The sequence below is a fragment of the Phocoena sinus genome, chromosome 12, assembly GCF_008692025.1.
Source record: "Phocoena sinus isolate mPhoSin1 chromosome 12, mPhoSin1.pri, whole genome shotgun sequence".
In the NCBI taxonomy this organism is placed as follows: Eukaryota; Metazoa; Chordata; class Mammalia; order Artiodactyla; family Phocoenidae; genus Phocoena; species Phocoena sinus.
In genome coordinates, this window is record NC_045774.1 from 13,133,958 (window position 1) to 13,422,315 (window position 288,358).

At 37.8% G+C, this 288,358-nt stretch overlaps 3 protein-coding genes across 12 annotated transcripts; all 3 read left to right on the forward strand.

Moving 5' to 3' along the window:
• Nucleotides 1–70,631: 70,631 nt before the first annotated feature.
• Nucleotides 70,632–158,557, forward strand: RGS17 (regulator of G protein signaling 17). 3 transcript variants are annotated; one of them, XM_032651151.1, is made up of 5 exons: nt 70,632–70,770; nt 123,639–123,782; nt 141,087–141,164; nt 142,621–142,855; nt 151,659–158,557. In XM_032651151.1, the coding sequence occupies exons 2-5, from the start codon at nt 123,664–123,666 to the stop codon at nt 151,845–151,847; spliced, it is 621 nt and encodes a 206-aa protein (XP_032507042.1). In that variant the 5' UTR covers nt 70,632–70,770; nt 123,639–123,663; the 3' UTR covers nt 151,848–158,557. The 3 variants fall into 3 exon arrangements, with proteins under 3 accessions (XP_032507042.1, XP_032507040.1, XP_032507041.1); XM_032651149.1 differs by having other exon boundaries at nt 141,075–141,164; nt 151,659–152,525; XM_032651150.1 differs by having other exon boundaries at nt 70,747–70,855; nt 141,075–141,164.
• A 188-nt stretch (nt 158,558–158,745) lies between these two features.
• On the forward strand, nt 158,746–173,593 carry MTRF1L (mitochondrial translational release factor 1 like). 3 transcript variants are annotated; one of them, XM_032651147.1, is made up of 7 exons: nt 158,759–160,275; nt 162,860–162,939; nt 164,992–165,175; nt 165,639–165,802; nt 167,362–167,479; nt 168,666–168,802; nt 169,773–173,575. In XM_032651147.1, the coding sequence occupies exons 1-7, from the start codon at nt 160,023–160,025 to the stop codon at nt 169,971–169,973; spliced, it is 1,137 nt and encodes a 378-aa protein (XP_032507038.1). In that variant the 5' UTR covers nt 158,759–160,022; the 3' UTR covers nt 169,974–173,575. The 3 variants fall into 3 exon arrangements, 2 of the variants coding, with proteins under 2 accessions (XP_032507039.1, XP_032507038.1); XM_032651148.1 differs by lacking the exon at nt 169,773–173,575 and having other exon boundaries at nt 158,749–160,275; nt 168,571–168,800; XR_004352524.1 differs by having other exon boundaries at nt 158,746–160,275; nt 162,860–165,802; nt 168,571–168,802; nt 169,773–173,593.
• A 3,215-nt stretch (nt 173,594–176,808) lies between these two features.
• On the forward strand, nt 176,809–189,927 carry FBXO5 (F-box protein 5). Of its 6 annotated transcripts, none has more exons than XM_032651145.1 (6): nt 177,355–177,530; nt 180,899–180,957; nt 182,470–183,187; nt 184,566–184,656; nt 185,603–185,785; nt 186,505–189,927. In XM_032651145.1, the coding sequence occupies exons 3-6, from the start codon at nt 182,505–182,507 to the stop codon at nt 186,754–186,756; spliced, it is 1,209 nt and encodes a 402-aa protein (XP_032507036.1). In that variant the 5' UTR covers nt 177,355–177,530; nt 180,899–180,957; nt 182,470–182,504; the 3' UTR covers nt 186,757–189,927. The 6 variants fall into 6 exon arrangements, with proteins under 6 accessions (XP_032507034.1, XP_032507032.1, XP_032507037.1 ...); XM_032651144.1 differs by lacking the exon at nt 180,899–180,957 and adding an exon at nt 180,450–180,609 and having other exon boundaries at nt 177,409–177,530; XM_032651142.1 differs by lacking the exon at nt 180,899–180,957 and adding an exon at nt 180,450–180,609 and having other exon boundaries at nt 177,475–177,547.
• The last annotated feature ends 98,431 nt before the right edge of the window (nt 189,928–288,358 follow it).

Here is a 288,358-nt window from a genome sequence, read left to right on the forward strand (position 1 = left end):
AGAAGCCATCCCACATCTCTGCTCTAAAAAGGCGGTGACAGTCCCAACATTATCATTAAGATATCCCTCTAGAGTAACTTCTGGAACTATTAACTACTTCCAAAGCAGGAATGGAAGAATACTGACTGTCCTGGTTATCTTTGTAAAATCCCTTCTTTGTCCAAGATGGAGTGAAGCCACTTTACCGTTCATCTCTGGTTTGCAGACAGGCAATCATGTCTAGGGCAAGCAAATAAGAGAGACAGCCCCATGCCTGCACTTGGTGGAGGACAGAGCTATGTTGTCCAGAGGCCAGATGGGTTGGCTGCGACAGAGGGAGCAGCCTTGCAGGAGAGGCTCTCCCAGCTGCCGACTGATAACATGCATGGACCGCATGCAGGTGTCTCTCTAGGCTTGTGAGTTGTCAGGTGTTTACTAAGTCTATGGGATTTGGGATAAATGAGCCTGTGTGAAGGGAAAGAAAAGAAAATTTGGGTTTCCTAGAAATGTACTCTGTGCTGATTTGGATATAGAACATTCTGCAAATAATGTCACGACAGAGTCCCCTTGAGAAAAATGCAAATTAGAGCTTCTTCCCTTAGTGGAATCTTGAAGACCGTACTACTCAAGTGTCATAAAGAGATTCCCCTAGTGCTGGCTGGGGTGTCAAACGTATTGGGTTGGCCAAAAAGTTCATTTGTGTTTTTCTGTAAGATGTTATGGAAAAACCCGAATGAACTTTTTGCCCAACCCAGTATTTCCTCCCCCACCAGCTTAAAGACTGGGATAAAGTTGTAGACTTTCTGTGCACAATGCAAAAGTTTGGCTCCTCTAAGACATCATTTGCCTGTATCACTTGTGAGGAAAGACATGAAAATCAAAGGGGACTATAAAAAAGAGAAAAAGCTAGGAGACTTTTGATTTCTCTGAATGAGGTCTTACCATAATGCCATAGGAGGCCAAAACTTGTATCTTCAGACACACAGCAGGGAAAAAGTGAAATAAGTTTATATGGTATTTATATGACAAGCACAGTGCTAGGTGTTTTGTTTCCATTTCATGTAATCCCTTTAAAAAACCATATAAAGTATACTTTTCCCACAATCTAACAGAATTATCAATTTCTACAAAAACAGACAAAGATTAAATAACTTTACTCAAAACACTATAGACAGTAAGTGGAGAAATCAAATCTTGAACCCAGTTCTGCATGACTCCAAAAGCTACGTTCCATCATTACACCTCACTGAGATCCTTAGGATAACTACATGAACCCTGGAAAGTCCATCAGATAGATGGTTCTTCGATTTCATTGCTATCAATGAGAACAGAGAAGCCAGCAATGGGTATGGTCTTCAAAACAGATGAGATAAACAATCTTTATGAACTGTGAAAGCAGCTTGAATGCTTCAGGAATAGACAGATTTACTCCTACTATTAGGACAAAATAAGCTGAAAATCTCCCAACTCTTTTTCTTCACCCAGCCCCACAAATACATATACCTCCTCTTCTATTAGGAAAGCAATATGTATCCCATATACTTTATTTCATGGCAATAATGTCATCATTGATTAAGGTAATAGGCCTTTCTAATGAAAATCAAGATAGGAAAAAATATGTATTTACATAATAAGTTCAGCTTTATCATTTTTGCAAAAAAGTTATATTAGCAGAAAGAAGATACATCCCTCACATAAACCAGATCCAGCAGTCTTTGAAAGAGAATTAATTCTTGTGTTGGCAAAGTGGGTTGCCTTTATGTATTTTAGGAGGAAACATTGGTACAGAATAACTGAAATTGGAAACCAAGTAAGAGAGGAAGCCTCTATGGGTTTAGAGAACTCCCCCCTTTCCAAGAAAATAGACCTCAAACTACCCCAGGCCCCATAATAAGTAAAAAGCTAAGCATGGGAAGGCTCTGTTGATATCTAGCCCATGATGGTAGAGAAAGGAGGGACCTACCAGGTTGATTTCACCTCAAAGAAGATAATTCACATAAGGAATAGGACACTGGAGGTCATGCATCTCAGTTTCCATGGAACTCAACTCCACTCCACCCAGAGACAGGTGAGTTTCAGTCTGTAGTTTAATTTTCATTTTTTTCCTCAGGAGAGACCCGTGAAACAGACAAAAATGGGAGAGTCTTCAACTACCCACCTCTTTGGAGGTCAAACTATGGATATTTAATCCTCTTCAATGAGAAGAGCCCTAAAGAATATCTATGTTGTTAGTTTAAGGACTCCTGAGATGCCTGAGCCTAAGTGGAACACCTATTGACTTTGTTAAGAGAGGACTGAAGGATATTGACACTGCTATTGGTCATCGTAGACTGATTACCTGCATTCATTTCATGCCAATTTCATTGGCAGCCAGCATGTAGTTTGAGAAAGTCTTAGATCCCAGTCCAGGCTTCGAGAATCTGAAGACTGAATACACTGTTTTGGTAAGGGACTCTAGGATTAAAGGAGCGTCTTTAATTTAGGAGAAACATAACATGCTATGTTTAGCATAACAGCCTATCCTGTTGGGAGTCACCTGGTATAAAGGAAGAACTAATGATGAAGGAGAGAGACAATTGCAGGGGCAAATCTGTATATTCTCTAGAGGGATGACTTTCAGCTTTGGAGAGATGGGCAATCACTGATTGTGGCAAGAAGGAAGGCAGGTACAGTGGCAGGTAGTTTGGCTGATTTGATGGAGAAAGAAGGTGGAACATATCTTCTGGTTGTCTCTGTTTTCTCAGTAAAATATTAGCTGAAAATGAGGAAGTAGATAGTGAAGAGTTAAGGAAAGACAAGTATATGTTGCATAGTTTCTGAGAAAGCTGATTGCACAACAATTAGCCATATATATGCACCTAAAAACACAGTTAACACTAACAGAATTTCAATGAGAATTTGACACACCATAATCATTATTGGGAGATATTGGCATACCACTCTCAAAAACTGATAAAAGTAGTGACAGTAAGGAAGATTTGAGCTACACAACTAATAAGCTTGATCCCATAGATATTAATAAGTTTGATCCCATAGATATAGACAATCTCTTATGCCATCACTCCCCCAAAAATAAAGTACTTCAAATCATCTACATGCAAGGCTACTAATAATATCTCAATGAGATCCAATAATTATTATCATACAGATTGTTATCTGACCCATTCTAAGAAAATTATAAGTCAACAATAAGCCAGGATTGGATGAAGACAGCAGAGTAGAAGGACGTGTGCTCACTCTGTCTTGCAAGAACACCAGAATCACAACTAACTGCTGAACAATCATCGACAGGAAGACACTGGAACTCACCAAAAGTGATACCCCACATCCAAACACAAAGGAGAAGCCATGATGAGAGAGTAGGAGGGGCTCAATCACAATAAAATCAAATCTCATAACCACTGGGTGGTGACACACAAACTGGAGAACAATTATACCACAGAAGTCCACCCACTGTAGTGAAGGTTCTGAGCCCTACGTCAGGCTTCCCAACCTGGGGGTCCAGCAACGGGAGGAGGAATTCTCAGAGAATCAGACTTTGAAGGCTAGTGGGATTTGATTGCAGGACTTCAATGGGACTGGGTGAAACAGGGACTCCATTCTTGGAGGGTACACACAAGTAGCGTGCACATCAGGACCCAGCGGGAAGGAGCAGTGACCCCATAGAAGACTGAACCAGACCTGCCTGCTAGTGTTGGAGGGTCTCCTGCAGAGGTGGGGGGTGGCTGTGGCTCACCATGGGGACAAGGACACTGGCAGCAGAAGTTCTGGGACGTACTCCTTGGCATGAGCCCTCCTGGAGTCTGCCGTTAGCTCCACAAAAGAGACTGTAGCCTCCAGTGCTGGGTTGCCTCAAACAACCAACAAAGAGGGAATTCAGCCCCACCCACCAGCAGGCAAGTAGATTAAAGTTTTATTGAGCTCTGCCCATCAAAGCAACACCCAGCTCTACCCACCACCAGTCCCTTCCATCAGGAAGCTTGCACAAGCTTCTTAGGTAACCTCATCCACCAGAGGACAGACAGCAAAGCAAAAAGAATTACAATCCTGCAGCCTGTGGAATGAAAACACATTCACAGAAAGATAGACAAAATGAAAAGACAGAGGACTATGTACCAGATGAAGGAAGAAGATAAAACCCCAGACAAACAAGTAAGTGAAGTGGAGATAGGCAAAATTCCAGAAAAAGAATTCAGAATAATCATAGTGAAGATGACCCAGGACTTCAGAAAAAGAATGGAGGCAAAGATCGAGAAGAGGCAAGAAATGTTCTACAAAGACCTAGAAGAATTAAAGAACAAACACTTAGAAGAATTAAGTAACAAACAAACAGAGATGAACAATACAGTAACTGAAAAAACAATACACTAGAAGGAATCAATAGCAGAAAAACTGAGGCAGAAGAATGGATAAGTGACCTTTAACACAGAATGGTGGAATTCACTGTCATGGAACAAAATAAAGAAAAAACAAGGAAAAGAAATGAAGAGAGCCTAAGAGACTTCTGAGACAACATTAAATGCACCAACATTTTCATTATAGGGTCCCAGAATGAGAAAAGAGACAGAAAGGACAGGAGAAAATATTTGAAGAGATTATAGTCGAAAATGCCCCTAACATGGGAAAGGAAATAGCCACCCAAGCCCAGGAAGTGCAGAGAGTCCCAGGCAGGATAAACCCAAGAAGAAACAGGCCAAGACACATAGTAATCAAATTGACAAAAATTAAAGACAAAGAAAAGTTATTAAAAGCAACAAGGGAATAATGACAAATAACATATAAGGGAACTCCCATAAGGTTAACAGCTGATTTCTCAGCAGAAACTCTACAAGCCAGTAGGAGTGTCACAATATATTTAAAGTGATGAAAGGAAAGAACCTAAAACCAAGATTATTGTATCCAGCAAATATTTCATTCAGATTCGATGGAGAAATCAAAAGCTTTACAAACAAGCAAAAGCTAAGAGATTTCAGCACCACCAAACCAGCTCTACAAAAAAATGTTAAAGGAACTTCTCTAAGTGGGAAACACAAGAGAAGAAAAGGACCTACAAAAACAAACCCAAAACAATTAAGAAAATGGTAATAGGAACATACATATCAATAATCACATTAACTGTGAATGGATTAAATGATCCAACCAAAGACACAGGCTCACTGAACGGATACAGAAACAAGATCCATATATATGCTGTCTACAAGAGACCCACTTCAGACCTAGGGACACATACAGACTGAAAGTGAAGGGATGGAAAAAGATATTCCATGCAACTGGAAATCAAAAAGAAAGCTGGAGTAGCAATACTCATAGCAGATAAAATAGACTTTAAAATAATGTTACAAGAGACAAAGGACACTACATAATGATCAAGGTATCAATCCAAGAAGAAGATATAACAATTATAAATATATATGCACCCAACATAGGAACACCTCAATATATAAGGCAAATGCTAACAGCCATAAAAGGGGAAATCGACAGTAACACAATAATAGTGAGGGACTTTAACACCTCACTTACACCAATGGACAGATCATCCAGACAGAAAATTAATAAGGAAACACAAGCTTTAAATGACACAATAGACCAGATAGATTTAATTGATATTTATAGGACATTCCATTGAAAACAGCAGATTACACTTTCTTTTCAAGTGCACACAGAACATTCTCCAGGATAGATCACATCTTGGATCATAAATCAAACCTCGGTAAATTTAAGAAAATTAAAGTCATATCGATCATCTCTTCTGACCACAATGCTATGAGATTAGAAGTCAATTATAGGACAAAAAACGTAAAAAAACATAACACATGGAGGCTAAACAATATGTTACTAAATCACCAAGAGTTCACTAAAGAAATCAAAGAGGAAATTAAAAAATACCTAGAGACAAATGACAATGAAAACATGACGATCCAAAACCTACAGGCTGTAGCTAAAGCAGTTCTAAAAGGGGAGTTTATAGCAATACAATCCTACCTCAAGAAACAAGAAACATCTCAAATAAACAATCTAATCTTACACCTAAAGGAACTAGGGAAAGAAGAACAAACAAAACCCAAAGTTAGTAGAAGGAAAGAAATCATAAAGATCAGAACAGAAAGAAATGAAATAAAAACAAAGAAAACAATAGCAAAGATCAAGAAAACTAAAAGCAGGTTCTTTGAGAAGATAAACAAAATTGATAAACCTTTAGCCAGACTCATCAAGAAAAAGAGGAAGAGGACTCAAATCAATAAAATTAGAAATGAAAAAGGAGAAATTACAATGGACACCACAGAAATACAAAGAATCACAAGAGACTACTACAAGCAACTCTATGCCAATAAAATGGACAACCTGGAAGAAATGGACAAATTCTTAGAAAGGTATAAGCTTCCAAGACTGAACCAGGAAGACAGAGAATATAAACAGACCAATCACAAGTAATTAACTTGAAACTGTGATTAAAATCTTCCAGAAAATAAAAGTCCAAGATGAGTTGGCTTCACAGGTGAATTCTATCAAACACTTAGAGAAGAGCTAACACCCACCTCTCCCAAACTCCTCCAAAAAATTGCAGAGGAAGGAACACTCCCAAACTCATTCTACGAGGCTACAATCACCCCGATACCAAAACCAGACAAAGATACCATAAAAAATGAAAATTACAGACCAATATTACTGATGAATATAGATGCAAAAATCCTCAACAAAACACTAGCAAAGAGAATCCAACAGCACATTAAAAGGATCATACACCATGATGAAGTGGGATTTATCCCAGTGATGCAAGGATTCTTCAATATACACAAATCCATCAGTGTGATACACCATATTTAAAAATTGGAGGAGGGCTTCCCTGGTGGCCCAGTGGTTGAGAGTCCACCTGCCGATGCAGGGGACACGGGTTCGTGCCCCAGTCTGGGAGGATCCCACAGGCCGCGGAGTGGCTGGGCCCGTGAGCCATGGCCACTGGGCCTGCATGTCTGGAGCCTGTGCTCCGCAACGGGAGAGGCCACAACAGTGAGAGGCCCGCATACTGAAAAAAAAAAAAATTGAAGGATAAAAACAATATGGTCATCTCAATAGATGCAGAAAAAGCTTTTGACAAAATTCAACACACATTTATGATCAAAATTCTCCAGAAAGTGGGCATAGAGGGAACCTACCTCAACATAATAAAGGCCATATATGACCACATCATTCTCAAAGTGAAAAGCTAAAAGCATTTCCTCTAAGATCAGAAGCAAGACAAAGATGTCCACTCTCACCATTGTTATTCAACATAGTTTTAGAACTCCTAGCCACAGCAATCAGAGAAGAAAAAGAAATAAAAGGAATACAAATTGGAAAAGAAGAAGCAAAACTGTCACTGTTTGCAGATGACATGATACTATACACAGAAAATCCTAAAGATGCCACCAGAAAACTACTAGAGCTAATCAATGAATTTGGTAAAGTTGCAGGATACAAAATTAATGCACAGAAATCTCTTACATTCCTATACAGTAACAATGAAAGATCAGAAAGAGAAATTAAGGAAATAATCCCATTCACCATTGCAACCAAAAGAATAAAATACCTAGGAATAAACCTACCTAAGGAGGTATAAGACTTGTATTCAGAAAAGTATAAGACACTGATAATGAAATTAAAAATGATACAAACAGTTGGAGAGATATACCATGTTCTTGGATTGGAAGAATCAACATTGTGAAAATGACTATACTACCCAAAGCAATCTACAGATTCAACGCAATCCTTATCAAACTACCAATGGCATTTTTTTTACAAAACTAGAACAAAAAATCTTAAAATTTGTATGGAGACACAAAAGCCCCTGAATAGCCAAAGCAATCTCGAGAAAGAAAAGTGGAGCTGGAGGAATCAGGCTCCCTGACATCAGACTATACTACAAAGCTACAGTAATCAAGAAAATATGGTACAGGCACAAAAAAAGAAATTTAGGTCCATGCAACAGGATAGAAAGCCCAGAGATAAACCCACGCACCTATTGTCAACTAATCTATGACAAAGGAGGCAAGGATATACAATGGAGAAAAGACAGTCACTTCAATAAGTGGTGCTGCAAAACTGGACAGGTACATGTAAAAGAATTAAATTATAACACTTCCTAACACCATACACAAAAATAAATTCAAAATGGATTAAAGACCTAAATGTAAAACCAGACACTATAAAGCTCTTAGAGAAAAACACAGGAAGAACACTCTTTGCTATAAATCACAGCAAGATTTTTTTGACCCACCTCCTAGAGTAATGGAAATAAAAACAAAAATAAACAAATGGGACCTAATGAAACTTAAAAGCTTTTTCACAGCAAAGGAAACTATAAACAAAATGAAAAGACAACCCTCAGAATGGGAGAAAATATTTGCAAATGAAGCAACTGACAAAGGATTAATCTCCAAAATGTATAAATAGCTCATGCAGCTCAATATTAAAAAAACAAACAACCCAGTCAAAAAATGCACAGAACACCTAAATACACATTTCTCCAAAGAAAACATACACATGGCCAAGTGGCACATGAAAAGCTACTCATCATCACTAATTATTAGAGAAATGCAAATCAAAACTACAATGAGGTATCACCTCACATCAGTTAGAATGGGCATCATCAGAAAATCTACAAACAACAAATGATGGAGAGGGTGTGGAGAAAAGGGAACCCTCTTGCACAGTTGGTGGGAATGTAAATTGATACAGCCACTATGGAGAACAGTACAGAGTTTCCTTAAAAAACTAAGAATTACCATATGACCCAGCATTCCCACTACTGGGCATATACCCAGAGAAAACCATAATTCAAAAAGACACATGCACCCTAATGTTCATTGCAGCACTATTTACAATAGCCAAGACGTGGAAGCAACCTAAATACCCATCAACAGACAAATGGATAAAGATGTGGTACATATATACAATGGAATATTACTCAACCATAAAAAAGAATGAAACTGGGTCATTTGTAGAGACATGGATGGACCTAGAGACTGTCATACAGAGTGAAGTAAGTCAGAAAGAGAAAAACAAATATCGTATATTAACCCATATATGTGGAATCTAGAAAAATGGTACAGATGAACTGGTTTGCAGGGCAGATATAGAGAGAGATATAGAGAACAAATGTATGGACAACAAGGGGGAAAAACGGGGGGCGGGGGGTGGGATGAATTGGGAGATTGGGATTGAGATATATACACTAATATGTATAAAATAGATAACTAATAGGAACATATTGTATAAAAAATAAAATTTAATTTAAAAAAAAGAAATTAATCCAAAAGAAGGCAAGAAAGGAGAGAAAAGGAGCATGCAACAGATGTGTTATCTGTGTTAGCCCAAAAGATATATTGAATTCCTCACTCCTACCACCTGTGAATGTGAAGTTATTTGGAAATAAGGTCTTTGCGGGTATAATTAAGATGGGGTAATGCTGAAGTAGCATGGGTCCTGATCCAATATGACTTGTGTCCTTATAAGAGGAAAAAAGACCCAGACACAGAGATAACAAGGCTGTGTGACAACAGAGGAAGATATTGGAGTGATGCAGCCACAAGCCAAGAAATGCCGAGGATCAACAGCCACCACCAGAAGTTAGGAAGAGTCAAGGAAGGATTCTACCCAAAATCTCAGAGGGAGAGGGGTCCTGCCAACACCTTGATCTTGTAATTCTGGCCTCCAGAACTGTGAGACAATAAATTTTTACTGTTTTAAGTCAGAAAAAAAAATTACTGATTTGTTTCCCTGGGATCCTCCAAAGGTGAACAGCAATTTAGTTTTATTTGTTCTTTCATAGACTTTCATATATTTCTTGTTTGAATACATTGCAGTCATTAATGTTTTTGATGTTCAAATTTTTCCTTCTTCAGACTCTGTAACTCCCTTCCTTTTTGTCTTTTGTGTCCTTGACATAATTTCTGGTAATGGAATCTGGTCTAAACTTACTTGGTACAATCTCTACCCAGACCTGGAGTCAGCCATTTCTCCAAGGAAGCCTGGTTCCTTTTAGTGGGAAATGTTTTTATAAGATTCAGTCTGGGACAAGAGTTGCTCATTGCTACTGGGTTGGTCTTGTTTCTTGTCCTTTAAGTGCGTGGAGCCAGTAAATATGTATTATATTTGTTATGAGACTATATATCTTGTCCTTCCATCCTGGACTGCTCTTCTGTCACCTGTAAGAAATCATTTATATCAGTTTTGTTTCAACCTTCCCATTTTAAAAAATATAATCAATTACAACATGTATATTAGGTTTCTCCCCTTTCCATACCTAAAAGGTGGCATATTCTAAAAAACAAAACAAAACAAAACAATCAGTAAGGTTGTCCCTTCCCCCCCGAAAAAAACAGAAATTAAAGAAACAAAAAACAAACTTCTAAATATATGTGCGTTAAGTAGAAAATAATATACAATACAAAATGCTTAGAATTGAACAATAATGAAAATGATATACATTAAAAAACTAGAGGATGAAGCCAAAAGCAAAACAGGCCCCTTGTAAAACAATTTAAAAATAGAGAGAAATGTAAATAAAAATAAACTCTTAATCGCATCATCCAGAGATGATCAGTTAACACTTGTTATAAAATCTGTGAGACTGTGTATACAAATGCAATGGGATTTCTTCTACCCTCAGAAGCTTGTTTTCTAGTCTCAGTGTTCTGGCTTAATAGAGAAAGTGCTTCAGAGCATCCTCCAAAACAAGGATAAGTTTTTTCCTAAGGAGAATTGTGTGGAGTAAAAGATTTTTCATTTCATTACTTAATCAAATATAATCTTTTCCATTACACTATTGTGAATTTACTTGTTTTTTCATCTTACTACAGTAAGATTATGCTTACAAAGAATGCACCCTATATTTCCAACATCTTTGAGTCATCTCAAATTTAATATAAGATGTGAGATGTGCTTCTAACTTGACTGACTGGCTTGCCTGTATATTTTCAACATCACTAACCAATAATCACATATTAAATGATCAATCTTCCCCCCCAAACCTTAAAGTTGTGTCTTTTCTAATTTATTTACCTGAGTCTAAAATAGCCCTTGCTGTGTAAGAAAACATTCCCAAACTCAGTGACTTAAAACACTAAGAATTTATTTTTTCTTATATGTCTTCAGATCACCTAGTTGCTTTCTGGTCATGGTTGACTCAATCATGCATCCACAGTCAGCTTCAGAGCCTGCAAGAAACTCTGGGATCTTGTCTGGGTGCTCAAATATTTGGGGTCAAGTGGCTCCAGAATGGTCTAGCATGGCTTTGGTTGGGACGATTGGCCAGACCCAAGTAACAAATCCACCTGTGGCCCAGGCATTAAGGCATTATGAAAGTTTAGTAACTTACTAAGTGATTTTATGCATCATCCTCTTGATGAACTATTTTGGTTGCCATTCTATAAATTATTGTATCTATATTTTACGTATTCCTTTTGGTCTCCTAGGCCATTGGGTATATTTAGGGAGAATAAAATGAATAAATTTTATTAGAGAAGAACAAACTTACTATATTGAAAATAATATGGAAAAGTAAGAATTTAGAATATAATAAACACAGACGGGATCATCAACATATTTTTTAATCTAATAATTATTAACGTTTTCATTCCTCAGATAAATCTATTATGCTCCATATCTGTAATGCATTACCTATATTTTATATTAGACTAATATTATACTTTATATTACTCTCAAGAACAGTCAGAATACTAGAAATTTATTTTACTTCATAACCATTTACACCATGAAAACTTCTATGAATGTTTATATGTTTTCAACAAAATAAAGTTACAGGCTTATGTTATAATTTTCTGATTTTCTAAAATTCATTATCATTTAAACTCAATTATGATAGAAACAAGAAAACTAACAATGCTGCTATTATATTATGTAAAAATATATAAATATCCTAACTACACAAACTTCAAAACCATAAAGTTTATTAGCTTAATTTATGTCTCTATCTCAACAATCTAATTTTAGCATGTTTTTACATGAATATATGTGATTAATTTGACTTTTAAATCAAACATAACAAAGATTGATATAAACTTTGGTTGGTGGATAATGGCTAATTTTCATTTCCTTTTTTTATAATTTTGTCTACTTTTAAAATTCTACACAATGAACATATATTTCAGTAGTATCAAAAATAATAAAAATTATTTTTAATGCGTATACCTACTAATAATGAACTTGTTCCCTTTCCTTTATATTCAAATTTAAAATGTAGAAATGTTAAATTATAGTTTGATTTTTTTAATATTATATAATTATGACTGTGTACATGTTATTTGCTAACACTGAGTTTATCCTAAATGGAGATATATAATCCTCTCCATTTTCCTATCTTCAGTTAGAATTTCCTAATGAATATTCATTTTTGAATACTGCAATTGTTTTTAGAATAAATTGACTGTTGTTAAAAATCCCAAGAGAAATTAGCCCCATGGTCACTTAATTAATATTAATTGGTCAGGAGTTTAGAATTAATTGCTTGGACTTTTAATCACTTTTGAATTTTCATATTTTAGGGCTTTTTTCCCCACAATTAACTATCCTAGGTCCTTAAAATGTGTTTTATTTACCTGAAATATTTTCTTCTGCTCATCCTCTTTGCCTAGTTAATACCTTCTTACTTTTCAGGGCTCAGCTTAGACATCACAATTCAGGAGATCTTGAACTTCTTGTTAGCTTATATTCCCCTGATATATGTTGTCATTGAACTCTATAATTTTTCTTCTAGTATATATCAGTATTTGTAATTTTATATCAACTAGAAGTCAATCTTCTTAAAGACAGGGATTTTAATCTATTTTTTCTTTCACTGCTTTATCACTGGTACCTAGAACAGTGATGGCTACATAGTAAACATTCAATAAATATTTACAGTATTGTTTAGGGTTAGGGTTTAAATATTCAATTAATTCTTCTATCCATCAACCTGTGAGTTCAGTAAGGGCAGCACAGCCTCCGTCTTGTCACTACCATAGTCTCAGTTCCACACATTGTATCAGGCACAGAGCAGGCATTCACTGCACATTTGCTTAATGAAGGATGGGAAACATTAGTAGAAGGAATTGAATTTTGAGATGGTGCACTGGAGATTTCAGGAGTATTCCCCATGTGGTTGGTGGGTACAGAGGACAACAGCTACTCTATGACCTTCACTGGAGGTTGGATCAAACCCAGTGAAGAAGAGAAATGACATTTTCACTTCACTAGAACTTAAATGTACAAGATTTGGGAAGTTCTTGAAAGACAAAAGTCTGAATATAGAGCAAGTTTACTCTCCACGTCTCTCATTCCAACAGAGAAAAAGAAAAAGAATCAGTGGTTGCAGATGAGAAGACTACTTATTTGCCCTGAAATTTTCAATGTCTTTGTGTAAATAACACAGTAAGTATTCAATACAAGGTTCAGCTTACCATATTTTATATAAAAGGTACTATGAAAATATATAAAACCCCTAGTGACCTTCTGCATACTTAATTACCTGAAGAAACCCATTTAAAAGTGAATTGATTATGTTTAAATTGATTTCATGGAATTAGGCTCCCTTTAACACTGTTATATGGCAGAAAACATTTCATTATTATTTGTTACTAAAAACTAAATGATCTCATGGTTTTGTAGCTAGAGACCAACAAAGGCTAGAATCTCTTACTGACAGTTCAAATTTCTGCTGAATAGGCTCTGCTCAAATTGAATCAAGTATTCACCTTAGTTCAGTCGATCATGGCCGAGGGAGCAGAGTAATATAGCATCACACTGGGCTTCTCAGTGATAAACTTTGACCTTGTGGGTCAGTGAGAGAGGTGAATCCCCAGAGAGAAGTGAACGGGTAGATATCATCCAAATGCACCAACTTTAATTTACTTTATTTTCTGATGTATTTGTTGGTTCACCACCTTGTGAGTTCCCTCGGCCAAATTCAAAACCAGCTACCATACTCAGAGAGCAACAGGAGACCAAAGAAAGAGGCAGACCACTCCAGATTGGTAGGTGGCAGTTTTAGTAAGCAAGGGGACTTATATCAAATATATCAAGGCTTGTCCTGGGCAGCTGCGAAATGGATAGATCTCCACAACCATCCACCAGAATCTTAAAATTTCTACAGAGGCCTTAACAGAACTGAGTCACGTACACAGTCCAGATGGTCTCAACAACACGTTATTCTGTCTACGCTGCATCATTGAAATGGGTCCTCCTGTGGGAACAGTGGGCTGAATGTGCTTCCTAAGAACCAGGGCCAGGGGAGGAGGGTGTCAGAAGCCTTTGACTGTCGGAATCCAGCTGTCAGGTCAACCAGCTCTCAGGTCGTGTCCTCTCCATGACCTCCTCCAATAGTATTAAGCTTCAACCCTTCGTGAAAAAATATCAAAAGCAATTAAAGACCACTCCCTGATGTTTCCCCAGAAAGCATCAAGCCTTATGGACCATGCCAAATAACTCAGCAAAAGGATTAGTTGAAAGTGTTTCAATCCATAGAGTAGCATGAAAACTCCATTTAGTCCCCAAACTTTAACTTGATAAATACTGTAATAAACTACTTAGGCTATGGCACAAAATTCTTAACCAAAGAAAACATTTTTTAATAATAAAGTTATATAAATATCAGTCACGGTCCATTCAGGAGAGAGAAATCTTATCAGGAATTTGAACAGGGAAGACAGCATTTCTAACTAGTTAAAATGTGGTTACTGAAGTGTGCAGGGGTAGCAGCTGCAGGATGGTTACTCCTTAGGGTTGAGAGGAAAGTGAATAAGGAAGAAACTCAGAAACTTAAAGGGGGCTGCAAGGCTGAGATCTCAGCGTAGATGGTGTCGTTGCTGCCTGCTGCCTGGCACTGTGATGATGCAGAAACTTGACGGAAGCACTCTTTGCAAAACTGAAACCACAAAAGTATCTTGTCATTGTGGGGATCATGACACTTGCTGGAAGATGCTACCCCTGAACTGCAAAACAGTTCACGATGATGAAGAAACACGCTAGGAGGTGTCCTCCATAAAAGGCAGAGCACATTCAGCTGTGGTATACGCTCCTGTGTCCATTTCACACCAATCTTCTCAATGTCCCATGGAAAACAGAGCACAAAAACATCTCTTCCTACCCTTCCTGTCCTACCGTTCCTCCGGTGTCTTCTCAGGAGAACCTAATACCAAGCCAGCTGGCACAGGGTAAATGTAGTCTGCAACGTCTAATTCCATCATCACAAAGCAGGGCAAACAAGGGTGAGTTTGGGGCTGAGAAACAATAAGTCAATAACTGGCACAGTCCACACTTTTAGTCACTCAGTAACCACACACATATTTCTACACACATTTCAGCCTCCATACAACACAACTCTGTTTCTACCTAACAGGATGGAAATTTCCTTCATACTAGTAAAGAAGCTCTCATCCTCTCCCCAAAATGGAAACGTACTGTCTTCAACACCCATTGTATCCTTCACTAGCTGTGTTAATCATTTGACAAATTCAGTTCTAGTCCCATTGAATATTCTACTACCTGAAGACTAAATTGTAAAGTTAACTTTCCACAAACTTCTTTAAAATGATAACATGAAGAAGGAGGCAGAGAAAGAAAAAATAGATCATATGTATAAATATATACACTTAACAAACAAGGAGAAAATATGCAAGGCTCTTAGAGTCTTTCTTTTTATTTTTACTTTTTCAGAAAAGGAAAGTTTATTACCATAGCGATAGTAGTAGTCAGATATCAACATTTAGGTGCCAGTTTCTTGAGCCCCATTCTGTAAGGAAACTTCTCTATGCCAGGGCCCTGACAACCTTGTATATGTCCAAAGGCCATCTTGGAGGACTCATGCTTTGGTGGAAGGTCCTGTGATCCTCCAGAACACAGGAGGATGGGCAATGTTTCCTTCTGTAATTGGTCCCAATGCAGCAGCTGACATCTGTGATATCCTTAGTTTCATTACACCTTCCATCCATCTTTCTTTTGCCTTTCATTAGTCCTAAGCTGCTCTAGGTTCATTACCTGAAAGAGTAATCAAAACTCTAATTCCTGAAGGGTCTGAGTCCTCAGCCATCCTTTCCTGTTTTGTTTGCTGTTCCTTTCCATTCACTTTATTAATGGGAAGGAAATAAGGGGAACTCCAGAAAATCACTTGATTTCTAGATATCATTCTCCTTGACTCTACTGTATTAGCAATAACCTAATTTGCTCTTGGTAATTGGAATCAGTCACTCTGGCTATTAGAGTACCCCTCCCCATTTCTGCCTGTTGCTTCAGTGACATGAGGAGCCCATCATGGTGGTAATTTCATCTTCCAATTCAATTGAACCATCTTTGTGTCACCTAGGGGAATATTGTCATACGTGTGTGTGTGTGTATATATATACATGTATATATATAATTATAAAACATATAAGATTACACATCTTCAATATATATGCTATAGACTGAATATTTGTGTCCCCCCCAAAATTCATATGTTGAAACTTAATCTTTAATGTGATGGTATTAAGAGGTGGAGGCTTTGGGAGGTAATTAGGTCATGAGAGTAGAGCCATCACGAATGGGATTAGCACCTTATATAAAAGACACCCCAGAGAGCTCTCTTGTCTTCCATGTGAGGACATAACAAGAAGACAGCCGTCTGTGAACCAGGAAGTGAGCTCTCACCAGACACCAAATCTGCCGGTGCCTTGATCTTGGATTTCCCAGCCTCCAGAAATAAATGTTTGCTGTTTAAGCTACACAAGTCTATGGTATTTTTATCTTAGCTTGAACAGACTAAGATAATATATAATTCATATATTGCTCAATGCAATATGCATGTTCATATACTGTTCAGTGTAATACATATATGGCATGGTGTGTTGTATGTATCATATATGTAGCCACTTCACTTCTTAATTATCACACCCATGTTTTCTGACTATGGGGGAGAAAGCATAACATAATGCTCTGATTCAAAACATATGCTGTATGCTGAAAGAGGAAAGCTCCTTCTTGCAAGGTGTAGTCTTCCAAGTAACACTGTAACTGAGACCTCAGTAGCCATTCCATCTTTCAAGCAGACCAGCTACTTCTAGGTGATAAAGTATGCCATCAGACCAGTTCATTCCTTTTGCATGAGCCAAGTGTTGCACATCCTTTGTTGCAAGATTAGTTCCTTGATCGGAAGCAATGCAGTCCAGGATATCATGACTGCTCATAAGGCATTTTGCCGGTGCATGGGTGGTGGCAGAAGCATCAAAGTCAGGGAAGGCAAATTCATATCCAAAAAATATGTTTTCAGTGAAGATGACGGAAATAGTTCAATGTAATCAATCAGCCCAGTGTCGCTGGCTGGTCCCCTCAAGCATTGCCACCACATTAGGGACTCAGAGTTGTTCTCCGTTGTTGGGAGAATGACACTCAGCATTTAGTGGCCAGCTTATCCTTTTTTAAGGGGAAGCCCAAGTTGTTGAGCTCATGGAAACTGTCCGTCCTTGCCATTCCGGTTACTTTGTTCATGGGCCATTGAACAAGCACTGAGGGGGCTGGGGAAAAGTTGACTGACATCCACCTGTCATTTTAGCCATCTGATTATTGAGGTTATTAAGAAGGGCAGCTTTTTCCAAAATTCTCTGCAAAATTCAGGATTTCTACTTTACCTTACCTCTAGAATGCTACATTCAGCAGTACTTTTGGCCCATCTTTGTGCACTTCTATCATTTCAAGTGTTTCTATTTTCCATGTGCAGATCTGTTTGCTATGCACAAATGGAGAAGAATTTTAAACACCTGTTTGTAGGAAGAATAATTTTATTGTTGATGTCCAACTTATAATTAGATTTCTCCATCGTGAAAAAAGTAATGCCATGACACATTCTTTGTTACGTCATTAGGCATTTCCTGAGCCTCTGTCAAGTCAGTGTTTCTTTTTAATTATATCTAAAGTCATGTGGATTATACATCTACACCACTATTTTCACCTTTATCCCAATACCGCTTTCTTCCTTAGCTTTCAAGATTTATAACCTAATGAGCTTTTCCAGTCACATATAAAAACATATTCCCCCAAATTTTAAAACTTGTGTCATCAATAAACTCTTCTATTAGTCAAGAACCTTCCCAGGGCTTCCCTGGTGGTGCAGTGGTTGAGAGTCCGCCTGCCGATGCAGGGGACGCGGGCTCGTGCCCCGGTCCGGGAAGATCCCACATGCCGCGGAGCTGCTGAACGGCTGGGGCCGTGAGCCATGGCTGCTGAGCCTGCACGTCCCGAGCCTGTGCTCCGCGATGGGAGAGGCCACAACAGTGAGAGGCCCGCGTACCGCAAAAAAAAAAAAAGAACCTTCCCAACCCTGGGGCTGACCCAGACTTAGGGTAAAATTTCTAGTACTTCTCAAACTTTTCATTTGAGTAGAAATTACCCAAAGATCTTGTTAAAACGAAGACTCTGACTTGGCAGATCTGGGCTGGGACTCAAGACTCTGCATTTCTGGTAAGTTCCAAGATGGTGTTGATGGGGTGCCAATCTGTGCAACCATATTCTGCAAACAAAGGAGTTAATACACAAAGCATGTGCTGTGCTGGAGCCTATCTTTAGCTCACTTCAGGAATTTTGCAAGCCAGTTGTTAACATAGCCATTATTAAAAGTTATATCATGTAAAACTTCAATTAAATAAATTGTATTAAACCAAGAAAATGTGTATCTAAAACTCTTTACTCCCTAATTCATTTCCCACATTTTATTTTTATCCATGCTCTTGAGGTTATTCACATCTATCATGTCTGTATGATAAAAATACTTATAATGGGGTCCTCCTACACATCTTTTTCCAACTCTCCCTTCAGTAACATCACATTGGTCTCTCGAAATGGCCATGGTGGTAGTATTTAAAACACAGAAATTGGCAAACACTACAAATCAGTTCCCCCGCTTTTTCCAAACATTTACCGCACACAACTGGTCTCTTAATCTAAGTGAGATTTTTGTCCCTCATCTAAGATTACCCAAAGGGTAGACCAGGTAGATTCAATGCTTGGGGACTGCACTCAAATCCCAGACTTGCAAGACAGAGAAATAGATGTCACTTTAACGCTCCCATATCTGACAAGAACTGGACTCTTAGGACTAAAACTCATATTCACTCTGAAGAGAGCAAAAGGATACATTTAGGGGTCGAAGGAAATTCGTGACAACAAACACGTGTTCAACCCAATCACTTAGAGCAGCGCAAGACTCATAATAAATACTTTGATGAGAATATTGTTTCTACCTTTACACATTAAAGCGAACCTTTATATTTGTTATTTACGATAATGTCTTTGTCACGTTATAAATCAAAGGGTTCTTGAAATATTTCTCTGAAATATTTGCTTCTTTTGCTATGCGAAGAAAATATTTTTTAGTTTAATGGTGCTTTCTGAAGTGAAATTTTTGTAATTACATGGATTAGAATGTAGCCAGGTTTTAGGAACCTAGATTAATATTTGAAAAGCTTTGGAAAAAACTAAAGTCCCCTCTGGAATGAGACTTTCCACACTTGATGGCTTTATTTACACTTTGGTTGGTACATACACTCATATATTCACCTTCACAGGGAGTTTTCCAACTTCTAATTTTGTCTTACAATACTTTTAGCCTTGATGTATGCAGGAACATCTGGGTAAAAACTGACATCTGATAGTAAGTTATAAGTATATAAAATTTATTCTTTAATTGTAAACAATTCACCCTTTTAAGCTCAGTGTAAATATTTCCCCACTCCATTAATCTCCACTGACCTAAAAATGTAGAAATACTCTCTCTCACCTCACTGAATTCCTAGAGTATTTCCTACTTGGAGAAGAAAATCAACTACAGCACCATTCAGATAAGACTTTATTTGAAAATGCCTGGCATGAGGAGGAAGGGTAAAGAAGCATCTGCATTGGAGAAGGGGCGGACTGTTTTATGGGGCTTTAGCAGGAGGAGGGATATCGGTCAAAGTTCAGCTAGTTCCGGAAACAGGAAGAGAGGGATGTTTCATGTGGATTATCAGCCATTGTTTGGCAGCCAGGATCTTATCTAGAGGATGAAGAGGAATAGTTCAGGATTCTGTCCTGTGCAGGGGTGAGTGGAACAGCTGCCAGGGCAAGTGATACAAAGGCCACAGTGGAAACCTTTCAGGTCTCAAGTTCTTCGGTTTCTCTCACACACACCTATCGACATTCTTTAATACCTTATAGTTAGGGTGATAATGAAAATGATCTCCAACACTAGGAAAATGAAAAAGAAATGCTACCAATAATTACCCCAGGAAAACAGGCATGAATCATAGGGTCATTATACACTCACTTAATTTTATCATATTTTTTTTTCTGTTTGCTCTGTCAGATTTTAAACCTCCATGTATCACAATACAAAGAGGCCTTTTTTAGGGGGTTTTCCTGGTGGCGCAGGGGTTGAGAGTCCGCCTGCCGATGCAGGGGACACGGGTATGTGCCCCGGTCCGGGAAGATCCCACATGCCGTGGAGCGGCTGGGCCCATGAGCCATGGACGCTGAGCCTGCGCATCCGGAGCCTGTGCTCCACAACAGGAGAGGCCACAACAGTGAGAGGCCCGTGTACCGCAAAAAAAAACAAAAAACAAAAAACAAAAAACAAAAACTCAAAGAGGCCTTTTTAAAAAAATCACTGGATTGGCTATAGTAAAATGATAAGACTCCTCATAGAAAGGATTCACTCATTTTAGCTGCAAGGTCCCTTCAGGTAGTTTTAATCTAGTTCGTGTTTATTACATTCTTCACTAGGCACGCCTGCTCTTTGTGCCCCTACGTCTCAAGGGTATCACAGTGCTATTCAACTAGTTTCTACGATACACACTGGCCCATTATTTTCCTGCTTTTAGAATTACAAAGGGAGAAAAAATTAACATTACTTCCCTATGGAAAGGAGAAATGCAACATATATGAAAATTAGTAAAATGGACTGACTCTAGATATTATAATTTGTGGAAACTCATTACACTTTCTATCAGAACAGTCCTCAGTTCAAGAGTGGTGGCTTTCAAAATATGTAACCACAGTATTTTTAAAGTGCTATAAATTTTTTCCAAATCCTGTATTTATCACAAATGTGTATGTAAAAAGAAGGTTTTCTATAGGTTATTTAGAAATATATCAATGGCTATGAAACATAAAAGAAGATAAAACAAGATCAGATCAAATTTCTTAAACACCTGAACATTCAAGTTGTCGAATTAAAAAGATACTAACTAAAGAACTCACTTACAAAGTGTTTTATGTTATTGGATAATTTTATAAACCATTTACTCCTTCTATAAGTTTCCATCTCTGTAATTGAACTAGAATCAGTTCATTCAACTCAACAAATGTTTAACAAGCATTAACAATATGTGAAAACACGTAACTAGCTAAGCATTTTGTTTCTCTAATATTAAGAAAATAGGATACCTGCAGTTGAGGGGCTTACAGTCCAAGAGATAGAAACAAATATGTTAACAAATTAAATATATATATTTCTTTTGCAGTGACACAGTAGAACTATATCTAATTCTCCCTGGGGGATGAGAAATAACTTTGAATTAGAAAAATATTCAAATGATTCAAGCTAAGGAAAAAATCCTAACTTACTTTCCTTTCAGTATTGGGCATTCTTAAAACACATTTTATTATAAAGTTGATTTATTATTATAGTTAATTTTGGGAATACATAAAACAATAAAATGAAAGTCACTCATAATTTTACCATCTCAAAGTATCATTGCTATTTTTTATATTTCTTTTTATTCATTTTTCTTCTTATAAAGATACTTTAAAAATAGAATTTGAGTAATGAAAATTGATTAACCTGCTCTTTTTCGTTTAATATTATATTATGGGGATTTTCTATCATTACATATATTTCAGAAACATAAATTTTAATGGCTGCAAAGTATTCTACTTTCAAATTTGTCTTTAGTAAATACAATTTAAAAAACCTTTTAATTCTTGCATAAATACATCTGTGCTGAACTCTTTTATAACATATTATTGTGTGAATAAAGTCTAGAATAAATTCCCAGAAGTGAAACTACTGAATCAAAGGAAATGAATATTTTAATGCATTTGATAGGTTACCAAATTGCCTTCAAGGAAAATTGCTACTTTATATGCCTGTCAACAATGTATGAGAATTTTCAATTACCTGCACACTCAAAGATGCTATTATTACTTTAAAAACAACTTTTTTTCAGTTTAGCAGGTGAAATACATTGTCATTTTATTTTGCATTTCTTTGATCTCTAATGGGTTAAGACTTTGCATGTTTATTTGTTACTTTCTCTTATTTCTGCTTCATTTTGTGATTTACTTACTTTTCTCTTGAGTTGTAAAATTATTCTTATTATTTTTAAGAGTCTTTAATATTAAAAACTTTGATAGTTTGTCATAAACATTGCAAATATTTACTCAGATTTGCTAATACCTTTTAATTGTATTGTTGGTTTGTCTATTTTTTTTTTTTAAGACATGAAGAAGGTTGAAATTTTGAAACTTAAAGACCAACCTGTTTTTTCCTTTTTTTTTTTTTGTCTTTCTGACAAGCTTAGAAAGCCCCTGGCCCACTGTAAGAATACATAATAATTGACTATAATTTTATTTTGGTACTTTACACTTTTATTTTTACATTAAAGTCTTTAATTTTTCTTTGCCTCACTTAATGTTCTCCAGCCATTTTACCTAGAATTCTATTGATACATATCTGATGCTAATATTATAAACCTTCCATTTTTGCCGATAAAATTGCTTGTTCTTTTATTTGAAACCCTTTTGCACTTTTTTATATGACACTCTTTTAATTAATCTGAAATTTTTTTACCTCACCCGAGAGCTCCATTCTTAAATTAAAACAGCCCTTCTGAATTACATTTGTTATATGCTTTTCAGATTTTTCTTTATTTTTGTGTTTTTAAAAATTGCCATGAAATATCTAGAGTGGGTGTCATTTTAATGATGTTGCTTATAATGACTGAATCCCCTCAAACAGCAAAACAACTTTTTTTTTTTTTTTCTCAGCTCAGTTATAGCGCCTGTGTTTGGTCTGGCTTCTGTTATCTTGTTTTATGTTCTTGCTATTTTCTTTACCATGTGGCCTTTTTTGAAAGTTTTATTTTATTTATATAATCTACAGTGTTAGAAGACATATATTCTATTGTACTAGTGCTAACCTTTAAATTTTTCAGTTTTCCTCATTCACACAATGGTCTTTATTAACATAATTTAAGATAATATATAGCAACTGCTATTATATGATTGTTAATATTACATATTTTAAATGCCTTTATTTTTGCATAGAAATGTCTTTACTTTATTCCATTTCCACATTCTTCATCATGCCACTTAATATGACAATTTATTTATTTTTTATCTTAGCCTGTCATCAGCCTTTGGTTTTTTTCACCTCTTTCAACTGATGTGTTATCAAGTGATTTTTCTTTCACGAATATTATATAGGTGTCATTTTTTATAAACCATTTCTATATTTGAATATATATATATATTTTTTTTTTTTTTTTTTTTTTTGCGGTACGCGGGCCTCTCACTGTTGTGGCCTCTCCCGTTGCGGAGCACAGGCTCCGGACGCACAGGCTCAGTGGCCATGGCCCACGGGCCCAGCCGCTCCGCGGCATGTGGGATCTTCCCGGACCGGGGCACGAACCCGTGTCCCCTGCATCGGCAGGCAGACTCTCAACCACTGCGCTACCAGGAAAGCCCTTGAATATATTTTTTTATCTCCCTTCACAAGCAAAGATAAATCACCTGATTATGTAATTATTACATCAAAATAAAATTTTGCAAAATGTGTTATCTTTAGCACTTAGCATTGCATCAGACATTTTAGTAGATTATTTTTTTCTGCATGGATATTTATAAAGGATCTGTGGTACTGGAGAGCACAGCCCGTTTGATTTTTAATTTTGTTTTCTTTTTGCAGAACCAGGATATGTCGAAGTATGAATCTGCTCTAGTTGCTGTTGCATGTAGGAGTATGTCTATTTGTTCCTGATCTAGCTCAAGCATCTAGATCGGTGTATAGCAGACAGTAGATGCTGAATAAATATTTATTAAATCCATTAATACATTGAATATCTTCAAACAATAACAGTTATTCACAACTCAACCTCCCTGTATAGTTTGTGGCATATATAATTTTTTAAATATTTGATTTGATAGCATTTACTGAAGGGTCACAAGTAAAATCAGTGTTTTGGACACACCAATTGATTATCAGTGTCTTAGGACAATGAATAATGGACCTGGTATTTATAATGGTGCCACCTCCCTTATCCAGAAGTGCCTGTGTCTGCTACCCTATACCTAGGAAAGGATCGAGTACTAAGTATCCACAAGGCATCAAGCTGCAGTCTCCTGTATAAATTCCTACTCTTAACGAACCTTCTTTGCTGGTTTACTGGCTTTTTCCACAAAGCTCCGCATTCTGGCTCCCATTGTATAGTCCCTGTCAGCCAGATTCCCCAGGGTGTGATTCTGCTCTATCTCCCTTATAACTGTTCAGACTTCTCAGATATGAGACACAGAGGTCAAGGGCATGAGACCTGGAGCCAAGTAGCCTGAGTCTGAGTCCTCACCCTGCCACTTCCTGCTGCACTTCATTTGCCTTCCTTGAAATGTAATCTTTGGTAAAATAGATCAAATGACAGGTCTATCTTATAGAATTTTTGAAGCTTGAAATAACAAATGCATGCAAACTATTTAATAGAGTATTTTCAAACAGTAAGCACTCAAAACGTTATGTATTTTCATTGTTGCTGCTGTTAACTGGCCCTGGCATCCGAGACCAAGGATGAATTTTTTTCAAAGACCCTCGCAAAAACCATTTGTTTCACTCTCTTCCCTTTAAATTGGCATCAGCCACCCCAAATTTTATTTTCTCTATTTCCTTGGAAATCATAACTTGGCTGCAGAAAGAAAACATATTTGTAGATAAAACTAATATCTAATCCTGCTCTCCACCGAGCCTCCTTGCTCCCTGCTCTTTGGAACTCCTAATATGGCACGGCTATAGGTGCCAGCGTGATCTCAGTTCTCCAGTGGAGAAATGTTTGGCTACCTGGCACTTAACCTCCCCAAGAGAAAGTTTACTCTGCCCTACGGGCTGTCCTATCTCTAGGATGCCAACTGTGTATCTGAATCTGCACTTTGACTTGATGGATTTTCATCATTTTGTCCCTAATATATCTGCTTGTGTGGTTACAGAGTCATATAAAAGCTATCTGAATCAAATAAATTTTGTCCCACTTTGACACAAATCATGATTATATATGGGAATAATATGAAGTCATGCAAACTAGTTTTATCAATGTATCCCAATATTTGACAGCTTAATTCGATAAAATTTGATGATCCCCTATTATGTGCCAGTCTTGAACAAAACATACATGGTTCCTGCCTCAGCATTCTACAGTATAATAAGGCAAACAGATCTCAAACAATTAATCTCCAACACTGAAAAAAACTATGAATGCAATAGCCTGAGATATAACACAGCAAATTATTAGTTTCATCATATCAAAACAAAGTTGCTTTACCAAGTATAGACACTGCTACATCCTAAGGATCCTTAGTTGTTTTAATAAGCATTTTCATGAAATCTGTTAAATGACTTCTTTATAATCAAAGAAATGTGTGAAAACACAAACCTGTAACTTTTCTTCAGAATTCCTGATGAGAAATTCTTGTACGCAGTCGATATTTTATGAATCCATTTTGACATGGGTGCATGTATCTATACCTATCTTTTACTTACAAAGAAACTTCATGAACAGTGGCTCAGCTCTGCAGCTCAGCAAGAAGCCCATTTCTTTGTAGCCTCAAAATTTACTAGAAAAATTTCACATTTTACCTAGATTTATGGACTGTTTGATCCAGAAACAGTTCAGTATGTTTGAGTCTCCTTCCAGTACCTTTGGCTTTTTGCCCAGTTTCAATCAAAGCAACATTTTTATTATAAAGTGGTTTCTTTTTGTCCCTTTGATGTAGCTTTAGCTTGCTAAGTGCATGCGCAGTTCATCCCTTTCCATCAAACATTTTCTCAGGTTGATTTCTAAAGTGAGACAGTATTTTTAAACTCTACATCAGCTCTTCCACTTGCTTTATATCAAATCTCATAATTGCAAACAGACGTTAAAGTAACTAACCATCAGGAGGGAAAAGGGTATGGCAAGCGTTGATCAAAATCCAACACATTGATTCGGGAATCTGACCAGAGTGAACCAGTGACCACATTTCTATTTTCTCAGCTGGAAATGAAATCAAATATATGTGCCTCATCAAAATCCTTGTTACCATTAAGGCTTCAGAAAATTAACTGTAGCTTCTTTTTGGAAAATTTGGAGAACTCATATCATTTGTACTTGAATGTTGCTGAGAATACTATTTTACAAGGGTAATTTTCAACTGATGGTTAAGACTGTCCATACTCTCATTTATTCACTTTATTAATGCCAGTATTTGTATTTGAGAAATCTCATCAATTACTTAACTATAACTGGCATGGAAGAACACATAAGTCATGGCAAAACCTGTTGACTTACTTGATGTGCTTCGGTTCTAGCTAGATGTTGAGAAAGACTCTTAAACAGAAACGAAATCTAAATTCTCCCCACGGGATCTCCAGGATCCTCACAGTAAGCAGGTTAACACTTGCTCAATAAATACTTGTGGAATCAACAAATGGATGCTCAAGTTAACAAATTAACTCTCAAAGAATGATATTCAGTTTTTGACCCAAACCTCCACATTACTGGAAACATGAAATCTGCAGTTTGATTATTCAATAATTGCCCACATTTCTGAGCCTCCATCTTTTTTGCACCTGAGAGTCCTTCCTAATTTCCATTTTTTAGAAATCTTTGATCTCATGCTTATTTTAGAATTTTGGCTGCTGAAGCCTGGCTCCCTGGCTCCCTCCTCCTGACCATGTAAACTGAAAGGGTAGTCTTGGCTCTAGTCTCAGTTCATGGTCACGTGACTCCTGTCTGAGGCTTGCTGACTTCTCAAAACCTGCCAAGAGGGAAACAGAAGAAGCGGAGCCTTAAAGATTTCCATTGAAAGATTTTCTTTGAGGTTTTCTCTGAGGTTTTAAATTTTTTCTTTGAGGTTTTCTCAATTATTCTTTTCCCTCCAGAGACAAAAACTGTCAAACAAACAAAAACAACTTTGATTTGCCCCATGGGAAAGATCAGAATTTACTCTAAATGTCTCTCTTACTCTGATTTTCCAGGAAACTTTCAGGGATTCACTTGACAGAGAAAACTGATGCCTCAATCAGCTTAGGATCTTGCTCTATGTCCTTGATGAATAATATTAAAAATGTAAGTAGCTTCATGCATATTTCAACATGATAAATATAGCAACCTAATTCCTTTTCTTTTTAACTTGAGGGGAGTTTATTGTCCAAAGAGGTGTCAAAAACTCATTGTTGGCTTTCTGATTCAAGAATGCAAACTTAGAGCCAGTGTTTATCTCCATGTCTCCCAACAGTCCCAGTGAAATGATATTGAATGAATAAACCCATTACATCAGAGAAAATGGTCCATACAAAGATTAAAAAAAAAAAAAGTTTAACAGATTTCCGAAAAACAGATTAAACAGCAGGGCAAAATATGCCTAGGAGGAGGACAGCAAAAAAAGAGAGTTTATCTCTCAAGTCAGACCCCAGAGAGGCTCCAGACTCAGACTGGTACGGTCAAGATAAAGCAGTATGATATGGAAATGTCTTCAAAACTAATGTCTTTTTTTTCAGTTTTATTGAGGTGTAATTGACAAATAAAATCGTAAGCCATTTAAAGTGTTTAATGTGATGATTTGAAATATATATACATTGTGAAAGGATTCACCCATCCAGTTTATTAATACTTCTATTATCTTATTTATTTATTTATATTTTGGTGTGAGAACATTTGAGTTCTACTCTCTCAGCAAATTTCAGTTATACGATACAGTGTTATCAACTATTGTCACTATGTTATACATTGGATCCTCAGAACTTATTCATCTTATAACTGAAAGTTTGTACCCTTTTACCAACCTCTCCCTACTTCCCTCTCTCCCTGGCATCCTCTCATGGCAACCTGTGTTTTACACTTTGTTTCTAGGAAGAACTTATGTCGTAAGCCTGATATTTCCTTCATTCTTCACTCCCAAGACAGCCGGGGTTTTCCCCTGGCAAACACCTGAAAACTCCAAATAAATTTACCAAACTACTACGGAACTAAAAGACTGGCTTCTGGAACTCCAGAAGAAAGCCCTTCCCATTCTGGCATGTTGGAGACCCCACTTTAAAAACTAGTTTCTCTTCTGTTCATCCTCAAGCTGATAAGGGCAATGATAAGCTCTTTTCCATAAGGAGAGCTCAGAGTAATATTTCCTATTCATTGAAAAGACCTAGTGGGAAAATACCCTACAGACACAACAGGAAAGAAACCCAGACTAGTTTCCTTCAAATTCAGCTAAGTCCTCAATTTTTAAACATGAACAAACAACTTAAGATCGCTCGACATATGAAGAAAAACAAAACAGCATTGAAGAAAATCTCCAAAATAACAAACAGAACAGACTCACTAGTACATTTTTAACTCCTTGTAATCAACCTGTATACACAATTGAAATCCTTCTTGTAGTTGCAAAATATAATATAAATGTTATAACCTTGACAATGTAAAAGTAAAAGTGGAGCATACACAAAGTGGGAGGGACAGGAGAAGCAGAGGCAAAAACAAGGGTACAGTCATCAAAAGCATCATCTTTCAAGATGGTAGAGGCTGTCAAGAGATATCACTCGGACTTGATGGGATAAGAAAGAATATATTATTTAAAGGTATAAAAGTAGCTAACAGAAGCAGTATATCAAAAATTATGATAAGAGATTGGGAAGAGAGTGTAGTGTCTGCTAAATCCTATTCTTTTCAATCTGTAAGTAAGTAGATACATCAATAAATCAAGTGATATAAGAGTAATCACCAGGGCTTCCCTGGTAGTGCAGTGGTTAAGAATCCGCCTGCCAATACAGGGGACACGGGTTCGAGCCCTGGTCCGGGAAGATCCCACATGCCGCGGAGAAGCTAAGCCTGTGCGGCACAGCTGCTGAGCCTGCGCTCTAGAGTCCACGAGTCACAACTATTGAGCCCGCGTGCCACAACTACTGAAGCCCGCGCGCCTAGAGCCAGTGCTAAGCCACCGCAATGAGAAGCCCGGGCACCACAACGAAGAGTTACCCCTGCTCACCGCAACTAGAGAAAGCCCGCGCACAGCAACGAAGAACCAACGCAGCCAAAAATAAAAAAATAAAATAAATTCATTAAAAGAAAAACAGTAATTGCCCAAACAAATAAATATAGAGGCTATTTATATTCTTTTCCCCTGGGAAACAGAGCTAGGGATGTTGAGGGTGTACAGGGGACTGTTGTTTCTCATTATACGCCTTTCTGTTCCGTTTTATTTTTATCTTGTATGCAAATTACTTTAATGTAAAAAATTAAAGCTGGAGACTAGTGCAAAAGAGAATTCTTTTCTCTGATGTGTGGCTAGAATTCCAATGTTTGGATGTCATGTGCCATAACTAACTGAATTCGTTCCTCAATTAGTGCAGGTGTCCCTGGATTGACTAAGTTGTCCTTAGGGACGTGAAAAGCTCATATCCATCTACCCAGAAACTCCCTGTCAAAATCCCACAGGGATTGTCGCAGAGTAGTTAATGTGTGACCCAAAGTGGAGAGTCACTGTCTTGGGCATCCAGGCAGTGAGAAAGCCTGGACGCACATCTCACTGCCTCTACTCTTGGCTCTGTGCAGTATGCCGACTTCCAAAATCCTCCTGCCTCTGAGCTTCCACATTTCTCATCTTTTCTTGACATAAGGCTGGCCTCCTTCATTCCTAACTTCACACTCAACTGTGGCTTGTCTCAAGATTCATCTCTGGCTTAATAGCTCAATTCTAATTCCTACCTATTCCCTAGAATTATGGTTTAGTTTGGCATTTTTGGTGCTAAACTGCTTTGATGACCCCACCAACATCATCAAAGCCTATATCCCACAGCATGAAACTGGCACAGGCCAAATCATTTCTTATAAGACATCATACAATCCTGAAGAAATTGTAATGCTCCCCCGCTGACCCCGGAGGCTCATGAATTGACATATTAACTTTGGTAGTTCAGATTAAGGGAATATCACATATCTAGGAATCAGGGCAATTAAATTCATAGAATTCATCATTCTCTGAAGGGTGTTTCAAGAGTGTGCCTCTGTTCATACTACACTCTATAAATAATTTTCTGTAGAAGTTATTCTTAGATATTTAAATTACAGTTTTATCAGTTAACTAAATTAATACTGTAAAATGCTATAATTCACACTTCACTACTTAATCCTAATTGCACACATTATAATGTAGTTTGAAAATTATTTGCTTTACTTTGAGCTTTGCAGCTTTTCATACTCCAGATGAGAAATGAGAGACCTTATAATAATATTAGGTGGAGCATTTACCAATGAGAGTGCTAAAAAATAAAGTGGCATTATATGTCTTAGTATTCAACTGGTAATTACCTTCTATTGTTCAAAAAATGTTTAAAAACCTTCCTTCTGAATACCAAAGAAACCCATATAACCATTTATTAAATGAATGTATTGATCATTTAAATGGAGACTAACAAAGTCTTAGAGTGAGGATAATATATGTTGAATTCCTTCTATACTGTTCACTAGCTTCAAGAACTTGAACAAGTTTCATAATTCTGAACTTTTTTTTTTTAAACATCCAAATGGGAATGTACTAGTCAGGGTTTTTGTTTACAAACGGCAGAGACCAACTCAGACTAATTTAAATAGAAAAGGAATGTATTCAAAGGATGTTGGATTGCTCAAAGCCTGAATAGTAGCCTATTAAAATGATCAAAAGTTAAGGAGGTAAAACAATATACAGAAACATTCTGCTTAAGCCTTCATTGTGACCTGTACCACAGGCACCTCAGGTGCGTTGAATCATTTCAGGCAAATCTCCCTCATCTTTGAATCCCTACCCAGGCAGGAATGTCTCATCGACCTTGCCTTCCACCTCCCTTGGGAATCCCTGAAAATAAAAACAACAGCTAATATTTTTACAGCACTTACCTCATGACTGGTACTATTCGGAACACCATGGACGTAATAGCACATTCAATCCCCACAACAACCACATGGGGTTTCTCTTTTAATCAATTAACTAATGAGACTGTTCATTTTTGTCTTCTAACTATTGAGGTATGGGATAATTGTTCCTCATTTCACAGGTTACGAAACTGAGGCACAGGGGTGCCAAGTAACTTGCCAAAGGTCACACAGCTGGTGAGTGGTGATGCGAGAATTCAAACCTGCTCTTTACAGGAATTTGTGTGTCCTCTCTGGTGATTAACATGCTAACCCCACAGATTATCAGGATGCTTGGAACATAATGTATGCTCAGTAATTATGTGATAATTATGTACTTATGTGATTGTGTGATAATTCCTCTCAATCTTCACGAAACAGGGATCACTAATAATGAAATACTTTATAAAGGTTTGCTAAAGTACTTATGTTTTAGGAGACTGTTTTCCTATACTGAGTCAGTACAGTCTTTGGAGGAAGACACAAATGACAGTACAGAATAATTGTGAAAGAGACCAGGATGTTTGCACTGGAGCTGTCCCCAGACCCCCCAAGGTCTCTCCTGAGAACAGAAAATATGGGTTCTTCAGGACACCTAAAATCCATTCCCAGCACCTCATTATGTGTGATGAGCGCTGCCTCACCTGCCATAGAGAATGTTCTCAGACATCAATAATTAATATTTGAGGTTATGTTTTAATGGAATATTCTCTTTTTTTTTTACACATAATTTTTTTTAACATCTTTATTGGGGTATAATTGCTTTACAATGGTGTGTTAGTTTCTGCTTTATAACAAAGTGAATCAGTTATACATATACATATGTTCCCATATCTCTTCCCTCTTGCGTCTCCCCTCCCTCCCACCCTTCCTATCCCACCCCTCCAGGCGGTCACAAAGCACCGAGCCGATATCCCTGTGTCATCAAAAATTACTAACCAAACTCAAATCTTCTACTTATCTCATTTGCACAGATCTTCAAATTCATGCAAGCAGTGCTTTCTAATTATGTTATGTAACAAACCTAAACTACTAACACAGAGATTGAAACGTTTAAAAAACAGAGTTGCTTTGTTACTGCTGATGCTTTGGGTACTTATCTCTGTTGCTGGGTGTCTCCCTGTGCCTCCTGGGAAATGTCTTTACATATGTGGCAGGGGGGCGGGGCAGGGGGCAGAATTCACAGAAGGCAGTGTGGGAAATACTGATTTGCATAAAAAAGTCTTCTCTCTTCCCTCCTTCCCTCTACATCCCACTCAAATTAACGTATTTCTACTTCCTCAAATGTGCCATATTTTCCTCACCTCTGGCCTTTGCATATGGTATTCACACAACCTAAAGTGCCCTCCCTCCTTTTTCCTACCCTTTACCTGGTTAGCAGTCACCTTTCAGCATCAGTCACGGTTCGGCCTCCCCAGGACGGCCAGAGGCGTCCTTCCTTGTCAGCTCCCGTCATGGCACTTCATTCCCTAGCATATTTGCCTGTTTGCTCGGGGGCCACCCTATAAGCAAAGCAACAGTAGAGCCGGGGTCTCGTTCACAGCTACCTGTACCCCTAGCACCAAGCCTTATATTCAGCACCAAATGCTTATGGTTCTTCCTAAATGGTTCATTGCTAATTTCGTAGCAATTTATGTCACCTGGTATTCTAGGAATTAACCATGTTCTTTTCTTCTGAGGGACAATTTCCTTTTGCATTAACACCATCAGTGGAGAATAAGGAAGTGTGCTGACAGGGCACGGCTTGTTCTTTCTTCACATCTTTGCTCGGAGCTCACCTTCCAGGTGAGAAATTCTATAAACACCATATTTAAAATCGCACCGCCCACAAGAACATCCCTTACTTTTCTCCATAGTACTTATTACCGCCTGAAACATCTTGTCTTATTTATTAATGTATTTATTATCCATTTATGCTCACTGGAATACAAATCCCGCAAGGGCAGTGTTTTTGTCTGCTTCATTCACCACTGTCTCAGAACTTAGAGCTATGCCTGCCCCATAGTAGATGCTCAGTAAACATTTGCTTACTCTCTGAGAACTGAGCAAGCAGGTCCTAAAGATTAACTCCACGTTATTGAGCACACAGTCGGCAGCTGTAAATGGGCATCTGTGTAGATTTCCATGGGATAAACTGATTCTACACAGCAGAGCACCAAAGTGAGAATACAGACTTTTTTTTTTTCTTCCGGTACGCGGGCCTCTCACTGTTGTGGCCTCTCCCGTTGCGGAGCACAGGCTCTGGATGCGCAGGCTCAGCGGCCATGGCTCACGGGCCCAGCCGCACCGCGGCATGTGGGATCTTCCCGGACCGAGGCATGAACCCGCGTCCCCTGCATCGGCAGGCGGACTCTCAACCACTGCGCCACCAGGGAAGCCCCCATTGTGAAATTTTAAGAAGAATCACTGAACCCCTTGAATCTCAGATTCTTCACATGAGATGGAATAATGATAATAATAGTAATAGTAATAATACCTGCCTTCCAAGGTGGCTGTCAAGAGCAGAGACAGTGCAGGTGAGCACAGAGGCCAGTATATACACAGTGCTCACTAAATGGGAGCTATTGCAACTATCGTTATCACTGTTATTATTATTTTGGGGGTTGGAGTGAATGAGAATAACTTCTTGACATGGACGGAAACTCATTCTAAACCACCTGGAAACAGAGCAATTGTTCCCCACTTATTTTGTGTGAGTTGGGAAAATGTATTCTCCAGAAGAATTTTTGTTGTTTTGTGACCCAACAGAAATGTCGAAGACATGAAGCCAGGAGCACTCTATTTCTATCCTAAGTTCTCTAATCTGAGCAGTGAGGGCAGGAGTGGAGGATCCTTGACAGTTCACAGCTTTCTTTGGTTGCCTGGGTAACCAAAGCCACCTGGAAATCTCACCCATGAGAACCTGACCACACTGAGACTCTGGCACCATCCTGCCCACTCCTCCCTGCTGGATATTTAAGGGATCTTTAAGACAGCTGAGGCTTTACTCCGCTGAATAAAGTGGAAGCCAGGAAAACTGTCACAAGCTTTAACAGGATAAACTGCTTTTAGTGAAACTATTGCATGCCAAAATCAAATCATTTTTATAACAGAGTAAAATATTACAAAGACCGAAAAGAAAGCCCGATGGCTTAAAAAAATAAATCTCTTCCATTAGTTTGGATATTTCTGACCAAACATTTAGTTGACCTCTTTTACATACTTCTCTTCATGAGAAACTGTGTGGGGACTTCCTTGGTGGCGCAGTGGTTGAGAGTCCTCCTGCCGATGCAGGGGACGCGGGTTCGTGCCCCGGTCCGGGAAGATCCCACATGCCGCGGTGCGGCTGGGCCCGTGAGCCATGGCCGCTGAGCCTGCGCATCTGGAGCCTGTAAAGTAAGATCTTTCCTTCCCAAAGTAAGAGAGGATTATTAATAATGCATCAGAAAATGTTCTCGGGACAGTCCGTGTTTTCAAGATAAAGTTCTCTTTACTTGCCTGTACTTGGAGCACACTGGGTTTACATTTTAGCACCTGAGCCACTTCGGGCTTCATGGCAACAAGCACAGCCATGTGTGAGGGAACTTCATCCTCTACTAGAACATAATTGCCAAGAGGGTGAAACTTGCATTTAGTAGGAGAGAAGATGTGAATAAACAATATTAATTCTGTGCACTGCTGTCATGGTCATTCACGGTTGCACCTTTTCTTACACTCTTAATAGGTGCTTTCATGATTCTACCCTGATCGAAAATAATTATTTTAGGAAGAAAATGTGTATTAGCAATGGCAACCAAATTTCAATCCTCAGAGCATTCTTTGTTCTGGACGATCTTTATCAAAATCCCTGAATCTTCTGCTCCAAGTTCGCCAGCAGTGTTCCCAATTTTGTTTGAAATCTCACCTAATGCAGCCACAGTCTCTGCCTCCCCTCCCACCCTCTCTGCCCTGTGACTTCTCCCTTCTGGAGTGACCACCGGGCCTTAACATTCCCATCCACACCGCAAGCTGGACACAATGCTGCTCCTGCCAGGGCCTCTGCCCTGAGGTGGGTGTGAATGCCTCTCCCCCAGGGTATGCAGCTTAGCATCCTAGAAAAGCTAGATTTATGATCCAGCCATATTTTCCAAGACAGTTCGTTGTATTCCCCCCTCCCTTTCTACTCTCTGAATACTGCATCCCAAAGCAAATAATCTAGTTGAGATTATTTGCTGTCAAGTGAAGCTATGCATCTTTTGGTTCTACAAGAACCAAGTGGGCCTATCAACAGGTTACATGAGTTTATAGGTTAAACCGTATCCCATTTAATATAGAGATAGACATAGAGGAAAGGGAGAGAGAGTGATAGTGTATGTGACTATGACATAGTGACAGCAATTTACAAACTTCATCAAAACTCATTCTAATTTCTGTGTGTTTCTGTAGATGTCTACATTCCCATACTTCCTCTGTGTATGTGATGTGTATATGTGTGTATGTCCATACGTTTGTATACATGGGTACCGTGCTGTGCTCTTCTTACCATAAATTCTCTCTCTGGCAACACCATCCATACTCATGCCCTCCATTACCACCTGTAAATGGTCACTCACAGGTGCATATCTCCATCCCAGATATCTCCTAGGCCTGTCTATTTGATATCTTCTCAAGCTGAACACATCATTTTATCATCTTCCTTCCTCTTCCCTTGGGGAAAGCTGGGATGAAGAGGAGGCTTGGTCCTCTTCCAGTGTTTCTCTCACTCCACCACTCACTGGGGAGTATAAAACATAAATCTGTGTCGCCTTCTTCCCTGTCTTCTCCTTCACCCTCAGTACCCAATCTGTCACCAAGTACTGTGTTATTTTATCATGCCTTTTGCTGGCCTAGCCATCATCTCCATTTCCTTTAACAACGTTATAGCCCAAGCCACACAAGAGTCCAAAAGAGATGGTTCCCATTGTAATAGATCAAAGCAGGAGCTAAAATTGGGAATATAAAGTAAAAATTACCGCACATTCTAAAGATACCAGAAGACGTGAGGTCCAGATACCTCCTCGGGGTTTATTAAGAAGAATTCAGACCTACAGCCATGATCTTAACTGTCTCCCTCCAGTCTACAAAAGCTGACGGCTATGGGGAGGGAGAGGATTCAAGGAGGATAGTATTGAAGAGAAGTCATGATAGAGGAGAGTTCTGCAGTTTGTGAATCACTGACCATCGCCCCAACACCATCACCACCCCCAGAAAGTCAGGTGAATGGATCAGAGGATGGCTTCTCCCTGGCTTCTCTTTTGCTGGTAGACTTGTTTATAGGCTACCTGTGACCATTTGAGTGAAGAGAAAAAAGAATCGGAAAGGGATGTCATTTCAGAGATGCAGCCGCACTTGTTTTGAATTCCCACATTTATTAGAGTAAGGATGAGTAAGTGACCCAGTGTCCAGTAAACACCACGGAAGGTACTTGGGTGTGAGTCATCTAGCCAGCACCTTAAGCAGGAGGACTGGCTGCTGGGCAAGGAAAAGCCAGCAGCGCAAAGATGTGAGCGGGACATGAGAGGTGGAAGAAAGAAGAGTGAAGCAGCTAGGTAGCGAGGAGATGCTCAACATACCAAAGGGAGAAGGACTAACAGAAAGGGGAGACGGTGCGAAAGCACAGGAAGCCCCCCATCATTACTGAAAGTTCTTCAGGCCAAAGTCTGGGTGGTGTGGAGAGCAAGGGGGTAGGAGAGTCTGAAAGTGACAAGAGATTGAGGTGTTAAACGGGCCCAGCGTGAACTGGACCAAATGACTGAAAAGTGTCCAAAAGGTTTGCATCTGTTCCGATGTCATGAAGGGATGGAAAAACAAGATCTGACAGGGTTTAGTTGAAGAAAGTAACAGGAGAAAACAAAACTGTTATATTTCATATTTGTGCTTAATGGAGCATAGACCTTTTAATAAACTAGATGTGAAAGCTACCAACATCATTCAATTAGACCACTATATTAAATTACTGACAAGCCTACCTGCATCCACTCTGGTCTCCATCAAATGTGATCTTGCAAAAAAATAAAAGTGTATCTAACCACGTCACCCTCCCATGTCTAATTAAAACCCTTCCTTTTTTTTTTTTTTTTTTTGCAGTACGCGGGCCTCTCACTGCTGTGGCCTCTCCCGTTGCGGAGCACAGGCTCCGGACGCGCAGGCTCAGCGGCCATGGCTCACGGGCCTAGCCGCTCCACGGCATGTGGGATCTTCCCGGACTGGGGCACGAACCCGTGTCCCCTGCATCGGCAGGCGGACGCTCAACCACTGCGCCACCAGGGAAGCCCAAAACACTTCCATTTTAATACCCATTATTTTGAAGACCAAGACAAAATGGTTTAGCTTGAACTATGAAGGCCTGCAATACCCAGATTCCATCTAACATGCCTTATTCCAGGCTCTTTTCTGTAGCTATTTATCCCTGCTTTCCTTCGATGCCTTCTACTTGCCATGCTCCCCCTGCCACAGGGCCTTTGCACATGTACTTGTCTCTGAATTTGTCCCACATTTTGCCTGGTTAACTCCTAAGCTTCCTTCAGATTTCATCATTTTCTCAAAGCGTTTTTTCCTGTCCCTGCTAACTAGGTTACAAATACCTCTGGTATTTGTCAGAGGTGCACTTTTATAATAGTTTGTACTTTTTAAAGTTATGTCTCTCTCTGTGCTCTTCATCCACCTTAACCCCCAACATTATGCTGTGATGGCAAAGACCGTGTCTGTTAATACTCATTTTGTATCCCCACTGTCTAACACAGTGTTGGGCACATAGTATAAAGTAAGTCAAAGTTTAATGAATGAATAAATTATAAACTTTATGTATTATAATCATAAAAAATAATAGCTGCTAAATGAAAATCCTGGAGTTCATCAGCAGCTTTTCTCTTGGTTAATCTGGATTTTTTAATTGAATATGCCAGTGATTTTCAATATTTTCGCTAATTGGTCCAAAGCCATAATGATAACTTTAAAAGTTGATACTGATACCCCAGATGCAAATAAGATCTCAAGTTTCAAGCCATGTGTCTCAGGTCACAGCAATGCTGCTCCCTGAGCATCCTCAGGTTAGACCCGGGAAGCACTTGGATAAATCCACTGGTGAATGAAAAGTAAAGGACAGAAAACGAAAATATACAGACCCCCTGACAGGATCTACCTCCCAATACGAAATGGAAGGGAAGTTATACCAACAAAAGCACTACAACAGTGAGTACATAGTAAGGCCCCACTAAGTGCTCGAGAGTTACTATAATTATTATAGATAATATAACACTTTGCCAGGAAAGTGTGATCATGCAAAAAAGTTAATTGCAAGTTTTTCATGTTTAATTTTTTTAAGTATCGCATTGTTCTTACAATTCCGACCAAACTATTTTTTCTATACTTTTAATAACCGACTTGTCAAAAGGTCCAAATTTTCTTACATGTTAATTTCTATTTTTCTTACATTTTTAAGGAATTCACGGCACACTGCTTGATTAGAATTCAGAGACAGTATTAAACTGACTTAATTCATTTTCTATTTCAATCTGAACAGAGTTGAATCTTACAGACATACAGCAGGCAACCTTCCCAGCACCAGGCTACTCAGATTTCTCTAAATTGTTGGTTAATAGAAACTGTCATGGCTCAGTAGTACTTTGTGTTTCTGATACTGAGGCAATGTTAGTCCTAGAGGAGGTTATTCTGAATGTGAAATTGGCTGCCCACCTCTGGGAATACCATTTGACAAATAACCTAATGTTTTTAGGGTTATTCTTAGAGCGATTAAATAATTTCCAAATGCCTCCTCCAGCCTGGAGAATTTTGTTCTTTCTAGAAAAACTTCACCAATTTTCCAACCCCAGTATGTCATCTTTAATCTGCAAAACAGATCATAAACTAAAACATTAAAGTAAAAAGCAAACCTTATATGTCCATCAAAGATTCAGCCTGTGCCAGAGAGTGACAAGCTTTAAAAAGGAAAGAAAGAAAAAAGCCAGCACTCTTTGGAATATAAGTGCTCTAATCCTTCACTAGAAACTCTTTGATTTAAACATGTGATCTGACCACTGTAGGCCCAGGAGTACCATATAATTAAAAACATATTTAAGGCAAGAGTTTCTAAAAGATATATTTATGTAATCCTCTATCTTACTTAATTTGAAAAGAATGTAGGTAATCTTATTTTATTTATTTCTTTTACTGAAGTATAGTTGGTGTACAATATTATAGCAACTTCAGGTGTGATCACGAAAACTACGGCTTAGCTCTGGCAGTGATGGTTTTTCATTAACTTTTGTTGAGACTAGCAAGGTTAATAAATTAGAATTTCATTGAAATGAAAATGGCTCACTGCTTCTCAGTCCTTTTCTTGAATTTCTGGGTAAGCAGTAATCCAAAATGACTATTCCATGCTATTATTCACCATTCTCCTATCTTATGAAGTTATCAGTATCATTTGTGTGTTGCTGTGGTTCCTGCTGTATAAAGCTATTAAATATCAATGCAAGTGAAAAAACATGATAAAAATGGCATGTTCTCTTTCTACAAGTGAAGTCTGCAAATGAATCCAAATAATACAAAGAGGGCTGGGACGGAGTGAGGTGGGTAGAGAAGTGGCTGAGACCCCTGCCCTTTGTATGAGAATATGATGTTCATGACTCATTGTCGGGAAACCATGCTCTTTAAATTTCAATAATGGTGATGGGCTTGTCCTGAGTCATCCACACTCTTGCCCAGATGTTTCTGTGACTCAGCGCTTAATTTCTAACAAGTGCCTTCCAGCAAAACAAACAGCACAAGATATTTATATTAATTGATAATGTTGATAAAAATCAACAATATATCAAATTACTATAATTTCTAAACCATCTCCTAGAAATATGTGCAGATTTGCTCCACGAAATGATTGCAGCCATCAATATTTTTGAGCACTAGTGATTAAACACTCTCCCTCTCTGGCTTCATCTCAGCAGGGACTCTAAGTCACCAAGAGCTACAAGGACAATGTCATAATACCAGTCACTGGGGTCATTTTACCATCGTTCCCAATCCATTTAGGACCACACAGATTTTTTTCCCCCTTCATTTCACAAGACAGGAAACAAAAAGGATTTTGCACCTGGCTGCACACTTAGAGAGAGTGTTGATGTAAGCTAAAGCCTTCTTTACACATTAGGTTGCATGGTTTCCCGTTAAAGGAAACATGTTCACGGTTTGGGTCACGATCATGAGTACTTTTTCACTTTTTAGCAGTATGTTCTAACCAATGAAGCCACGAGATGGTGCATTAATTTGAAAAATAATCCCCAGATTACAATCCGTAGCTACAAAAGTCATACATTCTTTTATGAATACAAACTTTATAAATAAAACACTTCCTGAAAACAGACTAGCACTGTTTCCTTAGGTTGATGTGCAAAGGAATACAAACCAAGGCAGCAGAGTCTTTTGGCAGGGGGACGGGGACTGAGGATTTAGGACAGAGGACAAGTCAGTGCTGTATAATTATGGACACTGAAATATTAGGCAAGCCTAGGCCACATCATTTTTGAAGGACTATTACAACCAAAAAAGGGCTGCCTCTTTTCTGAAATATACCCTGGGGAAACCCTAGCCACAGTCAATCTCTCTACAGATTTCACAGTTAGTGAAGAGAACTGTGGAAACTTCGGAAGGAGAAATAAAAAACCGCAGACATGGAAAACCAAGTGGGTCATCTCTGAAATCATTATGTTGCAAGAAAACTGGTATAAATTTTAGGAACTCTGTTGAAGACCATTCTCTAGAAGGCATAGGGGCATAAGCAAACTGACTTATTTTATTAATATCGAGTCTCTGAAGTCATCACATGAGATTCTCCTAAAATTCAAGAACTTTCTCATTTTGTCTCGCTCTCTTGACATGGACTGTGCAATAAGCAGAGATGGTATAAGATAAAAATCAAGATATGTTTAGCATAGTTGATCCCAGTAGTGGCTTTGTAATAACCTGCATGTCCACCTGATTTTTCAAAATAATACCTTAAAATGAGTAAATTTAATTTTGGAAAGAAAGTGGCTTTATTTAGAGTGGTAGACACATCATGGATAGGTAATTCCTCTCCCTCCATTATTTTCCTATTACATTAAACAGAATACACCATTATAGAGATTCATAAAAATAATTTTAAACAGAGGGCATTATCACATCTGCATTTTGAAAAATCCTTTGGGGGAGGCAATACTAAATGTGGCTTCAAGAGTGAAGAGCATAAAATCAATTAAAAGCCTATTTCAGTGAACTCAGACAAGTAGGAGGCAAAGACTGGAGACCCAGCTGTTTCATTTGTGTCCTAACCCACCACCACTCCTTACCCTTCCACCGCGCTAGACCCTAGCAGCGAGCACTTTTTATCAGGGCCATGAGAATATCCTGACTTCAGCGGCGGGTGGAAAAGAAGCTCTCAAGAAGAGAAGATTTAAAGAAGAGAACTTAGAAAGCCATAGTACAGACAAGCATTGATGCGGGCTGAAAGAATCGTTGCAAATCAAGGCAAATGTGAATAACTGATGTACCATTCACTACAAAGCTAAGTATGAAATGATTCGGCACACAGGCATGGGATGGGAGAGCTGGGTGTCATACTTGTACTCGTCTCCATTATTTATTTACATTCCCAGACTGCCAGACCTACTCATATTCATAGGGAAATTCAGAAACACAATAACAAAGATAATTGATTTATGCGTTATCCATTTAGGATTATCTGTCCTATTACCTGCTCCAACTATGCAGATAATTTGAAATAGAGTAAATAGACTAAACCGTCCTTTCAACTCTTTCCAGTTTTTATATTTTGTAAATTTTCAAGTACTCACCAAGTATCAAATGTTTAGGATTTCATTACTACATAAATATTCTTTACTTTTAAAGTTACTAAAACTAGACTTTGTTGATGTAAGTTCTCACCATGATTTCTTCCTGATGTTGTAAGAATAATTTGGAAAGGGCAGGGATCCAGAACACTAAGCACAGCTTTAGGGATACATACTTTCATCTCATGTGAGACTATATTCAGATAGAATCCAGTTAAATATCTCAAAGAAATTTTTATGCTACATGTGAGAGTAGCATAGGAAAACATTATCGTATATAAGGAAGAACAGCATCTTCACAGAATTAAACCTCAAATGGGGTCAACCCTTTTTTTTTATCATTACTCTCCCATACTGTTTCCTTCTTTGAGAATGAACAAAAACAATACTCTGATTTAAACGTAAATGTAGCTAATTTATTTTAAATACTTTTATTGTGGTAAAACATATATATAACATAATATTTGCCATTAGAACCATTTTTAAATATACAATTCAGTGGCATTAAGTACATTCATAGTGCTGTACAACAATCACCACCCTCAAGTTCCAAAAAGTTTCCATCACACCAAATAGCACTCATTAGACAATAACTCCATTCCCCCCTCTTCCATCCCCTGGTAACCTCTAATCTGCTTTCTGTCTCTATCAAGTTGCCTAATCTAACTATTTCATACGAATGGAATCATACAATATGTTGTCATTTTGTGTCTGGTTAGTTTCACTTAGCATAATATTTCCAAGGTTCATCCCTGTTGTAGCGTGTATCAAGATTTCACTCATTTTTATGGCTGAATAATCCATTATATGTATGTATCATATTTTGTTTATCCATTCATCTATTGATGGACATTTGGCTTGTTTCCACCTTTGGGTTGCTGTGAACAATGCTGCAAAGAATATTGTCATTCAAGTATCTGAGTCCCCGTTTTCAAATTTTTGAAAGTGGAGTGGAATTGCTGGGTCATTTGATAAGTCTATGTTTAACTTTCTGAGGAACCACCAAATTTTTCCACAGTGGCAGCATCACTTTACATTCCCACCAACAATGTATGAGGGTTCTAATTTCGTGATAGTCTCACCAACACTTGGTATTTTCTCTTTTTTATTATTATTATTATAGTCATCCTACTAGGTGTGAAGTGATATTCTCATTATGATTTTGATTTGTATTATGACTAATGCCAATTTATTTTTAAAAGCCCCATTTAGTAAAATAATTAATATTTATGTTTCTAAATGTTCATTCTGGTATTTTATTTTACAAGGTGGTCTTTAAAACTTTGTATCATTTAATCAATATTTTAAAATGTGTTGTAAAAAAGAGAATAAACGTACTGACTTTTTTTTCTATTTGTAATGTAATCTAGTATCAAATTCAGCAATGCTTGGATGGAAAAATATGGTCTTAATTTTTTAAGTACAAACATTCAGGGAGCATTTCAAACAAAACTGATAGCAGCAGAGAACACATTCAATGTCCAGATATTTTTAAACCCTTTAATAAACACTTCTTATTCATTTAATTTAAATAATCTATAACACTGTTCTAATTCTATGAGAGACTCTCTAACATATTATGTAAAGGACTTTTTCCTTGTATTATCTTTTTATCAAAGTACATGCCCACTTATTTAAAGATGTAGCTTTGTTTAAAATAACTTCAGAATGTTATCTGATCCACATGACTTTGTAAGACATAAATAAAAATATTTGCCTGTCTTCTTAATCCTCTTTCTAATTCATTCTTGTTTTCATATTCTTATTTTGTTTCTCAAAGTGTAAAAATTGAAATTTATTTTCTAAGTGCAGTTGGATATGACAGCATAAGAATTATCATATGGTGATTCTAAAAATAATATAGGTAATTAACCTATAATTTAGGTATCCAGTGGTTTTGAAGCATTAAATTCTGTACTCTGTGTAGACTTGCAGAATTTTCCTAATATTAAGTTCTTTCCAAACAATTTTTTTTATTTCACAATTTGTCTGCCATAAAAGTATGTATTAATTTGGCATTTCCTTCTCTAATTTCCTAACTCGCATTAGGGTACAGAGAAAAATGAGTAATGGATCAATGTACCTACTATGACTAAATTATATTCAATAGTCCAATGACTATTAAACAAATATTTCTCATTTCTAAATAGTATTCCATTAAAAGTTATAAAATAAGGAGTAATAGAAGCTTTTCTATCTCCTCTTTTTAAATGAGAGTCATTTAGGAAAAGGATTGCCAATTTATCTTCTAAGTTTTTCTCTTATCTGTTTCCAACAAGCCATGCTCACCAACAAATGTCTCCCACTCAAAAGCATTGAAATAGACATGCTGAAAATGTGAGAAGGATACATATCTGTGATATGAAAACAGGAGTGGGTTGCTTCACTTTCATCTCCTTCTGGAGGATTAAGCTGATACTAATCCTGAAAAATACGCAAAGAAAATCTCCTCTCCCAAAACATACGCTCACACGCAAGTCATTCTAGTAATAGGGGGAGGGATTCTAGAACAGCTCTAACTCTGAAAAAGGGGAGAGCAATTTTCAGTTAATAGTTTTCAATTAAAAGCTAAGTTATATTGTTATCTCAATATCAGTATTTAATTTAAAATTAATTAATAACGATTTTTAATTAATAGCTAAGATGATAGTTTAAAGCATAAATGATTATTGATAGGTTGGGAATATTCATTGTCCAGAAAACCCTAATAATGCCTTTTCTTAACAATTTTTTAAATAATACTAGAAGTAATTGACAGAACATTTACCAAAAAGACAGAAAATAGGCAGAAATAGCTGGTGGAGAAAACTGACAAGCGTTGAACTCTTGTCTCAGCTAGACTTACTGCTACCAAGGAAGAGAAAATATATCTGAACAGTATGTAAACTTTTGAGTTCCTGGATAGCATATGTAGTCTTATTAACAACAATAAAAAATAAGCAACAAAAATGTAATCTTAGAGTAACGTTTGTCTTTGATCTTAAAAGAAATGTTTAAGTCATGTCTGAATCTGAGGGACTGAACCCACGAAATGGAATAATGGAACACAATACTGCCCTACACGCTCCCCTTAGGGTTCTTTTAAGGTCTGAGCACATGATGTACTGAGCAGAGTGCCCCCAACCGTGCCCAAGAGAAGTATAACACTGACTGACCCCCAACACTCAAGTAGGGGTGTGTGTGCTCAGAAAGCTCCATCTCGTTTCTTTCTCTTAAGCATGACCACAAGTCCTGTGGAGCAAAAGCAGGAAACTCCCAAACAAGAGCTCTTCACTAATTCACTGCCTCTTAGTTGCAAAGAAAACATCTAAGTGATAAAGGGTCCTGCTCTCAGCTAAGTATGGGGGGTATCTGAGAAATCCTGAGGAATATGTGGGCACACGCACACACACACACACACATCTTTCAAAAGCTCATCTGAGAGAAAGTGGCTGTGATAAGGAGTCAGCTCACTAGTAAATATTCAAACTGTTCTCTATCAAAGAGCAGTGCTTGAATTCTTTGATCAATTATAGTACATCACCTGGAGTTTCTCATTTGCCATAAATAAAGAAAATCAAAATAATGGTGTTTCTAAGCATCAATCATACACAAATACTTCTATCTTCTCTTGATAAATTGACATAGATACCTTGAACAAGAATGTACCTAAATGTATTTTGGGTTTTTAAGGCACAGCAAGGAGGGATATGTCTATTACCTAGGAAATCCTGCTGGGTCCCCCCCAGTGCATCCACATGCAGTGGTACAAGAGCAAGAAATAATTCAGAACCCGACTACAGGCAGGATCATCAAGAGTTCAAACCTCTCAGGAATAAAGTTCAAGTCACCTGTCAGCTAAAGAAACTGTCCAGTGAAGGTAATGGCTAAAAACAAAGGAAATATGAACTCAATAGTTAAGAAAATATTATATATCAAATATGACCTTGTGAACAGCTTTATAAATGAAGATCATAGTGTTGACCCTTATTTTTTCTTTGTTCTGGAATGTTCTTATTTGCATATGATTTTTTTTCTTTTCCACTCTCACTTTTATCTATGGTACTATACAGGTTGTGCTGGTAATGATACCTCAGTGCAGAGATCACAGGATATCAAGATGCTGCTGAGTTATGAACAAAAGGGGAATGAACATAAAGCAGAAATTAATGCAGGAACTGATGAGACTTTGTGCCATCACTTTCAGAGAGAAGATTTCTTTTTGTTAGTACAGGAACGAATACATTATGTTAGACAGTAGCAATTTGGAGTTACTATGAGGTTATTTGCAACTTTAAATATTAAAAGATGGGTAGAGGTTGAATGTTGAAAACCAAAGGGGTGTACCAGGCAAAGAATGATGCTCACTCAACACCCATTCCAGTCTCCCTTGATCTTGTCTTCCTGTATTGCAGTGATTGGAAGTAGAATTTGTATATTAACATACCAAAGGAGAAAAGAACATTATTTCAGTAGATGCAAAAATAACATTCTGTAAAAATCAACTTGTATTCATGATTGTTTCAAAGCTCTTAGCCAACAAGAAATAGAAGCTGACTTCCCCAACCTGATAAGAGAATTTGCCAACCACTGCAGGAAAAATCACCTCATGTTGAAATATAGGTGCATTCCTACTACCACTTATGATATTCCAAACTAACACAATATAACAGGAAAAAGAAATGAGGTGTAACTATAAAATAAAACAGAAAGGTGTGTCATTATTTGCAGGTGATAAGTTCATCTTCAAAAAAAATAGTAATGAAAACATTTATAATACTAACATTTATTAAGCCTTTATATACCAGCTACTTTTCTAAGCTGTTTGTTTACATAAAGTATCTTAATAAAGAGATTACTGACAAAAACTACATTCTTTACCAAAAAAATAGATTTTTTGGATAAAATATTGTAATTTTTTAAAGTCCAGCAAGCAGCTGGATACATGAATAACATACACAATGTACTAATGGTCCTGTAAATATTGAACTCTAAAAAAGAAAACATGGAATTTAAAAGTCTAGTCTCAGATATAAATGTATAAGTAGTCTAGGAACAACCAAATAAATAACATCTACATGGAGAAAATTGGAAAATATTATTAAAAGACATAAAAATATAAATAGATATGCAAATGTCCTAGAAGAGAGGATTCAATATGATTTATATTTCATTTCTCTACAAATTTATCTATAAATCAATGTAATTCAAATCAACATACTAATAGGACTTTTGCTAAAAATTGACAAGCTGATTTCAAAATGCACATGAAAAAGTAAATGTATGAAAAGCAAGAAATCAAAAAATAAACAGCAAAATGAGAAATCAGGATTTATTTTGAAACTATGGAAACTAAACATTTTATTCCACAGGGATAGATAAATATATCAACGGAAATAATTGGAAACAAAAAACTGCACATAAATGAAAACTTGATATATGGCAGAGGTGGCATCACAGATTAGGTCAGATGGAAAAATAAAACAATATATGACCCCAAGTGAATTTAAATAAGCAAGTATTAAAACAAACTAAATAATTTAGAGCTCTTTGAAAGAAACATAGCAGAATATCTTTATGACATCAAGAGAAGAAGAAATTTCTTAAGACGTAGGAAGTGCAAATCACAAAGAAAAATACACTACAAAAGTAATATATCCCATATGACAAAAGTAACCCTAAACAAGATCAAAAAGCAAACAATAGACTGAGGGGATGTTTGAAATATATATACAACATGCAATAAATTATTTATCAGAGTATATAAAGAGTTTCTACACATAAAAATTGAAAAAGTAATAAAGTGTTCAAACAGGATTTCACTAAAAAGAAACTAAAATGGGCAGCAGGTGAATTTTCCAGCTTGTGTGCATTTAAGGTGGGTCCATGTAACAGGTGGATGTGGGCAGAAGTGATGAATGCCACATGTGCTTCTGGGAAAAAAAGAAAATGAAATGGAGGAGGAGACGGTGGAAGAATAAGAGGAAGAAGACGAGATGGAAGATGAGAAAATGGAGAAGCAGAAAGAATAGAAAGAAGTAGAAGGGGAGGAGGGGAGAAGGAGGAAGAGGAAAAGCAGAAGCAGCTGCCTCACCCCCTCTGTGAACCTCCAGCTAACGTCCCCCTCCTACGACCAAAGTTAAGTTGTCAGGGCTACAAGAAGAAGGAAGGCCACTTGCTATTATCTTATTTATTTTTCAAGAAATTGAGAGTTCAGTGTTCATTGCTGCAGCATAGCCTAATCTTAACCTATTATGACTCTCAACCCACTTTAGCCACAGTTTCTACATCCCAGTTAATGACAACTCCGTCCCTCAAAATGTTCTACCTCCTTTTTTCCTTAATATCCAACATCCAATCCATCAGTGAATCTTATGGCTCTGCCTTCAGAAAATCTAACTTTGACAGTCATTTTCCAAGCGACCATCATTTATCACTAGGGTTATGCAGAGGTCTAAAAATTACTCTCCCTGCATCCTTATCATTCTCCTGTAGTCTGATCTCAACACAGCAATTGTGATTCTCTTGATATGTATGCCAGAATTTCTTAACATGATGATGTCAGCAATGCAGTTGTTTTAAATCTTCCAACCAGCTCCTGAAAACCAAACAGAAAAACCAGTATAGCTAAAGAGAAAGTAGATAACGGATCAGGAGATATGCTGGTGACAAAGCAGCAACAGGAAGTGCACAAGATTAGCAGCTGTGTGACAAGGGGGTAAGAAGTGAAAGACAATGAACCATACCTTAAGCCAAAATTACTATATTTTTTAAATGAGGTGGGGGGGAGGGAATCCCTTTAGTATCCAGACAAAAGTAAATCAACTATACTTCAATAAAATTAAAAAAATTTTTTAAATCACTCATAAGTGGACAACTATCAGATTGATATGAGAATTCTCCAAAGGAAAGATTTTATTAGAAAAGGAATGTAAAAAGATTTTAAAGGAAAGACAGTGTGAGATAAGGATTTTATGTACAGCCAAACTTTTCTTCAAAATAAAAGCCACAGGTCTTCCCTGGTGGCGCAGTGGTTGAGAGTCCGTCTGCCGATGCAGGGGAAACGGGTTCGTGCCCCGGTCCCGGCAGATCCCACATGCCGCGGAGCGGCTGGGCCCATGAACCATGGCCGCTGAGCCTGCGCGTCCGGAGCCTGTGCTCCGCAACGGGAGAGGCCACAACAGTGAGAGGCCTGCGTACCGCAAAAAAAAAAAAAAAAAAAAGTTCCAACTTTTTCTTCGTTTTCAAGATTGGTCTGTCTAGTCTAGCTCCTTTGTATTTTCATATAAAGTTTATAAAATTGCATTAGAAATACAATTACTTTTCCAAAAATGACTTTGTATCCTCAGACCTTGTCAAATACACTTACTAATTTAAATAGCTTTCTTTTCATTTTCCTTAAAGTTTACCATGTACACAATCCTGTCATCTGCATAGAAACGATATTGTTTCTTTCTTTCCAATCCTCATGCCTTTATATCTTTTTCATAACTTATTGCTCTAGGTATAGGCCCTCCAGCGCAATATTGAAAAGAACTGGTAATAGTGAATTTCCTTGTCTATTCCTGATCTTAGGAGGAAAACTTTTAATATTTCACCATTAAGGATAATATTTGCAGTAAGTTTGTCATAGAATCTCCTATCAAACTGAGGAAATTATTTTTTTCTTCTTGGCCAGGAGGTTTGTTTTTTTTTAATGTATTTTTTTAACATCTTTACTGGAGTATAATTGCTTTACCATGGTGTGTTAGTTTCTGCTGTATAACAAAGTGAATCAGTTATACATATACATATATCCCTGTATCTCTTCCCTCTTGCGTCTCCCTCCCATCCTCCCTATCCCACCCCTGTAGGTGGTCACAAAGCACCGAGCTGAACTCCCTGTGCTATGTGGCTGCTTCCCACTAGCTATCTATTTTATATTTGGTAGTGTATATATGCCCATGCCACTCTCTCACTTCGTCCCAGCTTACCCTTCCCCCTCCCCGTGTCCTCAAGTCCATTCTGGCTAAGAGTTTTTATCACGAACAGTGTTGCATTTTGTCAAATATTTTGTCTCAATTTATTTAGATGAGTATTTCTTTGTTCTTTTTTATTCTGTTACTGTGGTGAATTATATCAATTGATTTTTCTAATGTTAAACCAACTTCACATTCCTGAGCCAACTTCTGTGATGTGTGTATTTTTTTTATTGATTGGTAAATTAGATATATTAATAACTTTGCTGAGGATTTTTTGTTTATATTTAATGAGTGTTATTGGCATGTAATTGTATTTTTCTTAAATATAATTGTGGTCTTGTATCAAAGTAGGTTTACTTTAGCCAAATAAAATCCAGTTGGAAATAAAGGAAAATCTTCCTTTATTTTCTGAAAGCTTTAATACAAGTTTGGAATTTTTTGTTTCTTAAATATTTGTAAAATTCACCAGTGAAGCCATCTAGGAAGATATTTTTAGTGTGGGGAAAATTCTAATTATGAATTAAATTTCTTCATGAATTATAGGAAGGTTCTGATTTTAAATTTCTTCTCATGTATGATTAGATATTTTGTGTCTTTCAAGGATTTTGTCCATTTCATCTAAGCTATCAAATTCATTGGAAAAAATCATGTATTATATTCCTTCATTATCCTTTTAATTGCTGTGCATCTGAAATGCTATCTCTGCTTTCCCTCTTAATTTTGATAATTGTGTTTTCTCTCATTTTTCATTGGTAAGACTTGATGGTAGAGGTTTATCAATATTATTGATGAATTCAAATTACTTGTCCTTGCCTTTGAGGGTCTTCTCTATTGCTTGTTTTCTCTTCCTTAGATTTTTCTCTCTAGACTTTATTGTTTCTTTCCTTTCTACTTTTGGTTTATTTTACTCTTTTTTTTTCTGGCTTTTTAAGTAGAAGCTTATTTCATTGCTTTTACAAATTTTCTTGGTCTGATAATGTTTCCTGACCATATCTACTGATTCCTTAGAAAAGAGAAGTTAGGACTGAAAGGCAGAAAGAACACATGCAACTTGGGACATTCTCACAATGCCTAGAACCTTAAGCACTGCAGAAAAGGTAAAAGCATGGCCAACTGACTGCACTACAACAAGATCAGGGAGATTAACCCTTCAGTGCAAGCTAGGGGATGGGCTAGTAGGGGATCATTCCAATGTTATTAAAGGTGGTTACCCCCCACACACACACTTTAGCTTCCAGACATAGGAAAGATCTCTCACTATCTGGAAAATATATCCAAAAAAGGTATAACTTAATCTCCACTATTATTTTATATACTTCTGATATGAAATCAAATATCATGAGACATGCAAAGAAGTAAGGAAAAAGAAGCTACCACATCAAAATAGTATATCTAGCAGACAAGGACCTTGAAAATACTAATACAGATCAATTATAATAAAAGATTGAAAGAATGGGAAAACATATATGGATAATCTCAGCAAATCAATGGAAACTGCAAAAAAAGATACAATGAAAATCCTGAATCTGAAAAATACAATATCTGAAATCAAAAAGACATTAGATAAGTTTAACAGCCTACTGAACCCAACAGAAAAAATTAGTAGTGAACCTAAAGACAGGTTAACTGACATAAATTATCCAAAAATAGGGGAAATAAAATAATTGAAGAAACTTAATAGAAAATATAAGCAATGTTCATTAGTCTTATATACATTAAATTGAATTTACAGAAGATTGGGGTGGGCAGGGTGAGACTAGTGGGGAGAAAAAGAGTTAAACAAATAGTGGCAGAAGTTTCACAAATTTGATGGTAAAAATCAACCCAGAGATACAACAAGCTCAGTGAAACCTAAATAAAATAAATACAAAGGAAGCTACACTTAGGCACATTACAGTCTGTTTGATTAAAACAAAAAATAAAGAGAAATTCCAGAAAGTAGCCAGAGAACAAAGACACACTACTCATAATAACAACAATAACAAAAAATGACCTTCCTAATTTCTTATCATAAGCAAAGAGAGTCAGAAGACAATGAAATGACATTTTTAAAGGCTGGAAGAAAATTCTTTATGAACAAAAGATAATCTTCAAAATAGACTAAAATTGAAACATCTTTATATAAATGACAGCTGATAGACTTTATTAGAAAGCTGAACTACAAGAAATTCTTTCTATATTATACATAACTAGTATATAATATTAATTTATTATTTTATTTTATACTGCAACATATTAAGAATATATGTTGTAGTTCCTAGAGAAACCACTGAAAAAATATAGAAATAAGAAATGAAAAGCCAGTAGAGGAAAATGGCAGAGTAAGAAAAAGTGAAATTTTGCCATTTCAAAAAGTAACCAAAAAATGACAAAAATTGTCAGAATCAATATTTTCAGAACTTGGCAATTAATCCAAGGCTTACAAAAAGCCAAGGAACACTTATTAAAGAAAAGTGGCTAAATTGGGGTAAGAGCAGTGAACTTTCTGACATTTTAACCTACGCTAGTATGATTCCCACTAACAAGTTCAGTGGTAGTCTTAAAAATAACAGTCTTTATTCCCAGAAACAGGGGAAACAGAATAGATCTTGAGTTCTTTCAATGCCTCCTTCCCAAGGGATTGTCATAATTTGACCTGCTTGTTGTTCTCTGGAAAAACCTACTCAAACAGCATGTTTTGTTTTTGTTTTGTTTTGTTTTGTTTTTGTCTCACCAAATAGAGATTAATGATAAAAGAAATAAACTATAAAAGGATATAAAAAATGAATTATGGAGTTGAAAGTACAATAGCAGTGCAAAACTCAGCACAGAATTTTAACAGGCAGAGGGAAGAGTTAGCAAATTTGAAGATAGAACAATTGAGATTATCTGATATGTGGAAGAAAGAGAAAAAAGAATAAGGACAAGTTGACAGAGCATTAGAAATTTTTGGAACACCATTAAATGTATCAACATACACATAATAAGACTCCAAAAATGAGAGGAGAGAGGAAAGAGACAGAAAAAAAAGATATGAAAAAATAAAGGCCATTAAAAAATAATAATAAATAAATAAATAAATAAAAATAAAGGCCAACATTTTTCAAATTTGAAGAAACCATTGATCTACATTACCAAGAAACTCAACAAACCCAAAGAGATTCACACCTATAACTAAAATGTCAAAAGATAAGACAGAGAAAGATTCTTCAAAGCAGCAAGAGAGAAGTGACTAATCATGCACAAGGGATCCCCAAGAAGATTGTCAGCTGATGTTTTTAATCAGAAACAATGAAAGCCAGAAGGCAGTGGAGTGAGATATTAAAAATGTTGGGAAGGGAAAGAAAAATCATCAGTGGAGAATTCTATATCTGACCAAATTATCCTTTAAAAATTAAGGAGAAATTTAAACATTCCAAAATAAATAAAACCACAGTTTGTCATTATCTGACCTGTCATTCAAGAAGTATTTACAGGAATCCCTCAGGCTGAAGTAAAAAATCAAAAAACAAAGATGGTAACTCAGATCAACATGAAGAAGTAAAGAGCACCAGTAAAGACAACTACATAACTCAATAGTTATAAATCTATGTTTATAGGCGCACTAGTTATAATTATGTAATTTGTGACAATATAGCATAAAGGAAGGGGTGGGTATAAATTATGTAGGAAAGATTTTGTATACTTTTGAAATACAATTGAAATTGATATTAATCTGAACTAGATTGTTGTAGTTAAGATGCTAGTGGTAATCTGCAGGGCAATCACCAATAACTCAATATTTACAATATATACAATACAATAACTCAAATTTACAATAACTATAGTAAAAGAAATGAAAAACAAATGGAAATGATACACTAGAAAGTATCTTTAACACAAGATAAAGACAGTAATGGAGAAATTAAGAAACAAAAAAGACATAAGACATGTAGAAAACAAATATATACAATGGAATATTACTTGGCTATAAAAAGGAATGAAATTGTGCCATTTACAGAAATGTGGATGGAACTAGAGACTGTCATACAGAGTGAAGTAAGTCAGAAAGAGAAAAACAAATATTATATAATATCAATTGTATGTGGAATCTAGAAAAATGATACAGATGAACTTATTTGCAAAGCAGAAATAGAGACACAGATGTAGAGAACAAACCTATGGATACCAAGAGAAGAAGAGAGGGTGGGGTGAATTGGCAGATCAGGATTAATATATATACACTACTATGTATAAGTAGATAACTAGTGAGAACCTACTGTATAGCACAGAGTACTCTAGTCAATGCTCTATGGTGACCTAAATGAGAAGGAAATCCAAAAAAGAGGGGGTATATATATATATATATATATATATATATATATATATATATATATATACATATAGCTGATTCACTTTGCTGTAGAGCAGAAACTAACACAACATTGTAAAGCAACTATACTCCAATAAAAATTAAGTAAAAAAAAGAAAACAAATAGTAAAATGGAAGATGTAAACCCTAACATATCTGTAATTGCTTTAAATGTAAATGTATTAAACTCTCAAATTAAATGGCAGAGGATGGCAGAATAAATTTTTAAAAATAATCCAACTGTATGCTGTCTACAAGAAACAAATTTTTCAACATAAATAGGTTAAAAGTAAAAGGATGGAAAAATATATACTGTGCAAAGAATAACCAAAGAAACCCCAAAAACCCCACTGGTGTGTCTATAACATGAGAAAAATAGACTTTAAAACAAAACTTGTTACTAGAGACAAAGAAAGACATTTTATAATGATATAATCAATACGGCAGCCTGGATAATATAAATTAGACATTATTTTTAAGAGCTGAAAGCAAAACTGAAAAATATTCAAAACAGAGAAATAATATAGAAAACATTCTTTTATCATAAGGCAGTAAAGACAAAATTGATAACAATACTAGTAAACAAAAAGTCTTTTTCACCTATAAATTCTTTTTTCCAAGGGGAAATAGAAATTTAAATTACAATTGCTAGAAAAACATTGCATAATATAATGTTTGGGAAATATGTACTCACACAAATCAGGGAATATTTATAAGAATATTCATATCAGCAATGTTTATAAAAGCCCCCAACTTAAAAATACAGCTGGCCCTGTTTATCCACAGTTACACCTCTACAGTTGATTGACTCTGTGAGTGCAAATTTTACAGGCATAACTTGGAGATATTGTGTGCTTGGTTCTAGATTACCATGATAAAGCGAATATAGAAATAAACCTAGTCACATGAATTTTTTGGCTTCCCAGTGCACATAAAAGTTATATTTACATTGTATGCCTAAAAAATAATGTAATACTTTAAAAATACTTCATTGTTAAAAATTTTTAACCATCATTTGAGCCTTCAGCAAGTTGTAAACTTTTTGCTGGTGGAGGGTTTTACCTGGATGTTGTTGACTGATCAGGGTTGTGGTTGTTGAACTTTGGGTGGCTGTGGAAATTTCTTAAAATAAGACAATTATGAAGTCTGCCATATCAATTGATTCTTTCTATCTGGAACAATTTTCTGTAGCACTCAATGTTGTTTGATAGCTTTTTACTTCTTTCAGAACTTCTTTCAAAATTGGAGTCAATCCTCTAACCCTGCCACTACTTTATCAATTAAGTTTATGTCATCTTCTAAAGTCTGTGATGCCATTTCAACGATCTTCACAGCATCTTCACCAGGAGTAGTTTCCATCTCAATAAACCACTTTAATCATCCATAAGAAGAAACTCCATGCCTATTAAACTTTCACCATGAAATTGCATCAATTCAGTCACATCCTTAGGCTCCACTTCTAATTCTAGTTCTTTGCTATTTCCACCACATCCACAGTTATCTCCTCCACTGAAGTCCTGAACCCTCCAAAGTCACCCAGGAGGGTTGGGCTCATCTTCTTCCAAACTACTATTAATGTTGATATTTTGACCCCTTTCAATGAATCACAAATGTTCTTAATGGTATCTAGAATGGTGAATTCTTTCCAGAAGTTTTCAATTTACTTTGCCCACATCTATCAGAGGAATCACCATCCTATGGCAGCTGTAGGGTTACAAAAAGTGTTTCTTAAATAATAAGACTTGAAAGTGGAAATTACTCTGATCCATGGGCTGCAGAATGGATATTGTGTTAGCAGACATGAAAACAACATTGATCTCATTGTACATCTCCATCAAAACTCTTGGGTGACCAGGTGCTTTGTCAGTGAGCAGTAATAGTTTGAAAGTGATCTATTTTTCTGAGCAGTAGTTCTCATCAGTGGGATAAAAGTATTCAGTAAATCATGTTGTAAACAGATGTGTTGTCATCCAGGCTTTTTTGTTCCATTTCTAGAGCACAAGCAGAGTAGATTTAGCATAATTTTTAAGGGCCCAAGGATTTTTGGAATGGTAAATGGGCACTGGCTTAATTTAAAGTCACCAGCTGCATTAGTCCCTAACAAGAGAGTTAGCCTGTCCTTTAAAGCTTTGAAGCCAGGCATTGATTTCTTGCGTCTAGCTATGAAAGTCCTAGGTGGCATCTTCCAACATAAGGTTATTTTGTCTACATTGAAAATCTCTAATTTAGTGTAGCCTCCTTCATTGATTATCTGAGCTAGATCTTCTGGATAACTTGCTGCAGCTTCTCCATCAGCACTTGCTGCTTCTCCTTGCACTTTGATGTTATGGAGATGGCATCTTTCCTTAAATCTCATGAATCACCTCTGCTAGCTTCACACTTTTCTTCTGCAGCTTCCTCTCCTCTCTCGGCCTTCAGAGAATTGAAGAGAGTTAGGGACTGGCTCTGGATTCGGCTTTGGCTTAAGGGAATGTGGTGTCTGGTTTAATCTTCTATCCAGACCACTGAAACTTTCTCCATATCAGCAGTAAGGCTGTTTCACTTTTTTATCATTCGCGTGTTCACTGGAGTAGCACTTTTAATTTCCTCCAAGAACTTTTCCTTTGGATTCACATCTTGGCTTTTTGGCCCAGGAGGACTAGCTTTCAGCCTATCTCAGCATTAAAAATGCTTTCCTCGCTAAACTTATTTCTAGCTTTTGATTTAAAGTGAGAGGCATGTGACTCTTCCTTTCACTTAAACATTTAGAGGCCATGATAGGGTTATTAGTTGGCCTAATTTAAATACTGTTCTGTCACAGGGAATAGGGAGGCCTGAGGAGAGGGAGAGAGAAGGGGATGGCTGGTCAGTGGGTCAGTCAGAATACACACAACACTTACTAAGTTTGTCAGGTTCTATGGGCACAGTTTGTGGTGCCCCAAAACAATTACAACAGTAACACCAAAGATCACTGATCACAGATCACCATGACAAGTATAGTAATAATGAAAATATTTGATATATTGCAAGAATTACCAAAATGTGACACAGAGACATGAAGTGAGCAAATACTGTTGGAAAAATGACACCGATAGACCTGCTTGATGCAATGCTGCCACAAACCTTTACTTGTAAAAAAATGCAACATCTGTGAAGTGCAATAAATTGAAGCACAATAAAAAGAGGTATGCCTATCTACAAGGAACTTGAGCATCCATGGATGTTGCTATCTATGGGCATCCTGAAATCCATAGCCCCATAGATACTGAGGGATGACTATACTAAAACGTCTATTAGCAGCAGAACAGATACATAAATGGTATATTATATTCATTGTATTATGGCATAGTATATTCTTACAATAGAATACTATACAGTAATGAAAATAAATCTACATCTCATGCGTCAACATGGATAAACTCAAAATCTAATATTAAGTGAAAAAAGCAAGTCACAAAAGAATACACACTGTTTAATTTTGTCTGTATAAAGTGTGAAAACAGGCAAAACTATACAAAATGTTTTCAGCAGTACATATATGTGGTAAGTAGAATAATGCCCCCTCCAAAGATGTCCTCCAAGGATGTAATCCTCCAAAACTGTTAATATATATCTTACTTGGTAAAAGAGACTTGGAGGATGTGGTCAACTTAAGGACCTTGAAATGGGGCGATCATCCGGGTGGGTCCAATCCAATTACATGGATATTTAAAGGCAGAGAGTCTCTTCCAGCTGTGGTCAGAAGGAGACTAAGTGACATAGTCACTTAGGGGGAGACTAAGTGTGACCAAGGAAGAAGGGTCAGAGAGATGCAGCATTACTAATTTTAAAGATGGAAGAAGGGGCTTCCCTGGTGGTTGAGGGTCCGCCTGCCGATGCAGGGGACAGGGGTTCGTGTCCCGGTCCGGGAGGATCCCACGTGCCGCGGAGCGGCTGGGCCCGTGAGCCATGGCCGCTGAGCCTGCGCATCCGGAGCCTGTGCTCCGCAGCGGGAGAGTCCACATCAGTGAGAGGCCCGCGTACCACAAAAAAAAAAAAGAAGATGTAAGAAGACGACGAGCCAAGGAATGTGGAGGTGTAATAGGGGCGGGGACCCTAGTGCAGCAGTTGGAGGTCCCTCTCTGCCAACTGTCAGCCTTGCAGGGGTCCTCAGGGCAGACAGTGTGGTGAGAGGCGGATCGGGGTTCCTCCCGGGGCCCTCCAGGCCCTCTGGCCTCGGGTTGGCGGGCGAGCTGGGGGACCCCGGGCACAGGCGGGAGGCTGTGTCCTGCAGGGCTCCGGAGGCCTGGCCACAGCAATCCACGGGCCGGGCCCAGGCCTTGAAGCAGCAGCGAACCTCTTCCCCAGCCCCAGCTCTGTGACCTGATGGTAGTGGCCGTCTCCATGGGTCTCAGTCCGTGCAACCCAGCCTGCATTTGGGCTACCCGAGAAGCCTTAGGGCCGGCGGGGTCCTGGGCGCCTGGCTCCCTCAGTGATGACGGCTGGGTAGAGTCTGGGGACCTGGCCCTGAGGGAGCCAGCAACTGAGATCTGCCTCTTCAGCTGGGCCTCAGCACTGGCGGGAGGATGCAGACTGGGTGCTGGATGACCTCTCCCGGGCAGGGTAACCGGCCCTTGCAGGGACCCCCTCTTCTTAGCCAGGACCTGGACCTTGGAGGGCGAGCCTTGGGACCTTGCCCTTTTTGTCAGAACAGAGAATAACATTTGTTTTGGTGGAGGTTTACAGGAACATCATGACTTGACCTTGACCTGACCTCAAGAACAAAGGATCTGACACCAAGAAGTCTGCAACAACTAATCACGCCCCTTCCTCACCTTTCCTGCAAAAGAGCTTTGCTGAAAGCTTTCGGAGAGTTCAGGGTTTCTAAGGCATGAGCCACTGTCTCCTTGCACGGGCCTGCAATAAACCTTTCTCTGCTCCAAACCCCAACGTTTTGGTTTCTTTGGCCTCACTGTGCGCTGGGCCCATGGACGTGCGTTTCGTAACAGCTGGTCTCTAGAAACTAGGCAAGAGAATGGACTCTCCCCTAGAGCGTCTAGAAAGAAATGCAGTCCTATTAAAACTTTGATTTTAGAGTCAGTGAAATCCATGTCATAACCGAAACCTACAGAATTGTAAGATAATGTATTCGGTTTTTTTTGTTTTTTTTTTTTTTTGCTGTACGCGGGCCTCTCACTGTTGTGACCTCTCCCATTGTGGAGCACAGGCTCCGGACGCACAGGCACATCGGCCATGGCTCACGGGCCCAGCCGCTCCGCGGCACGTGGGATCTTCCCGGACCGGGGCACAAACCCACGTCCCCTGCATCGGCAGGCGGACTCTCAACCATTGCGCCACCAGGGAAGCCCTATTCGTATTTTTTAAGCCTCGAGTTTGTGGTAATTTACTATGTCAGCAATAGAAAATGAACACAATATACAGGTGCTAGGAATTTCTTTTAATATATAAGAATGCATTAACACAAAATCCAGAATCAGAGAGCATACTCAGGGACAGCTGAGGTACTGGGAAATGTTTTAATTCTCAAAATGGTAAATGCATGGCAGTTACATTTATTATTTTTATTATTGTTCATTAAATTGTGCATATACGTTATTATGAATGATATATTTTATGTATAAAAGTATTTTTAAAGGCAAAGCCATAGACTAAGGGTGATGCTGTAGGAGGAGCACCACCTTAGTACCCTGATTGGACATCTGCTAAGGTTGTAGATTTGCTCATCAACCCCATGACTAGATGGATGACAGAGAGTACGAGTGACAGGATACCTTTCTGCACTCTCTACCCTTGGGGATAACAATATTGCGTGAATTTCTCATGATCGTGTGGACATCGTGAAACTTACCTATGTGGGAGCCAACTTGCTGGCATCCCAGCCAAGAGGACTTCCACTCAGTGAGAAGATTCCAGCCACAAGGGTCTGTGGGGAGACCATCAGTGGCAGGACCTGGTGTGAGAGGGGTTGTGGAAGTGCTGGAAGAGATATAAGGGAACTGTACAGTGGGCGTCCCTGCACGGCCCTCCTAAGAACCCACATGTGCTCACAGACAGCAGCATCTGGACCTGTGCCATCCAAATGAAAATGCCAGCCCATTCGTGTCTGTCTCCAAAGCACATACACCAACAAGGAGAGCACAGCAGCCAAGACCAGTTAAGTAAAGAGATGTGTGCCCTTTTCTCTACACTTCTCCTCCCTGACTCCTTCCAAGCCGGTGGCTCCTAGATAGGGGAGGTTGCGGACGGAGTGACAGAGCAGACTGTGCCCAGTCTCCATTCCAAGTCTCTGGTGCCAAGAGCCTGTCCTGCCTGGGAAGAAAAAGGGTTTTGAAAAAGAGAAAAACTTAAACTGGGCTGGGTGAGTTTAATAATGGAAAGTGACCAGGTAATTATGGAATCTGCCCAAGATATCATCAAGGAATGGTAAAAAGGGATTTGACACAGAAAGGTCAAATAAAAAAACTGTCAACCTAGTATTCTACCAAACTGATACTGCTTAAAAAAAAAAAAAAAAGTTAATAGTGAAGTGTAGTGTTCAAGCTCAAAGCCAGTGGGGATTATAGACTCTGCATCAAGTGCTATAGTTCAGCCACTCTTTGACCCTAGATAATTTATCTAGGATTCTTTTTTTTTTTACTCATCTGAAAATGTAGACTAAATCCCCCAAAAAGTATATCAGTTTTCTCAATTTCTATAAAAGATAATAGCACCTATTTTATAGAGTTTTGAGGGCTACATCAAATTATAGACATAAAGTAAACACCAGGGTGCTTGACACACAGTGGGCACTCATTGAATGTGAACTCAGATGACTGCCTGAGAGTTAGGGAACTCAGAACTCGGGAAGACTTTCTGGAAAGGGTGACTTCTGGGCTACAGGATGAGTAATAGCCTGCAGAGAGGGGGCCCTGGGGGCCCTGGGGGGGTGCTGGTGAACAGGGGGAAGTGAGAACCACATAAGCCAAGAAACAAAGCAGGAAGCAGAAGCACTGTGATGTGTGAGGGGTGGGGAAGGGAACAAACATTTTCGTGTTCCTGGAGCATAAACTGTCAGTCAAGGAGAAAAGGCTGAAAAAGGGAAGTAAGGACAAGATCATGAAAAGCCTCAGGGGCCCCACTTCATATCCTTCCATGCTCTGCATACCATAAAAAAGTCCAAACGTTTCAGTCATTATATATACAAGGTCCTTTGGGATCTGGCTCTGCCCACTTTTCAAAATTCAAAAGCTTAGGCCATGCACAGATAGATAGAGATTCCAGCACACCTGAGATTCCCTGAATGCATCGGAGGTGCCCTGTCACAGAGCTCTGCTCACATCGTTCTCAATGCTTGAAGCAGTCTTATTCCTCTTTCATGTGGTAAATTCCTTCTTGCAAATTTAATGCAGTTGGCACCACCAATGGGAAGCCTTGTCATCCTTTTTTTTTTTTTGCGGTACGCGGGTCTCTCACTGTTGTGGCCTCTCCCGTTGCGGAGCACAGGCTCCGGACGCGCAGGCTCATCGGCCATGGCTCACGGGCCCAGCCGCTCCGCGGCATGTGGGATCTTCCCGGACCAGGGCACAAACCCACGTCCCCTGCATCGGCAGGCGGACTCTCAACCACTGCGCCACCAAGGAAGCCCCATCCTTTTGTTTTAATTCAACAAATATTTACCGGTACTTCTTCATATGTGGCACTGAGCAAGATGCTGAGGAAGCCAAGTCCTTGCCCACGAGAAACGAAAGGCTCATGAGGGAGATGACCAAATAAATAGGCAATGACTAAACAATATTATGACTCAGATCAGTACAGGGCACTCGGAGAGTCCTAGACATCTAACCCAAGCCCCTGAGATCAGAGAATGTCTCCCTCATGCCAAGGATTCTCTCCCTGGTTCCTATCACTGTCACTTAGTCTGCTAGGAGATGTAGGAGGGGGAAGAGAAGAAAGTGAAGGCGTGATAAAATTGATTGTGCTTTAGTATGTGTCAGAAGCTATGATAAAGCACTTTCCATGAACGTCTTATGTAATCCTCGCAACAATCCTATAAAACATCTAGCTATTATTTCCATTTCAAAGATGAATACACTCAAGCTACAGAGGTAAATCAACTTGCCAGTGTCACCCAGCTAGTGAAGGGGAGAGCTGAAACTCTAGCCTCCATCAGATTAATTCCAATTCCCGGCCGTAAAACACTGCACCGTGCTCTTTGTATAGCAGCAAAATGTCTCCGTTTTTAAAAGATGATTGTAGATGGAGGGCGATGATCACAATTCACTGTAAATATGGTTTACATGTCTGTCTTCCTCATTAGGCCACATCCTTCTAGACTCTGGGAGATTCTCTAGGACACAGGAAATAGAGCTTATGTATTATTCACCTATTACCTATGGTCTCCAACAGGTAGAGGACTCAGAGTTAGCCCTCAGTAAATGTTAATTTAATGCATGAATGCAGATATGAATGAATGAATCCTTGAATGAATTACCTTAAGAGCTGGAAAGACGTGAACACATGGGAAAAGCCACAGAGCTTTAGGGGATGGTCACAGCAGGGAACAGCCAAAGGTCCAGGCCAAGATGGCAAGTTGCTAGCGTCAGAGAGGTCCAACGGTAGACAACAGGCAGATGTCCTGGCTCCTAGGCAGATCTCGGTGTCAAGAACTTGGCAATAGGAAATAGATGGGCAAGCAGACTGGCAGGTGGTTGGCAGCAAGGGCTTTGGAAGCAGGTAGCAGGTAAGCAGCACGAAAGCAGGACCTCATTTCTTTTAAGAACTTGAGTAATAGAGTGACACTCCTATTCTAGACCGCCAAAGTAGGCATTCAGAGGCAAAAGGAGCAAAAACAAAAGGAGACGATCTGAAGCCAGGATTCAAGGTCAGAGCTGCACCAAGAGAAGCTATAGATGCAGAGCCAGCAGGCTCTGCCTACAGGTCTCTCAGTATTGCCTCTTTCCAGAAACCTCTTGCTCTTTGGACCAAGAGGCCCTGTTGGTTAAGCCTGTTTATAGTAATTTATTGGTCTCAGCTGTGGGGATAGGCGGGCTGTGGAAGAAGGATGTCCAGCACATCATTATTAAAGGAAAGTTTCAGTGATCAGGCCAAAACTAGCGGAGTCATCCTTGATTCCTCAAATTCTTTTATACCACACATCCAAACAGTCAGCAGATCCTGTAAACTCCACTTTGAAAGTGTATCAAGCGTCTGACTGCTCCTGAAGACTTCCGCTGGTACGACTCTGGTCCACACCACCATCATCCCTCGTGGAGTCAACTGCAATAGTCCCCTAACCCCGCTGCTGGCTTCTGCGCTTTCCCTCCTGCCCCAGGCCATAGCCAGAGCGGTCCTATTCTCATTTTGCCCCATTTTCTATTTGGTTGTTGTCTTTTTCTTATTGATAATTAGCAGTTTTTTAGGAAGTTGTGTTATATACACATTGCAAATAATCTTCTCAGAGGCTATGGCTTCCTTCGTGGCGCTCCTTTATTCAGAACCCTCTGATAGCTCTCCAATTCTCCAAAAGTATAAGCCAACATCCTGAGCTACGAGGCAGTACATGATTACCTTCTCTTTCTCTTTCTAACCTTATCTCATACAACTCCCCCCATGTGTTCATTGCTGTTGTGACTATGACAGACATACTCTCACCTCAGGGCCTTTGCACTGGCTGATACCTCTGCTGGAATGTTCTTTCTCCAGGTATCCACTAACTCAATTTCTTGCTTCCTTCGTATCTTTTCTCAAATATCACCTTCTCAGTGAGGCCTTTTTGCTACCCTATGTACAGTTTCGGAATCCTTTCCAACTCACATGCCCACACACAGTCCTCTTTTACTGATTTACTTTTCTCCCATATCACTTTTAATTATCTAACTTACTATACATTTTATTTATTTACCTTGATTTGTGTTTGTCTCTATTACTGTCTCTATTACTAGAATATGGTTAGGGATTCCTATTTGTTTTGCTCCTTGCTTCGGAACTTGTCAAGGAGCTTTTCAGAGCCTTTAATATGCATTTATCAAATCCCACGAAAGAAATTCAGAGATCAATTTGCATTATCCCAGCTTATTTATCAAGTGAATTTATTGTTTCCAGAGTCCTGACTTTAAAGGGAAAACAACAGTTTGAGAGTTCTTCAAGAACTGTTGTCCTGAATATAGACAGTTCCCCCTTTTTCAAATTCCTTTGACTCCTAATTGACTAGAAGAGAGATTTCAAATACTAGACAAATATAAGATATCAGATATTGCTAATAATCACCATCATATTTCTTCCTTAATCTTAGATGTGGCCTCAGAATTCTACTGAACACAGTACTAGTAGTAGTTAATTAGAGTTGGTGTGGAGATGAAATGAATTTGCCATATCTGAGATTTTAACTCCTCTCCCACCGCAGTGTAGCCTCAACTGACATTTAGAACTTTATTACGTTATATAACTAAGCCACAGTAATCAAGTTTTCCTGTACATATCCTGTAACTCTCACTGAGCCAACACACAATCTCGATACCACATTGTGGTTTCCAACCCAAATGCCCTTCTGCACATCTCAGCGTATACAATTGGTCTCTATTCTTTGCCGGTCACTCAGAGGGCCACAGTCACTCATAAGCGCACGAGCGTGATCTCTCTGGACTCTATGCTACTCACCACTTCATTTCTTATGTCCTGATTCATCTGCGCAACCCTCACAGAGCCCTGCATAACGCCTTGCACGTTGAAGGTGCTTAATATTTTCTAAGTAGCCGTCAACCAAAAGTATAACCGGTAACTTTCTATTTAAATATGTTATATGCTCAATCTCTCCTTTGAATTCTTATTGCAAATCTGCAAGCCATTCTAAACCGGTCCCGTGCAATACAAAGAAAGTTTTACGTGTGCAACTCTGTGGGCTGCTTTGATCCTGTGTCATTTCTATGTTGTGCAGTTGAGAGTTCTGACTGTAAAACATACAATTTCCTTTTTCATCCTTCTCTGGCCTACCTCCTGGAAAGAAAAGATAAAAGCGCATTATCTTACGTGTTCTCATTGATTTCCTCTGGCAACTTCATGTATGTAAAGCCTATCTCACTTGAATTATAAATTCTCAATGAAAGGTACAATATTTTCCACTGCATTTCTATTCCCCAGAATGTCAATACAGATGCTTTCTAAGAGCTTTGTAAGTGAATGGGTGAATGAATGAATGAAGAGATGGAAGAAACTCGAATAGGCAATCATTCAGGATTAGGTAAATGCTACTAATATTCAAATGTGAAGACAGGTGGGACTGTAAAGTATTTTCATACCGTATGTTAACATATTCACACTGTAAAACTAGTTCACAGAAAATCAAGAAATCATGGAGACATTAAGAAGCCTTTTGCAATGCGAGTATAGATTTCTCTGATCTGCAACTTATGTATATTTCAATATGGAACTCAAAAATTAGTCACCTGGGCCCTTCTGGATACTAGACATCTTTAGCAAGCTAGCCCTCTCCATACACATATATACAAAGATCTGTGTTGACTTTATGCACCTCTGACTTTATACTTGCTCTGCCATGAACCAAAACATAGTAAAGATGGTGAGAAATTAAACCACTGCCTGTCTCCCCTCTTCCTTCCATCCAGCTCTGGAAGTAGGTCTGACAAAGCAGAAGCCTATTCCATAATCCCACAACCGTCATCTACGGGCCTTTAAAAATCTCAAAATAATACAACATTGACCATTAAGTTCTGGAACTTTTCTCCATCCACAAAGAATCTGACTGTAATCATTGATCGTCATCATATTCTCTAAGTGAGATAAACATTTCACTCTTTTTCCACGGAGGAGCAGAGGACTGTTGTCCAACATTGCATGATAGATCTGTTGTACCAAACAGAGCGTGAGTATGCAGAGTTCATCTACTGAGAACTTCTATAAAGTACTTAGTGTGACTCAAAAACAGCTCTATCTTGTCAAGGCATTGTGGGAATGGCTTGACGATATAGAATTTATGGTGTACAAAATTGGGCATAACTGATAAAAATCACATGAAGGTGTTTATATCTACTTCAGTGGACTCATTCAATTGAAATGTGAAAAATGCCAATTACCCTATAAAATCACTAATGCTATTCCGAAAGAATAATATTGAGCCCTTTAAGTTCAATGATGGTCAGTTAAACAATTAAGGAGACATTAATAACTAATGATTTATTTAAAAATAAAGTATATATAAAATATGTAGCTCTAATTATATCTCATTTTATATATTTGGGAGGCAGACTGTCTTGTCTTTCTTTCCTTTCTCTCACCTTCTTCAAATGTTAATGAAGAAATACAAGTATTTGTTTTTTTGTCTCCTCTGATTCTGCACACTTCTTTTTTTTTATCACTTTTTAAAAATTGAAGTATAGTTGATTTACAATGTTGTGTTAGTGTCAGGTGTACAGCAAAGTGACTCAGTTTCCATCTAAATAATTTCCCTGAGAAGAGTCTGTCTCCAAAGTTTGAATGAAACTAGCTGAAGAAACATGAGGAGCCCCACTTACTAAAAATAAAGAAAAAGCATGTGTAAGTGGTCATATTTTAGCTATCCTTCCACACGTCACTCTGGAGAGGTCTGCCCAGATGGCGCAGTCAGTGTTTCCTACATTCAAATGAACTTCTTCCTTTTCCCTCCACTTTTCAAAGGTAAAGCAGATGTTTTTAAATAAATGAGCATGTGGGAAAAGAGAGAATAAAATGTAAAGATGTTACATAATTTCCTTCTGAAATAACCTTTGGAGGATACCGAACTAACTGAGGTAGATTCCATGTCTCCTAATGATGACAAATACCCTTAATTATGAGTAAATGTGCTATAAATGTTACGATGCTCTGTGTTTTTCCAGTATCTCGTCTGCACATACTTTGTCTTCAAATCTTCTGTCTGCCTCCTATAGCAAAATCTGCTGCTGCATCCAGATTCTCTCTACTTGAAAAACACATTCGTAATATCATGGAAATATTCATGATCAAATGCTGCTTTTCATATCTACTGCACAGCTGTTTAGTGATGAGCTCTGAAATTCTGTATAAAGAGAAGAGAAGGCATCCCCATGGCCAAAATAAACTGAAATCCATTTCTGAGTCACTTATAATGATTTTATATAACATTTACGTTTTTTGCAAAAAACTTGAAGACATAATGCCAGCCTGTAGTAGACATTAATAAAGTTTATTGAGTTGAATTTTTGACCTATCCCTCATTTGATATCATTGGAACTCCAGATATTTCCTAAGACCCAGATATACACACGGAGGCTGCAAGTGATGAAGGTCATTAAAGCAGTGGCTGGTTCCACCCATCTCTCTAATACTCAGAACATGGCGACGTGTCCAGTTCCTAGAGTGCTACCACTGAAGATTCTGGCTAATACACAAAGGATTACACAACAAGTTACAACTAGGAAAGAAAGTCACCAAGAGGTTACATTTGAATTCAGCAAGTAAATGAGTAGCAGAACAGCCAAGTTGTCATAGGTGCAGACAATTACCCCAACAGCCATTATTACAACGTAGGGAAGTTCACAGAAGTAAGATGTCTTTCTTATCAGGTATGTTTGTTTTAAAGTTGGTTCTAGGAACACTACTTTGGCATCTAGTTGAGATGCGTATCATTCCATGGAGCCGTCTTTGACAGGATGGGCAGGGGAAACAATATGGTCTACCTGCGCACTTCTGGGAACCAACAGATTCTGACAGGCAGTAGTGAGGTCCAAGAAGAAGTGTCAGGAAAAATAAAGAAAATTTTTTAAGTGTGTTATTTATTCATTCAGTCATGCATTCATTCACTAAATACTTACTGAGTATGCACGATGTGTCCAGTCCCATTCTGGGCATTAGAGATAAAACAATGAAAAATGTAGGGAACCCTCTTGAGAGACTCTATCATAGAGGGGGATGAGGAGATAATAAACAAGTAAACAAATGCAAGCTGATTCAGATAGTGAAAAATGTCTGGAAGAAAATAAAGCAAGGGGATCCAACAGAGAAAAACACTGGAGCAGATTACATTGGGTGGTTGGTTAGATAAGGCCTATCTGAGTAGGTGATATCTGAGCGGAGACCTGTGGGATATTTAGGAACCTACTATGGGGGATGGGGGGCGAGCAGAGGATTCCAGACAAAAAGAACAGCAAGTACTGTAAGTTAGACTTATTCAAGAAACACGCCTATGTGGCTATAGAACACATAGACTGGGACAATATTAAATAGATACTTCTATGCTGTGCTAAGGATTAGGGTTTGTACTTAAAGTGCAATGAAATCTCATTGGGGAGTTTAAAGCTGAAGCATGATGTGATCTGGTTATGTTTTCAAAAGATCACACAGCTGTTGCTTGGAGAATGTGTTGACAGAGGCTTAGACTAAGGTTATACCAATGGGAAGGGAGAAAAGTAGATGAATTGGGGCTACATTTTGGAGACAACATGACATGCTAATTAATTGGATGTATGGGTGAAAGAGAAAGCAAGGATAACTTCTAAATTTTTGTCTGGAGTGACTGTGTGGAAACAGAAGAGAAATGGGTTTGGAGGGGTTAGATATTTGGAGTTCTGCTTTTGAGGTGCCTGTTAAACATAATAATACTATCTATCTTGTGGAGAAAACAAGAAATCTATGTGAAACATTTACCCCAGAACTTGGCACACAGTAATTGTTCAGTAAAAGCTATTATAATTATCTTCAAGTGAAGATGTAAAAGTAGTTGACATAAAAGAGCTCTGGAAGAGGTCAGGTGGAGATATAAATCTGGGAGTTATACAGAATTCAGTGATGCTCAAACCACTTTTTTTTTTTTGCGGTACGCGGGCCTCTCACTGTTGTGGCCTCTCCCGTTGCGGAGCACAGGCTCCGGACGCGCAGGCTCAGCGGCCATGGCTCACGGGCCTAGCCGCTCCGCGGCATGTGGGATCCTCCCGCACCGGGGCACGAACCCGTGTCCCCTGCATCGGCAGGCGGACTCTCAACCACTGCGCCACCAGGGAAGCCCCCTCAAACCATTTTTGACGAAGGACTTTTTTATTTTCAATGCACCGTGCGTGGACCAATACTTCTGTAAAATCCAACAAAAATGAGTTACTTTACAAATAAAATAAAACATACAAAGTCCAACTAGCTAATGTGCTTGGATGCCAAGGCAAAGCCAAACTGCTATAAAAGTTTCTAAGTCTTCCTCTCAATTTCTAAACATATCTCTCATTAGAGAGCAATAAAGAACAATTTGCAGACCAGCACAAGCCCGGGGAATACACTTTGAAGATCACCAGTACTCAGAAGCAGGGTGTAGCTAGAGAGGAAGGCCCTAGAGCAAGCAGAGACACAGTGCAGTCAAGTAGGGGTGGAGGTGGGGGAAGTCTAGGAGGGTGTTCAGTAAAGGAGCGTGAAATAATAACGCTGTTTGAATGCATAAGCACACAAGCATTGGGAAACCATATACATTTACAAGTAATCAGTTTTAAATAGGTATAAGAAAAAAAGCCTAATCATTCCTGCCAGGAACTCTATTCTCTTCCCACAGATGCCACATCTGAAGAGAAAGACACCCGCTTCCCTAATTCACGCTCACAGACACTTCAATCTAATCATCGGAGATGCAATCTAGCGCTGAGGATGCATTAAGTATCCAAAGCTCCTTCACTACCAAGCTGGGCTCCGCTTGGGAGCAGCACAATTATCAGACCTGATCGCTACGGAGCTGTCCGCGAAGGATGCTTCAGGCCCCAAGCATCAACATCTCTGTTAGTAAGTCACTACTCTTGCCCTGTCATCAGCATCTCTCACTCAAAACTCTGGCTCCAGGGGTCCTGACGTCTGAGACAGAACATATGCCCCAGACCCGAGAGCATCTGTGATCATTCTTAGGGAAAAGGGTCAGATTCTGGCTGAGGACTTCAATAAAGTAAAGAACCCTTGTTAAAGTCGAGTCTTCTGGTAAGCAACATTTGCTTAACTTCCTACTTCTTTGAACCCTCACGCAGGGACTGCCTCCACTGGGACCCCGCCGCTGCACCTGTTTTGTTCCTTAAAGACAAGATTCGGGTTTCAAACATTCGCCTGAAGCGCAGGGTAAAATAACGCGGGCTGCGGGTGAACGTGAAGTTGAAAGAGCCTGGGCGCGAGAGCCTCTCTCATCAAGGGAGGTTCCCAGGTCTCCAAGGTGCCCGCGAAGCCGCGGACCCCCGGCGCCGGAGCCCGGAGCTGCAACCGAGCCCCTCCGCGCCGTGGGCGCCGAGCCGAGGCGAGCGCGCGTGGGCCTGGCGGCCAGGGAGGGGCGGAGGCGCGCCGTGACTCAAGCGGTCGCACCCCCAGGGAAGAAGCGGCACCTCTGGCCGAGCCGGGCGAGGGGCTGCGCCCGCCCGCGGAGCGCATGCGCGCTGCCGAGAGGCTCCCGCTCCCTCCTCCCCCTCCCCCACCACTCCCTCCTCGTCTCTCTTCCCTTCTCCTCGCCAGCGGGGAGCTGAAGTTGGGCGGATGGCAGCAAACCGGCTCCGCTAGAGGACCGAGCAGCTCAGCCTCGCGCCCCCGGACCCATCGGTGCGCTGCCCACACCTCCAGGCGACTGGGTAAGATGTTGCCTCTGATACCGAGCGGTGCTAAGTAAATGACATCAAAATGTCTGCTCTGCACCGATGGATGAATCTTTTAAAGGTGTGTTGGGGGGTGCGGAGGTGAAGGAAAGAGGGGGCGGAGAGTGCAACTGCCTGTGCCCGGGCGGGGCAGTCAGACGGCGCGGGGGTCTCGGCGCTGCCCGCGGCGCCGCGGGAGGAAGCCCGGGCCGCGCCGCTGGTTTGGGAAGTTGGATCCCGCGTTGCAGCCTCTGCGCGGTCCGCTCGTCGCCCTCCGGCTGCTGCGGACCAGCTGGGCGAGTGTCCTGCCGGCCCAGGGAACCTTCAGTCGGGTCCCCGGCGGAGAGCTGGGCGCCTTGGGGATCCGGCAGCGAGGGCCGGGGGCGGCGGGAGACCCCGCGGGGCGCGAGGACCTGCCGATTGGGGTGGCTGTTTGTTAGAAAACCGAATGTGAAATTAACAGTGTCCAATCGACCGATCACCTCGGGGTGGTATTTTCTCTTGCTTCACCTTTGGGAAAATGCAGGTGGTGAAGGTGTGAGCCAAAGGGGGTGCAAAAATGCATACCTTGAGCATCGATAAAATATCGGAGGTGTGTGGGTAGGGGGCGGGGGCCTCTTTTGTTCTTTCCCCTCCTTCTGGTCGGAGGGAAGGGAGTTCTAGTGTGCACGGCTTGAGGTAGGTTTCACAGCCTTCGAGAGGGCGAGGAGGTGGAACGCCTGCCAACCCCCTAGCCGCTGCCCGGGTGGGTGTATCCGAGGCTCTCTTGCTAGAGGTGATGATGATTCTTTTCATTATCGATAGAATTACAGTTTAACAGCGGCTTACCCGCCAGCCTTCCTCCTCTCCCTCTTCTCGTGCTGCGGCAGAGGCTGGGTGCAGACACTCGGCCGTTTCCTCTACTCCCTACCTCCCTTTCTCTGTGAAAAATGTCGGAGGACTTGAGGATGGCGGAGAGACAGAGCTGGCCTCGGCAGCCGCGGAGGGGAGATGCTCCTCGCGAGCGGGAGGCTGCTGGCAGGGCGTCCCGGGCAGCCCGCGCAGCCTCAGGAGTCGCTGGGCTCCTGGAGACAGAGCAGGGGTCGCCCGGCCAAAAAGATGCCAGCCGTGCGGGGACCCGCCCTGCGCCCCGGGGCACCCACTCACCTGGGACAATCTCGGTCGCTCCTGGCTCCTGGCATAGTAGTTTTCCTAACCACTCTGACCCTTCGATAAACGTTTCCTTACTTAAAAGAGTCACTTGAAGGTTTGTCTAGAGAACTTTGCAATCTTCCCACAGTTGTTTCTTTTTCTTTTTAAAAATCGTTTTACAGCCAGACTATTTCCATCATGGGGTGGCTATCACAAACAATAGAGAGAAATCTTGTAGTTGGATTCCCATTTAGCATAAGCGTTTCTGAGACTGCCATCTGCATTTCCGGCGTTCATACATACTGGTTTTCCTGGTGATGAACCCTCTGAAAATCATTTAATTGGAGAAATGAGAAACAATTTTCACCCCTGTAATGAAAAATAATGTTTTTCTCTCGGTTTCATAGCTGCTAGCCATTATGTGTGTTTAATACTTTTGAAAGCTGTGGAACACTTTGGGTAAATTGTATTTGTTTCTAAAATCCTTTGTGGCAACAATAGCAGGTATCTATGAAATATACACTTTGCACTGATATCTAATGAAAAGGTGGTTTGTACTCATAAATTCAAATGAATGAGCAGTTTGACCTCCTCCAGTTAAGTTACTATTATTAAGCTGTTTCTTCTGTTAACAAGAGCTAAAACAGTAATTAGCACACTCATGGGAGAGGAGACTTATTCACTATTTTAATAATCTTAAAAACTATATTTAAAGACATCATGGTAGGGTAGTTTATTTACAATTTTTAGAAATGAGAAAACAAGTGTTTATCACTACAAAGGATTAGATGGTATCATTTATTAAATAAGATGAATCGCCATGGCAATGGCACCTGATCTCAGAGCCGTGGGCACTCATCCTTCCTCCTGAATTTGTAGTCTGAAAGATTAAGAGAACCACCTAATTTACAGAACAAACAACATAAGGTGTCTGTTGTGGCAGATTCTACCCTTTTTGCTCTGGTTCCTCAACTACTCCTTGGTGTTCAGTGGCCACAGAAGGGGATTAACAAGGAGGTTAATTTGCTCTTCCTGTTCGTTAATAAGGCATCCATTTTCCTGCTCACATAGATATCTCTCTGCTTTTAGGGATCTTCCTACAAGGTCCTAATTTATTTGAACTCATAATGTTGAAAGTCTAAGTCATTATCATTTCTATGGACTTCGTATAATTTTTAATAATAATAATTTAAAAAAAAAACCAAAACATTCCTTAACATTTCTTACCACTAGGGCTAGGAGCTTTGAAGAAAAGGAGACATGTACGTATCCTCACCCACATGACATTATTATAACAGCCAAATCTAAAACTAAATTGATAAAAATTCTGGTTGACTCACAGACTAAAAAGCAAGAAAGCATTTACCTGTTAACTTACAGTTGTAGAGATAGTGGCCTTCCTAGTAGAAGCCCATTTGCTGCAAGGCATGGGCTTTTCTGGAAAAGTGAAAGGTGGACGTGGATAAGGAAATGTGGAGCGAAGATGGACGGGAACCCATCCAACGGCATTTCTGCTGAGAAGCTTTTTTCTGATAGTGCATCTCTGCTAACTTAACAAGGAAAATATTGCACCACCCAGCAGGGCAAATGCAAGGACCACTGTATACCCAGTGGAGGAGAATAATCCTATGTGATGTTAAAAAGCATTTTACTTCATCTGATTACTACAGGTAGAGTGTAAGCATGAATTCATTGTAGAGGCTTAAAACTGTATGACATTTCCAGGGGGTGTCCTGGATCCTCGGAAATATTATACGTTTTTATGGAAGGCTTAAAGAAATAAAAGTGTCCTTAGATGTAAGTAGCTAGGTCGTTGCTTTTTGTTTGTTTGTTTGTTTGTTTGTTTGTTTTGCGGTACGCGGACCTCTCACTGTTGTGGCCTCTCCCGTTGCGGAGCACAGGCTCCGGACGCTCCGGCTCAGCGGCCATGGTTCACGGGCCCAGCTGCTCCACAGGCATGTGGGATCTTCCCGGGCCGGGGCATGAACCCGTGTCCCCTGCATCGGCAGGCGGAATCTCAACCACTGCGCCACCAGGGAAGCCCTGCCAGGACGTTTGATATTAGATTGATAGATACTCTCAGCCTCACTATCTCTTCCCATCTCCACTTACCCCCCAAAGACTTCCCTAATATCCAAAGAAATTCCTTTATACTGTTATTGCTGTGGTGCCGATACCTAGCACAATATCTGGCAAAAGGCAAGTGTTAAATAAGAACTTATTCAATTAATAAATTTTGCAGAACTGACATGGTTCGCAGAAAACTTCCAAGATTTTTACATTTTTTTTTAGAAGCGTGATCATATTCATTACCAAATATACTACATCTTTGGAGGAAACCATTTTTAGAATTGTCACTTTGTGAATATGCATGTTTTTCCTATAATATTTCTATTGTTGATCTGTTTCCAAACAAAGTCTAAATTACCTGTGGGCAGGCATGGACATGATGAACATGAGCTTTGGGTCAAGTTGACCTTAGCTTTTGTCCTGGCTCCTCCATTGAATAGCTCTGTCGCCATGGTCAAGTTACTTACCAGCTCTGAGCCTCAGTTTCTTCAGATATAACAGCAGGGATAGAGACCCATTTCCTAAGATGTTTGCAAGCATAAATGTGGTGCAATGTGTATAAAGTGCTGAACATGGGCCTCGCGTGTTTCCCAATATCTAAAGAACCGCTATTGAACATATGGGGAAATTTACCACAGGTTCGTTTCCTATGAATAAGTGGGACATTTTTTAAAGAATTAGAATCATATTGTAGAGCTTCATACTTGCTTTTTTAAACAATTGACATTACTTTGTTGACGTTTCCCAAGAAATTGGAATTGGTATTTTTAATATAATTTAGTGACTGCAAAAGAATTCACCTTATAGCTGTCAATTTATTTGGCTATTCTTTCTTTTTTGAATGTTGACATTATTTACAATATTTCACTGTTTTAACTGATGTGCATGCTAAGGTGTAGGCTTTGTCTGCATATCTATGGCATTTTTTCCTTTAGGCTTGCTACTTAGAACATCTAGTTCTCACCAACAAAATATCATTTTTTAAAAACTCTTTGCTGGGCTTCCCTGGTGGCACAGTGGTTGAGAGTCCGCCTGCTGATGCAGGGGACACGGGTTCGTGCCCCGGTCCGAGAAGATCCCACATGTCGCGGAGCGGCTGGGCCCGTGAGCCATGGCCGCTGAGCCTGCGCGTCCGGAGCCTGTGCTCCGCAACGGGAGAGGCCACAACAGTGAGAGGCCCGCGTACCGCAAAAAAAAAGAACAAAAAAACCTCTTTGCTAAATCTAAATGCCAATGGACAGATGAATGGATAAAGAAGATATGATACATATATGTAATGGAATATTACTCAGCCATAAAAAGAAATGAAATTGGGTCATTGGTAGAGATGTGGACGGACCTAGAGTCTGTCATGCAGCGTGAAGTAAGTCAGAAAGAGAAAAACAAATATCGTATATTAACACATGTATGTGGAATGTAGAAAGATGAACCTATTTGCAGGGAAGGAATAGATACGCAGACATAGAGAACAGACATGTGGACATGGGTGGGGGGGAAGGGGAGTGTGGGATGAATTGGGAGATTAGGTTTGACATAAATACACTACCATGTGTAAAATAGATAGCTAGTGGGAACCTGCAGTATAACACAGGGAGCTCAGCTCCGTGCTCTGCGATGACCTAGATGGGTGGGATGGGGGGGAAGGGAGGGAGGTCCAAGAGGGAGGGGATATAGGTATACATATAGCTGATTCACTTCATTGTACGGCAGAAACTAACCCAACATTGTAAAGCAATTATATGCCAATAAAAAATAAATAAAAATTTAAAAATTGTGCTAACTTGATAGATGAAAATGATTTTTCAAATTTTTAATTCCTTGGTTACTAAGAATGCTGATAACTTTTTTGACACGCTTATAGCCATTTTTTTTTTTGTCTCAAAGATCGCTTGTTCAAGTCTTCTGCCCATTTTTCCATTGTATTCTGAATGATTTTATTATTTGAGTGCGAATGTTAATATTAAAAGACAAGGCAAAAGCAAAGAAAGGAAATGCTTAGTGACAAAGAAGACACGCGGCAAAGACTACAGAGATCTTTGTGGTTGAACGGCTCTAGCTCAAATGGAGTGGCACAAACATTACCAAAGGCTGGAGATGGATCAGCCACAGCATTAGGGCTGCTATGTTGTCCATAACATACTGCCACCTGCCACCATGCTGGGGCCTTCCAAAGTGCACAGTTCCTTTTACTAGTTGAAGTCTGTCATTTTTCTGTTTGGGTACTATGCACACACACTCACACCTTACTAACAAGAAGCATGTACATCACATGACAAGCTCTCAGATTTTCATTGATTATTTCTGCCAGTTTTGAGTTTTCCTGAGATAAATGAGATTGAAAGGAAATATGGGAGTAGATGGAGGTCCTCTAGACCATTAATTGAAGTTTCTCATCAGAATGAAATCAATTAAGCTTCATTATAAGGCCATGTCATATTAGAATCCTGTCATCTCATTTTTAAACTGGAGGTGAAATTTAAATATTTAAAAGTTGAGACTAATCTAGTACCTTAATGAGTTCTGTATCTGTAGTGTTTCACACGATTCAGTGCTCTGATAAGTTCCCGGTTTTGAATTTTTAAATTCTGTGGCTGTTGACAAATTTGGTTTCAGAAGCTTAAATATTTAGCTTGGAAAATCTATAAAGTCCCTTAGATGTTAAACTACCTAGAAAGTGTAAAATTTTATAATTTTTGCTGGTTCCAGTTTATCAAATATAGTAAAGCCTCAGTAATTCAGAATCAGCGAACCTGGAATCTATAATGAACAGGAGGCCCCTGTAGGAGGAGCAGTGAGCTCTGGTGGAACAGAAAAGCTCGTTTCAAATAGGACTGGATTTGAGTTCTTGCTCTACTGTTTTCTAGATATGCAGGCTTTTTCATTGAATTATATAAATGCTTTATACTTGAAATTCTAGAATGAGTAATAAACATCTAAAATCTCTCTGAATTCCTTAAACTTTGTATTTTTCAAAAAAAATCTCTGTGTCAGTAAATATAACTTTATTATAAACAATGAATGTGGTTCACAAAGCAAATATTTACTTCCTTGGATTAGGTCACAGCCTTTTCACAGCACTTCTGATTGGCTATTGAAATACAAAGGTTTTAATTCAAGAGCCATGGCATTAAAAGAAAACAGACACAACCCAGGGGAAATTATGACATAAATGAAACGAGCAGGTAAGTGTTTATTTCATTTCTTTAATTATCTCAGGTCTTCCCAATGGCATCGTGAGTTAAATCCAGTGAGAACCTTTTGTGAAAGTTGACAACACTGTCTGTATCTCTAGTATCAATAAACGGTAGGGGCTTGTTTTTTTGGTGTATTATGACAGGCTATCTAGAGATTTTAGGAGTCCATTTTGTTTCTAGGAAAACTACCCCATGTCTCCACCCTGTTTCCCTCAACACTTCTACTTTTTTCAGGCTTCAATTAATCAAAATCAACAAATATTTGAAAGTCTGCTATAAGAAAAGTGGCAACTTACGCGATTTAATTTAGAGGGTGTGAAAAAGCATATGGAAAATTGCCCTTGAAAAAAAGAGACTTTAGAAGCAGCTTATGCAATTTGGTAGAAAGAGTGCAAATTTTGGATTCAAATAACCAGAGATTTGGCCTTAACTTTGTTGAGCCTTAGTGTCATTATCTGTAAATTAAAGACCGATTGTACATACCTTAAAAATGTTGAGGGAGTAAGTGAAATTACGTCCATAATTTGTCATGTATTGACAACCACTATGCAACTGTTATATACTGTACTAGAATTAAATAATGAAAAATAAACCCAAGAATAATTAAAATAATAAATAAAATAATTAAAATTAACCCAAGAAACATCGTGTAGATAAGTGCTTGAAGGAATTTTCATTTCTTACCAGTATTTGTCTTAACTAATGGGTCCTTATTAATGTTGAGGCTGCTCTCCGTGTGTCCGCTGTGTAATTCTTTCCTGACCAACTTGTTTAACCAACCTGTTAAGTGAACACTCATTCATTCATAAAATTCTTGAGCACCTACTACGTGCCAGGCTCTGCAATATGATTTTGGATGCAGAAAAATGATAAACATGGCCCCTTTCCACAAGTTCACATAGAAGCTTCTTCGACTTAGTATTATTTTGCTTTCATCGGGTGAGCACTGGTCATTCTAAGTTTACAAGTCGTAACTAGATACGACATGGAAGTAACGAGCAAGGATCTCCTTCGGATTTAGGAATTCTAGGCCCGTTGACCTCAAAGTGTAGAAATATCTGCTCCTTCTACACTTGGAGGTCAGTGAGCCTAAAAGCTGCTAAGCAGAGGCTCAGATAAGGGGAAGGGAGAACAGGAAGTGGCTCTGCTGGTGGATGATTTACCATCCACCACCATGTCCAAACAACAGAAGACTCGAGGCTCAGCCCTCCCCAACTCCCAATTCTCCCTCATTAAAGTGAACAAGTTGTCTGCATATATGTGCACTGTGCCTTTTTCCCCTTCACTTAAAGGCTACCCTGGGTAATCATCATCATATAATTTCAGGTATGCTAAAATGTTGGGTGAGGGTGTGAGCAAAGGGAGATAGTGAAAGTGATAGCCCCACCCTTCCTAAGGATCTGCGTTTCCCATACAATAAAAATATTATAATTTTTTTATCCCGATATTATTGCAGTTCTTTCACTGATAACAATCTTTTTGTAATATAGTAAGTTGACCAGAAATCCAGAATAATCTTTTCAGATATGAAAAGAAAAACCACATTTGATTTTGAAGAAAACCATCTTCAGCACCTACTTGTTGAAATCACTAGAGTGATCTCGAAATCCAGCAACTGGATTTATCCTGATCTAGGATGATTTGATGCCATTTATAAAGTCAAAGTAAAGACTTCAAGTCCTTCCTAGCAAAATGTTGTGAACATACAGTTAAATTGCCTGTATATGGTGATGAAAGATATTGACATTATGAATGAATTAACTTGAAAGTAAGCTAAACCCTCATTTCAGCCACCAAATTTAACTCACTAATCATTAAACCTTTAATTAGGCTGTCAATAAGTAACTATATGTGCTAATTTGGGGTTTCAACCTATTTCTTTCTCAATTTATTTCACTCAGCACCACCATACAGCATTTTGCTGGTGACCTATGAGTTTAGCATGGTCAAGACTCACTAGATAAAAGCACAGGAAAAATGAATATCTTTTACTCCTGTGTGAATTGAAATATAAAATTTTTCCTTCCCTACTGTTTGGGTGGAGTGTAACATTTCACTCCCCCATTTGTCTCTTACAGTGTTACTAGCAGCAGCAGTAGTAATAGTAGTAGAGATATTTCTACAGAGATAAATTGAAGAGGCAGGAATATAAACTCTTTTTGTACATCAAACACTTTACAGAAAAATAGGTGTTTATGTTATTTTATTTAATTTTTGGGATAGTCACACAATTTTGTGCCTGAAGTTTAAAACATATCAAGAACTCAAATGTTAAATCTGTCAGGGAAAAACACGAAAACAAAAAAAACCCTGCTGTTTTATTTCATTCTGCTAGTCAAGAATAAACTGGCCTACTGTTCCTATATTAATTCACTTACTTCTCAGAATAATCCTATGAAGTAGGTTCTGTCATGTTGGTCTGTCCCTCTTCATTTTATAAACAAGGAAACTGAAGCAAAGAAAAGTTAAATAACTTGCCCAGAATTAGTCGCTATTAAGTGGCAGCCTGTGTCTTTAACTTCATTTCTGCAGATTCTAAGACTTGATCCTCAAGACCAGGGGTTGGCAAATCACAGCCAATGGGCAAACATCTGGCCCACTGCCTATTTTTGTTAATAAAGTTTTATTGGAACACACACACTCACACACACACACACACACACACACACACAAGAATAAACTGGCCTGATTGTCATATCTCTGCTAGTTTATGAGTAAATGATGTTGGCAATTTTGATTCAAGCTATTAGAGCCCATGTTTTCTTCATCAGCTCATGTCCAGTAATCTGAATTTTTGCTGTTGAAGAAATATTTCAGACTAAATTACTTTTAGTAAATCCAGTGTTTAATGACCCACCTGTATTTATATAAATGATGGATTTAGTTGAAGGATATATTTATGTATAATTTTTAATGCTGAAAACCAAGGGCTAGAGAAATCCTTGTATACTGGAATTGTTGCCAAAATTTAATATTTTGAAAAGACGTTTTATGTGTCAATGTTTGAGAATATGGGTGTGTTTTCCCTTTTTGTTTATGGGTTGAGAGCAGGAAATAACTGACCTGATGCCTGTGCAATCATAGCCAAGCGCTGGGGAGGGGATGATACATACTTGAGAATCCAAGAGGAGACACCAGTGATGTAAGAAAGAAAATCAAGTAAAAAGCAGGAAGGCTGGACTCAGAAAACGAGACTATTAGCTAAAAACTTATTACATCTTAAGGTATAATATCATTCAGTCATTATTATGTAACTCTGCTGTATTATGTAACCACCTCCAGTTTCATAAATTCGTGTGACTTAATCTTAAGATGGTAATTTTTTCCATTAATTCAGTAATTTCATTGACTGAACATCTGAGTAATACAAGTGGTGTTTCGTGAGGTAGAATTTCATTAAATAAATGTTAATTCCAGGAAGGAAAAAATGTACAGCACTTTTCTTGACCTGACTTAGGTTATGTTGAATAGTTACAAAATTCTTGTAGGTGATACCCCAATTCAACCACATTGATAAAAAGATCTGCTCCAAATTTTCTATTTAATGTAACTACTCCTAAATCCATCTTATATAAAATTAAATTTATTTTTGTGACATAAAGGGATCTTTACACTTTGCTTTATAATACCAGCAATGAATAAATGCACATGTGAAGCTTTGTTTTATTGAGCCGTGGGCAGTACAATGACTTAATGTCTAAACTATTAAGACTTCGGGGGAGTGACAAGTGTGCTTGAAGGAGATTATTTTTAAGGACATGTGGATTTATGGCTTAGTAGGAACACTGAAAATACTTATTTAGTGAAGCTGCTTATTATAGCCAAAATCAGCGTTGGCACTGAGTGTACTGGCCTCTGACCACTAGCCCCAGGAAAGTCCCAGTCTGGTTAGATCTCAGGAAAAAAGAAGGAGGTCATGTGCTTGAAAGTAGAGCTCACAATCTAAAAAATTAAATTATGAACAGGCAGAAATGATGGAAAGAGAGTAGTCTTTTGGTGCACCTATAAATATGCCTGCGTGGGTCTGATTTTCCAAGTGTTTGCGTTCAATTCACAACTTGCCTTCATGTTCAGCTACTTATTCCTTTCACCCTTTTTGTTTCCTGCCTCCTTATTCACAATTAATGCAACTAACTAGAGCCTTACTCCGGAATTGGGAATAGTATAATTAAATAAATCATAGCCAAGCTAAAGGAAACTAAAGACTTGTTGAAGAAAGAAAATATGTATGTAAATTGGGATTACTGTTATATTCTAGGAGTGAAATAAAATGCTGTGAGGAACTTTAGATACATTTTAAATGGCCAGACCAGGATCTGGCAAAAGTCTTTTTGAGGTGGTAATATTTTCTCAAACTATTGAAAGTCGGAAAAATTTTTAAACATCTTTATTGAAGTATAATTGCTTTACAATGGTGTGTTAGTTTCTGCTGTATAACAAAGTGAATTAGCTATTCGTATTGTATATATGTGCCACATCTTCTTTATCCATTCATCTGTTGATGGACACTTAGGTTGTGAAAGATGGAAATTTGACAGGCAAAGAATGGCCTTCCAGACTCAAAGATAATGTAAAGGAAAAAAAGCACAGGACTAGGAAAAGTTGAAAAATACTTTCTGGCACAGTTTTCCAAAAATATATAGTACATGCAGGAAATCACAGGATAAAGCCAAGAAGGAGACAAATACTGGCAGGTGTTAATATCCAAGTGAAAAGCTAGCATTGTCCTCGACAGACCCAGAGTGCCATGGGCACCATATGAGTAGGGGATTACAGGGTGAGGATTGCGCATGTCAGGTCTGGACAGTGGGGAGGAGAAAGGCAGCAGGAAGACAGGTTCAGCTGTCCAAGCGAGAGAAGATGAGGCCTGAACTGGGAAACGGCCAAAGGCCAACCCAAGGCAGTAGGAAGATGATGTCATGAAATCACGTTCCGCTCAGAGCCTTCAGGATTTGGTCACCAATGAGATTTAGAAGATGTGAAAAGACCCTTAAAGCTGTTACAGAAGACTTGAGCCTGTGTATCTAGGTAATACAGATGCCATTAAGACCTGGAGAAACCAAACTGATGAAGAGGTTAGGGAGGAAACAAGCTGAGTTCAGCTTGGGGAAGGGTTTGCCACACCCATCAGAGTTCTAGCAGATGTTTCCCAGGCTGTGGATTAAAAGCCTGCTTGATTCAGTAGGAAGCAACAGGTCTGCTCTTAAGCTATGTCAACAGAGGCACAGAGTGTCTAGAATGAAGTTGATGACACTTCTGCAGTATTCTGCATTTTCCAAACCATAACTAGAATACTGTTGTGAACTTCTTTCCTCTGGACACCGTGGTTAGAGGTTTGCGATACAAAGCCAGTAATTCATGTGAGAAGTGACTATTGGAGGCATTTGTACTTTCTTAAGCTGGAATAGAGTGGTCCGCCTAGAGAATATGTGTGTTTCTCCATTTGGAGAAGAGCCATGTGAAATGATCAGACTCATTTTAAATTGCCCCAGTGACATAACGGGAATAATAAAACCATATGGCAGAGTTGTAAGCAGAGAATACGGGCAATGCCCTGGCACACATTTGGCATTTAATGTATCTTAGCTCCTACTGCTACTCTTAAAAATAGCATTAGAACCAGTGGGCACATGTCACTGAGATAGATTTTGCCATCCTGTTAGGAATAACTTTTTAAAAGTCAAGGCTGGCTTGGTAGATGGGCTGCCTTGAAAAGTGGTAAGTTTACTGTCAAATGCTCAGTGGACAAAACTGGCAGAGATGTTATAGAGGAGAGTTAAGGGGTTAGGAGGGGAAAACTGCAAAAGGCTTCATTCTGACTCCAAGGTGCAAATCGCTCCAGGGAATTTGGAATGCAAACTCAGGAGAGAGGCTAAAGCTAGAAATAAACCTTGAACATCTTTTCCTTAGAGGTGACAGTAGTAAGTGATTGCCAAAGGAAAACGTGTAGAGAGCAGTGAGAGCTTAGAATAGAATCCTGGAGGATATCTACATTGAATGAGCATGTGGGAAAAGAAGGAAACTAAAATACATACACACACACACACACATATATATATATATATACATTCATACATAAGATGGTCAGAGTGAAAAAAGAAGTGTTAAAAAGAGAATGAAGACACTGTAGTATACCACGAAACCAAGGAAGTGGAATTGTTTTTAACCAATTTTCTTCATATTTATAGTAATCTTCTAAAAAGGTCGGAAAAAGGAGACAGTTTAAAGAAGGAAGAGCAGCTGAGTTATGTCATGTGGCAGAAAGGGTAAGTTCAGGACCAAGGCAACACGTTAGATTTTGCAACGAGGAAGTTACTTGTGATTGTCTGGAAAGCACTTGTGATTAATGATTTATACACTTTCTATTTCAAAAAGGTTTGAGGCAGCTTAAATAAAAGCACTTTCACAGAGGGCAATGAAAATTAAACAAAACAAAGATAAGAAGCCACAAAGAGAAATAAATGGGGGGAGGGGTGAACGGCCACAAGACATGGGTAGGATTGTCATCATTACAGGAGCACTACATTTCAGCTCTGAGGTTCCAGCAGCCAAAATAAAAGGGTTTACAGGACAGGTTACCTAGAACCCGTTAATGAAAGAAAACAGTTTTTCAGGAGTTTTGGGTTCTTTTTCCCCCAGCACTAAGTTTTGTGAATTGTATATTCTGTGGATTCTTAGATAAGGAACTGTGACATATTAGACAGTGGGGTCAACAGTGGTTCTGCTGAATCAGGTGCAGGCTTGCTGTGAATTGCTGTTTCTTTTTTAAGCCCTTGAAGGTCGAGTATATAGTATTAAGATGAAGTCTGTAAAAGCCAGTAAAGCACTGATCATTTTAGACGAGCTGGACATCTGGATACTCCTGAGTCTGAAAAATCACATATAAAATAGCATTAGAGATGAGGGCATCCTAGACAGGAGATACGAGGACAGTTCCAGGTACGTGGCGGGGAGAGGGCACTATGTGCCTTGCGACCTCAGGTCCTTTGCACATCCCACCCCCTCTACCTAAACAACTGTCCTCCTGATCGTTCTCATCACCCACATTTCAGTTCAAATGTCACCTCTTTAAAGAGACCTTTTCTGTACTCTCTAATGTTGGCCCTTCTTTATTCCTTCCTTCATCTGTCACTTTTTAATAATAACCTGCTTTATCTAATTCATAGCACTTACTGCACTGTTATTTTATTTATTACCAGTCTCCCTCCTTCCAACAGAGAGGATGTAAATTAGTACACCAGACAATGCCAGGAACAGAGTAGGTGCACCATATGTGGAAGGAAGGAATGTTCTGTGGATGGGGGGGAACTCAGTTCAGTATCGATGTGATAAACTAAATGGATGGTAGTTCTGGCAGTGGAGTAAATTCTCCCTGAAGTGCTAGCTGAGAGGAGGAAGATGATTATGATCGTGACACATTTCGTACTGGGAATTTTAAGAACACTGGGGCTTGGGAGAAGAGCACAGATTCTCTGTACATTTTCCTTTCCACTCACGAAGCAGGGGTACTGATATGAATGGTACGTTCATGAACATTCATTCATTGATCAGGGTTCTAAGGGGAGGAGCTTAGGGAAGCATACAAAGGGCCCTACATTGTGGCAAATTCCCTTTTCTTCTACTTTTGGATAAGACTGTTTAACATTACCCACTTAACTTTTTTTTTTTTTTTGCGCGGGCCTCTCACCGTCGCGGCCTCTCCCATTGCGGAGCACAGGCTCCGGACGCGCAGGCTCAGCGGCCATGGCTCACACGGGCCCAGCCACTCCACGGCATGTGGGATCTTCCCGGACCGGGGCACGAACCCGTGTCCCCTGCATCGGCAGGCGGACTCTCAACCACTGCGCCACCAGGGAAGGCCCCCCCAGTTAACTTTTGAAGAACATCTTTCAAAAATATCGTATGCTATTTTAGCATAAAAAACAGTTGCAGGACTCTTTCTAAAAGTAAATAGCTATTAGGTGCCTCTCCTGTTATGATCCCTCCCGGCAACGAACAATAAAACCCCTATTGTGTTAAGGAGTGTCATTGTTGGGGGAGGGGGCATGTGTATGTTGGCAGCCCAAGGAATGCATCAAAAGGTAAGGTAGATAGCTAGTGGGAAACAGCCACATAGCACAGGGAGATCAGCTCGGTGCTTTGTGACCACCTAGAGGGGTGGGATAGGGAGGGTGGGAGGGAGGGAGACGCAAGAGGGAAGAGATATGGGAACATATGTATATGTATAACTGATTCACTTTGTTATACAGCAGAAACTAACACACCATGGTAAAGCAATTATACTCCAGTAAAGATGGAAAAAATATATATATGGCCTCAAGTATAAATCAAGTCTCTGACATACAAATAGGAAAGCAGAGGTGCCCCTTGAGAGAAGCTCCTGCATACTGGAGAGGAAACCGGACCCAACTGATGCAAGACTGAGGCCAGAATAGGAGGTGAGCCTGAGAACACGTGGAGCATAGACTAGTTGTTTGAACGAACTATGGAGAGGAGAGGACTAAATAGAGACGAGGTCATGGCAGCTTGAGGTGGGCAGCAGAACCCAGGAAAACTTGTTTTCAACATTTATTTTAGGTTTGGAAAGGACTAGGGTTGTTGGCAGTGAGAAGCAAAATCATCAATGGAGAAGGTTTGGGGAGAATGCCATGAAATTTCTTGGAGCACCGATTTCATTCATTCCTGAGAAATGTAAAATGTTTCTATGTCAAAATAAAAACAAATATTAGGAAACAGCATATAATATTTATCATTCATTCATTCATTTAATGTTAGACCTAATGCTTAGAAGGAATTTTGATTATTTGAGCCCTATTTTGGGCTTTGCTTCCAGACTCAAAGGTACAAGTTTGGCATTTTAGAGGTAGTGGAATTTCCCCAAAGTTATGGACAGGCAAGGGATTTTAGAATCATAGAGCATAATAAGCTCAAAAGGCACCTTGAAACTATCTGAGTCCACAAAAATAATGGGTTCTTTTTATCCATCATCTCCTCATCTCAAATATTTTAACTCATAGGCAGAAGAAAGATGTCGTGGGACAAATATTACAAATTATTTTTTTTTCCTAATGGCTTTACTGGAAGCATCCAAAATGACAAAAAGTGTTTTCAGCTTAGAAGAAGGCAGAATAGAAAAAATAATCTAGTTTTCCTTGCAAACTGAATGAGGAATTTTGATCATAATATTAACTATATTACTTAGTCATTGACCAAATGTTTGGCTGTTAAAATAAACAAGTAAACAAAGAATTTCCTACTTATAGTTTGTTAAATTGTTCCACAAGGGGATGTTGATCTAACAAGTGTTGCCTTTGTGTAATGAGCAAAAGTAAATTACTGTAGTTTTGACCAGGTATGAATCCAAGTTTCAAAATGAAAATGAGTGTTCAGAGACGTCACAAATTCATTGGGAAAGCAGCTTTTTGAATGCAATATGAAATAAGGTTGATTTTCATATATGTTCATTCTCTTATTTGAAGGCACAGTAGTGAACTGTCATTCAAAAGTAGAGAGATAAACAGGAAATTGAAGTTCAGATAATAGAAATTAAAGGAAGAAATCAGTGTTTAACTGCAGCTCTTTCAGAAACCAAATTTGCCTTCTGTAATGTTTTGTGGTTGGTTGTTTCTAATGTCCCACTCCATTTGGCTTCTATAGGAAAATCTGTGAAGGAAGAACAAGTGATTTTGGAAAAAAGTTGTAAAGTAAAAGGAATTGATGCTGAATAAGAGGCAGAATTTTTACATATGGTTCATCCAGTGAAGTTTCTCTTTTAACAAATGCTTATTGAGCATCTACTATGTGCCAGGCTCTGTTCTTGGAGATTCAGATTTACTAGAGGACAAAACAGACAAAAATGCCTGCTTCCATGAAGCATATATGTTTGATCTTTGATTTTTTTAATTGACTGATAGAGGGAATCCTTTGTAAAAGCATTCAGGGTCCTTTGTGAAGCTGGGTTATCAAATATATGTACAGACAATGTATTACTAATAGTATATAGTATATGCGTATGTTATATATATATTTTTTCTTTTACTCCTCCATTAATTGCAAATAAATGAGGCTAAATGAGAGAGTACCAAAGGCATAGTGGCTGTATCAGACTGAAATATAATGGGAATTTTCTATATTTAATTCTTTAAGAAACGGACATGACATCAGTCCATTTCAAATCAATATATTGTACTACTCCAAATATATTAATTGCAGTTCAGAAGATACCAGAATGAGAGGTCAGAGGAAGGAGAGTCCACTATCCTGCCTTCTCTCATTCAAGGAAATATAGAGCTGATAACATCGCAAGTTCTGGGCACCAGGGGGAGAAGTGAGCTCATTTTTCTTAGACTAGAAATCTGACTTCCCTCCAGGAATTTCCCAGGAGTGAGCTGCCTATTTCATCCTTATCCCTTAGCTGTTTCTTGCATTTGCCTGCCAAACTTGCTTCCTAGTGTTCTGGGCTCTGAGGTATATTTCAGAGAATTTAGAGCATAATTCACTAATGTAGAATTTTGAGGAACATCAGAAAATTTAGATCACATTTAACAGAGGTAGAAAACCAAAAGGAATATGTTCCTGAAATGTGTATTTAGGCAATAAGATAGGAATGCAGTTTTACTGTGTCTGAGCTCTCAGGAAAAATTATATATGGAAGGAGCATAACGTGCAGAGCCAGAATGGGAGAGAAATGAATGAAAATGAATAAAGCTGTAAAAGAGAAGAGGCAGCTTAAAATTATGAGGAAGGATGTGGTCCTTTTCTTTTCTTTTTTTTTGACAGGTGTTTAGCAGATTGCCCTATAAATGAGTTTCCAATTATGTTATAGGAGAAACAATATTTTCTAAAAGAACTCACATGAAGCAATCTGACCTCCCCTTTTACCTGTGATTTGTTTTAGTTCATAATGACATATGCAGAATCACAGAATGGCTTTGTTTTCAAGGATGGCATTGAAGCAAGAACTGATGAACTATCAAGAGCTGTTAGGGATTTGATCGCTACCAAGGGGAAATGATGGAAAGATGTTAGGGATTTGATCGCTACCAAGAGGAAATGATGGAAAGATGTTAGGGATTTGATCGCTACCAAGGGGAAATGACGAAAAGATGTTAGGGATTTGATCGCTACCAAGGGGAAATGACGGAAAGATGTTAGGGATTTGATCGCTGCCAAGAGGAAATGACGGAAAGATGTTAGGGATTTGATCGCTACCAAGGGGAAATGATGGAAAGATGTTAGGGACTTGATCGCTACCAAGGGGAAATGAGGGAAAGAAATCTGAATGTATTCCAAGAAAATAAGCACCTCATGCTCTGGTTGGTATTGTATTTGTTTTGCAATGATGGGCTTTACAAATTTACAAGTATTCCACCTCCACTTGCGATAATTTAAGGCTGAACACAGCAAGTGATATTTTTACAGCTGAAACTTTTAAATAATAATTTTTAAAGTTATGTATTTTTGGATGGCATTAAAATTTAATTATCATAGTGCCTGATATGATAGAAAATATAGTATAGACCTTAAGAAGTTTATTTTTACTAGTGATTGTTTTATACAATGTGAAAATTTTATTACAGAATTTATTTAGTTTAACTTAAAAGAACAAGTAAAGACTTCATAGTGAGATGAAATCAACTGAAAGTGTTAAACTTGTGTTGAACTTGTTTTTTGACACTTTACATATAACTATAATATTAGATGTTTGCAAAAACCTTGGTGCACCAGTGGTTCTGAGTATACTGCTAAAATGATGTTTAATCTTGAGACGGGATTTAGGAGAACCGAGTTCTGGCTATAGCTGTAGAGCTGCTCAGTGGACTTAAGAATCCTGGCATGACAAAGAACTGTAATATTCAGACAAGATCACTGTCAATGTCATCATGATATTTATGGTGCCTCTCACTAGTCACCTGGGATTGCTGATCAACAGTGGACCCTGATGCTTCACGAAGTAGTGAATTCTCTCTCCTAAAGGAAGATTTCAGATGCAGACTCTATATTGTTTGAGGATGAACCTCTCCATTCCCTTTCTTCCACCACTGTCCTACTTGCAAAGACTAATATACATACTTACCTCCAGAAAATGGTTTCTACTATGCCACTTCTGTGCCTTTGCTCAGACATTTTTTGCCTAGGATGCTGTACATGTGTCTCTTCACTTTTCTAAATCTGACCATCTTTAAAGGTCTAAGCTCAAGTCCTGAGACCTTCATAAATCCTTGTCTGGCCACCTCCAAGTGGCCTCTCACTCTACGGAAACTTTCTACATCATAACAACGACACCTGTATTCTTATCTTCTCCATGAGCAAAACCTTTCCCTTCCCATATTCTTATCAAAAGGTGGCACCTACACAGTCACCCATGCTGGAACACCAACAGTCAACCTTGACTGCCCCCCACACACCCTGCTCATATCTAACCTATCCCTAACCTAGGCTTAGTCTACCTCTTGGTTACTTCTTACCTCTGCCCCATTCTCCATTTTTGCTCTTCCAGTTAACCATCAGCATCTTGCCTGGACTACTGCAACAACCTCCTTGCCAACATTCTCACTTCTCTCCACCTGTCCTTCACACTGGCACCAGAATGACCAAACATGTCACTCCTGATGCTGCCTTATACTTAGGAAGCATGCACTGTCTCCCCATCATCTGTGGATAAAATTCAAATACTTTGCATGGCTCTGTTCCTGATTCCTCCCTCCCTGTCTGCCCCATTGCTCTTTTTTTTTTTTTTTTTTTGCGGTACACAGGCCTCTCACTGTTGTGGCCTCTCCCGTTGCGGAGCACAGGCTCCGGACGCGCAGGCTCAGCGGCCATGGCTCACGGGCCTAGCCGCTCCGCGGCATGGGGGATCTTCCCAGACTGGGACACGAACCCATGTCCCCTGCATCGGCAGGCAGACTCTCAACCACTCAGCCACCAGGGAAGCCCCCCCCGTTGCTCTTTTATTCTCAGGTGCCTAATACCCCAGTCACATTGAATGAATGAATGAACCTATCTTTAAAAGGTAGGTCAAGCTATTGTAAGTCTCCTGGTTTTCGCTCATGTTGTTACGTCTAGATGGAATGTTTTACCTGCCTTTATGTACTTGGAAAATCTCACCTTACATATTGCTTTCAATAGAACTACCTCTGGCTACTGCAGGCATAAATCTGTGAAAACTTGATACAGACTTTTATGATCTCACAGCCAAGTCATAAGCTTATTGAAAGTAGGGATCATTTTTTTGGAGGGTTGCAGAAGCTTTTCTTAAAAAGCCCCACACAAATAATAGGTCTCTAATAAGTATTTATGTGTTAGCTCTCTGTGAAGCTGGAAGCTGACCTGTCAGCACTCTTTGAAATGTCATGCTTTATAACCCAGCAACAAAGGAGACACAAAGTAACATCTGTTTGCCAGGTAGCCCAAGATTAAATCGGCCTGATGCAGTAGGCATACCTGGGATGCCTAGGATGGAGTCACTGAAATTGACCAGATTCCGAATTCCATGAGGCTACTCTGCTTAAGATTATTATCTGGCTTTGCGTGAATCTCCACATCCTCATGCTGGCCTGCAAGGCCCCGTGTAATCTGTCCACACCTCCCTCTCCAACCTTCTATGCCTACCCCATACCTCTCCGGATCCATCACTTTCCATTCTCCCCACTTGCTACTTGGCCCAGACATACAGCTTCTTATCCGTTCATGCAGTGAGCCAGAGTATTCCCAACTCAGACCCTTTGTTCCTCCTGCCTGGAATGTTCTTCCCACAGACATCCATGTGGCTCACTCCCTTACCTCCTTTATCTTTCTTTGTTCAAATGTCACCTTTCAGGGACACCTTCCTTGACCACTGTTTAAAATTGCAAGCTGCTCCTCTCTTTCACCTTGTTTCTCTCAATAGTACTCAGAAGTTCTGTGTGATTGTTAGGTCTTTTATTCACTACTGTATCCCAGGTACCAAACAGAGCCTAGCTCAAAGTAGCCGTTCAATAAATATTGGTTTAATAAATCAATGAATCCATGTGACATTTGCAACAGCTCTTCCTATATATCCAACAGATATATTTCTCTTTGAATAAACTTTATGTCCATGATCCAATTTCAGGCCTGGTAGTTAGTTAATGTCTGACCTTAGTCAAACATGGTTTGGATTAAGAGTCATTTATCTTGGGTTTCACTCCTGGCTCTGTCACTTTCTAATTATGTGACGTTGAACAAGTCATTCCGTCTTCCTGGGTACGGTTTGTCTCATTTTTAAAACAGGGCTAATAATACCTAATGAATTACTAGGAATAGGACAAACTATAAACTTCTGTGAGCGTGTTAGTTGGTAACTGTTTTTATTTATTATCTGTGGGAGGAGCTGAAGGGGCAACATGGCATAATGAAAAGTTTGAACATAATAATCAAACAGATATGGATTTGAATTCTGTCTCCGGCACTTATTAACTGTATGACTCTGAGAAAATTTGCCTCCTTTTCTATAAATAGGGAAGATATTTTATTCATTTCAGAATGGATTGAAATACCAAATGAAGTAACATAGTATACCATGTTTCAACAGTTCTAAGATGCACATTTTTTCACATTTTAACATTTCAGAAATCAGTATGCACTTTACAACTGATGCTGTCTTCAGTGATGTGTGGTAGGTACTTCAAAACTTTCATATGTGAAGCATGATGGTAATTATAGCTCAGAATCTTTCAGGTCACTGACAATTTTAAGATATTTTCCTCTCTTCCTTTATTGGGAAAAAGTGGCCTTCAATGAATAATGATAAAGTGGTCAATTTTGTCTTAAAATATTTAATAGCCATTATTTTGACAGGTTGTCTTTAAACTTTGATTTTCTGATTTTACCCAAAAGAAATTATAAATTAACTTAAAGCATTAACCACTAAGTAATTTTCTCAATTTATTTCCTCTTAATAAGAGGAAGGCACTTTGTTTTTCTGTGTCCCTCTCCCTGTGTCTTCACCTCTAGTTCGGTTTATGCTTTCTCTCCCCTTCAGTTTGGTCATGAAGGGCAAGAATAGAAGAATATCCTGGCAACCCAGCGCCACACTGTAACATAATACGGTTGCTAGGAGAAGAGAGTAGCAGCTGCACTTGAAAAGAACACGTGGCTCTCTCATCCCAGAGGAGCCTGTGGGCTGTGGCTGAGACCCACAGATCGAGGCAGCCCTCTCCACCCCGCCTTCTGCAGAAGGGCATGGAAATATAACTCTCCTATCATGCCCTACATAAATGGCAGGAATATTTTATACCCCATTTTAAATCAAGTATAAACACGAAGGGAATAAAAAAGTTACTACTAACGATGTCATCATAAAGATATGTAACATTTCAGCCCATTATTCCTTATACACTCTTCTCTTAAACTGAAATGACTAATCCAGTTTTCTAGTCTAGCAGTAGGTCATTACTCAATGTTATATCATCCTATATACCTTGTGGCTTGTGTAGTGTCCTGGTTTTCAGTTAACGGAATTAGAAAAGAATGAAGGGTGCTATATGGGTTATTGCAAGAAATTCTGCACACATTAGCCATATTCTTTGTTCACTAAACTATATAAATTCTGAGATGGATGTAGTAAATTTCCATAATGACTTTCAATCGAGAAAGCTCATTGCACAATTCGTTTTACTCATTCAGCAATTATGGTTGAAATTCTACCAAGTACCAGCCAGCAGGTGTCAGGGCTGCGGCTAAAATTAAATATTTTAGGATAGAACGCATAAAACAAGACACATACATGATGAAACTAGAATGCCTAATGTTTGCATTGTACTTTTCCTTTATGTGAGGAGGGCACCAAAATGTTTTGGGCTTATCCCTCATTAGCATTTGAAAGAAAGTTAATATTCAGAAAAATAAATATTTGGGGAACAATCCATATAAGCCAGCCCGCAGGTGGCGACTGTGATTAGATTCCTTCACATGCACAGGCCCTGGAGGGACTCTAAGGGGCACTGCTGTCTGTGACATTGGGTTACAGCCACAGGAGTGAGATGGGCTAAAGAAAGCCAATGAACTATCCCTGAATCATTTCAAGGAAGCCTGGATAGTTGTCCAACGTAATGTTTTCATTATGCGCTTAATGGGCCTTGGACAAAGTCCAAACTCAAATGTACATCTATTAGATTCTATATCTACATTTTTTAGACTCAGGAACATCTGATTCTGTTCATCTATCTGCACGGCCTTTGTAATTCAGCTACTTTCATTTTTCCTTTCTCTGAAGAATTTGTTAACCAGATCAACATGTAGGAAACCCTTCTAACTCATGAGCCGATGCCAACTGATTCTTTGATTCTTTTTTTCCCTTTGATCCGAACATTAAAAAATGAGAGCATTAGCTTCCATTTGGGTATGCTTCCATCCAAAATAAAAATGGAAATAGATTACAGAGTGATTGGGATATGACTTCAGCATGGAAACTAAAGACATTTTTTTTCTTTGATTAGGAAAGACTAAAGATTTATCCAATAATATCCAATAAAAAGTTCCAGTACAGCTCATTATTCTACTCCTTCAGAGCCCAAATCACATTTCTAGGAATGTAACAACTCTAGAACTGGTCTTTCTGTGTGTTCACATATGTTTGTACACACACACATTGTATTTGTAATTCTACTTCACTTGAGAGATGTCTGAGTTTCGCCAGTTTTACCCCTAGAGAAAATGACGGAGTGTGTCTCTGGTGTATTGCGTTTCCTATCCTCCCTACTGGTGTCCCATCAGACCTTTCACAGCATCATCTCGCGTCTACTGTTAGGACTTAATGAAGGACTTAGGTGATAAGTCTTATCACTTCCCGTAATAGAAGCCTGCGAAGGAGCAAAATGTCTTCAAAGTACAAAGACAGGTCACTGCGTTGATGGAAAGCCAGACAACGAATTTGATCTTTCACTGGTAGTTACCACTTCACAACCACCCAACATAAATAATCACCAAGGGAGACATATACTATTAACTGCTAAGGTCAATCCTACCCGTTTCCATTTCCATTTTATGAAGGGATTCTGCTGTATACAGCAATGACATCTGCCATTACTTTTTTTTTTTTTTTTTTTTTTTTTTTTTTTGCGGTACGCGGGCCTCTCACTGCTGTGGCCTCTCCCGTTGCGGAGCACAGGCTCCGGACACGCAGGCTCAGCGGCCATGGCTCACGGGCCCAGCCGCTCCGCGGCATGTGGGATCCTCCCGAACCGGGGCGCGAACCCACGTCCCCTGCATAGGCAGGCGGACTCTCAACCACTGGGCCACCAGGGAAGCCCTGCCATTACTTTTAAATCAATAGCATACAACATAGTCACGAATAGAGTAGAATAAGCCTGAACTTTGAAATCTATAAGACTAGGTTCAAATATGAATTCCAGCGTTTAGAGCATGGGCAAATTTGCTTAGATTTTTTGAAGCTCAAATTTTCATTTGTAAAGTGGAGAGAATATGTACCTGATAGAATTATAAGGAATAAATTAGGCACGTTAAAACATTGAGCAATAACGTCCCATATGTATTAGTACTTAAACTATTGTTTCTAGAGAAACATTGATATGGAGAATTACATTAGAATATAAACAAGAAAGGACAGATAAACTGTGACAAATAGGAGCTTATTATGGCCTCTTAGAGAAAAAAAATAAAATAAAATGTATACAATGTGGCAGTGTATGACACACAAATAAAAATACTGTCTTTAAATACATAAATTGTCTGATACTACTTTCACATAAAATTTTGATTAATTAGAACACTCAGGAGACAGGAGCCTCTAGGTAAATGATCTGCCAGGTTAATTAAGGCTCAACAAGTTGCCTTTAATTTCATGGGGAAAAGTCCTGTCAAATTGAAAATGTGTTCGTTCACTTTTCTGCCCCCTCAAGGAGACTGTCCTGAATGTAGATTGAGTTGGGGGCTGGTAGCATCTCGAAAATACCATTATTAAAACTAGTTCTCGTTTAAAGGGTTATAGATTTAAAGAGAAGAAGCTGAAGGTGGAGTAGTCAAGTAACATTTGAGGAATGTTCCAAGCACTTCCAAGGGCCAAGTGCTATGACAAGTCCTTTCGTGAATATTTTCTCCTTGAATCCTCATAATGATACTCTGAGAGTATTATTCTCCTTGTGGAGTAATAACTGGACAGATGAGGAAACTGAAGTGTAGAGAATTTAGGTAATATGCTTACAGTTATTGAAGTAATGAGTGGTGTAAGCGGAATTTGAATCCAGGACTTCTGGTTCAAAAGCCTCATCTCTTTTTTTCCACCCACCCAATCCATTCTTTACTTTTCTTTATAAAGCTACTCATAAAATACAAAATCACCTGGATTCCAGCAAGCGAGAAACTTGATGTGGGCAGAATGCATATTTCCTCTAAGGACAGATACAGCTATTTTTTATTTATAAATAAATTTTAGAAGAGTTTTTCTCATAATTATGCTTCTCTAATAATAGGGTAGAACCATAATTCAAATTAAGTCAGGATTATACCTATTTTAACTTCATCCCTCCCCACAGGTACTTAAAATTTAGTCCAAATCTTCTCCACTAACTGTTTAAAAAAATTAATTAAAAGTTCTGAAAGTACCTAAATGTAAATCAATAAATATTAAATATAAAGACAAAGTCACTTTTCACTAAACTCTGCTAGAAGAAAAGGAGAATGAAAGGTATTAAAGCCATGGCTTCATTTAAAAAGTGTGTGCAAGGGAAAGGGTGGCTTAAACTTATTTCAGTTAAATGCCATGTGGATGTGTGTGTGTTCATCTTCATTCTGCAATCTACTGCGTCTCGATCGTATCATAAAATTTATCATCCAACTCAGTTTCACTCTAGAAAGGCTGTCACCTTGAGCTAAGGCATGTGAATATGGACAGTTCCACACAAATCAGAATGAATGGGTCCCCTAACAGTGACCCTAAGAAGCTTCCACTCTGGTATTTTGGGCCTTTCTTTCTCTCACTCCCTTGGTGCACCTCCTTGTAACTCTTCCTAGGAACATTATGCCTAGGTCATCCTTCTTGCTCACCATTGCCCCTTCCAGACCAGTCTCTCCCCGTCCTCCTCTGTAAAAATCTCCAAATTTGAACCTCATGTAATCAGATAATATCACCCTATACCACTCATTATTGCTGTCATCCACCTAATTCCTGTGTCACTCCCCCTCATTTCTCACCAATTTTCACTCTTGGTGTACTGTCACTCTCACAGCCTTACTTCTAATCTTAATAATTTTAGAGATTCATCCTAGGGTTCCTTGCCCTCCTTTTTTCCTGGTGATCCTGTTCTCCATCCTGTGCTAGACACTCACTCCCTTGTCATGCCTCCTTATACTGACACATGGCAACTTTCTGCAACTCCCCCATCATCTCAATATTGGGCATCAACTTCTCTGACCCCCCTGACTACATTACTCGCTCATTCTTCTCCCAGATTTCAGCAATCCCTTGGTTAATTCACCATCCTTCATCCCCTTGATGCCTCTCACTCCTGGCTGCTGAAGCTTATTAAAAATTCATCTCTGGATCACTATTGTCTAAGTCCTACTAAATGCATAATAGTTGTTCAATAAACATCTGTTGAATTAAAGAAGAAGAAATGTGTGTAATGAACATTTAAACCCGCAGATCATTTTCCTTTGCTTTTGTTCCTAAGAAACTTTTGACCATTCCCTCATGCAGTTACAATGCATATTTTATCAAAAGCCACAAATTACAGCTGACTTGTTCACTGCTTTTTCCATGATTTGCCAAAGGAACAAATAAGTCAAAGTGCCCGTTAAGCTATTACATTTCATTCTTAAGTTACAATCCGACAAGATACTGAGTTGGAACAGCCACAAAACAAACAGATTCTAGACGGTTCTCCTGTCACCATTGTTATATCTAAGGAGACTCTCATAAAGGGACAGTCTATACATTTGGCCACGTTTTTCAGATGTTTTCTATCATCTTTCTGAAATCCTTCAAGAAAAGTGAGTTTATCTGAACTAAACATGAAAATCAGAGGTTTTCAGCTTTAGTCATTCAGACTGAAGACATGAAGGCCAATTTTTTTATCTGTCAAATTTGAATGTCAAAATTTTATAAAGGAAATTTTCCTTATAGAAACAATGTTTTAAGTTTTAGGTGTTAAATGAACTGTTATTTACATGGCAGTGGCCATAGAGCTATGGTAACCTGTGACGTGGGAGAGACTAGAGGTCAATGTCTATCATCCAGTTTGATCTTTCTCCTGTTAAAGAAAAGGAAGGGGAAACCCAATGAGATTAAATGGCCGACTTACTGTGATAAGGAAATGAACCCAGGTTGACAGCCAGGATCTCCTGTTGGCAGCTGCCAAAGCTTATTGAGCGTGTAAGTGGGGAGCAAACACTTTGCCAGCATTTTACATGCATCACAAAATCCTCACAATAAGGTAGTGAGGTAAGTCTTATTATCGTCAACTCTGTTTTTCAAATGAGGAGACAGCCCAGAGAGGCTAAATAACATTTCGATATTACTCAGCAAGTGAGATTCAGCCTCACTGAACTCGTTTCCCTAACACTTTATGTCTTTCGAAACCCTGTGCCTTTGCATATGATGTTTCTTCTGCCTGGCAGTCCTGTTGGGCTAGCTCTATTTCCTCCATCCTTATCACCCAACTGAGATGTCTCTACTTTCACAATCCACTCCAGCCCTCTCCTCTGGGTTCCAGTAACACTTTGTTCACACCTCTATCAAAGCCCTTATTTTGTAGCATTATGAATTATCTATTCATGTGTCTTTCTTCTCACAAGACTATTAGCTCCTTAAAGACCCTGTCTTATTTTTCTCTTAGATTTCTTGGACTTAACAGTTATCTAAGACATAGAAAATGTCTAACAAGCGTTGGTCGGATGACTAAATTCTACGACAAACTGTGTTTTAGAGACCTGAACTGATATATTAAAATTTTCAGGGCTGAAAGCAATTTGGATTTTAAGTATTGTTTGTAGTTATTTGCAAACCAAGCTACAAATATTTCTCATAGACTAAATAATCAAGTGCCTTCCCATATGGAGAGTCATGCATTTCCTTTTATGACTCAGCAAATATGACTAATATATAATTAGATCAGTTTTCATAATCTTCCAATAAAATTGGAGAAATGGCATTCTGGTAAAACCAATTTGAGATTCTTTCTCTTAAAATACTTATTTCAAAGAATCACTTGGAGTAGTTTTAGAAATTCAATTCTGCATATCTGTAGAATAGTGTGTATAACTCAAAAGCCTGCTGTACTACAGATTCAATTATTAAGTAGATAGATTTTCCTAGAGTAAATACATCTTATATTCAATTTCAAAATCATTTATTAAATGGCAGCATTTTTCCAGAACACAAAGTAGAAATATTTAAAATTATTACTATCACGATACCATTTCAGAAATGTGAAATGTTTCTCCTGTTTTATTCATGTCTTTTTTTGCTGCTTCTGTCTTGTTGTTGTTGTTTTGTAAATATCACATGGTGGCCAAGATATACCCCCTTAAATTCCTTTTAATAGACTCTTTAATATCAAAATATATTTCATTATCAAACATGATGATTTTCTCTCTCTGCTACTCAGGATCTCTAAATAATTTGCCAGTAATTGAACAAAACTGAATTTCATAAATATTGTTTTCCCTCAGAGAATAAGTCAGTTAAATTTCTATTTTCCCCAAATTATTTTAATTATTTTTCTTAAAAAATACAATAATTACTAGTAGTCAAAATTATAGAGGCAGAAAGTAAAATGGTATTTGCCAGGGGAAAGGGGGAACGAGAGAATGGAGAACAATTATTTAGGCACCGAGTTGCAGGTTTTCAAGATGAAAGAGTTCTGAAGGAGAATGGTGGTGAGGGTAGCACATTATGAATATATTTAATACCACTGAACTGTACACTTGAAAATGGTTAAGATGGTAAATTTTATGTTTGTATATTTAACCACAATTTTAAAAACTGGGGAAAAAGATAAAGTTGTAATAGTCACCTGAAAGTTTGTTCACTTTGGAAAAAGTGTTAACATGAAATAAGAGTTGCTCAATGATATTTCCCCCAAATTTTGTCAGAACTTCATTGAAAACAATTCAAGATTATGGTGCTCTACTTTCAACCCTGTCATCATTAACTCAGTTTATTTATTGAACGCCCACCATATGTCCCGCTTTCTGTTTAGATCTTAGATGATAGTTTAATCAAAAAACATGTTAATTACCTCATTGACTTCACATTCCATGACAGACATATTACTAAGGACATAGGAAAGCATAAACAAAAATAAGTAGCGTATCCATGATGGATTAATAAAAATGATATGCATATTTTAAAAAATACAATGACTCTAAGAAATTCCCACAAAAACATACCTAACAAGTATCAAACTATTCATGAACACATCTGAGATACTGCATTATTATTAAAATTGTTATTTTTGGAGATATGTATTGTATTTCTTTTATTTATATAGATTATGTTAACCACAAAATTATATTCATCTGTGAATGTGGTAATTATTAAAAAGGTTAAAATTTTTTTTAATTGAACATCCTAATTCAAAAATATTTAACAGAGCTTTAACTGATAACACAACTGGATATTCTATTTGGGAGAAGGTATAAAAGTCCTCCACTAAAAATATATGACTGCGAGTAGATAAAGAATGGGAAAAGAAAATAAGAAGCCAGAAGATTATTTTGAGACTTCTGCCCTTCTCCCATAGATTGCTTATACAATTTTTAAGTTACCAGTATACTGAAAACACCTCAAAGAGCTACAAAAAATATCTGACAAAGAATTAAAGTAATTAAGTTGAAGCTCATCTGTATTCTAGTAACACAGAGCCAGGCTTCCTAACTGTGTTCAGTGCTCTGAATTTTCTATATTTCATTTTCAAAGAATGAGTGTCATGATGAAAACATGGAAATTAGGTACAGAAGCGCAGAGAACTCAGAGTTGTTCCTAATACAATGGGGGTTTTCCCCTCTAATCATCAACTTTAAATGGGTATCACATAGATAGTTCAACATACCTACCTTAATTCATGAGTGTGTATAAGATTGTGGAAGAGCACATACAGGGAACCTCACCCCTTGATGAAACCAGATATAACATAATCATATTTATATAATGCATTTTCATACACATTGTGACATCTGGGCCTGAGAACAACCCTTCAGGTACTAGAGGATTTTGTTCTTGTTTCACAGACGGAGAAACTAAGGCTCAGCCACATTAAGTGACTTGTCAAATGTTACCCAGTGATTTAGTATAGGTAGGGCTGAAGCTCAAGTCTTCTGGTTCCAAGACCAATGATCTTTTTTTAGACCACTTTGAGTCCCCAGAAAGCTATAAATTGAAATTTGTTGTATATTTATCCCCTTATCTACTAAGTCAAGACTGCATTGGGTAGGTGCCCTTCTGGGTATCTCTCTGTTCTCCGCATCTCTATAGTCTCTGTAAAGTATATGCACCATGTACCCTACCCTTTGATGACCTTCTCACAATGTGTGCCAGTGTCCCCGCCACTTGTCCGCTTGTTTACCCCTCATCCTTGGAAAAAGCTGAGGAATGGTCATAATCAGGAGTTGGTAGTTAAGGAGTTTGTGGAAGATAAAGTGAGCTTTCTCCTGGGAGAGAAAGAAAGATGAGCAAAACCAATACTTGAATCACGCATGCTTTATTAACATAGAAAAAGAATCACCATACTGTGTATCAGTGAGAAGACATCCCTGGAGAAGAGTGAGTTTCAGAGATACAGAAGGAATCAGGTCAGATTACCCTGGTAATCTAAAATGCAGTTCATCTGCCTGTAGATAGCGTGAGGATACCATAGAAATATCCATTGTTGAAGGACACCAACCTCAAATCTGGAATCAAATGAGACACTACATGTGCAATAGTTTTAAAACTAAAAAGAAAAAAAAATGTCTCAAGAACATAGAACCTGGTAAGACTAATTAATTACTGTTGATAATAACATTTCCTAAGTAACATCTTCACATTTCTTCATTCCCCCGTGTTATCTGTTGTCATCTGTAGGGCTCTCTCCCCTGATAAATCGAGAGAGGAAATTTAGTACTCTGAAGCCCTGATAATGTCAGGAGTTAGCCAGTCCATTTCCCCCCCCTTTTACTGGTTTTCAGATGAAAGCAAATCATACAGGGGAAATTGAAACCATAACTGCTTCTGTAACACTCTGTTCCTCAGGGGGTACTTGGACTAAAAGGAATGCACACCAGCAAAACACATTTAAGGTACAAGTTATGTGAGTCATCAGATGCAGTTTGTATAATTCCAAAACATTCAGGAGCTAAATTGTACTGGGATAATTTGTGAGCAATGTTCTGACCTGTAGCATTTCCAAGTCTCACTTGACTTTGTAGCTTAGCGGTATTTTTTTTTAAGAGGACTGCGTCACTTTAAGTTTGTGACATCCCAAGCCCATTCTGCTCCAAGTCTTGTATAATTGTACATTTTTTATTCAAAAGGCAGAATGAGTAAAGATGGGGTTGAAGGTGAGTGAAGACAAGGAACACTTTATGACAAAACAACCAAACTAATGGGGCATTACTTTAGAATACTGACACCAAAATACTGTAATTTCTTGGAGAGATCTTAATAAAACAGATATTGATAAAAGCCTCATTGTCAAAAACCAAACAGCAAGACCCCTTTTAGCCGTCCTATAGAAATGTTACCTAACTCTTCAACTAGTGCCATGAAAATCATAAAGTTAAAAATTGCACTTTAATGTTTAGCTGTAACAACAAGGCAGCATTTTCTTCAAACAAAGGAGAATTCTCCAAAGTGAATAATCATATACCATGGGTTAAAAGAAGATGAATTGTGTCTGGACTTTTTAAAAGAAAAATATACAAAAAGTAAATCCAGTAAATTTTTGAAATTTTTTTAATGATTGGCTTAAATTAAGACTTTCTGTACTGTACTAGTAAATGTCAGTCTTAGGATATTTCCCGCTGAATTGGACATTATATTTCGACCAGTTTCCCTGACACACTCTTTCTTTTTCGTCTAAAACTCTCATAGCCTGATCTAAAAGAGTGTCTTGTCAAATACTGATTGAAAATTGATTTTCATTATTTTAATTGCCCCAAATTTACAGAATATTATTATTCCATGGAAACAGCGTTTTGAACTCAAATATTTGCATTTGAATCACTATACTTAATGTGTTGATTTTAAGTGTTGTGTCTTTGCATAATATGTAATTATGGGGATATTCACTCAACAACTATTAATAAAGATATTTTTCTCTGAAAATATTCATAGATTTACACTGGATGAAATCATATAAGACAGTTCTCCAGCTTTATAGAAGTGTAATTGATATATCAAAAAAGTACATTTCATGCATACAATTGGATGAGTTTGGATATATGCATATACTTGTGATATCATCACCTCAATCAAGGTATCAAGCATGTCCATAACCTCCAAAAGTTTCCTGTGCCACTTTTCTAAAATTAACTTTTATTGGAGTATAGTTGCTTTACAATGCTGTGTTAGTTTCTACTGTACAGCAAAGTGAATCAGCCATACGTATACATCTATCTCCTCTTTTTTGGATTTCCTTCCCATTTAGGTCACCACAGATCATTGAGTAGAGTTCTCTGAGCTATAGAGTAGGTTCTCATTTGTTATCTATTTTATACATAGTATCAATAGTGTATATATGTCAATCCCAATCTCCCAATTGATCCTACCCCTCCTTCTCCCCGTTGGTGTCCATACATTTGTTCTCTACATCTGTGTCTCTATTTCTGCTCTGCAAGTAAGATCATCTATACCAATTTTTTAGATTCCACATATATGCATTAATATACGATATTTGTTTTTCTCTTTCTGACTTACTTCACTCTGTATGACAGTCTCTAGGTCCATCCACGTCTCTACAAATGACCTAATTTTGTTTCTTCTTATGGCTGAGTAATATTCCATTGTATGTATGTACCATATCTTTATCCGTTCGTCTGTTGATGGGCATTTAGGTTGCTTCCATGTCCTGGCTATTGTAAATAGTGCTGCAATGAACATTGTGGTACATGACTCTTTTTGAATTATGGTTTTCTCAGGGTATATGCCCAGTAGTGGAATTGCTGGGTCGTATGGTAGTTGTATTTTTAGTATTTTAAGGAACCTCCATACTGTTCTCCATAGTGGCTGTATCAATTTACATTCCCACCAACAGTGCAAGAGGGTTCCCTTTTCTCCACACCCTCTCCAGCATTTATTGTTTGTAGATTTTTTGATGATGGCCATTCTGACCGGTATGAGATGATATCTCATTGTAGTTTTGATTTGCATTTCTCTAATGATTACTGATGTTGAGCATCCTTTCATGTGTTTGTTGGCAATCTGTATATCTTCATTGGAGAAATGTCTATTTAGGTCTTCTGCCCATGTTTGGATTGGGTTGTTTGTTTTCTGTTACTGAGCTGCATGAGCTGCTTGTAAATTTTGGAGATTAATCCTTTGTCAGTTGCTACATTTGCCAATATTTTCTCCCATTCTGAGGGTTGTCTTTTGGTCTTGTTTATGGTTTCCTTTGCTGTGCAAAAGCTTTTAAGTTTCATTAGGTCCCATTTGTTTATTTTTGTTTTTATTTCCATTTCTCTAAGAAGTGGGTCAAAAAGGATCTTGCTGTTATTTATGTCATAGAGTGTTCTGCCTGTGTTTTCCTCTAAGAGTTTTATAGAGTCTGGCCTTACATTTAGGTATGTAATCCATTTTGAGTTTATTTTTGTGTATGATGTTAGGAAGTGTTCTAATTTCATTCTTTTACATGTAGCAGTCCAGTTTTCCCAGCACCACTTACTGAAGAGGCTGTCTTTTCTCCATTGTATATTCTTGCCACCTTTATCAAAAATAAGGTGACCATAGGTGTGTGGGTTTATCTCTGGGCTTTCAATCCTGTTCCATTGATCTATATTTGTGTTTTTGTGCCAGTACCATACTATCTTGATTACTGTAGCTTTGTAGTATAGTCTGAAGTCAGGGAGCCTGATTCCTCCAGCTCTGTTTCTCTTTCTCAAGATTGCTTTGGCTATCCGGGGTCTTTTGTGTTTCCATATAAACTGTGAAATTTTTTGTCCTAGTTCTGTCAAAAATGCCATTGGTAGTTTGATAGGGATTGCATTGAATCTGTAGATTGCTTTGGGTAGTGTAGTCATTTTCACAATGTTGATTCTTCCAATCCAAGAACATAGTATATCTCTCCATCTGTTTGTATCATCTTTAATTTTTTTCATCAGTGTCTTATAGTTTTCTGCATACAGGTCTTTTGTCTCCTGAGGTAGGTTTATTCCTAGGTATTTCATTCTTTTTGTTGCAATGGTAAATGGGAGTGTTTCCTTAATTTCTCTTTCAGATTTTTCATCATTAGTATGTAGGAATGCAAGAGATTTCTGTGCATTAATTCTGTATCCTGCTACTTTACCAAATTCATTCATTAGCTCTAGTAGTTTTCTGGTAGCATCTTTAGGATTCTCTATGTATAGTATCATATCATCTGCAAACAGTGACAGCTTTACTTCTTCTTTTCTGATTTGGATTCCTTTTATTTCTTTTTCTTCTCTGATTTCTGTGGCTAAAACTTCCAAAACTATGCTGAATAATAGTGGTGAGAGTGGACAACCTTGTCTTGTTCCTGATCTTAGAGGAAATGGTTTCAGTTTTTCACCATTGTGAACGATGTTGGCTGTTGGCTTGTCATATATGACCTTTATTATGTTGAGGTAAGTTCCCTCTATGCCTACTTTCTGCAGGGTTTTTATCATAAATGAGTGTTGAATTTTGTCAAAAGCTTTTCCTGCATCTATTGAGATGATCATATGGTTTTTCTCCTTCAATTTGTTAATATGGTGTATCACATTGATTGATTTGTGTATATTGAAGAATCCTTTCATTCCTGGGGTAAACCCCACTTGATCATGGTGGATGATCCTTTTAATGTGCTGATGGATTCTGTTTGCTAGTATTTTGTTGAGGATTTTTGCATCTATGTTCATCAGTGATATTGGCCTGTAGTTTTCTTTCTTTGTGACATCTTTTTCTGGTTTTGGTATCAGGGTGATGGTGTCCTTATAGAGTGAGTTTGGGAGTGGTCCTCCCTCTGCTATACTTTGGAGGAGTTTGAGAAGAATAAGTGTTAGCTCTTCTGTAAATGTTTGATAGAATTCCCCTGTGAAGCCATCTGGTCCTGGGCTTTTGTTTGTTGGAAGAGTTTTAATCAGAGTCTCAATTTCAGTGCTTGTGACTGGTCTGTTTATATTTTCTATTTCTTCCTGGTTAAGTCTCAGAAGTTTGTGCTTTTCTAAGAATGTGTCCATTTCTTCCAGGTTGTCCATTTTATTGGCATATAGTTGCTTGTAATAATCTCTCATGATCCTTTGTATTTCTGCAGTGTCAGTTGTTACTTCTCCTTTTTCATTTCTGATTCTATTGATTTGAGTCTTCTCCCTTTTTTTCTTGATGAGTCTAGCTAATGGTTTATCAATTTTGTTTACTTCTCCAAGAACCAGCTTTTAGCTTTATTGATCTTTGCTATTGTTTCCTTTGTTTCTTTTTCATTAATTTCTGATCTGATCTTTATGATTTCTTTCCTTCTGCTAACTTTGGCGTTTTTTTGTTCTTCTTTCTCTAATTGCTTTAAGTATAAGGTTAGGTTGTTTATCTGAGCTGTTTCTTGTTTCTTGAGGTAGGATTGTATTGCTATAAACTTCCCTCTTAGAACTGCTTTTGCTGCATCCCATAGGTTTTGGGCCATTGTGTTTTCATTGTCATTTGTTTCTAGGTATTTTTTAATTTCCTCTTTGATTTCTTCAGTGAGCTCTTGGTTATTTAGTAGTGTATTGTTTAGCCTCCGTGTGTTTGTAGTTTTTACATATTTTTTCTTGTAATTGATATTTAGTCTCATAGCATTGTGGTTGGAAAAGACACTTGATATGATTTCAATTTTCTTAAATTTACCAAGGCTTGATTTGTGACCCAAGGTATGAACTATCCTGGAGAATGTTCCATGAGCACTTGAGAAAAGAGTGTATTCTGTTGTTTTTGGATGGAATGTCCTATAAATATCAATTCAGTCCATCTTGTTTAATGCATCATTTAAAGCTTGTGTTTCCCTATTAATTTCATTTCGGATGATCTGTCCATTGGTGAAAGTGGGGTGTTAAAGTCCCCTACCATGATTGTGTTACTGTCGATTTCCCCTTTTATGGCTGTTAGCATTTGCCTTATGTATTGAGGTGCTCCTATGTTGGGTGCATAAATATTTACAGTTGTTATATCTTCTTCTTGGACTGATCCCTTGATCATTATGTAGTGTCCTTCTTTGTCTCTTGTAATAGTCTTTATTTTTAAAGTCTAATTTGTCTGATATGAGAATTGGTACTCCAGCTTTCTTTTGATTTCCATTTGCATGGAATATCTTTTTCCATTCCCTCTCTTTCAGTCTGTATGTGTCCCTAGGTCTGAAGTGGGTCTCTTGTAGATAGCATATATACAGATCTGGTTTTTGTATCCATTAATCCACTCTGTGTCTTTGGTTGGAGCATTTAATCCATTCACATTTAAGGTAATTATCAATATATATATTCCTATTACCATCTTCGTAATTGTTTTGGGTTTGTTATTGTAGGTCTTTTCCTTCTCTTGTGTTTCCTGCCTAGAGAAGTTCCTTTAGCATTTGCTGTAAAGCTGGTTTGGTAGTGCTGAATTCTCTTAGCTTTTGCTTGTCTGTAAAGGTTTTAATTTCTCCATGGAATCTGAATGATATCCGTGCTGGGTAGAGTAAACTTGGTTGTAGGTTTTTCCCTTTCATCACTTTAAATATGTCCTGCCACTCCCTCATTTTCTTCTTTTTAAAAGAGCTTTTTCTTTATCTGGAAACTAATCCTTTAAGCTACAAATTAAAATATTTTCTCCCACTTTGTCATTTGTCCATTGATTATGCTTATGATGGTGGTCTTTTTGTTTTGTTTTGTTTTGTTTTTTGGCTTCACAAAGTCTCTTATTTTTTCTTAAATTTGATCATGGTTTGTAAGACTTTCCCTTCTCCCATGTCATAAAGGAATTCACCTATGTTTTCTTGTAATACTTGTATATTTTCAATTTTTGCATTTATGTCTGGAATATATTTAGAGTAGATTCTGATATGTAGTTTGAAGATTTAATTCATTTTATCTCTTTCCAAATGGTGATTCATTTCTTCTAATACTATTTAAAAGAAGCCTTTTCACTTTTATTCTATATTAAATTTCAATTTTTTTCTCTGTAAATGGGATCAATGTTGACTTGCTTTACCTGTGAATGCCAAATAAGAACGAACTTTTACAAAATAACAAGTCAAATTATTTTCAGTTTATTTAAAGCTAAGTTACCTAATTTGATTTATGTAAACCTTTGTAAATACAGCACAGTATAAAATGTGTGAATTTATTTATATTGCTACTTACTCATCATTTTGTAAATTCATCTAGTTGAAATAATCAGCCCAGTTTTGCTCTCTATTCTGATCAGCATCCAGGGAGGGCTGCTCATGGTTTCATGCTGAATTGCACTAACAGGGAAGCAGACCATGGTCTCTGCCTCAGGAAGCTTTTTTTCTTAATAGTGTATTTCAAAAGTAAATCTCAAAGAATAGATTTTAGTTCTTTTCCCAACCTGAGGTTTCCATACGAAAGGCAATCACTCAGTCAATGAACAATCTATCTTTGATACAAACAATGGATGGCTGTATGTACAAAAATCCTTTTTAAAATACTACCAATACAATTAATGATGAGACTAAAGTTGGCTGACGATATCCAATTAACTAAGCCTAAGGGGGAATTTCTAATAAACTTCATCGTGTTTATAACATCCATATACCTGGCAACTAGGAAGGCAGCCTTTTTCCTGACAATTACAGAATTAAGGAGACATTTTTTTTTCATTCTACTCCACAGTCATTTCAATATTGTTACTAGAGAACTTCAAATATTTCTGACATCCGTTCTGCTTTAACGGGGAGTTTTATTGTGAGGAAGCTGTTGAAAATGAACAGTGTTCTTAACATATTTTATGTTACTAGTTGAAAAAAAAGGCACAGAGCCGAACACAATGAAAGGGATGTATTATTAGGAGAAATGCTACTCATGTTGAATTAATTTTGTCTATGTGTTAAAACTCAGAAACACTGACTTGGGAGCAACAGAACACTGCTGACTTTTGGCTGTGCTGGCTGTGTGTGAATGAACAGCCAGGAGTAAATTGTTACACAATAAGCCACAGAAGATACTATCAGTTTTGGAAATGTAAGGAATTGTGTAAATTTGTCTTATACATAGAGGCAGCTCTTTTCTTGAGGATAGCAGAGTTCATTTCCTCCTCAAAAGTTTTTTTAATGCTGAAAAAAATGCCTTCTTTGTATATTTCAAGAATGACATGAAACACTTATCTTAATAGTAGCAAAATACATCTGAATTCTAGCACACCTCTTAAGGTATATCCAAGTTTCGTTCCCATCTTATATTAGGTCAGGGTATCATACTCAGCAACAATAAGTAAAGATAAGAACTCCTTTCAGTACATTCTGTCATCAGTCAATCAGTACACAGAATACACATGAAAATGGGCCAACAGAGCAATCCTCACCGCTGGATAGCCATCATTTGCCCAATATCATCTCCCAACAAAGCTAGTTTTGACATTTGGTACAGACAGTAAGTGACAGAACATCACTACCCAATGTGTGGCCACATGCAATCCATGTGCTGATTTGCAAAACATTTCTTACTGGTTCACAACAAAGTAAGTAATGAAATGGAGAGGAAGCATCTAGAAATGTTCACAGCAATTTGAAAGAGTAAGTTTATGTCTATTAAATCTAATAGTAAAAACTAATTGGGGCTTGTACATTGCTTTTTTAAAATTTATTATTTATTTTTATTATATTTGACCAAAGTATTGCTCCAAGGCTGATTGGAAATTTAAAAATGAAGAACCAAAAATAAACACCCTGGTCCTTTACCATCAAGTGTGAGAGTCACTATTCTAAACCAGAGGATTAGTGAGTTGGGAAAGTGTCATAGATGAAGTAGGAATTATGATGGCAATCTGGCTAGCTAATGATACTTGACTGCCTACTATTGTGTCTATCATTGTGCTTAGTTTCTTTCTCTCTCTCTCTCCCCCTATATATATATATGTATCAATGTACATATGTGAATACATTTTACATACATATACATATACCATATAATGTACATATGTGGTATATAAGCATATATATATATATATATATACAGCACCATATATATACACATATATGTATATATCTGTGTATAGAGTATTTAATATCTTCACAATAACCCTGAACTTTGAAGTCAATATATATCGTGCCCATTTGACCTGATTATGTCCTGGATATTACTGCCAATGTCTACTTCTCCCTCTAGGGTTATTCTTTGTTAAAAATTAAACCAACAGAGTTTCTTTCATTACCAACATTCTTCCACGAATTTATGAGGATGGAGAATAATTATGGTTCCCCACCCCCCAAAAAATAAAACCTGTTATTTCCTATCTCTTTTCTGTATTTCGGAGGGTACTTGGTGGGCAGCTGGGAATAGCTGTGTCAGTGGCTCCTGGGGAGAGCCTTTATTCCTTCATCATTGTACTCAGCTGCTGCCCACTCTTCCTGGAATGAGTAAAAATGTTTTCCTGTGTGAATGAAGAGAGCTGATTGAATTGATTCCATCACTGGTGCACTTCCTGGAGATTGGTGTGTTTATTTAAAAAAAAAAAAAAAAAGGCTGAACTGGTATGAACTTTATAACAGCCACCAGTTTGCTGAGTGAAGGGAAGTAATTATTTTGATTAAATAGATATAATGTGCTGAAGGGAAAGATGACCATAACCCTCTCTGACAAATTTTCACCTTGAGTACAACAAGGGCTTTTGAACGGTTTACTGGTTACCTGATTGTCTCTTTAAATGTTCTCTTAAAGATGTCTATGAGTATAAGACAAAATATACAGAATGTAGCTTTGGAAAGAATAGGTAATATATTACCTCATATGCTGAATATGTCTGAGGAGTTGGCAAAGTAGAGCTGTAGTTCCATATAGACGTGTTATGAAATGCAACAGAGAATCAGAGATAACCCACACTGGCTTAGTTGCAGAAAAAGATTTGAATAACATACAGGGATACGACATTAAACACAAACATAAACGGGATATATTTTGTATGTTTTAGATCCTTTTGGGGATGCTTCCACATGGCATTATTCTCTTTATTCCCATTTAATGTGTTTATATAAACAGTGCTCTATGTTGAATTTCCATAGCAATTATCCCTGCTTGTGTAACTATCTTAAATAATTACATGAATAATTACTATTAGGAGAAACAGTCTCTGGCACACCCTTTTTCCAAATGTTGTGATTTTGTTTTCTCTACTGAATTCTTTTTCTTTTCACATTTTAAGTCTTTTTTTTTCTTTCCTTATGTTAACTTGCTTATCTTCTTTATGTGAATTGAAATAATGAGCATGTCTGCTCTCTGCAAACCAGTTTGATGAATCTCAAAATGAGTATGTCACAGAGAAGAAAGTGCTATCAGTACTTTCCTAAGTAAATACATTATGACTGCTCATTAATCACTGGTATATTCTAGAATGGCACAATGACAGTAATAGACCATGCTAAGGAGTCTCATTGTCACCAGGCAGTGTTTATGACAAAATTGCTCTTACTGTAATGTAGTTTTGGTCCCATTTCTGAAACATTTACCTTAAGCTAATGCTACTGTTCTAAACTAAAGCAAAGCCTGAATGAATGAGGCAAAAATTGGATTTTTTTTTTTCTAGTACGTGGGCCTCTCACTGTTGTGGCGTCTCCTGTTGCGGAGCACAGGCTCCGGACGCGCAGGCTCAGTGGCCATGGCTCACGGGACCCAGCTTCTCGGCGCACACGCGGCACGTGGACTCTTCGCGGACCGGGACACGAACCCGTATCCCCTGCATCGGCAGGCGGACTCTCAACCACTGCGCCACCAGGGAAGCCCAAGATTGGATTTTTAAAAGTGCTACTTTATCTGTATTGGTCTTCTAGAATTTCTGAAATTACCAAGTAATTGAATAACCTTCCCCTTCATTTTAACTGTGCAAGTCTGGCCTCTGTCAGAGAATCTATCTACTCTCTCATGCTAGAAAAGCCTTCTCTTTCTCTGTTTCACTCATTTAACAAGTGTTGACTGACCTCACTGGTTCTCAAGCTTATGTATGTGGTGAAATTCCTGGAAAATATGGTGCTTTTTACCACCTATCATTTTGATGATATTAGCATCAAAATAGCTAATTTTTACATTTATGTATGGAATTAAGTACTGGCTTATATTAGATTCCAAAATACACAAACATGAGTAGGTACCAACATTTTAAGAAGAAACAAAAGGGGGATAAACTTTATGAGAGAAATTTCTCCTCATTAAATTAACACTTTCCCTTGGAGCAAAATAGAGGGTTGTTTCTATGACCTGCTCCAGCTCACAAAGTATCAGATCTTAGTGGAATCTTAACTGAAACACATAAGTATTATTTCATGTGTATCAAAAGTACCAAGGTAAATGGCCCAGACTCTGCCCTCAAAGAGCTCACAGTCTTGTAGGAAAAACTCACAAATGGCAAAGCTATAAAACAATATGGAATTACAGGTCAGAGAAAGTCAAGCAGTGCTGGGCACCTTCCCACAGGCTGGAAGGGTCTGCAAAGATTGCCGTGAGGAAGCATCTCCACCAGCTGCTGGGGATGCCAAAACAGATGAGACTCTTTACGATGTCAGAGTCCGGTTCTAATATAAACAGGCTTGTACACAATCACAGCTCAAAGTGGAAGGTACACAGTACTGTGTGACACTGAGTGGGGAGAAAGGAGACAGAGAGAGGACGGCAAGTGAATGAACCTGACCGAGGAGCAGTTCAGCAAGCCTTCTGTGGTCTTTCCTTCCACCGGGTGCTTCCCTAGAATACACGATGTCTTTCCAACTCTCATGAATATACCTCCTCTACACACTGATCACGATGCCTCAAGTTCACAACTTAGCGTGGCCTGAACCGGCTTTAATGTATATCCATCACTTGTAAGTCCGTATTGTTCTGTATTGTTAAAATGCAAAATCAGATCCAGTACATCTGAGGTGGGACTTGACATCCTCATTCCTATGAACCTCCCAGGGAATGTGATGCTTCTGGCCCACAGCCCACATTTTGAATGGCAAGGGCCCAAGTTTTAACTCTTCATATGAGAACCTTGGCAACTGCCAAGTAAATCTATCATCTTTGCAGTTATATTTAAAATGTCATCATACAATTTTGAAGAAAATCATCAGGTATTTTTTGGTAAATAAATATGAAGACAGGGGCTTCCCTGGTGGCGCAGTGGTTGAGAGTCCACCTGCCGATGTAGGGGACACGGGTTTGTGTCCCGGTCCGGGAAGATCCCACATGCCGCGGAGCGGCTGGGCCCGTGAGCCATGGCCGCTGAGCCTGCGCGTCCGGAGCCTGTGCTCCGCAACGGGAGAGGCCACAGCAGTGAGAGGCCCGCGTACCGCACAAAAAAAAAAATATATATATATATATATATATATATATATGAAGACAGGTCTAGAGGTAATAATAATAGGAACAATGATTGTGATTACAGATTATTGAGTGCTGTTTCCCTGGCACACTGCTAAAGTTAGTCGTTATAATAGCAATATATATGTTTTCTATCCTTACAACTACTGAGTGAAGTATCACTCCCCATTTTACAAAATGAGGCAGACGTTAAGTAACTTAATGCCTTGTGGCCAGTACAAGGCAGCCCTTTGTGACTCCAGTCCAGATCTCTCTTACTGCAACACTCTAAAAAGCATGGTCAAAAGAAGAAAATAGGAAGTTGATAGAAGTGCAGAATCACAAGAGTAGAAATTGTGATGTTCTGTGGAATGGAAATGGCTGAATCTTCTGGGGACAAAACGTAGCAGCTGAGCTGCACAAGGTGCCCTTTGCAAACCGCCCTGTCAAATAATGCTTTTCAGCTTGTCTGACAGATGCTCAGGAGCCAAAACAGGAAGAGGACTGACGTGGCTCTGATTCTGTACTTTAATGATAGAGGAAAGCACAGGAGGAACGAATTTTTAGTCTTTTTATATATTTATATGTTATGATACATATTTATGTGTTTATAAATATGTATGAAAGTATCATGAACATGGAGAATTGCTGACTCAACATAATGTGGCATTTTTAGCAAGCTTCATGGATAACCAAGGGAAAGGAACTGCATGGATGTATTCACTGATGGAACCAGATTCTAACCACCAAAAGAGCGGACCAAGTCCTATTTTTAGTAATTATTTTCTCTTTATGCACTAAGAGTTTACTTCTTGAATTTTTCATAGTTTAATGTAATCATAAAATGGTGATTTTTGAAAACAGCACACTAAAAACTATCCCTCTCCACACCACCCCCCCCCCGACAAAAAAAAAAGGAAAACTGGTTTGGGTGCCACTCTTTTTAGTTCATCATCTTTTTAGATGAACAAGTCATGAGACAGGAAGTGACACTGAAAGCTTGCTCCGTGACATAGATATATGCTGGCTTAGCTGAAGCAGGGTAGTTATCAGACATTTTAAATTGAGGAGTGGATTGTTTTCCTTCACAGGGAAAATACGTCACAACTAAGAATAAATATCAGTACATGGTGAATTGCTTCCTTGTCCATCCCAGTGCTAAAAAGGGCCTCACAAATTTGGCTTATTTAGCAAATACCTTTGGGGGGCTAAACACTGAATCAACAACTATATGACAAAACTGAATGCTTTCACTAAACATGACAAAATGGCTGCAATTATAATGAAGTGTGATTGTGGGGTAGGAGTTGATTGTGGATACTGTGAGTCACTTGAGACTCGGTTCATTTACATGTGATAAAAATTAGTGTTAGTGGTGAAATGAAAATCCAACCATTTTTCTTCACTGAATAAGCCTTTGTATAGATCCCTGAGCTAGAAAGAGTCTAACCAATGGACACAAAAACTGTACAACCCATCCTATAAGAGGTGAAATGAGCTCTCAGCAGGAAGAAAGTGTGGAAATCTTCAACATCTGTAGCCTGAAAACATTGTACCACACCAACTTTTGGGTGACATCATGAACAATGCTCTCCAGCATTACCTTGAGAGAGCTGTCACTATTAAGTACTTACTGTACGTACAAGGATTTTTTCCAAGTATTTTACATGTTCAATCCACTTAACCCTTATAGTAGTAACGGTGTACTGATGTGTCCTATTATAATCAATAATTATCTGCAGATAAGGACACTGGGACACAAAGAGATTAAATAACTAACCAAAGGGCATCCAGTTGATGATAGAGGCAAGATCTGGACACAGCCCAACTCCAGAAGTTGTTTAATCACCATATTGTAGCGCAGCTTGGCGGTGGGGATGGAGGATATTGTCATTGGTGTATTTCTAAGTTTGAGTTCTAGAAATATTGTTACACCAAGAGTGAGATGATAAATCACTAATATTGAGTGCAGAGTCAGTTCTTTTCCAATTCAGCCTAATTTTCCAAAATTGGTAATCTCACAGCAGCAGCAACTTGACCATTAAGAAAGATGTAGGAATATCCTTTTTCTTCTAAAGTTAGGATATGTAAAATAATTAGTCTTATGTTTATGCATTAATATATCAAAATACCAAGCAAATTTTCTGTGGGTCTCTAAGATAAAGTATGAATGTTTCATCTAAGATAAAATGTAAATGTTCTCATTACAGTGGGCCATTCAGGCTTCAATTCTCTAGACGTCCTGAATATGAGTTTACTCCCATCCTCTGTGAAAGATGATTTGGGAAAGGACTTGGAGTTCTCTTGAAACTTAATAATGTGTCTTAGAGCTATAAGAATTTGTATGCAAATCTTCCATATTTCTGCCCTAGGTAACTTCCGAAACTTCCCAAATTTCTGCCTTGGGAAAATAGATATTTTTAATAATCAGAGAAATCATTCGTACTCACCATCATCAATACTCAAAATTTATTGTGCATCTAATATTTTGTATTGAGGTATAGTTGATGTACAATATCATGAGCATCTATTGACAGAAAACATTGCTAAATTGCAGGAAAACCAATATAGGAGAAATATATTTTTTCTCTCCTTCCCCATTAGAGTTTTACAACCCACTTGGGAAACAATACGTAAACAAAAAAGATGAAGAAATACCAGGAAATACTCAAGGACTGACAATATGATCGACAAGAGTACAAATTGAAAAAATAACAGGGGTTCCTCATCTCCCTCCCAACTGTATTTTGAAGAGAGTTCTCAGCTTGGGCAGCCCATTTTAAGAACAGTAACTTCAGAACTAAGAACAGTTCTCTCAGTCTAACCATCCATGTAAATTTAAGACCCCTGTAGATCAACCTCTTTCCGAATGTCCAGCCTTGGCTTGAATGCTCAAGAAAGCTTGACTTGATACTAACCTCACAGGTAAATTAAGATCTTGCCTGAGTATTGGACAGACTTTCTATTTGTGAAAGCAAAACTCTCAAAAAAAAAAAAAAAAAAAAAAAAAAAAAAACAAAAAACTCTCTCAGTTGCTTCTGTTTATAAAGCCATCTTCTAACATTTGGGATCTTACAAAGCAGACTGACATTGTCTTCTACTTGGTATCACTTCAAATGCTAGATTATTATGATTCTGATTATATGAATCTCCTTTAAACACTTTTGTTTCTAAGAGTAGTATTCTTATGAGATTTTCTTTTTAGTTTTGTTTTTTTTTTAACTCTCCTTCTAGTTTTCTAAGCAAATTTCATTTTCGTTCTTAAATTATGGGGGCCAAAATTGAACATAATCATTTAACCAGCCCAGAGAAGACTTATCACCAGTTTGTTTTAGAAAACGTGTTTTTATTAATGCATTTTAAACTTCCATTAACTATTTTGTTTACATCATACTGTTGATTAATACTGAATTTATTGTCCAGTAAATCACCTAGATATGCTCCTATTAAGCCATGTTTCTCCCATCTTAGTCTTCTGCAGTTTTTTAAAATCTAAGTTCATATCCTTATATTTATCCTTTTAAATTTCATCTTGTTTTATTTGGCTCATTGCTCAAACTGTAAAGATTTTTTTTAATTGAGATATAATTGACGTATAACATTGTAAATTTAAGGTGTACAGTGTGTTGATCAGATACATTTATATGTTGCAATATGATTACCTCCGTAGTGTTAGCTGACACCTCTGTCCCATCACATAATTATCATTTCTTTTTTTGTGGTGAGAAAAGTTAAGATCAAGTCTCTTAGCAACTTCGAGATATACAATACAGTAGTGTTAACTATAACCACAATGCCATGCATTAGCTCTCCAGAACTTATTCATCCTCTTACTTCAAGTTTGTACCCTTTGACCAACATCCCCCCAATTCACCCCCCCCCCATTTTCTGGTAACTATGATTCTACTCTCTGTTTTTATGAATTCAGCTTTTTTGGATTCTACACATAAGTGATATCATACAGTATTTGTCTTTCTCTGTCTGCCTTATCACATTTAACATAATGCCCTCAAGGTTCATCCATGTTGTCGAAAATGGCAAGAAGTCCTTCTTTCTCGTGGCTGAATAATATTCCAGTGTGTGTGTGTGACACCTTCTTTATCCATACATCCGTTGATAGACACCTAGGTTGTTTCCATATCCTGGCTTTTGTGAATAATGCTGCAATAAACATAGGAGTGCAAATATCTTTTTCTTTTTTTTAACATCTTTATTGGAGTATAATTGCTTTACAATGTGGTGTTAGTTTCTGCTGTATAACAAAGTGAATTAGATATACATATACATGTATCCCTATATCCCCTCCCTGTTGTGTCTCCCTCCCACCCTCCCTATCCCACCCCTCTAAGTGGTCACAAAGCAACGAAGTGAGGGAGTGGTATTGACATATGTATACTACCAAATATCTTTTTGATATCATGTTTTCTTTTCCTTTGGACATATACTTAGAGGTGAGATTGCTGGATCATATGGTAGTTATGTTTTTAATTTTTTGAAGAATCTCCATACTGTTTTCTATAGTGGCTGAACCAATTTACATTCCTACCAATACTGCACAGTCGTTCCCTTTTCTCCACATTTTTGGACAACACGTTATCTCTCATCCTTTTTTGATGACAGCCATTCTAACAAGTGTGAGGTGATATCTCATTATGGTTTAGATTTGCATTTCCCTGATGATCAGTGATGTTGAGCATCTTTCCATCTGTTTGGTGGACATTTATGTGTCTTCTTTGGAAAAATGTCTCTTCAGTTCATCTGCTCAATTTTTAGCCAGATTGTTTGTCTTTTTGTTATTCAGTGGTATGAGTTCTTTGTGTATTTTGGAAATTAACCTCTTATCCATATATGGTTTGCAAATATTTCCCCCATTCTGTAGATTGACTTTTCATTTTGTCTATTTTTTTCTTTTGATGTGCAGAAGCTTTTTAGTTTGATGTAGTTCTGCGTGTTGATTCTTGCTTTTGTTGCATAAAGATGGTTTTGATCATTGCATCCAATCCTGAAAAAAGGGAAGAAGCAACGTGGGGTAAAATTGTGTACAACTGGAAGTGAGATCAGAATTTTCTCTTCATTTCTTGGAAGATACAATTAATTCACAACAGAAGGAAAACCCTCTCTGATCACTGTCTCATATAAAGCTATATTGTATGTGTGTGTGTGTTTAGAAAAATATATATATAAGTACAAAAGACAATAAAAAAATACTCCTGCATCCAATACCCCAATTTAACAAATATTAGTATTTTGTTTTGCCTCAGATTTTTAAAAAAATTATCAGATAAAGTTAAAATTCTGTCTCCTCCAATCACCTTCCCATCATAATTCCCCAGTATCAACCAAAGTCATGGATCTTGTTCATGAGTTTTTATCACTTTGCTGTATATATTATCCAGAAAAAAAATACGATTTACATTTTGTATACTTATGAAAATTTTGTTAATGATACAGGCTATATCTAATTTTTGTTTTTAATTCTTTTTATTATTATTATTATTTTTTTTTTTTTTTTGCAGTACGCGGGCCTCTCACTGTTGTGGCCTCTCCCGTTGCGGAGCACAGGCTCCAGACGCGCAGGCTCAGGGAAGACCTGTATCTAATATTTTGCAGCTATTTTTTCCATTCAACATTGTTTTACAGTCTTCCCAAATTGTTTCATATAGATTTAAATTATACATTTTAAGTGCTGTTTTATGTATCACCATACAGTGACTTCACCATTTTGTATTCATTCCTGAAAAGATGAAAATATAGATTGTTTCTAATTTAAGGTAATAAAAATACTGTAATTAGTGTCTTCATATGCATATGAAGACACTAATTACAGTATTTTTATTACCTTATACAGTTTCAAAGTATAAACATGAAAGTGGAATTTGTTATAAGTTATGTATATTGTTAACTACATAGTTACACAGTCAATGTTACTCTTCAAAATGATTGTATGAGAGCTTTTCATTACCCAAGTTCTCTCCCCAGATTGGTATTGTGTGCCTTTTTACCTGTCAGAAATTTGGATATGAAATAATTTTTTTAATTTAAATTTCCCTAGTCACTAGTTTTGACCATCTATTCATCTAATCTGGGGTATTTGTATTTTCCTCTTCTGTAAACTGTCTGCACATTTCCTTTGCCTATTTTTCTATTAGGTTATTTGTATTTTTAAACTGTGATGTGTTACGTATATGCTATAGATATTAGTCCTCTGTATTTTCCAGTCTGGTTCTCATTTTTTTTACTTTATGTTCTTTTATTTGTTCAAAGGTTTTTGATAAATCAGCTGTATCAAAAATCATCTTTTCCCTTTTGGCTTGGTTTTGTAAGAAATCCTTTTCCTGCTCTGAAGCTAGTAGTGCTTTCTTTATATTTTTTCCCCCAATAATTAGATTACATTTATTTTTAAAAACATTTTAAAATTGAAGCATAGTTGATTTACAGTGGTCTGTTAGATTCTGGTGTACAGAATGATTCAGTTATACGTGATTCAGCTATACATACAGTTATACAGTGACTCCGTTATGCATGTACATATATTCTTTTTCATACTCTTTTTCATCATAGGTTATTACAAGATATTGAATATAGTTCCCTGTGCTATACAGTAGGACCTAGTTGTTTATCTATTTTATATATAGTTTGTATCTGCTAATTCCAAACTCCTAATTTATCACCCCCCTTTTCCCCTTTGGTAACTGTAAGTTTGTCTTCTATGTCTGTGAGTCTCTCTGTTTTGTAAACAAGTCCATTTGTATCATATTTTAAATACCACATATAAGTGATATCATATGATTTTTGTCTTTCTCTGTCTGACTTACTTCATTTAGTATGATAATCGCTAGGTTCATCCATGTTGCTGAAAATGGCATTGTTACATTCTTTTTCATGGCTGAGTAGTATTCCGTTGCACATATATACCAAATCTTTATCCATTCATCTGTTGATAGACATTTAGGTTGATTCCATGTCTTAGCTATTGTAAATAGTGCTGCTATGAATATTGGGGTGCATGTATCTTTTCAAATTAGAGTTTTGTCCAGATATATTCCCAGGAGTGGGGTTGCTGGATCATATGGTGACTCTATTTTTAGTTTTTTAAGGAACCTCCATACTGTTCTCCATAGTGGCTGTACCAATTACATTCCTACCAGGAGTGTAGAAGGGTTCCCTTCTCTACACACCCTCTCCAGCATATACTGTTTGTGGACTTTTTAATGATGGTCATTCTGATTGGTGTGAGGTGATACCTCACTGTAGCTTTGATTTGCGTTTTTCTGACAATTAGCAATATTGAACACCATTTCATGTGCCTATTGGCCATCTGTATGTCTTCTTTGGAGAACTGCTTATTTAGGTCTTCTGCCCATTTTTCGATTGGATTTTTTGTTGTTGTTGTTGTTTAGTTGTATGAGCTGTTTGTATATTTTGGAAGTTAAGCTCTTGTTGGTCGCATTGTTTGCAAATATTTTCTCCCATTCTGTAGGTTGTCTTTTTGGTTGTTTATGGTTTCCTTTGCTGTGCAAAAGCTTATAAGTTTGATTAGGTCCCATTTGTTCATTTTTGTGTTTATTTCTATTGCCTTGGGAGAACGACCTAAGAAAACATTGCTATGATTTATGTCAGAGAATATTTTGCCTATGTTCTCTTCCAGGAGTTTTATGGTGTCCTGTCTTCTATTTAAGTCTTTAAGCCATTTCAAGTTTATTTTTGTGTATAGTGTGAGAGTGTTCTAACTTCATCGATTTACATGCAGCTGTCCAGCTTTCCCACCACCACTTGGTGAAGAGACAGTCTTTTCTCCATTATATATCATTGCCTTCTTTGTTGAAGATTAATTGACCTTAGGTGTGTGGCTTTATTTCTGGGCTCTCTATTCTGTTCCATTGATCCATATGTCTGTTTTTGTGCCAGTGCCATACTGTTTTGATTACTGTAGCTTTGTAGTATTGTCTGAAGTCTGGGAGGGTTATGCCTCCAGCTTTGTTCTTTTTCCTCAGGACCGCTTTGGCAATTCTAGGTCTTTTGTGATTCCATATAAATTTTAGGATTATTTGTTTTAGTTCTGTGTAAAATGTCATGGGCAATTTGATAGGGATCACATTAAATCTGTAGATTGCTTTGGGTAGTATGACCATTTTAAGAATATTAATTCTTCCAATCCAAGATCATGGGATCGTTTTCCATTTCTTTAAATCATCTTCAGTTTCCTTTATCAATGTTTTATAGTTCTCAGCATATAAGTCTTTCACCTACTTGGTCAGATTTATTCCTAAGTATTTTATTTTATTTTTTTGATGTGATTTTAAAAGGGATTGTTTTTTACGTTCCCTTTCTGATATTTCATTGTTAGTGTAAAGAAATGCAACAGATTTCTGTGTGTTAATCTTGTATCCTGATACCTTGCTGAATTCATTTATTAGTTCTAGTAGTTTTTGTGTGGAGTCTTTAGGGTTTTCTATATACAGTATCGTGTCATCTGTATATAATGGTAATTTTACCTCTTCCCTTCCAGTCTGGATAACTTTTATTTCTTTTTCTTGTCTGACTGCTGCACTATTTTGCTGTCAGTGCTTGTTACTCCTCTGTGGGTAATTCAGCTTATATCTTTATTTTGGAGTTCTGTGGTTCTATTTTTATGCATATATGTGTGGATTTACTTTTATTTTATAAATCCTGCTGAGCATGTGGTATGCTCTTTCAATGTAAGGCTTTTGTTTGTTTTTTCCTTCCAATTCTGGAAAGTTTCCAGCCAGTATCCTTGAATATACTTCCCATTAATATTCTCCGTTAATACTCTACTGATGATGAAAATCTTGTTGGACACATAGGGGAGTCTTTCAATGTTACTGCTATGCTTGTCTCAATTCCCTTTTTTATGTTTCATCTTTTTATCTCTTTTCACTGGATTCTGGGTACAGTCCTTGACACTTATTCTCTTGGGGGTGGCTTTGGGAAATTATTATTCCATCTGAATCTTTTCAATGGCTATGTGTTTTGTTTCTATATTTTCCATTTTTCATTCTGTCTATTCTTGTTTCATTTTTGCCTATATTTGTTCTTATAATTTCTTGTTCTCTTATATGAACAGTTTTTTCCTTTATCACATTGTTTATATTAAACATATGTTTATTACACTAATTTTGGATGATTCTGTTATTTGCATTTGCTCAGGAATATAGTCATTTCATGATTGTTGAGTTGGCTTTCTGTTTTTAGTGTTAATTGGACTTTTTGCTTTCAGGCAACACACTGAGTAAGAGGTGTATTTCTCACTCTCACTCTTTATAATGCTTCTCAGTTGTTCTCACTAGTCCCCCAAGACGTTCAGTCCCAAAGTAGCTCTTTCACTGGCATCTCAGAATTTCCTCCCATCCAGGAATGGCTTTGGAGACATCCTTGGCCCAGTCACAGAACCTGTGGGCTGTTTGGCTTAGGTCAGGTTTCATTGGCTCTCTATGCATCCCCTCTCTCCTGCAGCTGGGTACCATTGATGGTACAGATAGCTTTTTTAGCATCTTTTTATGAGTGGCAGAAACCCAGCCGCTGATTTTATTCAGGTAAAACTCCGGTCTGAACTGTGGTCTCCCACTACTCGTGGTGGAGCATTTTTTACCCCACTAGAGTTTTGAACCTTTGCACCTTTCTGTTCCCATACCTGAATTACAAAATGACTGTGACTTTACCCCCATTTATCTACCATTGTGGTTTTCTCATCTGTTTCTGGTCTCAAGAGATGTTTATCTTATTTTTAAGAATACAGTGTTTTTAAAAGTATCTATCATTGTATTCAGAACTGAAAATGTGTTTTTTAAAGCATGAGCTCACACTGCCAAAAAAGCTCAAAGTACTTTATGTTTTTAACAAGCATTGTTCTCAGTCACACATATGACAATATATATGTGTGATTTACATACATTGCGTATTTGTGAAAATATTATTCAGTAGAATTCATTCCTTTTTCTAAAAGTTCGTGCTAAATTTTATATTAGTCTACTAAATAAAACTTTATTTTTTTATCATCAACTAACTCCTAGATCAGTGTTGGTCTTATAAATCTGTAGCAACTCACTTGGCTGCATCTGTAAAGTCACAGGTAGGGCAGCCTGCACCTCAGTATTTTTCTTATCTGCCATGATATATAAATTCCACCAAAGTGATTCTCCTGGATTTGATAAATGTTTAGTCTTTCCACGGTTATCTACTAAATGAAAATAAATTTTGAGCAGTGCAGGACAGGGAGGTGATGCCTTTGTTACAGGGACACCTAACACAGAGTAAGGCATTTTGCCCATACTATCAAGAGAAGGCCCCTGGACGGTGAGCCAGAGTACCAAAAAGGAGACTGTATGTTTTAAAAGGAGATGAGAGAGGACCAAAAACAAACTGTTCTTCACCATGTTGTAGAGTTAGAAACCTTGCAGCAATGATTTGTAAAGCTCAAATAGCTGTATTGTAAATAAGAACAGAGAAACGAGTTATTCATACCCCCATAACCATTTAAAGGTGTTCATAAAGGCAAGCAGGTGTAATCATCCTTGAGTACAGAAGGAAGTTAAAAATAAATTTTCAAACCTTATCATATTTACCTTGCCAACTGATTCTGATTACGTGGCAACACTTACCAAGATTGTATATAGCAGATAATGGTAGAAGTTCGTTCCCAAAGTTTTTAGAATGTTCGCCTTAAAAATTTTCTGGGGAATTTTCAACTTGACTGCTAACGCTTATTCATTTTTACCTTTTCTCAAACGATCTTTTCCTGACCCCTCAATTAAATTATGCTTCCTTCAGCACAGGCGACTTACCCTTATCATAATTTTTTCAGACCTTATGTTTTCTCTCTTCTTTCAGCCAACTGGGCACTGCAGTAGCTGAAATGCGAAAAAGGCAACAGTCACAGAATGAAGAAACACCTGCTGTGTCTCAAGCACCTGGAAACCAGAGGCCCAACAATACGTGTTGCTTTTGTTGGTGCTGTTGTTGCAGCTGCTCCTGGTATGTCTTCTTATCCGTGTGATACCACACCTGAGCTGGGTCATAACTGGCGTGAACCTGCACGTCAGCTCTCGGGACCATAGAAACTTCTCAATCTGTCCTTTTTTCTTCCTTTACAAGTAGGAATTACTGGAAACGATCGTTGGTTTAACGCACACATTTCCATAAGCAAAGTATCATATTTCCTCAAAATCTACAATGAAATTGGTAGTAAGGTAAAGAGTGAAAAATTGTTTTATATCATGGTTTTCTCCACCCGTGCTTCTTAAAGGTATGGGTAAAGATAAGATTATGGCTATATATTTACTGAACAGTAAACAACATTCTCCCATGTTACAGAAGGTACAAGAACATTAATATAATCTCTAGTAGTATTGTATGTAGTATTCAGGGTAGTGTTTTAGTTCTCTGCTATTCCACGTGGTGTTGATTGTTCTGTCACAGAGTTGGGTTGCAACTTCAGCCATAGACTCCTGAAAAGGACATTAAAAGAAGTGCCACAGACTCATGTCCACAGATCTAAAAGGCCAGGGGCTATGATGGGTATGAAGGCCAAGTCAGTTCATTCAAAACTCTGAACTTAGAGCCAGAGAACCTGCTTTCCATTGCGGTTTTGTCCCTGACAGGCTCTGGGACATCAGACAAAGTTGTAATCTCTGCTTTTTGGTTTTCTCACCGGCAAAGTGATGAAGAGCCAGACAAGCTGGTTTTCAAGGTCCTGTCTCGTACTAAATGTCCATGGTTCAGGCACCTTAGAAAACCTGCTTTAGTTCCAAATTCCCAAAGTCTTCAAATAAGAAAATCAGTGAGACCCAGAGTCCTGAGATTTACAAAGATGAGATTCCTCAGGGCGGGAGCGGCGGGGGGATGCTAGACTTAATGGAATTTCCATAGAACCACACGTTTCAGGGTACTGTAAGATCCAATTCACAGGTGGATCTTTTGGGTTAGCAGTGGTCTGTTGGATCTCCATGGCCTGTTTCAAAACCCTAAAGAAAGGCCCAGATGCTTGAGTCATCTTCTCACACATGATCTCTACACTTTCTCAATGTCCATATTATGATGGTTGGTGTTATGATATAGTGGCATAATGTTCTATCACAGTGGCCAAAAGAGAAGATGAAATATGTAATGCTCCAGTGGCAGCCTTGGTGTTGAACAAGCTCTGAGCTCTCTAGGAAACTTCATTTCCAGAAAAACCATCCGATACTGTAGCAATCTGGAACGTTTAAAGTAGTTTTTATAGATATCAAAATTGCTTCCCAGATGATGATTCTTTTTTGGGGAAAGTCATGTACGATTCCTTTTTCTTTCATTCTTAAGCCTCAAATTCAGCATTTCAGATGGAGGCAACAGAGTCCTAGAGGAGAGAACTATTTCAATGCAACTGTGTCATATTTTTCTCTCTCATTCCTCAAGAGATCAGCTAGCTCTGGTCTTAATCTGTGCAATACGGGGCAGTGACTTAACATGGTGGTTCTGGAGTCAGACTGCCTGGGTTCCAGCTCTTCATCTTTCACTATTTGTTTGACCTTCAGCAAGTTGCTTAGTGTCTGCAGATTCCTCATCTATCAAATGACAGTAATAAGAATCCCTACCTCATAAGATTGCTTTAAACATTAAATGAAGTAAAACCCACACAAGCTGAGAACAGTGCCTGACCCATAGTATGCATTTAATAAGAGTTAGTTACTGGGCTATGGAACACTTCATATTGGGAAAATAAAATCTCTTTAAAGAAGATCTGGCTTCAAACCATGTATATTTTTTTAAAAAGATCAGCTTGTAGATACAATACAAAAAATTATCTTGGAAAGGAAAACTTTTATTTTAAAGTTCATATGAAAGGTCACAAATATATTGTTACATCGTGTTGAGGATTATATTTCTAGTTCTCACTTGCTCTGCACCATGTTCCAGTAATTAGTATATGATTTTGTTTGCCTGCAAAAACGTATTTCTGAATTAATGCTTCAGGATTAACACACCAAACGCTGAAGGTTTTTTGTGCAATATTTGCTGTCAAACAGATGTGTAGTGAGATTTGCTTTTATCTGTCCTACAGATATTTAGCAAGACTTGCTTTTATTAATTCTTAAAGTGCACATTAAATAACAAAATAGTCAACATGAGCTCGTGAGCATCAGATTGTCACAGAACACAGACTATGGATGGAGAACAAAACAGCTTTTGGAAGCTGCATTAACTCTCCACACGTCTAGGGCGACAGGTATTTGGACCCTAAACACGTGGTGCCTTGGATGCATGTTCTATTAGTTTTAGACGAGAGAGTATTTTTAAGAACTATGTTTGCTAATAATGAGTCATGGACACTCAAGTCCAGGCCATAAAACGCAGAGTCTGTAAACATATGCCTTCTTTACATGATAAATGATAGGTAAGGTAATTTCTAACGTAAGCAACTATTTTAAAAAACAAGAATGAAAGTGAAATTGCATTTTAATTGTAACTCTGTTATCTCAGTATAAATGGAGATGTCCTTTACACATGCATTTTTAGAGCATCATAATTTTTGCATTTTGAGTTTAGGGGGAAAAAATTGTAAAGTCTTATTAGAGTGGAAAAAAAAGAAAGAAAGAAAGCAATGTTCTTCAAATTTTCCAGGCTAGGGAAAAGGAGTATAACAAAAAGAAACACTAAAAAAATAATGTAATTTAGGGACAAAAAGTTAGAAATAAAAGTATGAAGTAACTGTCATTCGTAAATAGGAATAGTTACCATGTAGCTGATTTTACCTCCTTTTAAGGGAACAGAGTGCTAAGAAAATAAATTTCTATATCTAGTAATAAATATAAATACCTCACTCAAGCCTCACATGATGGGTTTTTAAAACAACTTAGTATTTTCCTCAAATTTGCATTTCTCATTCATATTTCATCATCAGCTCCTCTCTCATGTTTAAATTTATTCCTGCCTTTATAAAATTACCACTATGCTTCATTTTGGGTGGTGATACAGATCATAAATACATAACTGCTGAATAGTTCCACAGTTTCCTTCAAAAATCTCAAAAGTTAGGATTACTTCACGACGTCCTCTGTCCCTGTCAAGGAGCCACTTCCTTCCCCAAATCCATCTATCTCCCTTTTCTCCCCAGAGCCCTCCATTTCAAGAAGAGAAAGCAAAGGAATGAGGTTGAGACCGTTTAACCTGTGTTACACAAATAAGTCATGGATGCCCGAGTCTTGGCCATCAAGCAGACAGTCTGTAAGCTTGCAAGCCCTTCTACACATGGGACAAAGCTGTTCCCAACCAGGAGAGCTTTGTCAAGATCACGTGTCTAGAGATTCAGAATTGTCAAAACAATGTTCCCCTTATATCAGGATTCAAAGAGAATGACCTGCCTTTTCAGGTTGTTAACCCTCTTCCCTTTTCTTTATGAGAAAGAAACCTTTCAAAGATGTGGGATCCTTGCAAAACTGCCGACAGTGTGAATCCATGAGGTAGTTCAGACACCTGTGAAAGTGTGTCGGAAACCAGAAATTGCGTTGTGCTCACAAAACAAGGTGCCACAAAAAGGAGGTAGAAAGGGAGAGCTTCCAAAACGCATTGCGAGCTTAAAGCTAATTTCCAACTTGTCCCTTGAACCCTCCTCTCCTAACATCAGAGGTTAAACCAAAATAACTCAGAGTATTCTTTTCAAGGAAATCTCTAGGTGCTAATCCACTTCTGCTTTAATTCCTCATTGCTCCCAGGGGTGTCCTAGCAAGAAAAACAGATTGCTTTGTTTACTTATAAAAAATGAGAACTCAACAGACTTCAGACACCATGCCTCCAAAACGTTCCATTGGCTTCTCACGCTACTGCATGGTGGTGAGGGCATCACTCGGGTGGGGCAGCCTTAGGCTCGCCACCTGCAGTTTCCGAGGGAATGGGTTCTCTCTTTCGCTACTTTACTTACTAGATTAGTGTATAAGCTTTTGTTTGGAAGAAAAAAATGTCCTCACTTAAAAACTAATGTTCAGAAAACTCTGTGCCTCATTTTACAGATAAGGCAACTGAAGACTTGCCTACTGTCACTAAGCTCATTAACGACAGAAGTGGGACTAAAATGCAAGTCTCTTAACATCCCAGTCCATTGTTTTGTCCATTTTAAGAGAACACTTCCAAACTTTTCATTTCCAGGCTGGATATGAACTGATTCCAAAGCTTTTTACTTTGCAAACTCTTCAAGAATTATATTAAGCAACACTTTTCAAATGAAATTCACAGTCCCATGCACTACTATGTATTTCCTACAAGATTTCATCCACTGCATCGGATGGTCTCCATTCTTCTCGGGAGAAATTGGCCAGAACGTTACTACATTAAATAGTCCTGTGAAAGCTAAAATTATCTCCCTTTTGACACGTTAGTTTCCAGACCACGGAACAGATCTAAGTAAACTTTAAGCCCTTCATAAACATACTTTTGGTTGCCCCTCCCTCCATTTTTAACAAGTACCACAGCCTCTATAATTCAAAACAGTGCAAAAATAATGTCCTATTTTATCCTCTGACACTGTCACACTTTAGCTCTTTGCTAGTGGAAACACTAAAACGCATGCTTTAAAAGCCAAAGGATATTTTTTCAAAGGAAGAACAAAATCTGCGTCTGCTCCATGGTAAAGAAACCACCCCCTGGAAATAAATCTGCTCACACATGCAAGTTGAATCATTTCATCTAAGGCACCAGTGAACGAGCAGTCTTTTCTCTAGCTGTCACCCTCAGAGACCTGATTCATCTCACATGGGAGCACAACTTATCTGCATAGGATTTCCAAAGGACGTGTAACCAGACCATCAAAAATATCACTTACAAAGAATTCTAGTTTTGAAAACTCTATCTCACCATGTCATAGGTAAAATTTGTCAGTAGTTTCTATAACTTATACCATCTTTTAAAGGCACACAATCAGAAGACATGTACCAAAATGAACCCAGGTTTCCCAGGCCATATACACAAAACCAAAAAGTGGACGTTGGCACAATGGACCATCTCTGTGTCATGCACTTGTTTATTCACTCCTTTACAGCTGATTGAATGCTAATTATTGCCTGGTACTGTCGATGTCATTAGCTTTCACCAGACTCTCCCTGCCTCTACATTGACAGGGAACAAATGCTCAACAAGCAACTGAACCTGGACATGAACACTTGGTTTACTCCCTAGGTCACCCTCCAGAAAAGTTTAAGATTCAAGCTGCCTCTGCCAACAGAATGCCTCGACCCTTTTCCAAGGAAGGCACACCGTTCTTCTTTTTTAAATTTTATTGGAGTAGAGTTGATTTACAGTGTTGTGTTAGTTTCAGGTGTACAGCATAGTGATTCAGTTATACATATACATATATTCATTCTTTTTCAGATTCTTTTCCCATTTAGGTTATTACAGAATACCGAGTAGAGTTCTCTGTGCTCTACAGTAAGTCCTTGTTGGTTATCTGTTTTATATATAGTAGTGTTTGTATTTCATCCCAAGCTCCTAATTTATCCCTCCCCACTATGTTCCCCCTTTGGTAACCATAAGTTTGTTTTCAAAATCTGTATGTTTCTGTGTTGTAAATAAGTTCATTTATATCATTTATTTTAAAATTAGTTTCCACAAATGAGTAATATCATATAATACTTGTCTTTCTCTGACTTACTTCACTTAGTATGATAATCTCTAGGTCCATTCATGTTGCTGCAAATGGCATTATTTCGTTCTTTTTACGGCTGAGTAATATTCCATTGTAGATATGAACCACATCTTCTTTATCCCTTCCTTTTTGACTCTGTTTACTGTAAATGTACATTTTTTCTGAGTGTCACATTGCAGTGCTTAGACCATCAATGGAAAAATGGATGTGAAGAAAACAAAATACTAGATGAAAATATTATACCCAATTTCATTTAAGAGAGTAGAAAGAACCAAAACAGAATGGAGAAAGAAGATTAAATTAATTCCAGCTAGAAGAAAGCAAGAGCCAGCCCCCGCCTGGCCCTGTGGTGAGTGGAGAGGAGACGCCTCGGAAAGACGGAGTGCCAGGTGGGGCGGGGAGAGGACGTGGGCCTTACCAGGTCGAGATGTAGGAGAGTTCTGACATGGAAAGGGCGTTCCAAAGAAAACAAAGATGGGTCCTCAGGAGGGAAGAGGATGGATGGTGAGAGGAGCCTCGCTCTGTGAAGAAGCCCAGAATTCTAAAGTGACAGGAGGAAACAGACTGTAGGCGAAGAGACTGGGCAGCGCGTCCAAGGACAGCACTTGGCACCGAGACTTGAGTGCTGTCCGCGGGCCCACATACCCCAGTTGGCTTCGAGTCATTTCAGGGTCATATCCGGGGAGGATCTCTCAATCTCAGCTGACTGACTGTATGTCGTGGTGGGGTGGGTGAGGGCCATCTGGGTCTCAAAGGGCAGGATGTGGTGGAGCTTCTCAATGACCTTGGCAATGGGCCGATGCTGGTCATCCCCATGGCCACGCCTCCCTCTGCCCTGCACAAGGCTGCACACCTGGGGGGCTGGTCTGACGCCCAGCTCACTGTGCTGGTTTTCATATTAGTGACTCTTCTTCTGTTTGACATGCGTTTTTGTTTTCTAGGTGAAGGCCTTCAGTAAAATTATGCTATATGGATTTTATAGTGGAATTCACAGCCATTCATATCAGTCAGTTGGCACTGGGCCTTTTCCTAAACGTATACTAAAGTTTTAAAATAACTAAAAGTATATTTTGGCTTATAACATAGTATTTGGCACATAGTAGGTGTTTAATTAATAATAAGGTATTGAATGGTTGATGGAATTTGGATTTTCCAATTGAGTCTACTTTATAAAATATGGAAATTTGTATCACAGATTTTGTTTCTCAAAAATTACAGGTACATTCTCCTCTCATTAGCATAACGATGCAGCAGCTAACGCATGTTAGGGAACCACCAGATTTCTTCTTATGCACCATGTTCTTCATTCCCGTGTGTGTGTGTGTGTGTGTGTGTGTGTGTGTGTGTGTTAGTAGCAGTACTAGTACTAGTAGTAGTAGCAGTTAGTAGTAGAGAAAGGCCAGGATTCCAGGAGGGAGTGCTAAAATCTGGTTAGTACTACTGGGATATAAAGTCAAGAAGGACAAAATAGAAGACTAGAGACACAATGACAGGTAATAAAATGCCTTTTATGGCATATTAAGACGTTAAGACTTTACACCTTTTTTGGTTATGGGAAGTGACTGAACATGCTTAAGTGAGAAGGGGACAAAGTCCATTTTATGTTTGAAGTATATCCCTGTGGAGACAATGGAAAGTGTGTGGAAGGACAGGACAGAAACAGGAAGCATGTTAGAAGACTTCTGTAATAGTCTTGGTGAAAGATGCAAGGGGCTCAAAATGAAAGGTGATTAAAAGGAATGGAGAGATTCCAGTTTCAAGGAAAAGGAAGTACTGTCAAGAATTTGCAGTAGACGTAAAGGAGAAGTGAAGGATAACGCCATTGCTTTGCTTGAGGGGCCGGGTTGATGGTAAGCCCATCAGATGAGAGAACACTGGAACAGGAGGTGGTTTAGGCCAGGATAGGATGGTGGGTTGGGCTCGCTCCGTGTGTGGTACCCAAGGATTAGCTGTGGAAATGATTTTGAAGCTTGCAGGGCATGTCTTGATTAGATATAACAATCAGGGAGTCATCAGCATACAATATACAGGAGATAAAAAGGATGGCCCAGCATGAAGAGCAGTGAGCTACAGGCTGAAACCTCAAATGTAAATCCTTAAACCCACTACTGGGCATATATCCAGGGAAAACTATAATTCAAAAAGACACATGCACCCCAATGTTCATCACAGCTCTATTTACAATAGCCAGGACATGGAAGCAACCTAAATGTCCATCAACAGAGGAATGGCTAAAGAAGATGTCGTACATATATACAATGGAATATTACTCAGCCATAAAAAGGGATGAAATTGGGTCATTTGTAAAGACATGGATGGACCTAGAGACTGTCATACAGAGTGAAGTAAGTCAGAAAGGGAAAAACAAATATCGTATATTAACACATATATGTGGAATCTAGAAAAATGGTATAGATGATCTTATTTGCAAAGCAGAACTAGAGACACAGACATAGAGAACAAATGTATGGATGGATACCAAGGGGGAAGCGGGGAGTGGAATGAATTGGGAGATGGGGATTGACATATATACACTATTGATACTAAGTATAAAATAGATAATTAATGAGAACCTACTGTATAGCACAGGGAACTCAGTGCTCTGCGGGGACCTAAATGGGAAGGAAATCCAAAAAAGAGGGGATATATGTATACATACAGCTGATTCACTTTGCTGTACAGTAGAAACTAACACAGTGTTGTAAAGCAATTATACTCCAATAAAAATAAAAATTTTTTAAAAGCCTTTAAAGAGAAAGCAGTGCAGCTCTGCAAACACGGAATGCAGAGACTAGACAGTCTGGAGGTAACATACAAAACACACCACTGCGCTGGCACAGAAGCCCAGACAGTAAAGACTTTCACACAGAAGGGAATGATGGATGTTGCAAACACACGAAGGAGGTCTGATGCGATAAGAATCATAAAACTTCTTGTCATCTGGCCTACCAGGAAGTTATCAGTGAACTCTGTGAGAAAGAAGCATCTCCTTAGGGTGCACGAGGAAGAAGAATTCGGAGAGAAAAGCTGCTGAGTGCAGCCCTTTTCAAAGGCACTGAGACACCCTGATCTTTGCGGGGTGAAGATTCAAGTTGAGGGAAGCCAGCGTTCCCTTTCTGATTTAATCAAAGCAAATTATTCAATTTCTAAAACAATGTGAAATCCAGCCCTTCTAAATCCTGGCCAAATATATTAGCTGTCTGGACAAAGGTTAAGAACTGCCCACCCATCCCAGCCTCTGCAAATCAATAATAATACAAAAACTGAGTTTATGACATTTTGCTCCCCCTAACCTATCTATAAAATGTCATAGTTGTGCTACATCTGATTGAAATTAATAATTTTCATCTCTCTCATTGGAACTCTTTTTTTTTTAGCATCTTTACTGCAGTATAATTGCTTTACAATGGTGTGTTCGTTTCTGCTGTATAACAAAGTGAATCAGTTATACATATACATATGTTCCCATGTCTCTTCCCTCTTGCGTCTCCCTCCCTCCCACCCTCCCTATCCCACCCCTCTAGGTGGTCACAAAGAACCGAGCTGATCTCCCTGTGCTATGTGGCTGCTTCCCACTAGCTATCTACCTTACGTTTGGTAGATACTCTTTATTAATCCTTTTAAGCCTAACGTATTTAGGTCTAGGCCAGGTAGACCTATTAAAATCTGCCTGATGTTTTAGGACATCACTCAAGAATTACTAATTACTTGTCAGATAAGACAATAAAATCCACTTCTAGCAAATACGAAGTTGACTGTATAATAATTCTGCTTCATTGGGTTTTATAAATATTATAATTTTCGATGCTATAAAATTCATATCTTTGTTTCAAATATCGATATACTATATATTAATGTACATTTCATGCCTGGGAACATGTGCTCCTAAGTAGAAAGCAAATTTCTGCCATTGCTACTTTTCTGTATACAGAAACGTAGCACAAAACCCTTTTAATTGACCAATTTCATAATAGTTGAATAATAACTTCATATGTTTCATTGTAAATAGATGTGGTCTTGCCATATTTAAAGATTACACACAAATTGTAATAACATGCCTTCCTCATATAAAGCCTACTTTCAAGAGGCAGCACTGGGGAGGGAAGAAAACCACACTGGAGTTAGACCTGGATGCATCTCAGTCTCATAACACATAACTGTGAAATGTCTGGCAAGCTGCTCAAGCAAGCTCTCTGAGCTTCAGCTTCTTCATCTGTAAGATGGGATTCACAACAGTTACTTTAGGGTGCAGTTTCTTTCAGGAACCCCTGAATAATCCTTTATTGATAGATATTATTTGCAAGTCTCAGGCTGAAAGGAAATTACCAGACTTTGGCCACTGTATGCTTAGCATGTTCTATTTCCATGTTGTCAGTTAATGTAACAGAACCTGTTTTCTGCATTCGGTATCCCTGGCCCTTTCTCCCCAACTCTCACATGAACCAGCACAGGTATAACTTGGCATTCCCGGAGCACGGACCACACGCTCATTGATACACAGAGCGATGTGAGTTCATCACATCCTGGGATAAAGTCTCCCCACAGATCAGGACTGTTGCCTTCAATCATAGTTGTTCTCAAGGATGCTCCCACCTCAGCCCAAACATACTCACACACACAGTAACTGGAAAATCCCCAGGGAAGAATGAATGGGTGGATGGGTAAGTGACCCTGCCAGCAAGCAGATGTTTTTCTGAGTCAACTGCTAGGGTTTTAACATTTTCATTGTCCTTTTTATAATAGAGACACAAGTTAACTAAAGCTAGAAGCTTGAGCTCCAACTTAACTGATGCATTTAAAGATCTGGATGATTACATGCCATTTTAATAACAGTGTCTACTAACTAAATAAAAGTCCATTTGGCTTTTTCGCATCCAAGATATTTGCTTTCCCACAAAAGCATCCACTAACTTTAATTATGACTTACAGGGAAAATTACAGTGGGTTGAAGGAAGAGCTTAAAATAGGATTTCAGTCAACCTGAGAACTGAAGTAGAGGATTCTGTTGATTGGTGTATGTTATAGAAAGTACATCTAAATATTCAATCCTATAATTCTCTTAACGTTAAGGCGGAAAAAAAGAAACTCTATATATGCCAAATAGGAGGCTTTGGTTATTTAACTGAACATCAGCTGACATAGTAGATCCAGATTTTAATCAGGTAATAACTTGTTAAATGCAGTTGGCATTTTAGACCAAATGAATATCCATGAACTTAAAATACATGGCTTAGAGTTTGAAATAAAAATTTAATACCAATAGAAAAAGGGAGTTCTTGAAACCCATCCTTTCCAACTGAAGCACGTATAGAGGGAAATTGGTAGCGCAGAGGGCGAGTATGAGAAGACAAAGTGATTTTGTTTTCAGTCTCCATGCAGCAAAGGAAGCAATTAGCATTTACATACAACCCAAACTGGGATTGAAATCCTTTGGAGAATCCACTTTCACAGTGGCTCTTTGAAAACATTTTAAATAACAAAAAAATGTCCTGCCTGTTGGTAGCTAAAAACCTTTTCTAATTAATTTGTTCTAAGAATGTATCACCCAAGATCTATATTACCCCAGCAAGAGGCATAATTAGAGTTCAAACAGCTAATTATTGGAAAGGATAACTACGATGTTAATAGGATTATGCCTGACCCTTTTTTAAGACTAAAGTATTCCTATATTAAATGACCTAGGGTGGGAAGTATCCAGAACATTTCCTAAATAGCAAAAAGGAAAACTGGGTGTAATTATGCACACCTGTCAAGATTAAATTTATCCCTTTTGAGTATATTTCACTCACAGAAAATTTGATGACTCTTTTCAAAGTCCTTAGAAAGATGTAATTATCAAAACCCCATACATGTAAGAATAGATTTTTTTTCCAAACAAGGGTAAAACTTAGAAACTTTCAGTTTTATTGAGTTGATTAAAATATTATATTTATAAAGGCAACATAGCCCTCTAGTGGACAGATTTTTAATATCGGGTTATTTTACTTCTGATAGGCTTTAAATCTATGAAATAAAAGCTTAAACGAAATGAAACATTTGTTTTATAATATATGATACACGATTATGAAAAATAGGAGTACTTCTAGGGGCAATGTCTTTTGGTTTTTTTTGCTGTACGGGGGCCTCTCACTGTTGTGGCTTCTCCCGTTGCGGAGCACAGGCTCCAGACGCGCAGGCTCAGCGGCCATGGCTCACAGGCGCAGCCGCTCCGCGGTATGTGGGATCTTCCCGGACCGGGGCACGAACCCGTGTCCCCTGCATCGGCAGGCGGACTCTCAACCACTGCGCCACCAGGGAAGCCCTAGGGACAATGTTTTTTGAGACAAGTGTTGTATAACATTCCAGACACACATTTCTAACCACCATTCCCATCCTTACATACCCCATTCAAAACCAAGCTGTTCTACCAAAATGTAGAAATGAAAGAGATGAGGTTCAAGACATAGGTTTGATTATAACTGAGTTTTTATATGTCTGAAATTATAGATCGTATATGGCTGTCCCGCCTTCTGCTCCCTTTTTTCTTCCTTTTTATAGCCCTTTCTAAGCAATGCATCAGTGCACCTCTCCTTTCCCTTCTTCCCAAAGTTGTCTTTGCCAGTGGGAGCGAGTTGTATGTCCCAGGGATGCTCTTTGCAGTAACAACATCTGTTCTGGAGTCATGAGTGGCACCACCTCTTCTTCCCCTTGTCAGGTTTTGTTGTCAAACCTTCTGTAACAGCTCCTTTTTCCCTGGCAATCTCAAGTTCCTGGCAATCAAGAAGTTGCTCCTTGCCAATATCTGCTGTATATTCAGTCCTCTGGGCAATACCTCCTGCAGACTGGCAGCTGTGGGGTAATGTTGTTATAAGGGGCTGTGCCCTCAAGACATGGGTTTGTGATAAGAGGTTTACCCTTCCCAGACATTTAAGAGCAATCCATTTCTCTAAATACCTGAAAAGGTAAAATACCACAATTAATTCTTCTATATCAAGAGAAGAAGCATTGCACAGCGAAAACGAGCATGAAATAAGACGTCGGAAGGTGTGAGTTCCATTGCTAGGCCTGGTATGTTTTAGTTGTGGGTATCGAGTAAGTCAACCTCGGTGACTGCTTTTCCTTAAATCAGATGGGAATGATTAATAACAAAGCCCCTGCTTACCTTACAGGACTGTTGTGAGGAAGAAATGGTAAGGTGTTGTATGCGGAAGTGTTTTATAATAACAGCACGGTGTAAGTTTTTATTCCCTCTAGTTGAAATAAAAAACTCTTCGGTAAACTTGGAATTGCCATTTTAATATGCCACCAATTTTCCCTTCCACTGAATTTAAGCATGTGTAATAATTTTCCTTTTTGTCACAAGTGTTTAGTCTTTGCTTTCAACCTTGTGTAGTAGGTCACTACCTTTGTCCCCATTATGAATGGGGAAAATAAAGCTTGGAAAACCAAAATCGTCATAAAGGAGATATCTTTGAGATTTGGAGTCCACTTCATTGTTTTCTTGGCCCATTACATAACCACACCTCACTGACTATTCTAATTTATTGCTTCTATCCTGAAACGTCTGATTTGTCCATTTTGCTCTGCATTGATATCATGCATTTTTACAACTCTACACGATTTTACCCCCTCTGCTTGGAATTCTCCTTGTCTAGGTCTCCATCTGGCCAACACATTTATTTCAACTCTCATTGCAATGCTCTGTGATGCCTATTTAACTGTCAGAGCTCCTCAGTTTCAGAGCCTCTGTCTTGTTCATCTTGACTTTCCAACCCAGACACCGTTGCATAAACCAGGTGTCTCATACATATTTGTAAATCGTTGTTGACGCCTAAATAAAGCTGTAGTATTATTTTACCATGGTATTTTGACTGAGAAAAATGACACATTTAAAGAATAACTTACCAATTTTTTTCAGAACCTGAAGGAAGCTGATTCCATTTTTGCACTGGGAAATTTGAGGTAGAATTGTTAAATATAAAGGAAAAGCTGATAGTACAATGTGAGAATATTAAAATAATGAATTGCCTTTGCCAATGACAGTGGTTCTTTCTTGAGCCTATACTTTAATACAGTATAATACAGTCATACTGTATTAAATTTAAACATCTTATTAATTCCTCAGCTGAGTGTTTGTGTAAAGATATGTGGTTTTGTGATCAGCCTCTACCCCAGAGTTACCATAGCTACTGCAAAGTTTTCATCTTATTTGCAACCATTTCAAGGATTCTCCCTAAGAACCAATTGTTTACTCAAAGTAGACTGTCTTCCAAAAGAGTCCCCACACATAGCCATGATGATGAACCAGTAGGTAAGCTCGTTAAAGGGCAGTAGGCAATGTTTTCCGTACCCCACTGCCCAAACTCCCCTGTAAACAAAACAAAAAAATCCACCCCCACACAAAGAGGGCATATTTCCTTATTTTCTGAAGTATACCAAATGTATTTCTCTCTTCTCAACGTCACTATTCGAGACAATCTCTAATAAGATTTTATATGCTTATTTTAGTATTCTTAGCATAGGCTATTGGAATTTTCTCCCATAAAATATTTCAGCTTTGATCAAGACTCCCACAGTAAGCACTGTATATGCATTCTGTTCTCTTCATGGCTTTAGTTGTTTAAAAAGTGGAATTGTTAGTTCAAAATATTACAAGAATTGTAAAAGTGAAAAAGAACATGTCTCTACATGACCCCTCACGTTAAGCTTGATGTTTTCCTTTTAGAGCTTTTCTCCAGCATATATATATATATATATACGTTGATCCAGAGCAAATAAGTCCTGTATTTTATTACCTTAAATGAACCCACTGTATTACTTAGAGCAGGACCAAGTAAAATTGGGGACAGACATTAGTCATGCCTAAGACAGATGGCAAACAGTCTAGCACCAAGTCTCCTATCATTTTCTCCATTTCTCTTCATCTTAAAATGGCATTATTTTAATGGTTCTTGATAATGGAAACTCTGAAACCAATTTTTAAAGAACAGTCCTAAAGGACAGTTGATTAAGAAGGACACATCGATTGCTAAAGGTCAGGTTCTTTCTACAGGGCAATGTTGTGTCCAATGTTAGATCAAGAAATGGAGGAAACGGTGAACAGTTAGGCACTTACTGAATGTCTGTTATAAGTAGTTTTAGTACAAATGTGTGTCCATATTTTACCATCTGTAGAAATCAAAGATATAAACACAACCCAATATTTCATAAGGATCACTCTGATATGGTGGCATTTGGGATGTTTGTAAATATCACAGAAACAGATACAAGAGCCAGAATTCATCTTCAGAAACTTGTGAATCATGTATGTAGATTCCAGATTTGTTGCTCCACAGCAAAGACACAATGGAGAACACATTTTTTCAACGATGTTGTGTTTTAAAGTTTTTCAAATAAGGATACCTGCATTGGTGTGGCATGCTCCATAGGATACTGTGTGGAAATGTAACTGAAACAAATTCTCAAGGAGTTTATTATTTAATCAGCAAAGCAAGCTCATTTTCCAGTCTTTATATAGTCCCTCAGTATGTGTGCACACACACATATGAGCTCGGTGAAGCTTGGCAGAATGAGTACTAATTTCCTATTTAAATGTGATCTTTCTAGGATTTACCCCCCAAGTTGCATATTTTATACATTTGGCATCATTAGTTTCTCCCAGGAAATTTCACAGAATATTGTCAATGGTGTCTTCCTATCTCCTCCCACCCACTTTCCCATAATTACCGGAAATACATCAAATTCCAGAGAGGCACTCTTACTCAGAGACACTTTGAGAAGTTAATGATGCTGCCCTCCAACACATTCCTAACCTGCAGACAGAGTCACAGCTCGGCAGGCAGAGACTCAACCAGCCGCTCTCTGAATCCCCACTCGCTGCTTCCTCGCGGCTCCCCACGCTGAAGGCTGAGAGGGGTCTGGAATTGCTGACTACCATGCAGAGCCATCCTCAGTCTTCTGGACATTTGAGTAACAATCAAACTATAGTTTCTGCTTCCCAGAATTCCTTGGGCCATACCACCTTTGTGAGAGGTTTCTCCTTTTCTACACCAGTAAATCTGCCACGTTCCCTAGAAACTGGTAGAGGAGAACTTAATTTACTTCCCTCTGACATTTTATTTTTTTCATTGACGTGTCCTGCTTCTGACTGAAGAATCCTTTCCACTTCCTACTGAGTTCTCTTTTCTCCAGGTGGTCCAATTTCACAACTGAATTTTCCATCTAGTCCCACTTTCAGTTGTAGATTGACCCCTTTGCCTTCCCGTCTTTGCTACATTCTCTCCATCCTCACCCTTGCACCTGAGAATGAATGAATGAATGAGACATCTCTCCTCTTCCCTTACCGGATGTTCCAGATCAATAATAGCTAATTGTTGGAAGCTTTCGCGCACTAAGCCACAGCCATGTTTGGTGCCGCTTTTCTGCATTCACATAAGTACTCTATTGCCTCAGTGCCTATCAGACAGCATGGTTCATAATAACAGTTACAGGGTGGCTGAAGAGAATTGGGTTCAAATTCCAATCATACCGCATATTTAGTGCCGGCCTTTGGGCCAACCTACCAGACAGCTCTGTGCCTCACTTTGCTCATCTGTAAAACGGGGATAGTAAAATTAAAGTAAATTAAAGTAAAAGAACAGCGCCTGGCATATGCAATAGGTACTAGGAAATAACAGTTTCCATTTCCCTTTGTTGAACAGATAATGAATGAACAACTGAAAGAGACATCATCTAACTTCTTTTGCTCTCTGACAGGCTCTCATGAAGCTTCTCGGCTTCTAGACAGAGGGATCAATTTGCTAATTCAGTAGCTTGGCTCTTCCAAGGCCACTGAGTTATCCTCCCCGCCCTGCTTCTTAATATCTGCCCTCAACCCCCTCATCACGTTGTCTGCACCTAGAACCCCACGACCCTGCTCAGCTACCGTTTACCTGAATCAGACAATTCTTATTCTTGTTCTGGGTTACTAAAGCCGCTCCTGTAGAATTCCCAAATTTATGTCCCAGAGACACAGAGACGCCTCCCACTCAATGCTCTAATATCCAAACCCCAAACCCTCAGAGTGACTGGCTTTTCCCTCTTGAGATGTTGGAGGTCTACTTAAAGGGATGAAAGGGCAAAGAAAATCAAATATAAATCCCATTGCTCGAACTTGAGTGGATGGAGGAATGATGACAGAAAACCTGGTCTGCAGAGAAGGGTGATGTGAACTTAGCGAATTCTGTTGTAGACTCTGATACACTTTATCTTTTCAGCAATCAATGGGGGAAAAAATCAATGGAAAACAAACTATGAATAGAACTAACCAAAAATCAAAATGGCATTACACTAAGGAGTAATGTAATGATATATATCAAATATTAAAGCATATAATCATGTAAGTTATCTCGGAGATTTTAAGTAATTTGAATTATGCATGGATGAAGTCCGAATGTATAACAGTATCCATTTTCTGAGGTTATGATTTACTTTATTTTATTAAATAATGATTCTCTTTCCTTTAGTTGACATGGGCTTACCCAACACTTAAAAATGGTATTGCTCTTTTTGTACTCTAAATACTCTCACATAGTTGAAAATAAAATTCTTCCATGAAAGATTTTCCTGGGATATTTTTCTTTTCTTTAAATAATTGGTTTTCCCTCGACAAAATAAAGTGTTATACTACATTACAGCCTCACTGTTAGGAATGAAGAAAGAGGGGAAAATGCAGGAAGACCCACACATACCACAAAAATGGAGAGTATCCAGGTCCTAGAGGAATGGTGAGTGTGAATCACGTTGTAATTGTGTCTTGCGTGTATGTGCTGTGTACATCTACCCAATGCTTAAACATAATCTCTTGCTTCCCGGTAACTCCTCAAAATGGTTTTGTGAAATGAATGCATACTTCGCCTGGGAGATCTTATTTTGTGATTGCAACTGCTTTTTATCCCTTTTTTTTTTATTAGCTCTGTTAAACTATCAGCTAAAACATTGCTTAGGTTTATCCTTCCCTTTCAAAAAACAATGATTGATACATGAACTAACCTCCCCCCCTAAACTGCCCTAGTTCTCTACTTCCCTTTTCTAAGAATATTTTTAAGTTGTTCTCTTTATAGAAGAGTCTAAAACACACACAAAAAAGATATGGAACTACCTAAGTCAGTGAGAAAGGGCACCCAGCTCTTCCTCAGTCCCATTTCCATTGGAAGGGACTCTAAGTATTTTCTCCAAACTGAGAAGTTGAAATGCAGTATCCACAGAATAGAATTAAAATACAAGCAGATTATTTGTATAATGATATGTGCTTTCTTTTTCTACTTCTTATGAGAAGGTTTTAATTTTGATGCTTCATAGTAATTTTTCTGTCTTTTATACTTTTTTTTAAACAAATGAGGAAGTTCAGACATTTTGGAATAATAGCAAATCTATATAAAATATTTGGTCAAAAAGGTAAGAAAAAATACAATATAAGAATTTTTTGACCAAGCGTATTTTAGGTTGGAAAATTATTAAACAGACGAATGAATGGCAAAGCAAAGTCAGGACCAATTTAACCATAAGAATCTCCAAGCTTCTCTCCTTTACGTCTTTGAAGTAATGACTGGTGGTTGCTGCAGGTAAGTAGTCGCTGAAAACCTGAATATAGGTATCTAAAAAGTCCCTGATGTCATTATAATTGTCCTGTGCTTTTTAATTGTGATAACTCCATTCATAGGTAACAATTCGCTCATAAGTTACCAGAATAATTATTAAAGTTTAGGAAAATATGTGACAAGTGCACACAATGTATTCTTATTTTGATTCAGTGAAAAATGAAAAGACAGCGACCAGAGATGAAAAGAGAAACTGTATCTTATGGCTTGGAAATGAAAATCTACATCAGATGCAAACAAAAAAGTTCAGTTTGCCTTTCAAAGTAATGCATAGGCTTGCAGTCGATTGTTTGGGTTCAAAAATGCCCAAGCTTCATTAGGAATCTATGATGACCACGTGCAGAGTGTGTGTGTAGCCCCTTGCTACTTGAATGCTTGACTCCCTAACACATAGCCTGTACCTACACGAATTTTTGTCAAGACCCAGAAATCTCTAGCCCAGTCCTGGCAGATGTTTGCCAGGTCAGGCTGGACTGAGTCTCAATGACCACTAGATGGCAGCAATTGAATGGCATTTCTATCTGCAGCTCCCCATCCCCGCACCAAAGTTGCTTTTGATAACGGCCCCATTCTGTCTCTGCAGCCAAAACCCCACTTCAGATGAAGTCTTGTCCTGGTCTCAAAATTTTGACAAGATGATGAAGGCCCCGGCAGGAAGAAACCTCTTCAGAGAGTTCCTCCGAACAGAATACAGTGAAGAGAACCTACTCTTCTGGCTTGCCTGTGAAGACTTAAAGAAAGAGCAGAATAAAAAAGTAATTGAAGAAAAGGCCAGAATGATATACGAAGATTACATTTCTATACTCTCACCAAAAGAGGTAAAAATCTGGAAAATATTGATGTGAGCTTCTTAGACCAAGGATGAACCTAAAAGGACTTCTGTCCAAATTGAGTAATGAATGCATGGGGTGTGGACGAGCTAGAAGCCTTGTCTGGGTAGATAATCTATATTCCATTCTACCTGAATCTACCTGAACACGTGTTTCAAGGTTAGGTCTCCCCAGTATGCTTTGATCATTTATCTCTAGCTGAATCATGTGATAGTCTACTTGCTTTTCAGAACTACCATTAGGAAGCCTGGTGATACAATTTGCCGTGACTTAAAGTGGAAAAGAAGAACTTACTTTGGGGCAGTGTTTCTCAAAGTGTGATCCCCAGATCACCTGTATAGGAATCACCTGGAGCATTTGTTTGAAAAGCAAATTCTCGAGGCTGACCCAGGACTTCTGAATCTGAATTTTGGGAAATAGAGCCCAGGAATCCATACCTTTAACAAGTTTTCCACATACGTACTAGTTTGAAAACCTCTGGTATAGGGGAAAAAAACGAAAACAAAAGAAACCCTGCCATGTTGATGCTTATGATAGAATTTTTACAGAACTGAAGTATGACCCTTTAGGACCCATTAATATTCTTGGGGGAGAGATGTGTAATGGCAATCATTTTACTTGTTCTGGTTTTCCTGTTATTTATAAGTGCAAGATATTTTTCCCATTGCCAGAATGTACCTGATAAACAAGGAACCTTCCAAGCAACCGGACTGACACCGTTCCATTAGCTTTCTAAAAATCAGTTTGCTCCTGAGAAACGGTCCCGCTACCAGAGTTAACAAGCATTTGGTGAGGGAGGGGCTGAGAGTGCGCCTGGCCTCTGAAGTGCCGAGTGACTGAGTTCCAGCAGGGCTTTTCAGAATTTGAACTTAGAATTTCCTAGAATGCCTTCTCTTCTGCACGCCACCCTCTTGCTGTCTTTTCTGTCTCTCTTAAGCCACTGTGATTTTACCTGTGCATTTGACCTGGTGCTGTCTGCCTCCGGACTTTATCCTCCACACCCCTCTCCTGCACGCGGACGTTTATTACATCCCCTAGAGACAGGCATCTGTCTCCTTCAGCGTTTGGTGCGGCCCTTACCTTTAAATCTGTAAGATGAGTTTGCGTCTGGTCTATCAGCTCTGTGCTTGGGATGCTATATAAGCTATTTCACTTCTAATCAGATATACCTAAGTAATTTTTTAAAGATGTATCCGTTCGTGCCATTGGTATTCCAGAGTACTCCAATAGCACTGTCTCTGCAAAATGAGAAACCTTGAATTGGATACACCAAAGATTGTCTTAATTTTTATTTCCTGCATTAACACAGAAAAAGTATTCATAGAAACAAGGTGGGGAGAAATTTTTCTATAGCCTCAATACGTTTATTACTGATGCCACTTTGTATTTCTAACACCATTAAAATTCTGCATCCTAAAAATACATTCTTCAGGTTTCTGGTCTCTCTAGAACCTCAGCATCTAACCAGTTCTACTTGAATTTTATAAGTATATTAAGCTCACCTTCATTTTTATTTAATATTGCAATACATGGCAAATATATCAAATAATCCAAATGTGCCCCAAGATGTGCTTCTCTTGTCCATAAGTACACATAATTACAGAGTCTTTGGGAAGATTATCTATCCCATTTCTCTCCCCCAAATATGTAACATGTATCATTTGAAAATGATTATTGTTTAAATTATCTAGTCCATTCCTTTGTACTATGTATCCTCTTAAAATGATGACTGTCCCATTTTAAAATAATGTTAGTAGAAAAAGTGCTCTCTATATTAAGTACATACAATTCCTTTATTTTACAGTCTCCATTTTCTAATTTTAAGTTTTTATGGGAAACACTTCCCCACTGTTCTCACAGCTCTTGAGTTTCAGATGTCACTCATTGATGGAGCTTTGTAAAATACTTAATTTTCACAAAATTACTTCTTCTCTGGGCCACAGTTTAGAGATATCATAGTTATTGATTACTGAAATATAAATTATTGGATTTTCATTATTTTGCAAAAGTAATGGAGTTTTGTTTTAACCAAATTTCTTTACTTTGAACATGAGTTTCACCGAAAAGTCATTAAAATATTATTTCCTGAATAAGAACATGACCTTTCCTAAATTAAATAGACTAATATTTAGTGTAATAGCCTCTCTCCTTTAATATTCTCTAAATACCAGAGGCAGAGGTAAAATTCAAATTTTTATCATTTGGCTACTTGTTTGCTGATATATAAATAATTCTCAACATAGACTCTAAGTGACTGGACTGTATGAAGTACCTCTGTTTAGCCAACTGATGGCTCTCCTGTCAACATAGTAATTACACTTATTATTTAGCAGCAAAATTGAATAAACCCAATTATTGAATAAACCCAATTATAAAAGATAATTGTTAAGAAGTTATATTTTAAGCCCACGTATAGATATATTTACTTTTGAACCTAGCCAGATGACTTGACTCACTTATATACTCCAAAAATGGCACTCACCTTCTAGCTATCCCAGGGCCCTTTCCAAACTATTATATCTCACTGACCTTCTATGCAAAAACTTGTCCATTTCTAATCAACAATACACTGCTAACCATTTAATGATACTGTGTTATCACCCTTCAAGTTTTGTTTTCCACCACTGGAGAGACATGTCCCATCCAGAGAGCCCTAACTATATAGTAGTAAGAACACTGAACTAACACTCGGGTGGACAGATTCTAGTCCATGCTCAGCTCCAACTTAATTGTGTGGCCTGGGATAAATTAGTTCACTTTTTCTGGGCGTCGGTGTTCAGTTGATTTGTTTATAAAAATCAAAATTCAAAGGGGCACAGAGGATAGTAAACCAAGTCCAGAATGGCAGCTGTAAGGCCCCTGTGGTACTACTGCATTCTCCCCTCCAAATGTCATGGCCAGTTAGTCACGGTCTTCCTCACTGCTGTACCCAGATTCAACCTCAGAGCCTGTCTTAACATGGTGCTCAGAGCAACCACTGCAAGGCCATCGGAGCTGGGAATCTACTTCCCACTTTGGAGCCAGACAATCTGTTTCTACTTAGAATATTTTTGAAGAATATGAACATTTGAATCATTTGTAAAATGGTAATAACTAAATAACTGAAAATTGTCAGGACTTTATTCTTAACCAGAACCTCAGTTTTCTTCACTAGACTTTCATTTTACTTTAATTAGATTGGGTCATCGTGTTGCCCTTTGTTAAATGTTAAGGAGGTCTACATTCTTAATATTATATATACATTGGGGCTTCCCTGGTGGCGCAGTGGTTGAGAGTCCGCCTGCCGATGCAGGGGACGTGGGTTCGTGCCCTGGTCCGGGAGGATCCCACATGCCGCGGAGCGGCTGGGCCTGTGAGCCATGGCCGCTGAGCCTGCACGTCCGGAGCCTGTGCTCCGCAACGGGAGAGGCCACAACAGTGAGAGGCCCGCGTACCGCAAAAAAAACAAATATATATATATATATACATAGCATATTTCCTTCATGAAGCCAGAGTGCTGATAATTTGGATGTTATGTTATAAAATAGATGTTTACAACCAGGAGGCAATATAACTTCCACTCTTGGCATAGCATGCATTTCAAGAGGGGAAATGACCAAATTTTAAATTAAAAAAAAAAAAATCTAAAAACAGACAAAAATAACATTTCTTTCAAAAGTGAATTTTCTTTTTTGTCCTCAAAGGGAAAACAAATGGACGTAATAAAGAGGAATTTAAGACTAATAGTAGGCTTGCTATGCATCACAGATGCCAGTGGCAACTTATATTAAGTATTGAAAAGACAAACCCAGCAAAATAAAGAACTTTAATAAAAAGTTTGCTTAAAAGTTATGACCAACTTAAACAGCATTGAGCTGTTGAATAAAGAAATATCTATAAATGCTGAAACAACTGTAAGACTTATTGGAATTGAAGAAAACTCTGTGTGTTCGGATATCTAGTGACAGCATTGTCCTTAACCAGGGCTGCAATCCAGCCCCGCCACTTAACCATCTGTTTAACACTAAGAAACTCACTTCAGTGCTCTGCAGCCTTAGATACCTTGTTCTGTAGAATGCGGGCATGGAAAAAGCTCAAAAACCCACTAAATCTATGACTTTCAGGCTCTGCTGAATGACAGTTTTTATAGTAATAGGAACTGTTTGCTTCTTCTGATTTCACCCTAAACTTCCAGTTGCTATCAGGGAGAAAAAAGCAAAAAGCCTATTTAAACACCAGAATTATCTAAACATAATGCATATGTGAAAGACACGTGGGTCCTATGTGTGCACACAGACAGATGTTTCTTCGTGCAAAATCATGTGAATTTAGCACTCTCAATAATTTAAATCAGTTTTTCTAAACAGGACTCGTGATTGTACTTTCCTAGATTCATTTCTTTGTGCATGCATATTATCATTCAAAAAATACTTATTGAGTACTTCCTATGAGCCAGGTACTGGGCTAGATGTTAGGGATATGATGGTGAACATTGGCCTATACCTTATGGAGCTTTCATTTTAGGAAGACAAACAAATCATGTCAAAAACAAGTAACTAAAAATCGTGATAAACATTATGATGGGGGTGGAGGTCAAATGATGTAGTTAGAATAGGGTTAGTCAGGTAAGGTCACTCTGAGAAGGTAAAATTCAAGTTGATACAAAGTCGAAAGACATTGGGTTTGAGGTGTCATTATACATATGCTCGATTATTATTATCATTACTATTATTACTTTACACTGGGCTTAAACTTTGTTGTTGACAAAATAGTCTTACGTATATTATTACAGTATAAGTCTCACAAGAATCCTTTAGCCTCTAGGACAGATGGCACCATTTTATAGGAAAGGAAATTCATTTTCAAAGAAGTAAAACAAGGATATTAGCATTATATCTGGTAGAGAGAGAACACAACCCTAAGATCTTCTGATTCCAAGTGTGATGCTCTTCCAACTACAATATGCTGATGAGTTATTCCATTCATGATACTACTATGGATTTCTATGAACCCAAACTTGAACTTGAGACACGATAAGAACTAGTAACCTTAACCACATGTCTGAACTCTCCTTCAGAAACAAGATTAACTTTCCCATCATTTGTACGCCATCAGAAATATGGTTACTCCACTTTATCCTACCAGTGATGTTTGGTCCAAGAAACACATTCCAATAATCAATCTTATTTGTAATTTATAATTATTTTCAGTAGAAATAACCAACACAAAATAATGTGACTAAAAACACACGTGGTAAAAGTGTATTAAAACAGATAGGAAAACCAGATAGCCTTCAGATCTGTAAAATTTTACATGAGAAGACCTAATTTGGTTAAAATTATAAAGAACATTTCCAATGGCAAAAACTATAATTGATAAAATTGCACGTGGACTTATAAAGGAAAAAGAAAAAAATTAATTAGAATTTTACTTAGAAAATAATCCTAAGTAAAGCAGCTTCAGTAAAAATAAAGTGGAAAAATGGGAGAAAAATTAAATCATTATGTGTAAAAAAATTGTTCAAGGTATTAATTGACTTAGGAGGGTCTTTATGAGAGTAAAAGACTTTTAGTGGTAATTCATCATCTTCAGTACAATTCCACCGAAAAAATGTCGAAGAGTCAAAATTTCCATGATGACTAGAAGAGGAAGACAGGGTCAAAACTTGGTGTGCTCCCTTTTGCCAATACTGACCTATTTGACATGAATTGGCTCCATTGCTAGGAAATCTATCAAGCATAATATTTAATTCAATTTGACCCAGGTTTTCCCAACCACACTAGGAAGATTTCTGTTTTCAGCCTCCCCACTTTACCCCCCATACTCTTGTTGAATCTTTAGCTTTCATTTCGTTTTCCCCCCAATTAGTTTGTGGAGTTGCTGGTGCATATTTTTATGTTTGCAAGCCACGTGTTTTTCTTCTTCTCTGTCTCCTACTCCCTGTGGGAATGGATGCTTCCAAGTTCATTGAGTCCTGTCACAAAGTCACTTATGCCTTTTTAAAGCTTCAGTTACCACCTCTCAACACTGCCAACATTTCCAGCACTGCTAAAACTGCCAGTTAAATGCTGCCAGCCTCTCAGTGCCCTCTTGTGCCCTGTCCCACATTAGTAGATCGTTTTTTAACTGTTATTGCTGCACTGCGTCCCTCCCTTCACCCCACCTATATGGGAGTCTGTGAGGACTGAGTAAGAAAAGAATTTCCATTGCCCAAGGATAGCTCTTGTCTTGTGCTACTCAACTTTCTCTTCCCCTAGCATGAGTTCTTTACAGGAAACTCCTCAGTCCTATGCATTGGCCTTACAAGCCATCCAATCATGGGTGAATCCTAGGGTGACAATGGCTCAGGCCCATGCTGGGATCCACCCACACTAACTTGTATTATAGATGTTCCACAATCGAAGCACAAAGATCCTACAAGATGAAACTATAGACTGTTATGCTCATGGGGTTTATCCTTGTTGTTTGACACTTGTTTTGACTGACAGACAACGTTTTCAAACAAACAACCAGATATTTAGGAAAATATTTTATTTTTCAAATGGAAAGAGCAAATGTGTTTTTGTTACAGATTACTAATGTTGAATGGTACTACTTTCTGTACTGCATTTCACTACTGCTTTTAATTAGCCAAAAAAATGTTTTAATTATACAGTGAAGACTCAACACATTTACTAATTTAGATTATTTTATTTCTCTGTCTTCAGATAACTAATATTATTCCAGCTACTGATAAACTGTTACCAGTTTATCACATGTTAAATATGTTAATTATATGTGTTAGGGAACATATATGTTAAATAGCATATATTTCATTATGCTATTCTTTAAGAAATAAATGACCTCTTTATCACTAATCTAATGTTTCTCTCTCCAATGAAAGAAAAATTTCCCAAGTTTGAAAGTAAGAGCACAATTTACAAAAATAATAGAATATGTTTGTTAAGATTCACTTGACCATAACACCACATTTCAGAATAAGATCTATCACTTTAAACTCCAATGTCAATATTTTCCTTTTGAGTAGAAAAACGAATGATCTTTTTAAAGAGAAAGCTTAGATAAAAATTCTGTACTTTTTATTACTTGGTACTTGAAGATGACCTCTTATGGCAGTAACACAGAGAATAAAATGTAAACGATCCATTTCCAGAACATCTTTTCTTTCTTTCTTTAGAATTTAGAGAGAAGAATATATAGTTCAGCCAAGAAACATTTAATTTTTTCTATATATGTTAGTCTAGCTAAACCACAGAAATTTAGTCTGGATCACCATTTCCCGACACATCCTCCCTTAGCAGCCATCCCCGGTGTATATCTAGGAACCCAACACCACATGGGCTGCTGAGCTCAGGCATCTGGGGACACCAAATGGAATACAAGTGGCTTCCGTCATTGGGACTGTTTCAGATCCCAGGCTTAGTCCAAACAGTGGGTGGGAAAAGAAGCCGAAACCAAAAAGGCTTTTGCAAAATGCTTGTGACAAAACGTTCAGCTATAAATATGAAAGGTTTGTATAGACTTGAGTACGTCATGAGACAAATAACTGTGGATCACAATGCCCTAGTCTTTGTTCAACGGTGAGAACTATGGACACCGATCAAGACTCTGAGGTGGTTTGCCTCTTAGAGGGTGTTGCTAACATGTCATTTCAGAGCAGACCTTAGTTCTTTTCCCATTTATTGGTATTTAATTTCCCATTTATTGGCATTTATTGGTATTTAATTTCCCCCCCTTCCCATTTCAGCATGCTCTACCAGTTCCAACCAGATTAGCATTTAGGGAGGAAAAAACCGAAACAAAACAAAAAACAAAACTGAATCACTTGCAGAATTTAATTTCTTTACACTTTTCAAATAACACTGTATGATTAATGGGTACTCTGAATTCCTACTTACATTTCTCCTTTCAGAGATTGAATTTCAAGTAAATATTCTGCTTAATCTTTAGTACAGAAACCTTTGGATGTATTCCTAGGTATGGGCTACACAGAGTGTCCTATGCCATGCCAGGTAAATAGAAGAGCTGAAGAGTGTGTGCTGTCGTTCTGCTCTACTCAGCCCTTCCACATTCCTGGTGTCCTTCTGACACGGGAGGACTTGTTGGGATTTGAAACTATTGGGAATCAGCACTTGATATGCGTGTTAAGTTTTGACAGAGAACTACTCTCCACCAGATTTTTGCCTTGTTCCATCAAGAGAGTTACCCCAGCAGTCTCATAATAGGAGGACGTCAATTTGTATTCTGGCCAGGGAATTCTCTAGCACCGCAACAATGAATAGAAATTGTCAAAAAAACTCCTGAGTGAATGCGTAGAAAAGATACATCCAAGTAAGCCAAGATATCTGAACTAAAATTCTGGTTTAAAAGTTGTTTTTTGTTTGTTTAATTCAACTTTTGAAGGAGAAAAGTATGCAGGGTTATTACGTAACCTTTGAAAACATAACCTCAAGATATTGTTTTTCTGTTGTTTTTTTGTTTTTGTTTTTGTTTGTTTTGCGGTATGCGGGCCTCTCACTGTTGTGGCCTCTCCCGTGGCGGAGCACAGGCTCCGGAAGCGCAGGCCCAGCGGCCATGGCTCACGGGCCCAGCCGCTCCGCGACATGTGGGATCTTCCCGGACCCGGGCACGAACCCGCGTCCCCTGCATCGGCAGGCGGACTCTCAACCACTGCGCCACCAGGGAAGCCCCTAACCTCAAGATTTTAGAGTTATTCTGTGAGGTTCCTCTGAAATGTCATGAATCTATACTTACTTAGTTGAGATCTTTTGAAAAAATATTATTTAATGTATCTGCTCTTATTTCTTTTTAGGTCAGCCTCGATTCTCGAGTTAGAGAGGTGATCAACAGAAATCTGTTGGATCCCAATGCTTACATGTATGAAGATGCCCAACTTCAGATATATACCTTAATGCACAGAGATTCTTTCCCAAGGTTTTTGAACTCTCAGATTTATAAGTCATTTGTTGAAAGTACTGCCAGCTCTACTTCTGAATCTTAATTTTTATTTTTAAAAAATCATTTTGGAGGGCTGGGATGAGAAATAAAAGTAGTTAAATAACACCTGAAACTGAGTTCCTGGAGAACTACAGTTTAGCATTCCTCAGGCTACTGTGAAAATACAACCATATGGTCTTTGTCTCCATTTTGTATCAAGGTTATCCATGGTTACGTTTGGAGAAAATACCACCTGAAACAATGAATTGCCAAATTAAGTTTGTTTCATTCAACACGCATTCTACTTGCAAGCAAACTGTATTTGTAGTCCTATGAACAGTCTCCTAGTGTATCCAGAGACTGCATGTGCAAAGTAAAACTGCTTCATTTGCCATGTAGTTGTTGTTAATATTTAAGCCAATGGCATAACTTATATCTGTATTTAAGGACTTTCGTGCAATATGGTCTTATAGAAATAATTGCCAAAAAGTTGTCTGTGGTTTGCATTTTTAAATATAATCTAAGACAGAAAAAGCCAATTTTTAAATTGTAACTATGATATTCAACATGCTATATACTGTGTTCAGTACACTAATTTTGAAGCCAATATTTCTGTACATGAAAAAAGAGCTATTTATCTCTGTTTGTTGGAAAATCCTAATGGGGAATTCCTCTGGTTGTTCACTGCCAAAACTGTGGCATTTTCATTACGGAAGAGTTTTCTTCATATATATATATATGAAGAAAAGAGAAAAAAAAGCACAAAACAATTTTAAGATATTCTATCTCAAAGACAAATCAAAGAGTGATATTGTTTTTAACTGTAATAGAGGAAAATGAATCTATGTATCAGATGTCCAATACTGTAATTAATTTATTAAAGACTGGCTCTCCAGTTCTAAAATGGTTGTGTAAAGTATGTACTTTAGCAAAAAAAAATAATAAGCTTGATAACTTAGTTTTGGAATATAAAGAAAGGATTTAATAAAGGAATGCCTATATGTAGCATCATAAAACTTTTGATGAATAGCATCTGTGCTGTGGCATATTTTCCTTGAAAGTGAAATCCAAGAAAAGCTAAGTTTTTAAGCAAGAAAAGTTTTATAGGGGTTCTCTAGAAGACAATTCTCTACTTCAGACCTTAACTGTTTTCACATAGTATCTTAAAAATGACTTATTTAAAAAATGTTAAAACCAAACCATTCTGATCCATAATTGAAAGGCAGTACAGTGCTCAAATCTTTTAGCTGCCGTATTATTTTTTATATGTACTACTAAATCTTTAAGACAAAAAATACTTGCCTGACATTGGCACGTACTTTTGACATTCAAGAAAACAGTATCCCATCTCGCACACACACACAAAAGTCAGTGTCATATTTATATCAAGGTGTTACATTTGAATATTAACATCCCCTGGAGGCTATTTTTTTAATCTTAAACTTAATAAATATTGAGTAACCTAAAATGAAAGTTTTAAACATATTTATATCCACTAAGAATACTGGCCTTATATTAAGGATATTAAAATTATAAGTTTCCTTTGTCATTTTTTAACTACCTCTCATTTTTTTAATTTATTAAAGTTTTTTTAAAAAAATCAAGTTTGGGGTTTTCTTTTTAACATTTATTTTACTTGAAAGGTTGACATCGTAATTTTCTTTTTCCATAAACTTAAAACATTTCAAGAATTGCTTTTTTAAGTGAATTTGATTTTCTAACTTATACAGAATTCAGGAGATATGATTAAAAGGGCTATTATCTATTCCCTATGCAAATATTTTAACTGTTGCAGTGTTTGACAAAATGGGATTTAAAAAAAAAAGTTTGCAGAGTAGAAAACAAAACGTTTCTGTTTACACTGGCGTTGCTGACTATCCTACTATATTCAGCACTTTTAAATACATTATTTATGAAAATGTAGTTAAAATACAAGATAGAAAATATTTATAATAATTATTTCTTTTAACAAATGCGTGTTTCTGTCTGAAAGTGTTAGTGTGTTAAGACATGCTTTATCCATGTCAATTAGATATTAACTATTTGAACAATAGTTTTCAGTAATATGGTGAAAAAGATAGCTATGAAGATGTTTACAAAATGTCGTATTTTTTTCCTAACGAGTGAAGAAAAAGCTAAAATAATCATCACTTCTATTGTGAAGTTTATTGTTCCTAAATTATCTAATTTTTTTCTTGATTAGAATTATGCTACTATGCTGTATACACATATATGTTGTAATATCATACTTGTTGCTGTGTTTGAGGCACATGACTAGAAAATATGTAATATGCTATGATACACTGCATGCATCAATCTTTTTAAATGTAGACTTTATATTCTTGTTGTTACTATATATGATGGTGACTTGCTAGTCATAAGTTATCTTTATAAGATACTTTGGACTATTAGATGAATTGTCTGTTTGACAATACCTTTAATATTTTACCAAATGTAAAAGATAAGGGCCCTTATAAAGAGTCCTAATCTCTAACTCTGGGCATTTGTAGTATACAGATTTTGAAGCTAGTATATCCTTTTGAAATCTGATTAGGAAGTTGTGTTGAGAATGATTCTAGAGTAGATTTACACATCAGATGTTACGTGAGATTTCCCTGCTAAATTCCTATTTTCAGGGGAGGGGAGTGTTTCTCTTTTAATTTCAAAACGTTTAAAGTTTCCATGTAAGAGTATGTCTGTGTACTTGCAACTCTACCAATTTTTAAAGTATGGTATAATCCTTCAGTTTTAATTACAGAGCTATAATAAACAAAAAAAAGCCCTCAACTGGTGTCTATGCTACCATTCCAAGAGCACAATATTTGTTTTGGTAGAGTTTGATTTTTCCTAGTGAGTAAATTCCTCCCTGGGGAAAAATTAGCACTTTAGAAAGTACACTTTATATTTTACATTGCCAAGATATCTTTGTATACTGTTAGAATCTGCTAATGCACACAGAAAGAGGTTAATGCTCTTTAAATAATGCCTAACTTCAGATGTGTCTATAATGGAAAGAAAAGTAGAGGATATAGATTATATATGAATATGTATACATATATTTATATAAATTGGAGAGATTTCTTCAGAGATGGATCTGGAACATAGATCACACTAATAATGAATGCATGATGCTTCTTTACTCTGGATAACTATTATTATGTTACCTAAAGGTAATACAGATGTCCCGACAGTGTTATAGGGCAGCTCTAAGCACAGCAGGTGCACTGGCAAGAGAACAATAGCAAAACACAATCTTGATATCAACACTATGAAGTGCAAAAATCAAGACCATAATGTGGTCATTTTTTTTCAATTTTAAAATATGTACATAGGATGACCAGTTCTGATATTTGGTCATGGTGCATGGGGTGTTTATTCGTATCCTTTAATGCTGCCTAGATTCTTACTTGTGGAATGAAATGTGTATCATATATTTACCTGATAGTTCAGTTTTGCAAAAAGATTGTAGAAATAAGTAAATAGTATTTATTTATTAGGGGCAAAAAAATACACTTTCACCCCATTAAGCTGATTTAAAATAATACCTGATTCTTATTTTTTGAATTTATCCATTTTTTTCTATACACTTTTAACTTACATTGGAAAAAATGTCATATTGTAATTGTAACAAACTACATTTGCAAAAAAATGCAATATACCAGATGTGTTGAGGAAGAAATATACAAGGAAGAAATTTAACATACAATCAGAAAATAGGAAAATAAGCCACCTAAAATTTCTTAGGTCCAAAATGTCTATAGATAGAACCCTGTCAAACTTGAGTTTTGAAAACTTTGCATTAGATACATTGGCAAATTATTTTGAAAAGTGGTAAAGATATTTCCAGAATTTTTTTTGCCTGTGTATTTATGTTGACAGTTTATGACCTTAATTTTCATAGTTTTCAGACACTTATATTTGCATGCTCTTTTCAGTTTTTAAAAAATTTCTGACCAATATGTTTGTTCTCCTGAGAAAACAATACTCAATCTGCAAAAAGTTTAGTTATTCCTTACTTGCTGCAACTTCAAATATTTACCAATGAAACTGATACCAAAAACTTGCTTCAGATCTTCTCTGCAACACTCTTAGTAGTATCCTTGCAACACACAACAGTGCACAGAGCGATAAGTTTTGTTTCCAGATACCAGCCTTTAATTATAAATTTGGTTTCAAGTTACATTTCTGTCTCATATGACTTTGGGCAAATCACTTATCCTCTCTGAGCCTGTTTCTTTATCTTCAAATGAGGAATATAATAATTTACAGGATGGCCATGGGAATGAAATAAACATGGAAAGAGTGAAGTGTTACATATGATATTACTATTTTATCAAAGTTCTCCAGCTCAATAATAATTCCTATTTTCAAGAATGTATGTATTAAATGCCATTTTAATGCACTTTCCCCCGATTTTTTTCAAACTATACTTTAAAAATCTGATTTAATTATTCATTAAAAAATACAACCAAGCTTATTTTAAGACAGAGGAATATATGAATATGTTATTGCTTCGTTCAATAATGTGATTCAAAATCACTGTTCTCAGTTCACCAACATCACACTGAAGCTACAAACAAGAAGTATGTTTCTTTCAATGACACACACACAGATATATTTAGATGTGCATATGCATATGTGTGTGTGTATAATATTGTAGGTTTAAATCAAAGTTTAAATAAAAGAAATCATTTGAAAATTTTATTTCCACAGGAAATAAAACATTCCCAAGGATAGGAAGAATATAAATATCAGTTAATTTGCCAAATAAATATGTGGTGGTTAGAGGTAAAACTAAACCAAGAGATTGGCCTGTAGAAAACATTGACTGGCACGGAACAGAAAGCATTCTTTTTACTATTAAGGTAGTATGATTTTTAAAATAATTTTATCATGAAAATAAGTAAATAAAAGAATAAAAGGCAGTTGTATGTTCATCAAAGTTTTCATTAAACCTTTTATTTTAAAATAGTTTTAGATTTACAGAAAAATTCCAAGGATAGTATAGATAGAACCCATATATGACACACCCATGAAACATTTGTCACAATTAATGAAACAATATCAATGCATTATTAAGTCTACACTTTATTTAGATTCCCTTAGCTTTTAACTGTCTTTTTTCTGTTCCAGGATTCAAGATGCCACATTACATTTAGTCATCATGTATCCTCTTAGCTGTGACATTTTCTCAAACTTTTCTTGTTTTTGGTAACCTTGACAGTATTGAGGAGTACAGGTCTAGAATTTTGTAAGATGGCCCTCAACTGGAATTTGTCTGATCTTTTTCCCACGATTAGACAGGTGTTACCAGTTTTTGGAAGAAAGACGGCAGAAGTGCCATTCATATCACACCATTCAAAGGTACATACCGTCATTCATTACGACTTATTATTGTCGATGTTGAACTTCATCACCTGGCTGAGGTAGTGTCTGTTAGGTTTTTCCACTGTAAAGTGATACATTTTTTAAGAGGGTATACTGGACGTAAATTTACTGGACATTTACACTGAGATAAAAATATTCTGAGCAGATTCCTCAGCATTGCTACTAGGTTCCATTAAGTGACTGCTAACCAATACTATGAAGAAAATATAATGAACTGGAAACTGATATGGGAAAGTAAAACTCCAAAATGGTGTTAGCTTGAACATTCACTTAAAGGAGGTGAAAGTTTTTTTCCCTTGAACTACCTGTATGATTACCTTAATCCTCTGCATCCTTTGGATAGTGAAGATTTTAGTTTTACTGTCATAAAAGGTAATCTAAATTGATGATAATTTTGCTGAGTACTTTTCTATATTGCCTTCCACTGAACAATGAACACTGAATACTGGAATAATGTAAAAGGCTTGATTTTTCCCCCCTTGCTTTAGACTATTTGTCATAAATACAGTGTATCTTGTATATGATTTTAGGGTGTTTGCTAAATATTAAAAAGTATTTCAATGTGTTTGGTTCTGTAAAATTTATATTGAACGTGTGTAATTTTTTCTACCATGTTCATTGTACTTAATAATCTATATCCCTATCTTGGACTTCACCAATATTTATTAGTGGACCATAAAGAAATTTTGAATGCATGAATATAACTTGAGATGCCATGTTTGGTTATTTTGCAATGCCAGAATAACTGTAGGTACTTATAAATTGAATAAATAATCCAGATTATTTTTCCACCAACTTAAGTTGTTTTGGGTTTTTATGCCCCCTTCCTTGAATCTATTTTATTATTTTACCTATGTACAATATCAGACTTCCTGAAAATGCCGGAATTTTCAACATGTAATAGAATTTAAGCATGACCATAACGGAGAAAAATGCAGAAATCTCGAACAGTGTATATTTCTTGGAGTTTTCAAAGTAAAACTAAAGCTGTTTTCATTTGACTATATTGTGGAAACCTATGGATATTATTGTAAAATGCACATGCATTACACTGACTTTTAAAAAATGTTTTGAATAAAGAATTCACCAATGTATCCTTAGAAAAGTTACTGTTTCCTCATTGGTGTAACACTATAGGAGTAAAGGTGCACTTAATTATGTTGCTTAAATTGCTTACACATCTGAGGGAAAATAATTGCTGGCAGGATTCTTTACATTGTTCTATAAGGTTATCACTTGTTACATTTTTGCACCTTTTATAAATAATAAACTATACTCTTGAAATAACTCGTTTTGAGAATTCAGCTGAGAGATTTATGTTGAGTTCAAGTAGCTCCCACAATTTCTATGCTTAAACTAATATTCAAAGTTGAGTTTAGACTTGGAAAAAAACTATTCCTAAAAGAGATACAGACAACCTAATCAGTCCTGTTCTATACTTGGATTAGAATTTTTAAAATTGGGTTTGGATCACTTTTAAAGCAAAACAATTTTATAAAGTAGTGTGGCTTAATACACATTCAAAGTGAAAGAAGATTTGAGTTAGTTGAAGCTTCTAAGTAGCAAAACCTATTTTTGTTCTATACTATTTGGAGAGTCAGCTCATTCTACTTTGCATTTGTATAGAGAGAGCAAAGAAACGATGCAAGCTCATTTTATAAGAGTTTATACTTAACCTCAACAATTCTGATTAGATGACTTAAGAATGACTTAACCTTGTCAAGGGCTCCCGTATTTTACCATTTTTTTACAAGAATAAGTAAGAAGATTTTGGGTATATTAGGTCTCTGTACAGTTACACCACCACTCAGTAAATCCTGCTCAAACCAGTTAGGTAGAGGGAGTTCCCAGATTGGACGTTCAGCCGTTGCATCCTCAGGCCTGTCTAGATTGTATTATTCCCTCATGTACATTCCTCTGGTGGGCTATGAAAAGGTCTTTTGAAAAATGCAAAAGCATTATACCAGTAAACTTCAGTATTCCTGGCACTAATCCACTCTCAAGTTTGGGGGTGGAGGTTGGTGGTTTTGGGGAGACGGGGCTACCGGAGGCGGGACTCTGAAGGCTTTGCTGGGCTGTGATTAGTTGCAACATGAAACGGCTCAACCACCTTAAAAAGTAGCTGAGTAACAAGGAATAAGTGAGAATGGGCATGAGACTCGGTGTGGAAGGAAGCCGTTTTAAAGCAGGTAAATTAAGTGGCAGATAAAGGGCAGGAAAGCAGACTGCTAAATCACTCGTGGTTGCCTTCGAGTCTACCTGTCACGTCTTTGTTAATACGAACCTTAACCACCGTCGAAAAGAGAAACATGAGCAGGAATATTGTAAGAGTAAACACACGTACACACTGATAACCATCCTACAAGTCGCTCTTGGAGACGACAGTCCAGGCTGGCAAGAGAGAGGACAACCGTGCTGTGACCTCAGCCCCTATAGCGGACAGTAGGCTGCCCTCCATTGCTGTACTTTAAATCCTGAGAGCCTGGGAGACAAATCTTCGACGTCAGAAAACGTAATGACAACCTATTGCTTTCTCCTTCCGGTCTAACACTCCGCCCCCGCTCGTTCAAGGAGGTGTGTCTGACCTTGCCTTTAGAGGAGGTGCCCGAGGTCTCTCGGACCCTCCCCTATCGCTTCCGGCTCTGTCCCTCAACTTCCGGCCTCCCCAAATAATACACCGTTTAATAATAATTGGCCGGAAGTTCCCAACCAGGCTTCCGGGAGGCCCTTTTAAACCTGCGCGTGCGCCGGACGGTGCTTGGCTAGGTCTCGCCCCTATTGCCAAGCTGCGCGAGACTTGCTCCGTCCGGAACTTCCGGCTCTTGTCCGCTTCGGACATCCGGCTGTAGCTATGCGGTCAAGGTTTCTTTGGAGCGCTTTTCGGTGGGCCCGGCAGGCTGCTGGCCCGGCCCGCCGACACGTAAGCTGCGGTAGCCTTCCACTGGAGGAGCTATTCGCCCGCGGCGGACCCCTACGGACCTTCCTCGAGCGCCAGGTAGGGTCTGAAGTCCAGTTGCAGGTCAGGCGGCCTGAGCTGGTGGCGGTGGCCAAGCTTCTGAACGAGAAGGAACAGGAGCTGCAGGAGACCGGGCACCTGCTACACGGTAAGGGCCGTGCCTAGGGGAGCGGAATTCAGAGCAGACTCTTGACTCTTCATTTGCCCTTGCCACTAAGCCGCTGCTCAGATGTCCACACTCTCTCCGAGTCTGAAGTCTTTGCTCGGTTGCAGCCCTTTTTGATTGCATCAGAGATCAAGGCATCTGAGTTCTTGTCCCATCCTCTCCTTGGGCTCCCTTGACAGTGCTCTGCGCCCTTTTACAAAACTTAAGTTGACCTTTATTGGTTGCGTATTTAATAGCAGGAGATTAGCTCGCCAGACAAATAAGGCACTAGTCCTGTTATGGGCTCGAGAGCAGCGTTTCTAAGTGTGGTACAGGGACCACCCGCAAAAGTGACAGAAGAGGTTCGTGCTAAGTAAACCCAGACTCGGAATCTGAGACCTAGAAACATGCGGTTTTAACAGATTTCCCAAGTGATTCATGTCCATTCGAATCTGGATGGGGCCTATGTTTCTGCATTTGCACAAGCTTCTGGGGATGCTTAGTTGCTGGTCTGTGGCCCACACTTTGGAAAGGCTCTAGAGAGGGTCACAATCTATTGGGGGCAAGAAAGTTAATTATAATACAGATGATAAGTGAAAATATGTATCAATAAAAACCTAGGAGAGCAAGGAGAACTTGTTGGGAAAGACTTGTACAGGGATAAAGGCCCACCCTTAGATGATTTAATAATAATTTAACCTTTACTGATCCTTTGCCATATTCCAGGCTTTGCTTAGCTTCCTTTATCTAATAACTCATACAATTCACGTAATAAATTATGAAGTAGGTTCTATTAGCTTCATTCAACAGAAGAGGAACCTGAGACATAAAGATAAAATAACTCAGCTCGGGTGACACCGCTTGTAAGGAATGGAGCTTGGATAGGACTGACCCCAAATCTCATGCTCTTAATCACTGAACTCTATGTTAACCAAGAAAGGGGAGGTTGGAACCATTTTGTAAGGGGGCTCAAGTACTAACCTACAAAGTTTGATTTCATCCTGTTGGCAGAAGCCAGCCAGCAGAAGCTTTCAGATTCGGAGTGAATGATAGGAATAGCTTTCTTGCTTAGGAATCTTGATTGGTGGCAGTTTAGAAGCAGCCTGGAATAGGACTGAAGATGCCATGGAAAATGGGAGACTAATGCAGTTGTATAGTTGAGACATAGTATCCTTTGGGAAAAAATTAAATCGGTTTCATTCCTTAAGCAAAGCTTAAAGTCCAAGTAGCAGCCACAAAGCCTTAATATTAAAAAATATATTTTTATATTGATTACATGTTGAAATTGGTAGTGTTTTGGGTATACTGCATTAAATAAAATGTAGTATTTAAATTAGATTACTTCTACACTTTAGTTCCAGTCTCCTTAGCCTTACCAGAACACTGCATTTCAGAGCTGAAAGGCCCCTTAGAGATCATCCAGCTCAGATCTTTCATTTTATTCTTGAGATTACTGAGACTCAGAAGTTAGGTGTATTGCCCTAAGAGAACCTTGGTGGTTGAACTAGGGCTAGAATTCATTTTTCCTTTTTCTAATTAAGCACATTTTACATTTCACCAAATTCTTGCCAAAATAATTCCCTGCCATTCCACCAACACTCCCTATATTCACCTGTCTCCGTTTTGCTGTTGTCATTCTCTCCTTAATTCTTTCCTTTTTCTGCCCATCCCCAAAACAAACAAAAAATCCTTCAGCATGCTGTTATTTTAGTATTTAATCACATAATGTTTTAGGTTATTTTTTTGAGTTTTTCTCCCCTAGAATAATATAAGGAAAGTAAAATGATCTAAAATCCTGCCTTGAGGGCAGGTCTTAACATATTATCCCCAGCTCCCAGCATAATTGGCTGTTAATACATGAATAAACATTCCAGCTGATAGAGTTTGTTCTTTCAACAGAAACAAAATTGTAATAGCTAAGAAAATTTCTGCCTGTCTCCTTTCTATAGGCTGCATGTGGTCCACAGGATAGAGGAATGAGGAGGTATATTTTGTACGGTAAAAATGAAAACTGAAAGATGAAATAAGAATTAGGTAAAGCCTGAGAGAGAAGACTGCTTCATGTAAATATTCTGTCAGTATTAGGTTGGGTCTATATGTTTATTTAGGTGGACACTTTTATATTAATGAAGCATTTACTAGTAAGACAAATGACTTCCTACTTTTTAACTCAGTTTTGGTCTAACTGGTGGTACCTTCTCTTCCCCTTCCAGTCTTTCTAACTAGCTCAGTGTATTCATTTGTTATTGTAGAGTCTGAGTTGGAAAACTAAAAGCATATTAGTTAATATGAACATTTTGGGGAGGCAGAATTACAGAAAAGCTTTGTAGCTTCTTTATATTTTTCTATAGAGATTCTTTTTATTTTGAACATATTGTCATCAGGAAAAACTTAAAAAAAAATTTTTTTTAACTACATGCTTTTGAAAACTAATGCATAATATGCTTTAAATTAATAAATTATTAAAAGGACAGGATAATTGTTATTTTTCCCTTAAGCTACAATAACAATAAAACTATTACCTTGAATTCTGTTAGCAATTTAATACTAATTAAGGAAAAGTTAACCTGCTGCCTTTTTTTCTTAGATGAAAATGAAGACTTAAGGAAACTTGCAGAGAGTGAAATAACTTCATGTCAGAAAGAAATAGCTCAATTGAAGCATCAGGTATGGTATTTGTGCAAGGAATAAAGCATCCGTGCATGCTGTTACTTCTAATGTATTTTATTAGAAGTTTATAAAAGCAAGTCAAGAACTAAGCAGCTTGCTAGTATTTATAATTATAAACTGGTTTTTAAAGAAGGAAAAAGCATACTCCCCATGGCCCTGTTTTTTTATCATACTAAAAGGATTGTATTGATAGAACTCTGAAAGAAAGATGACTGTCACACTAATAGGATTTGCCAGAAAGGCAGTGAAATGTTGGTAGTATATTTTCCTTCTTTTGTTTTTTGAAGAGAGGTGAGGATGGGGATGGACGATGAGAAGAAGAGGTTATGGAGCGATGGTAGGAGGAAGCAGGAACATTTCTTTATCTTTGTGTCTCTGACACTATTACAGTGCCAGCCTAGAATAGGCCCTTAGAATTTTTAAAATGGAATTGCATTGCTTTGGCTTTTTATCTAGGAGAACTGCAGAACATACAGAGTTAGATGAAGGATCATGAAATTAGATCCACTCTTCATTAATTCTGTAAAGCATAGCTTAAAGGTTTACAGCAGATATATCTGGAAATATAAGTGAAAGAACATGATACGGTGAGGAAGGATCCTAGAAAGGAGGTGCTTAATTTAGAGATTCCCTTTATCCAAGTGCAGAACTTACCAAAAATTAATGTCCCCACCACCACTCTAGAAGAAAAGTTCCACTATAGAGTGAAAGATTTCATGTAGCTTGCCTTCTACCCATTTTCTAAATTTTTTGTGACGTAGAAGGACATACGTATTAATGGTTTCTGTTCATTGGCTAGTAATTAACAGATGTAAACTCTGTCATGTTAGTTCAAGATTTGAGTGGTCACATTCTATTGGCACAGGCCAGAGAGATGGAAAAGTAGGAAAGCAAGTATAGCTCCTGACCAACACAAAGTGATACTTCAGAACTTGGGTAGCCTTGGGTTCAAATTCTGGCTCTTCCGCTTTCTAGTTGTAGGATACTGGGCAACTGGAGTTAAACTTCGTTTTCACTTCTTTTTTTTTTTTTTTGCTGTACGCGGGCCTCACTATTGTGGCCTCTGCCGTTGCGGAGCACAGGCTCCGGACGCGCAGGCTCAGCGGCCATGGCTCACAGGCCCAGCCGCTCCGTGGCATGTGGGATCTTCCCGGACCGGGGCACGAACCCGTGTCCCCTACATCGGCAGGCAAACTCTCAACCACTGCGCCACCAGGGAAGCCCCATCTCTCGTTTTCACTTCTTAAGGTGGAGCTGTTGATAGAACCTGCCCAGGATGTTTTAAGAATTAAAGTACGTAGAGTGCTTAGCAGAGTGCCTGTCAACATTAAAGAACCAATAAATGTTGGCAGCTTTTTTTCTTAATTCACCTCATCTAAGAAGTCTTTTTTCTGTATCTCCTTAATAAGAACATACTGCAGTGTGAAACACAGAATTGTAATGAAAGGAAGACTGATTTAGGCACAAGGGTCTGAGTTCTTGTGCCTGTTAGGGCAGTGACTAACGCGGGGCTCTTTAACGAGTCATCTCACTTCTATTCTCATTTTCTTTTACTTGTAAAATGAGGGAATTGGACCAGATCTTCTCTAAAGGCCTCTCCAGTTCCAAAATTGCAAGTTTCTCTTCCATGTTAAAGAAGCTTAGAAAAAAATACAAATGCAATTTGAGTGTTTTTTTCCTGCCATACTAGGCTATAAATTTCCAGGGACAGAGCTAGAATCTTTTTGTATGCTGTACACAATATAGTGTACTACTCACAGCAAGCACTGAATTATTAGCTGAGTAGAGAACAGATATGTATACATGAACACCAGAAAGAAATAGAAACACCTGTAAGTGTCAGCTGAACATGTATAGCATTTATAATGTAGTTATAACGTTAATATCTTTGGAAATTATGCATTATATGGTTCTAATTGGCAAATAATTGAACCGTAATCAGCAATATTAAATTATTTGCTTAGGGAAACTCTAAATATTTAAAATCCTACATCTAATCATTGAGGGTTTTTTTTAATTATAGGAGGGGTGATATTTTTGTATTTGCAGATTATCTTACTTTTGGTTCCCTCAGAAGAAACGGATGAAAGTGATTTGATCCTGGAGGTAACTGCAGGAGTTGGGGGTCAGGAGGCAATGTTGTTTACCTCAGAGATATTTGATATGTATCAGCAGTATGCTGCATTTAAAGGATGGCATTTTGAAACCCTGGAATATTTTCCAAGTGAAATAGGTCAGTAAACTGTTTTGAAAAAGTAGAGATTTATCTATCTACATATATTTTAGGAAAGGGTTGGAAAGTTCATGACTAGGCTTTATAATTTATAAGGATGCTTAAGTAGCTTTATGCTTATCATTTCCTTAATAATTTTGAATGCAAATATATCAAGTTTGAAATGGCCTATAAAACATTAGTCATTCAGTACTAACCACTGAATGACTAATAGTCTTTTAAAAGTGGTCCTTTAGAGGTGTTACTGAACAGTTAACACCATAAATGCTTTATGTTTAATAATTATATGAAATAAAGATATTAAGTGAATATCATAGACTTGTTAAAGGTTTTCAGTATGTTTTATAATCAATATGCTTATTATGTAGCTCTTTTAAATATATTTCAAGATGGCAGACGTGATGGTCAGTTGTTATAAATGGTAGGAAAAATAAAATAATTCCCTTGCCCCAATGTTTTCAAGGTGGCCTTAGACATGCATCTGCCAGCATTGGGGGTCCAGAAGCCTACAAGCACATGAAATTTGAAGGAGGTGTGCACAGAGTACAGAGAGTGCCCAGGACAGAGAAGCAAGGCCGCATCCACACCAGCACCATGACTGTGGCGATCTTACCCCAACCCACTGAGGTGAGGCACCACAGGCCCCTCTCCTTGGAATCCTGGGACCAGCACAGTGCCTTGCCCCCAGAGTAACACTCACTTTACTGAATTGAGTGTCTCTTTTGCATCATGTATTTTGAGTTGTTTTTACAAATACATCTCACAGTCCAAAAGTATGATTTTAACAGTAGATGGTAAGAATTAAGGATATATAAGTGATCTAATCTTACATTGCCTATTTATTATTTTTTCTCCACCACTAAGCTTCAAGTAGCTATTTTGAGACCATGTACAGGAGAAACGATATTAAATAGAGTTCGAGAGTGATTACCTTTATAAAGACTTTTGCTTTGTGTGACTTGTTCCCAGAACATTAACAGCGAGAATCCTGTTTTGACAAAGGATAACTATTACTTAACAAAATTGCTGCTTTCAACCCAATCATATTAAAATGGAAATATATTGCTACAGTGTTCATAATGAGTATACTTTATTTTCACAGATAAATTCTCAGACTGTATAATATTTTTAAGGTAGCTTAGTTGGGAAGTTCTATTTTGCTTATATCCCTTCTGCTGAAAAGTGATAGGAAATATATGACTTGTTTTTCAGAATGGAATATGAATGATTTGAGAAGGAAGTTTGAGGGTTTCTCTCTAATAGGGTTAATGGAGTTCCTTTCTTCATGTCTAAGTTTTATGTGAAGCCTAGATGAGCAACAGAACAGTTAAGGGAGAGAGTGAAATGGGATAGATGGGAGGAGCCACACCTAGATATAGTCACTTTGGCTTAAGCATCTTGGAGATGTAAGGAGTTTTCAGAAAAAGATGGAGACTGAAGACTGAGGTCCATATGTCATCTCATTTCACTCTTCCAGCAGCGGTAAGAAGGAGCCACCCTGTGAATGATAGGATTCCTGCTGTGATAGGATTCCACCCTGTGAATGATAGGATTCCTGCTCCTGGGGTTGTGGACATCTCACAGACTGGGCTGTAATGGTTCATGAAAGAGCTTTTTAAATACAGTGCTTTGGATGGTGACTCGCAGGACAGAGCATTATCCTGATGTCAGACCCCAGTGTATTTATGAATTGAGTCTATACCCTTGACTTCTTGGCCTTTAACATTTCCGTTTGTCTCTCCTCTGCCTCTAAATATGTTTAAATCCTCCTTCATTTAAAATTAAACAAAATAAAACCTTCCTTTAGTTCTTAAGCTAGTGTCATTTTTTTCCCCCTCTGCTAAAGTCTTTTTGCTCAAATCATTTAGCTATTATATTCACATTTCTATTACTCACATTTCTGAGTTCTGCTCTTGGTAAGAAGAGGGTAATTACAGAGAAGTCCAGTTTTTGAGGATGAGGGAGGGTTTGTTTTTCTTTTACCTTATGTTTTGATAATGTGCTCTTCCAATAAGAAAAGTTTAAAAAATGGTATCCTTCCAACTACTTTCTGTTCTTAAAATTAAACCTTCTGTAAACCTTATATAAATTCTATACATGACATGTATTTATAAATAGACAGTTCTTCTCTATGAACAGATCATACATGTAATTTTTTTAAATCCCAACTTTTCTCTTACATATAGATTAATCTGGTGATTAATCCTAAAGATTTGAGAATTGATACTAAGCGAGCCAGCGGAGCTGGGGGGCAGCACGTAAATACCACAGACAGTGCTGTCCGGATAGTTCATCTCCCGACAGGTATGTACTTATTTCTTCAACATAAAACAGTGAAGAAAGAAATTGAATTCTGAATGACTTGATTAATTTTCCACTGACACAGGTCGTCAGTTATCAGAGGAATACAGTTGTTATTTAATACTTGATTTATCTTGAATCCTTAGCTGAAACTCTGCAGGATAATTACAAAGCCAGAAAGAGGGAGGGATCTAAGCCCAGGTAATTTCCGTGTTAGTGACTATATCATTAATTTAAAAAAATCCTCACAATGACGTAATATCATGGGTTCTTCTTTATCAAAAAATGGTCTAAATCACTAGTTCTTACCCTTTTTTGGAGGGAGGAGGAGATGGATTCCTTTGAGAAAATGAAAGCTTGGACCTGCTACCCAGAAAAACATGCTTATATGCAAAGTTTTGCAGGTAATTTCAGGGGCTTCTTTCCATTAAGTCCATCTGCAGACATCTAGGGGTTCTGTCTTAATTCTGGACAGTAAGGCAATGGAGCTATAACTCAATATTCCTTAAGACTTCAAAATACTATTAGTGTACAGTACACTATTATTAAACGTGTTTTTACTGTTGATTTACATGTGAGAAAGAGCATATGGTTAACAGACCTCCGTTGTCTAGAAAGAATACAAGAACCGCCTACTGTAAATGATCTCGGTCATAATTCCTGTTGACTGAGAGTGGCTGAGGGGAGTGCTGGGTTCATTTTCTTCTTTTTTAATATGAGGAAATCCTCACATTAAACTTGAAGATGATGTCTTATGTAATACATGTTATATAAACAGGAATAGAAGAAAAAGTGGATGGAAATACTCAAAAATATTAATAGTGACTAACTCTGGTAATAAGATTAACTTTTATAATTCAGTTTGTATAATGAGTAGTTATTACTTAAAAAAAAATTATGGTGACTAGCTGAAAGTACCAGAAAATAATCCATTTTAAATGACTAATGCTTATTGTTTAGTACGTATGCCTTCAATATGGAAATACTTTGAGCTATAACTCAAATTTTCAGTTTTCCGATAACTGTAAAAGTTACTTGTTAAGTTTACAGTCTTCCTTTTTTATATTAGAGTCCTATTTTTTCCCTTTATAAAGGAAGAAGAAAAAGAATGAGAAGGAAAAGGAGTATTCCTTGATAATAAATGAAGATTTCTCTATTAAAACTCTTTAATTCTCATAACACTATTCAGGTGTTGTTTCCGAATGCCAACAAGAGAGATCTCAACTGAAAAATAGAGAGATGGCTATGAAAAAGTTACGTGCAAAACTATACAGCCTGCATGTAGAAGAACAAACAAGTAAACGATACAATGCTAGAAAGATTCAGGTAAAACTGAAATCTTACAAATGCTTCTAAAGGATAAAAATATTTTTAGGGGCTTCCCTGGTGGCGCAGTGGTTGAGAGTCCGCCTGCCGATGCAGGGGACACGGGTTCGTGCCCCGGTCTGGGAAGATCCCACATGCCGCGGAGCGGCTGGGCCCATGAGCCATGGCCGCTGAGCCTGCGCGTCCGGAGCCTGTCCTCCGCAACGGGAGAGGCCACAACAGTGAGAGGCCCGCGTAACGCATAAAAAAAAAAAAAAAAAATATTTTTAGATAAACAAGTTTTTGTATGTGTTAAAATCACTTCAGTGTATTTGTCGAAATTAGAGTATAATTCAAGTAGCTCAACCAAGGGCTATACTTGTTTTATAGCAATCTTACACCTCTGCCCTGTTTTTTATATTCAGAGGTGTCTTTCTCATTCACCAAAGTTATTTTTAAAAGGTATATGGAATTCCCATTCATTTTGAATCCTTTGAAAATTATGGAAGAAAGTTGCAAAGCAAACTGAACTTACTTCCTGTTTGACATTTGACTTTATGTTAACTCCTTATTATAACTTTGTCATCACTGATGACAACCAGATTAGTTCACAGAGGTTATATGTGTTCAGCTATAGCATCTGAATATCAGCTGTGCGCCAGGCTGTGTGTGGGCACCATCACTGTGCAGTAGGTATTGTCTGTATTTTACAAACGGGGAAAACTATAGAGTTGAAATAAATTACCTGAAGTCTTAAAGTATTAAATGGCAGAGGGTTCAAAATTCAAATACTAATCTGTCTGACTTTAAAGCCTATATTCTTTTTTCTCTATCAAGTTCCCATGTTACTTGAGGATTCAGAATGTTTAAAACTTGCTTTTTAACGTTGTAAATTATAAACCAAGAGCTTTATCTCCAGGTAAGTTAAATTTGTAGGTTTAGTTGCCCTGAATTTAACTGTATTTCATATCTCTTTTCTTTTAATATATAGATTGGCACTAAAGGAAGGTCAGAGAAAATAAGAACATACAATTTTCCACAGAACCGGGTCACAGATCACAGAATAAACCAGTCACTTCATGATCTTGAAGCTTTTATGCAAGGAGAGTACCTACTGGATGAACTTGTACAGTCACTGAAGGATTATGCTAATTATGAATCTTTGGTAGAAATTATTTCCAACAAAGTTTAAGTTGACTTGTTATTAAAGACTTGTATAGCTTATGAAAATTCTATTATAGCAAGTCCATTGTGTACATACCAGTATTCTCTTGAAACACATGAGTTAACACAATTGGGAATAACATGTTTTTAATACATAGGTAATTTATATGAATCAACTCTCAATTTATTAGTAAAAAGTATTACAATATAGTCATGACTCTGGTTGTACATTTTGAACTCTTACAAGAAAGGAAAACAGTCCTTTGTTTTATGTAAAATATTTAACGAATGATCAGAAATTTAGTTTAACTCTTAAGGAAAACTTCAAACATAAAACAGTAGAAATATGACAGTAATTATTGTTATTAGTCAAGGTTCTAGTCAGGAGACAGAAACCATACCTTTAGTTTGAACAGGGATAATTTTGATATAAAAAATTAACCAACGATGGGATTAGCTATTAGGAGATAAAAGGTTACTACTCTAGGACTGAGAGAGAATACCCAAGGAAAGAATACCCTTGGAAAGGGCTTCCCTTCCCTCCAGGTGGAGAGTTAGGCCTGTTGGAGAGTAACGCTGACTAGAAGCCTAGGCACCCTGTGGCCCAGCCGACTTGACACATAAAATTAACCATCAGTGTCCCAAGAGCACCCCTGGCAGCTGTGCATAGAAACAGAAACAAAAGAAGCCCCTTCCTCGTGCACTGTCTGTCCACCTACCCAACTGACAAAGCTTCACATGGTACCAGCCAGCACAGGAGAAATGTTTATAGGTCCCTGGCTCCAGTATCACAAAGGCAATAAATCGGTAACTGGCACAACCATACTCATTGCTTAGTTTCAGTAATTGAAGTTATAAATATGTTACACTTCACCCTTAAATATTTCAGCTTGTATGTAAAAAAAAATGACACTGTTCTACTTAATCATATACTATCATCACACCTAACAAAATTCACAGTAATTCCCTTACATCTTCAAACACCCAATTCAAGTTTTCCCCAGTTCTCCCCGAAATGTTTTAACTGGCTTCTTCAAACCAGGATCCAATTAAGAATCACAGATGGGAATACGTGATTATATTGCTTAAATTTCCCTTATTCTAGAACAGCCCTGCCAAACGCTGCCCCCTTTTTATCATGACACTGCACTGAATTTTCATTTGAGAAGGCGAGACTATTATGGGTCACGTCATTTGTTCCTCAAGTCACAGTAGTTCCTGCAAACTGGAAGTTAAGAGCTTAAGAGTAGGTTAGTTTTGCATAGTCCTTCCCTTTCCTGTGACTTGGCATTTTTGTCATTAAAATATACAGTTAAGTAAGCCAGCCTGAATGCTCTGATATGCTAAGATGTATTAGATTCGCTAAAAAATGACTTCACCCTTGTGAAATAAGAATTTGTTGAAAGTGAGCTTAAAGCTAAATCAGTATAGTTTTTTCTATCATAACATTTAAAAAGTTGTTCTTTTTTCCCTGGCAATCCTGGTTATGATTAGCTTTTTTCTGATAAGCCTGACTTCAGAGAATTGAGCCTGAGAGGGAAGGAGAGCACAGGAATGTCTGCCTGAAGCTGCACAGCTGGTAAAAGACTTCTTGGTGTTGAGAGCAACAGCAAATAAAGTAGTGTGCTTGAGAAATAGACCCCCCCATGGTTCTCCCACGGTGTGTGCTTCACTGCAGAAAGCAGTCATAAATTCAAGCTGTTTAACTACAAAAAAGGAAAAGACACAGGACATGTCAGTTACCCCATAAAAAACGTGAGAAAAGCTAGAAATGCTGGCTCGAGAATATTTTGAAAACATGAGGTAAACGAAGAACTACAATTATGAAGAGCTCTACCTAGTGGATGATGAATAAATGTCAAATTTATGGTAGTTACAACCAGGTAGGATTTCGAGAGAAACAAAAGTGATTTCACTATTACGGTTATATGATTGAAATGTTAAAGGATTAGGAGACATTTAGTTAACTCTCAAAACTGCACATTTTTTCATGTGTTTGAGTCAACAGTATTAATTTTTATAAACATACTACATAAATTCAAAACTGCATTATTGTCAGGCAGTTGTTTCCTCTTTAAGTCAACATTTATTAGCCAAATTCCCTTTAAAGCCCCAGCATGTGCTAAATTTCAGAGTAATTTTATACTGATAATTTCTCATCTTATTGCTCTAAAAGGGAGGTGTAGAAAAACCGTTAAAGACAGTTAAGAATTTAAGCTGGCCAAACGTTATCAAATACATCAGAGAATCTTAATTTGCAGAGTATCCCTCCACCCTGTAATGCTCTGCTCATGAAAGCCATTCTGTTCTGCCGTCACAGGAACAGCTGATGAATGCCCCTCTTAGTGACCTAAGCAACGCAAGAAGCAGCAAGACGCATTCATTCAGCAGTCGTCATCACCGAGCACAAGGCCCAGTGCAAGCCTGTGTCTCCCAGATTTACCACTTTCCCCTTGGGTCTTTTGGTTTCCTTTTTGAATGAAAGGGACATAGCTACAGGTTATTAAATATGACAGTATACTGTTATTCAATTTCTCTTTACCTCCTCTAACAGGTAATAATTAGAAAAGTTGCACTGAGATTACGAAAGGTCTTGAATGTTGTATTTCATTCTATGAACAAGGGAGAGCCAAAAGTCTACTCATTCTGTCCCCATGCTTCACCACTCCCTCCCTCTCTACACCACAGGAAAAGAAAGTGTGAGAGCTGTACTAATGAAGGTGGGAAAGAACCTTCCGTCAATTTTCAAACTTCCTGCCCATTAGAACATCACAGTTGGTTAGAAAAAAATTATCATAATACTTTGGTAATGTTAACAATATAACTTTAAGATATGTATCACTATGTGCCTTATGAACACCTGTGGAGTAATTGACAAATTCTGGTCTGTGAACTGACATTGGCTTACACTTCACTAATCTAAATTAGTTACTCCTGTATGATCAAACGTAATTTTTGGAACCCAGGAAAAGGTAAGAATAGAGCAACAATTTTGGCGTGAAGCTTACTAGAACCCTATGTCTAACATTTTAAGGGCCTTAGAACTTTGTAGCTGTTTGCACAAACTATGCATCTACACAGCTACCTGAATTATAAAGCACCCAATGTCGCTCCCACCTGCCTTTGCCTTCCCTGCCCTCTCTTCCTAAAACACATAATTACCTCCACAGACTTCAAGGTCCAACCCAAAGGGAACTTTTGCACCTATGCAGTCAACTGCTCTTCATTAGTATTCCACAGCCCTTTACACAACAGTATGAAAGCACTTATGGCAAGGCAGTAAACTCACTGGGTTACTCCTGTCTCAGGTTTGTGTGCGTAATAAGGAAAAGGGAAAGGGTGGTCAGGAAATGGAATGTATTATTAACCCTTTCACATCATTTCATTAGTGGACAAAACTGTTTTCTTCATTCTTGTCTCTTCAACACCTAACTTCATGGCACTAAAAAGATGTCTAAAAGGCAGTTAGATCTAAAATTATTTGTCTAGAAATCTGGTGTATTGTTCGGGAAGAACCAAAACTGAACTTCATTTCAAAACGGCCTACAACATCAGTTAATCAAAACTCATTCAGCCAGAATGGAAATTTTAAAGATGTATAAATAAAAAATCACTATGTCTAAAATGAAACGTCATATTCCTCTATAACCCGTTTCTCATTGTGTGATCTCAGTTTCTTTCACGGCACTACCATTCTCCCTCTCTGTAAATTAAATTGTAGGCATCTTCGATTCCTCTTCCTCATATGCAGTTTACTCTAATGCCTACTCTCCTAAATACCCTAAACTTCACTGATTCCGTTATCACCACCATGGTCCACAATTGCTGCTCCCGGACTACTTTAATAGTCCCCTGCATCCTAACTCTAATCCAGGTCACACATTCATAACTGCCAGATTCATCTTCCTAAAATGCAAGGCTCTGATCCTGTCACCCTTCTACTCAACAACTTAATAGGTTCCCCCTGCCTCCCAAATAAAACTCCAACTCTGAAGTATGCACACAGCACATCCATATCCCTACCCAGCATCCTTTCATATTAGCCCACTTCACACACCACCCCTTTATGTCACATCAAATTAATTTTTCTTGATAAATCCTCCTGCACTTAAGCTTGCCCCCATTTCGTTCCTATGCCAGGGAAGGCCACTCTCCTCCCCATTCCCTTAAAAGACATCCCCAACAGCAAAGGTTCACATCTAGAGGCAACCATACTTCCCAGGGGATACGATGCTATGTTTGGAGACAGTTATCACAACTTGAGGTGGGGGGGCAGGGGGAGTTAGAGGTTAAGGCTGCTGCTACACACCCTACAATGCACAGCATAGCCTCCACAGCAAAGAATTCTCTGGCCCAAAATGTCAGTAGTCCTGAGGTTGAGAAACCCTGTCCTACAGAGTAATCTCATCCTGGCATACAGCAGTAACTCCGCTGTTCTATAAAAATTCCCACGGTAGCTAGACATATTTGCCTCATCCAGTGTTCACAGCTGTATTTTGTGCACCTTATCTCCTCCCCCCTGTACTCATGATGCTTTTTATTCAAAGATTATTTACTGAGCATCTACGTCTATTAGGTGGCTGGCCCAGATAGGAAGCAAAGGGGCAGGTACCACGTCCCAATTATTTCCAGACATTTCCAGGATGTCTTGCATGCTGTAGATCTGCAGTAAGGATTTGGTGAGAATAAGGGCAATTCTCTTTGCACTTCATTTTGCACCTAAAAACTCAACAATTCTGATTGATACTGATTTGTAGAAAAAAAGGGGTACATATATCTGTTGACATCCAGTAAAATTCAGAATATCCCTTTCTAAATTTCTCACTAAAAATGAAACTAACAGGTGCTCATGAACCTACTGAAAAAGTTAAAGTTAACTCTCAGTTAAGAATAATATTTCAACATAATTAAAGCTCTAATAGTTAAAATCAATATTAAGTAACTTAATAAGCCTAAAGAAAAAGACTCTTAACAAACTATTCCAGCATGCAATAAAACATGCTTCACTCTTTATATTACCTTATATTACGATAGTAATTTTAGTTTTTCCAATATCTTAGCCTTTTTCTGAAAATAAATTTTAAAAATAACTGCTGGAGCATACCTTTTAAGCTGTGGTTAAGATTCAAAGGTTGTAGTCCAGGTGCTCAATTAATTTAATGAGAACCCCCCCTCCCCTCAAATTTCACATATTTGCATCTAAAAATAAAAAAGGTGAATAAAGATGATCTCTGAGGTCAAATGGGAAAGTAATATGAAAACGTACTTATAAGCAATCAAGCCTCCCACAAGTATTATTACTCCTCAGTATAACACAGAGGAAAGAGGAAAGTACATGGACTTATCCTAAGACTGGTGGTTCTGTGGGAATGAACTTACACTTTTAAGCACAATCAGAAAATGAAAACCCTAAGGTTATTGGGAGAACTAAAGGCTAATATTACAAAGTGCCTAGTAGATAAAAGCTACCATCGCTTTAATATTCATTCAACAAATCACTCCCTTGCTAACATTCCTTCAACGGTTAACCAAGTCCTACAGGATCTGGCTTCTACCTATTTGACCTCACCTCCTACAGTCTTTTGCTCTGTAGGCTCTAGACTTCCTTCTAGCCCTGGAAGAAGCTATGCGCCTTCAGTCTCTTTCCTCTGCTTACTATGCAGATCTCTGCATTGCCAGCTGAACATTCGGATCTTGGTCCAAAGCCTCAGAAACCTTCCTGACCACCCAAAGTCCTTAACCCTGCCCCTACTGCCCATTCTCTACCCCCTTATGTTGTTTTATATTCCTCTTTCATTCAATGAAATTGTTAATTGCGAACTTCTTTCCCATTAGAAAGTAAACTCCCTGAAGAACAGGACTTTTTGTCTTTTCAACCCTATGTCTGCAGGACCTAGCACCAGGGCCTGGTGAGAGACATGACTCAGGGGCAAAAATTTAAGGGGATGCCAAAAATTTCAGCAACCCAGAAAAATACTAATTTAATGCAACATTCTGAAAAATAAAAATTAACGCAAAAAAACATGAACTATCGAAAATTTTACATAAAGACAGGATCCACTCAGCACTTGCATGATTCATCCTGATCCCGGCCCTGCTTCACGCAGGACTGGCCCACGATTTGAGCGCTTACCACAAGCCAACTATTAACTCTCCCCGAGGCTGCAGAAAAGCAAAAGAAAGAGGGAAAACTGCCAAAGACAGGGATTTGGACTCTGGGGAGCTCACCTCCTGTAGCGTCACTGTGTTGTGACCAAAAGCTGGGTCGGGGGACTGCAACGTCACCACTTAAAGCACACATTCAAAGAGTGAAAAGTTCAGCATGACAAATTATACGGTACAACTTGTCACATAAGACTTAACAATTAATACTTCCTCCGTTTCCTCCATCACTAGAAAATCAGGCCAGGAGCCTTCGGTCCCAGGGTGTGGAAATGGGAACTCCCAGGCTAGGATGACTGATTGATTCATTCATTCTAGAGCAAGGACTACTGTGTGCGAATACAGTAGATTTAATAAGCTAAACGTCCGTAACAAAGCAGTGGTGGCTGGGGAACACTGGTTGAAAATAAAAACACGCTTATAGGAAGAAATGACTGTCCCAGCCTCAGCCCCGCCGGAAGGCTCCTGGGAGATGCGGGCCCAGGTCTCCCCGCACCACGTCAGCGGGACCAGCTCCATGTGCCGGGAGGGACGCGGCCCCTCCCACCGCGGCCCCAAGCTCTCCTCCCCCCAAACAGAAACGCGGGGGACCCCAGCGCGCAAGCGCCAACCCGCCAACAGCACAGCTACCGCCCGCCACAAGCGCCTGCGCGAAAGCGCTGAGCCGGGGGTGGGGCGAAACTAGGAGGAGAGAGGAGCGCGCCTAAATCCTAGAGAGGCGGGCTAAGTAGGGCTGGGGGAGGGCTCCTCTTCCGGAAAGTCTGCATTCCCGAACGACCACAGTGGCTACTCACCAAATTCCCGCTTGTGAGATGACCGGAGAAAGTCGGCCACCCTTTCTACGCAGCGGAGATCTTCAGACAGAAGCCGAAGCTGCCTTCAGGATGAAATTAGGACCCGCAGGAGGCCCGTTCTCCAGACGGCGAAGGGAAGCGTGGCGGGAGCGCGCATGCGTGGTAGGCTCCCTCCACGTGCGGCCCGGCAGTGGTCTCCCTGCGCTCCGAGGTCCCGCCCCCTGCCTCAGCATCTTTCCGGACGCGCGGAGCCGCCGGGGAAGAAGGAGGTTGGGCCTGGCGGCCCGGCCCCGCCTCGGCAGCCTCCAATTGGGCGTGGGTGAGGGCACCCCCTCCCGCCGCCTTCCCATTGGAGCGCGCGTGCGAGCGGCGCGGCCCATTGGGCCGTGCGGATTTGGGCACCAAATTCAAAGATTTTAAAAGTACCAGCTGGCGCCTTTTAGAAGCTAGAGCTGAGAAGCGGGTGGCCCGTTTCTCTGCCGCGGGCGCAGCTCCCTCACCTGAGGCGGAACCCACTTGCCCTGGCATGAGCCGGTGCCCCTGCAGCTGTTCCCCACGGCCGCCCTCCGGTTCCTGCCGCTGCAGCTACGGCGTCCTGACAGCCGCCGGGCGCCCTCGCCCCTCGGACGGTGGGTGAGAGGAGAGAGTGAGTGCGAGCGGGGTGCGCCTTCCAGGAGGGGTTCCCAGTGAGGGGGGAAGACTGGGGACAGCGCCCCGGACCCGACGCGCTCCCGAATCCGGCCGTGGGGCCCGTCGCTGGGCCTCGGGCGGCCGGCGGCGGCAGCGGCGGCGGGGGGTCCCGGGACCGGGAGGGAGAAGGCAGGGGTCTGGGGAGGGGAAGAGGTGCCGAGGCGGGACGGCGGGCCCGGGTCCCGCCGTGCACGCGTAGCTGGGCGCCTGCTCCCGAGGAGGTGCGGGTCGCGGCCTCTCCGATGGCCCTCTCTCCTCGCGCAGGGCCACCGACCTCCACCCCGCCAGCCCGGGCGCCAGACGCCCCTCCTTCCCCTCCCCCACCCCGGGGCTGCGGCTCTGACAGGGCCCGCGAGCCGGTGGCCCGTAGCCTCCGACCAGTGGCCCGACCCCCGCTTCTGTGCCCCGTTTCCCCGTGTGCCCCGCACCCCCGGGTCGGAAGTCAGTTCCCCCCGGTTTTCGTCACCTCAGCCTTCCTGGCGGGCGCGGGAGATCGTGCTCGCTGTTATCTCCCGCCTCCTCCGCCGGCCCGCGCCCTGAGGGCCACCCCTCCGACCCCTCGGGATTTCCAGGGTTCCCCCCAACCCAATCCCGCCAAATGCAGGGCCCCCTCATCGGGCCAGGCTCTGCTGGGACTTCCAACCAAAAATGTTCAGTTTCTCCCTTTTTCCCTTTACCCAGTGACTCAGTCTCAAGGCCTGGAGTCAGGAGGGAGGAAGAAAGGCACTTTTTAATACAAAACCCTGAATTTTTCCAAATTGAGACGGTCTTGAAGAATTTGGGAAGCAGATTTGAGAAGTGAAGAATCAGTTATCTTTTTTCCCCGCGCTCCTGAGGAACCAGTCTTTTATTCCACCTCTTGGGTGGAATGGAAGGCACTCAGATAAACGCTGACTTTTTTATCCTCTTTGTTGCTGTCTCCCAAAAGAGATCCAGATGCATTCATTTTACCTCAGAAATGACCAAGAATTTTAGAAATTAGCAACTTGATATTGTATATTTGGTCATCACTGAAAAGTGCTCCTTTCTTTAGAAAAGGAATGTAGAAAGCTCAAAAAATATTTTAACAGGTTAAGTCTGTTTCTAGAAAACCCTGAATCTTGAGCCCCTCTGTGAAATTCTGAAGCTTGGTGGCTCTAAGAAGGGATATTTTTGGTTGCTTAATTCCAGTTGTCTTTACTACCTTGCCCCTCACGAGAATATTTGCTGGTCCCTGGATTTTTTTTCCATATTTACAAATTTGAGGAAATGAAATTAAAAATCTATTGCATTCCATTACTTCTGAAAGTAGGCTTTTCTGAAATTTTCTCTCAGGGATTATGGCTGATTTGCAGTTGATGGCGGCAGGCCTTGGGGCTCTCTTAAATTTTTAAGGACTTGCCGTGCCTAATTAGTGTTGGGCACATGCTGGTTGTCTTCTAGGTATTGGGGATTGTAGAACTTGATTATTTAGCATTGGGATAGTGGTAAAGATTTTTAATTCCAAGCACAGTAATCTTTTTAACTATGGTAATATGACACGTCACATCTACATTGGAAGGTCAAATGGAAGGTCAAACTTTGTATGGTTAACTATCATACCACTTTCTCGTGATTGGATTGTTGAGTGGGTAACTAAGGTTTTAAGAATGTTATCAACTCTCAGGTAGACATAAGTATTTCCATTTTAAAGAAACTGAAAGACTAATTCAGCGTTCTAGGTTACAAAACTAGTCAAAAGGCTGAGCAAGGATTTTCATTTGAAGTCGGATATGATTCCTAGGGAAAGTATATAATAATCTGAAATGCATAGGTCTGTGTAGGATGCATTTTGCTACTTTTAAAATGTTCGTGATTTACAGTATAAAGAATATGAAGGGATTTGGCTTACAAGAATAATATGGTGAAAATAAGTTTTATTTATTAAACTATAAGTGACAGGGACTCTTCCATACATTTAATCCAGTTTGGTTGGTTTTCTTACCTGCATTTTATAAATGAGGAAGCTTGCTTAGATTTTTGTTTGTTTGTTGTTAGCTTTTTGTACGTGAGATGCTCAAGGTTTAAACCCCAGGGTATTCTTTACTCCCCTTTCCTTCATCATCCACATCTAATACAGTACATCCCCAACCTCTGTTGACTTTATCCTTCTAAAAAGATCTCAGATCTATCCAGTTATCTTTATTTCCGCTGCGGCCATCCGAGTCTCAGGTACCCAACTCTCTGAACTCCTGTGATAGGCACTTCCAGCTAGCCTCCCTGCTTTCACTTGAATCTTCCCACTATCCATTTTCCACAGTTGCCCATCCTTTTTTTTTTTTTTTTTGACGTAAACCAAATGTCTCTACTTAGAACCCCTCAAAGGCTCTTTTTCACACACTAAATAAAAGCCAGTACACCCTAAAAATCCTATAGAGCATACTGTACCTCTCCAACTTTCATTTTCAAGCAATTCTTCCCCTAGCTCACAAAGTCACAGCCCTGCAGGCCTTCCTCTTCCTTGAAAGCTCAACACTTGTCCTTCCAGTGTCCACCTCTGTCTGGTTTTTCACAAGGCTTTCAGATGTCAGGATTTCACCTCCAAAAGATTTTGCATGACTAGTTTCTTTTCTACTCCACACCCTGTCACTAAAGAGGCATTGGATAAATGAATGAAGCGGCAGAACTAGACTCTTAGCCCTCATCTATCTGAGTCAAGAGGTCACAGAACCGTGTGATACTTTTTTTTCCTTCCAGGGTAATATCAGATCAATTACATTTCCCAAATTGTTTAGGGGCATTTGGCTTGGTCATGGGGAAACACTGAACTAGTTAAAAAACAAGGAATTAGCTTTTTACAGTCTTTCAGCTTCCTTTTTTAAATAAAAGATGGTATTCAGTTTATTTTGCAGTATAAACTTCACACTCTAAATCTACAACCAGCATCCAGATTTTGGAACCAATGAAAGGAACCAAAGTTCCTTGGAGAAATAACAGATTTTCTGGCTGGAACAGGAAAAATACAAGATGATCGTGGAGCATCTTGTTTAGTGCCGAAAAGTAAGGAATGTCAAATGAACATGAACTTAGAATGGCAAAAGCTGGAACAATTTGAGCAACGATGTAAATAATGTAGTATTAAATTATAACCCAAAGTCCATAAGTCTATGCTTTTTTCTTTAATGCTCTTCATCTTACTTCCCAGGTGAGATAGTGGATGGAACAGTGAATTTACAGTGAAAAATAATCTGTCCCTCTTAACTACCTGTCAAATCTTAGGCAAGTTACTTAGATAAGCTTCAGTGTTCTTAACTGTAAATAATAATGCCTCTCCATTCTACCTCAAAAGGTTGTGAGAATCAAGTGTTTGGAGACACACTGGAAATTAACTTCGAAACACTTAATAAGGTAGTTGAATCATTATTAGCTCTAAATTTAAAGAACTGTCCATATCCAAAGAACAATGTTGGATGAAAGGGGTTCTATAGGATAGTCTCCCAGTAACTAAGTTCTAAAGACAGCAGAGAAAGAATGCTTTTGAAAAGAATTTTAACTTTCTGAAGTACAGTTTCAGGCCTCTTCCCTTTAGGCAACTAAACAAAGTAAAAGGTGTGTCTTTGTTGGTGGCTTCTTTTTTATCCTCTCAGATAAAATGTAGTCTTGTGTAAATCATACTTAATTCTTTACTTGAGGCAAAAATAAAAATCTCTTGGAATTTTTTACTCTTCTGAGTAGAAGAGAACCACTCAGTATAATTTGTTCTAGAGTTAGGGTTAATTGGGGGTTTATTTACTTTTATGCCCCTGAACTCTTAGTTTAAACCTAATTAAAAGAGTGTCTCTACCTACAAGGTTACTTGCTATCAAGGTGTCCTTTAGTACTTAGAGGTTCTAAGTAAAAACAGTAAAATTAATATGAACAGATGCTGTACTTAGGTACCTACATTTACTTATAGGGTAAATTTTTACCTACCTGTGATTGGTTTGCAGGGGGTATAGTAGATGGGGGAGTACATTAGAAGCACATACCATCCATATACTCTGCCTTCAAAAATGCTAAGCAATTTTCTTGAACCCATTCCTTCCCAGTCTCTACTACCTGACAGAAATTCTAATCATCCTTTAAAGCAGTGGTTCTCACCTAAGGAATGGGGGAAATTTGGCCTCTGCTGGCTTCCCCACACTCCAATAAGTGGTTACTGGAGACATTTTTTATTGTCCTGACTGGGGAATAGTGGCTGCTAATGGCATCAAATGGCTAAAAGTTGCTAAACATCCTACAGTGCACAGGACAGCCCCCAGCAAAATTATCTGGCCCAGAAACTCAGTAGTATGGTTAACATTCAAATGATTAAATTTATTGCCTTTTCAGTCCTTTCTCCAAGCTACCTATAGATTTCTTGATTCATTATTGTAAGCCTTATAATAATTGCTAAACTAACATTTAAATATACAAAATTTTTTGCTACTTTTATCAAAACTATTTTGGCATTCCCCTCCTCCATTGTCTTGACCATATTTCTCTAGAAGTATTTGATTTCTATAAGGATATTTCTTATCTCATACCCCACTCATGGTGCATCACATTTCCTTATTTGTTCCATAAGCACAGATATTTATTAAATAGTCCCTTTTGTCACTACTTTCTACTCAGATATGACTCTAAAAGTCAGATGGTAGAGTTATACAGATTTAAAAGCAATCTGTACTGAAGGTACCCCCTCAAGAGTAAGATGTATATACTTTTATAAGGTTTTAGTAATGTTTTCTCATATTAAACTTGGACAATTTCACAGCTACATAGGCAGTACCCAGTGCTGAGAGAATGCAAAGTAATTAAGTCTCTATATCCCAAATTTAGAAGTAGGGATATGTGGAAATTTTGCCATTAGGAAGTAAATATGTTATGTTCTTTTTGTAGGTTGTAAAGAAGAAAGTTCCACTGTCTCTGTCAAAATGAAGTGTGATTTTAACTATAACCATGTTCATTCTGGAATTAAACCGGTAAAGCCTGATGACAGTAGAAGACAAGGTTCCTACACTACTGCAAATTTGGAAGGTTCTTATAAAGACTTCATTAAAGACTATGAAAGGTTATCAGATATTGGGTCACCGATTGTGAGCCCCAGGATTGTAGAACTTGAAACTGAGAGCAAGCCCTTGCATAATAAGGAAAATCTACATGTACAGCAAACACTTAATAGTTCAAATGACATAGAAGAACTAGAGACCAGTGAACCTTATGAAGACAGTGGCTACTCTTCATTTTCCCAGCAAAGTGGCCTCAGTGAACATGAAGACAATAGCCTTCCCCTGGTGGAAAATTTCAGTGACAGTCCACAATCTTGCCTGCTACGGACACAAAGCCCAGACCAATATCCCAACAAAAACTTGCTGCCAGCTCTTCATTTTGAAAAAGTGGTTTGTTCAACATTAAAAAAAAACTGTAAACGAAATCCTAAAATAGATTGGGAGAAGCTCAAAGAATTTATATCCAGTGGAAATTTTAGACTGCAGAATATAATTGGCAGGAAAATGGGCCTAGACTGTGTAGATATTCTCAGTGAACTCTTTCGAAGGGGACTCAGACATCTCTTAGCAAATATTTTGACACAGCTCTGTGATATGGACTTAATCAAGTAAGTATTGTTGCTTTGTGGTCATTAATATAATCCATGAACATTTTTGTTAGATGGCTCAGTACCACCAGCTCATGCAAAGACATAGTACGGTAGTCGTGCACTGTTTTTAATGGAAGTGATGACTTTTGTCTGGTTGCTGGTATTGTACTACTTACGTGTCACTAGGAGGAAAGAAAGATAATTTTTAAAGTATGCATTTAATCCAGTTATTTCAAATTCATATTTATGCTATTAGAAAACTATTTCTGTGAGATTGGGATCTTTGTTCCTTTTGGTTCTGAAATTGTTCATATGTAAGCTCCATCTTTTAGTCTTAACTATAAAACAAGAGCCTAGGTCTGGTGTACACGTCCAATAGGCATTATGATTTTTGTCACACTTGAAAGTATGAAATAATTTCTGTTCTTTTTAGGCCATTTTCAAATTTGAGAGTGATGAAAATACAGAACCCACAAATGGGTCTGATTATTACTATTTCTTAGAAACCTTATACTGACCACCCTTTCGCATTCCACCAAAGAAAACCTGCTAGGATGAGGTAACTGAGAATTAAGCTGATTATCCAGACTATTGGATTAGATTGCTTCCAGCTCAACTGGGTTCATTTTTGGCTTTTTGAAAAATTTTTTAGAGGCTTTGTGTTACTTTACACTGGTCCATGAAATATAGGTGAAGCAAAACAGACATAAGTAAGGATTGATTTTTATTATTGGCTAGCTTCTTGAGGGATAATCAACCTCACAACATTTTTGTTAGCAAAATGGATTTTTAAAATTGATTTCTACTAATAGCAGTGTATCCTCAAGTTCTTTGAAATTTGTCTAATGATAATAAATAACCAAGATGGTGCCATATATACAGTGGGGCTTCTTATTTGATATTTGTGGATATTGTGAGAAAATGAAGTACGAAGTATAGTGGTTCTTAAGCCTGGATCCACTTAGGATTACTTGATGGCGAGCTTTTAAATAAATACAGCGCCCTGGCCCCCATTTTAGATCAGTTAAACCCAAGTGACTAGGCGTGGGCCATCCTTAAATCTTTCTCACTGTTGTGGCCTCTCCCGTTGCGGAGCACAGGCTCCGGACGCGCAGGCTCACGGGCCCAGCCGCTCCGCGGCATGTGGAATCTTCCTGGACTGGGGCACGAACCCGTGTCCCCTGGTCTGCAGGGCGAGTTTCAACCACTGCGCCACCAGGGAAGCCCCATCCTTAAATCTTAAGTGCGTACCTCAGGCAACTCTAATGTATAGCTGGGTTTGAGAAGCACTGCTAATAGAAATTTCTTTATTGTACTGTTAATGTTTCTGTAATATAGTCATCTTAGCTCTTTGTGGTGCTTTAATTGTTTCCTTTATAATCATTTACTTTTCCAGTGTGTCTAAAGTGAGCACAACTTGGAAGAAGATTCTAGAAGATGATAAGGGGGCATTGCAATTGTACAATAAAGCAATACAAAGAATTACCGTAAGTCTTGCAGTTGTTTTAATTTTAAAATATAACAGCTAGTGCTCTTTACCTTTGAAATTGGAGGGGGAAATAGCAAGGATAACAGATGATCTGGAAATCCTTTACATTCATAACTCATTAAAATAATTCAAGGATAAAGGGGATGGGATCCCACCCCAGTCGTTTATTTCTTGGGTTCTCCATGAAAGGAAATGTCCGAAGATAAAGGGAAAACTACTCAGATCTCAGTGAGAGTTGACCGTATAGCTAATCTTGGTTGCCGTTTGTAGTTTAGCTGTTAACAAATAAACAGTAATTATCTACATATTGAAGATTCTTAATGCAGGAAAGGAATTCATTTACTTTACCAAACAGTAACTTTGGAGATGTCTCTGAGAATAAAGATCAACACATGATTAAAATTTCAGGCCTAGGAGTTGGCCGACTTAGGTCCAGATTTTGGTGCTGCTGCTTACTAGCTGTATAGCTTTAGACAAGCATTGCTTAAATTCTCCAAGTTCAGTTTCTTTATGTATAAGCTGGTGTTAATGGAAACTTTTCTATTCCAAAAGATTGTTTTGGATCCATTCATAGCACTGAGGGGACACTTAAACAGTGACTGTTGCCATCTACTGGTGGATGGGGAGAATGACCTTTTGTTCTAGTGGTAGTGCTTTATAAATCATGTATTAAATGCTACATACTAAGAGTGTAAAGCACTTTCTCACAATTTCTGATTTGCAGTTTCACTCAACAGCTTAGTTGTTAGGCCTTAAATGTGTGAATATTTGTGGGTGGCTGTGTTTAAGCACATGCAGGTAATTTGGATGCAGGAATAAATCCTTTATTTTCTCATTTGCCCCTTTTACATGTACAACATGTACAAACATAATAAAAATTCCTGATTGTTGAGAATATAGGAGAATATTTTTTTAATCCTATTAAAACTTTTTTTTTTAATTAGGAAAAGAACATTAAGTTTTCACCACACGCTTCAACCAGAGAATATGTTTTATTCAGAACCCCATTAGTATCTGTGCAAAAGTCAGCCACCCAGACTCTCCCCAAAAAAGAAGCTCGAACCAAGTTACCTGATCCAGGTGATCAGAAAGGTTCTACTTACAGTCGACACAGTGAATTCTCTGAGGTAATTTCTTGTTTATTAATAAATTAGAAACATGGGACATTTATTGTTAAAAGGATTTAGAGTAAGAAAACCATTTATAACTCAACTAATCAAATTAGGGAAGTACACAGAGATGTCTTTCTGTGCCGAAAATAATAGATATCATTTGGCATTGTTTATGACAGTTCAATGTTGTTGAGATTTAATTTGGAAATACAAAGAGAATAAGGAAAAACCTTGATTTTGAAGTTTTTTTTATAAAACTGTTAAATACTACATTTCACAATTACTGCCTTTAATAACTGATGAAGAGAGCTAAGCAAGAAGTCAATTTTATCAGGCACCGCATAGATATGGAAACATGGTAACCTTCATAGCAATATAAAGATAAATGCCATATAATGTGATAGGTGTTTTTAAAAAAGTAGAACTAGAGGTGAAAGAGCAACCAACTCCTGAGTGACTCCAGGAAGATTTCACAGAAAAGGTGACATTTAAGTTCTGCACTGATGTGCGAGTAGCATTTATGAATAGGAGCATGTTTGTAGCATTAGGAAATAGCCACTGGATCAGTTGACAGTGGTTTCTCACCTGTTGAACAGAAAGCTCCTTAAAGGCGGGAGTTGTGACATTAGTGCTTTATACATGTATTGGGGAAGGCACAGAGGTGCACTTGTTTTGAGTAACTAAATTACATTCAGTTCTTACTAAAATTTGTTTATGGATTTTCTTCTTTCTAGGCTGCCAGAACTTTGAAAAAGAACGAAAGCCTCAAAGCCTGTATTCGCTGTAATTCACCTGCAAAATACGATTGTTATTTACAACGGGCAACCTGTAAACGAGAAGGCTGTGGATTTGATTATTGCACAAGGTGCCTGTGTAATTATCATACCACTGAAGACTGTTCAAATGGCAAGCCCCTAAAAGCCAGTTATAAAATGGGTCCTTTGCCTGGTACTAAGAAAAGCAAGAAGAATTTACGACGATTGTGATCTCTTAATAAATCAGTTGTAAGTGATCTTGAAGGTTAGTTAGAAAATGTTAGGTTTTAACTTAAAAAAATAAATGTACTATGATGTTCAATTTTATGTTGAAATCAGTGTAGTACATGGTTTTTTTTTCCCTCAGTGAGAAGAGAGGATACACAAACTCTTAAAATATTTTACAATTTAATGTGAAAAAATTCAAAATTCTCAATCTAAATCAGAAAATTTAAATATTTTAAGAAAAACTTTTTCTGATGATTGTGATTCAGAGGTAAAATAAAATTGTCTCGATTTTATGGTAAAGGAGGACCATGTAATTTTACCTGGACAATCTTAAATGTAAATCTTCTTTACCATCCATTAGCATTTGAGACATTTTATTTGCTGTACCAAATTAATAATACCTATTGAAATATCAGCTTCTGGTGTCTGTTAATTTAAGTGTTTTGTCACCTTTCTTGAACCTCTTTTTCAGTGTGTGTATTTCCCAAAAAAGTATCTTTTGTGAAATCTTGCTTTTCGTTATTCGTAAGGTTTGTATGTTTTAATATTTTGTACATATGTAAATATTTCTGTATTTTTTATGTGCCAGAGTAAGAAAATAAATGTCTCTTTTGTATATACATGTAAATAAATTTTTCTCCTGTTATGAATAAAATTGTTACAAGCTTAATAAATAATGTGAATCTTTTATCTAAACATTTTAAACCTAGAAACAGCTGAAGTAAGAAGCTGTAGGACACTGCCTGGTATGTGTGAAGGCATTGAGTGGGTCTTTGTGTCCTTATCTGAGGACCTTGTGAGATTACCAGGCTCTGTTCCAGGGTCTATTCCAGTTTTCTCCCCACCCAGTATCCTAGTAGTTGTGTATTTGGGTCTTGAAATAAGCATCTCAGGATGGTTCAATACAGGAGGACCATAAAACACTCTTTGAGGAATACTGGTGTATTAATTCATTCATCACTAAGCCAGTTAAACTGTATGGCTTAAACAGCCACAAAAGAAATATATAAAACTATACTAGAAAGATTAAAAATAGTATGTAGAATAAAATGTTGTCTTTGACTGCAATCAGAGCTTTTGTGCTAATAAGAGCCCAGGATAAGGACTTTTTTTTTTTTATTCCTTAATTCTAAAGTTGAATATATTTTGGTTTCAATTATGGATATGGAAGAATTAAAGAGTTTTAATTCAGATCTACCAAAGGCATAGACTTAAAGGTGGGCCACACAGGTGCTCTCAGTCAGTAGGTCCTCACAGAAGCTTAAGGGCTTTGCCCTTGATCTCAGCAGAAACCTAAGAGGATTTATCTCAAGTGGGTTTGTGGGTGTGTCTTTCGTCTAATGGAGTAGAACCTCCAATAAAATTAACACAGGTTTGCTTAAGCTTTGTTGATGTAAAATTGACAGACAAAAAATATTGAAGTGTATAATTTGATGTTTTGACATATGCGTGCATGAAGCCATCATTATCGCTGGAACGAAGGTAATGAATATTACCATCATCCACCCGGTTTTTCCTGCTTATTTGTAATCCCTCCTGTTAGTCCCCAGGCAATCACTGATCTGTCACTGTAGATTAGTTTGCCTTTCCTAGAATTTTGTATAAATGAAATAATTATGTGTTACTTGTCTGACTACTTTCAAAGAACATTACTTTGAGATTCATCCATTTTGTGTGTACCAGTACATCCCTGTTTCTTAAGCAATATACTATTGGATATACCAGTTTGTTCATATGTATGTTCACCCTGGTAGTTGGACATTTGGATTTTTTGCCCAGTTTTTTGCTATTAGAAATGAAGGTGCTGTAATCATTTGTATATGTCTTTGCAAGTGGTGTTCTTTCATTTCTCTTGGTAAATATCTAGTAGTGGATTTTGGATTATATGGTCAGTGTATGTTTAACTTTTTAAGAAAATACCAAAATGTTTCCAAAGTGGCTGTACCATTTTACATTCTCACCAGCAGTGTATGAGCATCCCATTTATTTCATGTGGTCATCAGCACTTGGTATAGTCTGTCTTTAATTTTAGCCATTTTAATGTGTATGTAGCAGTATGTCATGGTTTTAATTTACATCTCCCTAATGACTAAGGATGTTTGGCATTGTTATTTGCCATCTTACATTTTCTTTGGGCAAGTGTCTATCAAATGATTTGTGTGTGTGTGTGTGTGTTATTATTGATATGTGAGAGTATATACTCTGAGTACAAGTGCTTTATCAGGGTGTGTCTTGTCTTTCATTTTCCTAGTGTCTTTGGAAGAGTTTTTATTTTTGATCAAGTATAAATTATCAATTATTTGTCTTTAATACATCATGCTTTTGGTGTTACATCTCAGAAATTTGCCTAACGTAAGAGCATATATATCTTTCTCCTATGTTTTCTTCTAGAAGCTTTATAGTTTTAACATTTAGGTCTATGATCCACTTGCAGTTTACATTTGGAACATAGTGGGAGGTATCGACTGAAATGAGTGTCCGCTTGTTCCAGCATCATTTGTTGACATATCCTTTCTTTACTGAAACGACTTTTCATCTTGGTCAAAAATCAGTTTTACATAAACATGGGGGACTATTTCAGGACTCTATTCTGTTTAATTGACCTATTTGTTTCTCGAACTCCAAAACCACACTGCCTTGATAACTAGCTTTATGTCTTGAAGTAGTGACAGTCCTTTTTTCTTTTATTTCACAAAAAATATTTTCTAAGTCGTTTATCGTAGGTCCTTTGCATTTCATTTCTACATAAATTTTATAATTAACGACAATTTCTACAAAAATACATAATGGGCTTTTGATTGAGATTGCAATGAACCTATTAATCTATTGGATTAGGTTAGGAGGAGAGAATTGTCATCTCAACAACATTGAGTTTTCCAACCTGTGTACACAGTAGTTATTCCATTTATTTACATTTTTTTAAATTTCTGCTAGCGATGTTTTGTCTTTTAAGCGTCATGTTTTGCACATCTTATGTCATTTATTCCTAAATGTTTTATATTTTAATGCTATTGTAAATGGTGTCTTTAATTTCAATTTTTGATTATTGTTAATACATTGAAATGTAATTGATTGAACTTGTAGCTTACAACCTTGCTAAACTCAATTAGTTATCGGATTTTCTATGTAGATGATCTGTGTCTTCTGAAAGTAAAGACAGTTTTATTTCTTCCATTACAGTCTATATGCCTTTTATTTCTTTTTCTTGCCATATTATACTGTCTTAAACCTCCAGCAAAGTGTTGAATAGAATAGCCTTTAAAATATCCCCCAATAATGCCAACCTCTTGGTATTTACAACTGTGTGTAATCTCCTTCTACACCGCCTCACGTTTGGTCTACATGACCAATAGAATACAGCAGAAGTGATGGCGTGTCACTTCCAAGACTAGGTTATAAAAGACATGGTGATTTCTACCTCCGTTTCTCTCTCTCATCACCCACTGGGGCAAAGTCCATTGTGAGCAGCTTATAGAAAGGCCCACACTCTGGGGAACTGAGGTCTCTGTAAAGTGCCAAATGGCTTCCTCCCAATTGCCAAGTCTGTGAGTCTTCTTGAAAGCAGGTCCTCCAGCTCCAGTCCAGCCTTCAGACTTCAGTCCCTGTCAACATCCTGAGTACAAACTGAGTCACCCAACTAAGCTGCTCCCAAATTTCTGCGCCCACCCCAGATCATAACTGTTTTTTGTTTTAAGCCCCAAAGTTTGAGGAAGATTCCTTATGCAACAATAGACAACTCATACAAAGTGGGCACACCTTTCTAGGAGCCTTGGACAAGAGAAAGATGAACAGAAGTCTTTCATCACAACCTTCAGTTAGCTATACTAATTAATATTAAGAAGGTCAAGTCTTCCTCAGGACTCTGAGATGTATAATTTCTCGGCCTGGAATCAACACTAATGTTAAGTACAGGAGGCTAAGCCATCTTGCATCTGTGTAGAATGTCTCTGAATAAAGAACACATACTCCCAGACCAAAATAGGTTTGGGACTAGTATGATCACCAAAATGGACTATTTTAAGTCTGCTACAGAAGGAGTATAATGAGTAACTTATAGATGTTACTATTTTCATGGTGACTGTGATACGGTATTTTTTTTTTAATGATTCATTTTTTTTTACAGAAAATCATAGTACTGGCTTAAAGCTTCCTAAAACTTCTTTGTATTCTGGCATCCAGGGAGACCCTATGTTTTATGGATTGAATCTAAATAAATTTTATGTCAAAAGATCCCTTAGGTGGTTCAAGTTGTGACAAGAACACATGACTACATTCAGAAGGGCACTTGAGCTGCACCTGGTCACACGTGGTCTCTACTGGGAGCTAGTCTCCAAAATGACTTCCTTTATGTGGCTTCTCTGGTTAAGCCAGTGAGCAGTCTGACTTCTCAGAGTCACTCCTGGCCCCCTAACACGGTGCTGGGACCAACTGGTACCATTTAGTGGTAAATGCTACTTCATTGAGGACTTTAATGAAGAAAGGTCAGGTTTGGCAGCTCCGTAGTAGATCTGTTATCGCTTATGATGGTGGAGATTATATTCTAGGGTTTCTGCTAAAATGTCAATGTGTTCACATGCATTGGTCTTTTGTGAGCGTTCTCCTTGTCATATTTCACTGGAGTAAATACTGTATTCACATATTAGCACTAAAGCCTTGCTTGCCTTTACCAAGGTTCATGCTGGAGTGTTATCTGACTCCCAGAGTTTAGCATTTCCATGTCCTCTATCTAGCTGGGAAGTTTGTTAAGCCCAGTTCATACAACTCGAGGGTCTGCCTGAAAGATCGCAGATGAGAGAGGACCATGGTCGTTCCTCCACTATTACTTAAAATTTAAGAAATTTAATTTCTTAAAATCATAATCTTATCCTGATTGTTTGGCATTGTTCCCTTTTCCCCAAGTTCTGTTTCAACAATATAAACAGCACAATGCCACAAGATGGTGCTCTTATAACACCATACTTTTGAATTTGTTCATTCATCTGAAATTTAATATAGAAAAGGATGAAACAATATTACTGCTTTTCTATTCAATTTGTACTGTCAGATTATAACACAAAGCCCACAACATAGTGTTTAGCTAAGATAGGTAAATATAAACTATTTACATTTTGGTCTCGGATGTTAAGAACAGAAGCCTTGCTTATCTTCAACATTTTTATCCATGTTTATATTCAAAGTTGAGATCTGCACGGTCCAATGCAGTAGCAACATGAGGCTGCCAAACACTTGAAGTGTGGCTCATTCAAATCCAAACAGAGATGTGCTGTAAATGTACAATACACCCCAGATATTGAAGACTTGGAATGAAGAGAAGCAAAATCTCATGTATAATTTTTATATTGACTACTCGTTGAAATAATGATACATTGGATATACTTGGTTAAATAAGATACTACAAAAATTAATTTTACCTGTTTCTTTTCATTATTTTTAGTGTGGCAACTAGAAAATGCTAAATTACATATGCAACTGGCATTAAGTTTCTATTGGACAACGTCGGTCTAAGATCACACAACAAACAATAACAGAAGAACCTTTTCTAGCCTCATAACCTAAACATGTCACACTCTAGTACCAAGATCTACCATACTTTCTAAAAATAAGTTTATTCTAGGTATAGAGATAAGAGGGTATTTGCTAGAAAATGAAGGACTAGAGTTCATCTAAATAGAGTTGGATGCGGTGCTTCTCTGGTGGCGCAGTGGTTGGGAGTCTGCCTGCCGATGTGGGGGACGCGGGTTCGTGCCCCGGTCCGGGAGGATCCCACGTGCCGCGGAGCTGCTGGGCCCGTGAGCCGTGGCCGCTGGGCCTGCTCATGCGGAGCCTGTGCTCCGCGGCGGGAGAGGCCACAGCAGTGAGAGGCCCGCGTACCGCAAAAGAAAAAAGTAGACTTGGATGCTTTTTCTCCGAGCCCCCCCCACCCCAACACTCATGGTTTTGCAGCAACTTGCTCCTCATCTGACCTCTTCCCATCCTCACTCCCAAACTAACATGTAACTGCTCTTACCAGCACAGGTCAGGTCCCATCTTCCCATCACCCAGAAAATGCTTACTAAATAATTGTGGAAGAAATGAATGAAAGAACTGACTGTGTGGGTTCAGGCTGACATCTCTGGGAGTCAATGGGTGCAACTGAACTTGGGCTTTGCCTCCACGTTAGTGGCGGAAACTGCTGTGACCCTTTACAAATTCTTCTGTGCTCCCTTTCCTCAGGAATAAGGCTTTCCTTTCTTCCTGAGCTTTGAGGGCCATAGAGGACCTATAATTTGAGGTTTCTAAAATACTGTTTTGCTAATGCCTTTTTTGTTTTGGTTATGAGGGCTTATTTTTTGGTCCAATATCATTTTATATATTGGACATAGATGAGAATGTCCAGCTACACTTTATCATTTGGTTTCAAAAGGATTATAAAATAGATAAAGTTAGTGAAAAGAAGTGGTGGGTCATTAGGATGAAAGGGAAGGGGAAGGAAACCATCCCCTTTCTTTTTTTAAGCACTGATGGTTAAACATCCACTGCATTTCATTAATGTAATTCTTCCTATGTTGGCAATATTCAAAAGATAACTCAGCCCAATAACAGAAGCAGGTACATAGTCATATATTAGATAAACCTGAATTTTTATTTGTCTAAATCATGCGTGGGATAATAGTGTCCCAAAATGGAAAGAGCAGACATTTTGTACCGTCAGACGTTTCTGGTTTGGAATCCTAACTCTTTTACTTACTATTTAACATTGAGCAAGTTTTTAACCTCAATGAGCTTCAGTTTTCATATTTATAAAGAGAAGGTAATAACACCTACTTGATATTATTAACATAACAATTAAGTGAGAAAATATAGGTAAAGTGTTAATGCAATATCTGATACATAGTAAACAAATGTATGTGTTGTAATTTTTTATTATGGCCAAAATATGAATGCTTAGAAATATCTGGATGTTTATGATAGTCTAAATAAACAGGCCCTTCCTAAATAATTCTATCATTTTGATAAGGTTAGAAAAATCTCATGTTAAATTTTCCATTACCTATGTTCTTAACTCTTGAGAATTTAAAAGGTTTTTTGTCTTCAGCAGATGAGCAAAGAAAGTAACCTTACTAGAAAATAATTTTGTTAAAGCATAAACTGAATGAAACTTCAAATGACTCACACTTAGAAGTTTACAATCATTCATTTATTTGTTTATTAAAAAAACACTTATTGTAATGGAGTACAGTGTAGTACTGTGGGTGATGTCAAATGTGTAGCCTTTCCCAGGCAGGGTTGCAGGAAAGAACTGAGCTTTAATGACCTAAGGCATCTATTATGTATAATAAATTAACATTTCCTTTAGGCATCTAGAATGGTACCAGTTAAGAGCCTTCCTTGAAGAACTTAATATCATTCAAATAATTAATTAATATCACTCAAATAATCACTCAAATAGTTTTCTGTATTCTATGGCTCAGATAAGAAATCCAGTTGAAAAAGTCTAGGGGGTAAAAAGAAAGATAAAAAGAAATACTAAATTAACCATAATAGAAAGCAAAATGAAATAAATATGAACTACACAAAATATGATAATAGAATGGAAGGAAAAATGACTTCTAACTAGAGGCTCAGAACAAAGGAAGTACTTATCACTTGATGGTGATAAGAAGGACCTCTTTTCTTGTTCCCTCCTCTTTCCCTTTTTCAAATGTGCAAAATTTCTACTGTGTCCTGTGATTGATTCAGAGATGGATTGGTCAAGGAGCTTATATGGTTTCTGGAAAAGTAGTAAGTGCTGAGAGAGAGGTACACAAGCAAATGACTGTGTGAATTCAGCATGGAAACACTGATGTCCTCTGAAGTTCCTTTACTACTGTGAAGAAAAGTAATGCTCATCACCTATTTTCTTTACATGACAGAAAAAAACATTTCTATTTCATGCCAAGAGCTAGGAAGAGTCCGTAGAAAATTATTTTTTAAAGCCTTCAGAATAGGGTGGCAGAAAAGGAAACTCTGAAGTGATATTAGAGATTGTGACAACCCAAAACAACATGTATATTGTTGACTGAACTTCAGAACACAGTTACGTAGTTATTTTTAAGGACTAGTACTATTTTTTTTAAGTAAAATTTTTTTTAATTTTAAGTAAAAATTCTAAAAAATACCTTTAAGGATGAGTTTTCTCATTCCAGAGGATGCACTGGAAGCACTAAAAGGAGTGGAAGGTGGATTGTAGGAAGATAAAAGAGTAGATACAGTAATACCAGTACATCAGCCAACTGAAGGATCAATTTTCTAGTCCCAGGGCAAAATAGGTCGTGTTCTTTCTCTCTAGGTAAATTATCATGCACGTAAAGTCCTAGATTCTCAGAAGAGGGATGCACAGCAATCTCTGATGTCACTGCCATCTTCCTGAGAGACCCAGATAAGGAGCGAGAGGGCAATCCTTAGCCAAAGAGCCTAGTTGAGAGTGACTGTTTCTTACCAGGAATAAGAGTCTTCCTGAGGCTCCTGGCCTCCATGGAACAAAGGTGCTTATCTTGCTGGGACTGAGAGGAAGAGTGAAGAGAAGCATAAGAGGCGGCAGTACTTCCCTCCCCTCCTCAGCTGCCTGAGCACAGGAAAAGTATCAGTGTTGGTGAATTCATACAAAATGCTGTGCAGTCTTCAAGGTCCACCAGCCAGCTTACATTTAAGACCTATTGCCTTTAACCACTTGAGTATATAGTCTGAGAAGCAATGTTTTATTTTACACCAACTTTTGCGTGGGAGCACAGAATCAGCCCTTAGGGCCTTAGGAAGACACGTCCTAGGAATTCACGAATCCTGAAAATTCTAGCACTACAGAGGGGAATACCGCACTGCCTGCTCGCAATTCCTTCCTGAGAAGGCAGTGTACAGTAGCTACATGATCATGTTTTTTTTGACGTTCTGACAAACACGTTTTTTAATTAAAATGATTTCTAGTAAAAACTGTAATTCTGATATTCATTCTTTGAGATTTTACAAGATTCCTTCGCACAGTTGCCCCTGTAGAGACTCTGCCGTGTGTAGCCAGTGTGAGACAACTACGTCGTGTTGACTATTTAGACTTGCTCAGTATTCTTATGTCTTCTTCCTGGTAGATTTTCCAGCCATTTTCATGAGCTTGCAGACTTTTCTAGAGCCCAGAATGTCAGTGAACTAGTTCCTGTCTCTTCCTGTTGCACTTCACATTCCTTGTCTCTCCTTCTTTGGTTTTCCACCAGAGGGCATACTAAACCTAGCTAACAAAACAGTTTGGTATGGGCAGTTTTAATACGTGAAGTGAAAATTTGGGGACTTATTTAGAATGGTTCTAATTTTAGTACTGCAAGGTGTTGTGGTTAAGACCTTGTCTCCGAAGCCAAACTATATGAATTCAGATCCCAGCTCATGGTCTTGGTAAATTCTTTAATTTCCTTTCTAAGCATTGCTGTTCTTATCCTTGTAAAACGAAAATAACAACCTGCCTCATAGGGTTAAATGAGTGTGGATAGATACGTAAAGCACTTAGAACCATGCCTGGCTTATAGTAAGCATGTAAGTGACAACTGCTATGAAAGTTTGTGAAAATGGCAGTTCTATTGGGTTGGCCAAAAAGTTCATTCGGGTTTTTGCATAAGCGGTTACCAAAAACGCAAACGAACGTTTTGGCCAGCCCAATACTTACCTAGGAGTTAACTGGAAAACACCAAGGAGTTGAAAGCTACTAAGGAATGCTAATTACTACCATTTTTGACGGTCAGATCCTATTTATAAACATTATTTGCACCCAGTGGACACATATTCATTTGTTCCTTCTCCCATCCCAAGAACTAGAACAGTGCCCAGTACATCAGAGGTGTTCAAGAAGTATGTTTTAAGTGAATGTAAGATAATTTTTATTAACCCATGTTTACAGGTAAGAAAACAGAGGCTCAGAGAATTGAAGTAAATTGCCTAGGATCACACAAGTAAGCAGAATATGTTGTATCTAACCCAAACGTGTCTGATTTCAAAAACTATCTTCTTTCCATGGGGTTTTCCTACTTAGGAAAAAAGTTGAAAGAGTTGAAGGGATGAAGAAAATGAACCTTTGGCTTATCCTCATAACTGAACTGTCAGGCTGCATTTTTACAGTTATTGGGTAGAATATAAGACATTCCCTTTAGTAAAACTTATGAGGATGGTGGCCCCCAGGATTTAAATGGTGCTTAGCATAAAATTAACCTAAATGAGGGAATTACTTCATTACTCTCAAGCAAGTCTAGCCAGTATTCCCCATTCACATTTTTCCCTGGGACATTTTACACCCTATTTCCCATAATGGAAATGTAATAAGCCAAATATAAAGAAAAAAGAACTTTGAAAGCCTGCTTGCCCTTAAATTTACTCTTTGGAGGGCACAATGGCTGGTTCAGAGTTCATGTTCAATACGTGTTTGTTGAATGCCTATGTGTGAGAGTGAACAAATACCTATGGCTAAGGATTCTGGAGCCTTGATAAGCCTCGTGTGTAGACTGCCCAGCTGCATCAGCCACTGAAAGCTTGTTAGAAATGCCAGTCTTCACTCGGACCTACTGAATCCGATTCCACAGTTTAATAAAATCCCCAGGTGATTTATATGCACATTAAGGACTGAGAATCGCTGTTCTGGTCAATATGGTTAATTGCGGAAAACAAATGATTGATTCCACTAACTAACTGATTAATAGCTTCTTATTGGGCATGTTTCAGAAAGCAAGGAAGTGGAAGAAAATTAATGCTGGGCACCATAAAACTCCAAAACATGTGTCTTGGAAGGAAGGGAAGGGGAGCTCTGAATGTGCTAAAAAATGGAAACTGCAAACTTATGTATTTTTTCTTTTTAGGGACTTGTAACCATCATGCCGATATAGGATAGGTGTCTTCAAATTTACAAAATGATTTCTTGCATGGATTACTTGTATGAAAGGTTTGATTTCCCTTTATTTATGGGTTTATATAGCCTGAAGTCATTTTATTGTCAATGATACCTTTATGCTATATATATGAATCATCAAAATGTGTTTCCTAAATCCAAGGTGGAGGTGAAGAGCCAAGCTAAAGTTTATGGAACTTTCTCTGTGACAGATGTCTCATGTTAGGTTATAAAACTTCTGTCTATGAAAAGGCAAGGAAATCTTCAACAATATAAGTTTCAGTTACATGGAAATGCACTGTAAAAACATCTCTGCCTAGTATACCATATACAGACATATGTGCATATATATATACATATATATATAATACATGTATACATCTATAGATATTATTTTAATGGTATAGTTGTATGTATTTTTATATGTACATAACTTCTATAGAATATGTAGTATCTTCTCACATCTTTTCAAAAGTTTATAGGCACCGAAATATAATTTGTTATAGTAAAAACACATCTTTGTAATTACTTTAAAAAATTATAACCCATAGTGATAACACTGGAATATCTCGGTAGATTTTTTTTCTTTTTAGTATTCAATCATATCTGTATATAGTCCAATACTTTTAAAAATTGTTAGTAAACTAGGAATAACATAGTAAGAAAGAAATGATTCACAAAGTTTCTTTCATTAAATTATCTTCACATATGTTTTTCTTTCTACAAAATTGAACTCTTTTTAAAATATGAACTTGATTACTATCCTTGGGTAAGTTACTTGTGCCTCTCAGACTTGAAATTAACTCATCTGTAATGTTGTTTAATTAGATTACCTCTGAAATTACCTCAAGTTCAGAACCAAAATGGCAATGTTTCTTTCCCTCTAAATGTGTAACTGTGTTAGTTACACATTAGTTACACTGTACATTTGAGGACCCTTTCCTTCTACCAAAAGAAAAGGGAAGGAAACAAAATGGCATCATTGTCTGCTGCAGCGTGTTCACCTGAAAATTACTAAGTTTCCATTTTATATTTACTTCCAGAAAGCAGGGGCTTTATTCTGCCGAAAATAGTTTGTACTTGTTTGTGAAGACAGCTCTGCTCTTTTGCTCTTTCTCTCTCTCTTTTGAACACTATTGGAGACAATGAGTCTGTAGAAACTGAAAGGGAGTTTGGCAGTGTTTTAGTGATTATTGAAGGTATTTGGAAATGCAGTCAAACTGAAGAATTTCTTCCATAGTAAGAGTTTAGGTCATTAGCAATGTAAAAGTATTTATGAAGCATAATTTTGGTTATATTTTATTATACTGCTATCTTATTTTAGTTGGAAATGGTTTCCGTGTATTATAGAAGTCATAGTCAAGGTCCTAATCTTATGATTCAACATCAGTAAGAAAAGGGAACATCAAATATAAGGAAAGGCATACACTGATGTTTTTTTGCCAGTTAAATGTAGCCTATGGGAATTTGATCTCTGAGGATTGATAAGCGAAACATTTTCAAGGGATTTCTAGTGACAGATATTTCACGGTGCCCAAATGGATAGAGGAGCAGAATGAATATTTTCACTAACAACAAGACCACTTCAGACTCTGAGGGAACCCACTAGTTCCTATTCTTCACATAAGGCTTTCATCTCATAGCTTATTTCTTTCTCTACTTTTACACTGAAATTAGTAGATTCAGAGAAAAAATGTGTTCCCTCTATTCAATTTCATGTCCATCCTAAAGCTGTTTAGAAAGTGATTTTTTAATATACCTCTCTCTACATAAAGCAGTGGTCCAAACTTGTAGAAATAGTAGAGAGGGTTATTAGATCTCTAGTTCTCAATTGTTGTACATTTCATAAAAATGTTGGAAATGAATCCAGTTAAACTTTTTTTTTTAATGTCAGAAGATTTTAACAGATGTGCTTAATGGATTTAAGTATGCTTCCTAAGTCTTGTACAGAGACTCATTTTCATTATAGAACAAATAATCCCACCACTGTAGTCATAGAAAAGAAAAAAAGAAAACCTTGATAAAAGAGTGACAATAAGTCCTTGCAAAAGACGGTTAAAATTGTCCAGATAATTCTGGTATTCTATTTTTCTATCACAAAGCATTTCTGTTTTAAGAATTCCTTTTCTGAAGGTGTTCAAACCTCATTCAATTGTCATGTTGTCACGATAAAAAACAAACAAAAAAAGCCCTTCAAGAGCTTCTTAACTGGACTCCCTTCTTTCACACCCAACAAATTTCCACCCAATGTAGTAGTGATATTTATAAAAAGATGCTCCAGAGGAACAAAAGTCTTAGAGAAACAAAAGTCTAATCTTCAAGGAGGTTTCCGTTCATTGATGGCCTTAGGAGGGAAGCTGGAGTCAGGGCCAGGTTCATAGTGCTGACCTGAACAGGCACAGTGAGCTCTGCACTCAGGAGTCCAGAAGAGCTTAAGGTTCTGCTGTCACCCTCTTGAAATCCTTGTAATTTTACCTTTTTTAATAATTTATTTTTTGTAGATGAAGTCTAATGGGACAACTCTGCCCTGTTGTTTCTTTAAACAGATTAAAAATATTTTCTGCACCTTTTCTAGTCGAGAATAGTTTTTTTCTTTTTTTCTTGCCATGCCGCAAGGCTTGCAGGATCTTAGTTCCCAGACCAGGGATTGAACCTGGGCCCCTGCAGTGAAAGTACAGAGTCCTAACCACTGGACCACCAGGCAATTCCTAGATGTGGATAACAATAGCAAGTAACATCATTGAGTGCCTTCTATGTGTTAGGCACTAAGTAAAGCATTTTATATGGTACAAAATTGTTTGACCCATTTAACCCCCTTCTCCCCTCAAAAACAGACAGAAAAGGACTGGAGCTTTTAAACTCTCGTTTTACAAATGATTTCTTGGGACTCACAGAGGCTACGTAACTTAAGCCCAGGTGTCTGACTCCTGAGACTGTCCCTAGGTTTGAATGTGCAATACCCTTTCACCAACTCCACCTATGTTGGGTAGCCAGAATCTTTGTATCTTACTCTCTCTTCTCTGCCTTCTATCTACAAAACTCTTCTATCTAGAAAGGCTTTGTTTGATAATGAAACTCACTATACTTTTAAGTCAAAGCGTCATGTCTTTGAAGAACTCATGTTTTTGGTTTTATCCCTAACTGAAGTAAAACAGTACCTCTTGAGGCATAAATTTTGGAATTGGCGCAAAGATATTTGGGGAATGGGAGATTTGCTTGATGTCTCTGAAATTATCCTCCACAGATGTCCATCTCCTTTATGACTAACACTGATCTTTACAGGGACTATTGGGTTTTTCCCCTCTTCACTGCTGGAGCTAGGACTGCCATCTCAGATGAAAAAAGAGAAATAAACAAAAAAAGAACTAAGGCTACATATGACATAGAAGTGAGTCATAGGAAGAAAATGATAATGTAGCTATTCTCAGGTGACAATTATATTTGGTATAATCTACCTTTCATCAAATACAGGGTGTGGACAGAGTTATAATTCTCATTGCTTTTTCAAAATACATTAGAAGTTTTTACGATAGCTTTTTAATAAGATTATAAGAGAAATAGACACATCAGACAAATAAAATTATATTTTAAATGTGATTTAGAATCATGGAACTGGCTTTTGTAGAGATAATTCTCTTTTGCATATTTACACATAAGCACTTTGTGTCAATTTAGGAGAAGTGATGTCTATTTTTCTTTTTTTCTGTAGTTTTCATTTTATACCAAGTTCATCTTATATTTTTAAGTGCTTTACCAATCCTTTGTTCAATTCATTCAAAATGTGTTTAGTATAATCTTTTGTTGTGGACACTATTGATTTAATAGCTTTTACAGGACAAAACACTGCTAGGTGGAAATAGCCGATGATGTTGAAATATTGAGCATTTTATTAAAAGCGACACATTTATTCAGGCAGACTGAGTAAGGCAAGCATGAATAAAATCTGTGTATATTATTTTGAGGTAAAATACAAATGTGAGTAATTCGGCTCTTAGTTATCATCAGAGTTGAAAGAGAAATGAAATTTTAAAATCCTAAGATATTCTTAATTAGACTGATTTTTCTCTTATAATGCAATAGCAAGATACGTTAATTTAATCATTTTATTTATTCTTTTGAATGTGTTCACTAAGATCACATAATTAATAACAAAAATCAGAATTGGAAAATAATAAATAGGTAGATAGGCCAAATATTATCTGTAGGCATTATGCAAAACGAATCAGAACATCTAATAGTCTGTCAAAATATGTTCTTTCTCTCTGAGTTTGTGTATACATTTATTTTTAAACTGTACATTTCCAATTATTAGAAGCTACTATATATTTCTGTTTAAGAATGTTTTTATAATATTAAAATGAGTTTAAAAGATAAAGATCATAAAAGGCCTTCTTTTATTTATGAGCATTAGAGAGTACTGGTTAGATGGTTATCAGGATGGTTATCAACTTGATGCAAATTAACCTTCACAAAATATTTGACTTTAAAATACAAAGTGCTGTGGAAAAAGTGGACAGAGTGGAGATTGGAAAAACGCACCCCCAGTGATATTGCAACTTAATCATTCATTCATTCAAGTGTTTGTTTTATACAGGGTGGCAGATTCTGTTTTGCACAGGGATTCATCTTTGAAGATGGCAGGTATGGTCCTTGATCTCACAGCACCTATAGCACCCAGTCTAGAGGGGAAAACACATAATTAAACATTAATAACCAAGTGTGATGGATTTTATAGAGCCCTCTATCCCCACTATACCTGACCATGAGTAGATATATCACAGAGACTGCTATAGACTGAACATTCAGGTCCCCCTAAATTAATATATGGAACCTAACCTAATTCCCAAGGTTGATATTTGGAGATAAGGTTTGAGGAGATAATTAGTTCATGAGGGTGGAGACCTCATGAGTGACAGTAGTGCCCTTATAAAAGGGGCAACAGAGAGCTTCCTCACCTCTCCCACCAGGTGAGGACGCAACAAGAAGAGGACCACCTATGAACCAGAAAGTGGGTCTTCACCAGACACCGAATCTGCCAGTGCCTTGATCTTGGACTTCTCAACCTCCAGAACTGTGAGAAATCAACTTCCTTTGGTTAAAAGCCATCTAGTCTGTGGTATTTTGGGTATAGTAGTCCTAACATTCTAAGATAGAGACCTAACACAGTGTAGGGGAGAGTCAAGAAAGGATTTCCGTTTGGTCGTGATTGAAAAGTGTAAATTAAACTTAAATAGCACAAATTCAATGTCAGTACTCATGGTTTAAATATTTTGAAATTCATTCGTTGATTGACTCAACCAACAAGTATTTTTTGGACAATTACAGTGTGCCAGGCACTGTGCTGTATTTAGAGGGAAAAGCATAATCTCTCTGGTGAGATCTGACACCTGGCATTTCGTTTGTGATGGCCAAGTAAACTGCACCATTTGTTTGCAGGTTAATAAATGGCTTATAGAACTGATTTATATCAATCACTAAACGTTTCTAAAGAGATAATAGAGCACATTAGCCTTGCAAATACTTACAAAAATTACTAAGCTCCAAGAATTGCTACTTTGGCCCTCTGTATTTTGCCTTGTCCTATCCAAATACTGCTTCCTTTCTGTCCTTACCATTGTTTGTCACTTTTTTCATCACTTAGAACATAAACATTTAAAATTCACCTGTAACAAATCAGTGAATCAATAGATGCATTTATTTACCACCAATTCTATGTATAGTGCTGATGGACTTGAGACATGCTTGGGATTCCTCCCCTGCACACTCCAGGACAACAGCCATAGCTATGCTATGTGCTTTGGGGGAGTAGAAAAGTTTGACATGGTGTTTTGCTTTTCAGGAGCTTAGAGCCAAATTTGAGCGATATGATTAATATGCATGACATAAGAAACAGTGTGTATGGATTTAAATGCTGAATTTTGAACTATTCTGAGATTCCAAGAAAAGGAAGACAAAGGAGACATGATCTGGGTAGAGGGTGTTGGGCTGTCAGGAGGGAGAAGGCTGGAGGTTAGGGAAGGTTTCATGGGAAGAGATATAATTTGGCCTGCAATTTTAAGGAAGGACGCTGTGATGATGAGGAAAAGCAACATTGTCTAGGCAAGAGAGGGCAGAGTATGAATGAGAACAAGAGAGCAAGGTGCAGTAAGGTGTGTTCATAGGAGCGACATTTTTGGACAAAGCGTATCACTGGAGAATGTCTTGGGAGTTTACTGGAAAATTAAATTGAATAGAACAAGTCCAAATTATGAAAAAATCTGGAAACCAACCAAATGGTTTAGGTAGCCACAGAGAGTATGAGAGGCACATTGATGTTGATAGCTGTGTACAAGGAAGGTAAGCCTGGCAGTGGTAGTCCAAATAAATAGAACCAGGGAGACTGGGTTTGGAGACCACTCTCTTTTCTCATTTGATTCTACTCAGAAGTCCTGTGCACACACACTCTCCATGCAAACAAGAGGAAAAAAGCAATGAAACCAGTAAGATGTCATTAAATACTATTTAGATATTAAGATACCTCAATGACTGTCCTTTTTCTTGCATACTTGATTTTTTTCCTTCATGGCAAAGGGACAGGTGCCTTATACATTTTATATTCATAAATCTTCAGATTCTGGTCACTGAAAAAGTGTTACACAGTGAAGACTTTGATAAAAGGATTAAAAGCAGGACAGATTTTCATTTTTGGCAAAATAGCAGGATGAATGAGCTAGCATTCTCAAAAAACATTCTTTTCTAAATAGTCTACTTAAAATCAGAAGGAATATGGCTAATATCCGAGATCTTATTACTACATGATGATATTCTTTCTACATGCAGAACAAAGAACTTTCTAACCGTATGTGTTAAGTGGGACCTGATCTTTTTTGGATTCTTAAAGAGACTGTGCTTCAAAGGTGACGTAGAATCTGGCACATCACGAGCAACTCTATAATGTGAAATGCCACTGACTGGATTTGTGCAGCCCAGATATCAGAGGCCACTCAACAAATTGTAATATTATTGAAATGCATGACAAAGAAGGAAGGACAAAAAGGGATTCATTGCCAATTAGGATCTGAAGAAAACATTTGTTTATGATTACTCACATTTTTAAAGGTCATTTAGCTACATTTTAAACGTCTGGAACCATTAAGCCATCTTTATTTCTTTACAAAAAGGATGAAAATAGGAAATTATTACTGCAAAGAATATAACTTTAATTTTTCTACATGCACGGGTACTGTAGTAATAAGATTTTAATTCTCATTAGGGAAAGATAAAGGGAACAAATTGCTGTTAGCCGTCAATCCACCCCTTTCGTGAATTAAATCATGACTCATATGCATTCAAGACTGACCAGAACATTATTCATATAGTGGCTACTTTTCCAAGCTTCAAAAATTCACAGCAATGTAGAAAACTTGAATAGGTTTCAGGGGAGAACCAGACGTCCACATTGGTAGAATATTAATGCATAAGACCCAAGAGAAAAGCCTAAAGGAACTAAAGTCACTTGTCTGGGAAAAAAAAATTCAAATATGTGATATCTTTTCTAAGAAGAATAGAACAAGGAAAAAACAGTACTAGCTAAAAGGTAAGTATTTTCGAATAGCTATAAAGGGAAGACACTCTTTACAGTTAGTTCAACTAGACAGTTAAAATGTGATCCTTCTTTGGAGATATTTTAAAGCAGCATGGAATCATATTCATTCATTCATTCATTCAACAAGTATTTATTAAATAGCAACCAATGTACAAAATAGACAAGGTTCCTGGTCTCTTAGACCTTATGTTATACTAGAGGAAATAGACAGAAAATAAATAAACTAATACAATAAAAATTTCAAATACTAAGAAGTGCTATGAAGACTACAAAATAAGGCAATAGGAAAGAGAGTGGCCAAGTTGGGAATTTATCATTTTAACTGGGAGTTAGGGAAGCCTCTTTGGAGGTGGCAAAGTTGATGCTGAAACTTGAGTGATGAGAGGGAAACAGCCAATACAAAATCTAGGAGAAAAGCTTGAGAGACAGGGTAAATAGCAAGTACAGAGGCACTCAGTTGGGCCTGAACTCGGGATACTCCTGGTAGACAAGAAGGCCCAAGTGCCCAGAGAACAGGACAGGGAGAGGACAGGAAGACAAGGGGCTGAGGCTGAGTCCCTGCAAGCTTTGTGGCTACAGTTAGGAGTTTGGATTTTACTCAAGTCCGCTGGGAAGCTACTGGGTGGTAGTAAATAAGTCAGAGAATTAGAATCATAGGGTTTTCAGTTTGCTTCATCCCTATGATTTGACAATAGTAACCAAAATGCTGTTTAAAAAAAAAAAAAGTGCTGTCTTCCATAGAAAAGGACTTATTTTAAATTTGGGAATAGAATCACTTAATTTTTAAACTAAATTTTTAAAAAAATATTTATTTATTTATTTGGCTGCACCGGGTCTTAGTTACGGCATGTGGGATCTAATTCCCTGACCAGTGATGGAACCTGGGCCCCCTGCATTGGGAGCGTGGAGTCTTAGCCACTGGACCACCAGGGAAGTCCCTTAAACTAAATTTAATAGCCTAAAAACAATGTGAGTCTTAATCTATTAAAGTATGTCTGAAAAGACCACAGGAATCTGGCTATCTTGTGAGCCTATTTAAACCTCTTCCCATCTAAATACCATTCCAAGATGGCATTCCCCATCTATTGTCCATTGCTTTAAAAGAAGAAAGAATATTATTTCAGCATCAAATTTAACTTTATGAATAATAATAGCCATTAAATTAACTAGAGTTACTGTACTTGTTCTATTTTCAGTGTAAATTTGTTTACTAGCTTAATATTACCGAATCCATATTTCCTTTATAGGGAAACATAGATGGAAAATAATCATTTAATATTTGGTAAGGTAGAGAAAGAAGTAGGTTAGCGAATATTAGGATTTATTACATCACTTTCACTCTAACTAGAGCTTCACCTAAAATACCAGGAAAGGGTGACTGTCTTGAAGTCACAGAGGGACTCCAGACTAGAGCCCTGGAATTCTGAATTCCCACTATCTTTCTACAACTCTCTGGAGCAAGTCAAATATGGTGCCCAAATAAAGGCTTTCTACACAACCCAGCCCTTAACTTTGCCTTTTGCCGTGGGCTAATTTCTATCAAAATGAGTTTTTCTTTTCAAGGAACATTATAGGAAATAGATTTGAGCTTCTATTCCACCTTTGTCTACATTTACCTAGATGACACTTATTTCAACTTCCTTTTGGCGTTTAAAGAGATTCTGTTAAAGGACAGACTAAGGACATGTTCATATTCACTACATTCTTCTATGTTATCATACTGCTAAGAAGTACAGGAAAGTTGGGGCCGATTGATAGAACCTGATATGATAAATATTTCTTCCTCACTATTCCTTGAGCTTCTACCATATTCACCATTTTCCCCCAGTGCTTACGATAGTCATTTACACATACTATATGTTCAGCGTATTTTGTTGAGAGACTGAATCTGTACTGACAGTGCTTAATATCCTTTATGAAATTCTTATTTATAAAAATATCATAGAAAATTATCCTTTCCTAGAAGAATGACAGTCCAATATTTATTCTATTCCAATGTCAAGAGGCACTGACACTCTTTCTGATAGCTGACTTAAAATTACTATTTATGTTTTACTTTGCCTGTTGCCAAAAGGATTTGAGGAAGCTTACAATAATTCAATGAAGCAAATCAATAAAAATGTGTTAGGGCTTCCCTGGTGGTGCAGTGGTTGAGAGTCCGCCTGCCGATGCAGGGGACACGGGTTCGTGCCCCGGTCTGGGAGGATCCCACATGCCGCAGAGCGGCTGGGCCCGTGAGCCATGGCCGCTGAGCCTGCGCGTCCAGAGCCTGTGCTCCGCAACGGGAGAGGCCACAACAGTGAGAGGCTCGCGAACCCAAAAAAGAAAAAAAGTGTTGGTGTTATCTGTATGCCTGGCACATATGCAATGTGATGATATCACTTGTGTGATGGGAATACTGAAATGGATGTGATGTGTTCTCTGTACCCAAGAAAATCACTGCCTAGTGGAGGCTAGCAGTTAACTATAATACATGTGGTCAGTGCTACAGTGGTGATCTGAGCAAAGTGCTCTAATGCAGTTAAGAAAAGACAAATGCAATAAGACCACAAAATCATTGCAATTCTGATACAAGAACAAGAGTCCTGCATTGGGAGGAAGTAGATATGACCAAAAAAATAAAATAAAATAAAACCTGAACTAAGAAAAAAACAACTATCAATGAGCTCTCAGCTAATAAGGAGAATCATGAGACTTTCTTAGGAGAAGATCTGATTTTTGTGGCACTAAATTTATCATGGTTGTCTCCATATGAGTGCAATGCAAAACAAAACTGACACTGCTTATGTGGTTATACAAATACAAATATATACAAATATACAGAATTTTTAAAATAGTGTATTTTTCTTACATCAGTACTTGACAATACCTGATAATACCATTTTCTATTATACCTCCATGAAGACATTCCTGCAGGAAATAAGAAGAGGTAGCCGGACTGAGAGTTTTTTTCTTTTCTGATCTGCTATGAGAGTCTAACCTAGACGTTATAGACAAGTACGAAGCATATTCCATATCCCAGTTGCACAGACTAGTGCTAACCACTTCTGTCCCACACCAGGGGCCTCTGCTTCCAGGGTGGCACATATTACTTGTACTGTCTTCTTATAAATGCTCAGCAGTCATTTCTCCAAGCAGCACCACCAATTCCTCCTTCAGAGGCTGGCTCCTAAAACTCTCCACCAGCCTTAAAGGCAGGCCACTAAAAGCAGAAAGCAGATTCCTTGAAAGTAAGATTTTGACAGCTTTAGACTGAAAATGGTGCCACGGTTGAAGAGATTTGGGTGCTAATCAAAGGAAAAGGATATGACCACATAACAAACTTTATTGGGCAGTGCTTGGAGAAGATTGCATGAGAGGGGAAAGTGCCTCACAGCAGGAGGCTGTCCAGAGGCTCACAAGGGGGGCCACCATCCAGAAGGGAGGAAGGCAAGGGAGCTCCTGGGGGAGGTGGGGGGGATCAGAGAAGGAACTTGGGCTTCTAGGTGGTGTGGCTCAGTAGCACTGTGGGGAGTCCCTGGGTCAGAAAGGCCACAGCAACTTGGGGTTTTATAACCACAAGTCTCAATCTTACCAATGGCCAGCAGATGGCTGGTGAGGTTTTGCAGGATATACAAAGTAGGAAGGCTCTAAATGGCTGAAAAATCTACTTTTCTGTGCTGTTTTCAAAATAATTGGGTGCATAAAAGTTTGAGTTTAGTGCTCATGAGCTTCTGAACTAACAGGTCTCACTCTACAGTTAAAAAGAAACCTAGGTGCCAATCCACAGAGGCTGTCTTTGGCTCATTTATATATATAACAATAAATTATTATTATTTTTTATAACAAGGAACCAATTTCAGTAATCTTTCCATTGATTAACTAGTAGCAATAACTAAAATATCTACCATACTTTCATAAACTTCTATTGAAATGCCTTTCCTATTTCCTGTCTTCCTTAGGTATATGGTAATTCACCTAGGGATAATAATATAATATACTGAAGTATATATTATATTGAAGTATAATACACTGAAGTATATATTGAGTTATACTGTTAAGTCATGTGTTCTTTAGCCTAAATAATTCAAGTTTCTTGCAGGTTAATTCCCATTTTTTTTCATTCTATTTTTTAACTCAGATAAGCTTGAATAAAACTACTGCATGATAGATCCTGATAAAGTCAGTGATTTCTTTTACATTTGTCTATGTGCTCAAATACCAGTCGACTACTTTTTTCCCCTCATATAATGATGTTAATCAGATGAATATTTCATGATTTATAAAGGTTGCTAAAAAAAGCTTGGATTAGAAAAATAATCTCACATAAAGCATTGCTAGGTTCACATGCTCATTTATAACTGTAATTATTATTGTATAATTTAACTTCCCCCAAATTAAAGGAATTTTAAGCTATTTTTATAAGCCTAGTCTTTAGAGTGTCTTTAATATTTATGTATTTTTCTTATCATATTTCTAAAATTTAAAAATGGAAAGTACTAAGATTAAATATATATATTTAATAAGATAGTAATAAGATTATATATAGTATATGTATATTATATATATACATAATCAGTGTATATAACTACACAGCTTCAAATAGAGTATTGATACTCCCAAAATGAATATGTACAGCATAATCTTGAGCATGGTATTTCTTCTCATTTTGTTGACCCCTTCTAAAAACTAAGGTGAAATAATGATTAAATGTATTGTCATGTGTCATAGGCACTTTAGAGACATTATCTTTTTTAATCTTGAAAAACAACTTTATGAAATAGGTTCCATTGTTAGTGCCAATTTCTATATGGACCTACTTAGGTTCAAAAAAGATTAAGCTACCTGCTTAACATCACCAAGCTTGAAAGTGGGAGGAATTCAAACCTTGGCAGTTTGGTTTCAAAACCCAGGGGCTTTCCATTACACCATACTGCTTCTGGGAGAGGAATCCTGAGGGCACTGACAGAAAACTTGGGGAACTGTTAATGCACTGGATAATATTAAAAATTAATTAAAATGGAATAACCTATCGTTTATAAATTATAGACGGTCCAAATTGAGTTATATCTATCTATCTAAAGAAATAAGCATTTTAAAACTTGAATATTTCTTGCTTTCATTCAAAAACTTACAGCCTCTTATCACATCTTATTGATCTCTCTCCTTTTTTTAAAGTTATGCTATTTTTAGTTTTCAGTAAAGGTTTAACAGTTGTCCTTATGATCGGAGAAGCAGGAAGGATAATCTAATGACAAATCTAAGGTTAAGAACTTGACATGGCATAGAGGAAGAGATATTCTGCAGAGCTATTTAATGACTAATCTATATCTCATGGTGCATGAGATGGTTGAAATACTGCTTGATGCATCTCATGAATCACTTAAACTCAAGTAATTAAATTAAGTACTTGAAGAGTCAGAGACCCATCAGATCTATTTGTGACTATGGAGATGAACAGGAAGTGATCTCTGCCCTCTGATTTGACCTCCTGTCAGTATCCTTTACTTTTCCTCCAACCCCATAGAGCCATTGGATAAGAAATTGTGACTTGTAACTTAATTCTCCCTGGTCCAATTAAGCAGTGGTAATAACTAAATTTTCCATTGCCATTTTAAGAGAATTTGCATGCATGTTTTTATATTTTATATTCAAATAATATTCAGTGTGTACATCATTTAATAACTAATTGATCAAAATAGCTTAAACAAATTTTACAAAACTTTGAGGAGTAATTTTCAATAAAAATTATGGAGCAAGCCTTTAGTGAGTGTTGAATGGTTTTATTATGAAAACAAACATCTATTAAGTAAACTTTTATGTGTAAACAAGTCTTGTTTGTTACTTTTCTTTTCAATGGTCTTAATTTGTATAGTCTTAGTAGCTTACTTTTAGTCTGTGACTTTTAATATAGGCCACACTACTGTACTTTAAAACTTCAGTTTCTGTGTCCCAACCTTAAATATTTTTAATGCTATGATGAATGATTTATCTTTTCAAAGTCTTGAAAATTGTGATGAATTGATAATATCATGATACCAGTTTTTCATTTCATAAAAGCAAATTTTTCTTTTTTGACATATGAAAGTATTCAAACTTAAAATATAATAGTAATTTAACAAGAAATGTATATCATAAGTTTTTTTTGAAAATCTTTTGAAGGCCTTGTGCAGTAAGTCACAGTTCCTCATTCAAGGCAGGTATCATCTAATGGGGAAGAAAAGATTAGAAACAATCTGAAACAAATTCACTGAAACACATGTCCAAAATTTTGTATACAAAAGCTTCAGGTATTCAAAATAAGTTAAAAAATCCAAGATACATTCTACTGTAAAATAAAAATCTGATATTGCTTTATTTAAATCAGCCAAAATACATTTTAAGGCAAAAAATTACTTGAGATAATGCAAGTCATATCATAAGCTATCATAATGCTAGAAGATTCAATTTGCAAGGAAGACATAATTGTTTTAAATAAAAATGCATCTAATGGTACAAGTTTGTAATATGGCAAATTGAAATAGGCCAAACTTGTTCTGAAATCTTTTTTTTCCTTAACTTTGTTAAATTATTCATGACACTCAAGAAGATGGTAAGGAAGGCTTTATTTAATACAACAATGAACGTATTGGAGTTGGGGAGAGAGATGGGGCTGATCTCCAAATACAAGGATAAGAAGGGATTGATGGCCAAGGAGCAGGGTGGCGGGGTCAGTGGATGAAAAATTACTGAGGAAACTAAGTCTGTTACAGGGATTCTTGCTAAACAGACTCTACTGGAATCTTGCTGAAGGCAGGCCAGGGTGAGAAAATATTGAGGATGGAGATGAGAAATTCGATCAGATATGGAAGGTGATGATACACCAAGGGTGGGGGTCTTCACTAAACTGACTCAACAGAATTCTTGCTAAAACCTGGTGAACTGGGCCAAGGACAGAGCTCAAGGTCAAGGACTAGTCAGGAAGAGAGTCATTGTCAATCATTTCGTTTTCACTCTGACACTAGTATTCTTTGTTGTAATTGCAACATAAAATTCCTTCATTGTATTCTGCCAATTCGTACATATTGTGGTTAAAACATATCATTCCCTCAGCCTGAACTTTTTTTCCTACTTGGAAAAAGTTTACTCCTAGTTATCTTTTAAAAATCAGCTTAAATATCGCCTTCTCTTAACAGTCCTCTCTGACTCACAAGTCCAGTTTGGAGGCTCCTTCTCTACGTATCCCCTCATACATTCAACGAATATTTATTCAGTGTCTACTATGGATTATGTCGGGAGCTGGGCACTGAATATATGGTGGAAAACAACATGAATGAAAATTGAAGCTCCATCCATTACACGCCACAGGTCTTCCTTTATTTCCTCCCCCCCTTCCTGTAGTCTTTAGTTCTGTGAGAGAAAAGCTGTGTTTTATTCATCTTTGCATCTCTAGAACTAACTCAGAACATGCTGTATACAAACACTGTGAGTTCAGGAAATATTTGTGGCAGGCAAAAATAAGGGAAGGAAGTAAGATGGGCAGGTGTCGGGGAGATAGAATTAAAAACAAATTCTGCTATATTAGTTTGCTAAGTCTGCTGTAACAAAGACTGGGCAGCTTAAACAACAGAGATTTATTGCCGCACAGTTCTTGGAGGCTGAAGTTTGAGATCAAGGCTTCAGCAGGGTTGGTGCTTTCTGAGGCTTTTCTCCTTGGGTTGTGGATGGCTATCTTCTTCCCGTGTCTTTACATGGTCTTGTCTCTGTGTGTGTCTGTGTCCAAATTTCCTCTTTTTATAAAGACACCAGTCAAATTGGATTACAGCCCATTCTAATGTTCTTATTTTATATTAATTACCACTTTAAAGACCCTATATCCAAATACAGGCACATCCTGAAGTCCTGAGGGCTGGGACTTCAACATGTAAATTTTAGGGGGACATACTTCAGCCAATAGCACTTGGTTGTCTCCATGAAGGTAGGAGAGAAAGAAAGCAGTTGTGTTATCGAATAAGCATTAAATCAGAATGTGATGCACATCACACACAATCCACTAAAGAGACTGCAAAGACTGGAAGAAATGTTATCCTTTTACACAGTCAGGCAGATACAACAAATTCCATACATGATCTTAAGATAAACAATAACTAGCCAACTGTCAACTAGAGTTGACAGTACCATTTGGCACATAGCTCATCCTAAATTCACTTGATGAGGTGGACACCTGTGTTTGCTAATTGCTCTATCCAAAGAAAAAATACATTTCTCTGATCTTTATGGCAGGACATAGCTTTGCAACTTGGAGCGAGGATCCCACGGGAAGTTAGGCTTTTTCTTTCTCACAGCAACTGAGATGGGAGCATTATCTCCCTTGATGATTATATTTTGAAGAGGTCCTAAAGGAAAACATCCCTGGGCTATAAAACTGGACAGAGGCTTATTTAGCCTTTGAGAAGGATTTACATACATCTCAAAAGGACAGAAAAAGATCTACAATGACAAGTTTTCTAAAGTAAATGCTGAAAAAATAGGGAGAAGGGGAAGTCTCTTCCCTTATTTTCAGCCTTTTATTTTTAATTTGTATTTGCCCTAACAAAGACCAAATGGGAAGGTGTGCCAGTCTCCCCTCTGAGATGTTACTCCTGGTGGAGAACATGGGTCTGTCCAAGGCTATGTTCAAATCCACCGTGTCCCTTTCAACTCCAGCCCTCCTGTCACTACTATTCAGAAAGCGCCATAGAATCTTAAGTTGATGGAAAGTGTAAGTTTATCCACTCTCACTTATTGAAATGTGAGTCATTTATAAGCATTCATAATTTAACCCTTAATAGTAACAGTTTACATGCTTTGCCCTTTTATTCATTTTTAAAAGATTTTTATTAGAGTTAATTTACAATGTTGCATTAGTTTCTGCTGTACAGCAAAGTGTATCAGTTATACATGTGCATACATCCACTCCTTTTTATATTCTTTTCCCATATACGTCATTACAGAGTATTGAGTAGAGTTCCCCATACTATACAGTAGGTCCTTATTAGTTATCTATTTTATATATAGTAGTGTGTATTTGTCAATCCCAGTCTGCCAATTTATACCTCTGGCCCCTGCTTTCCCCCCTGGTAACCATAAGTTTGTTTTCTACATCTGTGACTTTATTTCTGTTTTGCAAATAAGTTCACTTTGCCCTTTTAAATGACACCATGGCATCATATTTGAGAACCACTAGGAAAGAGGTAAAATAAAAGGAGGAAAAGAAGAAGTTGTGGTATTTACCATTAAAAATCACTTTAGATTGTACATTATTAACCTTTTCTTTCCTGTAAAGGCAAGAGGAGAGAAAATGAGAAATTATGTAGATAATCACACTGAAAAGGTATATCACAACTACAGCTGCCTCAGATAAGCACTGAATTCCCCAAAGATCATGTTACTTCAGTCACAGTAGCAAAGAATGTCAAGAAGTTGTAAGAAACCCACTTTTTTCCTGGAATCAGATTACTTGTGCAAACAAGTATTTTTTTTTAATGTTTTGAATTATACATAGAAGAGTAGCAAAAAATACAGAAAGTGTGGTGGTCAGTTGTTGCTGGGATCATGGACAAGTTAAAAAATATTCCTTGTCTTCTAAATTTTTTACAATAACATATATAATAATTATGACACTAATTTTATTAACATTTAAACAATAAAGATTGCTAATTCCATGATTTTCTGGGTCATTTTTCCTAACTCTGTGTGCTAGGAAAAATAAATGTACATAGAATTGTTTATCTCCACTCCAGTGCCCGTTGTCTTTTGGCAACATGAAGCATCCAGTTCTAAAGAGCAGCTGCTGAAGGGAGAAAAATAGTCATTACCAGGGCTGTACTTGTTCTTCATAATTTCCGCCACAATCTTGAAGACAGCCTTCTTTACCCCCAAGGTAGCATTTGGAGTCACACACCTGGATTTTGTCATTTCCCATGTAGCCTCATTGTAGTATCAGATCTCTGAGTTCTAATTACATATTTTAACTGTGATGCAAATAAAGAAGACTTCGGGGTTCTTTTTCAGCTCTTCATAAATGTTATTGTTGTGTAATGCAGATAGATGGAATGCCAGTAGAATGTAAGATTCAGCATAGCATTTTAAAAAATATCGTGGAAGAGTAGCGTGATGGACAGCCTAGATATCATCTGCATTGGTATTTGGTCTGTGTTTTAATTATTCATTTCTGAAAATGGAGGCAATGGCCAGGCGGAACCACAAGGATGGTAGCAAAAGCCCAGGAGCCTATTAAACTGTGGGTCTGTGAAAGACCCCTTTTTTATGGCCTCCTTAAGGGATAGGTGAACAGCTATGAGTTCCGCCAATTAGGCTGAGCTGGGAGTACCCTGCTCAATAGAGACATGCCTGAGGCCGGGTAAAATGCCGTGACCCTCCCGTGAGCTGCATCCCTTACAGTGGTGGCACTGCCACTGATGAAGGATGGCAACTCCCTGTCCATCTGACAGTTGGTCCCAAGGGACTTCCCAAGTAGCCAGAGGATGAGGAAGTGGGGGCACTGCTACCAGTTCCACAAGGTTCTCAGGCAAGGGACTGAGCATGTTGGAAGCCACATCCTTCAGTAATCTGGAAAAGGCTTTGAGGTCAGGTTTCGCCCTCCCCTGAAGGTACCATTTCCATTTTATGAAAGAGGTATCAGTGACTGTGCTGAACTTCTGCCATGAGGCATGTCTAACCCAGGGCATTTTAGGAACTTGGGTACAGAACAGCACCAGGTGGGATCTGGTTAGGGCCTTGGTTTCTAAAAGAGCCCAATAGGATGTAAAAAGCTGGCACTCCAGGAAAATATATTGAGCTGCTGCTGGGGGAAGGCGTGTAGTCCAAAACCCCATAGTTAAACTCAGGTAAACTCATGTTTGGTCCAGAGACTCTGGTAGGCAGAGCAAGACATGGCCAAGAACTCAACTGGGAATGCAGAGGCCGGTGGGAAGTTTATCTCAGTTTCTGCTTCCTGATTTTCTCCCATTTCCTTGACCCTATGTGTTGTTACCAGGAAAGTTTGTGAAGGATGTCCCTGTAAGGCCGCTTCATAACTGGCCACATCTTCCTTGGATGTCCTGGTTGACGTCTCCAGGATGGAGGTTTGCCTCCACTAGTGCCATATGTACAGGGTCTTTGGGGAAGTCCCTAGGCCTCTGAAGCAAAATGCCTGAGCCTTAGCACGTGGGTATGACTAAGCACTGAGCAACACCCGGGAAGCCTCCTCAGGGGTTTTGCATTTATCAGCGAGTTGGTGAACCTCCTCAGGGGTTTTAGGAGTTACTGGCACAAGTTATTCAGGACATTTATATTTTTGCATAATTTCTTTTAGCAGCACTGTGCCAGAACAATGTTCATGTTCATTGACCCATTGGGTCAGGGAACAAAGACCAGTAGCATCCAGTTAAGGCAGCAGCACAGAGACCACAGGCCTTTGCTGCCTTCCCTGTTTCATGGTGCCATTAGTTTCCTGTTGCAAAGATATTTCACTCAACAGGGTTAAAGAATTAAATGTAAGACCTGAAACTGTAAAACTCCTAGAAGAAAACAAGGGGGAAGCACCTTGATATTGATGCCGGTGACCTTGTGTTTTTGGATATGACACCAAAAGCACAAGCAACAAGAGCAAAAAAACCCAAGTGGGCCAATATCAAACTAAAAACCTGCGCAGAAAAAGAAACAGGCAATATAATGAAAAGGAAGCCTATAGAATGAGAGAAAAGACTTGCAAGCCACGTATCTGATAAGGGGTTAATATCCAAAATATACAAGGAACTTGTACGGCTCAATAGCAAACAAAACAAAACAACAACAAAAAACCAAAACCACAAATAATCTGATTAGAAAATGGGCAGAGGACCTGAATAGACATTTTTTCCAAAGAAGACATACAAATGGACAACAGGCATGTGAAATATGTTCAACATCATTAATCATCAGGTAAATAAAAACCAAAACCACAGAGAGATATCACCTGATGCCTGTTAGAATAGTTATTATCAAAAAAGAGAAAAGATAAGTGTTGGCGAGGCTGTGGAGAAAAGAGAGCCCTTGTGCACTGTTGGTGGGAATATAAATTGGTGCAGCCGCTATGGAACACATTATGGAGATTACTCAATAAATTGAAAATAGAACTACGTTATGATATAGCAATCTCACACTGGGCGTATTTCTGAAAAAAATAAAATCACCATCTTGAAGAAATGTGTGCACTCTCCCATTCATGGCAGCATTATTCACAATAGCCAAGACATGGAAACAACCTAAGTGTCCATTGATGGATGAGTAGATAAAGAAAATGTGGTATAGATGCAGTGGAATATTGTTCAGCCATAAAAAGAAAAGAAAATTCTGCCATTTGTAACAACATGAATCAACCTTGAGAACATTATGCTAAGTGAAATAAGTCAGACAGAAAAATAAATACTGCATGATCTCACTTATGTGTGGAATCTACAAAAAGCTGAACTCATAGAAATAGATAGCAGAATGGTGGTTGCCAGGGACCGTGGGCAGGATGTGTGTGTGCGTGCGTGTGTGTGTGTGTGTGTGTGTGTGTGTGTGTGTGTGTGAGCAATGGGGAAATGTTAATCAAAGGGTATAACCTTCCAGGTATAAGATGAATAAGTCCAGGGGATATAATGTACAGCATGGTGACTATAGTTAACAATACCATATTCTATACTTCAAAGTTGTTAAGAGGGTAGGTTTAAAAAAAGGTAATTATATGAGGTGATGGAGGTGTTAACTAACCTTACTGTGGTAATCATTTTGCAATATAGACAGGTATCGAATCATACCTCTGTATACCTTATACTTACACAATCTTATATGGCAGTTATATCTCAAGAAATTTTGGGGGAAAAAAATCCAACTTCATATACTGAATTAAACTTGAATTTTTCACTTAATAAAAAATTCTGAAAACCTTCCTCTTTCAATAAATATAGGATTAATTACTACTCTTAAGGTACAGTGTACCCCACATGGTTTGGTATGAGAAAATACATATGAAGTACCCAGCACAGTGCCAGGCATAAAAGTCCTGGTTGCAATATATATTAATATATTTAAAATGTAAGTATTCTTAGGTATAAATCACCACAGATACTATAAGGCAAGCGGTCTTAGAAGGAGCAGTGAGGTCCCTGCACAAATTTGAGTTACACTAATAAAGGCAGCGCTCAATGGATGAGCTCAGATGTAGGCAAATAGCACAAGAGAAAGATTGTCTTCCAGGGTAAAAGGAGGGAGAGATCACAAGCCTGCAGCCTAAGCAGTGCTATTGGCCGGGCTAAAGATTCTGACAACAGAGAGGGGTGGCCAGTTTTGAAAGAGGAATACTGGAGGGGGTATGACCCAGGCACAAACCAGGGCAAAGTGTGCCTGCAAACTGACGTGCATGTTTGGCTCTATCCCCCCAGTAGTGATGGGTGAATTCCTGTCCCAGACAGTTGACGATAGGAATGACAGCCATCCAGTTCACACCCCTGGTTCTCTTCCCAGGCTTATCAAAAAAAAGTTACTGTAAAACTTATATTTAAAAAGTGCATTTGGAAATACATTGATAAACTTAAAAACACTCTATGAAAACACAATCTTAGGTTGGCAAGAGCTTACCATATTCTGAGAAAACTCTGCATAAAAGGGAAATACCTTCTGACCTTCCTTTTTTCACAAGGATTGAGTGATGAATCTGGTGCAGGCATGTCTATAGGCCCTTAGTACACAACAGCAAACAAGTTCAGTGAAAGCCTTAGTACGAAGGATAATAATCCCAACAGAAGCCATACATAATAATAAATCAAAATAAAATCTCTCTAGAGCTGAACTAATAGTTTAATAGTCACCTATAACTTAAAAACTCATTGAATTTTAATTTTAGTACAGATGGATTAAAAAGCAAATTATCAACAGAAAAGCAATCTGTCATAGCTTCTAAATGATCTTTCAAGTGGAAACACAGAGTGTGGTAATAGATACTGAATGAATTCCATTATGGTTCTGGTGTGGATAATTCTGCATTTTATTTTCCTGAAGAAAAAATTAAACAACCTTAATTAAAGCTAATTAATTAATGAATAACAAATTTAAAATTTAATATTAAGCTATTTGAGGGTTATAATAAATGCAGATCTTATCTCCCATCTCACCAATTATTAGTTTAGCCAGAATAGAAAACTTCAGTATTTGATTCAAACTCATAAACAGATCTCAATGACTTTATTAGAAGTGTGTTTAACTAAATAATTTTAATGTCTTCAAAACCTATTTTGGGGGCTTCCCTGGTGGCACAGTGGTTAAGAATCCACCTGCCAATGCAGGGGACACGGGTTCGAGCCCTGGTCCATGAAGATCCCACATGCCACAGAGCAACTAAGCCCATGAGCCACAACTACTGAGCCTGAGCACCTACAGCCCATGCTCCACACAAGAGAAGCCACCACAATGAGAAGCCTGCACACCGCAGCAAAGAGTAGCCCCTGCTTGCCGCAACTAGAGAAAGCCCGTTCACAGCAACGAAGACCCAACACAGCCAAAAAATAAATTAATTAATTAAAAAACAAAAATGATTTTGGAAGACATTATGGGAGAATGTGGTGGGCAGGGGGGGAGCAGTAAAAAAGCCAATAGGTTAATTTGTCCTTCCTAGAATTTTGACAGATAAGACATATGAAATGATAAAACAAGTGAAAAAAATCAAAGTTTAAATCAAGCAGAAAGAATATTTTCAGAAGAATAATAAGTTGTTGCAACATTAGTAAAAAGAAATTTAAATTGTCTTTGGAAATAATGAGTAACCTATACAGCAGTTCATCAAAATTTGGCAAAATTTGTTCAGAATTTAAATGCACTTCTTATATTAACTCAAGCATTATTCTTATTAATTGTATAAAGACTGCATGACCCACATATAAACTCATATAAATGTAAATGCTTTTAAGAGTATTTGTTTTTTGTTTTTGGCGGTACGCGGGCCTCTCATTGTTGTGGCCTCTCCCGTTGTGGAGCACAGGTTCCGGATGTGCAGGCTCAGTGGCCATGGCTCACGGGCCCAGCCGCTCCGTGGCATGCAGGATCTTCCCGGACCGGGGCATGAACCTGTGTCCCCTATATTAAAAGTCCGGCAGGTGGACTCTCAACCACTGCGCCACCAGGGAAGCCCTAAGAGTTTTAAAAATAAATGTCATAAATATTTTAACCAGGAAGCAAAAGTCCTGCAATCTTTGCTGTCATCTCCCAGACACCCACTTTCTCTATTATCCCTTAAAGCATACCATTTGAATGAGGATCTAATTAATTGAGTTCACCTTCCCCCAAAACTGTTTACATCCCTCTTTCAAGGTTGTGGCATTAAGGGGTAAGAGTTACTTCAATTATCACCTTGAGTCATCTATGATCAAATGCTTATAGAAGATAAGGTTTTGGTTGACCATGTACTTGTTGCCATAGAACTTTTTAGTGAACATAAAAAGTACGGTGTTTTGTTGGTGGTTTCTAAGAAGAACCAATTTGGAGAAAGAAAATTTGTGTTCAGGATCAATGGCTTAGTAAAAGGCCAGGACTTCTATGTCTGCCCTAAAAGAAATTCCTGTTTCCTAAAGCTGCAGGATGGATAATTCTGAAAGACAAACACATGGTCTAATCCTGCACTTGGCTGAAGAATAATGCAAAATGAATCCCCACTCTCATTGGGTCTCTTAAGTTAAAATTAGGTCATTGACTGTAAAAGGTTGGAATCCCACAAATTTGGGGCGATAAAATGCAATCAGATTCTGATGAAACTGAGAAAATCAAATCCTAAATTCTGCCAAGAAGTTCTTTGCCAGTAGAAGCATTCCTTTCTCTCCTGCCTTACAAAGTTAGTGTCCCCTTGGCTGTAGAAACCATAATGGTCTCCATGAGGTAGTTGTCTTGCAGGGAATCCTGATTCCCCTCAAGACTCCCCTCCACCACAGCACAGAACTCAGTGTGAAGTTCACAAGTGAAAGTCTCATTCTTGTGCAAAACTCCAAATCTTTTTATTCTACTTTTTATTCTCTTTTTATTCTACTTTTATATATGACCTGATAATCCAGACTCATCAGACATCTTAAGACATCCTATATGAAAGACAAGAACAGATAAACAATAATAAAACCACATCAGCTAGCCAAAACCAACATCAACAATAGAAACAAACCATAAACTAAGGCAGCTGGAAAAAAAAATGATGGAAGAGGGTGAAAACAACAAAAAGACAGATAATATATCCATGAAATAAGAGCAGAATACTATACAAAGAGTAGTCAGAGAATGAGAAAGAGCCCATGGGAATTAAATATATAATATCAGAAGTGAAAACAGTAAACTATTTTAAAAGATAAAGTAAAATCCCACAAGATAGATAAAAAGACAGACATATAAACTAGGAGCAAATGGATATGAAAACTAGATGATTAATCATAACTGTAAAACAAAACTAGGAAGAGAGAATAGAAAAAACAAAAGGAAGAAATTTTCAAACATAGTTCAAGAAAAGTTCCTAGAGCTGAATGACCTAAGTTTCCATACTGAAAATGTCCACAGAGATGCGCTGTAAAATAAATGAAAGAGAACCACATACGTATATCACTGCGGAATCTCAGAACATTTGGAACAAGAAGATTCTAATTACTTCCAAGAAGAAAAACACTTAAAAGTATCAAGAAGCAAAATGTAATTGAATTTCTCATTAGAAATACTTGAAGCAAGACAACAATGAATCAAGGTCCATGCACCCTTATCTGGAAGCTACTGAAAGATACATTCCACTAAATGAGAGGACCTTTAAAGCAGAAGAAATAGAGACATGAAATGCACAAGAGACATTCATGGAGTCCCCAGGAGTATGGTCCAGAAGCTCTCAGGATGATGATTTGTGCAACAGACCCAGAGGGCAAGCAGCTCTCATGGGACTGAGTCAGGAAGCTTCAGGAAACTTGCCTTTCAAAGTTGAATCTAATAGAATATATCTAATATGTTTCAACTTAATGAGACAGGTTACACAATAGGGGACAAATGGAAGGTGAATTATTGCTAATTATAGGTACATAGTAAACCAAGGAAACAAATAATAAAAGACTCTGGGAGAAAAATGTACAAGTCACCATAGTATACCACATGGCTTGGTACTAAGTATTTAACCAATTACAGTGTTGATGTACAATATTGGGAGAACAGAGATAAGAGAAGCATGCCTACGGGGTAGGTAGTGGTGGAGAAAAAGAAGTAAGTTCTCAGCTTCCATAGTGACAAATCCATAGATTATACCTAAAACCGAAAACTCAGGGAGTGGCAGTCAGAGGAGGTTATACAGAGGTAAGCAATCAAAAGAATTAAAATTGTTGCCTGGAGAATGTGATGGAGGTGAGGGGTGTAAGGAAGTTATGGGGTTTTTATGTTTTAGGGTTTCTTTTTGGGGGGGTAAGTCATGAAGAACTGTTTGACTCCTTAAAATATGTGTTTGAATAACTTTATAGAACTGTTTGACTAAATATGTGCCTGTACAGCTTTAATTAAACCTTAAAAAATTAAAAATAAACTATTTATTATGAATGATTAAACATTTATGATCATGCCTAAGTGAGGTTTTAGGAGATTAACCACAAACTAAGATAAATAGGTGGATAATTGTGGTTGAATACATTATAGTTCACATAATTGAACCCAAACGCTATTCATCTTAAACTGAGTCATCTAAGGGTGAATCACTAATAATGCACAGATGACACTAAGAAAGGAGCAACTTGGTTTTTTAAGTTATTCACCTTTTTGGGGGTCAGATTATTCAGGGCATGGTTTTTCCAGATGTCATCATTAGCTGTAGTCCAGTGAGGTGCTTCCCTGTACATTTTGACACTAACTCAGGACTATTTTTCTTGTGATCCTCCAAATCAGACTTGGATATCCCTAATCCCTTAATCTAGATATGTTGATCTCACTATATTTTTATATACTGTTCTTCCCTTCTAATCAGTGGTGTTTGTGACCAGTCCCTTTAGCCCTCCTTTCCTTGTCCCTATAAATGCTGGCCAGCTTGAAAGTCTAGCGCCAAAACATAATGAGCGTAATCAAGCGTTGGAGAGAAAAGCCATCTGAAAATGGTTATTCCCCCCCACCTAATGTATTGGTTCTTGTGAAAATGTTCCTTCTGTTATTTTTATGGCTGCCAAAGACAGAAATAGTTTCCTCATTGAACGACCTATGGAGAATGAATACATCCAGGTCAGGGTCAACCTGGTCCTCAAAGACATCCTAGTTTATTTGATTAACTTCAGCCAAAAGATAAATTATATAGTTATGCGAGATCTGAAAGTCACTTTGCTAAAACTGGGTATGTGGTTACCTAGAAAACTTTAGACTTTGTCAGATAAGAGTAAGTCCTTTTTCTCCCTGCGGTCAATACTCCCTGGATCAAAATAACCATTATGTTATCCTCTGTACTTCTGTCTGCACTGGCTGCTTTCATTTAATCAGATGCTCGTTTGGAAACCCTGTTTTTCCCCTCTTCAGCTTTGTTTCCTAGAGAAAACTTCTTTTTGGCCTAGGTTATCTTGGCATATATTCTGTCCTTCCATTTGGTAACAGAAGAAAAAAAGAGAAATTGAATGGGATGTGACGACTTAAGGTTCCAACGTAGTGACTTATAAATATGATGTTTATTAACACAGTTGAATTCGGATTTAAAGTCAGCGTTTCTGAGATATGTTAAAATACTACATAGGAAAGTCTAACATTAAACAAGTTTATCTAATCGGTTTCTTAAGAAGCAACTTACTTAACAGTTTTAACCCTATAGGAAGTTTATGCAAATCCATTAAGCTAAAGTAATCATTCCTTCATTTAGCCCTTCCTTTTATTCACCATTATTTCTTACTGTATATATATATATATATATATATATATATATATATATATATATATATATATATATATTTGCTGGTAGAAAGAGAACAGAGAGGGGAGTTTTTTCCTCTCAACTGTGGCATCCTTACCTCCTTCACAAAGTAGGAAATCCTTACAAAGTTATGTTTATTGTCTCCAGAGGCCCTGTTTATAATAATTTCCATTATATTACCTTACATCTAATTAGTCCAATCATCAAGGTAAAATCTCAAGCTTCTTTCTAAATAGATTTAATTTCTAGATCAATACGTCACAAACAGAACTTAATAAGGAAGTACTAAGAATAAAAAAAATTGTGTTATAGGTTTGGATATTATTTCACTCACTAATTTTGTCTTTGTTTCTGTTAGCTATAGGTTTAACAGTGATTTGGATGGTTTTGTTGGAGAAATGAGTCCTGAGGGACTATTTGAAGTAAAATTAGAAAATTGCTTTTCTGCTTTCCTAAGCCTGGTCAAAATGAAAGAATAAGAATAAAAGAAAAAGAGGTTGAAAATATTCAAATTTTATTTTACTATCCAGAATTAAATATTTGGAAAATATTTGGAATAATGAAATAATTTATTCCATCCACATATGAACAATTTGGACTGATGATGGTAATGCAGTGATTTGCTTGATTTATTGCCTTTGCATCAGCTTTTTAACAAAAAGACAATGAAAGCGCTTTTGTCATTGTACTTGATGCAAACAACTCATGCAAGAGTTACCAGCTGACAGTCTCATGAATAGCAACATCGGGATATACAACGTGTCATAAGCAAGGGTAAGCTCATGGAAAGGGACAATCATAAAATTCACATTTCATTGAGAGAAATAATCTTCTGAATTTTACTCCATAGTCCACAGTGTTCTGTGAAGTCATTTATTTCCCCTAACAAAACTGAAACTTAGGGCAGTTTAGAATGTACCTGACAAATCAATTCCAGCACAATGTTCTATTAGCTCTGATGATACTAGTGGAGTGTACATTTCATTGGCATAAGGATTCTGGGAAGTCTAAGGGAAAAGCAACTCAGAAATCCAAAGCTTTTAAGAAGCTTCTCAATGGCATTTTCCTCAGGCACAAGACCTTTCCCCTACTTGAACACTGATGAAAAACTCTCATAAAATTCTCCATATTGTATTCAATAAAGGATCCATTAGAAGAATTTTCTAAATTTAAGATTTTGAAACTTCAACTTCATCATTAGTGGATGTCATGTAAAAAGTAAGCAATTGTATCTAATGCTAAGTCATAAATTTAATATACTTCGATTTATTTTAAAAATATATTGACCACCTACTATATCCAGGTACTATGCTAGTACCTGTAAAGTGATAGATCGATACAACTTTCACCCTCCAGGTTTTAGGGTTCCAGTGTTTGCTGCTGACATAGATCCTAGATATGCCATTCTATCAATACAAACTAAATGCAACAAGTTTGGTTTAGAGACAGAGGACAGAGCTCCCTGGAAGTGCTAAGGAGGCTTTGAAATTTGCAAAGCCGTCACATAGGTGATATCTGAGATGACTCATGGGGGATGAGATTTATACATAGAGAGAACTACATTTAACTTCTGAACTGACCTTTTAAGGCAGCCGTCCCAACATTTTTGGCACCAGGGCCCGGCTTCGTGGAAGACAACTTTTCCATGGGAAGCGGGGTGGATAGTACAGGTGGTAATGCGAGCGATGGGGAGCCATGGGGAGCGGCAGATGAAGCTTCGCTCTCTCGCCTGCCACTCACCTCCTGCTGTGCAGCCCAGTTCTTAACAGGCCACAGACTGCTACCAGTCCACGGTCCAGGGGGTGGGGACCCCTGTCTTAAGGTATTCATCTTACATCCTTTAACGGTTGATACGTCAATAATTTTGGAAAACTTTAGATTACTCCTTTACTATTTAGAAACAAATAATATTACACTGTTACTTTAGATGGGATAAAATGTACTCCAGTATTGGAGTCATTTTTTTTCAGTAAAACATCTTCATCTGTTTAAAGCCAACCTATTTTACCAACTTCATTATGATTCAAATTAAGTCAGTTATTTCTCATGAAAGGTCAGGGAATATCTTTCTTCGCATGCAAATGGACCGATGGCATCTAGAAAAGGTCATTCATTATTAGCAATGGAGGCTAAAATAGCAAGTATGGAAAAGCAATCTTGAAGTAGTCTTCTGTGTGAAGTGCAATATATCATATGAACCTTCATTCTGAGTGGCAAAACTACAATAGATTTTGGACACTAGGTTTTTTTATACAGGCAATCTTGAATAAGTCATCCTCTTGATCTTTGTAAGCTACATAGAGTTTCAAATAAAGTCATATACTTACCATAACTACTAAATCGTAGGGAAATTTTACTTGATAAAATAGCTGGATCTATACATAACCTCACTGCTCATGTATGCACCAAGATGGAATCCATCCTCTGAACATTGGACTGCACAGATGCCTTAGTCCAATTTTCCTACAGCGATGATTCATGCAGTTTCAGCATTCCAAAGGTCACTGAGGGTTGTGTTTGTGCAAATTTGGGAAGGCTGCTGGTTCAGAAGATAAATGGAGGCTAGGTTCTACCATCATCATATGTTATCAAAGGGTCTGCAAAAATTTAATCATGAAGCCACCCATTCTCCCAAATAATTTCTTCAAGGGGCCAAAAGAAAACAGTAGTTGAGAAAATTAAATCAAAACCAGTGTTGGAGAGGACTTCCCAGGTGGTCCAGTGGTAAAGAATCTGCCTTCCAATGCAGGGGACACGGGTTCAATCCGTGGTCGGGGAGCTAAGATCCCACATCCCACGGGGCAACTAAGTCCTTGTGCCACAACTACTGAGCTCGTGAGCCTCAACGAGAGAGCTCACGCACCGCAACTACAGAGTCCATGTGCCCTGGAACCCGTGCGCCACAACTAGAGTAGAAAAAAAACCCGCACACCACAACTAGAGAGAAGCCCATGCACTGCAACAAAGAGCCCATGCTGCAATGAAAGATCCCGCATATCTCAGTGAAGATCCCACATGCCGCAACTAAGACCTGACGCAGCCAAAAAAATAAATTAAATAAATAATTATTTTTTAAAAAATGTAATGTTGGGGGAAAAAAGCCAACAACAATGTTGGCAATTACAAGAATATATGCAGGTGATGTCAGTAAACAAAGACTGAAGATGAGTATGCTGTTTGTTAACAATTTTGGTGTTTGAATGTTTGTTTTCACTTTGAAGAAACAGGACCTAATAAAATATACAAGTTTTGAATATTTCAGAGGGTAAAGGAATAAGCCCATAGTATAAATAGGCTAGAAAGAAAAATTCCTCTAGTTCACTGTTTCTATCAGTGAATAAAGATTAGTCCTGACAGCAGACATTATGCCGTTTCTAACTGGAAATGACCAAACTCAAATGAGAAATAGTAACGTTTGTGTGTAATAATTAATGCCTACTTCTATTATGTAATTCAATCATGTAGAACTTTGCTATAAAGTAATATACACAATACTTTCTCCAGCAATAAATAAAATAAAATGTCTTCAGACACTAAATAGATTGTGTCTCATAAGCACGATGTTTGTTTCCCCTCCTAATTCTCTGTTCTCACTTTTTTTCTGATCATCTCTCTTACTGATTCCATAAATGTATCATTTCTGTAATTTGGAGGCTGTGTTTTCACAAATGATTATATGAAATTTATTCTGAGGACTTGTTCTTGCTCTCCTTTTAAATTGGCTCCAGGAGATTTTTCGATGTAGCACATTGAGAGGTTAAGTACTAGGGTATCATCTTTCTTACACCCTACTCTTAGGTAGATAAGGACAAATTCTCCCACTATGTTAGCATATTCCACAAGCATCTCTGTTTGCCTTGATTTCTTCTATTACTGCACTCTCTTTATGATCATTTAAATGTCTTTATCATCCCTAGGGATAAGATATATTCCCATCAATAATAGTGGTTCATCATGGCCCTGGTGCACAATCATGGGAACATGTCACTCTAGTAAGATATCTGATTCATGGTTCATGCGTGCTTGCACACGCATGCCTATGGTGTGGTTTTGTAAAACTACGGAGATGGTTCTGAGGCATTTCCCCCTTCCTTCAGCCTCCCGTAATCACTGATACAATGTCTCATTTTTCCTTTAAAGGTGAGAATTTTTTCTACTACTTATTAGGTCTTTGACATCTGAGCACATTATTCTCCCATTTGCCACTACTTTACAATATTGTTTTGTAGGGTTTCTCTTGCTGTTTTTGGAAGTTCTTTCTCTTGTACTCAGTATTTCTACACAAATAAGAGGAATTAGAAGCATGTATCTCAAGGACTGTTCTTGATTTTAATACTGACAAATAAAACAAGGCAAAACCATAAAATAACCTTGTACCGACCACAATAGTACTAAACAGGGTTTTAAGTTTCCTTTTGTGATTCTAGAGGGCCATGGACAAGGTTTTCTTCACGGGAACCGGAGTTCCCATTGATGTGTTGTCATAATGCATAGCTAGCTACTCAGCAGAAATTTGGCCCCAGGAACAGCTTGATGACCCTTATCCTATGTTATAAAATTATCTTTTAAAGTCTGTATTTTCTCCCTTTTTTCCTGATTGCTTGCTCTTTTTAAAAAATTATTATTCAAAATGTACTTCAAGATTCTCATTAGTCTAATTTCCCATTTTACATAATCATGTACACATTCTTAGAAGTCTTTTCTAATTCTTTGCCTCACATAAGACATTTTTAAATAAATTTTTATTTTCTTCACTAAACTGTTACTTATCTAAGATTGAACATATATTGAATATCATTTATCTCGAACATTTAACACTATCTGGCACATAAATAAAATGACTGAATAAACTGTATTACAATTTTTCTTAGATAATTTGTTCACTTGACTTGTATTCCAACTTCTATATCAGAAAATTTTAACATATTTTAGTAACTTCCTCTTTTCTGTTCTTGGCAGTATTATGTGTGTGTGTGAGCGTGTGTGTGTGTGTGTGTGTGTGTGTGTGTGTGTGTGTCATATGCCATATACTTGGGTTCAGAATGCATTTCAAATTATCTTTGTCATCTTCATTAATCATGTCTCTTATTTGATGCTGTTCTTAAGAGCAGAGCTGCAGTGGACAAATACGATATGGTCAGGGTCAGCCTTGATGTACTTACATTTCTTTCCTCACCAGCACATTAAGTTGAGGATGTTATTACCTTTCACATCAATGTCTTTAGGTATCTTTGCAATGTTTCTGACACCCACTAACTGCATGGTCTTAAGAGAAAATGATGGCTTTAGCAAAGGTTTTCTCTTTTATAAAAAACAAAACTAAATATAATAAGCGTTCTTTTTATTTCTCTTCTTTAGTGTATTCTGCCATTTCTCTGAGTTTATCAAACATACATTTCTTGCCTGGTTTGACTCTATCTTGTGTCTCAAATCCTCTGTTGTTGTTCCTACAAGTTTAAGTCTTTCTATCTCCTTAATACAAATTTTCTAAAAATCTCCCCCGTACTTCAGCCTCATTTCATTAGTCATTCACCTGTCTCTCATGAGCCATAGAGAACTTGTATCAGAAGTTTGCTCATGGAAAACAAATCACAATCAAAGCTGAAGTTCTAAACCAGAATGAAAGAAACAAAAAAAAAGAAAAAAAGTGTGAAATGATGAAATTTGCCAAATAGAGGTGTGGAATCAAGTCGCTCTGTGTCTAAATCTTGGATCTGCCACTCACTGTCTGTGTCAGCTTGGGTAAATTATAAACCAATGAGCCTAAGTTTCCTCGTCTTTCTTTAGGATCATAAAAACTATTCTTTCCATCATGAGATAACCTTGTAAAACTTCTTGCACTGTGCTTGACACTTACAAGTTGCTTCAATACAATTTTTTTTGTCAGCACAGTGCCTGGTTCTAGCAAAATGAAAGTGAAAAGATACACTCTTGTTCTTAAGGAGTTCACAATGTTATTTGGTTCCCACCACACCCCTGACCCCCCTTGCCTTCAAATCAGGTGCCTTCCAGGGGAACACAAGAATGCCAGTGAGTTCTGTTATTCAAATCTCATGTTGGAAAAGGTCTTGATGTGAGTTACTGGATGAAGTTTTATGATTTGGAGAACATTCTATTAATAGAACTACAAGCACAGATGGCCCAGAGTTCTTTTTAGGGACAGATTTCTGAACCATATCCATGGCAGCTGGTTCATATGACATGGTCTTTACCAAAGGAAGAAGGAATCAGGTGGCCTGGCTCAATTTCAGCTGTGTTGTGCCCCATGGAATTGGACACTATTTAGCATAAATTTCCTGGTTTTTGAAACATTGTCTTGTGATTCTACTGCTCTTTTCTTATTAAGAGAGGTTTCATTTGCTATGAAGCTGAGCTTGGTTACTGCCTTTCTAGCTCAGACTTTGCTTCTGTGTGATTTATCAATGCCATTTGTGTTTCAGATAGAGATAAAATTAAAACTGAAATTAAATGCAAATTTTGTTTTTAATATAGCATAATGTGACGAGCTATGGAACAAGGAAATATTTTAATGCTGCCAACACTGTTTGGTTTAAGTTAACATCATTCAACACTGCTCTTTGTCAATGGTCATTCCATGAAAAAAAATCTCAAACATGGAGAAGGCTCAGCAGTAACTGAATATGATCTCCATTTGTTGAGATGGAGCAAGAGAACAGGCCGCAGAAATGTTTACCATTTTAAGTATCTTTATGCCCGAGAACTATTTTAAATACTGTTATGAAACAAAACAGCAACAGCAAACTTTGATGACTTTCTGTGCTGGAAATCTACTGACCGCAGGTCATTGTGTCAGCCAGCCAGTCCACAGCCCTTTTTCTTCTCAGCATCTACCACTGGGTCTCAGTGACAGGCTCAGTCATGACCTTTGATTGGCGAGAGCTGTTAAGGTGCTCGTGGTCAGAGAAGGATGAGGAGTCCTTGTTCAGTGCTCCGAAAACCTGAATAATATCAGAATTACCTAGAAAAGCTTTTATAAAAATCTATGTTTCTGGGCTCCACACTCAGATATTCTGATTTTGTAGATCTAATGTAGGGCTTAGGGATATATGTTATTATAAAAGTACTTAGGGAATTCTGATAATGAACCAGAACTAAAAACTTACTTAAGAAAATGGGCTTCTGGGTCTACTTCTAGTAACTAGGGGTCTGCCTTTCTTATCTTGTCCCCTATTTCTAGTAACTAAATCCTGGGTGTGTTGTCCAGTGCCCAAGTCCTTTTTTGATACACTACCTAGAGCACTTTAAAACTGTGGGCTTTACTTTCTTTCCAATTGGCTTTCTCCCTATATTTTCACCTAGAACAGAGTCCTTAGCTCTAAATCCCAGACAGAGGGACTTCTCTGGCAGTCCAGTGGTTAGGACTATGGGCTTCCACTGAAGGAGGTGCGAGTTCGATCCCTGGTCTGGGAACTAGGATCCCATATGACAAAAAAGAAAGAAAGAAAATAAAGAAAGGAAGGAAAGAAAGAAAGAAAGAAAGAAAGAAAGAAAGAAAGAAAGAAAGAAAGAAAGAAAGAAAGAAAGAAAGAAAGAAAGAAAAGAAAAGAAAAGAAAGAAGGAAGGAAGGAAAGAAAGAAAGAAAGAAAGAAAGAAAGAAAAAAAAGAAAGAAAGAAAGAAAGAAAGAAAGAAAAAGGAATTAAATCCCAAATAGAAGGGACAGAATGCTTTCCTTGCAGCAGGCCTCTCTAGACCTCGTCTGCTCCTGGGTTTTCTGACCCTGTGCTGCACTCTGTTTGTCCACCTACATTTCAGAACATCTGATTTTCTCATATCTGATGTCCCTAACTCCAGCTGCTTCTCTGCACTACCACCTGTTACCTACCGTCATGACCCTGGATCAAGACTGTCGAATTTATGATACATATGGATCACTGCGTATCGTTTAAGTAGATTTTTGCACTCATTCACCCGAGTTAATAAATCAGAAGTGTTGGGAATTGGTCTTAGGCGTCTCGATTTTTAGAAGCACCCAGGTAATTCTGATGGATTTACTGCTGGACCATACTGTAAGTATGAGAAGCTATAGCTAACCTCATTTCCCTAAGTTTGGTCCCTATTTTGTGGGTACATCTTATTCAAGTTTTAATTCATTTAGTTCTAATCCGTCCTGCTAACAGTTCACATGCCAACCACCCAGCTGTGTGATGAAATTCTTCAGCATCGAATTAAATCCAAATTTCATCTCTTCCATTTCTGACCCTCTGCAATTGAGATTAATCTTGCCCTTTTCTGAACTTTCATTGCTCTCTGCCTGTTTCCTTCTTTTGCTAGTTACCATATCCAATCTTGTATTATAGATGTTTATTCATCTTAAGAAACAGCTCTTTGAGGGCAGGCTCTGGATCTAGGTTGTCTTTCTATTTCCAGTGTTTAGCATAGTGACACGGGGCCTGACACATAGTGGGTGATCATAAGTAGTTACTGAATGAGAGAAAGATGGCGCTCGACTTGAACCTGGAGGTTTGAAGAAGTTTTCCAGAGGTCTTTTCTGTTTTTAGAAGTAGTGATTTGAAGGTATTTCAAGACTTTATTTTAAAATGTCAGTAAAAAGGAAAATTTTCTTAAAAAAGTAGTTGTTTGTAATAGTAAGGGAAGGAATATTGCAAGAAGAACTATAAAAATGACAATGCTAGGTCTTTCTATTTGGTCATGGGTTTGACTAGGAGAGTGTTGATGGATAACAGTTGGGAATTATTTGACTTAGCAACAAAATGGGGTTCTTAAAAACTGTGTGCTGTGGTATCTTAGTCTCTACAGTGGTTGCTTGTTTTTAGGTCAAAACAAACTAAATCAGCTAGCTTCAGAAATTGACTCCTTAGAAACATTTTTTTCAGAATGTTTGAAACACTTTATTTAAAGAGCTGCCTCAACATTGGATGTGATTTTTCCATTTCAACACAAAGAGACCTAAGTTTTTCAGAGTGCTTAATAAAACCCTAAAAAGTGGAAAACCAATCCACCTGACCATTTCTCCCACAGAGCCATTGATGACCAGGCTTGGACTCTCAATTTTAAGTATTTCTTTTCCTTTTCATCAAGGAAATACGTTAAAGGAAATGTTTGTCTTAGTTCCTTCACTTATTTCTCTTTCTTCTATCAGTTCTGCAGTGTCACTCACAAAACGAGGGAGTAAAAATTGAAGTCAAAGGCATCTATTTAGGGCTTCCCTGGTGGCTCAGTGGTTGAGAGTCTGCCTGCCGATGCAGGGTACACGAGTCCGTGCCCCAGTCCGGGAGGATCTCGCATGCCGCGGAGCGGCTGGGCCCGTGAGCCCTGGCCACTGAGCCTGCGCGTCCAGAGCCTGTGCTCCGCAACGGGAGAGGCCACAACAGTGAGAGGCCCGCGTACAGCAAAAAAAAAAAGGCATCTATTTATAAGAAAATCAGCCAATGTCAGAAAATTCCTAATTATCATTATTAGAAGCCCTAATGCACTCAGTAGTTGGAGGAGTGGGATATGGGAGTTGATGCAACTTGACAGCAAGACCCCAATGGAAAAGTATATTTAGAGAATAAAAAATTTTTTTAAAACCCATTTGTGTACAAAGATCTGTATGTAAAGGGCACAGGTAAACTTTCAAAGTGATGAACTCAGCCAATGCACTATTCCTGTCTTCTGGACATTTTTTGAATCCTCTTTCCTCTATTAGTCAGGATTCAATCAAGAAAGAGAAACCACACCAGTTAATTTAACAGGATTTGCTATGAAGAACTGTCAGTCAGATATTAGAGAACTGAAAATTCAAATAATAACCAGGGATTCGCAGAGGTAGTAACTGCAGGAAGTAGGTTCACCCCCATGGCTGGGATATAAAAGAAAAGACTGGGGTTATTAAATTTAGAAGTTAATTGGAGAGCTTTGGAGAGCTGGTACCCACACTTAGGAGGAAGGGGGCTTCCTGTCTACAGTTGGTACTGCAGGAACTTGCCGGCATCCGTGGAACTTGGGAGGCCTAAAGGTTACAGCACGAATGAATTAAAATCTCTTGCTCTTGCGATAACTCACAAGGTAGCGGGGAAAGTAATCACATATGTGAAGGCAGTTTGCATACTGTAAAGTACTGCATAAAAGTGAATGTATATTATGGTTATTACAATACATTTTAGACTTATATTTTTCATGAGTTATTCTGGGGCAGGCTGAACTTCATGTCTTCTGTCTGTTGCCAAACTATGGGTTAGACTTTGGCACTTGAGTTTTGGCTTGGAATGTATAATAATCGGCTATAATCCTACACGTCACAATCAGCTTCTAAACCTACTTGATTGGGATCTAGACTTACTAAAAGTAACATCAACATTTCAGAGGGCTCCCTATTCTTTTTGGTATTCAAGATCTGTCTATTCTAGGCTAACATTCCTGGTTAGACTGTGTGACCTTCTTGGAAGCTGGACAGGGTAGAGTCAGGACAGGGGAGGAAGTAGGGCTGTAGTCATACCTTTTGAGATATTTTACTCGCTGAGCTGAGATTGAGTCATTGAATACACGGGAGAAAATACAAGCTGTGTTACTCAGTTTCTGCTTCTACCTTTTCATCTCATGGGCAAGAAGTTGTTTATTACAAACTTTAAGAGTCAGAAAACAGTTCATCAAGAGTCCACAAATTACCTACTCTTTCAGGTGGAAAATAACTTCATATCAATCCTTCTCAGCTCTACTTGGACACACAGGTGGCAAAATCGTTTATATTTTGGTTGATTAAGAAGGAACGTGAAATTTAAGTACGAAGTAATGGGGAGAGGGAGGACCTCCTCTTGATTTAGGATAACAATCTTTTGCGGCCCCAGTTCATCCTAGAAATCAGCTGATTCCCATAAATGTCACAGAAATATTCTGCATTTTGTCAGAAAAGAAATATTCTACAAATATCTGCAGCCAGGATCTCTCCCTGTAATTAGCTTCTCATTATGCAGCTCACCATTCCCTCCACTCAAATAGCCTTTAAGCTAATTGCATAATATTTCATTGTCAGCAGAATGTGTAACCGTGCTCTCGTTACTGAACAGAAGTTGGATCCTTAATCCAGATCTTTTGTGAAATAAAGCTCATTGCCTGGCATACGTTACTTATAAACTTTTGGTAGATTTATTGACTATTGGTATAGTTAAAACACAGAGGTACATTTTAATGATACTTCATATCGAGTGTATTTATATATATTTTTTACTCAACAATTGGTTTCCTGAATGGCCCAGTATGTCTCTGGATTTCTCTTTCTTACATCTAAAACTATAAATAAATGATGCTAAAACTACTTGTGGAATTTAATAACTCATCAGAAGTTATGAATTATAGAGAAGTCTATGTTTAAAATATTTATGGCCTTTTTACAATTATTTTCATCTTCCCAAAAGCAATTCTTTTGATTAATAATAGTAATACTTAATAGTTAACCTTTTTGAATCTTTCCTATGGGACAAATAATGTGCTAAAATCTTTACATGATTATTTCATTTAATACAACGTGATTATAAGTAAGATCCTATTATAATTCCTATTCCGTAGAAAAACTAAGGTTAAAAGGGATTAAGTAAATTGCTAGAAGATACCCACTTAGCACACGGGAGAGCTAAGATTCAAAGCCAAGTCTTTTTGACACCAAAATCTACGTTGTTAACTACTGTGCTATATGTAATAGAATACATGGTCCAAAAACAAAAAGATCCTTTTCCAATTCTAATAGAAGACCAGATGTTTTCAGAAGTAAACCTGGGTTGGATGTGAAACATAAAATAAGACATACACTAAACAATTGCAAAGTAAAGTCTGAAATTCAGAAAAGAAGGAATAATTTTAATAGTCCATTGAGTGAGAATTAGAAACAAAAACAAAAAAAACCCTTTCAGTTTATATTCCTTAGACTTGTCAGGAAGCTACCCCTGAGGGAATTTTCTTTGAATTCTCTTGCCTTAGGTATCTGCTTGACTCACTCCCTCAAGTCTTTGCTCAAATCATACTTTTGCAAATTGGCCTCCCCTGACCATATGAATATTAAAACGTTGCCATCCCTCCTCCCACTATTTCTCTGTCCTCTGGTCCTGGTCCTCCTTTCCCTAGCAGATCATGCTCAACTTCTTTATTACCAGCAATAAATACCTTCTGAAGTACATATTTACTAATTATTGTGTTCTTTGTTGTCAGCCTATTCCCACTAGAACACAACTTTCTTGAGGCTAAGGATTTGTTGTGCACCCTGATGTACCCCAAGCATCTAGAATCAGGCGCGGAAAACAGTACACTTGTAAATATTTGTGGGATGGATAAAGGTTTAGCAGTGAATTAGAATTTTAAGGGAGTTTATTGCCAGAAAGTGCTAGCATCTGAAAAGAGAACCATAAATGCTCCTAAGCAAAGGAAATCATCATCCCTTCAAAATATGCCAACAGGAAGAGAGGTGCCAAAGCAATGTGTTTCCAGAAGGGGAGGCTTCCTCTTGCTTCCTTGAGGTGTGGCAGCAAGGTCCTCAAAATCAGGCTGTCCCCTGAGGACTTCATTCTAATACAGAGCAGGAAGTCATTTCACCTCTCCATGGTCCTTCTCCTTCTCTGTTTTTCAAATGGAAGGTCTTTTGGGGATAATGATATTGTTTCTCCTTTCCTGTGTGTTGCGAGCTTGTTGGGATGATCACGTTCATCATTTCGCTGGACGATTTATCATTTTCCGGACCATGAGGAGCCACATTTGAAACCCACCAAGAGGAATTCACAGCCCACAGAGATCTTAAACTCAGAGCCCAATTCAGAAACTGGACATGATTTTGGTGTCTTTCTTTGAGAAGAGGATGATGCATTTTCAGTTGGGCGTAGGTATTCGAATGAGATTAGATGTGCCATTTTTGGAGTTAGATATATGAAAAAAAGAAAGTGTGTGGATGTGGGCACTGAAGAAAGTGGTTAATAATTGCTTTTAAAAGTAAATTTTATTGACATGAGACATAATCAGAAAAATGTACAAGTTATAATAGATTTACGACTTTACTATAAAGTGAATAAGCTCACATGATGAACACCTAGATCAGGAATTAAAATGACCAGCATTTCAAAAGCCTCTCTGTCGTATACAAATTACAGCTTCTTACCAGCACAGGAGTGATGACTCTCATGACCTCTAATACTCATAGTTACTTTTGCTTATTTTGGGCTTTAATAAATGGAACCATGCAGTATGTGTTGTTTTTGTACCTGGCTTCTTTTGAACAATATTAGGATTGTAAGATTCATTATGTTGTCTCAGTGCCAACAGTTCTTTCCATTGTCATTGTTGTATAGTTTTCTATTGAATGAACATACCACAATTTACTTATGCATTCTACTGCTAATAGGTATTTGGTCTTTTTTTTCAGTTTAGGGCTGTGCAAACATTCTTGTCCATATCTTTTAATGTGTATATGCATTTCTACTGGTTATTTATCTAGGAGTGGACTGTAGATTTGCTGGGTCATAGGATATATACTCCTGCATATATTCAGATTTGGTAGTTAGGAGTAAGCACTTTTTTAAAGTGCTTGTACAAATTTATACTCCCACCAGCCAGGTATGAGGGTTCCAGCATTTCACAATTGTTATTATTGGTCATTTTATTGATAGTTTTAGCCACTCTAGTTAAATTGATTTTAATTTTCATTTACCTCCTGACAAATAAGTGTGAGCACATTTCCCTTTTTTTTTTTTTTTTTTGGTCCATCCAGCTATTCTATTGTCCTGTAGAATTTTATACTTCTTTCTTATTGACTTGTAAGTGTTCTTATATATATATAAGTCAGTCCTTTGTTAATATATGAATTGCAGATATCTATTCCCAGACTACAGATTAATTTTTCACTTCCTTAATGTCATCACTTGGTGAACAGAAATACTTAATTTTAATGAATCTTAATTTATCCATCTCTTATTTGATGGTTTTTGTGTTTTAATTAAGAAATGTCTGCTAACCCCAGGATCATATATATATTATTTTATAATATTTTTCAGAAGATTTATTATTTTCTCTTTTACATATGGAATTGATTTTTATGTAAATTATGATCTAGAGGTCAAGGTTCTTTCCTATTCAATTTACATTTAAAACAGCCCTATATATTGAAAAACACCATCCTTTCCCTATTGCTCTGTAACTCCACTTTTGACAAAAATCAAGTGTTCGTATATGTGTGGGTCTCTTTCTAGACTATTTTGTTCCATTAGTCTATAGCTTTTCACCAATACTATCCTGTTTTAATATTGCTAATTTATTATAAATGTTGATTTATGAAAGTGCAAGTTTTCCAACTTCAGTTTTTTTCAGGACAATTTTGGCTATTTCCTGGACTTTCACAGGGAAGAAATATATATATAAAATCATATTGATATTTTCCATTAAAAATTCCTGCTAAGATTTTGATTAACATTGCATTGTTTTTATGCTTTTTCTCATATTTTAAGGGTTATTTATGTATTAGGGATATAGACCTTTATTATAACATACATTACTAATTAATTCTTTTTTTTTTAGTGCCTAAACCCGGGACTAATTAATTCTTGAAGTCTGTCATCTGTCTTTTGACTTTGCTTGTGTGTTTTTTAGTCATATACTTTGAAATTTCAATTTGGCCCTCACATTCTTTCAAGAGTTATTCCCCAAGGAAAATATACAACTGTGACTAAAAGAGGCATATAATCAAGGCATTTCAGTATTTTATTTTCCCTTGCTTATTACTTTTATGGAGTCTTCATCTGTAAATTTCCATCGGTACAACAGAGTCTTCATTCAGTGCATCAAGAGTGCAGTCTGCATCTCGCAGAAGCATTTGTGAAATCTGCACAGAGAACACACCACATGGGTAAATTGCTGTGGAGAACTAAAGCAATTTCCATTGAGTGCTTAGTTAATTCACTCGAGTAGATAAATATCTTTTGAAGATTATTAAATTGTTGCATTCAGTTTTTGTAGCAAACACAAATGTGTTCTACTATTACATAATTCACCTCTTACGAAGGAAGTACTTTAAAGAATATGAATGAGTCCTTAAAAACTGTACAATGCATTGGATATTTGTACTTCAAACTATTGAGATGTAAATACAACATTTATTACCATCAGAACAAGTGGTGTTTCATTCAACGTATAAAGCATGGGTTTAATGAAACCAGTTTCCTGTGTTATTTTTTTGACAATTTTTATGTATGTTATTTGCTTCATCTAAGTAATTCAGTGCATTCTTTTCTGTGCTCCTCTCATTTGCCAATTAATTATCTAAATACAAATAAATGCCATTTAAAACCTCAGTTGATATATTAGAACCTTGTTCTTCAATTTTTGAATTCCATGTTAAGCACTTAGATCTGTGAGACAATAGGCATTTAGTAGACAAGTTGATTTAAACTGATCCCACATGAATCAGGAGCAATGTGAACTTAGAGAAATTATTTAGAACTTTCTTTTTAAATGCATGTATTTACATTTGGTTACAAAATATAGCCACTGTCATTATAGACGTTTTGGAAAAAAAGAAAAAGATGAAAAAAAATCCTTCTGGTTCCAACATATTTAAACACAAAGGGTGTTGGCATTTGGGTGAGGCTTCCTATCTATTAGTCCATACATAGAATTTTTACACATGTATTATGTACTATTTTTTACACATATGTATATTGCTTTATGTTTCTCCATTTATAATACTATATAATATTTTATTTCACCAGATGTAAAATAACTTACATGTCTGCATTTTTTCAATATTTTAAATTGAATTCGCTTTTTAATTGAATGCAATCTTTTCATTTGAATCTTTAAATATTTATGGAAATCATTATAGAAGAGAGGAAAGTATAGTTAAATTTTTTTAAATCAGATACATTAATTAGGAAAATTAGTTGTCATATTTTATTTGTTTAGTCTCATGTGGTATTATTAAGAATAAAAAATGTTGTACACTGAAAGGTTGGCAGAATTACATATTCTTCTTTAGCAGTTAATGGTAATGTTTACTTTTCTAGGATGCATATATTTAGATGCTGGTTCTCCTATCTCAATCATTTTTGCTTAGTTCATATACTTACCAATTCCTTTGTAATTGCACAGTCTATTCAAGAATGTATGAAGAATAAAAGAATAAGTTATTGCCAAATTCTGCTCCATGTAGATTTTACCAACTGCCATAATTCAGATCCTTTTCACCAGAATTTAATTACAGTGATATGCTTCTAATTTGTCTTCATCCAAACACTGTCCACTCCATTGCCAGATGAATCTTCTTAAAATACGTCTTTCATAATAACTTTACTGTTTACAGTTTTCAGAGGCTCCACATTACTTCTTGGGTAAAGTCCACTCTGGGTCCTGAAGACTTTCTGCTTCTGACTTCAGTCTAACTCTCTGGATTTTTCTTACATTCATTCTTTCACTGCACCATCTCCCATCTGTGCTTTGTTTTGGCTTGTTGCTCAGCTGCTTAGAATGCCTTTTCTCTGTTCACTTCTACCTTTAAATATTTAATGCCAGGTAAAGTCTCAATTCTTTTGTGAAGTTTTCTTTATGGACTGTAACATTTGTAAACATGCATTTACCTCATCCTTAATCATATATAACATTAGGCAATCATATATGGCAATATCATATATGATATTAGGATATCAAGTTTAATCCATAATTGTTTATACACTGGAACCTGGGGGCAATAGAAATATTAAATTGATCCACAATCTTGGGAAATGTACCATCTAGATCTGCACTATTCAGTTGGGGAACCACTTGCCACCTGACGCTATTGAACACTTGCAAATGTGGCCAGTGTGACAGAGGAACTGAGTTTTAGATTTTATTTAATTTTAACTCATTTGCTTTTAAGTTTAAAATCTGAAGGAGAGTAAAGGGTTTTTCTGTTCAATACAACTGTGTTGCTTTGGAAGGATTACATTTTACTTTCCTTGTTGCATCACATAGATATTATTGCATGGAAGTGTGTGTAGGAAGGAGGTAAGCATTTCTCCTAGTATTACAAATAAACACATCATCCATCCAGTCAGGAACAATAGACTGACTCCATTCCAGTGATGTTTTATTTGAGGTTTTAATTCAGACAGCACAAGTTACAGTGATATCTATTTAATTGGTAATATAATGGGAATACTTATTAACATTTTAGTTATAATATAATTAAATTATTTTTCTAGCCAGAAAATAAGTATAGACATATTTTTAAATTTAAAATAAAGACATGCTACTGGTGTAAAATCAAGAGTTGCAGAAGCTAGCCCTATGTCTGGAACAGCTAGAGAGAGAGACAGGGACAGAGAAGGAAACAGAAACTGGAAGAAGATACGTCACAAATTTCACACGAACGACAATCAGTCTGCTGTAGCAGAGCAAAATGTAAAGCTATTTGTTGTAAAAAAAGTTTTAAGTAATAAACTGGGTAATATTAGAGGCATTTTCAGCAGATACATAATGAATTTGATAAGAACTTTCCTTGCAACAGGGCAAAGTCAAAAAAGAATAAACGAAATTAGTCACCTAAAAGCAGAATAGTCTGACCATCACAACGAAAATATTATTAAAATTCTAACAGACTCTGAGTTTGTAACTGTGGCCAGCTATTAAGTGTTTTGTATTAATGTACAAAGAAAAGAATTTAAATGGAGATATATAAAGGAAGACGTTATTTCAGATATGGAAATTTTGTTAGAAAATCTTGAGGAAAGCCTAGAAAAGTTATATTATAGAAAGTGAAATATCTATAATTAAGCCACCAAACAGTGGTTTCATAATACAAGAGCTTTCTAACAGTATCAATGATAAATTGAGTACAAATTGGGTATACTTTTCTCCCTGCAGTAGAGTCTTATGGTAGAAACTGTCCGATTAGCACTGCGAGTACCTTTTGTCTCAAAGAACTTTTAAATATAGAAAGAAATGTTGATTCACAGCTGCATGGTACATTTAAGACCCAGTTCCTGAACCCAAGGAACTCATAGTCTAATAAGAAAACATATGTAAATAAATAATCCAAGTATGGAAACCTAAGAGCTAAAAAAATATAGTTTCAAAGCATTATGACTCTACAGAAGAAGGAATGCCTAAAGTACCCACTATAACATGCTAGCAAGCAGAGAAATCCTCTTTGAGACTAATGTAATAAATGGAATTTAAACATTTGAATGTAGAGTGGAGTCTGAGCAGTGGGAAAAAAATGCTAGTGGGAAAGAGATGGTAATAATAAAATTGAAGGTGAAGTAAGAATTTTGAGAGAAAATGAATTAAACTATGTCCAGTCGGTTTGGATGGAAGTTTCATGTGAAATTCACGTTGAGAAAAAAAAGGATGTGATGGTAAAAACTCCTAGGTTTGTTGCAGACTTTGGGGGCAACCAAATGCAGTAATGTAAAAGCATGCATCTCATCACATCAACCTGTTTTAAAGATACTCTTTACCTTGCGTTGGTGTTTGGAGCAGGACAATCTCTAGACAGAGATACAGAGAGAGCAGTTCTCAGAAGACTTAATATGATTTGGGACTGTCTCACTGGTCCTGCTTTGGTGTACTCAAGTGATCTTTTGAGACCCATCATTTAAACTATTATATTATCTATGTAATGTGCTTATTGGAAATTATGCACCTTCCTTGCATTAATTGGTTTTTGCCAAATATGTCATTAATAGGTTGCCCTTTTGAGGATGTGAAGCTTTTGGTAAATTAACCCAGAGAATTTTTCTTTCTAAATAAATGGAGAAAACTACTACTTTATAAGTGGATGGTCATTTTAGGGATTACAAGGCCTAGAAACAATGATAAACTGAGGGTCTTTGGTGTTTTGAGAGATAGAAGAATCATTAGACTTTTGAAAATTCTCTACAAACGTTTCTGTGCCGAAAAAGAAGATTTCGAACTCTCCAATACTCAAGGAGTGTCCCTTAAATGGCCAGGGTTGACTGATAGAAGAAGTGGTCACCTCCTATATCTTTATCTACATACTGCGGTTCTTTACACTTCCCCTGGTTGTAAGACGAGCATCATGGGTCATTGCCCAATAACCAACCTCAGCCGTGGGCACAATGTTTTTGAATACATAATACTCCATACATCACATACACTTATAAAGTCCCTATTATGACACAGGCTATTACATTTTGTGACCAAGTGAAGATTCTGAGTTGTTAAAACTCAGTATATGGATATATCCCAGTCATAGGAAATGAACATGTTACTCACACTTTTAGGGGAAATTGGCTGGATTTCATGGGAAGATTTTATACCACATTCTAATTTCTGACAAAGTTAAAATGATGCCACTTTAGTGGGATGAATAACACTAAATTTATTGTAGCGCCTTTCCTGTGAAAGTTCAAAGTACTTCACAGTCTATAATTTCATTAATCTTAACACAGTTCCTCTAAGACATTAATTGTCATTCCTTCCGCAGCTTCTCAGATTCTTCAGTTTAACAGGAGAAGAGCTGTCAGGACTGGGAAATAAACAGGACTTTGCAACTGATATTTGGTAGAAGGAGAAAGAATTCTGAGTCACTGACTGGGAATTAACAGATGCAGAAGCTATGCTAAATAAAAATCCTAGGAGATTGACTATAGAGCCAGGTGATATTTTATACATTGTGGACAGTGTATAAATACTGGAAATATATATCCAATTTTCTAAAACCTAGCATTATGATATGAAAGTTCCTCTCATTATAAATTACAAAGGAAAAAGAAGAAACAATGGTATGGCAAGATTCTGTTGTATGATATCTTTTATGAGCACTTTCCATAAATATTTATGTATTTTTGTTATTGTGAGATGAATCCAATATGATTTTCTAATGAGACATTAATTTAATCTGGATTTACAGTACAATGTAAAGATTTTTCCACTGAAACCCTGACACTTTATTGCACCTGATTTGACTGACTTTTATGAGTCGTGGATGAAAAACCTTTCAACTAGGCAGATCTCACGTTAGCATACTGGATTTGGATCACGTGGCATTAAGTATCAAAAGTATATTATTCATTCAACATATATTAATTAAAGGTCTGTCATGTATAACTACCAACTCCTATATAATCTCTTGGAACAAAAACCTCAATCAGAAATAAAAGGACTTGGGGGCTTATACTTGCATATTGGCCCCTGTGAGTACTTTTGTCTCACTAGTAAAGTAGGTAGGAAAAGACCTGTGGGTTTGCCTTTTTTTTTAACTTATAGGATTTGTAAAGAACAAATGAGATAATTCATGTCAAAGTCATTTTGAAATTCTAAAATTCTAAATTCTAGTTGTAATTCACTCTTTTATATATATATTACTTAGATCAACAAGTCTGATGAATTCAGACAATGGCCTCTGTTTTCTTATAGTATTTCTCCATGGAAAATAAACAACAAATAATTTCCTAAGTCTATAGCAAAGAAGAAGAAAAATCAAGTGGTGATTTCTGTTTAGCTCACATAATTATTTAAGAAAAGACCTTTTGTCTTACTATATTTTATCCTTTCTGAGGTAAATGTTTGTATCTTATTTGTTTTTGAATTCTCTCGGCTCTAGCCAAAGGCTTGGCAGAAAGTAAGTGCTTAATAAGCTGTTTTAAGTTTGTTACTATAGTAATGTATTAATAAGCTCTTGGAAGATGGAAGAAACTCTTAGCAATGAGCCAGAGGGTTCTGGTAAAGGCCAATGTGACTATAATAGTCATAGATATTAGAAATCGTAACTACAATCATGATTTTGTAATGGTCATTATTTTAATAGTATGCTAAAGTTGGTTCAGTCTTCATAAATTACAGAGGATATTGGAACACAGAACAATTAATTGGTGTGTTGAGTGTGCCTGGGAATTTACCAGAAAGCCGAAGAAAGCTTAGCAGTAGAATGACTCACGCTTCACACACTTGGAGAATGATATCCTACAATTGTTAGGGCAATGCAGAGAACTCTACTTAGATGAGACTAGATAGAGAAATCAGGATAAATGAACTCTGGAGAAATGAATTCATACCTAAACCTGGAGAATAAAAACATTCTTCAATTGACAAGAATAATACATTGAAAATGCACAGAGGCAGAATTTTTTATGCAACTCCATGTGAATTCTGCATAAAAAGTCCAATAAAAATGAAATTCTGAGCTGTTCCATTGCATATGACAACTGAAGCTATGCATGTTCTAGGTACCCAAACTTTATGCACGAACTCTGGATAGAGGAAAACAGTGTAGCTGTGGAATATGTATGTAGAAACAAGTTGGCGAATTAATTTTGTAATAGATAAATCTTTTGAAAATCAAAACTCTGTGTTTATTGTTATGTCTTCAATATTAATTCTGAGATTTCATTTTTCTAAATAATTTGATTCCATGTTCTCTGGAGTAAGATACTTCTCTATGTAAAAATAAACAATAATTACTACTACGTTTTACACAATAACTTCTGACTTATATCTTTATCACACATGTAGAAATAAGTCAGAATTCTCTACCATGCCATTCAACATCCTCTATAACATACCCCAAGCAGGTATTTCCAGCTCATTTCTGAACATTTACTCCTGTTTCGCCATATTTTTTTGTCATCCAGAACTAGCTCACAATTTAAGAGCTTTAATCAAAGCTTCCTCTTATCCCCTAACAAAAACAGAAAAACTCAAACAAACAACGACAATAAACTGGGTCAGACACACAGCATATGCTATGTGAGTTCCTTGACACCTGACATTTTGACTTGTGGTTACACCTATGTTGGTTCTGTACTCCATAGGCTGGCTTCATTTTGAGTTATAACCAGCCATGTTCAGAAGTAACCCAGTTGGAGTTGACAAGATATTAAGACATATCCTCTAGGGAAATTCTCTATGCCATGAAAAATAAAGTTGACAACCAGAGATCAATTCCTTGGTAATAAGAAACCAGTGACAGGGGACTTCCCTGGTGGTGCAGTAGTTAAGAATCTGCCTGCCAGTGCAGGGGACGAGGGTTTGAGCCCTGGTCAGGGAAGATCCCACATACTGCGGAGCTACTGAGCCCACGTGCCACAACTACTGAAGCCCAGGTGCCTAGAGCCCGTGCTGGGCAACCAGAAAAGCCACCGCAAGGAGAAGCCCGCGCACCGCCACGAAGACCCAACGCAGCCAAAAATAAATAAATTTAAACAAATGAGTACCAGTTAGTACCAGTTAGTTAGTACCAGTTAGACCTAAATTTTGGAACGTTGCTTTAGCTAAAAACAACAAAACAGAATGGCTTCTGGAGGACCCACACTATAAAATACTCCCATTAGTGTTAATAACTGAGAATGGAAGAACCATGTATCTTTAAAACAAAAATTACGGTTAATGGTTTTAGCCTATTCCTACAAGATTGTAAGAACACAGTATAATTACCTTCATATGTATGAAGACAAGTCCATTTGACAAATATATATTGGTTACTTTCTAAGGGCTTTTTGCTTTTCTGGGCACTGGAATTCCAGGATCGTCATGGTGATTGAATGAAATAGGACGCTGTAAAGGTTAACAGTTTGGGTTTTGGCTCTTAAATTATGCTGGATTTGCCATGAGGCTCTGCTTTGCGGTTACTAGCTTCTGGGGAGGTGACTGAGCCTCTCTGAGACTCGGTTTTCTCATTTGCACAGTGGAGATTTTTAATGTCTCATATAACAGTGAATTAATAGGGTACAAATGTTGGAAATTGCTGAACACTGCCTGATGCATAGCTAAATAATTAAATAAGGAAATAAAGAAAAATGATTAAATAATTAAATAAAGAATAAAGAATTAAATAAATGGCTCTGTTTTTGGACCTAAGTTTTAGACCATCTGTCCATTTAGGAAGGTTTCAAAATATCTTTACAGGTTTCCAGAAGGTAGTCACCTAAACTGAAGTCTTCCTTTACGTTTTGTCCCATATACATTTTGGGGGCTCTTTCTTTCATTCTATTCTGCATCATTCACTTTTGCAATATGAGATTTTTCTTTTGCACGTATAGTTTTTTTATGCTTAAGACAAATTTTCAAAGCGTCTGAAGCCTATTTTATCTAGTCCGTTAGGCTTTATTGTTTTAACAATAACAACAAATCAATTAAACTGAAATAATAAATTTTTAGTGAAAATATTGGGATATGTTTTAAAAAACAGATTTATTGAGGTATAATTTATATGCCTTAAAAGTCACCTAATGTAAGTGTTCTGTATAGATTAATGATTGTAGTACATTTATAGTTGTATGATCATCGCCACAATCTAGTTTTAAAACATTTCCACCACCCCCAAAAGTCCACTCGTGCCCTTTTGCAGTTAATCCCAGCTCCTACCACCAGCTCTTGGCAACCACCAGTTTATCTTGTCTCTATAAATTTGCCTTTTCTAGACATTTCCTATAAATATACTTATACAGTTTATAAACTATTGCATCTGGCTTCTTTCACTTAGCATACAGTTCGAGGGGTTCACCGTATTGTGACATGTATCAGTGCCTCTCTTCTTTTTGTCTCTGCATTGCTTCATTTCATGGATGCATATATTTTGTTTATTCATGTACCAGCTGATGGACATTTGGATAATTTCCACTTTGGGGATGTTATGAATAATGCTTCTATGAACATTAGTGCACATGTCTTTTTGTGAATGTATGTTTTCATTTCTCTTGGACAGGTTCTTAGGATTGGAATTGCTGGGTCAGAGGATAATTTATGTTAACTTTCTAAGCTGCCAAAGTGTTTCACAGAGTGGCTCTGCCATTTCAGTTCCTATCGGTAACGCAAGAGGGTTCTAGTTCTCCACATCTTTGCCAACACATGTTATTGTTTGTCTTTTTAATTATAGCCATGCTAATAGATGAGAATTTATTAGTGATTTTTATATATTTCATTGTGATTTTATTTTCTATTTTCCTAATGAGATTGAATATCTTCCATCTTCTTATGTGGTTACTAGCCATTCGTATATCTCATTTTTCTTTTCTTCTTTATTTCTTTCTTTCTTTTGTCTATTCAAATCTTTTGACCGTTTTTTTTTTTTTTTTTTGCGGTACGCGGGCCTCTCACTGCTGTGGCCTCTCCCGTTGCGGAGCACAGGCTCCGGACGCGCAGGCTCAGCGGCCATGGCTCACGGGCCCAGCCGCTCCGCAGCATGTGGGATCTTCCTGGACCGGGGCACGGACCCGTGTCCCCTGCATCGGCAGGCGGGCTCTCAACCACTGCGCCACCAGGGAAGCCCTTGACCATATTTTATTTGAGTTCTTTGTCTTATAATTGAGTAGTAAGTGAACACATTTTTAAATGGTAAACTCTATAAAAATATTTGTATTCTATTGAACTCTCATTCAAGGAGAATAATAAAAACAGTTATATGGGGAAATTTTTAGCAAAATTAAATTAGAAAAGGTTGCTGTTTCTCAGGTAAGAGGTGTATGGGAATACCCTGTGAAGAGCTAGTTCAAGGACATCCATCAAGGATAGGCCTTCACTTTTATTATGGTATGGCCTCCTCCATCCGGTTTGTAAGCTAGCTGATGCATCTCTAGGCATCACAGCAGTATTCCAGGCAGAAAGAAAGGAGAAAGGTGAGGGATAAAAGGCATGTGACATCCTGATTTGGGTTGCTTTTATCTGGCCATCCTACCTAGCACAAGTCTGCTAATATCCAGTTGCCCAGCATTGGGTCCAATGACCACCCCAAACTGCTACACAACCTGAGGTGGGCGGTATTTTCAATGTGCCTGTTGCTGCAAAGGAATCTTTTATTAAAGAAGAAGAAGATATTAGCAGGTGGGCAACCAAGGTTTATGGGGCTATATTTATGCAAAAATATATCTAAAGGATGTTCATCACAGAATTATTTGTAATAGAAAATTAATTAAACATTAATTAGGGAATGGAATTAGCTAATTATGCAGTACCTATCACATAGAATTTTATCCTATTAAAATTTCATTTAAAAGATTACTTAATGATATGGGAAAACATAATTATTATATTAAGTAAAGAAATGATATAGCAAACAACATATAAACTTTTGAAGGTTTACAAGCAGGTGTATCAAATTGTTAATAGTATTTATGAATATGTAGGAAAATTAAGTAGAACGGTCATTTTTTTCCCTAATTTTGTTAATTTTCAAATTTTTTTCTAATGAACTTGAAATACATATATTTGTCAGAAAAAATTCAGCATTTAAATTAAACAAACTTAAGGTAGAGACAGAACTAAATATTGGCAGAGTATACCCTATGGTGTCATCATAGAGTGTTAAAAGCAGCAGGATGGGAAAAAGTTTCAAATTTGTGTCTTGCCCAGGAAGTTGGCATACTTGAGTGGACATACTGTGGTTAGTAATAAAACACATGACGACATTAGGAATCTACATAAGGAGAAGGAAAAAACAAGTGCCAGGAACTAGGATTGAAGACAGAGGAGAAAATGGGAGGAAAAAAGCCATGCTTGATGACCTCTGCAGCTTACTGGGCTGTTCTTGCCTGTTAGAGAATCTCTGGTCGTGAAGTTATTATTCATGTTAGTTATTCTCCTAGATTTTCATTGCTTTGAGGAAGTAACATACTCCAGGGAATATCAGCAAATGGGTACGTATTCAGTTTGGCTCCAATACTTATTGACGCACATTATGTAAGGGCTGTAAGATACTGAAAGGTCTGTTTTGCAGGAGGATATTAGAAGTTTGAGATCAGTATTGCCTAGGCAGGCAGAGCACAGCGGGTCTGGTGGCAGGAGAATGTCAAAAGAGAGTTAGGTCATCTAAAATGTTTGAATCACTTGTTTAGACTTCCATCTATTAGCCAGCTCTTCATCTTTCTATTATAGCACAGTCTAGCATCTGGTACATATGAAGCATTGCAAGTGTTTGTTGAATGAGTCAATTAATTAATGAATGTGAGAGGTCCCCTCTAGGGTCTGAGATACTTGTTTAAGTACAGGACTTCAAATGAGGAGAGGCAGAAAATATAGAGTGAATTGTTTTCATGACAGATGTGGCTAAAGGATCCCTTTATAGGATGCCATATAATTTTGGTATAACAATGATGCTAACCTTTGCTCCAAAGGGTAACAATGTCATGTGAGAACAACAAACTCTGCCTCAGGGGATGGTGAGGCAGATTTTCCCTATGGCCTAGTTGCCATGCACTCTACCTACTTCCTAATACAGATTCAACTAGGTATTGAATTAAAGCCTGTTTTGCCTGCTGGAGCAAGCCTAAGAGAGATCTAGTTTATTTCACAATTTATACTTAACTCCAAACTACTTATTTTATTTTAAATTAACTTTCTCTCCCACTTTTCCTTAGGGTAGACTTTTGCAAATCTATAAATTATTAAGGGAACCACTAATTATTTCATTTGTATACTACAAAAACAAGCATATCTTGGAAGTTATTTGCTAACGGATTTTTTGGTAGTTCTTATTAATGTCCTTATTTCCCCCACACATTTAAAATTTTGCATTGAATAATCTCTTTGAGTCTCAGAATTTTTCTTTTTTTAGTTATATTTGCCAGCCTTAAGGCACTCTTGCTGGCTCTCTTGCTCTCTCTCTCCTCTTTTAATTAAATTTAAATTTAATGAAATAGAGAAGAAGAGATAAATAAAGGCACTGAGGGAGTGGCCAGAGAGCTAGGAAAATGATCCCAAAGGGCAAAGTACCACAATATTTTGAAGGTTATTGAGGAAAAGGAGAGCTGTTAAAAAGCCACTGGGGGTCAGTGTAGGCTCCTGGGCCAACTAGGAAGTTTCTGGGTGCCTCTGAGTGCGGTTTAAATTGAGTGGAGACAAAAGTTTGATTTAAAGACGTTAGAGTAGTTGGGGTGATCATAAAATGAGATCAGTGAAGTGGAGGTGATGAGAAAAAGACAGAGCAACACTTTGAGGGGACAGCAACGTCAAAGCAAGTTTTTGAGTTGTTTTTTTATTGATGGGAAGACACCCAAGATTATTAGACAAAGGGTCAGGTGTTGCAGAGATTGAGGGATCCAAGAGTAGAAAGAAAAAGAGGGATTAAGGCCATGCAATGAAGAAGTTTGGAGACTCTGGAATTAAGAGTAAAAGTTTCTACTTGAAGAGAAAGAGGGAAGAAGCATCATTTTCAGAGAGAGGCAGGAGGGAGCAATGAGAGAGCAAATGTATACGGATGTAAAGTGGGGGAAAAGGAGTGTGTAAAGGAAAAGGATTGTGTAAAGTTTAAATGATGAAACACCAGTCATTAAAATAGTATTCTCAGTGGAGGGCTAAGCGAATGCTTTGATGGAGAAAGGAAGGTACAAAATGTGTGTGCAATATGTTCACTATCACTTTAATAGAAAGAAAAGAAATAGAGAAAGTGAGGGAGAGAGGAAGAAAAGGAAGGAAGGAAGGAAGGAAGAGAGGAAGGAAGGAAGGAAGGGAGGGAGGGAGGGAGGGAGGGAGGGAGGGAGGGAGGGAGAGGAAGGAAACTTACAGTTCTGCATAAACAAAAGGCTGGAAGGAGATATAACATGAGACTAACAAGGAGAGGAATGGAGGCATCCTGGCCAGCGAGAGCAACACCAAAGGGAGGGAGGTGCGAATTCTTTTGGGGAGATGGGAAACTAAATCAAAGAATCTCAGCTACCATGGCCATTTTTGAGCACACTTGATTTAGAAATGGCAATAGCTGTAGGGACCGTTCAATTCTATCAGTGATATTTTGGGGGATTGTGAGTTCTTCTATTTCTGCTAGCATAGGTTAAGGTAGGGTAGTTATACTGATTACTATAGAACTAAGAAGAGTCCCAGTAGAAGGTTGGTGTTTGTGCAAGATGATGTGCAATAAGGATTAGCTGTATTAATAGTTTGACATAACTCAAGACTGATGAAACAAATGTCAGTAAACAAAGATATAGAAAGGAGTTGGGAAAAGATGTATTTCCCTTTAAGAGATCACTGCTTAAAACTATAACCATTATAGTGTTCAGTAGTATTAAAAAGCACTGTAGTAAAGCTCAAAAGGAAAAAGTCACAGAGGCAACATTCAGAGACAAATGAATTTGCAAAGGAGTTGAAAAATCTTAACGTGAAAGTAGAGGCAACTTATAAACCTCAAATCCCACAGAATCTGAAGTTCATAAAAAACAGGGTGCTGGGCTTCCCTGGTGGCGCAGTGGTTGAGAGTCCGCCTGCCAATGCAGGGGACACGGGTTCGTGCCCCGGTCCAGGAGGATCCCGCGTGCCGCGGAGCGGCTGGGCCCGTGAGCCATGGCCGCGGAGCCTGTGCACCACAACGGGAGAAGCCACACAGTGAGAGGCCCGCGTACCGCAAAAAAAAAAAAAAAAAAAAAAAAACAGGGTGCTTTTTACTTATACATAGATGCAGTGAAGTTTGATGAACTCCAAGAAGATCCTTAGTCCTCAAGTTCCCCCCTTTATTATTGGCCAAAATTATCGCCAAAATGCTCAGAATTTCAATATTAAAAACAGATTCCTTTGTTCGAATACTTTCCATTAAAAGTTAGCAGAACTTAAGGTTAACGTTGGTGGATTGAATGCACACACGTGTTTATAAGGGTTTTTACTCACAAGAGTACAGGAGCGGGGATGATAGAGACACAATTCTGGAAACTTAAAAGTAGATGGGCACTCGGAAATCAACTTTGCAGGCTGCAGAAAGCTCAAAGCTCAGCTGATAGCACATGTTACCCAGAAATAAGTTGATTTGCACTGCAAAACCTGAGAAAGCTCAGGAACTGGATCCAAACTCTAACAGTGAGATTCAGCGGAGGCTAGAACAGGAGGGATTGTTAGTTGCCTACATGAGAAAAATTCAGATTTCTGTTTCAGAGGTTCCATGTAATATAAAAAGATTCAGGAATAAAGACAAGTCACCTAAGAAAGTTTCTGTGTACTAGATTTCCAAGTAAGTTTTCACTTGGACTAGATTCAGAAAACCTGTTCCTCCATATCTTTGGAAGTTTGCAATGCATACCCATTACACTTTCAAACCCAGCACTTTTTTCCCCCACAAATGAAGGTTTATATATTGGCAATCTTTCATTATAAAATAGGAGCTAGAGTTTTTAGCTTGAGTCATCCTTCTAAATAGGCAGCTGGTCTCTTTTGCCAGCTGATGTTACATATTAAATTGTCCCCCAGATATTTCATTAAAATGGCTTGCGGCATACACCCAGCATTTACCTCATGTCCCTTTTGTGGCTCATTGTCAATTCACACAATGGAGAAGTCTGGGCGGCAGCTGCAGATTTTCTGGTTCTCAATACACACAGCATATTTGTCAGCAATTACGTCTCAGCCTCTCTTTCTGCATTTGTATTCTCAGTGCAGAGTAGTGATGGCAAATTAATTATTCCAATGATTCGGACTGGACACTCCCTTCCCTATAATGCACACTGAAGTCCTTCCAATTCGCGGATCATTTTAACCACCAAGAAGCAGAGATAAGGAAACTGCAGCTTCCGTATATTTTGAAATTCTTTGTGGCTCCCAAAATTTCTTCCTAAAGAGAGCATTCTTTTATCTTTAATGCCCAGATAAATTTGCTACACATACTCATTTGCCTTCAAAGAGCACTTTTCAAATTTTTCCATCGTATACTTTTTTTTTTTTTTTTTGCGGTACGCGGGCCTCTCACTGTTGTGGCCTCTCCCGTTGCGGAGCACAGGCTCCAGACGCGCAGGCTCAGCGGCCATGGCTCACGGGCCCAGCCGCTCCGCGGCACGTGGGATCCTCCCGGACCGGGGCACGAACCCGCGTCCCCTGCATCGGCAGGCGGACTCTCAACCACTGCGCCACCAGGGAAGCCCCTCAATCATATACTTTTAACAGTAGAAGAGAGTAAATACTCATCCTTGGAAGGGTTAAGAACACAGCATACGATCATGGAAAGGGTGAAAAAAATTTTAATCCCAAGTTTTAGCTTAAAAGTTTACTAGCTTTACGTTCTAATAAAAAAGATCATTTTTTCCATGTCGTCATAACGCTCAAATTACTGCCTGGGGGGAAAATGATGGTACAAATCTTGCGTGAAATTTATGCCATGAATTTGAGGAGACCTTGGTACATCCTCTCACATGCCTGAGCTCTGCGCATTCCAGATTCCAAAAGCAAGGGGAAAGATTCCTCACAAGGCGTCATGACTTATGTTGCCTCTATATCTATTAAAATTTCTTTCTTTTTCTATTATCCCCTTGATGCCTCATGTCCCTTTGCCTTTTCTGAATTTGGCAGGTATTGATGGTTTCCTTATAAATCCTTTCTGGTGACCATCTATAGTTTTGTCCTCCGATGACTTTTTAAATTTCAGAATTCCAAATTAATTATTTTAAGGATGTAAATGTATATTTAGCATAGTTCCTAGGCGTGCAGGCTTGAAAGTCAGACAATCTGGGTTTGAACCACAGCTTCTTCATTTTCTTGAGATGCGAACTTGAGTTTCCTAACTACTCTACTCTTCAGTTTTCTTACCTATAAAATGGAGGTGAATATGGCACCTACGTTTTAGGGTTATCATAAAAATTAAATGAAATACTAGATGTAAAATTCTTAGAATAGTGCCTGGAAACAGTACAAGTGATCACTATTATTCCTAGATGAGAAAATTGAGTCCAGAAGGAGAGAAGTTCAAACTGCAACAAAGTTTTTAGTAATTTCCAAAAATTACAACCACACGTACTTGTTTCTAGAATTCTCCCATTAAGAACTAGTGACTATTTTTTTCTAGCTGGCCACCAGTTCTGCAAAATGTTGACACATCTTTCTATGTAGCCATTCTCAACAAAAAGCCCAAAGCAACAGGCTATTGTGGTCACCTTCATAACGGACTCCGAGAGAGAAAGCAACATATACAATACATATGTTTATTCCTTCATTTGTTCATTCACTCATTCCACACATGTGCCCAAGTACCTGCGGCGGCTTGTTCACATAAACTGAGTGCCACTGAAAGTTTATGCCCGAGTCCATTTTATTACAAACAACATGGTAATCCCTGACCTTGGGTTAGAGCCCTTGTTTCTACTTTTGGGTACATTTAAAAGAGCTAATGGTTCAAGTCACAACACTACACTGAATGGTTTCAGCTGTATTTTGCAAGCTTAGCTGGACTTGTACTACTGCTGAAAAAATTTCCTCTAGGAGTCTGCCTCTTCCAAACTTTTTTTTTTTCAAACTCCTCTACTCTACCACTATCCCTTTACTCCTAACCAGTGACTTGCCAAGATTTTATGAAGTTCAAGGTTATTTACAGTAAACAGCCTCAACTCTTCCTTCTCCTTTTTAAAACTGAGTGTATGTGAGCCCATCTCATCCTTTTCCTCCTTCTCTCAGAAAAGCAGACGACCCTCTCTGCAAAGGCCAATCCCCATCCCCTAAGTTCTTGATCTTGTTCAAGTTCTTTGTTTCATCAGTTCCTGTGTTCTCTCCTTCTCATCTGGCTCCTTTCCTGGCAAAATCAAATCTTCTTCCCAATTCCCACAGTTCACTAAACCCCATTGTTATTAGTATCTCAGTAGAAGTTTCCTCTTCCAACATAACCATGTGTCTTCCACCAAAAGACCTAAATTTGCAAGTAAAAAACATTAGAATTATTTTCCAAACAAATTTAGTAAATAACTTAGCTGCATATTATAATAATTTAGATTATTTCCTAATAACTAGATTTAGTTACATGTAGATTTAGTTGTACATTATGAATAAAATAAAATATACCAGCTCTAAAATAATCTCAAAAATCACACGATATTTTAAGAAAAGGGGCCACATAGAAAATAAGGACTAGCTTATTAAGAAATTTTCATGTTAATCTATTTACTGTGTACTTTCCTGGGATTTGCATGTGCTAGATATTGTAAAGGAGCCACCTCTGTCTGTTAAGAGTTTACCTTCAAAAGATGTTATAAGCTCCTCAACAAGCCAATGAACCACCATGGAGGATGTACAGGAAATGAAGTTGTTTTATAGACTTACATTATCATCTTCCAATACTTTAGGCAAGAAAAGAATCGGTATTAGAGTCTCCCAGTACTTCAGGCTAGGAAAAAACTGATGTAGAGATGCCAAATTTACCTGCTTTTAAATATTTATGTACTGGAATCTCAAGGGGATACTAAGTGACTCATTAAGTTGGATTTCTTTCACTTAAATTGTGATGATTAGATTTCTGGCTCTGTGAACAGCGAATACAGATCCACATTTCTCTCCTTCTATTTCATTACTCACTGATAATTTTATTTTATGCTGCTTTGGAATTCATCTCATAAAATGCTATATGTTCTTACATTGCCTTGTGCTCCTGTTGCTTGATTCTCGATGACATAGAAAAACAAAGGTTCATAGAAAAAAAAATTGTTCTCTGTTTAGGAACATCTCAAATCTATTGACATTTGAGAATGAGAAAATGATCATGTTTTAATAAAGCTATATCTAGAAAAAATCGTTCTTAACTTACAAAATATTTTATAATAAAGAGGTATAGAAAATAATAATTGAATAGAATTACAATAAAATAATTCTTAGCTACCTAAAATGTTTACAATAAAGAACTTTGAAATTTAAGTAAAAGTAAGTTTTATATGGAAAAGTTTTTAACATATTAAAAAAATCTCACAGCTTTTTTTCTGTACCCAGACATGAAAAGGTCACCAAAGCTGACCCAGCTCTGTGTTCGGGTAGCATGGAATACTCTACCTGCCACTATAAAACTCTCCTGTTAATAGTAAAATCAATGGAAACAGTAGCCCACGTTTTAGTGCCCTCTCTAATACAATATATCCCACACAATCCTTAATCCATTGCAATTTGGCTTCTGCCTGAAAACATTTATATAAGCTTTTCTCTAAGGTCAAGAATTACTTTCTTGTTGCCAGATGCAATGAACACTGTTTGGTTGTCATTTTATTTGACTCTCAGTATCACTGACACCTTTCTCCACTTCTGTCCTTTGAAAGGCTCTCTCAGGTTTTGAGATGCCACGCTCTAGGATTGCCTCTTGTTAAAAATTTTTCACTGCTCTTTCTTAGTCGCCTTCTTGGTTCCTTTCTTCTACTCCGTCCTCAGAATGTCTGGACTCGAAAACAAACATACTTAGACAGGACTTGGGATTCCTGGTGTGAATAAAGTGATGAACAAGCGAATACACCACCCATCAATTGATTTGATTTCAGAGCACCAAGACCCTCTATACCTACAAAATTACCCCCGCCACCCCACAGCCTTCTAAGTGATGCCTGAAATGCCCTTAGTGGGAAACAAAGCTTTGCAGGATGATTTCAAACGTGGAAAGAGCTTGGAGCTAGAAGACTTGGGTATTGCTCTAACATACACTAGCGCGGAAACCTGGGCAGTTCCCTGAGCCTCAATGAGTTTGTTTTGTCACTGTTGTCAGTATAATAATAATAATGATGATGATGATAATTTGCAGTTATTATGAAAATCAATTATTATATAATAATGTATAAAAAACCCTGTAAATTATAATGCACAATACTTGTTTTAGGGTATAATTGTTCCCGGGTAGGTAACTCATTGACCATAATTCACTCTAAAATACAAATGAAATAAGTTTCTCTGTCTGCTATACTCCTGGACCTTAAAGAAGGATCATATGCACATATCAGTCACTTGCCATCCAATAACGGTAAACTTTAGATATTGTAGAACTATGCTGGGGTCATTATCTGGGTCTTCCGTGTCTGCTCCTGATTTGATTTCACTCTTCCTCCAATACAGAGACAGCCCTTGGGCCTGTGGTCCAGGGTTCAGTCCTGCTGTGCTTCTACCCAATCTTGGCTTCATACTACACTCATCTGAATCCCAGCACTGCCTTGGTGAGAATTCTCTGCATTTTCCTTCACTCCTCAGATCAGAAATAATTCTGACCATTTTTTTTTCATGTCCATTCACATCAACTCTGATAGAGATATAACTGAAGAATAAGGATGAGGATTTCCAATAATTGGAATTAAAGTGAAGCCCAAACGATATGGCACCTTCTGGAATGATAGAATTAACTAAGTGCAGAGAAAGTAGAGTGATGAGAGAAGATGTCGCTGAAATATGAAAAAGGACAGGGCTCAAAGTCAGATGAATTTTTACATTTTGATTCTTCCTTTCTCTTTTCCTATGGAGAAGTCCTACTCTTATCTATTGAATTTTGAATGATTAAAGGAGATTCTTACAGATCCTGAAGTTTATTTCTGTTTTTATAAACCATCAATGGTTTTATTCTGTGCGTATTTTTTGGCAACTATTTTTTCACTCGACATTATGTTGGAGAAATTCATGTAGTGCAACACATTTAGCTCTAGTTCCTTTATGTTCCCTACAGAATAGCTCCATTTTATGTATATGTTCCTTCATCATCGATTTGTTGAGTATTTACAATTCATTGTTTTGGGTTCTGGAAATATAGCACCTAGCTTTTATAAACTTTACATTCTATTTGAAGGGGTTAATAACAAATAGAATAAACATGGAAATATATGGTATGCTGGATGGAGAGAGCAATATGCAGAAAGATAAGAAAGAAAATGGAAAGAAATGCCAGCGAAATGGATTGCAATTTTAAATGGGAACTCAGGAAGGTCTCAGTTAGATAGAGACATTTGAGTAAAGACCCGAAGAAGGTCAGGAAGCAAGTCATGCAGGTCTTTGTAGGAAGAATGTTCTAGGCAGATAAAGCAGAAAATACAAATGTCCTGAGGTAGGAACGTAGCAGGGGTATTGAAGTAACAGTAAAGAGGCTTGGTGGACAAAAATTGATGGCTAGTTCATTTATTTCTGTTGTAATACTGATTATTTCCTTCCTCTACGTGCTTTGGATTTAATTTGCTCTTTCTTTAGTGTCTTAAGGTGGAAGTTTAGGTTATTGATTTGAGATCTTTCTTCTTTTTGACATGGGCATCTACTTCCACAAATTTCCCTCTAGCACTGATTTTGCTATATCGCATAAGTTTTGGTATGTTTTCTTTTTTTGTTGTTTTTTTGCGGTACATGGGCCTCTCACTGTTGTGGCCTCTCCCGTTGCGGAGCACAGGCTCCGGACGCGCAGGCTCAGCGGCCATGGCTCACGCGCCCAGCCGCTCCGCGGCATGTGGGATCTTCCCGGACCGGGGCACGAACCCGTGTCCCCTGCATCGGCAGGCGGACTCTCAACCACTGCGCCACCAGGGAATCCCCCTTGTATGTTTTCTTTTTGTTTGCATTCAGCTCAGAGTATTTACTCATTTCTCTAGTGATTTCTTTTTGACCCATTGTTATTCCGGAGCCTGTTGTTTAACTTCCACATATTTGCTAACTTCTCAAATTACATTCTGCTTAGGGGTAAACAGTAAAAAACATTGACCTCTAAGATATATGCAGAATTACTGCAAATTAGAGTAAATTTTTGCTTTTTTCATATCCTTAAGTTTATTAAATAGATTCCTCCTGTACCTAGTCACCTTTGGTCCACCTCAAAGTGTGCCCTTTTCAACATGGTAACTGTCCTCCATCTCACCCGACAGTCTCCTGTTACCTATGCTGAAATAGCTGTCACTACTTTTTGGAGCTTACAAGACTTCCTATGTGTTCCTATTTGTAGAACTTTATAATAAAATTCTGTGAGCAATGATTATAATTCATAGTACATAACTGCCATCTTATCATCTTAATTGGGTATTTAGGACTTATTAATATAAAAACACTTTTGGTTCTACCTGACCTCAATCCCAATTGAGATGATTAGAGTATAAGTGTTCTCTTGCTCTGCAAAATATGTAAATGTTAAAAATGAAAAAGCATATGTGGAAATGAATAGTACCTTTATTTCTCTCCACCCTCTACTTTCCCCTCCCCCAAAGAAAAAGAGAAGAGAAGGAAACACTGCACTGCTTCTGAGTTTTGGTCAGGTCAACTTGAATTAGTCAGGACTAAAATGCCTGTTTGTGAATCATGGTTGCCTGCACTCCCCAAGTTCACTAGCATCTGTTCATCATGCTTAACAAGCCACAATTCCCTGACTCTGGTCTCCCTCCCAGGCTGCACAAAATGTTTCTAATTTCAAAAACATATCTCTAATTCTGACAAAGCAGAAAATAATAATTTTCTAAAGTTAAACTAATAGCACATTAAAGAAATTCCGCTTTTCAGAGTATCTGAAGAAAAAAACTTTTAAGTATAAAATGTTTGAGGTATAAAGTGACTTGGCAAATAAAAATATAAGTGTAGTATCAATTTACAAACCAAATAGGAAACCATTGAGTTGAATTATTTTTCTCAGCTGTTGAACTGTTACTAAATAGGGAGAAGAGAACAAGTAGATAAAGCCAAGGAAAATCCAAGGCGATGGAATAAAGCAGGTGAAGATAGAACATTGAAGGATTTGTACCACGGCAATATTTGTCTTTGCTTTTTACACAGAATAATCTGGAGTTTTGAGAAGTGTTGAAAGCAAAAATATGATAGTGAAGTGGAGAGAAAAACTTCAAGACTGACATAAAAAGGTCTGCTGAACTCAAGGCCTTAGACATGGAGTTACCCTCTAAAACCACAAAAGCTGAGTGGGTGGAGAGCTTTGCAGGAAGGGCTAAGGGTAGGCTGGCCCATTTCCTTAATGTATTCTGCCCTCTGGTTAAAAAAACAACTGGAAGCAAAAAGTATTTTCTATATTTAAAAGAAAGGCATTCTTATTATGGTCTCCTTTTATTTCTGTATCCTCAGAAGTTCTTTTAGGTGCTAAACATTGTAGTGTTCCCTATTGCAAACTGAACTTGACATTGGAATGACATGATAACAATACTCCTGTAGGAGACTCTAGGAAGTAAAACCAACACCAAACTGAACTAAACTAAACTAAAAGGGTTGCATGTTTCCACGGTGATGTTTATTTTGTTTTTATTTTCAGGTTCCATCTTATCTACACCAATTCGATTTTAATAGCAAAGACTACACTCACTTGTAATGGATATATAAACACATTGAAGGCAAAAGGTTGCTTTTTTTTTTTAAACTTCTTTATTGGAGTATAATTGCTTTACATTGTTGTGTTTGTTTCTGCTTTATAACGAAGTGAATCAGCTATACATATACATATATCCCCATATCCCCTCCCTCTTGGTCTCCCTCCCACCCTCCCTATCCCACCCCTCTAGGTGGTCACAAAGCGCAGAACTGATCTCCCTGTGCTATGCAGCTGCTTCCCACTAGCTATCTATTTTACATTTGGTAGTGTATATATGTCAATGTCACTGTCTCACTTCCTCTCAGCTTACCCTTCCCCCTCCCCGTGTCCTCAAGTCCATCCTCTACGTCTGCATCTTTATTCCTGTCCTGTCCCTAGGTTCTTCAGAACTTTTTTTCTTAGATTCCATATATATGTGTTAGCATAAGGTATTTGTTTTGCTCTTTCTGACTTACTTCACTCTGTATGACAGACTCTAGGGCCATCTACCTCACTACAAATAACTCAATTTCATTTCTTTTTATGGCTGAGTAATATTCCATTGTATATATGTGACACATCTTCTTTATCCATTCATCTGTTGATGGACACTTGGGTTGCTTCCATGCCCTGGCTTTTGTAAATAGAGCTGCAATGAACATTGTGGTACATGACTCTTTTTGAATTATGGTTTTCTCAGGGTATATGCCCAGTAGTGGGATTGCTGGCTCATATGGTAGTTCTATTTTTAGTTTTTTAAGGAACCTCTATACTGTTCTCCATAGTGGCTGTATCACTTTACATTCCCACCAACAGTGCAAGAGGGTTCTCTTTTCTCCACACCCTCTCCAGCATTTATTGTTTGTAGATTTTTTGATGATGGCCATTCTGACAGGTGTGAGGTGATACCTCATTGTAATTTTGATTTGCATTTCTCTAATGATTAGTGATGTTGAGCATTCTTTCATGCATTTGTTGGCAACCTGTATATCTTCTTTGGAGAAATGTCTATTTAGGTCTTCTTCCCATTTTTGGAACAAGACAAGGTTGCCCACTCTTGCCACTATTATTCAACATAGTTTTAGACATTTTAGCCACAGCAATCAGAGACAAAAAAAGAAATAAAAGGAATCCAAATTGGAAAAGAAGAAGTAAAACTGTCATTGTTTGCAGATATGATACTATACATAGAGAATCCTAAAGATGTTACCCGGAAACTACTAGAGCTAATCAATGAATTTGGTAAAGTAGCAGGATACAAAATTAATGCACAGAACCTCTTGCATTCCTATACACTAATGATGAAAAATCTGAAAGAGAAATTAAGGAAACACTCCCATTTACCACTGCAACTAAAAGAACATAATATCTAGGAATAAACCTTCCTAAGGAGACAGAAGACCTATATGCCGAAAACTATAAGACACTGGTGAAAGAAATTAAAGATGATACAAACAGATGGAGAGATACACCATGTTCTTGGATTGGAAGAATCAACATTGTGAAAATGACTATACTACCCAAAGCAATCTACAGATTCAATGCAATCCCTATCAAACTACCAATGGCATTTTTCACAGACCTAGAACAAAAGGTTACTTTTAAGTACATTAATCTGAGAAAGGAAGAAAGGGAGACCTGTGATTACACATGGTTCTTCCAGAAGTTATGAAACACGGTAGAAAAGATTCTGTGATGAATTTGCAGCTCTTCATTTCTCCCATAACTCTTACAAGCAACTAGAGGAGATTTTTTTTTTTTTTTTTTTTTTTTGTTTGTTTTTTTGTTTGTTTGTTTTTGCGGTACGCGGGCCTCTCACTGTTGTGGCCTCTCCCGTTGTGGAGCACAGGCTCCGGACGCGCAGGCTCAGCGGCCATGGCTCACGGGCCCAGCTGCTCCGCGGCATGTGGGATCTTCCCCGACCCGGGCACGAACCCCTGTCCCCTGCGTCGGCAGGCGGACTCTCAACCACTGCGCCACCGGGGAAGCCCTAGAGGAGATTTTAATTTCTTTAAAGCATAAAGTTACGTGCATGTCTGCAGACGCTTCTGCAACCTACAAAGCAGCTGGAGTCCTATTCTTCCTCTCAAAGTCAGTTATCTTCAGATCCCCTTTAGAAGTTCAAAGCCCTTTTCTTATGAGCCACAGTGTCTAGGAGTTAGCCCTCTCTTCTGGACCAGACTCCTTGACTCATGTATCTTGGCTTGTTTTGTTCATATCAGCCCAGACACAGATCTTAGTCTTTTTACATTTTTCCATAAGAAGTTAATACACACTAGGCCTTTGGTGAGATTAATAGTCCTAACGGAAGATTTAGGGATGACAGGAATGGATCACATTTGAGTGTGTGAACTTTCTCTATCTCATCGAGTCTCTTTCCCATTTTGCCTTTTTAAAAAAATATTTTATTAAAATATGGTTGATGTACACTATTATATAAGTTACAGGTGTACAATATGGTGATTCACAATTTTTAAAGGTTATACTCCATTTATAGTTATAAAATATTGGCTATATTCCCTATGTTGTACAATATATCCTCGTAGCTTATTTTATACCCAGTAGTTTGTACCTCTTAATTCCGTACCCCTATATTGTCCCTCCCCCTTCCCTCTTCCCACTGGTAACCACTAGTTTGTTCTCTATATCTGTGGATCTGCTTCTTTTTTTTTTTTTTTTTTTGCTAATTTGGGGGGTAATTCACATGTTTGGGGGTAATTAACCAGCCTCTCTATCCTTTCTCCAGGAATTCTGCAAGAAGATCCCACAAGAAGATGTAACAGGCACTGGACAGAAACCCCAAGTCAAACTCAGGTTTACATCTCTTACCATTTATCTCCTAACACCAGATGTAATTCTAACCAAATGTCCACTATTTTATATAGGAGTTAAACACTGGTAGTGGAAAGAGAGGAAAAATGTCCTTTCCGAAACACCTCTTTAATAGTTTACACCATAGAATCATCTTAGTTCTTGAATCAGGAACTCTAGTTCTTTCTGCTTGTCTTAAATATTTTGTGTTTATAAATGTGTGTCACAATTCATATATTTCTCTTGCAATAAGTACATCTATGTTAAAATGAGTAAGTGGGACCTGTCTAGACACAGAGAAAATCTCCACTTTATAATTGAGCAATCCAAGAAAAGTCGGAAAAATGCAACTTTAGCTTCAGTTGCCATCGTCCAGAATTTACCTGAGGTGTACCATGCTTAATTTGGAAATGCTGACTCAACCTTTTCCAGAATTTTCAAGAACCTTGTCTTCACTCAATAGTTATTGACTATTTTGCTTCTGAATTAGATCCTCAATCTAGGAATTGAAGACTTTATGTCTGTTACAGTGTGTGCTCTCTTTTGAGATATAATCATTTCTGTAACCAGGTGTTTTTCTCTTTCAAATTAAGTTTTAATCTGTCTTCCTAGGTACTTCATGATTAAACTCTCCACCTCCTCTAGTAGAATAGATTTTAGACACTGAAGCGTATAACTGAATTGTGTAATTCAGAATTGACCTCTGGGTTTTGTATGTCTCCAGGAGAATTGTTTAAACTACTTGACATTAAAATATGAAGCCATTCTTTCAATTTTTTTAGCAATTTCCTGAGTAATGTCCAATTTCCAAGCCATTTGTACACAGGAAACTGCTGATTAACAAAGGTTGCACCCAATGAAGTCAGTAGCCTTTTATCAAATTATGAGCATCCCTTATTATCTTCAGCTAAGTCTGCTGTGACCTTGAAACAACTTTGCATATCTGAAACTAAACTGTGGAATGATGCTAATAGGTATCAAAAGCACTACTCACCTGCCCAAGCAACTAATAATTAGGATTCTGTCAAAATCTCTGCTGCAGAGATGTCTGGAGAAGGCAGGTTTAGCAACGGTTTCTATTTACTAAGAACTCACTTCCTATCAGGCTTCTAGAAATAGCCTCAGCTCAACTTTGGAGTTAACATTCTCCCTTAAAGAGACTGAAGTCCCTTGGAATTAGAGGACAAAACGAGACTTTCAAGAAGAGGCATTCATTATAGATACGAGCTTTTAAGTTTGGAAGACTCCCTCAGGGAGGACTGAAAAGAATAGCCCTTTCAAGCCATGGGGCCTGCATTTCTACAGCAAGACAAGAATATGCACTTCGAGTCCTCCATATTTAGTACCATGATTATATCAGGAAAGGCATCCTACTGGAGGGATGTGAGGAGATGGTGCTAAGTTAATGTAAAAGATACCAAATTAGATCACGTGTGTGTATAAATATATATACACACACACACACATATACAGATACATATATTTTTTTTTTCACCAGGTTACTACTATTTCTGGAACTTCTGGTCAAAATACCATTGTAAAAACTTAGCCTAAATCAACATTTTATATTTTAAAATATTTTACACTGAGTTTTTAAATACTTGCAACATGAAAATAATTTAACTCTAGAGTACATACACTTTGACTTCTTCAGAAAATTAATCTGGGGAAATTTTAACTTCAGATACATATAAAATTGCGTTTAAAACATAAGTTAGTCCTGAGTCTACATATGTTTTCCCTATATTCTTTCTATACTCAGGCTATATGACTCTAAGAATACCTCTGATATGTCAAGTCACAAAAAGGAAGAGGCGGGCTTCCCTGGTGGAGCAGTGGTTAAGAATCCGCCTGCCAGCGCAGGGGACACAGGTTCAAGCCCTGGTCCGGGAAGATCCCACATGCCACAGAGCAACTAAGCCCGTGTGCCACGATTTCTGAGCCAGCACTCTAGAGCCCGCGAGCCACAACTACTGAGCCCGTGTCCCACAGCTACTGAAGCCCGCGTGCCTAGATCCCGTGCTCCGCAACAAGAGAAGCCACCACAATGAGAAGCCCGCGCACCGCAACGAAGAGTAGTCCCCGCTCGCCACAACTAGAGAAAGCCCGCGTGCAGCAACGAAGACCCAACACAGCAATAAATAAATTAATTAATTTTAAAAAAATGAAGAGGTGACTGAAGTAAAGTGAAATTGGTCTCCATAAATACTAGAACATTGCTCACATGATAAAGTCTAGCAGAGAAATATCTATTTAGTAGCTGTAGACGTTAAAATACATTATGACCTGTCCTAATTTCTATTTAACATTTGCTAATGTCATCATGGAGAAAAGCCAAAGTTAGAATGTTAGAAACAGTTTTTGTTATGGAAAACTTCCAACATAAAAAAGGTAGAAATACTTCAGAATGATTAATAGGTGGTCAATCTACTTTCATTCAGTTTTATCCAATCACCACCACTGGAATATTGTACTTCAGTTCCTAGATATAATATTACTTTACCTGTGAATACTTGAGAGTATATCTTTAAGGGGCAGGGACTTTTCAAAAAATATAACCACAATACTATTATGACATCTAAAGACAACAATTTCTTAATATCAAATTTTGTCTAGATGTGTTCTAATGTCTCTGACTATATCACAAGTGTATTGTTTCAATTGGTTTGTTCAAATCATGATACAAAGTTTACACATTGCAGGTGGTTAATATGTTTCTTAAACTTCTGTTAACCTATAATGGTCCTCCACCCTCTTTCTTTTTGCCATGTGCTTGTTGGAATCCCCCATAATCTGGATAGCAATCCCATGGCACTATTTAAAACATATTTTTTTACTTTATGAATTTCCTATGAATTAAGTAGTTAGATCTCCAAGGTTCACCTAATCCTTTTTGGCAAAAATACTTCCTAGGTGGTTATGTGTACTTCTTATTGCAACACACCAGAAGGTACCTAATGTCTGGTTGTTTCTATCTCTTTCTGTGACGTGAAGATTGATCTGTGAGTTCATTTGTGATCAATCTGATCTGTCTATTATAAGGCTCCCTATCAGTCTTTCATGTAATGATTTTAACAACCATTGATGACTGTTGCCTAGAGGTATATTTCATTAGCAAACATACTGCATATTGTTTCTTTCTGCATCTTTTTAAAATCTATTTGAAAGTGAATGTGTGTGCTTTTTTTTTAATTAATTAATTTTTTTTTTTGCTGTGTTGGGTCTTCGTTTCTGTGCAAGGGCTTTCTCTATTTGTGGCAAGTGGGGACCACTCTTCATCGCAGTGTGTGGGCCTCTCACTATCGCGGCCTCTCTTGTTGCGGAGCACAGGCTCCAGACGCACAGGCTCAGTAGTTGTGGCTCACGGGCCTAGTTGCTCCGTGGCATGTGGGATCCTCCCAGACCAGGGCTCGAACCCGTGTCCCCTGCATTAGCAGGCAGATTCTCGACCACTGCGCCACCAGGGAGGCCCTCTTTCTGCATTTTTTAGAATTGTTTCATAAAGAAGAATTTTTCACATCAGCTATGTGGTTATCCTCACTTGCATTTTATACAGGAAAGGCAGAATAAATGCTTAATTCACAAATTTATTGTAAATAAACTGGGACCATTTAAATATTCTTATCAAGAGTTTTTCAATGTAGCAAGAATTAGAAAAGAGCCTTAATTTAATTTGATTTCCTTAAGTAAAAGAAAGTTATTTTGTGTTGTTTTATTTAGTTTTCATGCTGTTGTGAGCAGCTAAGAAGAGTATAATCCTTTTGTAGGAGATATGATTGATTACCTAGAAATCATTTCAAATTCAGAAATCTGCAATTTAGGGTAATGACAGTGAAGAGCTGGTGAACTAGAGTGGAAGAAGAAATGATAATGAGAAACTTTTCTTTTACAAGATGGTTTGAAATGAGATGGACAGCATGGGGAAAAGAGAAAGGAGTAGAGTAAAAAGGGTTATCCTATTTTTGGTGTACCTTTTCATAGTTATGGGTTTTGGAACATGTTCTCTTTACATATTCAAAAAACAAATGAACAAGAATAGAGAGGGAACATGGAATACAAACAGAAAAGAAATTAATAACACAACACACTAAAGTGGGAAATAAAGAACTAACTCAATGAATTATTAAGTAAAGTATTTTGACTATATATATTTTCAGGCTAAAGGCAGAAAGAATTGTAAAGAGTAGGTAGTAGGTTTGTTTTTCACTAGTATAAGTTAGTAATTCTGAAATTATGTAATATGAATTCTAAGAGAGAATAAATATAGGAATGAATTAAGCATAGCAGAAGTCAGGAAAAGGGCATAGCAAAAATGGAAAGAGGCGAGAGCTGGGAGAAACAATCTACTACGGGCCCCGGACCTTCCTGCACGTTCTTGCTAGTCAAGGCCCTGATCACTCTTTAACCAGACCATTTCTCGGGGTTGGATTTACAAGCAACCTTGAGGGATGAAGCCATGACTCACTCTAAGATGAAAAGTAGGTTTGCTTACTTTGCTATAAGACAGCGAGTTCTCCTAACTCTGTTCTTCAGCTGCAATACTAATAATCCACTGTCTAATGCAAATCCAGTGTCCATCCAGGCGCCTAGCATCATCCCTGAGGGACTTGTGTTCAAGGGGGAACCAATGTAAATGGTGCTGCTTGCTGTGCTGTGAGTAAAATGTTCCTTGTCTCTGACTCAGAAATCTTGTGTCTTCTGCCTGCATCAAAGAAACAGTAACAGGCTAATTTATTAGATTATAAGTAGAGTAAAATCAAATTCCAACTCAGAAAGACTACTGGGATGATATAGAATATTTTATTAGAATTAAAAGTTTGAGTGTGAAGTCATGGTTTTAAAGACAGATGATAGATAGATAGATGATAGATAAAATAGGTATTGATGTGGGTATAGGTATGCAAATAAAGAAATATTTATACAAATATTTTCTAGTTATGTATGCTGAGAGGAGCTAAAAACATAGATACCCCCACTAGATCTTGGTTCCTTCTAAAAAGAGCCAGGACTCCCTAGAGGACTGGTTAAATCTAGGGCATGGAATGAAAAAGTATAAGGTGAGCTTGGAGGAGCTTTCTATTCCAGAAGGTAAAATGGTACTCAGAGAATGATGGGGACATGTGAAAAGGATGTAGAGGTCACTTTCAAAGGGATCGCATTTGCCAAACCTAGGATAATTTTGAGGAACAAAATAAACAATGAGAGTAAAGAGTTATAACCCACTGAAACAAATGCATAAATGAATAAATAATGTCATCCCAATATATGTTGAAGGAAAAATGTAAATGCAAGATCAACATTTGGCAACCACCATGATGGTCATTGTTTCGGGCAAGGAACTTCAATGGAAGTTGAAACTGGAAGATGTTAAGTTTGATAAGAAAGAGGATATTTACACAGCCTCAAAAAATCTCCATATGATACTTCTTAGATACAAAGTAAAAATAGTGACTTTACAGTGGAGAAACCTGTCAGACGCCAACGTAACCAAGAGATCAAGTGGGACAGTAGCGGGGAAAACAGATAAAACTTCCACCCTGATTGGATGCACTAAGTACACAACTTTGTAGGTACACAAACTTACTTCTGTGCTACTGCTTCTCAAAAACTCATAAATCTGGGCTTCCCTGGTGGCGCAGTGGTTGAGAGTCCGCCTGCCGATGCTGGGGACACGGGTTCGTGCCCCGGTCCGGGAAGATCCCACGTGCCGCGGAACGGCTGGGCCCGTGAGCCATGGCCGCTGAGCCTGCGCGTCCGGAGCCTGTGCTCCGCAATGGGAGAAGCCACAGCAGAGAGAGGCCCGCGTACCGCAAAAAAAAAAAATAGTTTACAAATATGTCCATAATTTGAATATGGCTTATGAGGGATAGTTTAGTGTTTATAACTTATATAAGTAAAAAGTGAGAAATCTTTTTATCATTTACAGATAAAGTAATTTTCAGAATTAAAACATTTTGAAGGTAAATATGACTAGAACATTTCCTAGAAGTTCTGGGTCACTGAAGTTAACACTCTTATAATAATTGCAAACAACCTTTGATTTGATGAGTACATTATTGCTGCAAAAATCACATTTTGCTCTTTTAAATTAACTACGTTTGTATAAATAGAATTGCCTTGGTCAATGGTTACATTATAATGAACTAGATTTTGTGTTCAAGCATTAGGATAATCCCTTCACTCCGAACCACTAAGATGAAAAAGGAGTTGATTCATCATCAATTATAAATATTGTTGTACAGTTATGTTTACGCATTAGTCCACCCATTTCCTACTCGCTTGTTAGTCGTGTCCAGAGACAAGTGTTGGCTGGAAAGGAAAGACCAACAACCTGGAGAGATGGTGGACTCGTGTCCAAAAACCAACTCTGAAGATTCTGCTCCACTGTGAAAGTTTTTAAAGAGAGAATCATTTGCGGAAGGGGTCAGAGTCTTCGTTATCTTCCACTGTGTTCAGACTTTCTTCTGATTGGTTGTTGATGAGGTAACAGGGTGATGCTCCAGGAACTTTGTGCGTTCTCCTTGAGGAGGAACCAGGACCCTGTCCCAAGGCTACACTATTGTTTCTTAGGTGCTCCTCCTTTGTTTCTGCATTCCCTGCCTTCCCTGCCTTCCCTGTTAAGCAACTGTTTGAATCTGCCCTTTGAGACTCATGGTAAGGTCAAGGAGGTTGAATGAAGCTTATTTCCTACAAACAAGAAACGGGGGACACAGAAGGGGGACAGGGAAAGGGTTTGTACCCGGGAGGGCCCCCCAGGGTCCTGCTCAGTTTCCTTACTATGACTCTACTTTCTTGCATCTTTGTCTCCTCTTGTGAGCCTCTCTCCCCTCCAGAACATTGTACAGCTGCCTGCTGCCCTCTCACTGCATCCGTGCCATTGTAAGTTCTCATACTTCAGGACTATGAGGATGATGTAGCTTAATGTTATAAATATTTTATACAAATTTAATCCAAATAGTAGCCTGCCCTAAAAAGCAGCCCAGATCACATGCTCACTTTCCTATTTTCTAAAATAACTGGGGGAGTTAGTTTCAAGTTTATAACCTGGAGTTGGGGGTGGTTGCTTAGTAGAAGTAGAGAACAATTTACAAGTGGCTATTTCTAAACACCATTTTTTTTCCCCTGAATCAAATGAGCTTGTACCAACCTCAGAGTCTTAAAACCAGAATTTCCCCTGACTCTATAAAGAGGAAGGTTGAATACTCACACGACATACTAATCACATACACTCTAAACGTTATTTATTGTACATAGGTTTAGTTTCCTTTCATCGTTTTCATACACATATGATATGTTATTCATTTAACCTTTTTAATCTCATATAAGTTTAAAGCATTTTATTTTATGACATAATTGCTATAGTGAATTACCACCAAATTTATAAGTTCATTAAAAATGTTAATAGCTCAGGATGACAGACAAAATATTTTCCACTAATGCTATCTCTTCCTACATATTGTCTATATTACTCACCAGTTAGACAAATCTGGGTAAGCAACTGAAATTTTTATTTCTTCATTTCCTCACTACAAAATGAGGACATGATCAATACCCATCTCACGACTGCTCCAGGGACCCACTGAATGGACATGTGCAAAGTGCCCAGAACACTGCCTGCTGCACCGCAAGTGCCCAACCCAGCAAGCGTAAACCATCGTCATTATCATTATTAATATGCATGGGGTTCTCCACATGCAAGTACATTTGTCTTCTTTTGTCTGAATTGTTTCTCACATTGAATAAATTGGGTCATTCTGAATTCAAAACAGAACTCAATTATTGTATTAATCTTTTCTACTTTGTGAAATGAATTAATAAAAGGGGCATCACAACTTACAAAAGAAATTTTTTTCCTTACTTTTTATTGAAGACCAGGATTTTCTGGAGTAGGTAAGGTCCTACATATGACAAAGAATTCGTCTTATTAGGAAATAGAAAAAAGGGATAGAGTCGGGGTGTTCTTTTTGTTATAATGTATTTTCCAGACTGGAATAGATAGGAAATGCTAATTAAGTGATACTGAAAATATTCATTTAGATAGAGCAGGAACACAAAATTCTAGAGGTTTAGGTACGTCTTCTCTGACTGGGAAAAAAACATTTTACAGTTCTTCAAGTTTGAAGGTTGGACAAGATGATCTTGTTTTTAGGAAAAGGCTGGACAAAAATGAAACTTAAACTTGGAACAACTACCTTCAGCAGGATTCCACTCACTTAATCATAGAAATGTAAAGCCTGAAGGATCCTAGAAATTACACAGTTTTACACCTACATCATGGTTTGAGGGGGCAGTGCCATCCCACATAAGTCCATGGTGGTTAGGGTAGACCTTGGTCTTAAAACTATGAGTTTTAGCATATCTAAAATTTGTCTTCCATATCAATTCCTTTGGGGTTGAAATTTTATCAAACTCATCAACAATGGACTTCTGTTTCCTTCTTTTTTTAATCAATTTTTTAATTGAAGCATAGTTGATTTGCAATGTGTTAATTTCTGCTGTACAGCAAAGTGATTCAGTTATACATATATATACATTTTTTCATATTCTTTTCCATTATGGTTTACGGACTTTTGTTTCTAATTTCTTACCTAAAAGACTATACTTCTGCTATGTAATAATGCAAATGACTTAGTGGAACATACCACTTCAGAGACATTCTGTGTATCTTATCCTGATATCTCCTTGGATGAAGCATTAGTTGTTAAGAGAATTGAGTTCTTAAATTTGAAGCAGAGGAATAACTCTTATCCTTTCCCAAAAAGAAATATCTATCTTTAAAGGAACTATTAGAAAGACTTCTCTCTATCCTTATTTTATTCTGCTTTTCCACAAATCAAGTGTAACAGGTAATTTTGTCAACATAATAACAAAGGCAACTACTGTTTATTAAGAGCTTCCTGTATGTCTACATATATTGTCTATTTCAATTCCTACAATAATCGTACAAGTTCGAAATTTTTGAGCCCTTTTTATAGATGAGGAAACAGAAGCTCAGGGAAGCTGCATGACACACTCAAGGACATGGTTAATAACCTAGACCCAGATACTTCTGACTCAAATTTCCATAGGTTTTTTTTTTTTTTTTTTTCGTCCCTCTCGCCGTTGTGGCCTCTCCCGCTGGGGAGCAGAGGCTCCAGGCATGCAGTCTCAGCGGCCATGGCTCACGGGCCCAGCCGCTCCGCGGCATGTGGGATCTTCCCAGACCAGGACACGAACCCGTGTCCCCTGCATCGGCAGAGGGACTCTCAACCACTGCGCCACTGGGGAAGCCCAAATTTCCATAGTTTTAACCACTATGCCATAGTGCAAAATTTTTCTTTTTCCTTAAAGACATTTTAAAATATTTATTTATATACAAAACTGTCTTAACTATTTTCTTCACTTTTTCTATGTATAATGAATCTTAATGACTTTTAGTAAGAAGATTACAGGAATTCCCTCTGACATCTAGAACCAGGAATTCCTTGTTACAATAACTTTTTCTATGCTGCTTGTTGGTTATTGTTTGCCTTTTTAAATTATAACTTCACTTTTCAATATAAATTCAGAGTAAACATGTATGGAGATGGGTAATAGGAATCTATTTAGTTCTAAGAATAGTGTCTGAAGTGCAAAAATCAGGATGATCAGTTTCTTTTAGCTTTTTCATGATTATCTGTGAGGACTTGCAAGAGCAAGAGTTCCAGGAGAGACACTTGCTGGGCACCGCTACCTGCAGACAATGCTACCCTCAGAAGAGAGTGACTCTCTCCCTTCAGAAATGCTGGCTCCAGGAAAGGGAGGAAAAAGAGCTTACTACCTGTTCTTGGAGCTTGTAGGTGAGTGTGAAGGAGACACAGGTGTTTACTTTTCATCTATATGTTTCTGAGAGTAGTGCTTGCTTGAAGAGTTCACAGGAGCATGGCAAGAAGGGACCTGCTCTATTGTGCCAGGGAAAAAGATGGAGGCGACCCACCACTCCATTCCAGGTCTCCATTGTCCTCAGACATGTGAAAGAGAACTTCAAGGTTCTTGTATTTTTATGTGAAGGGACATGAATTTAGGGGAGAGGGCAGAACATGCCCCACCCACGACATAAATGGACAAAGCAAGATGGAGGCCCAACATGAGTGGGCCTAGCCATTGGTGGTGCTGGAAGGAGAAGAGGCTGTGCATCACTGAGAAGTTTCTAAAGATCTCCCCGAGAAAGTCATCCACATCAGTAGTAGGGATGCTCCAAGGTGCACAGACCGCCAGCAGCAGAAAAGAACAGTTTGCACCAGAGTGAGACCAGGGTAAGTAGACGGAGCCAACATAGGACCAGAGTTGCCTCTTCACCACCAATACATGGCCAGATCAGACAAACTTGAAAATTCTTTAGCTACCCCCTTCTCCTCCCTGCCACTGCCCCAGAAAAGCTAGAAGAGAAAGGAGAAGAAGGTGTATAACTAAGAAGTTACACAGAGCTTGGACACAGAAGTCCAAGTACCTCCACCCTCACCCCATCCACTCCAAGACCCTGGTGAACAAGGGGAAAGATCAGACTTTATGTCCTCCTCACTCCAGTTTTCTCCTTAATAGGAAAGGAGGGTAGCCTTCAATTAAGTCTGAGATTGAAGCCTTAAAGGTGCCATTATGTGCTGGGAAAAGGATATTACAGGGTTTCGTTAAAGGCAGTGAATGGAGAAAAAGAAAATATTCATGTCTATATTCTACTGAGTTATCGCCTCAGCAAACCAGGTGTACTCACATGACATGCAAGTAGCATGGTGTGAATCTTGTTGCTTTTCTTCCTTTGATGCTTTTACACTGCATTTAGCATATTACTTGTGATTTTAGTTGATGATGTATACACTAAATATTAAATTTAGCAAATTTAATTGATTGGGCCAATGCTATATAATTCACAGTGCCAGGTAACATGGAGGGCACAAAGGTATGTAAGATAAGGCATATCACTTCCTCTCCAAGAGTTTACAATCTGCTAAGGTAATATATAAGCACTTTATAGGTTATACAAACAGACAGAAGTCAGTTAATATAATTCTGCCAATATTCATATGAAACCATTTTTCAAAAACTGCGTTTGTGTCACGTTAGAAAAAAAAATTAAATGAACTTTCTCGTATTTTCTTCAGCTACCTCCTATAATTCTCTTTGAGTCCATATTTTTTGTGGTAAACCTGGTGATACACATCTAGTTACTACTATTAATAACATGAACATGAACAGAACACCCGTGAAAATAATCAGTTTTTGGCAGCCTCAGCAAATGGAAAATTTTTCCATCGAGAGCCAAACTGAAAAGGTCAAAGTCCTCCTCTTTATTGTTTCTAGCATTTGAAGCTTACACAAAAACTACTCTGATCAGTCCTTGCTGATGTGACTATCTGCTTTCGTCCCCTTTTCCTCCAGCAGATGCCCTGTTAGCCTTGTGCTAGATTTCCTTCAGCCTTTCCAGCTCCTATGTTCTCTCCTGATCAGCTTAGACTTTTTATCTTGTCTGAAGCTGGAGCTGCCTTTAAGCATCTACTTGATTATTTAAGTTTCTAGGCTTCACTCCCTCTTGGCAGGGACCATATACATATATAACCACTCACTGATTTTTTTTAACAGCCTTATTGACATATACTCGATACACAAAGAACGGCACATAATATGTACAATTGGATGAGTTTGGACATATGCAAATACCCATGTTATCATCACAGTAGTAGACAAATTACCACCATCAGACAGTAAATATATCCAATACCTCCCAGAGTTTCCTTGCGTCCCTTTGTTGGTTTGTTATATGGTAAGAAGACAACATGAGATCTCCTCTCTTAAATTTTGAAGCACACAATACTACATTATTCTCTACAGGCACTATGCTGTACAGCAGATTTCTAGAACTTACTTACGTAGCATAACTGACACTTTATACCTGTTGAACAGCTCTGTAATACCCTCAGTCCACAGGCCCTGGCAACCACTATTGTTTTCTGCTTCTATGCATTTGACTAGCTTAGTTATATAAGTGGAATCATGCAGGTTGTCCTTTTGTGACTGGCTTATCCACTTAGCATAACACCTTCAACCTCCATCCACGTTGCCACAAATAGCAGGATTTCCTTCCTTTTTAAGGCTGAATAATATTCCATTGTGTGTGTGTGTGTGTGTGTGTGTGTGTACCATATTTTATTGGCATCCAAATATATACCATTGTCTTTATCTATTCTGTCAAGGGACACTTGGGTTGTTTCCGCATCTTGGTTATGAATAGCGTTGCAGTGAACATGAGAGTGCAGACACATATCTTCCAGATCCCAACTTCTGGACATATAACTAGAAGTGGGATTGCGAGAACACATGGTAGTTCTATTTTTAATTTTTTGAGGATTTCCTTAGGTGCTGTACCATTTTATATTCCCGCTAACAGTGTAAAAATTTTTTCACAATCTGGTCAACACTTGTTATCTTCTGTGTGTGTGTGTTTTTTTTTTTAGCCATCCTATAAGTGTGAGGTAATATCTCACTGTAGTTTTGATTTACATTTTCCTGGTAATGACATGGAGCATGTTTTCATATACCCGTGGGCCATTTGTTTGTCTTCTTTGGAGAAATGTCTGTTCAAATTTAAATAGCAAAAATCATACCCAGTTTTCCACCTGTGTAGGGTAAAAACCCGGTTCTTACCTCCTGTGTCTTTCTTTCCCATACATCTCCTTTACTTCTACTTACTGACACACTCACACAGGGCACTTCATTTCTGACACTTCTGGCCATCAAATGTGTGATGGTTTTGCCCTACTCCAAGCAATTATGTGACACCAGCTGGGTGTCCTACAATTTTACTCAATTCTGACACTATATACTTGGAGATAGTGTCAGATTCCACAGGTTAAGGACTCAGTCCCACAAGACTGCCCCCAACCCATGCCAATCGCACATAGTAAGTCCCCAGGTTACCCACAACTTTTGTCTGACTTGGCTACAAATCAGAGCTTCCCACAACACCCTCCTTGGGTTTAATTAATTTGCTAGAGCAGCTCACAGAACTCAGAGAAACTTACCTACATTTAACAGTTTTTTATAAAGTATATGATAAAGGATACAGATGAACAATATCACAAAGTCCTTTGCTCATTTTAAAAAATTGGATTATTTGCTTTTTTTGCTACTCAGGTTGCAGAAGTTCAGTATTTTACATAAATAGGAAAATAATCCTAAAATACATATAGAACCTCAAAAGACTCACAATAGCCAAAGTGATCTGAAAGAAGAACACACCTGGAGGCATCATACTTCCTGATTTCAAAATAAATTACAAAGCTACAGTAATTAAAACAGCATGATACCAGCATAAATTTAGATTATATGGACCAATGGAATGGACGAGAGGTCCCAGAAATAAACCCACAAATACATAGGTACCTAATCATTGACAAAGGTGCCAAGAGCACACACAATGAGTAGTCTCTTCAACAAATAGTGTTGGGAAAACTGAATATCCACCAGCAAAAAAAGGAAGAAAAGAAGGAAAGAGGGAAGGAAGGAAGGAGGGAAAGGAAAAAAGAAAGAAAGAAAGGGAGAAAGAAAGAAAGTGGGACCCCTAGTTTTTGTGTGTACATCATACACAAAAATCAATTCAAAATGGATCAAAGACTTAAAACATAACGCCCAATGTAAAATTTCTGGAAGAAAACATGGGAGAAAAGATTCTGGACGTGGGAGTTGGCAATATGTTTTTGGATACAACACCAAAAGCACGGGCAACAAAAGCAAAAATGGATAAGTAGGACTACATCAAACTAAAAATCTTTTGCGCAGCAAAGGAAACAGGCAACAGAATGGAAAAGCAATGGAATGGGAGAAAATATTTGCCAACCATATGTCTGTTAAGGGGTTAATTTCCAAAATGTGACAAGTCATTCCGAAACATCACACACACACACACACACACACACACACACACTACAGAAAAACCTAAAAAATATTTTGAAATGATAGTCATCAATATATTCTCTTCCATTCACCTGACATACACAACACTGTAGATTAGAAAATTATATCTAAAATGAAGTCAAGGTATTATTATGCCCAGAAATCATTATTTAATTCATTTGAGAACATTTTAAGCTGACGTCAAACATTGTCATATGATTTTCTTGATGGGAGAGCATAATATGACAAACAAAACACTTGAGAATGCTTAGGTATTCTTTCGAATATATTACCGTATAAAAGTGAGTCCTCGAACTGGAAGAGAGCAGTTAAGGCAGCAGGCACTGGCCGATATCAAACTAAGGCTTTTGCTCATTAGATTGTGCTGCAGTTAACAATGCGGTTGATGATGCCCAGCGTGCTCCATGATTGTCACAAATTGCTGTTACTTATGAAACAGAGCAGTAGCTTGAATATTTTCCAGACCAAAGAGAACTGCTTGTATAGACACATATGTTTACAGGTGTTGCATAGCTATTTCTATTTTAAAATAGATGTTTTAATACAGCAAGCTTTGGATTTCTTTTTTCCTGTGAATTGACATTGTCAAGTACACGGTCACTAAGATTAAAGTCAGAAAGCTGGACTATAATATATGTGTGTCATATATATTTTTCATCACCTTTTCATCATTATGGTCACATATCTCATTAGAATACAGAACTAATACTGAGTTTTAACTCTCAGGAGGTAGCTATACCTTAAACCACTATACAAAAAAAAAAATCTTTACCACTCTAAAGAGCTCACTGAATATGGAATGTGTTGCCTTAAGAGGACTCTCCTCAGACTTTCCTGGTGGTGCAGTGGTTAAGAATCCACCTGCCAATACAGGGAGCACGGGTTCGAGGCCTGGTCCGGGAAGATTCCACATTCCACGGAGCAACGAAGCCCGCGCGCCACAACTACTGAGCCTGTGCTCTACAGCCCGTGAGCCACAACTACTGAGCCCACGTGCCACAACTACTGAAGCCTGTGCACCTAGAGCCCATGCTCCGCAACAAGAGAAGCCACCGCAACGAGAAGCCCACGCACTGCAGCGAAGAGTAGCCCCCACTCGCCAAAACTAGGGAAAGCCTGCGCACAGCAACGAAGACCCAACGCAGTCAAAAATAAAATAAATTTATTAAAAAAACAAACAAACAAAAAAGAGGATTCTCTTCAACACTTGAGGTACAGCCATGTAGCTGTGATGTTGAGCTGGGATTTCGAGCACCGGCTGGTGGATAAGCACGCTTTGGCTAACTCTTAAGTCTCACTGTTGAGAACCTAGTCACAGAACACAGCAGCTAGGGGTCTGATTGACTGGCCTGTGCTACGCTGGCAAAACTCAATGTAAACGACGACTTTTACGTTTTCTCAGAACTGGTTTCAAGAGAGCAGAAAATCTGTCATACGAAACCATGGTTAAAGTGACGGCCTCAATCCTCAGATTTATATACCACTGACATCTTCAAGTCTAGATCACCCGAACAGCAGTCAGTCAACTGGTTAGGAGAAATTTCTCTAACACACACGATGTGGCGGACAGTCTAGGGAATGGTCTGTGATGTAGAAGATCTGGGTTATAATTTATACTCTAGCTGATGGTGGAACCTATGAAATGATCATTTCGCCTATTATACCTTTTCATATCACCTGAGACCTCTCCTCAAGAGGCTTATCACAATTAGAAATTTTACCTTTAAGTGATCATTTGATGAACAGCTGAATCCCTTCACCTGATTAAATTCCATGGGAACAGGAACCCTATTAGTTATCACTCCCACTGTATATCTAGCATTAAGCACAGTGCCAGGCATGGTGCAGATGCTCAAACATTTACTGAATATGTGATTGAATGAATTTAAGTTTTCTGGGCCCCAGTTTCTCTGTATGTATAATAAAGAGGTAGGATTGTGGAATACTGCTACAAAGTCCCTACCCTTCAGAAGCTTAGCAACTACTTAGAAACAGAAATCATGTGTATGAAACTACCAGAGAAAAAAGATATAGTCAAAGTCAAGGGTTTTCTTACAGGTTACTGAGTTCAGGAAATAAAATAAATAAATAATGTCAGTAAGTAGGATTTTGTAATTTGGATAATGGAAAGGATATGGGAAGACATTTCCAAGGTGACTGGTAGAGAAATGACAAAGGCAAAGACAGAGGCAAAAATGAAGATGGGCTATGCGGGGGAATGTGAAAAATGTTTTCCATATCTGCATATTTGTTTGATTAAAATATCAACTTATTCTATTAATGGTGTTTCTTTATGTAATTAAATGATGGAGTAAATGTCATAGCCCAGATCTCTGTGACTGGTTTCATCAGAGTTATTTAATCGTATTTGCTGGCTCCTGGAAGTTCAGATTACAAATATCACATCTCAAATCTTGGGCAGACCAGATGACAATGCAATACTCAGAAGAAAAAGGTGGCCATCCCCATCACTCTGTGTGGAGGCAAGTTGTGACAATAGAGATGTTTGTCTTCTTTCAAAGATAAAAGGGAAAGCTTCAAGTGCTTTAAAGTCTGAAAAGCAGGTAGATAGTAACAGTTTATAATAGTCTCTGAAATGACCAGAAGAGAATTCCAATTGCCTTAAATGATTAGAAGGGAGACTTGAAGTTGGGAAATTCAAAGGCTCTTTACAAAGCCATGCCCCTCACATTTATTTAAGGATATATGTGATCCCAGGCACACAATTGTACAAGTGCAGCATCCTTTTTGCCTGTCCCAGAGAATATACAGCCACTGGCACAATGCTTCTGACTAATGCTACTGAAAACAGGAAGGAGAAATCCAAGTGGGAGTCAAAGCCAAGTAAAAACACACACGCAGTAACAAAGAGCTCCATTTGTTTCACATGAAGAGTGAAGAATGAGGACTACTCGTTATTTTTAGGTTTTTTTTTTTTTTTAAAGAGAGTCAACAAAGTATTTTTCAACAAGTAGAAGCCCATGTGTATGCTCCATAGTTTTGACTAGAGGTACAAGGTACACTTAAAATTTTTTAACTAGAAATGATTAGCAAGGCAAGCACTGCTTTTAGTGAACCTCACATTAAAAAATTAACACATTAAACAAGGATTATAGCAGTTAAGAGAAGAAGAATGACTGGCATCCCTCCTTGAGGGACTGTGGTTTAATGTGGGCTTTGTAGAATTACTGAAATTTTGATGGTTGAAGAAATGGTAGATGGAAAATGGAAAAGACACACTATATAAAAGAGTGGAGGCTGGATTTGGTGGTTTGTTTGGGTTACGGAGAGTAGGACAATCTGTTGGGAGTGGAAGATGCTTAATAAAGGTGGAGGGGGAGCAAGATTCATTTTTAAAAATAAAGATCATGAATAAAATGAAAGAGTAAACATTATAATTTAAAGCCTTCTTCAATATCTATAGGTCCTCTCATCTTTCCTAAGTGCTAAGTTTTTCCATGATTTCTAATATGGGGACCAATGATTTTCAATCTTAGATTGTCTTAAATTCAGTAGTATATTTGATTTTGGAGAAAGAAGATTAATCACAGAGGCTCGCCTAGAGTTCAGGAGAGAATTCTGCAAGCAATGTTTTTATTTTACTGGCAAGCCCTCATTCTCCAATGGGAAAGTCATGTTTGTATTTAAGTATCATTTTTAGTATCTGCAAATGTCACACACAGACCTTTTGTTTTTACTTCTATAACCTGCACATAGTGTATATTTAGTTAGAAGCCCTTCCAAATTTAAGAGGTCTATTCACCCTCTTGCAAAAATATCCTTAGTTGATATATGGCTTGTGTAGACTCACCAAATATCTATCTTCTAATGTAAAGATATGATAAGACAGTGGGTTAATAATTCTTTCCATGCTTTTAATATTGATAAAGAAGGCAAATTTTTTTCTGTAGCCACTTCTGTCAGAGTGACAATACACACTGTGTCTGCAAACTGAATTCTGACATATTTAAAAAATTTAAATCGTGCTGTAATAAAATTTAACAGTACATTAAGTGTTATTTTTAAGTTTTTAAAAAAGTTTTTAAAACTTGTTTTTTAAGTTTTATGGATAAGTAAAGCAGTTACCTATAATTTGACATTATGATATGTCTATTTCTGTTTATTCCTGTGCTGGTTTATCTACAAGCATGTATAACCACATGCAATTTGCCAATTTGCTCTTTCATTTAACATTGTATCACAAATATTTTTCCATGTTTCTATGGATTTAAAAATATCTATCATATTAGTGTCAATAATTAAACTTATTTCATACACTTTTTAAATGCTTCTTTTAAATCTTCTTAGTAATTTTGAAAAGTTGAATTTACAGTCTTCATTTATTTTTGCTTTCATAATGATTAAATCAAATTCCCTTTATTTTTCCCAATGCTACAATTATATATTTATATTTTATCTTTATGTTACTTTCTAGTCTCTTCTAGAGAAGATAAAGAGTAAACTCAAAGCCTTGTGTCTTCTCTTAGGTCATTAATTAAATTCCAGAATCTGAAACCCCAATTATTTTTATATAAGCAAACTTTTGTTACTTTAACTCTTTATTCTAAAGTTTACTTCAGTTATTTAGACTAATTAGCAGCACCTCTTATCCTTGTAAGATCCTTATTTTACTACTGTTAAGCAATAACCATGCACTTTAGTGATTTCATTCTATAATGAGAACATGGCTTCAAAGGTGATCAAAGGTGTGTGTTTGCTTGTTTGTTTGTTTGTTTTGTTTTTAACCCTGGTTCATCATCTACTTGGAGAGTTTACATCTCATTCAGGTTTGGGGTTCTGGATTAAATGCTTATGTATTTTACTAAAAGGATTCTTGGGTCCCTATTGCTTTTCTGTACACAGCATACACTGCTTAGTATTTTGGTTAAGATCTTTTACCATTCATATACCAGGCTGTGAACTGACATTGACGTTTGTGATGAAGTTCAAGGTCACAATTTTAATGTCCTTGAAAGTAACTTTCCTTTGCATGAAGACTTGAAAAAACCTTTATCTTTAAAGTTTAAAAATTTCACCAGACTATGTGTAAATACTGACTTCTTTTTTTTTTTTTTTAGTGCTGACTTCTTATGATTGATTTTGCTGCAAAATCAAAAGAACTTTGAATGTCCAATGATGTTACTTTTTAGTTTACATCATGACCTTGACTATAAAATATTTTTCATATTCTGTTTTCTTCCTTGGTAGTAATTCCCATTAGTTGCATATTGGCAAACTTAATTGTGATCCCTTCTCATAGCTGTGATACCTTGTTTTACTTCCCTGAAAATGGATAGCATTTTTGCCCTGAAATACTGCATCATGTATATTGGACCTATTTCCAGGGTGAATATTAGTACCATGATTTTTCTCCCTTTCTTTCCTTTTTTCCCAGAATTTTCACATTGTTTTAGATTATTTATTTCTGCTTGTTCATGTTTCATTGAAAAATCTGACGAATTCTTAGAGAAAAATGCACCATGGGGCCTTCCTTCAAAATTCTCTACTTTTGGTCACTTAACAACAGAATGTACTTCCTTCCCATCTCCCAGGTTCCTTGTCAGAGTCAGATTCTTTAGTGCTACTTCTGGAGCATGAATTAATAAAATGATTCTAATGAAGAAAGAAGTTGACAAGTCTATTCCTTGAATTCAGAATTGAGAAACAGACTTATTTATCTTCCACCTTTACTTAACACAAAGTGCTTCTCCAATATCTTACTGGGAACAGAGTAAATGGAGGAGTTATTTTTGACCAACTAAACTTCATAGGGCTTCCAAATTCAGACTCTGGAGGCAATTTTGGATTGGAGAGTGGCTTCTAATTAATTTAAATGTTTCATTACATATGCTTGCATACAACTTTATGCAAATGTGATGATACACATTGGTAGAAATGATTGTAGAAATCATTTGATTGGTAGAAATTTCTCCATTTTTACTTGTCTCCCTCCTCTTTCTCTTTTTCGTGTCCCACCAACTTTATACTCCCCTGCACAGGTAATTCATGTTGAAAACTCATCAATCCATACTTTCTCCATGTTTTCTTTTTAAAAATGGGATGCTATTTTACACACTTACCTGCATCTTTACACACTCAACAGCTCCTAGTGGCAACCTAGCCAAGTGGCATGATTTATTCTTTTTAACAGCTACATAATGTTAAAAACAGGACAACAGGCACAAAATGGAAGTACTTATGCTAGGCTCCACATCAACAAACTGAGACTTAATTACAGCTGGTCTCTCCCAGAAATGGAATCTTAAATCAGTCAGTCAGGAATGACTCGATCAGCACTAGTTAGGCAATCTGCCTGATAGACCCCTGCCGACCCTTAAAGGTGAGTAATCTTGCAATAACCAACCCACTTTTTTCTTTTTTTTTTTGCGGTACGCGGGCCTCTCACTGTTGCGGCCTCTCCCGTTGCGGAGCACAGGCTCCGGACGCGCAGGCTCAGCGGCCATGGGTCACGGGCCCAGCCGCTCCGCGGCATGTGGGATTTTCCCGGACCGGGGTACGAACCCGTGTCCCCTGCATCGGCAGGCGGACTCTCAACCACTGCGCCACCAGGGAAGCCCACCAACCCACTTTTTGCTTCATATAACTTTCTTGTTCCTGCTCCCTTCTGCCTCTATAAGTCTTTCATTTTGTGCAGCTCCACAGAGGTCCTTTCTATTTGCTAGATTATGTGCGGCCTGATTTATAAATTGTTGAATAAAGCCAATAAGATCTGTACATTGTACATAGTTGAATTTTGTTTTTCGACAATAATATGATGAGTGCATAATGTTTAATGGCATGGGTGTAGCATAATTCATCCAGTCATTCCCTTACTGATGAGTTTTACCACAGTGAGCAGTGTTGTATACTGGTACTTTGATTTCTACGGGACAGATTTCTAGGAGTGGATCAAATGACGTGGCATTCTTATTTTAACAGCTGACTGCATATTACTGCCCTAAAAGCCATTATCTATCACATGACAGCAGTATATTAGAATACCCTTTCCCCCATCCCTGTTAGCAATAGGCTTTTGAACAGTGTTTTCAAGTCTAACAGTGATTTAAGTAGAACGTATACTTTGCTAGTATAATTTGCATTTCTCTGGCTATTGGTTGAGCATTTTTTTCAAGTTTATTAGACATTTGAATCTGTTCTTTGATGGATTGTTAATTTAAAGTCCTTCCCCTCTTTCTCTACTGAGTTTTTATTTGTTGTAACTTATTTTATGCTATAGATATTAATCTTGTGTCTTCTGAATTATAAATTGTTTTTACCAATTTATTGTTTATCTAGTGCTTTTTTATATGATGTCTTTTAAAATGGGCCTTAATCCTATCCCCAAATAATAGAATATTAGAGAATATCCTACGAAAAAATATGTGAATGGTTGTTATCATTTGTAACTGTGGTTCATAGTTCATCTACTTTCCATTTGCATATTATCACCTGCATTCTTAGTAGTTTATTAGCAAGATGATCCCAAAACATTTTATTCATTTTTTTCTCCTTCCAGAACACTCTGGTTTTTGATTCTCTTAATTCTTTCCGATAATATGCAGCCTTATTTAATTACTCAAATTGAGTGAGGAATAGATTAAAAAAACAACTTTGTGATATTGAAAGAAATAGTCCTTCCTGGAATCTGGATTGTATTTTCCAGAGTTCTTTTTTTTTTTTAATTGTGGTATAGTTGCTTTACAATGTTGTGTTAGTTTCCGTTGTACAGCAAAATGAATCAGCCATACGTATACATATATCCCCTCCTTCCCAGATTTCCTTCCCATCTAGGTCACCACTGAGCACCGAATAGAGTTCCCTGTGCTATACAGTAGGTTCTCACTAGTTATCTGTTTTATATGTAAAAATGTATATATGTCAGTCCCAATCTCCCAGTTCATCCCACCTTCCCTTTCCCCCCTTGGTGTCCATACGTTTGTTCTCTACATCTGTATCTCTATTTCTGCTTTAATGCAATATATTTTAATGCTGTTTTTCAACAAACATAAAATAGTTTTGTTTCCTGTAAGTGAAAATCTGAATTTAGAGCTTAAATTATTGAGCTCTATCTTAAAAACCCTCTTAGATTCTTCATGATGATGGGCAAATTAACATCTAAGTATGCTGTTAAGTGCTTTCCATGTTATACATCATTTGATTTTTACACCACCACCAGGAAGAAGGTGCTATTATCACAGTTTTACAGTAGAGAAAACAGAGGCCAAAATAACTTACCACGATGAAGAAGATAATAAATATGAGAGCCGGGATTCTAGTCAATTCTGTCCTTACTCCTGTAGCCTGCCCTGTATAAGTTTAACAAAACAGGCAGTTGAATCTCAAAATCGAGGGGCAAAGCCAAAAGAACTGCCTTGCCCTGAAGGTTTAAAACATATAAAAGAAAACTGATGTGCATGGCCCCCTTTTCGCTTTGTTGAAATCCATCAAAGAAGTAACTGAAAAAATTTGTGATGACAGAAAGTGGGACCCATTTTTTTATCTATTCGTGAGAAAAGGGGAAAAAGCTACCAGTTCAGTGGTCTGGATTTTCATGAATTTACCAATGCTTTCCACGGAACATAATCAAGTCACCTTCTCTAATGACTCCACTCAAGTCACCTTCTCTAATGACTCCACATCGCTGTCGCAGAGAAGTCCTTGGCAAAGGAACTCAGTCCCTGCCACTTCCCCTACACTTCCCAGGGAGTTGAAGGGCAGGGCTGATGAATAATGTGCTATGGACACGGGCTAGTCTGTGAACTATTTGCTACCTGGCACCTATAAGATAATCTACATGATATAAAAGTCCACTTTCAGAAACTTTACAGAAATTTGAGAAGATAATTTTATATTTGCTGAATCTAATCACAAAAAAGGGCTTATATTTTGTATGTTTCCTTTTTAAATTTCATCTTTAGAAAAGCACTTAGCCCATATCTGCTAATGGTAAATAATAATCAAATTTTAATTATAACTTTTTTGTAATAAACAATATAATAAAATGTTATAATAAATATTATTAACAATTTTTTTTAACAAAAGTATGGTCTGTGATGGATTGGAGGAAAGAAAATCTGGTCTTTTACTACAGACTGTTGGAGGAGTAGTAGTGTAGAGCTTTGCTTACTGGTAAACTTCACTCCTGACAGAGATCTGGGCTCTACCCATCTTCCGGCTCTTTCATTTCAACACAAGACCTCCCCCCAAGCTGCTAAGGCGGGAGAAAGGAAAACATCTCCGTGTGTTTTATTAGATACGTGTGTATCCCTGAAATGTATACGTGTATCCCTGAAATGTTGTATCACGTGAGTCTGAAGGATAAATAGGTATATTTGTTATAAACCTCATTCCTAGAATGTCATCTCCATGAGAAACTTGATTCTTTTGTTTACTGATTTGTGCCCAGTATCTAAAACAGTGCCTCACACATAAAAGAGATTCAAGATTTATAAATGAATTATCTTACTAATTTTATTTTTTACTGAACACTGCGCATCTGAGACCTATCCGTGCTGTTGTTTTGGGGCTAGCTTAATACTTCAGACGGCATCCTGTTCATTGTATTTATATATCGTACTTACTCATCCATTCCCCTGGGCACGCTGCTTACCTCTAACCCTGTTATGAACCGTCCCTTCTGTGAACTCGTACTTACTTATCCATTCCCCTGGGCACGCTGCTTACCCCTAACCCCGTTATGAACCGTCCCTTCTGTGAACTCGTACTTACTTATCCATTCCCCTGGGCACGCTTGTTACCTCTAACCCCGCTATGAACCGTTCCTTCCGTGAACATTGCCCTGCCTGTTACATCTCCTCCTGAACCTCGCATAGAAAAATATCCAAATGCCTAATTTTACTAAGGCTTTCAGATTGTTACCCAGAGTGGGCGTATCCACTCACTCCTTGTAAAGCGAATGGTGTCAATTCCCAATATCCTTGCTAACGTTTGACAGGTGTAAAATGGTAAGCCATTGCTGTTTAAATTTTTCTTTAGTCATTTTCCTATGTGATTTTCTGAGATACTCTTGTTGACTCTTAGAGCACCTTTTCATTCTTAATATTATTTTCTCTTGATTTTACACATTGCAGATGTCTTCTCTTTCTTTATCTTTCTCTTCTTGGCTTCTGTGACTTTAAACTCTGCTTACCAATACCTTCTACTTACACATAGCTTTTTTCTTAATCATAATTTCTACTGCCACGGGATCTGGGTTTGTCTATTTCTCTGAGCCTTGAACTAAACGCTCCCAGTAACTGATTGGATTAATGAATCATTGTTATTCCTCTTGAGCAAAGTCCTCATGTAACTTTACCTCAAAGATCATGGGTCTAGCTTCTAATTGTAACTTGGATTATATAATCTTTCATGGAAAATCAGCTGTGGGGTTTAAGTGGCAGAATTAGGTTGTTCCAACATGTCATTTTATGTAGAAGCAAAATGGAGGTGCACATACTTTAGAAGGGGATGATGAACATGACAGACATTCTGAAACTTGGACTTTTCAGTACTAAGGCCCATGCAGTTAATAAAAACTCTTAGTAAAATAAATAATCATGTCTGGTTTGTGTTTTCTTATAGTTGGTATTTAAAATTTGTGTAAATTGATTACCTACTTATTTTTTATTTGT

Coding starts and splice junctions, on each gene's coding strand:
- FBXO5 (XM_032651141.1), top strand. CDS start 177,428: ATGAGCCGGTGCCCCTGCAGCTGTTCCCCACGGCCGCCCTCCGGTTCC. Junction 184,657..185,602: donor AAGCAATACAAAGAATTACC/GTAAGTCTTGCA, acceptor TTTTTTAATTAG/GAAAAGAACATTAAGTTTTC. Junction 185,786..186,504: donor GACACAGTGAATTCTCTGAG/GTAATTTCTTGT, acceptor TCTTCTTTCTAG/GCTGCCAGAACTTTGAAAAA.
- MTRF1L (XM_032651147.1), top strand. CDS start 160,023: ATGCGGTCAAGGTTTCTTTGGAGCGCTTTTCGGTGGGCCCGGCAGGCT. Junction 160,276..162,859: donor GACCGGGCACCTGCTACACG/GTAAGGGCCGTG, acceptor TTTTTTTCTTAG/ATGAAAATGAAGACTTAAGG. Junction 168,803..169,772: donor ACAATGCTAGAAAGATTCAG/GTAAAACTGAAA, acceptor TTTAATATATAG/ATTGGCACTAAAGGAAGGTC.
- RGS17 (XM_032651149.1), top strand. CDS start 123,664: ATGCGAAAAAGGCAACAGTCACAGAATGAAGAAACACCTGCTGTGTCT. Junction 123,783..141,074: donor TGTTGTTGCAGCTGCTCCTG/GTATGTCTTCTT, acceptor ACTACATTACAG/CCTCACTGTTAGGAATGAAG. Junction 141,165..142,620: donor ATCCAGGTCCTAGAGGAATG/GTGAGTGTGAAT, acceptor CTGTCTCTGCAG/CCAAAACCCCACTTCAGATG.